General features: G+C 32.3%; 14 protein-coding genes and 1 long non-coding RNA gene across 26 annotated transcripts; 10 read left to right on the top strand and 5 right to left on the bottom strand.

The window, feature by feature from the left end:
* The first annotated feature begins 547 nt into the window (after positions 1 to 547).
* LOC144845365 (putative E3 ubiquitin-protein ligase HERC3) lies at positions 548 to 11357 on the top strand. Its single transcript, XM_078702641.1, has 23 exons — positions 548 to 771; positions 1044 to 1203; positions 1294 to 1370; positions 1537 to 1758; positions 1888 to 1943; positions 2204 to 2314; positions 3588 to 3612; positions 3825 to 3916; positions 4088 to 4188; positions 4486 to 4711; positions 5559 to 5713; positions 5932 to 6031; positions 6522 to 6711; positions 6974 to 7140; positions 7393 to 7485; positions 7773 to 7865; positions 8224 to 8475; positions 9063 to 9158; positions 9370 to 9485; positions 9679 to 9870; positions 10371 to 10554; positions 10796 to 10901; positions 11042 to 11357. Exons 1-23 carry the CDS (start codon positions 573 to 575, stop codon positions 11350 to 11352), a joined length of 3324 nt encoding a protein of 1107 aa, XP_078558767.1. The 5' UTR covers positions 548 to 572; the 3' UTR covers positions 11353 to 11357.
* A 555-nt stretch (positions 11358 to 11912) lies between these two features.
* Positions 11913 to 14410, bottom strand: LOC144845378 (uncharacterized). Its single transcript, XM_078702664.1, has 2 exons — positions 14047 to 14410; positions 11913 to 13848 (listed from the first exon to the last, which is right to left on the bottom strand). Exon 2 carries the CDS (start codon positions 13757 to 13759, stop codon positions 12362 to 12364), a length of 1398 nt encoding a protein of 465 aa, XP_078558790.1. The 5' UTR covers positions 13760 to 13848; positions 14047 to 14410; the 3' UTR covers positions 11913 to 12361.
* A 1560-nt stretch (positions 14411 to 15970) lies between these two features.
* LOC144845367 (putative E3 ubiquitin-protein ligase HERC4) lies at positions 15971 to 29712 on the top strand. The gene is made up of 24 exons (XM_078702644.1): positions 15971 to 15986; positions 16281 to 16483; positions 16718 to 16880; positions 16971 to 17047; positions 17330 to 17551; positions 17706 to 17761; positions 18321 to 18389; positions 20978 to 21002; positions 21215 to 21306; positions 21576 to 21676; positions 21948 to 22173; positions 22780 to 22928; positions 23288 to 23387; positions 23771 to 23960; positions 24313 to 24464; positions 24738 to 24815; positions 25371 to 25460; positions 25745 to 25987; positions 26249 to 26344; positions 26604 to 26719; positions 27041 to 27232; positions 27798 to 27981; positions 28315 to 28420; positions 28563 to 29712. Exons 2-24 carry the CDS (start codon positions 16282 to 16284, stop codon positions 28769 to 28771), a joined length of 3138 nt encoding a protein of 1045 aa, XP_078558770.1. The 5' UTR covers positions 15971 to 15986; position 16281; the 3' UTR covers positions 28772 to 29712.
* An 846-nt stretch (positions 29713 to 30558) lies between these two features.
* Positions 30559 to 44288, top strand: LOC144845395 (zinc finger CCHC domain-containing protein 24-like). The gene is made up of 4 exons (XM_078702694.1): positions 30559 to 30975; positions 32912 to 33088; positions 43221 to 43385; positions 44089 to 44288. Exons 1-4 carry the CDS (start codon positions 30631 to 30633, stop codon positions 44200 to 44202), a joined length of 801 nt encoding a protein of 266 aa, XP_078558820.1. The 5' UTR covers positions 30559 to 30630; the 3' UTR covers positions 44203 to 44288.
* A 7335-nt stretch (positions 44289 to 51623) lies between these two features.
* Positions 51624 to 61375, bottom strand: LOC144844323 (sphingosine-1-phosphate lyase 1-like). The gene is made up of 15 exons (XM_078701172.1): positions 61240 to 61375; positions 60450 to 60597; positions 59926 to 59993; positions 59364 to 59511; positions 58913 to 58992; positions 58216 to 58344; positions 57456 to 57544; positions 57069 to 57177; positions 56583 to 56681; positions 56157 to 56303; positions 55551 to 55671; positions 55033 to 55150; positions 54523 to 54669; positions 53979 to 54099; positions 51624 to 53642 (listed from the first exon to the last, which is right to left on the bottom strand). The coding sequence occupies exons 1-15, from the start codon at positions 61279 to 61281 to the stop codon at positions 53520 to 53522; spliced, it is 1689 nt and encodes a 562-aa protein (XP_078557298.1). The 5' UTR covers positions 61282 to 61375; the 3' UTR covers positions 51624 to 53519.
* Positions 61376 to 61463: 88 nt separating this feature from the next.
* On the top strand, positions 61464 to 73610 carry LOC144845957 (sphingosine-1-phosphate lyase-like). 4 transcript variants are annotated; one of them, XM_078703486.1, is made up of 16 exons: positions 61464 to 61517; positions 62007 to 62086; positions 62510 to 62657; positions 63060 to 63127; positions 63708 to 63858; positions 64052 to 64131; positions 64392 to 64520; positions 64647 to 64735; positions 64860 to 64968; positions 65291 to 65389; positions 65568 to 65714; positions 65800 to 65920; positions 66039 to 66156; positions 71068 to 71214; positions 71631 to 71751; positions 72115 to 73610. In XM_078703486.1, exons 2-16 carry the CDS (start codon positions 62063 to 62065, stop codon positions 72208 to 72210), a joined length of 1647 nt encoding a protein of 548 aa, XP_078559612.1. In that variant the 5' UTR covers positions 61464 to 61517; positions 62007 to 62062; the 3' UTR covers positions 72211 to 73610. The 4 variants fall into 4 exon arrangements, with proteins under 4 accessions (XP_078559612.1, XP_078559613.1, XP_078559615.1 ...); XM_078703487.1 differs by lacking the exon at positions 61464 to 61517 and having other exon boundaries at positions 62022 to 62082; XM_078703489.1 differs by lacking the exons at positions 61464 to 61517; positions 62007 to 62086; positions 63060 to 63127 and having other exon boundaries at positions 62593 to 62657.
* A 483-nt stretch (positions 73611 to 74093) lies between these two features.
* Positions 74094 to 76517, bottom strand: LOC144845958 (small ribosomal subunit protein eS24-like). The gene is made up of 4 exons (XM_078703490.1): positions 76429 to 76517; positions 75850 to 75918; positions 74586 to 74795; positions 74094 to 74292 (listed from the first exon to the last, which is right to left on the bottom strand). The coding sequence occupies exons 1-4, from the start codon at positions 76429 to 76431 to the stop codon at positions 74179 to 74181; spliced, it is 396 nt and encodes a 131-aa protein (XP_078559616.1). The 5' UTR covers positions 76432 to 76517; the 3' UTR covers positions 74094 to 74178.
* Positions 76518 to 81774: 5257 nt separating this feature from the next.
* LOC144845790 (uncharacterized) lies at positions 81775 to 83903 on the bottom strand. Its single transcript, XR_013612591.1, has 2 exons — positions 83710 to 83903; positions 81775 to 83296 (listed from the first exon to the last, which is right to left on the bottom strand). It is a non-coding gene; the product is annotated as an uncharacterized LOC144845790 (long non-coding RNA).
* A 141-nt stretch (positions 83904 to 84044) lies between these two features.
* LOC144845788 (RYamide receptor-like) lies at positions 84045 to 145686 on the top strand. 3 transcript variants are annotated; one of them, XR_013612590.1, is made up of 6 exons: positions 84045 to 84309; positions 98731 to 98897; positions 116314 to 116612; positions 135963 to 136722; positions 137332 to 140348; positions 145672 to 145686. XR_013612590.1 is itself a non-coding variant. In XM_078703223.1 (5 exons), the coding sequence occupies exons 4-5, from the start codon at positions 136027 to 136029 to the stop codon at positions 137836 to 137838; spliced, it is 1203 nt and encodes a 400-aa protein (XP_078559349.1). In that variant the 5' UTR covers positions 84045 to 84309; positions 98731 to 98897; positions 116314 to 116612; positions 135963 to 136026; the 3' UTR covers positions 137839 to 140998. The 3 variants fall into 3 exon arrangements, 2 of the variants coding, with proteins under 2 accessions (XP_078559349.1, XP_078559350.1); XM_078703223.1 differs by lacking the exon at positions 145672 to 145686 and having other exon boundaries at positions 137332 to 140998; XM_078703224.1 differs by lacking the exons at positions 116314 to 116612; positions 145672 to 145686 and having other exon boundaries at positions 137332 to 140998.
* LOC144845787 (telomerase reverse transcriptase-like) lies at positions 141128 to 160074 on the top strand. Of its 3 annotated transcripts, none has more exons than XM_078703221.1 (30): positions 141128 to 141260; positions 143955 to 144162; positions 144326 to 144449; positions 144742 to 144792; positions 145164 to 145264; positions 145833 to 145924; positions 146274 to 146645; positions 147268 to 147350; positions 147719 to 147789; positions 148131 to 148222; positions 148649 to 148819; positions 149052 to 149122; positions 149557 to 149703; positions 150135 to 150231; positions 150550 to 150587; positions 150941 to 151054; positions 151432 to 151479; positions 151696 to 151799; positions 152278 to 152374; positions 152868 to 153032; positions 153667 to 153741; positions 154140 to 154265; positions 154549 to 154633; positions 155572 to 155664; positions 155766 to 155846; positions 156319 to 156428; positions 156953 to 157082; positions 157889 to 157994; positions 158711 to 158813; positions 159206 to 160074. In XM_078703221.1, exons 2-30 carry the CDS (start codon positions 143990 to 143992, stop codon positions 159269 to 159271), a joined length of 3186 nt encoding a protein of 1061 aa, XP_078559347.1. In that variant the 5' UTR covers positions 141128 to 141260; positions 143955 to 143989; the 3' UTR covers positions 159272 to 160074. The 3 variants fall into 3 exon arrangements, with proteins under 3 accessions (XP_078559347.1, XP_078559346.1, XP_078559348.1); XM_078703220.1 differs by having other exon boundaries at positions 141133 to 141295; XM_078703222.1 differs by having other exon boundaries at positions 141139 to 141189.
* Positions 160075 to 165146: 5072 nt separating this feature from the next.
* LOC144845614 (broad substrate specificity ATP-binding cassette transporter ABCG2-like) lies at positions 165147 to 179078 on the top strand. 2 transcript variants are annotated; one of them, XM_078703045.1, is made up of 17 exons: positions 165147 to 165305; positions 167405 to 167598; positions 169375 to 169434; positions 170980 to 171094; positions 171471 to 171623; positions 172138 to 172295; positions 173200 to 173351; positions 174141 to 174218; positions 174743 to 174930; positions 175443 to 175508; positions 175720 to 175805; positions 176432 to 176521; positions 176959 to 177083; positions 177600 to 177754; positions 178240 to 178329; positions 178458 to 178510; positions 178925 to 179078. In XM_078703045.1, exons 1-17 carry the CDS (start codon positions 165243 to 165245, stop codon positions 179070 to 179072), a joined length of 1974 nt encoding a protein of 657 aa, XP_078559171.1. In that variant the 5' UTR covers positions 165147 to 165242; the 3' UTR covers positions 179073 to 179078. The 2 variants fall into 2 exon arrangements, with proteins under 2 accessions (XP_078559171.1, XP_078559170.1); XM_078703044.1 differs by lacking the exon at positions 165147 to 165305 and having other exon boundaries at positions 166975 to 167598.
* A 1316-nt stretch (positions 179079 to 180394) lies between these two features.
* On the top strand, positions 180395 to 185166 carry LOC144845615 (uncharacterized). 2 transcript variants are annotated; one of them, XM_078703047.1, is made up of 7 exons: positions 180395 to 180466; positions 181038 to 181113; positions 181742 to 181952; positions 182483 to 182644; positions 183239 to 183400; positions 184113 to 184154; positions 184238 to 185166. In XM_078703047.1, the coding sequence occupies exons 1-7, from the start codon at positions 180462 to 180464 to the stop codon at positions 184525 to 184527; spliced, it is 948 nt and encodes a 315-aa protein (XP_078559173.1). In that variant the 5' UTR covers positions 180395 to 180461; the 3' UTR covers positions 184528 to 185166. The 2 variants fall into 2 exon arrangements, with proteins under 2 accessions (XP_078559173.1, XP_078559172.1); XM_078703046.1 differs by having other exon boundaries at positions 183239 to 183481.
* A 776-nt stretch (positions 185167 to 185942) lies between these two features.
* LOC144845667 (uncharacterized) lies at positions 185943 to 187384 on the bottom strand. Its single transcript, XM_078703095.1, has 2 exons — positions 186361 to 187384; positions 185943 to 186028 (listed from the first exon to the last, which is right to left on the bottom strand). Exons 1-2 carry the CDS (start codon positions 187382 to 187384, stop codon positions 185943 to 185945), a joined length of 1110 nt encoding a protein of 369 aa, XP_078559221.1.
* A 2555-nt stretch (positions 187385 to 189939) lies between these two features.
* Positions 189940 to 207867, top strand: LOC144845899 (polycystin-2-like protein 1). 3 transcript variants are annotated; one of them, XM_078703405.1, is made up of 17 exons: positions 189940 to 190506; positions 193402 to 193515; positions 196791 to 196921; positions 197099 to 197352; positions 197725 to 197949; positions 198638 to 198866; positions 199322 to 199492; positions 199885 to 200066; positions 200187 to 200307; positions 200894 to 201126; positions 201392 to 201509; positions 201695 to 201858; positions 202119 to 202266; positions 202385 to 202579; positions 203766 to 203891; positions 204698 to 204730; positions 205527 to 207867. In XM_078703405.1, the coding sequence occupies exons 1-17, from the start codon at positions 190107 to 190109 to the stop codon at positions 205554 to 205556; spliced, it is 2874 nt and encodes a 957-aa protein (XP_078559531.1). In that variant the 5' UTR covers positions 189940 to 190106; the 3' UTR covers positions 205557 to 207867. The 3 variants fall into 3 exon arrangements, with proteins under 3 accessions (XP_078559531.1, XP_078559532.1, XP_078559533.1); XM_078703406.1 differs by lacking the exon at positions 204698 to 204730 and having other exon boundaries at positions 189941 to 190506; XM_078703407.1 differs by lacking the exons at positions 203766 to 203891; positions 204698 to 204730 and having other exon boundaries at positions 189941 to 190506.
* Positions 207868 to 208690: 823 nt separating this feature from the next.
* Positions 208691 to 210642, top strand: LOC144844722 (uncharacterized). The gene is made up of 2 exons (XM_078701753.1): positions 208691 to 209862; positions 210158 to 210642. Exons 1-2 carry the CDS (start codon positions 208833 to 208835, stop codon positions 210223 to 210225), a joined length of 1098 nt encoding a protein of 365 aa, XP_078557879.1. The 5' UTR covers positions 208691 to 208832; the 3' UTR covers positions 210226 to 210642.
* Positions 210643 to 211730: the final 1088 nt, after the last annotated feature.

The raw sequence follows: 211730 nt of genomic DNA, 5'->3' as shown, positions 1-211730 counted from the left end.
GTATACAGCGCCCTCTTCAGAATGTTAACATTAAAAAACACTCTTGGAAATTCCCAAAGGAAGATGGAATTTCCAATCGTACTTCAAATAATTTATAAAACTATTCAGAATGATAAACTACACAAGGTATATTGTATGCTGTGATCACGAATGAACTAAGCATAGTTGTAATTCATGTGAAACGGGTAAAAATTGGTCTTATATTGAAAGATAAAGCTACAGTACTATCAAGCCTAGATAGTATACTGGCTATAGTAAGGTAGGTAGGGAGTTTTTTACTCTGGCAGTGTTTATGGTGAGTCATTTCTTAGAATAGCCTTGTCGATGAAAGCTAGACGAGTGTAAGTTGATAGACCTGGACTGGGACCAAACATATATAGTAATTGTATACTTCTTCACTCTATGATTATTTATTCGTTTTGTTGTTTGTATAGAATAATATGGATATTGCCACTATTACCGGCTTTGGCAATAATAAATTGCATATAGGCCTAGTTAAATGTGCCAATAGCTAATTTCCTTCCATTATAGCTCCATGAAACTTGACATTCTAGATGTTTGAATCTTAGAGAATGACATCATCAAGAGTGTTCTCCTTGAATCCTGTTAAACATGATTACCAGAATGCTGCTGCTAGTCCAGTCGTCAAAGAGTTGCAAATATTGAATAATCGTTCCATTCAACAAATAGCATGCGGCAATCACCAAACTGTCTTTGTTCTGACTGATGGAACAGTTTACACATGTGAAAATGAGGAAAAGTCTACTCCAGGTTTGTTTTTAAAATATAAAAAGCATCAAAATATAACGTTATGCTTATGCTACGCTTTTTTCTCAAATTACGCAAAGGTATCGCATTTATCTACAACTTTCTTGTGCAAATTAAAATTGTGCAAATCTGTTATTAAATCAACACAATTTCGGAAGGTTAAGATTATTGTTTGATGCGTTTTAATTAAAAAATCAGAATGGTTGGAACATGTGGTACTTGCACCCTTGACGCCAAATGCCCCTAAAGTATAGTTTTGTCATCTTTTTTTGCAGAGCATATTTCTTCCCTGGATACATTTGTCATTGTACAAGCCGCCTGTGGGGATGCACACAACATTGTCATAAGTGACAAAGGTCAAATTATGAGCTGGGGTCGTGATTCTGAAGGTCAATGTGGTCATGGTGAAGTACATTTGAAGAGAACAACACCAAAGTAATGCAACAATTTTAAAATAAATTTGATATTTTGAAATACTTTCCGACTTTCTTAAAAAACTTATTTATGTTTGTTTTTATTTTTCAGAGTCATAAAGTCTTTATCCAAAGAAATCATTATCCAAGTGGCCTGTGGATCTAAACACACCTTGGCTCTTGCAAAAAGTAATATATACAGCAACATTCAATAATAAAAAAAAGACTAATCAATAAACATAGGGTACACATAGGATATCAAAATGACCAACAACAAGTTGTTAAACTACATTTTACCTGCCCTGGTTTCCTATACAGTACCAGAGAGATTTAACTTTTAACTTTTTTTGTGAAGGTGGTAAACTATATACATGGGGTGATAACAGTTACTGGCAGCTAGGCTATAGCACTACTCAAGACCATTGTTCCACCCCTACACATGTCTCCTGCTTGGCTGGGTTACCTAACCAACAAATATCATGTGGTGGCAACCATTCCCTTGTCTTAACATTCAATGGCAATGTTTTTGGTTGGGGATGCAACAATTCTAATCAACTCGGAGAATATGATGAAAAAAGTAAGTAATTATTTTTATTAGATGTAAATGCATTGATTACTTAATAATTGTAATTATTATTAAATTGATTATCTGCAAAAAATAGCTTGTAAAGACCTTTCAGAGGCTGTTTTGTATATTGATATATAGGTTGCATGGCTTACATTAACACCACTAACAAGAAATCAACACTCCCTGCTTTTGAGGTACGTTATCTGATATGATTTTCCATGCATGGCATTTAAATATAAAGACAAACTACTGTATACATTAACACAATTAAGGATTGAGCTTGGTTGTCTTGATTTTGTGTTACCATGACAGTGACAAGTTGATCTGATTTTAAGTGAGAACCTACAAATTAAAGAACTGGACTATAATATGATATACTAATAATATAATAATTAATAATTTAAAACATTGTGCCGAACAACCACATAGATAAACTCTCTTTTTATAACTTCAGGCTGTAAGAATAGAGAAAGATACGGTTTTAGTGGATGGTTTTTCAAAATTGATAGAAACACGCTTACAGGCTGTATCAGCAATGCCTGAACATAAGAATAAATCATTTGAGGTAATCCATTATTTATTTTTCTTGTTTGTTCTCATTGGCCTGGTACACACATGATACATGTCTATCAGGTAATTTATTGAGTTCATAATACATGGGCAGCAGATTTAACGTTCCAAAAATTCAAATCATCCAGGTATCCAACCCTACTCTGATTGAGATCAACTCAGCACAAAGCACTCGGGTTTGTTAGTAAAGCAAAGATCTTGAAAAAACTTTTCGATACTTATCACAATAAAAACAAATTGCATGAGTTACTAACTCACTGTACAATTTACTACAGAGGCCTACTAAACATCACCTGCACCACATTTACATAATATTGACACATACCTAACCCTCTAGGTGCTAATGTATGTTTACTCACATACCATTAATCATACTCACTCCTAAATAAAACTGAATCTAACCCTCCTCTTATCTAGAAAATCAGATAATATTTTACCTTTTATCATCATTCTCGTGTTCCGCAGACAAAAATTAATCGATAATTAGCTGATAAGAATTAACCAATAATTATCTTACGAATTAAAAGACGTTTACTATATAATTTCAATATAAAATTTAATGACATAAAGAGAGATCGACGTTTCGGTACCATCATAGAACCATTTTCAAGATCAAGTGAATACAAAACAATAATAATTATGTGCACTAAGCACCAAAGTTGGTGACAGGAAATGCTAATTGAGGGCTAATTAAGTAATAATTAGCTCCTCCTACTGAGTTAGATAAACAATTTAGCTTTGATTGTAGGTTTTATCTCTTTGATCCATAACATCTCCTTAATTAGGCAATCAAACTTATTGTTACATTTAGATAAGACTCTGAAAAAAGTATTCTGAGATATCACCAGTTATGCCATGTTGTTTTAGGTGATCGCCTTTAATACTTTTGTTATGTTCATTAATGCGTTTGTAAAGGTGTCGGCAAGTGTAACCGACATAGTTTGTATCACACAAACCACATTGAAATTTGTACACAACGCATTGTGAATTAATGATTAATAATTATCTCTCATTCAAATCAGTAATTATCGGATAAATGCGATAATTTCTAACCTTTGACCTGAAGGACAAATTGTTGCGATGTGATTGGGCATCTGGTTGTTTGATAATTTTATTTTTGCTGCGGAAACACAGCCTTTATGTCATGTTTATATTAGCTTGATATTTGTTTCTGATTTTTATTTTTATTTGCTTATAATTAAATTATATGAGATTAAATTTATGTATTAAAATAAATATACATTTTTTTGTTTTTATTCATAATCAAGGAGCTTCGCCATGAATACAATTTTAGTAAGTACACAAGAGTTTAATTTCTCTGGTTTATGTTCAACTTTTACATTACAATTTCAGTCAAATCTGCGTTTTGTGATGTAATCATTAGTCTTAGCATTAGTCTACTATATAACATTTTAACACTATCGCCAATTCAAGGAACACCCTGTTAAGGGACCACTTTGTTAGGTTCCGTAGATGTCCCTTTATTATAACCAAATTCTTCTTAGTTTCAGCTTCCACAGTGCCACACAAATTGGATTTCCTGACACAAATGACCAGCATTTCTTGTGGACACAACTTTTCAATTTTTCTTTCAAAGGTATACTTTTCTATAAATAAAGTTTAATCATTTTTATATCAAACTGAAACTGAAACTAAAATTTCTCTGAATTGGATATATAGTATATTTTGAATGAATTATGATAACATAATAATACAGGTTAGTAGTATTTAGTTAGTTAAATTTATAGTATTAATTATTATTATTTAGAATGGGGAAGTTGTAAGACTAGCCAAGGATTTAAATCAAACTTGGAATGAAAAAATAGCGGAGATAAACAAAGAAGAGGACAAAAAATTACTTTGTACAGGGTAACTTTCATTTAATTTATTTTGTTTAAATCTGCATAGCACTTGAACTAGGCAAATGTGTGTTTCTCCTTTTTACCTTATCTTCTCATCTTTTCTATTTCCCTCCTAAACTTTTGTATGTCTGGTACATTTGCTTCTTGTGTGAGTATTATAGTGATATGAAATAGTTAAAAAGAAATATTAACAACAACAATTTTGTGCATGAATACAAATATTAATATTGATTTGATTTCTTTCCACCAGGACAGTGAATGTGCACATAATGTTGTCACTAATATTTCTTTTTAACTATTTCAGACGACACTCTGTGATATTGACTGGGGATAAATTGTATGTATTTGGTCCAACATCAATGCATGATCCTCACTCTGCGGTGTCCAATGATGATGACAGCTCTATGTTTGTATATGATTCTTTGTCCAGATGTATTACTGATGCCACTGGCTCACCTGATACTGTTAACATCAGCAATGTTTATTGTGGTGGACTCAATACTTGCTATTTAGTAACAAATGGATCTGTGGTATGTCAAATACGTGTTAGTCACTTTGTTATACAATGTTGAGTTCATAGTTTTCTTTGCTCTCTCAGTTGTATATTTAGGCAAATGGCATATAAATAGTATAGTAGGGAATGGATTCCTAACCTGACCTTAAAAACAGTTACTATGATAGAGTGTGTGAAAAAGATGTATGTGACAATGTTACCCAGAACTTTCCAAAGATACTAGTACAAAGAATTGTATATCTTGTTTTGCTATTTGCTTCCCAAAGATTCAATAGTGGATGTTTATTTGTAGCATAACAAAGTAATCAAAAAATGAACTTGCTATTATTTGTTTCTTAATGATGGTTCTCTAGTCTGCAGATCAAGTGATTTGATTGAATGATTATAAAGCTCGGTCCACACTATCAAATTAGTTTGACAAAAAAGTGTGATGTTCCCAATTATGGTAGTGATATGCCCAATATAGTAATAACATGACATCATCATGTCCATATCCTATATATTCCTTTTTCCTATCTTTTCTTCTGAGAGGGCCAATTTAATTTTATTTATTTAATTTTTGATTCTAAATTGTGCTTTATGTTATCTTTATAAATTATATTTATTTTAATTTTATTTTTATTGTTACATGTTTCTGTCTTGTCATGATGTATTTCTGTGAGGATCCCTAATGATCAGCTTTGGCTGGATGGACGACCCTCGTAAAATATTGTTGAAATAAATAAATGTGATTGGTTGAATCACTTTCACAACCAGCATTCACATACTGTATGTGTAGGTAGAAGGAACCAAATTTGTCTTGTTCTGTACTGTTTTTCCATTAGAATAATGATATTGATAACCTGTATTATTTTATTTTCCAGTCACAAAGTAGGCCGTCTGAAATGATCCACCATCTAGAAGATGTAATAGAACAATTCAAAGACTTACCAGGATATAGTGATATTCCAAAAGAGCTAATTCTAACTATTCAGAAATCATTTTCATCAACAGAATGTTGGAATAGTTCTTTTGCAAGGTATGAAAATGATTTGTTGTGAACCTAAAAAACCCAAAATATTAAAGAAGATGTGTACATTTGTTAATGTTGCAAACATTCAATGTGTAAAGGCCTTCAAAACAGCACAAAGTATAGAAATACATTTTATATTTCTAGTTACCACCATAATTGTTGATTGTATAGTAATGTAAATGTACACCTAAAAGCTAAAGTAACCGTCTTTTATTACAATTTAGTAGTGATCAGTTATGTAGTGAAGATAGCCCTGGACTTGATCTTGATAGAGCAAAAAATGTTTTTAAAACAGTGTCAGAAAAACAAAACATTCTAAGAAAGGTTAGCTTTTTCTTTTAAGTTACTTTATTTTTTGACTAGTATCTGTAAATTTTGTTTTCAATAAAAATATGATTGGATATGTCTTGTCCAATAATATTTGAGAATTATAAGATTTGTCCAGCTAGTCCTAATCATTCACTCACAGTCCTTGTCAATTTGGTCAGTGTTTGAATACAGCAGTTGAGAACCGAAGCCCCTCCCCAATCATACTTTATGTATGTCAAAGTGTGTCTCTTAACTGTTAATAGTTGATTTGACTTATTATTAAGTGATAATTGAATAAGTTAACATGTAGTTAGCACCCTCATAGTGTTACAACAGGGCTCGTCCATGATTCACTGTGTTAACATTTTATGAGAACATAAAACAACTGGTGTTGTAATTAGTTATGGAGTCCATGTTTTATTATTACTCTATAGTTATAACCGTCTGTGATATACAAAATAAAAAAAACAGTATTCAAAATAACTTCCAGAAACTTTCTTTCTAGATTGATCACGGAATAGGCAGTCAACTGTGCCCAACACTTTTGACATCACCACTTGATGTTGAAGCACTTCGTGTCTACCTGATTCTATTGGAATGTCCCACAATGCATTACCCAGAATCTTACCTTGAATCTATCTTGGCTGTTGCTAAAGCATTGTGTAATCTTTCACCTGAAATGTCAAAAGTCATTGGTACGTATTTTGTGTTTATAATATTAAAACTATTTTTTAAAGATTTTTTTTAAAAGTACTTTATTCCAATGTTAGTGTTAGCCTATTTATTAATTTAAATAAAATTAAAATTCTATAAGTTAATAAATGAGATCTTTCATGTCGTTTAATTATGAACTATTGTGTTCTGTTTTCTTTGAAATAGGAGGAATTAAAATTTAAAAGAATTATGTTATGTTATGTAGCATTATGTTAACAATATTATTTTGTTTGATTGTTGTAGATACCTGGATAGGAAATTACTCCCCTCCAAGCTTTGAGCATCTTATAACAATTTTCAAAAATGTGGTCGTACATTTAATAATGAGGCAAATATATTCTCCCCCATTGATGTTTAGCGAAGAAACTAACTTAAAAATTGCCTTAGATATGCTCAAGAAACTTTCTAAGGTAAAAACAATAGATTGATTGAATGAATAAATCGAGTAGAAATATATGATTAAGCAGAGCAGACAATATAAACCATAGATCCTCTTTGCCAGAGGGAACCAAATTGATGTGTGTGTACTCAGTAAGTTAATTACAGTTGGAAGAAACTGTATAAATACAACATTTTAAAAATTCAGAATTAATTCAGTTATTATTTATTATCTTTTTCTTTTATGAAAAAAGTAGCTAACTTCTGTATTTATCTTTTTGTAGATAAATGAAGAAATGGATGATATAGTTCCTTATGCAGCATTCTATATTCCCAAGTCTAGAAATCTAGTAGAGTGGTTGAATATAAACCAGTTGGTTAGTTAATAACTTGTAACAGCAATAGTTTATATAATATAGAGTTAGATTTAAGATTTCTGTATAGTAATTTTGTGATTTAGGCCTAACTCTTAAATATTGTTTGTTTTGCCATTTGTCAATAGTGTTTCTTTGTATATAAAGACAATTTTCGCATTTACTTCTGTATTTGAGTAATATTGATTTGATTTTAATTTGATTGTATAATGCATGTTTATCACTGTATAATACAGTAGTCTTGTTTCTTACATTATAATTGTTCTGTTATTGTTGCATTTTAATTATAGACGTCACGTTTAAACTTGATTGATTATCCATTTATTCTGGAGAATGATGTGAAGATTACTTCTATTATAATAGACAATTTGAAACAAAAACAGGTAAAATGCCTATGCATGGAAGTACATGTTTGATGTAGTATAAAATTACGTAAACAAATTTCTATTGTAAAACTTCCTAGTGTAACAAAAACAGTTTAACTTTTCCTCTGGCTTCATTGATATAAAGTAAGTGTGACACTCAATTCATTGGGTGTCACACCAGTGTTGGTGGCGAGTTTAAGATTAATAGTGATACACTGTAGTATGCAGATGAATGGCATTTTACAGTCACATGTACAATGAGCCATTTGTTATCTGCCAAAAAGAATAAAATAGGACACCACATGATCTCAATTCGAGGTGATTTAAGGTTTCCACATGTTTTTTAACGATTTTCAATTTTAATATTTGATTACAGGTTGCTAGTAGGCCTATTACTGAAGAAATGCAGTTACAAATGTTTCAACTGCTTATATTCCATCCGATCTTCAGTATGCGTATGAATCCTGTATTTCAGGGCATACGAATCTTGCACATTACAATTGACAGAGAGAACATTGTTGAAAGTGCTCTGAAACAGTTAAGAAGAGTACCTAAAAAAGACTTAAAGATACCATTGAAGGTTCAGTTTAAAGATGAACCAGGAATTGATGATGGTGGACCTTGTAAGGTAGTGTGTAATCTATATATAAATTTACGTAAGGGCAAAATTTGGTAAATTGCGTGTTACTTCTAGAATGTTTACTCGATGGTAAATAAAGTTGGTTCGTACTTTTGGTACTGATTTTAACCACTTGATGTAACCCTGTTTGCTAATTAAATTGAGTTAGATAATTAGTTATTGACAATTAAAACAAATTTAGGTTCAACGATTTGCCCCAAATAGGGGTGATTTCCGAGCTCGCTTCGCTCGCGTGCCATTTACTTACTATAATTTTATTTATATCTGTGTTATTATTTAGTTAAATTCTTTGTTTTTGAGATGAATAGGTAGGCTACTAAATTATTCACATCAATCCTAGAAAATGGAATTGTGCTAGAAATTACTTAAATGTTGTAAGTTCTAATATGACCTTACCTCTGTGTAAGTAAAATCTTTAGAAATACATTATGTACAACTTCATTGATCTATTGTGAACAAATTTGTAGATTTTCGAACATTTGACTTCATTAAGAAGTTATTTTATGTCAGTACTTACCTTGAAAATGGTCATCTCAAGATTAAATAGTCGTTCATATCTGTTATTCAACTTTTAGGAGTTCTTTCTGCTGATGTTCAAAGAAATTCTTGATCCGAAATTTGGGATGTTTACGGTATTAAGCAAAACAGGAAGAATTTGGTTCAATGCACAGGTAAAGCTTCAGATACTGATAACACTAATAAAAATATGTCTACACTAATATTCCACACTGAAACAATCTGTATCTTGTTTTAAAAGTAATGCTACTTTAATGCCATTAAAAAGTAATATGTATACACAGGTAACATGTTTTAGAGAAAAACTATTAACACAATAGTTAGTACTTTCTAATAATATAAGTTGTTTGTATTTGCTTTTATCAGTATGAGGACAAGTCAATGTTTGAAATGGTTGGAATACTGTGTGGATTAGCAATCTACAACCAAGTTATTGTGGAACTTCCATTTCCCTTGGCACTCTACAAGAAACTTCTCAATAAGTAAGTGATCATGCATTATACTATTTTATTTTATAATAATCTTTGCCATTTGATTGGTTGGTTTTGTATCATGTGTCATTCAGTATTGATGATATTTAATGGCGCTTATGCATGTTCAGCTTTTTGTAAACATTTTGAAAATGTTGTTTGTTGCCTATATTAGTGTCTAAAACATGGTTATTATTTTCTCCAGACCTGTGTTTCTATCAGACATGAGCCAATTGGAACCAACAATGGCTTCTGGCCTGAAAGATATCTTGGATTATGATGATTACGATCTTCAAGATGTGTTTGACTACCCTTTTCAGTTTTCATCAGAGTTTCACACAGATATCATTGACCTAAAGGAAGGAGGAAAGGACATTCCTGTCACTTATGACAATATGTTCGTTTAATAATTAGTACTTTGTCAAAACATTTAATTTATTTGGTCCAACACATAGCATAACATTTGCTTTGCTTGTTAAATATAACAATTTACAAATAAGAAAAAAATTCCATAGTAATAAGGTAGGTAAAACAAAGGTAATAAAATTGGTTTAAAAAATGCTGACTATAACATCACAAAAGAAAGATACAAATACGAGATGATCATTAAAGTAAATTATTTTACGAAAATATGTAATACATCCCAAACATTTGAACATAATATTCTGATAATGCACCAATATAATTAACTTATTGTATTATATCAATTTCATCATGTCAAAATTAGTCTACTGTAGTAACTACATTTTTAAAACTGATTGTATGACTTTAGTTGTAGAAGTTTCTGCATGCTTCCCAAAATAGAGTAAACACAATGTAGTTACTGCAGTAGAATATTTTTAAAAGAGTTCCTTACATTCTCTCAATTCACCAAATGATGTCTAATTTATATTTTAGGCAGGAGTTTGTAGACCTGTATGTTAATTGCATGTTTAACGAGTCAATTAAAGAGCAGTATAGTGCTTTTGCAGAGGGGTTCCATCAGGTTTGCGGAGGACCAATACTACAGATGTTTCATCCAGAAGAGCTTATGTCATTGGTTGTTGGCAATGAAATCTATGATTGGGAAGAATTTGAAAGTGTATGTACAGTCAACATTTTTTTTTGTACTAATTATTCAGGCATTTGATTTCTGTATCTTGTAGGCTAAGGCTGTGAGATCCAATATACAACTTGTTTTCATCTTACTCTTTTGTTTTAATTAGTTGAACTAACACATTGTTATAAATTGTATATTAATAGTTTTTTATTTTGATACAACTGAATGCTTCCACAATTCTGTTCATTTCACAAAATGCTAGCCTTATACTGTTTATTTACAGTTGGTGGAATACAGAGGCATTTATAACAAAGAGCATAAAACTATCAAGTACTTTTGGGAAGTTTTTCATCATGAACTCACAGAAGAAGAAAGGAAGAAATTCCTAGGCAAGTACAGTGTGATAAATTTAAAGATTTATTGGTCTTATTATTGAAGTTACGATTTCTAGTGAGTTTACGTATGATAAAATTAAGTATATCGGTTGTATCAATTGCATTGTATTTATTTTTCTCTTTATTATATATAGAATTCTTGACAGGTAGTGATCGGATCCCAGTGCAAGGAATGGCTCAGTTGAAGGTGATTTTCCAATCAGTATTTGGAAGTACAGACTTCTTACCCTCTGCTCAAACTTGTTATAATTACTTAACTTTACCTATAACTTCCTTATTCAAAGAAGCTTTCAACGCTTCTGACACAAATTTAACACGACGCCACAACTCTTTGATTCCTTTCAGCTTTCGTTCCTTTTCATACTCTGCACCCTTCTCGGTCTTACGTTTTACTCTAACAGATTTCTCTGAAGCAGCTTCAGCCATCGTGGATATAACTTTGTAAATTTTATAACTGCACAAACAAGTTTCTTGCAAATGCGGAATTTAATTGTTCTCCAACTTGATCCGATTTACTATAACAAATAAATAATGATTACAAAATAATATATACAGTATCTATCATACAGTACAACATAAATAATTCTATACAATAATAATAGACCTTACATAAGTATCTAAATAAGTCATAGATAAAACAGTACAATATAAATAATTCTTGGTTCAAAATAATTACAACTATAATAATAATAAGATAAGTCTCAATTGCTTACCAAAGATATGCCTGGATAACATGTGCAGCTATAGCTATACACTATATCAATTACTACCGTACTACAGCTTTAGGCTTCTAAGTAAGCCTTGGTACATCTACCACTTCTATAGCTAGGCCAGCTTAGGCTTCTAAGTAAGCCTTGGTACATCTACCACTTCTATAGGCTTCTAAGTAAGCCTTGGTACATCTACCACTTCTATAGGCTTCTAAGTAAGCCTTGGTACATCTACCACTTCTATAGGCTTCTAAGTAAGCCTTGGTACATCTACCACTTCTATAGGCTTCTAAGTAAGCCTTTTGTGCTTGCTAGGTCCTTACCCAACAAGCCTAACTATCCAACTGGCAGCCACAGCCCAAGCAAGCTATGCCCTCATTAGCATAACCCATATGGTTGGTCACCTGTTCACTTGACACCCTTCAGTGAACACAAGCACAGTAACCTAGCTTGGATTTGGCACTTACATACCCACCCACAATTGCGCATTGCACAATTCTACATACAAATACAATGAAAGTGTAAAATCCAGGCATATAACACAAATTATCCATCAACTTATTGACTATAATGTTAAACAACAATGTATATAAGTAGCGACAAAAATAAAGTTAAATATAAAGTTCATTTAAAGTTTCTTAAGTTTTCTGTGTTTCCTTCTTTTGTTTTGTTCAATTCAGAATAATATAGGTAACGCCTCGGATTTACTTTTCCGGATCATCATTCTCCAACAGCAAACATAGTTTACTCACAGGCCTTGTCAGGATACTTGCATGTGTCTTTACCTTTACTTGCCGAACAAACCCATCCTTGTTTTGGAGATAACCACTTTTGTCTTCTTTGTAACAGCGAAAGATATTCACTTTTCCATCTCTCCCAGAAACGATCAGCCAAATATTGAGCTTGTTTCCATCTTCTCCGGAAGCAATTGGATTTCTCATCTGCTGAACAAAACTGTTCCACTCTAGACTTAAATTGTCTTATAAAACGTTTGAATTCCAAGGATTCACCTGCAAATTTCTTAATTTCCATTTGTGGCTTCCGCATAGTCCTTATCACCTCGTTCATATCAGTATAACCAACATTTCTATTAGAAGAAAAAGAATCCTGACAACCCTGCCGGTTTTGCGGAAACAGATGGCTTTGCGTAACAGGAACTACCACAGGAGTCACTGTGTTCGAAGCTAAGTTAGGAATTGTAGTAGGAGCAGGATCTGCTTGAGCAAAGTTTTGGGTTGCCAGTACATTTACGGGAACAGCAGGTACTACCACAGGAGCAACTGACGTTAGCACAGGAATTGTAACATGATCGGCTGGAGCAAAGGCTTGTGTTACATCACCAGGAACAACAGGGACTACAACAGGATCCAATGGGTCTAAATCTAATACAGGAATAGTAGCAGGATCCGCTGGACCAAGCGATAACACATTTCGTCGGTATGCACTATCTAGAAACCCTTCCATTGATGACGTACTTTTGTGGCTACCAGAACCCCTTCCGCTTGCGAAATCCCTTGCAACATTCAATCTTGCTTCGGCGACGTCTATCTCTTCTTTTAAAGCGTTTTCTTCTTTTAACTGTTTGAGTTTGAACTCTTCCTGTTTCAGTTTGAACTCTTCCTGTTGAATTCTCTGCTTTTCTGTGAGACTCCTCTGCCTGGCTAGCAACTCTGCATGTTTTTGCTCTTCTTGCATCACAAAAGCACTTAGTGATCGCTTAGAAGATTTTGAACTGTTAGTTGATTTCCTGCTTGCGGAGCGATGAGAATTTACCGCCGCAGACTGCTCTACCTCAAGCACCGCAAACCAATCCTCTACTTTAGCTTTTAAGTTTGCCAACCACACATCTTTGTCTTCAAACCATTCATTATACATTATTTTCTCTTCCTCGTTCAGCAAGCCACAAATTTCATCATGAAGGAACATAAATTCACCATACACCATTAACCAATCTTGATGCACCTTAATCAGATTTTCTCTTGTAACTTCCTTATTCAAAGAAGCTTTCAACGCTTCTGACACAAATTTAACACGACGCCACAACTCTTTGATTCCTTTCAGCTTTCGTTCCTTTTCATACTCTGCACCCTTCTCGGTCTTACGTTTTACTCTAACAGATTTCTCTGAAGCAGCTTCAGCCATCGTGGATATAACTTTGTAAATTTTATAACTGCACAAACAAGTTTCTTGCAAATGCGGAATTTAATTGTTCTCCAACTTGATCCGATTTACTATAACAAATAAATAATGATTACAAAATAATATATACAGTATCTATCATACAGTACAACATAAATAATTCTATACAATAATAATAGACCTTACATAAGTATCTAAATAAGTCATAGATAAAACAGTACAATATAAATAATTCTTGGTTCAAAATAATTACAACTATAATAATAATAAGATAAGTCTCAATTGCTTACCAAAGATATGCCTGGATAACATGTGCAGCTATAGCTATACACTATATCAATTACTACCGTACTACAGCTTTAGGCTTCTAAGTAAGCCTTGGTACATCTACCACTTCTATAGCTAGGCCAGCTTAGGCTTCTAAGTAAGCCTTGGTACATCTACCACTTCTATAGGCTTCTAAGTAAGCCTTGGTACATCTACCACTTCTATAGGCTTCTAAGTAAGCCTTGGTACATCTACCACTTCTATAGGCTTCTAAGTAAGCCTTTTGTGCTTGCTAGGTCCTTACCCAACAAGCCTAACTATCCAACTGGCAGCCACAGCCCAAGCAAGCTATGCCCTCATTAGCATAACCCATATGGTTGGTCACCTGTTCACTTGACACCCTTCAGTGAACACAAGCACAGTAACCTAGCTTGGATTTGGCACTTACATTACCAATTTATGAAAGCAAAGAAAAGTTGAGGCAGAAGTTGATGATTGCCTTGGAGTATGCTCATGGATTTGGCCGGATTTGATCATCTGTGGTTTTAGCAAAATTTTGAAAAAGCAATGCCATGTCAGATCTCCCAAGTTTCCTGATAATTGGGGGAAGTTTCCTAGTATCTTACATTTTTTTTTAGTGTGGTTGAAATACAAGTTAATTTACTTACTGATGGTATAAACTATATAATAATAATTTAACCATATTACATCACTGTCTATTATAAATTGTAAATATACAGTAGTGTCAGTATCGTTAACCCTGTGTGAAAGTATACTATAAATAGTAAAATTAAACATTTATTAGGGGTCAGCTGTTGAACCATTATGGACCTATAAATTAAATCCTATCTAATGTATAGGTCGATCCGTGCTTGAACTGAATAACTCTGTATATTATAATATTTAACTATGGACCTATTACACCATACCATTATGTGTTCGAATCTCAGTGGGAGCTGACTTGTAACTGTTCTGACGAATTTCTTCATCTTCAAAATTTATAAAGTAATTTATTGATTTCCAGAATTTCACTGACTCATCATCTTCACTATTTATAAATTAATTAATTTCCATAATAATAAATATCACTGTGTGGACTCTAAAGCACGTCTGGGAGAAGAGAGCCCATCAGATGTATATAGACAACGTAGGCATTTATCATTGAATAATAGTCAAATCCTTCTTCTATGGTAAATAGTTTTGGCGAATGGTGTGTGGACTTGTTCTGAAATAAAGTTAATTGGTTGATTTCAGATTTAATTAATTGATAATCTAAATCAACTACAGAAAGAAAACTGAATCCAATCATAATATGTAATATTATACAAAATGTTTACAGTACTACTGAAAACTAAAATATTGATAATAAAGTAATCATTATTTCTTAAATTATTAAATAGAATATCAATTTAAAAAAGCATCATTTAATAAAGAAAGAACAATAATTAAACCTGTTACGTCAACAAGTTTTTTGTAAGGAATATTTCTTTTTTATAACCATGGAATATATAACTTGTTTTCTCGTGATTTGTTTGTGTGAATAATAATAATAATATTTATTTCAGCTTGTGTTCTTATGTTCTACGTTTTTCTTATAAAATAATGTTATGCAGCAATCTGATTTTATTTTCATATGAATTAGACCAATATATATATGAATTGAAATAAGCCAATAGTAATAAACCAATAAGTTTCTGTTTCCAAATAATAATAATGTATACAGCGCCCTCTTCAGAATGTTGACATTAAAAAACACTCTTGGAAATTCCCAAAGGAAGATGGAATTTCCAATCGTACTTCAAATAATTTATAAAACTATTCAGAATGATAAACTACACAAGGTATATTGTATGCTGTGATCACGAATGAACTAAGCATAGTTGTAATTCATGTGAAACGGGTAAAAATTGGAAGATAAAGCTACAGTACTATCAAGCCTAGATAGTATACTGGCTATAGTAAGGTAGGTAGGGAGTTTTTTACTCTGGCAGAGTCATTTCTTAGTATAGCCTTGTCGATGAAAGCTAGACGAGTGTAAGTTGATAGACCTGGACTGGGACCAACATATATAGTAATTGTATACTTCTTCACTCTATGATTATTTATTCGTTTTGTTGTTTGTGTAGAATAATATGGATATTGCCGCTATTACCGGCTTTGGCAATAATAAATTGCATATAGTTAAATGTGCCAATAGCTAATTTCCTTCCATTATAGCTCCATGAAACTTGACATTCTAGATGTTTGAATCTTAAAGAATGACATCATCAAGAGTGTTCTGCTTGAATCCTGTTAAACATGATCACCAGGATGCTGCTGCCCCACGTCCAGTCATCAAAGAGTTGCAAATATTTAATAATCGCTCCATTCAACACATAGCATGCGGCAATCACCAAACTGTCTTTGTTCTGACTGACGGAACAGTTTACACATGTGAAAATGAAGAGAAGTCTACTCCAGGTTTGTTTTTCAAATATAAAACACATGAAAAAATAAACATTTTCAGGCAAATCTGTGACCTACCACACAAAATTCTCTGTCCTAATTGTGCACTTTTCTTCCCAAATTGCCATTCTTTGTAAAGTAAATATATATTATAAATATTTCAAAGACAAAATCTTTTCAGATAAACCTAATCCTGTGTGTTGCTTTAGAACTTGACATTCAAATAGTGGTGTGGTTCTTTTTTTGCAGTGCATGTTTCTTCCCTGGATACATTTGTCATTGTACAAGCCGCCTGTGGGGATGCACACAACATTGTCATAAGCGACAAAGGTCAAATTATGAGCTGGGGTCGTGATTCTGAAGGTCAATGTGGTCATGGTGAAGTGCATTTGAAGAAGAGAACAACACCAAAGTAATGCAACAATTTAAAAATAAATTTGATATTTTGAAACATATACTTTCTTAAAAAAAAAACTTATTTATGCTTGTTTTTATTTTTCAGAGTCATAAAGGGTTTATCCAAAGAAATCATTATCCAAGTGGTCTGTGGATCTAAACACACCTTGGCTCTTGCCAAAAGTAATTATATACAGTAACATTCAATAATAAAAAGAAAGATAATGATTTCCAATCAAATTGAAGGATATCTAATTATCCACTGCAAATAGAGAAATCCATCGCTTACTCCAATATGAGAGAATTTTTGTCTATGTTTGTTCCTTATACAATTTTATATTGCATTTATCAATACACATAGGATACACATATCAAAATGACCAGCATTTTTTAAACTACATTTTAACTGCCCTGGTTTCCTATACAGTACCAGAGAGATTTAACTTTTAACTTTTTTTTGTGAAGGTGGTAAACTATATACATGGGGTGATAACAGTTACTGGCAGCTAGGCTACAGAACTATTCTAGACCATTGTTCCAACCCTACACATGTCTCCTGCTTGGCTGGGTTACCTATCCAACAAATATCATGTGGCGGCAACCATTCCCTTGTCTTAACATTCAATGGCAATGTTTTTGGTTGGGGATGCAACAATTCCAGTCAACTTGGTAAATATGATGAAAAAAGTAAGTAAGTATTTTCATTAGACGTAAATGCATTTTTTTAATTAGGCTAAGTAAAAATAATTGTTATTATAATTATAATTATCATTAAATTCATTATTTGCAAAAAATAGGTTGTACAGTTCTTTCAGAGGCTGTTTTGTATATTGATATATAGGTTGCATAGCTTACATTGATACAACTAACAAGAAATCAATGCTCCCTGCTTTTAAGGTACGTTATCTGATATGATTTTCCATGCATGGCATAAAATTAGCTAACAAAATATTAAAAAAACAAACTACTGTTTACATTAACACAATTAAGGATTGAGCTTAGTTGTCTTGATTTGTCAGTGTCAGGACAAGTATGAGTTGATCTGATTTTGAGTGGAAACCTAAAAATAAATGAAATAGACTATATCAAGTAACGAATAATTAATATTTTGAAACATTGTGCCAAACCACCACCGAATGAGTGGCCGAGACAAGTGGAACCGTAATTACGTAGCCATAACATTGGCAAGGGTTCGAGGCTCACTCGCTCCATGGTTCTGGTGGAAGAATAAGTCTTCTCGGATAAGGACTATAAACCGTAGGTCCAGTGTACAAATCTAGCTCAAGTGCACTTTAAAGAACCTAGTACATCTTTCGAGATGAGTAGGGGGATAACCCGGTGTACTAGTACATGACAGCCACTGGTCGTAACTGGGCCCTCTGGGAGACCAGTCTTTGACTGAAGAGGTCACCCAGTATAAATAAATACTCTGTACTGTACCCTTTTATAACTTTAGGCTGTAAGAGCAAAGAAAAAAACAATTTTAGTGGATGATCTATCAAAATTGATAGAAACAAACTTACAGGTAAACCATTGTAAATTATTAATTTTTCTTATTTGGTATTGGCCAATATGACGGCACATAATACAATACATGTCTATCAGTTAATTTATTAAGTTCATAATACAATTTGTAATGACCCTTGTTGTGAATTATCCATGATGGGCAGCAGATTTAAATCATCTAAGTGTCCTACTCGGATTGAGGTCTGCAGCACAAGTACTTTTGTTAGAACCACTGATTTTTTTAAATATAACATGCATTTTGTATCAATAACAACTATTTGCAAAAACTAATATACACATAGTCTGAGAGATATGAGTCAATTTTATTGCACATATATCACCATTGGTCTTAATATGATTTTTGTGTGAGACAGACTTTGGTACTTCTGAAAACCCAACTCTTAAGTGATTTTGGTGATGCACTCTCAGGTCAGAGGTCAATTACCTATTTTTTCACCGAATTTTACAAATATCTTTATTTTATGGCACAGTATTTGATGAAATGCATCAATTATTTCGGAATTAGGTTCAATGTAAAGCTGTATCATACGACACATTGATTATCATTAATAGTCATTTGAGTCAGTATTTTATAAAATATATGGAAAATAATCTCATTTTTTTGCATTTTTTGGTAAAATTTTATTATTTATTTTAATGAATTAACAAATATTTTTGTAACATATGCTTGAATTGTTTTCAACTTGTAAAAACTGCCATAACTATATGGGAGTGGATATCTATATATAAATTTACGTAAGGGCAAAATTCGGTAAATCGCGCGTTATTTCTAGAATGTTTACTCGATGGATATAAAGTTGGTTAGAATCTCGGTACTGATTTTAACCACCTGATGTAACCCTGTTTACTAATTTTACGATTTGCCCCAAATAGGGGTGTTTTCCGATCGTGGTATACACTGTCTAATGGATGTCCTCTTAAAAAATACCTGCTGCACACAATAATACAAGGATGCTTCGCATTTTCCTATCTCCTCCTACGATAAAACCGGTTGAACAGCTCGAGTACAGTATCATAATGTTGAAGACAGGCCGATTTTCTTTAAAAAATACTATTTTGATAGATTTAATATACGTTTATACAAATGTATTGATTTGTGATGAATGGAACATTCCAATCTCTGTTCCACAAGTTTCCATTCCCTCAGGCGTCGTAAAGACAAGTACAGTCATAACAGAAATTCGATCCATTTTTTCCCAATCTGTGCTGCAGAGGTTGGATATAGGTATTTTTTTAACAGATAATGTACAATTAACTTTATTATTGCAGTTAAAACACCATCCACACCACCACCCTCCCCCTCACTGGCATGAGTAGCGTTGTAAAGCTAGTAGAGGACAGGCTTACAGTACGAAGGATCACATATGCCCTAAACGCAGAACAACTTTGGTGGTTAGGAACCAACTTAAGTATGAATTGGCTCTAAGAAACAATTGAAAACCTTTAGGCCTACTAATTAAGTTGAGTTAGATAATTATCTATTGACGATTAAAGCGAATTTACGATTTACCCCGAATAGAGGTGTTTACTTTATTACTGACAGTTCCTTCTGAACATTTGTATTAATTAATAATGTAATTACAAAAAAATATAAACGTTGTATTAGTGATGTATCGTTACATGTACTGTACTATTTCAATCGACTATGACGGTGATAGTTTCAACAAAGTATTAAATCGCAATGTTTTACTGTGTTTAGTGTATATTATTAAATTATTAAAATGCTAAAATGAGATTCTTTTCCATATATTTTGTAAAATAATGACTCCAATGACTTTTAATGATAATCAATTTGTAGTATGATTCATCAGCTTTGAATTTGAGCCTAATTGCAAAAGAATTGCGTGAAAAAATAAACCTCTGACCCGAAAGTGCATCACCAAAATCAATTGGGTTTTCAGATGTACCAAAGTATGTCTCACACAAAAATCATATTAAGACCAATGGTGATATATGTGCAATAAAATTGACTCATCTCTCAGAATAACAGTATCACAGTTTTTTTTCATAGTACCACACATACCTAAATCCTAGGCACTAATGCATGTTAGTACAGTATTTCTATCAACACATATAACATCAACCTAATCTCCTAAATATTACTGAAGCTAACCCTCTAAATATTTCCTTCTAGGGTATAAGCTCAGTAGCACCCAACTTAGGGGCGTGTGGTAATATTAAGTGTAGCATTGTGTGGCACATGGTGTTTAGTAGGACCGCTTTTCAGTCATAACGATGGGTATCACTCACTAAATCACAATTTAAAATATTGCTTGCCGTCATGCCTTGCTTTATGGATCTTGCGACTATGCTGATTGGTTAGTTGTTGACCATGCACATGATTGGAATGATGGAAGATCAAATAAAATTGAAATATTATTTTAAAAGAAATGCAGATATTGTATTACACATAATTTTGATATTTTACCTTTTATCATTACAAATAGTGGTTCATGTTTTAACTTGGCATTTGTTTCTGACTTTTATATATTGATTTTACTTTTTGCTTAATATTTATTTTCTCATTTGAGATTAAATTTAATGTATTTATTAAATTTACATTTTTGCATTTTCTTCTGAATCAAGGAGCTTCGCCATGAATACAATTTGAGTAAGTACAACAGAGTTTAAAGTTCTTGTTTATTTTAAAATTTGTTCAACTAAATTACACTAAATCTATGTTTTTAGATTTTCAATCATTAGCCTTGTACTATATAACATTTTAACACTACACCCCTTAATTAAAGGAGCCACTTTATTGGGTCCCGAAGATGTACCCTTTATAGAGGTTCTTCTGTATCATCACCAAATTCTATTTCTTAGTTTCAGCTTCCACAGTGCCACACAAATTGGATTTCCTGACACAAATTACCAGCATTTCTTGTGGACACAACTTTTCAATGTTTCTTTCAAAGGTACACCATATGCAGTTTTGTTTTAATTTTTCTGAATTTGATGTGGTATAGTTTGAGTGAATTATATGATTGTTTGTCTGGTCAATCTGGGTTCAGTGTGAACATAGCTTAAATGTAACATAAAAATATGACAGGACATTTTAAACGACATTATAAACCACATTGATATTTTAGAACACACTTACAGTTGACATAATCAGTAAATATACTTTAATTTAATACTATCATTTCTATTATTAATTCTTGTTATTTTCATGTTAAATAATTAGAATGGTGAAGTTGTAAGACTAGCCAGAGATTTGAATCAAACTTGGAATGAAAAAATAGCGGAGATAAAGAAAGAAGAGGACAAAACAATAATTTGTACAAGGTAAAATTGAATTTATTTATTTTATATAAATGTTATTGTTTATTGTTTGAAGGGTCTTTCACACCTGCTCCGGTCCGGCTCTGGTTTGGCTCTGGCAAATAAATGTTTCATTTTCACATTGCTCCATACCAATTCAATTTTATTTTCCGGGAGTGGAACCGGAGCAGGTGTTAAAGATGCTTTACTTCAGTGTTCCACTGGGTTTTAATTTCTAATTTAATTAATCTAAACTAAATTTCTAAACTAATATTTCTTTTTTAAACTATTTCAGACGGCACTCTGTGATATTGACTGGGGACAAATTGTATGTATTTGGTCCAACATCAATGCATGATCCTCACTCTGCGGTGTCCAATGATGATGACAGGTCTATGTTTGTATATGATTCTTTGTCCAGATGTATTACTGATGCCACTGGCTCACCTGATACTGTTAACATCAGCAATGTTTATTGTGGTGGACTCCATACTTGCTATTTAGTAACAGATGGATCTGTGGTATGTGTATTGCAACTACAGTAGAAATACCTATTATTATTTTTTCTTTACATATTAAGAGGACACCTTCAGGACCCAACAAGTGTACCATTATTAGGGTGTCCTCTGAATAGGAGTGACCTAAAGAGAAGGTTAACTCTACATTTAAACTGGTGATAATCACTGGTGATAGTCACAGTTCCTAGTTTGATTTGATTGATTTAGTAATACGCCCAGTGGCTTGTTTAGGCTGATCCTACTGATTAATGTAATAATCCCCTTCATTTAAATTTATTCAGTGGTAATCTGCTAATAAAGAGGAAAATGTTGGGCTATAATGTTATAGTGTAATTGATTATTCAAGTATATAAATGTTCAAATAATTTAATATGGTATCATGGGAAATTAATTCCTAATACAGTGTCATCCTAATTTCACGCTAAATAATCACAATGAACTTGCTATATATTTTTTTCTTAATGGAATTTTTCAGACTGGATCTGCTAACATAAGTTATTTGACCAATGACTCATTAGAAAATAATTGATACTACTGTACCTACAATTCTTCTGTAAAATGGCTGTTTTCCCACAAATTTTTAGAATATGGCATGTTTTTATTTTCTAGTCAAGAAGTAAAAAGCCAGCTGAAATGATCTACTATCTAGAAGGAGTGTTCAAAGACTTACCAGGATCTAGTGATATTCCGAAAGGTGTAATTCTAACTATTTACAAATTATTTTCATCAGCAGAATGTCTAAATAGTGCTTTTACAAGGTGAATATGATTTGTTGAAAACCAAAAAAACCCTCAATAAAAAATATAATAATTATTTTTTCAGACATCCAATTTTTGTAACCTGTACTATTACATTGACTTCTTTGTAGTGAAGGCCTTAGTACTGATATTACCGGCATTTTTCATATTTATAATGGACCACATGATTATGCGAGTAGTGAGGCTATGTAGTTGTTTGTCAAAATCTGGCCCAAAAGCCTTCAAAACAGCTCAAAGTATATGCATAAATTTTATATTTCCAGTTTAAATCCAGTGATAATGTCCACCATAATTGTTGAATGTAAATGTACAACTAAAAGCAAATAATTAAGTAACAACTTTTATTATCATTTCTGTAGTGTTGATCAGTTATGTAGTGAAGATAGTCCTGGACTTGATCTTCCTAGAGCAAAGAATGTTTTTAAAACAGTGTCAGAAAAACAAAACATTCTAAGAAAGGTTAGTTTCTTCTTACCTTTTTTATTTATATATTTGAAATGTAAAAAAAGATTCGTTTTGGACTAATGTTATTAGGGTTATTGAATGGGTTAAGCATTAACAATTTTATTGAATATGTTTGCCAATCAATATTTAAAGAATTATAATTCAAAATTATCCCGCTATGTCTTAACCATCCACTCACAGTCAAATTGGTCAGTGTCTGAATAAAGCAGTTCAGAACATATGTTCTGATATGTTTTCTGATGTTCTGGTTGCAGCTGTTAATAGTTCATGATTTAGGTTATTCGGATACAGTAGTAATAATAAGTTAATGTGTAGTTACAGAACACGCTCAGAGTGTTATAACAAGGGTAAGTGTTGCCATCATCACTTTATACTAGATTGATCATGCAATAAGCAGTCAACTGTGCCCAACACTTTTGACATCACCACTTGATGTTGAAGCACTTCGTGTCTACCTGATTCTATTGGAATGTCCCACAATGCAGTACCCAGAATCTTACCTTCAATCTATCTTGGCTGTTGCTAAAGCATTGTGCAATCTTTCACCTAAAATGTCAAAGGTCATTGGTATGTATTTTGTATTTTATAAATATAAATTTTTTTAATAGACATTTAAAAAAAAAATTTATTTTAATTATTTATTTTACAGTACAATTTGTTAGTGTTAGCCTGTTTACTAGATTAAAAGTGAATAAATGAGATCTTTAATGCTGTTGAATTATTTACAGTATTCTTCTACTGATGTTTCTGAAAAAAAAACCCAGTTTGATAGTGGGCCTATCGTGTTTGTGAATGTTGACTGCAGAGGTCTTTTAAAAAATGTCTGTTATAAATTTAAAAAGTGACAGAAGTGGAATTACACACTGTGCATCACTGAATAGTATAATATGTTAACAATGTATTTTTGGTTGATTTTTAGATACCTGGATTGGAAATTACTCTGCTCCAAACTTTGAGCATCTTGTAACAATTTTTAAAAATGTGATTGTACATTTAGTAATGAAGGAAATGGATTTGTTTGAACAAACACAGTTAATAATTGCCTTTGAAATGCTCAAGAAACTTTCTAAGGTAAAAACAATAGATTGATTGAATGGAATAACTAGAAAGAGATGATGTCAATAATAAAGTAATATGGCAGGGCAGTTTTCCTCTTTTTAAAATTATAAACTGTGGTCCATGCCAGAGAGAAACAAATTCACTTGTTTGTGCTTTAAAAAGTTGGTGGCTACCCTGTTACACTACCTCCGTCATGGATTAATGATGAAAGGGTGCGGTAACAGTTTAATAAAAACTAAAAAAAAGAATAAAAAAAGTTAGTTTCTTTTTGTTTCATTTTAATAGATTAATGAAGAAATGGATGATATAGTTTCTTATGCAGCATTCTATATCCATATGGATAAAGATATAGGCATGTTTCAGGTTGGTTAGTTATCAATCAAAGCCTTATTTGGTAGTAGTAGCAATAGTTAAGAAAAAAAAAAATGAGCCCATCTTGAACTTGTGAAAGCATTTCCATGTTACATTTAAAAAGTCTGTAATCTTTATAAGCTCATATTGATGTACTTTAACAGCAGTATCTGCACATGCATTTGTGAATCTGGTGTAGTGTACTTGCCTAGTCTCTCTCTTATCTAACAATCATACAGGTTTAACCATGCAGCAGATAATATAATAATATAATAAACAAAATAATTTATTTGGAAGCTACACTTTTGAAACAGTGGCACACTTCTTTAATGAAGGTGTGTCCAGAGTAAGTAAAATAAAAGTTAAAGAAAAAAAACATAATTTAAAAATAGGCCTAATTTACAAGGAAACTTAAATTAAATTATGTACAAAATATAAAAAAAAACATTAACAAAAGTAATACAGGATTTAAAAAACAAAGAACTAAGCACTTTTATTGTTATATGCATAGTCCAACAAAAAACTAATTTTAAAGTCTAGTTTAATTGTTATTGTTAATCATTATAGACTGTGCATTTATGGGGAAAATATCCATTTATTCTGGAGAATAATGTGAAGATGAATATGATCATAATTAACAATGTGGTGCAACAACAGGTAAAAGAACTTTGAATTCATCCACTTGATTACGTTTTTAACAAAAATGTCCTTTTGTGCAGCTTATGTAAAAAAATGTTTTACATACTTTTACTGTGTTTCATCTTTCTTTATAATACCAAAGTATAAGTCTAGTTGTCCGAATGTTGATAAATCTACTGAAATGTTATTTTACAGTACGTTTACAGTCATGTTTGATTGGTTATCTGGGCGATGAAACATGAATAAATTTAAGATCTCCACCAAGGTTGTATAACTAATGTCAATTTTATTCTTGATTGCAGGAAGCTATTAATGAAGAAATGTGGTTCCGAATGTTTCAACAGCAGTTAAATCCATTTTTCAACATACTTACGCATCCTGAATTACAGGGCATACCAGCCTTGAACATTACAATTGACAGAGAAAGGATTGTTGGAAGTGCTCTGGAAGAGCTAAGAAGATTCAGCTTATTTGAAGATTTCAAGAAGCCATTGAAGGTTCAATTTAAAGGTGAACCAGGAATTGATGATGGTGGTCCTTGTAAGGTAGTAATTAATTTTTAGTCTTTGCTGTTTTTTAAACAAGAATGAATTGTCAGGTATACTTTTTTAGACTGTGTCTGAATTCATTTACCAATATAGTATTAGTCTCCACCTTGGGCTACATGTATATGCCTTACATCCTGGTAAGTGTTTGTATGTTAGAAGATGTGATATTATAATACAGTATAGTAATATCTTCAGTAGTGTAATCATTTAGTATAGGTAGCTGTATATCTGTTATTCCTATTACTGTACTTTTTTTAGGAGTTCTTCTTGCTGATTTTCAAAGAAATTCTTGATCCAAAATTTGGGATGTTTACGGTATTAAGCGAAACAGGAAGAATTTGGTTCAATGCACAGGTAAAGCTTCAGATACTGATAATACTAATAAAAATATGTCTACACTAATATTCCACAATGATAAAACCTGTATCTTGTTGTAACATGTACCATAAAATCTTGTAAATAATACTACTTTAATGCCATTAAAAAAGTAATATGTATACAGGTAACTATGTCTCTGCCAAATAATAATAGCACATGGTGTTTTTAGAGAAAGAAAGACACAAAAGGTTAGTACTTTCTAATAATATAAGTTGTTTGTATTTGCTTTTATCAGTATGAAGACAAGTCAATGTTTCGAATGGTTGGAATACTGTGTGGATTAGCAATCTACAACCAAGTTATTGTAGAACTTCCATTTCCCTTGGCACTCTACAAGAAACTTCTCAATAAGTAAGTGATCATGTAATATACTATTTTATTTTATAATAATCTTTGCCATTTGATTGGTTGGTTTTGTATCATGTGTCATTCAGTATTAATTCTACTAAACAATGATATTTAATGGTGCTAATGCATGTTCAGCTTTTTGTAAACATTTTGAAAATGTTGTCTGTTACCATAGAGTAAAGCTGTTACAAACCTATAATAGTGTTAACCTTCTATAACTATATGGCCAAAATCAGAGTGAGCTTTCTTATTGAATGTAAAGCTTGGTCAGAAATGATGATTCGTTATATTATAACAAACATTAAGGTTATTATTTTTCCCCAGACCTATGTTTCTATCAGACATGAGCCAATTGGATCCAACAATGGCTTCCTCCCTGAAAAATATCTTGGATTATGATGATTACGATCTTCAAGATGTTTTTGACATCCCTTTCCAATTTTCATCAGAGTTTCACACAGATATCATTGACCTGAAGGAAGGAGGAAAGGACACTCCTGTCACTTATGACAATAAGTTAGTTTAATAATTAGTACTTTATCAAAAAACATTCAATTCAATTTATTTGGTAAAACACATAAACATAGCATAACATTTGTCTTGCTTTTAAAATATAGCAACATAAAACACCATATGAAGAACAACAAATACTAAGAAATTACATAGTCAAGATCATAAACTGGGTTTAAAAAAATGCTGACTACAACATCACAAAAGAAAGATACAAATGCGAGATGATCAGTAAAGTAAATTATTTTACAAAATTGTAATACATTCTAAACATTTGAACATAATATTCTGATAATGCATCAATATAATTAACTTATTGTATTATACCAATTTAGAGATCTTGTCAACATTAGTCTACTGTAGTTACTGTAGTAACTACTTTTTTAAAACTGAAACATATTGTATGACTTTAATTGTTTCAATGTAGAAGTTTCTTAGTCAGTAATACTGTGCATGCTTCCCAAAATAGAGTAAACACAATGTAGTTACTGCAGTAACTGCAGTAGAATATTTTTAAAAGAGTTCCTTACATTCTCTCAATTCACCAAATTATGTCTGATTTATATTTTAGGCAAGAGTTTGTAGACCTGTATATTGATTGCATGTTTAACGAGTCAATAAAAGAGCAGTATAGTGCTTTTGCAGAGGGGTTCCATCAGGTCTGTGGAGGACCAATACTACAGATGTTTCATCCAGAAGAACTTATGTCATTGGTTATTGGCAATGAAATCTATGATTGGGAAGAATTTGAAAGTGTATGTACAGTCAAAATGTTTTGTTTTACTAATTATTCAGGCATTTGATCTCTGTATCTTGTAGGCTAAGGCTGTGAGATTCAATATACAACTTGTTTTCATCTTACTCTTTTGTTTTAAATAGTTGAACTAACACATTGTTATAAATTGTCAGTAATTAATTCTCTGTAGTCTTCTGTTAAAACTATGAGCCATGTGTGGTATAATCAGAAAGATCTGAAGTTGGACTGTATTAACTTTAAAATAGATGTGGTTTTTTATTTTGATACTACTGAATGCTTCCACAATTCTGTTCATTTCACAAAATGCCAGCCTTATACTCTTTCTTTACAGTTGGTGGAATACAGAGGCATTTATAACAAAGAGCATAAAACTATCAAGAATTTTTGGGAAGTTTTTCATCATGAACTCACAGAAGAAGAAAGGAAGAAATTCCTAGGCAAGTACAGTGTGATAAATTCAAAGATTTATTGGCCTTATTATTGAAGTTACGATTTCTAGTGAGTTTACCTATGACAAAATTAAGTATATCAGTTGTATCAATTGTATTGTATTTATTTTTCTCTTGATTATACTTCCAGAATTCTTGACAGGTAGTGATCGGATCCCAGTGCAAGGAATGTCTCAGTTGAAGGTGATATTCCAATCAGTATTTGGAAGTACAGACTTCTTACCATCTGCTCAAACTTGTTATAATTACTTTAATTTACCAATTTATGAAAGCAAAGAAAAGTTGAGGCAGAAGTTGATGATTGCCTTGGAGTATGCTCATGGATTTGGCCGGATTTGATCATCTGTGGTTTTAGCAAAAGTTTGAAAGAGCATTGCCATGTCAGATCTCCCAAGTTTCCTGATAATTGGGAGAAGTTTCCTAATATATTAAATTTTTATTTGAGTGTGGTTGAAATACAAGTTAATTTACTTACTGATGGTATAAACTAATAATACTATAATAATTTAACATATTACATCACTGTAAGATAAAATGATAAGTTGCAGTATAAAATTAAAAATTTATATTAGTTAAGATCAGGGACTGCTGACTCTTGTAGTTACAGTAATCTTATTTATTTTAGCGGTCCCTGACCAATATATCTCTGTATATTTTATCTTATGGTTTGTTGGTCAAATAAATAAATGAAATAAAATTAAATATATAGTAGTGCCGATATGTTATGGTAAAACTATACAATATTAATTATACTGATTAGAGGTTGGTGGTGGCTGTTTATCCTTAAACTGAATAACTCTGTATATTATAATATTAGACCATACCATTTCATTCTGATTATGGGTTCGAATCTCAGTGTGGTTGTTTCAATAATATCATTGTGTGGTCTCTGTTTCACCTGTCACAAGTTGTAGTTAAAAATTTAATTGCAATTGTTGATATTTTTAATGCTGCCCTCTGTTGTTTATCTGAGTTTATTTAGCCTTCATACTTTCTTCCAAGCTTTGAACCATTAATGGAATATACAGTATAATTGGTATATAAGCAGGGAGTTGCTTACAAACCCCTGATATAAGTACTCTTGGCGTTGTCTTCTGTTCTGATGATGAGAATAGTTTCTCAAAACATGTCACATTTTAAGGCAGTTTGCCTATTCATCAAACGCCTCACTATTGTTATTTTAGTTCGGTGGAATCATTCATGATTTATCTAATATAATATAATAATTTGTTTTCTTGTGATTTTGTTGTTGTAAAATATTATGATATATAAAATCTTTATTTTAAATAATTCCAGCTTATGTTCTTTTATGTTCTTGGCTTTCTTATAAAAACGGTTTGTGGAGCAATCAATAAAATAAGCCACATAACCATGATTTAGAATTGGTCTGTTTGGTACATGGTACACTCATTTATTGTATTGTATTGACATATGTATCCTCTGGTAAAGCATCAATGCATCTGGTGTCTCGAAAACTAAGATCTCAATTCATCTTGTAACATCTGCAAACCATGATCAATTCACTAGCTTACCATTTTCATACCACAGCAACTATAGTTATACCCCCATTCTCTCTAAATCCATGGAGTGGTAATTTCACTAATTTTTTATTCCGTGCCTAAAGCACCTGAGAATGAGATTGTAAAGCAATTATGTTACAGTTTACATCGTTTATGTTTTAGTGTAATAATGTTTTTATCATAAATTTTTCCTTTAAAAAAAACACAATGAAGTGTCTGATAGAAGTAAAGATGCATGTTTACAGTATCTGTCATAAGTTTTGGTCATGGCCAGTTTAATGGAGGTTCTTATCACACACGCTTCAGTATATCCTGTTAATGTTGTACACATCCTCCAAAAGGCCAATGTTTAATAGCAAATAAACAATAACGAAAATATCGATTTACATGTAAATCAACGCTGTTCATGCAAGATTTTGGAATAAACAAATAGTAAAATGTTTATTTGAGTTATCTGAAAGCTCGTCTTACAAACTCTCTGGTGACGTCGTCTGTATTAGCATAATTACTTTTACATTTGATTGGTTAATCTGGAAATTAACCCCGCCTTCATAGTTTATTTGACACCTGTCAAGCGTTTCTTCCTACCCAACACGCAAACTTGTTAAACATTTAGTGTACAGTGCGTAGACGCTTCCGACTTATGTTTTGATTTTTTAATAAAGTTATCCGCAGAAAATGGCGGAGTTATCCGCTTTTGAGAATAATCAGACAGTTTTTCAACAGCCTAACAATTTTTTAAACTGGGTATATTACGCTTTACAAGATAGAAATGGGCTTGGAAATGCAGCTGCACAATCGGAGCTAGGCCTCTCTGGAAATTGGTCTGAAAAGTACATCACTGAGCAACTTGGACGACTTGGTCTTCAGCAATCTACTGTACAGCAAATCGCAGCGGCAGCTGTAGCATCGGTTGCCGCTGGAGAACCAAACCAGCGATATAACTCAGTAAATGCTAATGGAAACATACCAAATATTACCAACATGAGTAACTTGGCAAATATTAATAATAACTTTCTAGGGGTAAGTTTTTTGCCTTTCCTCCAAATAAAATCCGTTTTGTCTTTTCGGTTCAACCATCCATGGTTCAACATCTCCATCACGTTGCCAAATAAGGTGTGCGTTGCATTCTCATGCGCTGCATGGTAGAAGCTCATCTTAACGTATTGACTATAAATAATTTGTTTCTTCACAATATAAAATGACATAAGTTTGTGTTTCTTTATGACCAAATATTTTTTTTAAATCAGGTTTTACGACTTCACCATTTGTATGTATTATTATTGTAAAAGTCATATTGTTGCACTTGATAAATGGTTAAATGTTGCAGCTTAAGATGAAGCGATGCAATTAACAAATTAAGCTTATCATCTTCTACTTTTATATTTACTAACCACTTTAAATGCTAAGTAACAATCCTTAATCTCTGAGTCAATTGACTTCTTATGACCTTTGAAATGTGCCCACAACACTAAAAGGAAAGTCGTAGCTAGAGTATGGGATTACAGGTATTTGTGCTATTTTTATTTATTTATGCTAAACTATTATTAATGTACATAAGATACAATATATATATGTGTGATATTAAATAATGAAAATCTTACTAATTAACTGATAATGCATTCGATTTGGTATGTTTAGCAAAATAATTCAGCCAGAGCAAGGCAAAGATCTCAAGTAAAGTTCTATTAATTACTGTAATTCCTAGCTACTTGTAGACTATTAAAATTATTGACCATTTCTGGCATAGAACTGAGCTTTAAAATCTCTTGTCTAATTTATTGTATAAAATGAAGTTTGTCATTGTATCATCCATTGATATTCTGTTTGATAAACTCATAGTCATACTATCAGGACCTGTTTCTGCTGAAAAAAAAATCAGTTTTTAAAGAAACCGGTTTTTAGTGATGGTTAAACCATGCATGGATAACACAAACAGGGGCATACAGATTTACATCTGCCTTTTAATTAAAAGTGAAATGACTTTCATAAATAACGTTTAAATAAATGTATAGTTTGTGTTTTCCTATGATGTTGATTAAATTAAGAGGTAACCAAAAACAACAGATACCGTACTGTTAGGAAAGCCTATTTCATATTATTACAGTACAGTACTTCAGTTTCAGATACTCAACATTGGACTTGTACTAAAGTCTGTACATACAGTACGAGTATTCTAAATTAGTAGATTGTTATTGTTTTTTGGCCAGATTATCAACAGCTGTTTTTGCCTTCTCTGCTATATTTTGCTATGATTTAAAGCAATTAACTAAAAAAATGTGGACAGAGTTTGCAAATAGCAAAGGGCATGTTATACACAAGAGGAAAAACAAAGCATATGTTGATAGTAAACACTTTACTACGAATCCAGGATATACACTAGTTACTAATGGTTTGGTATTTTTAGAGAAATTAATGTGAATTGCATGGTCTATAAAATATAAAAGGAGAGAAAATATAGATCATAATTTCCAATTTACAGTTTAAGCTTTAAAAGGTTCCACATTCAGGACCCAACAAATAGGGGTTGGCTGTACTGTATGTACAGTCAGTGTTAAAATGCAGCTATATTTCCCCTTTTTTGTTTCATCTAAAAGTGTCCCCTGTTGTTTTGGGTAACGTTGATATGACAACATCAGACCAAACAGGCAGAAGAATGATTAAATTTTCTTATATTGGGTGTCCCCTGAATAGAGATGTCCCAAATATATATTCTTACTAGATTGTAGGGCCGTGGCCAGCATGAGGAAGACGAGATGCTCGCCTCATCTGAAATTTTCAATTTCCAACACCCCCCCCCCCCCAATTCCCTAGCACATACCGACCATCGTATTTTATATTAATAATTATTTATAAGATAAGCATCTTTGCCTCCTCTGTTTAACCTCTCGCTACAACCTTGATTTTGCAAGATATTTGTTATTCAGATATATTTTATGTATTTTTTTTATTTCACCAGACAACACAAGCCAAGTTATTATCTTCACCTTATGGGAGTATCGGTGATCTTGCAGAACATTTCACAGAATTATCATTAGCATCATTAAATGATAGAAAACCAGGAAAAAGACCACCACCAACATACTTATGCCATTTATGCTTTAATAAGGGACATTATATTAAAGACTGTCCACAGGTAAATTTTGTCAATTCTTAACTGTAATTAAATTCTTTGTAATGTTACATATATGTTACCATGTCATTCATTGTCAAGATCAAGTAGTGTAGTGTAGCACTTGGATTCTTTGATTCTTTTTGACAGCCAAAATGGTCAACTTTGTCATTTTTTAAAACTATTTTTGATTAATTTGATACTGTACCTACTTTAAATGTGGTACTGATACTGTATGCCCAAATATGGTAGTGTCCATATATGGGCACATCACATGTTTTTGTCACATAAAGTTTGATAGTGTAGACAGAGCTTAAAACAATTAAAAGGTAAGAATATAACCTTCAAATTGTGCACTGTGCAAGGTGGAATGGGCTTTGAATCTGAGGCTGGGACAAAGTGTATTATTAATTAGCTCTTTTAGAACTTCCACACCTTAAAGAGATCCTATATTGAGACTCAGTGATGGATGGACAATAACGGTTTTTGCATGCACCAACTTGTCACCACAAAACATCTTCATCAGCATCTCATCAACAAAATATCGATGGTTGACATGCCTTCTATTTAATTAAAGAAGGGTATTGTAACTAAACAGTCTGTAGTATTGGCATATTAAAATGTTGTTTGTAACAATTTGTCATTCTTCAAATAAATATAATATATTACAATAGAGTGCATGAATAAATCCAATTTGTTTATAAATATATATGCCACATAGCTACAGTACACAACACAATTACCAATTTCCTTTGGAAAGAGTTTAGGAAGTTGTAAAGCAATTCAAAGACTGGTTGTTGAGCCTATATTGGTGGTGTAAAATTCAGCTGTATTTTTTTTTTTTTTTTGGAGTCTGCCAAACGACCCTTGGTATATAGGAAATCTGACACCAAAGGTCAGAGGTTAAGGTCAAAGCTGTTAAGCTGAGTGAAACCTGCTGTTAATTCTGGAAACACAATCCCAGGGGTCATCAGTTGGCATGTTTATTTAAAAAATAATGAAATATTGTTAACTTGTCACATTGCCAGTTGACAATAGGAATTTTAAAGACAAAACAGCTGTGTTTGGTTGTTTTTTACAAATATTCAATGATTAACGAATCACTTTCAATAGCATTCAGTCATGTTAACATGAGGACTGCACATTTCTTTGTACACATTATTTAACACACATGCACACCCATTTAGATAACATTCTGGATTACCTTGGCTAAATTGACATTTCTATTGTTAATACAGTACAATGTTAAAACTTGCCAAATATTTTCTAGATAGAAAGCCTTATTAAAATTATTTATCTTTCAATGTCATGTTGTTTATGTTACCTAGCCCATTTCATTTTAAATACTGACATGGTTTCTGTGAATCTGTGATTGCTATACAATTAACCACCAAGTACATTGACAGCTGTGTAGAACCATTCCAAGCCTTATTAGGATGGGTAAGATCTGATGCCAAGCCATGATACAGATTACTGTACCTTGACTACCTTTCCTGATTATTTATACTGTAAAGAGAATACTGTACCAATCCCACAACATCTACCCACCTTTGATTTTACTCTACCAATTAACTAATTAAGCTTTGCCATGATTGTTACAGTATACAATGACATTCTGTAGAATGACATTCAGCATAGTTTTAAGATGTGGGCAGTCGGTAATTTTCAATTTAAAGCAACTGTTATCAGAGACAGATATTCATTACATTAATCAACTACTCATCAGCTGTTTTAAAGTTAATCATGATCTACTATACTATTGTTGTCCATCTAATTGTTCTTATATAAATTGCCATATAATCTTAAACATGTTGTGAGTGTGTGTATTTTAAGAACAAAGTGTAGTGGTAGAAATAATTTCAGTTCAGCCCTCATATTAGAGATATCTGTATTTACTCTTTTATTTAGCCAAACTAAAGTATATCATAATTATATCATCAATTATATCATCAATATATATTTGTATACTTTTAAATCTTATTGGTTTATTTCTCCGCTTAATTAATAACATAATTTATTACTCAGTTGATCCTTTGATTTATTCATTATTTGGCTTCCATAATATAAGTGTGATAATTGAGTGCCAGTTGTTAAATATATACAGTATTGGTATATTCTGTGATAGGCCATTGTTTTATAGTTTCTTCTGATATTGTATGATATAAGTGCTCAACAAGTTTTCTGTAAAATTATAATATCAATGTACTGTACAGATACTTTTACAGTACAGTATACAATTAATGAATTAATTTCTTATTTTAGAGTTTCTTCTAATGAATTACATTTATAATTATACAGTATATTTCATCTAATTATTGGCAGACTATAGTTTATATTGTACACCACCAAGATTAGTGACTGCATATTTCTAATATTAACAATTGCTAATGCTACATTAGTCTGTTTTCTGTTCAAGATGCATGGCCCCATTGTTAATTAATTGTCTACTTGCCATGTTTGTAGTTGATTCAAACAGTGACAATTCCGAGGCAATCTGTTTTGTTTTGAGTTAAAAGGGATGTTGTGGTTCTGTGGATTAGTCATAATGTACTCTGGTTTGGATTACTTTTGTAAGTCATTCAACCTAATATTTTAATTTAAGAAACAGGCGAATAAAAAAAAAATGGAATAAACTTGAGCAGAAAAGATAAAGTATATAGAGTAAAGACCACCAACTTTACCAAACTTTTATTTATTTCTGCTGGGAAGAAAAAAACGGGTTAAAATAGGATTTTTGATGTTGAGAGGAGAAAGAAGGCTAGGGGCCGCAGTATTAATTATCAGCCAATATGACACCTATTCATTTACACAGTTTACAACATACTTTACTTAAAACATAGGCCTATCATAGCTATGTATATCCCTCTCATTTTGAAGCTAAAGTTGAAATGAAATTTGTCCTGGGAAGAATTTGTTTTTAAAGAAGAGTGTGGGGTGTTATTGCAGAGGGGTGGAGGAAAGGAGTTGGTGAGTATAGGGCGGTACTGCGGTCAGGGTGTACTGAGAAGGCTTTATTCTAATTTTGATACTCACCCTAGGGCGGGTATAATTGCTAGTATACTATATAGTATTAAATCTATATATATTTCCCCAGGTTGCCGTTCATGCGAGACTGTCCCTAGTAAAATACTCAATAATCATTGTATTGGAAATGCAATACCTGTACATTGTGTTCACTTTCTCACATCTGTATAATATTAAAGAGTTTTTAAATTGTTATTTCAGTATTCAAGGTACTATATACTTTATCTCTTGTGGGTAATTTATTTTTCTGAGTGCCCTACTGTACACGCGGTAAGGCTAAATGTATACACCTTGCAACAATTATCCCCTCTTATGATGCAGGGTGGTCTGATGCTTACATTTTGAGAAATAATAAATAATAAAACAAATTTTAAAATACATTTTTGAGCCTATTGCTAGGAAAATTTAAAAATATTTAAAAAATAAATTTATTTTGATTTAGGGGTTATACATTGCTGAGCAGCTACAGAATACATGGCATTTATATTCACTTTAAATTACTGTAGTAGTACGTACATAGTAGTTACAGAATTAACTACATAACAGACATGTACTGCAATATAAGATATTGGTCATAATACTATGTTTAATATAGTATGGCAGTAACCGTAATAGGACGGTAATACAGTAGTAGTGTTGAGACAGGAAATTGTTGACTGGATCAGTCCTGTAGAGCAACATATTTAATTGAAAACCTCCTGATCTAACGTTATACTGTACTGTACATTTCATCGTTTATTATAAAAAGTGTAGCTATCTTGGTTTCTGTCCCTTCTTTTGGATAAAATGGAATGTTTGCACATATAGAATAATAAATGTTATAGTTAAGTTCTCTCTACAATATCAAACTAATTTGACAAAAAAAAGTTTGATGTGCCCAAATATGGTAGTGATATGCCCAAATACGGTAGTGATATGACATCAACATCACATTTTGTTGTCACATAAAGTTTGATAGTTGTAGACAAGGCTTTTAATATAAATATATTATTATGTATTTTTCATTCTGTATGTTTTTAATTCTATAAATAGTATTTTAGCTAGAGCAAGAAGGTACAGTACAATAGGAAAATTCAAGATATTAAATTAAACCATCATTTGAAGTGTTGTAAATGCTATTGTACATGGAATTAAAATGTGATTAAAATTAAATTTGCTATAAGAATAATAGTAAAATACTATATACTTATTAACAATAACCGTATTTACAGTAACTTGATTATTAAACATTGCTTAGTGAACAGAGCTTATACATTTATTTTTTTACAAGAACATGTTCCATCCAGGTGCTTACAAATGTAGTAAATACACAAGCTTTACAAGTTGAGTTTCTTGTAGTTCTACATAGCTTAAACCATCCTGCCATATATGGTATGGTAGGATAATTACTTCTCTGGAATTCCACAGTGAAGTTGATAAGCTGAGATTAACAATAAATCATGTATAAGGTTTTCAAGTCTTTGCAGTAATAATCCAGTTAAGTTGCACACATTGCTAACTGTAGACCAAGGACAAACATGGAAAATAATTTTATATTCTTTGATTTAATTATTTCTTTCAAATGTTTTTTCATCTATCAATGGAAGTTAGTTAATGTATAGAGGTCCATGATTTGATTTAGTGAATAAATAGAAAATTGATAAAATGTTATGCTCAACTATAAAACTTGCTTAAAGATCTATTGTCCCCCAACAATATAAAAATGAAGAAATTGATTAAATCTAACTTTTTTCACTTATGACAAAATAAATGGTTAAATTGAACCAAAAACCCCATGGCTGGCAGCCAATGTGACTATTGTATTTTAAAAATTTAAATTACAGTTTAATACTTTTTTGTGGATCCAATTTTTGGTCAAAGTGTACTTTAATGTCTCTCTTTTAATAATCTGTAAAATAAGCAATAATATATACAAAATCTGTGTATTCATTCAATACAATTGTTACCATTAATAATTGGTTGAATAATAATAAAGAATTTCCAATCCCCTGTCTAGCATCTCAAACCTCAACGTCTGTCTGTGTACATTGTGATTAATTTTAACTGAGGAGTAAAATAAGGGGTTGTTTTTGTAGGGAGGAAATTAAGGTAAAGCACAAGGTTCCGTTAATAAAATAATAAGGAAGGGGTAAATATCAAAGCAACGTATACTGCTAACTTTATGAACTTAAAAGTCAACTTGAAAATATGAAATTAATTAACAGCAAATGGTGAGGAATAACAAGTCATTTGAAGTTAAAAAACTTGTTCTCAATTACCAAAAAAAAAAAGAATAGAAATAAAAGTGAATGGTGATATTATTGAATGTTATATCAGATTTCATGCAAGTTTAGGTTATGTGGTTGGAATATCAAAATGGCTAAGCTGTCAGTTATTAAGTCAAGTCAATTTATTGTCTTTTGTAAACATATAAAAAACATTTATATTGAAATGAATTGAACAATTTATAATAATCAGATACAGTGTGGTGTAATTTAGAATAGGCTCTCTCTATAGAACTTTTTTTCATAAAATGTAATTGTGTCACAGAGTATAAACATTTAGGTCAACCAATAGGTCACTATATACATCATCACAGAAAAATGTCTGCATCAATACTTTGTAATAGGAGATGATAAAAGTCTAGTTTTTTCCTGATTTTTTTTTTGTATAATGTAAAATTTCAGTTAAAGTATAGCTGTGTACATGTACTGTAAAAGTTTAATTGAACTATTTATTCATGTTTAATAGATGATTAATTAAATTGTACTTAATGTATTTAAATTACTAAAATTTGTAAAAAGGAGTATAATAGTTGTTTGTTCCTGGCTGCTTATGTACAGTAACTATAGGTGACTTATCATTTATTATTACTTACTTACTACTAGCTATTTAAAATATAATAACTGTACTGTAGTTTATATAGCCCATTTGTCAAACCTATAAATATACCCATTTAATTATGTGTGTGAAAGTTGTTGAACATCTGTAAAAAACATTTGTTTTTAGGAAAGCAATGATCAGGGGATCTTCAAATAAGTTTAGCTGTCTACAAATCCTAACTGTCCTACTTACAGTAAACATAAACTCTCTAAAGTGTATTTATATAATATATTTTATATAATTCATGAATTTAAGGTCTTTCTGGGAAACATCTCTTGTATTGTCAAAGCAACGCTTCAAATTAAAATGTTATTGTATATGACATGTTGCAATAAACACCATAGTATATGACAGTAATACAATGCACTTGCCTATTATCCAGGGCTTATACTAATAGATTATCTCATATCCTTTTTCAAATCAGTATGTTAGACATATCATTTTCCTTTGTTTTAACATAATAGGACTACCTACCATTGAAAGCTAATTGTGGACAACATAGTACCAGTATGCACTGAAAAAACACAATACATGAGGCCAATTTAGTGCGAATTTGCATTGTACTTGCAGCTATTTCTATCATTAATTAAGAAGAAGAAACTAAAGCTATAAACTATCCAATGCTGAATGCTTGAAAAGGTTAAACTTTCAATGGATTAAATAACCAGTTAAATAAGTGGATTCGATTTTCCAAAAATAGCAAACAAAATTAGTATTTTAAAATCAAAATAAGTAAATCTCATTACATTAAAAACAGTTTTTGAAATAGGAAATTATTCTACAGGGAGCAAATTAAAAGCATTTTAAGTGGAGACTACCAGTGATTGGTTGACAGATGAAAATATGTCAAGGGAAGCAAAACATCATATTTCAGAAACTACCAATTATGACCTAATGGGCCCTTAAGGGAGTTCAACAGATGGAAAAAGTGTTTGTGAGTTTCTATGGTTACTATAAATTCTTTAAGAATGATGATGAAAAGAAGTTATGGTCTGGCATATGTAAAGGATGACAAGTAAAGAGGCCCACCAGAGGTAATTAATTAACACACTGATAGACATGACATCTTGCATCCAATCAGATCTACAATGTCCATTAATGAAGTGAGCACTGTTTGGGCTTTAGCTTATAGTATTATTCGTTAGCGTATAGTATTATTCGCCTATTCTACAGTTAGCTTATTCTACAGTATTTAGCCTATTCTGCAGATTATCCGTTATCCGTTAAAAAAACATAATACCTGTACTTTTAATTTGATGTACCCAGAAGATCTTAGGTAGATGTTGTGTGGGAAATTAGAAAAGGTGGGTGTCAACCCTGGTCAGGATATTTATACATTATTATGCATAATTTTGTTTCTTGCAATTAATTTGTTTGCAAGTATAAAAAATGATTATTGTTTTCAAAAGGAAGCTCTTATTACTTTGTATAGCATATGCTAAAATATTCATAAATATACTTTTTGTTAAAAAATTGACTGTTTTAGTATTACTGTATAGGATTATAACCCCCCTTTTTACCACTTTTTCAATTCCAAATGTTGGCAGCATTAAGACAATTTTAGTTGTTATTTTGGACAAATAAATCTTGTAGCTCGAAAATGAAAATCAAGGGATTAATATATTATTTAAAAGGTTTGCTGATTTATGCTAAATTCCTTAAAAATAAATAAAGTTGGATGTGAACTCTTTGTTGTAGCAGGGGAATACTGTATGACCAACTGACCATACAATTTGATTCCATGGGGGTTGAAGGCCTTATCCAGATGTGAAACATATTGTACTTATTGACCCATTATCCATGTGGACAACTTAATTCCATTCCGGATTTTTCAATTGCACTTTTGAACTTTGCTTCACTGGAAGTGCATAGCAAAAATAACTGACAGTTCTCAATTTTCATATTTTAATCAAACAAAAATGACAAAGTAAAAGACCACTTCTACTTTACAATAAATTAAATTGATTTTTGTTAAATCATTGAGCGATTTCTATAAATTTATAGCACCATGGTTTAAATACACTGCATAAAGGTTCCCCTATCGTCTATCAACTGAAAGTGCATGGACTCTTGGAGACTATGAAAGGTTATTTTCCAGATTCAGCCATTCATGTGATTGATTCATGTGCATTTACACTTACAGTATGTGTTTTATTTTTCATACCAGGCTCTGTTTTTAAGGCCTGGTTCACACTAATTGTAGTGACTGTAAGATCGGGACGTAATAGTTTCCAAACTGATCACAGTTTGTGTGGGAACACGTGATAATGAGATTCTGCTAAAAGGTATTTACGATAGGTTATATCATAGACCTATATGGTCTACAGTAGGCCTATGGTTATCATGATTGGTAATGCTATAATTAGCGATTTGACATCTGTTTCTTTATTAATAGCTCATCATCTCTCCTAGTATTCCTTCAATGTAAAATAAGAAATAATTGTAAAATATAATAATAGTAATATTGGTATGTATATCCCGTTTTGGCTTGTGAACAGGCAGTTGACTTTTGCAACAAATATTGTGATATAGCTAATGTGATCTTTATTGTATAATGCACCTTGCCTTGGATCTTTCAATTTTGGGGTCTTGGTGTTACAGACAGCTTGCTCATTCATAATAGAGGGATGGTCTCAGAAGGTCCATTTCTGTATACAAGCCAATGCTATAGGGACATTCTGAAATGTGTAAATCTGTTATTAAATTGGGTTGGATTTTTATGGTGTTGCCATACTACATTCTTGAACATAATGAATGTATCTACATTTTGTTTAATGACTTGGTTTCAAACTATATAGCTTTTAATATTTGTTGGGTACTATACTTTAAATAGTGTCCCAAGATATCACCTACTTTTTCAAAGTGTGATAGCCTTCTGTTCCAGGAAACATTTTTGTCATGATGATCCCTTCACACAAACCTTCAAATATCCTGTCTCTGTGTTTTTTCAATCACACAGAATCAAATTACTATTAATTATATAATCAAGTAAATCTGAATGTTTGAAGTATAATTGCTTATTAATTATGAGCTTAGATTTAGAGCGATTAAACAGTTTTGGGCAATTTACCAAGATTACACTTACTACCACAATTCATTTATCAGTGGAAAATTATTCCATTTATTGTCATTTGCATATAAAATATACATAAAAATTATGTTTGACAAAAACAGATAAATGAAAAACTAACAAAAACAATTACAAATTGTCACATCACTCTCGTACGGTATACTGACAAGCCTTCAGTGCCCGAATGGCAGCTGGATAAAGCTTTTATGAAACCTATTTGTACGAGAGATGATGGACCGGTAACATCTACCGCTACGTACACCTCAAATAATACATTATGCATGGGATGTGTTTGTTCTGATTATACTGTACCTGCATGTTCTGATAGAGTAGGCCTACTGTATTCTTTTGTGTGTACAGTACAGTACACTCATATTTTGAAACATGAAACATCAAAACTAACCTGCAATAGGTGACATGTAACAATGGAATGGAAACTTTTGACATTGTGGTTTTAAAGTGAAATCAAAGAATGCTGACAGACAGACTCTGAACCTTGTTATTTCACTTGATAAAAAAAAGGCTTCTGTGAATATAAAAAGTGTTTTTTTTTCTTTTTGAAAGAATTTGGGAATTTAACTTAATGTTTTGTATATTATTTAGTGTATAATGGTTTAGTTCAGCATCACTGATGTTTGTTTTAAAGATTTTTTTATTAAGACCGTTCTTTGTTAAAATTATAATAATACATACATACATTGTTTGAAGGTTTGAAGAATTGTTTGTTTATTTCCAATATATATATTTAACTAGGAAAACATCCACAATTAGCAAGTACTATAGTATACCACATGTATGTAGTGTAACAAAAATGGAAATACAGCATAAACATTCTTAATTAACTGAAAGAGAGAAACTATCATGAAATAAATTTGGAAACATCTAGGGATACATGTACTGTCCCTATGTAAATGTATAATTAGCATGTTTTCAACAATTTCGATTTTGCCTTATTAACTATCCCCTGAGCTCTTCTTGTTTTGTACCAAATTCTTTATTGTGCATGACATCCCTGTTGTATGTATCATCTGTAATCACAACAACAAGATTAAAGCTACAGAAGGACAAAAACAAGATACCGGTACAAACAGATCTCAAATCATGTCTTAATTCTCAAATTAGCTAGATTCATTTCCATCGCACCACATTGCCCTAACAAATGCAAAGAACTATTAATTTGATTTAACAATTATGTTCCAGGCTAGGCCCAAAGGAGAAGGTCTCACGCCGTACCAAGGCAAGAAGCGGTGTTTTGGCGAGTACAAGTGCCCAAAATGTAAACGTAAATGGATGAGTGGTAATAGTTGGGCAAATATGGGGCAAGAGTGCATCAAGTGCCACATCAATGTTTATCCCCATAAACAGGTTTGTTTGAATTTACCAGTTATTTTTCATTTATAAATACCAAGCCTGTAGCCAGCGGAGGTTCGAGGGCTCAAACCAACCCCCACCTTTTCCTCAAGTGCCCTTTTCAAACTAGGGACTAGTTTTGTATAGAAACTTTTACATAAATAAATTCTTACTAATGTTACTAGACAACCTTCAACTTTTTGTCACATAAACAAAGCGTTATATTTCGGAACTCTGATAGAAAAGAACTTCCTTTTTATAACCAATCAAAGCATAGAGAAGGAAGCAAGTTTATATGTAGACACGTTGAGTTCATGTCTACAAAAGCCATGCATAATTATTAATTTGACACTTTGCTATTTATAAATGTTTTCTATTTTCCTCTTTACTATAAGTTTTATATAACTTTTTCCACACTTTCCGGTCAACTGGAAAACATATTTCATAAATACTATACCTGACAACCAATTAATTTAAGAATTAAATGCTGTAAGGATCTGTTTCAGAAAGTGCCAAAATAGAATTGTAAAATATAATTTTTATATAGACCAAATTTCTTCTAAATTCTGGTAAATTAACCATTTGAATCAGTGGGTAGTTGTCAACGAAAAATGTTAACAATAATTTATTCATGGTTATTAATCTGTTTTTTTCATAAACAGTCCTCACCTACTGTAAATCAAACAAACTAATTTTATTTATGTTTCTATATTTTTAGCGCCCTCTAGAAAAGCCTGATGGACTAGACGTATCAGACCAGAGTAAAGAACACCCTCAACATCTGTGTGAAAAGTGCAAAGCTCTCGGCTACTACTGTCGCCGTGTGCAGTAGCCCTGTTTTCCTGTGTGCTCTCGGCTACTACCGTCGTCTTGTGCAGTAGCCCGGTTTTCCTGTGTGCTCTCAGCTACTACTGTTGTCTTGTGCAGTAGCCCTGTTTTCCTGTGTGCTCTCGGCTGCTATTACTGTTGTCGTGTGCAGTAGCCTCCGGTTTTCCTGTGTGCTCTCGGTTACTACTGTCGTCGTGTGCAGTAGCCCTGTTTTTCTGTGTGCTCTCAGTTACTACTGTCGCTGTGTGCAGTAGCACTGTTTTCCTGTGTGCTCTTGGCTACAGTATTACTGTCATCGTGCAGTAGCCCTGTTTTCCTGTGCTCTCGGCTATTCCTCTTACCAAGTTCAGCTGCTCTATTTCGAACTGTTATTCAACGTGTATACTTAACTGGGCCTAGTTTTAACTTTAAAGGTGCTTCCGCTTATTGCAAAAAAAAATGCAGAAAAGGATGAATAGAATTTTTGCTTGATGTATGTGATGTGTTTTTAAGCATGGTTGTTTTATAACTCAATTCAGAATTTGTCATGAAAAAGAGAGTTGTTTATGTGTACCTGTTATCAATAGATTAGACTGCATTCCACCCATCTTCATTGTAAACAAAAGTTATTCACTTTCTTTTTAGGTTTCTACAGAAATTGGCCTGTTTTGGTCGTATGTTTGTGTAGTACTGGTTTGATGGGAAGATTTGTATTTTAGTATTTATTTATGTGAAAAACAAGTTGATTTTGATAACATAATTTCAAGGTGCTATTACAACTGTATACAGGGGCTTTATTTGGTTTGCTATTTATTTAATTTATGGTTTTTTATCAGAAACATATTGCCAGTTGTTTGATGTGTATTATATTTTTCACAATTCCAGATTTTAAAAGCATTGTTTAAGTATTTGGTAAATAGAAAACAAGATAGATAATAATAATAAGTATAGATAATAATTAAAGATGGAAATTGATTATTGTTAATAAACCAAGACAACTTTTACTTTTATCTAACTCAGTTGCTACGACCAGAAACTGAGAACTTCAATACAAAGAAAAGGTGATCATAAAATTCTCATGGGAGAATTTTGTAGTATGTACGGATGCACTAATCTATTTGGGAATCATGCGTTCACTCATTTTGTGTTTCTCTAAAACCCAGTCACAGATCTTGGTTGTTGTGAAAATTGAAACTTTCTTACACTGTTAAATTATAAAATTACTATTATCAGTCACTTTCAGTTTAAATGTTTTGGGTGTAAATTATCAACTTTGATTTTTATGTATTTTTAATTTGAATATATAAGTCAGGAATTAATGAATTTATTCAATATAGTATGAAGATATTTAAAAAAGAAATACTTATGCAAATTATCAGAACTCAGCCAAGGGTCCATTTATTTTTAGATTTACGAGGAGCAGCAATGTTTATATATTGAACTATATAATATAAAAGGTTTTAACTATTTATATATTATAAATCTTGTAACAGATAAAAAAGAGTGTGTGGAGCTTTGCACAACAAAATAATTTGTACCACCACCTCTCTCGTTTGCTTATTTATAAAAACAATTTTGTGTGTATATGGTTTTATTTTGTTTAAGTAGGTTGAGTCTATGAGAATGCCTTTCACATTTCTCAAGGTATTTCTATAGATTTAAGTCATGTGCGTATGTATGTAAACACTTTTTGTAGAATAGAGGACGCACCGATATTGGAGTTTATTTAACAACTAGTCTTTTGATGTGTATATACCTAGGTAGTCATAATGTACTATTTTAATTGCATAAAGAATATAATATAAATATTGATAATATTATTGATACTAATATTTGTAGATTTTAACGTTGTAATAATGGAACATTTTAATAAATTGTAGATATGTTTTTGTAGTTAGATTTAAGATACAGTTTATACTTGCCCTTGCATCGACAGTTTTGTTAAGGTTGGTTTCAAGATGAGGTAGCTTAACAAAAACGATTTAACTTACTGTGTGGATTACTATGTATTTTGACGTTCATCGTAATTTGGATTTGGAAAAGAAATAAATTATGTATACAGCAATAGTGTAAATGAATTAACAAACTTAAATGCTTCCTAGCTATGAGTATTATAATGTTTTTTTGTGGATAAACACTGTATCTTAGAAGAAACTTGTACTAAATACTTCCTATAATATATATAATATCAACAAGTGATGTATTCATATTATACGTTTGTAACCTTGATTTTTATAACATATTTTACACTTGTTTCCATATTTTTTTAGTTGAATAAAATGAAATTTGATGTATTTTCCTTGCATTTTAGCAAATCTGATTTTGATTTAAAAATTTTTTTGAAGATAAAATTCATAACACTGATTATTTGTTTGTAGATTTACATTTTATTAAACTTGTAATTTGTGTTGTTCATTTTTTTTTTAAATGCTACATTATTAATATTTTTAACAACACTGATTATTTTTGTTTAAAGATTACATAATGCTTGTAATTGTTGTTGTTTACTTTCACAAAACTACATTATTTTAAACAACACTATTATTTTTCGTTGATTGATTATATAATGTTTGTAATTTATATTGTTTATTATCACAACACTACATTATTGTATACAACAGACTATTTTTTTGTTTATAGATTACATAATGCATGTAATTTGTATTGTTTATTATCTCAACACTACACAATCTTTCGAAGATGTTATTGCTTGCTGTGTATATTAGAAAACAAAATAACATCTTTTATTTGATCATTTATGTTCATTTTAGCTTGATATGAAATTAGAGAAATAAGTATCATATATATTAAGTAATGTTAAGTATTGTTGTGAGGTATGTTTGTCTCATAACAGCACAGAGGTTCTCACAAGATCTCTGTCACATAACAGCCTAAAGAAACCAAAGTTTAAACTATGCAAACTAGATGTATTTTAATTATAATTTTATCATAGTTTTCAGAACATGTGCTAATGTCATAATATGGCTTCATAGGAAAACAATATTTGTATGGTGGTTTATTCTGTAAGTGTAAAATTGAGTTTAAAATATGAGGAAAATTATTTTTCTATAATTTTCAATATGTTTTAGTAAATAAATCTCAATAGTTTGTTTCCATGTAATTTCCATTTTTTTTGGTATTACAACAATTTTTCAGAGGCTAAATCTTAGTTATAATGTCACATATAGTGCACTTTAGAGACATATCCAGAGTATGTTATCCATGTAATCCATATTATACAATGTATAGGGAGGGTTTTTTACTAAACATTGTTTACGTACCATGTAATTGTAATATTAGCAGGTAACCTACATTTACTGGTTCAGCTGACCTTTTACTTGTTTCAAAACACAAACATTTCTGTGTGAAATACCTAATTTGGATCTATTGTGGAGACAAATCTCCAAAATTAATTATCTCATTGTGACCATACAATACAGTGTTTAATTTAACTCTAAAATAAAATGTAGTATTTTATGCAGTAACATATGAATTATGATGTAATTATTTATCAGAAACAAATTCTGAATGATAAATCATATGCATTTGACAGATTGCATCCTATATTTAGGATGTATGACATTACAAACATTAATTCAATGTTTTCATGTTACACTTATATGTCACATAATAACAATCATATATTGTTCGGAAATCTAGGGAACAACATGGATTGAATTTGCCATCGTTCTGTATGCATGTGTATTTATATTATTATTATTAGATAACAGTTTACAAACAACTCATATATATATATATAATTTTACATTTAGGTTATTTGATTTAAATAATTAATTATAAAATATTGTCAAAGTATTTTAAAAATTAATTTTCTTAAATGACATCTCATTATTCATGCTGCTTGATGTATAAAATATCATATTTACATAGGAGTTATTTAATCTTTCAAAGCATTACCATATATGGTATGTATGTATAGCGTATAGGCCAAAGCATAGCCTTCTGTCTAGGCTTATTGCAGTCAATAGCTTTAAGTTTTAAGAACAAAACTAGACTGAATATGTCTTCCTTTAATAATTAACACTGTTTATATCAAGTAGGTTTGTTTATGTTAAAGTTTTAAAATTGATGGAAAAAGTGTTAATGTAGAACTTCCCTAATGTTTTTGACTAATGAGCAATATGATGATATGATGTGTTTCTTAATATAGAATAAACTGTTGTTGCTATGGAGGAAGGATGCAGAGGGTCAGAGTTCATTTTCCCTAATTAGTATATTTAAAATGTTCTCGCTGATACTAAAAACAAGTGCCATGAGTTTAGAATCCATTTTCGAAGCAATGTTGTTATTTACAGAACATCTTGCACAGCTTATATGAACAATAATATTACATCAACATTTACTGACACTGTGACAGTAGGCTTACCTGTTTTTGCCATTTGAATATTTTAATTTAGGTAAATGGGACTTCAAGTTTAATTAAATAAATTAGCAATATTTCCCAAAGCCATTCAAATTGTTACCATAGTAATAAAGTATAGTACACTAACCATTTCAAATTTACATTAATAGTTTCATTTGACATCTGAGTGAACTATTTTAATAACTTTTTGAAATTATAAATTAAAAATTGATGAATGTATAAATGTTGATTATACTGTACATCCTACTGCCCTGTAATCTGTTGTAATGTAGTAATTACATTTTAAATTCACTGCAGTCAAATTGATTATTTATATTTTACAACATTACAGTACCTGTTTTTAGCAAAAGCATGGAGTAATGTTTATAGTGTACACTCTATGAATCACTATAAACACTGTGATTAATCAATTCATCAGTAATTTACTGTATATTGGCAAGCAATAGATTTAGTATACAGATATAAATGATATTGAACCATTTCTGTTCAAAGTATGATTATATGTTGTTAATTGTGGGACGTTAATATAATATAAGATTACTGAAAAGATGGGAGCCTATCAGTAGGTTGGTTGTACTTTAACATGGAAGTATTCTCCTTCTGACCAATTATGTTCTATGTTACATTATACCTGCACAAATTAGAATGTATTGCAATAGGCCTACTAATATTTGAGGGGTCTGTTATGACAGACTTTGAGAACTGTGAATCAACCTATGATGGTCACATATGGTACCAAACAAATGCTAACTTGTTGACAGGCAGCCTCATTCCTACTTTATATATCAATGACCTTTGACTTTTATTGGAATTCCAGGCATCTATTCACTCCTAACAAACTCTTGACTCCTCTGCATCTTTTATTATACTCTGTGCCTTTGTTAGGAAATGTAGTACGTTAGGTTCATGTTTGTATATATTTGATATGGTATTCATTTTGAATTACCATAATTAAATCGTGTGCTACATTGCATATTTTTTCTAATAAAATTGTTTTTTGTTGTTGTAATTTTAACTTTTAGATAAACTATTTAATGATGATTGTCAAAAATCAAATGTTGCCAATTGTTGTTTTTAAAAACTTGTACAGTATTTTTTAAAGGAAATATAATTTCTCATTTTTATTTTAAATCGCATAAAAGCTCAGGGAGGCACTAATAAATATTAATTTTCTTTTTTTTTCAAATAAGATATTTAACCAAGCCTATCATTCATTTAGGAAATCTGTAACTATATTTCCTCTCTTCTGAATGAAGTCCAACCATGTGGAGTACACGTTTTAAGGCACTCTTTTTCTAGTACATGCTTTCTAGTATTAAACTTTTATTCACAATAAAACACACAAATGATTTAACATAAACTATTGTTTTGGCCAGAATAATTTGCTATCATGCAATAACAAAAATTTAGGCAGGATCCTAAATTCAATCAAATGGCATGATAGCTCAATATTCAAACCTATAGTGTATTTATACTGTATCAGAAAAATTAGTACAAGTAGTTGATGCATGATCCATATGGCAAAGCAGACCAAGATATGTTGGTGCTGCTCTGGTCCAATTAGCTATCCAAACTTGACAGAATTGTCATGTTATCATGGCGATTGGCTTCCTACTTTGGAAATAAAAAAAATCCTCCTTTTGAATGACTCGTAAATAAAGAGAATGCGAAATTAAATTTCCTTTAATATGGTTTGCAGTGTATGTTCAAAGTGTAGCTAGTTGTTTTTGTATGAAGTTATATTTTAAAGAATTGAGAAATAAAACTGTTAAATTTTACTGAGAATGAAAGAAACAAAGATCTTATTAAGTAATATGTATATTATAGGTTTTTTCAATACAATATACTGTACATACTTCCAGGTACACATGCATTTTGTATGTAATTATAATGGATATCTATTGATAATACTTGACAATTATTATCTAAAGACATTTAGTATTTTTGTTATCAAGAAACTGATTCTATTATTATGTTTTTGTTGCTAATTTTAATTTAAGATTTTTTAAAATCATTCATTTATGTTAGTTTTAGTTTATTGCACTTAAACTTAAGCTGCATTATAATCAATAAATCATGCATCAATAAAATAATAACAGAAGTTCATTTCAGGTCTTTTGATTATGTTTGTTGTTTTGTAGTATGTGTAGGTTTGTCATATCAAGCTCGGTCTACACTATCAAACTTTATGTAACAGAAAAATGTGATGTGCCCATATGGACACAATGACATCATATCACTACCATATATGGGCATATCACTACCATATTTGGGCACATCACACTTTTTTGTCAACTAGTTTGATAGTGTAGACAGCTTTAAGCTCTGTCTACACTATCAAACTTTATGTGACAACAAAATATGATGTGCCCATATATGGACATGATGATGTCATATCACTACCATATATGGGCATATCACTACCATATTTGGGCACATCACACTTTTTTGTCAACTAGTTTGGTAGTGTAGACAGCTTTAGACTGAGTTTCGATTCGTACTGGTATTGATTCAAAGATGACACGCTTCTCAGATTAAAGGGCCTAGTGAACTTTATAATGGACAATGGACTTTTGAAATACTGTAAGTGGATAACTGAAAGAAGCCCATGTGATATCCTAGAGAGGTCAGGGTGTCGTAATATTTCTGGGAGGCTAGAGATAAAATATACGTAACATGGCGCATAATTATATAACTGTATTTCTATTGCTTCAACCTTACTCTTTAAATTTAAGTGGTTGTTATTACATCTGTTGCATTAATGTGAATGGTCAAGTCATTCTGGTATTGTAAGATAGACATAGACATAAAGCAATGTCTATCTTACAATACCAGAATGACTTGACCATACTGTACAAGACAAAAACACATTTTTATTGTTGTAGAGGGCTCACTTTCACATTTATTATACGCACATATACTGCACTCTCGCTTTCATGCAACTACTGTATTAAATTTTATAAAACAGAACATTATTGAGGTATATTCTATCACGACACTCTAATTCATTAAATTCATATGTATTCTCCTCCCAAACTAACCGAAAGATTTCTACTCTGTAATACAGCGATATGTTTGTTTTTATTTAACATTCAGAGTCAGTCACATGAAGATTGTGGTACTCATCATGAAACAGCCTGTAGTGCATTAAAATGGTAGGTAAAACTAGCGTCTTTGAATATTTACATTATACTGTATTTATATAATATATATACCTATATTATTATCATTACACAAGACCTCCATATAACAAATTAATATCACATCATATACATTTGTAATAAATACAGAAACAGAACTAGACGAGCAAAACACCTTAATTTAACACTACAAACAGTTTAGTTTAGTTACCACAGTTTGCATTAAAATGGTTAGTATCACTCTGTATAGGAAGGATCGTGGCAGTCATTACAATTTGGAAAGCTACCAACAAAGTTTGGAATACTCTTTTAGCATGTTGGAACTCGCATGAAAGTGTTGGTTTTTGGTTATTTAGGGTTTAAATTCAAGAATGGTACTGTATCTTTATCATTTACTTCATGCTATAGGAGATATGATAAGAAGCCTTCTGGTTGCTCAAGAAGGTGCTATGCCTGTCTTTGATTTTTAAATCATTGAGAGTGAATTCAAGAGAGGGCTGTTTTCCCCTTATTGGGACATCTCGAATAGTGTTGCTTTTGCACAAGTATCTCAACTTCTACAATGGTGGTTGAGATAAGATATGGCTTTATTGGACATTTAGTACATTTTAATTTCAATGAATGCACTCTACTCTTGATACCATTCTTGGTATATGAGACAGAGAATTACCATATATAACATCATTTTAAAACAAGATTAAACTACAAATACAGTGCCATCAAACTGTGATAACTACCATATAACATATACATATCTAATTCTATATACTATCTAAAATTCTATCCAATCATAAGTCTAAAAATTAAATTTGCATTGATTGCGCAATACTTGCATTGTTATCGCTTTGGAAATAACAAAATCTAAAAAGAGAACATAAATAATGAAACAAAATAATACGGAGTTTAACCATTCCTCATTTTAAAAATGGTGTATGTAAGCTAATAATAGGGAGGTTTCGCAACCTTACGAATACGATAACGAAAACCCATTTCATATTCGTAAAGCGTATTCGTGTTGACGAATATCACCAGTCATATTCGTAACTACAAAACGAGTATAGTTTTTGATCTATTTTGCACATTCTGCATTTGAATCAGGAATGATTCATTATTATAATATAATTATAGATTTATTGAAAGTAATTTACTAAAGTAATTTACTAAAATGCCAGGTCAATTTTGATAAATAGCAGTTTTTAAAGTCCTCACTCGCTTTGATGTTACGCTAGGCCTAGGTAGCCAAGCACCAAGCAACACGTACCTGCGCTTCGCTCAAATTTACCGCAGTCATATTTTGGACGGCGCCCTCAAATATTTCGTTGCCATGCGAAACAGATTTTTACTGGCTTACGAAAAACGTATCCGTTTTCGTTATCGTATTCGTAAGATTGCGAAACCTCCCTATTGAGCTTTTGCTTCAGGACAGTAGAATATGCGCATGCATATTGTATAAGACTATTCCATTCATTAGCAGGACAGTATTTCATCTTCGTCTCCCGTCACAAAATAAAATCTTGCTAATAGCTTCATTGCATAATACTCAACTAAATTAGTTCACAATTCAAGCTAAATAAGTTTACTTTGGATATTTTTTGAGAACAAAAAACACATTAAAATAAAGGAAGAGAGGGTTAAAGTAGTCCAAATAACCCATTTAAAGCTCTGTATACACTATCAAACTAGTTTGACAAAAAAATTATGATGTGCCCAAATATGGTAATGATATGACATCATCATGCCCATATATGGGCACATCACATTTTTTTTTGTTATATTGAGTTTGATAGTGTAACTAATCTCACCACAGCTATAATTCTTCTAGTTGGTGGTTCCATTAGTTGCTACTGGTCCTGTGCTAAAGCAGGAATCCAAGAACACTTGAGCAATTTCAGTCACCATTGATCGATCTGGAATGCTTTGAGACATGCCATATATAGCAGCCTATGAAAAAGACAAATAAATGCACTGTTACTCCTTTGATTATTATTCGCATATAGGCCAATTCCAAGGGTAGTAAAAAGTGAGTTCATTCACTGTCCTGTCAAAGGTGGCAACCCTGTACATATACACACATAATTTACACAATTTATATTTTAATAGCATAAATCTTGAAGCTTTTTTCTCCTGATTTAAAGCTCTGTCTACACTATCAAACTACATAACAAAAAAAGGTGTGATGTGCCCAAATATGGTAGTGATATGGCATCGTCATTTTTTTTTCACATAAAGTTTGATAGTGTAGACAAACTTAAAAGATATACTGTATTGTTAACTTACAGCCCCATCTGCTTTCTTCTTCGGGTCTTTCATTATTTCTGCTGTCAATTTCTTGACATCTTGAATAAATTCATCAGCTACTCCCTCCTCAGTCTGACGCAAAGTCACACATAAATGGAAGCTAACAACATAATAAATAATTTAAAGACTTATTTAGAGGTTGGGATAAAAGATATAGAGCATGAGAATTATATTGCATGAAAACAATGCAGAAGAAGTGGGGAGAGTAAAATTGTGCAATCCCTTTTTAGATCGAGAAAGTTACAAATAAATAAATGGGTTGTTTATGAGTTATTTAAATCTATTGAACCAAAATTAACACCACTTGAAAGTGGCCATATTCACCAATCACAAGATATTTTGCTTAAATATTAAGTATTAAATAAATATTTAAGTATTTCCCTTAAATTGTATTCACTTCAGATTTGTTTAACTTTAAGGGTGAATACGGCCAAAACATGGTGAAACATGCAGTAAATAGTAAATATTGTCCTGATGTTGGTAGAAATGGACATTATAACACATTATGTTTAAAGCACTTTACCTAGCTGGGAATTGAAGAACATTCAGATTCCAGCCCTTCCCTGTCAAGGCACCTGATAATCTGTATACATCAAAGTCATTAGATCCAACTGCAACAACACTCACTTCTGGTTTACCATATATAAATATACCTTTAATTTTTCTGAGGCTAGAAGAATAAATAGTCAATATTGAGTAATAAATGAGTATCATAGTAATATCAAAATATACTCCCTAAGCTCTACAATACGATTTTATTTTAGAACACCAATATATGATTGTATACAACATTTTAATACTGAATAATTTATTTTTGAAAAAGCTTTAAAAATTATGAAATATATTATTATCTATTTTAAACACTAGGCTACTAGCATTATATCCTCTGTTTAAACAATCCTGGATTTGCCACTACAGTATATTTTATTACAAAATACTATTAGTCTGAAATATGAAACATATGTACAATATAAACACATTTTCAGAACAAACAAATTTAAATGCTACAAATAAGACAACTATGATCTCATACTGTTTTTCAATATATCTAGCAGTTGACACAATCTTCCTGGTGCTGTCAATGTATCCATTTTCTCCAAAGTGAACAAGTGTTGCCCAACATCCTGCCACTATTGCACCAGCTCGGCTACCTAAAAAAAAACAAAGTTGTATACAACCCATACTTGGGTACAAGCTAACATTTCCCAGAGTCATGGGTTCTGGTCATGGTTCCAATCCTAGGTAATGATAAGTATATACAGTAATGCACTAATAACATGTTTTGAATAGTTTATCAAGTCCTTTATTGTGGACATATGCTGTGTATATATACCAACAGCTGTGCATTCTATTCAAAGGATGAGGCAATGTCTAAGGATACATGCAATAGGACACATACAGGTCTCAAACCCATGCATCATGGTAATCAATTCCCTTTATCATTACACAATATTGCTCTAAAACCTTGATCTCATTCTAGAATAACCAGGGACATTCTGCATTTAAGGCAGACAAGATTTGGTGATCATTTACCAACGGATTGAAGCTTACCTGCTAAACCAGGCGAGGCATAAATACCTCCTTGCCAATCAGGATTCACATAATATTGCTGAGCTCGATATTTTCTGTCACTGTACAGAATCACAGACGAGCCTTTTGGTGCAAATCCATACTACATTGATAAAAACACAATAAAATGAATGCACAATTTCATGTACACTACTAAACAAGAACAAGTGGAGTTGTGGCTTGGTTACCAATCCAAGGGTCCTGTCAGTGTAAGGATTTTTTCTAATGACAAATTATAACTCCACTCCAAAAGACTTATAATAAGACTTTGTTTATGTAGAGTATTTTGTATATATGTTTGATTTGAACAGGATTGACACTTTTAAGAAGGATAGTGAATGATTCGCTTATGGATATCTTTGGCAATTTGCCTAAATATATATATTTTTTTTAAAACACCAACAATACAGTGCATTGAATCAGTAAGACTTGACTTTTAGTGACATATTGGATGTGCATGTATAGGATATTAGATATACAAACCGAAGGATATCAAAGGAGCTTTTATAAAACGTACAGTTCTGTACTTGTCGATAATACTCTGTTAGTATGTGGTATGGTGATATAGTGTAGAATGTATATAGTTACCTTGTGTGTATCAGCAGATATACTGGTGACTCCATCAACAGTAAAATCACATGCTGGGATGGTGAAGCCTGCTTTCTTCATAAATGGAACTAAAAACCCACCTAAGCAACAGTCTACATGCACTGGGATACCATAACGACGACCTAACTGTAGAGCATATGATAAATAGAATCAATTATTAAGAATATTGGCAAAATAAAGATTAAACAAGTCTCAAGGGAGATTTATGAGGGCTTTTGTATGTTATTCTAGATATATTCCTAGACTTATCCTTTAACTTAGCTTGTTACCTAAAATGCCCAGGTTTAAGCTTATTAATGTACACCGTTCTGTATATAGACATATAAGTAAGCAATGGCTTTTTATATCTATGTTATCATCACCTTCACCATTGTCTTTCTTATCCCTTATCATTTATTTACTTACAGCTGCAATGTCTCCTATAGGATCTAATATTCCATGAGGAAAACTTGGCGCTGATCCAACAAGCATACAAGTTTTCTTTGTAATCAATCTCTTCATTGCCTTTTAAAAAATAGTAATGTAATACTTAATATCTGTTAGACACAACTATTCATTGCCTTAACAAAATGTAATACTTAATATCTGTTAGACACAACAATGAGAAGTTTTTCCTGGAATTGTGACAGGAAGGAGCCTGGGAATGGTACACTAGCAGTCTGCCACCAAAACACGGTTCCACTACGATAATAATACTAAAAAATGAATATTACTTAAATGCAAATATTTTAAATCTGTATTTGTATTATTGATTGATCAGGTATTTATTACTGATAGGAATAAAACAAATAAATAAATGATTTCTCAATTGCCTTCTTACTTTCTCTACATAAAACATTGATCTTTGTGGTGCTATGATAAGGATGTTTGTTGTTTAATAAGTTTACTTACTTTAATGTTAACTTGACTTGTGACAGGGTCAATAGGCACATGAACCAACTTCATCTTAAAATAGTGAGCAGCTTTGTTAAAAGCACTATGGACACTAATTGGAGCCAGACTGTGAAATTAAACCAATATGTATAAACATATTATTATAAAATTAAACACAGTATATTAAAAGTTTGCCTAAAAGCGTTGATACTATCTACTGCATGTCCATAATGAAAAAGTGCCACCTACAATATCCTAATTCATACAATAATTAATCTCATGAACGAGACGTCGAGTAATACAAATTTTGCACACATGTACATATTAAGTAGGTCACATATGTCAGGAATTGTAACAAAACTATAAACTACATCTTTAGTTGAATTACATTCAATCATAACTTACATTTCAGGATACAGTATACCCTTTTCAAACCAGATGCTACGATATGCCAAGCAAGCCATCAGAATGCTCTCTGTACCACCTGAGGTCACCTATACAGTGTTAAAGTTAAATTATTTGGTTTGTGTAGTCAATGTTTTTCTATTGAATTATGTTTTCAACAATGAATGAGAGAGTTCTTTGCTACCAAGTTCAAAAGGTTTTTGATACTATACTATTATTGATATGCAAGTGCACTTTTGAACACAAAAACCTCTCCATTCAGAAGATGTTTAAATGCCAAACTCCGACATAAATTGTTCCAAATAATTATTTAAATTCGTTATTACATCTGTTCCTGGAAACTATGACCTCCGGATCACTAGACTGCCATTCTTACATCTAATGTAAGATGCAAGAAAAAAAACCGAGTGAGTGGTCGAGCGGTTAATACAGTGGAACCGTAATTACGTAGCCATAACATCGGCAAGGGTTTGAGGCTCACTTGCTCCATTGTTCTGGTGGTAGAACGAGTCTTCTCGGATAAGGACTATAAACCGTAGGTCAAGTGTACTCATCTAGCTCATGTGCACTTTAAAGAACCTAGTAAATCTTTCGAGACGAGTAGGGGTTACCCCGGTGTACTAGTAAATCACAGCCACTGATCATAACTGGGCCCTCTGGGAGACCAGTCTTTGACTGAAGAGGTTACCCAGTATAAATAAATAAAAAAATTTAACAAAAATGCCTGTGATGTCAATAATCAAAGAGAGCATTAACTTACTGTACCACAGCCGTGTGATCCTCCATTGAACATCTTGACACACATGGCAACAACTTCAGCTTCCATCTTCCTAAGAGCAGGAAACACATCTGGATGCAGCGGATTGGTCCAAGCAAACTCCTCATATATCTATTGCAATGGGAATATAATAATCTAGCAAAGTCTTTCATATTATAGTATATACACATTAACTTAACTGTGTGGAACACGGCAGATGAACATGTTCAGGTGTTTCAAACTTTAAAGTGTAGTGCGATGAGCAGATTATTTTTTAATTACTGAGTGAGTAGGTGGTCGAGCAGTTAAGGCAATGGAACCGTAATAACATAGCCATAACATCGGCAAGGGTTCGAGGCTCACTTGCTCCATGGTTCTGGTGGTAGAACAAGTCTTCTCGGATAAAGGCCATAAACCGTAGGTCCGGTGTACACATCTAGATCATGTGCACTTTAAAGAACCTAGTAAATCTTTCGAGACAAGTAGGGGTTACCTAGGGGTTACATCACAGCCACTGATCACAACTGGGCCATCTGGGAGACCAGTCTTTGACTAAAGAGGTTGCCCAGTATAAATAATTAATAACAAACAAAAAAGATAAAAAATAAGGTATTCTATGATCTATTGGCTTTTAATTGTACTGCAATACTCAATTACTTACTTTAAAAAAAAGATTTTGTAAAATGTAAGCAAGACTTACTTCACTACTAAGCTTTGAAAGTGCATCGGATCCATTGTAGACACATCCTGATACTTTACCACTCTTCCAATCAACCTTATCTACAAGGCAGAAGCCCTATCTCATTAATATTCATCCTTTTCATATTATGATTGCATAAACTCATGAACTTATTCTTTTTTATTTTATTTATATATTCATATATTTATTCATTTCATAACAGTATTATAAAAAAAAGTATTTTTTTCATTATATATAATTCCAACAAGAACATTCACCTGTGAAATTAACTTGAATACCACACTTAACATAACATCTAGTGAGATCCAACTTATTTAACTACATTATTTATTTCAATTTCTTTATTTCCACATACACCACATATATGTAAATGAATAAACATATGTAAATGGAGGATGCATATCTATGTAGAAGACAGATCTTTAATATTAATTTAATCAATATTTCGTACCTAACTTTTGATAGTCTTTGACGCTTTTCAAAATTTCCTTCCTAGTTAAACCATGTTTTGGTAATGCTGTGATATATGTGCTACCCTCAGTACCTCTGAACAATTCTTCTTGAAGACCAGTTTTTGCCTCATCTAGCTGTTCTTTAATCTGAAAACAGACAATCATATTACATGGTTCTCAAAGGCGTTCTGCCCAAAAGGCTTTCATAAATTAAACTGAAAAAAGAAATGTCTACATTCATTAATAACATCTGTTATACTGTAATACTATTTGAGTTTGGGGGTTAAAGATGATGTGCTTGATGCTGATTATATTGTATGTCTGATTGATAATTAGTAACTCATAAATAGTTGAGCTTGTGTATGCTGATTGTAACAAATGATGTTGGGACAACATTGCTGTGACTTATTAACTTATAACTCTTTTACATTGTTTAGCATGTTTGTTTGTTTGCACACACCTGCATTTTGTTTGGTTTCCACCTGATGTGTGTAAACTATGTGGTTTTGCTAGGCGATGTGAATGGATATGGTACATAACAGCAAATATGATAATACTTACTTTGCCTTTAATATATGGCATACTCCTGACACATGTGAATATGCTTTTCTTTATTCTCTGTGATAAAGCTGAAAAAAAAACAAGGTTCATGACACATTTTTACATTTTCATATTAGCATACAATAATATTAAATTAATGACATACAACTAGACAAAGGTTTCTATGTAAGGTTTCCTCATATGAATTACTAGCATTAGGGATATGATTATACTCAAGCTTGGGTTTGTACTTTTCATATATTTTGAAGTTATATAACTTGGACTACTAGAACTATACTCTATATTGATTTCCAATAGCACTTTGTCATGTTATAATAGATTTTAGTCTCAAGGTTAAAATGGATCAACAGATTGGAAAAGATAAACTGAATTAGTAATTCACCAATCATAATAGAGAATTCAATGGTACAGGTTATATATCCTTATAACAACTTGCTAAATATATAATATTTTATTCAGATTTCACTTACTTAAATTCATTCTTTTATTTTACTAGAATAGTATTATTGTATTTAATAGCTTACTAAGTTCTGGATGATTCAGCCATTGATAAATCCATGTTACGATTAACGTAATGCCAACTGAAAAAGCAATTAACTGCCAAGCTTCCAGTCCTTCACAATTGGTATTTATTTTTTCTTTAAATTCATTGCAATACAGAAGAAAAATTTCCTACACATATGGAAACAGAAAAAAGTAAATTTAATATATTAGTATAGAGAGTAAAAGCTCGGGTTATGAGCTAATTGGGCATAGAGCATGGTTTTAGGTATAAAAAATAGATAAACTTATTAATATTACTGAGGTTGGAGCGGGTAGCATATACTGTTCTTTTTACTTGCTAAATTGCAGCCTAGGCCTACCTATGTGTTGTCAAGGTAAAGTGTGATTGGCCGCCGTGCAGATTAAATTACAACCTTACAGTATTCCAACCAAGTTTCAATCCAAATTGCACAAATGTATCAAATTTTGCAACAGCTTTGTTTTGTGCAAAGAGAAGAAATGTCAAATTATACAGTACACTATTTAATTATTTATAATTTTATGTTCTCTCTGGTCTAACCATCTAAAAAAATATATCCTAAACTAATAATAATATACTATATAGGCCTAGCCTAGCCTCCTCCTCCTCTCAGTCTCAGTAGGACTCTCTCTCTTTAGTCTTTCTTAGCCTAGAGGCCTAGCATATACAGTACCTAGGAACTGCTCCTACTAGTCTAGAGGCCTAGCCTAGTAGGCCTATAGGCCTAATCCTCTAGCCTAGGATAAAAATAATAAGGCGGCTAGGATCCCTAGACCATAACGAAATATTACCCAATATACTCCAAGACTTCTTAAAACTTCATCATACTCCATTACTATAAAATAAATACAATTTAAGTATTAAATCTACTGTTATATAAGATCTTTTCAGGGACGGACGTACACACACGACCTAAACCAACACAACCGCAGCAGAGATTCTCAATTTCGCAATATCGTAGGTGGCGTTTCAAAATGTCACATGGTGGCATAACAAACACGCCCCCTGGTCTTATATGCAGATAACCAGAGTTAAAGAGAACACCTGTCTCTCATAACACTCTCATAGGGTAAGAAGGACTCAATTTCTTATAGATTGCCTTATAATATGGTTATTATTTTGTGTAAATACAGTAAAAATAAACTAATCAAAATATTACAGTAGAAAGCTTGTAAATCTTCATCATTCATCCATTCGCCTCGACTATTCCAACCAAGAATGTAGACACATACATTTGGTTCTCTTCTCATTCTCATTGTCATTCAGCTCCATCCTTATGGAATACTCTTCCACAATCAATCAAGAATGCCAATTCTATTGTCATCTTCAAAAAATTGCTGAAAACCCATCTTTCGCATAGCATATGAAATGACGTAATTTCCATCTTGTTTCGAGCCTTCATGGTCGTAACACTTGGAGAAAATTTATTTTGGTTAAGCGCTATACAAAAGACAATTATTATTATTATTAAATAAACCTTAAAACAAAGATAATTGGTAACAATTGTTTGTTTTACAATGATTTGATTGGTCAAATGTTTATTTTCTTTTATGAACAGGAGCCAATAAGGTCATGAATATACTTTAGACTATAAAGAGAATCCACAAAAAGAACATGGAGTACTTGGATGTGTGGCGGGTATGTGTTAATTTCGGATTCAATCTGCAGCGTTGTAATAGACCTGTGTGTTTACATTGTTTGGAAGGGGATACGTCCTTTTTATATATCTATTAAAGTCTAGCTTAATGTATTGTATTAGATAGAACAATGTTCAAAACAACCAGAAAAATGGTTGTAATTTGATGGATAGACCAATATAACATACAGTACTGTGAAAACGCCATCGGTATCCCACTTTAGATTGACCAAAGTTATTCATCATCACCATTAACACACATTCTACCCTCTTAACATGTAACTCCATCATCAATAGTATTATGGAAAACTATACCTTTCATGTATTTTGTCTGGGAAGCCATTGTTGTAAATTTTACAAAACTTACTCCCATAAAAATCAGTTTCCTTTCAATTACAAATATTTTATTTATTTTTTATTTGAAGGAAATGAGTTTGTTGTATCTGCAACATACAAGAGATGCCATTAATGCACAATGTGAAGGTAGAGAGGCCTGGCAGATCATCATGGTCACTGTCGGTGTAATGATCATCTGCAATTGGTTGTACCATCAGCTGTTTCTCCATGAGCTAGGTGAGTAGCACATCCTCTGATATAGTCCCACCCCTAGAACACAAAATTGGGCCGACTTTGTGGGGTGGACCTCTATACCCGGGGAAACCATGGTTCAGGAAACAAATGATTGATAAGCATTTCTTGTAAAAACTCATCTGATCTGGCTAGAGAGAGGCCTACTTCCAGACCAAAGTCAATACTGGGACTATACCTGAGGATGTGCCTGTTCTTTGTGAAATCAGACATAAAATAGGGGGTGGGATTAGACCCGAAGTGAGATTACACCCGAAGATATACGGTATACGGTATATTCCAAAACCGCTACTCCTAATATTTATCATTTTATTTTAATTATTATTATTTTTAATTATTGTTTATAATAATATTTAATTTAATGAGTTATTTTTTCATTATTCCCAGGTTTATTTGAAAGATTTAAACTGTCATTTTTTAGGATGTTGAGGCGTCTTCCAGTGATTGGTACAAAAGTGGGTTCATTTTAATTTAGTAGATTGGGTACAAATCTTTTATGTTCATTGCATAAATGGCAAGGTGCATTATGTGTGTCATATACTGTCTTTGTTATTGACCAAAAATAATAGTTTTTATTTTGATTATTGAGTTTAGACCTATACCTCTTTTACACCGGCAGCAAAAATGCGGAGTTGATCCGGAATTGTGTAACCCGACTCATAACCGGGACGCAGAAATGTAGGCCCGATGTAAACCACGTAAAAAGTTACCTAGGTTGCTGGGTTGGTATTTTGCAGTGTAAATAAATGCACCCCATGTCATTCTCGGGTTAATGAATCAGGTGTGAAATGGCAATTTATGTGGACACATGTTTGTTCTAAACTTGGCGGTGTAAAAGAGTTATAAGGCTTCTAGATTGTTCACTACCTCTATTTGAAATTTCTTGGATCTGAGTACCAAACTTCAACTTTTTAGATAAACCACTGGGTATATGAAGAGTGTGTATGTTATTTTGTTTATTACCCTTATCATTTGGCCTAGATTTTTGTCTACCAATGTGGCAGATATACAGTCAATATGATAACATTTTTTCAGATCAAAGAAGAGTTGGAAAAAACCAAGGCAGCGATTACAAGTGACATGTTTCCTCTGCCTGATGGCGATGTTTATAACACTCACTTACCTGAAACGGGAATACCAAAAGATGAGCTGTTAAATTTAGTTAAGACTAAATATAAAAGTATGGGTATGTACACACTTAGATACATTTAATCACACATAATTATCATAGGATGATAGAGTTATAGGAATGATTTAAGGCAGGTTTCGTCTGTTAGCCGCTCTGGAAACACTGTACGTACTGGAAATGTTTATGTTCATTAAAACTTTACCAAATTCTTTCAAAATAACAGTATATTGTAAATTGTGTTTATATTTAGAAAAGATTGATTGGAAGGGAGGCCGCTTGTCTGGTGCGGTGTACAATTGTGGGGCGGAGCATGAAAGTCTTATGGAAAGAGTAAGCATTTCTTTTGACTTCCTAATCTGACTTTTCTCCCAGTTGCGTTCTTAGATGGGAGACTGTCTAGGTCCTGTATAGAGGGAGTAATGGTATGAATCGAACTAGCATGTGATTCAAACCTGTCTTATATATATTGATTGTAACTTTGGGCAGGATGCTTTACTGTGATTGCCTTGTGCTCTTCAGATGGGACATAAAGCTGTCCTGTGTACAGTACATGTTAAAGATACTCTATGTATAGATTCCTTTCTTGACAGATCTATGGCATATTTGTAGGCGATAACTTGCTGCATCCTGATGTTTTCCCTGGAACTCGTAAGATGGAAGCAGAGGTCGTAGCAATGTGTTGCAATTTCTTTCATGGTGGACCTGATGCATGTGGAACGGTTTGTGAATTTATAAAATAAGCCTACATTTCATAAAAACATATGATTGCATTTTTGACAGTGTTTAGATATGTTAATAGTACCAATAAATTAATTATTGAAACCATATGATTAATATTATTTAAGATGACATCTGGTGGTACAGAAAGCATTTTAATGGCGTGCAAGGCTTACAGGGAGCGTGCATACAAACGTGGAATTAAAACGCCGCAAATGTATGTTACTTTTTTCATATACTTTGTTTCTAGTAACCTTTTATTACGTATTTCTATTTTGTAAAAGTAGTGATGTTGATTCCACCACTATGATTTTCTTTTTTTTAAAATGTAATTATTCTAGTTTAGCACCAATCAGTGGCCATGCTGCATTTGCAAAAGCTGCTAAATATTTCAAAATGAGGTATGTTGAAATTCCTGTAGATCCAGTGACAAAGCTGATTAACATACCAGTAAGTACAGACATTTATTAAAAAATAACATTGATATTCAAAGTGTTAAAGTTAAAAGAATCCCTGAAAAAAAACTGAAAGAATGACCCTAATTGAGGCCCACAATTTTTCTTTTAAAATGCTACAATACCTCCACTGGAGGTTTAATATTATGTTGACTATTCATTCTGTGAAAACAATTCTAGGTCATCTATGTCTGTCAGATATTACTTTAGAATGAATCCAAAATGCGCTCCAAAGAGACAAAGAGTTCACACCTTGTACATACTGTACCCTCAAAAGAGCCTAAACTAAATTCAGCATTACTTTATTTTTATTTCAGGCAATGAGACGAAAAATAAACAAAAACACTTGTATGCTTGTGGTATCTGCTCCGTCCTTTCCTTATGGTGTGATTGAACAAGTAGAAGAAGTTGCTAAGGTAACACTTTGAATAGCTGACAGGAGTAAGATTAATGATTTTCTTACATTTTTATTTTTCTGAGAAACATTACTGCTAAACTACTTCAATAAGTTTAAAATACTTGGGTATTATTATTATTACAGATATTATTTACATTTTAATTTTCTATTACTATATTTATTGCTTAATTTCTTAGCTTGGGAAGTATTACAACATTCCAGTTCATGTTGACGCTTGTATGGGTGGCTTCATCATTCCTTTTGCCAAGAAAGCGGGAATGGACTTGCCTCCGATGGATTTCGCAGTTGATGGCGTTACAAGCATATCAGCTGATGCTCACAAGGTAATGTAAGATTGTTATTGTCGTTTTTTTAATTTGTAGATTGTAAAGTTAAATAATGAATGAAATAAAATCATTTCTGTTTTAGTATGGCCTAGCACCAAAAGGAAACTCAATTGTCGTTTACAAAAATGCTGATTATCGAATGGGTCAGTTTTACATCAACACTGACTGGTGCGGAGGTGTGTATGCATCCCCTGCAGTTGGCGGTAAGTTCATACCCTGCTTCAATGTGACTAAGTATCAGGCCTAGATTTAATTTATTTTATCGAAAATCGAAAGCTTCTTATTATGTGTACTGAAATTTGACTTTTCTTTTCTGTAAAGGCACAAGATCTGGTGCTATTATTGCAACATGCTGGGCCACAATGATGTATGTTGGTCTTGATGGTTACCAAGAAAATGCAGTGAAAATCATAAAAACAAGACAATACGTTGAAGATTGGTAAGCCATGCATGTCATATACATTCACCATCTTTAAAAAAAAAAGTGCAGTGAGAATGTGTAATTATGAGCGCTCACTGGTTAAACCCAGTGGCACCAGAGCTTAAGGGGCACCAGAGCATGAGCATGTTTTTTTTAATGTACTAATGTATTCAAATAAAATGTTTAAACAAAAACATAATTAGGTGATCATTTAGAATAAAATGATCACCTATTGTTATTGTATAAAATCTTTATTATTATTTTTTTTTTTATTATTTTTTTTCTTTTTATTGTTTCTGTACACTATTTTGTGTAACAATTATCTCAAAAAGTTTAATGTCAATGATTACAAAAATTTCAGAATATCTTTCAAATAATACAACTTAATCCTAATAAGCTTTCCAGCGTGATCACTCATCCGTGACGACATTTATACGCCATTTTGCGAAATCACATTATCAATCATATCTCCATAATTCATTATCACATATTAATGAAATTCACTACACGTAAACTTCAGATCAAGGGTAAAAATATTAGCAAATGAAAACGCACGCACACGTAGGTTCATGCGCGTGATATCGCGCGTTAAAAATTTAAAACGCTCAAAATTAAGTTTTGATCAATTTAGAGCATGAATTAGGCCATTTGCGTGTTTCAAAAAATTACTGCGCAAAAATGCGTTTTTGCACGCGCGATACTTAAAAAGCGTAAAAAATATGAATTTTTTTTACAAATCTCATTCTACTCACCATCCTTAGTACATTCACCAAATTTGAGTCAGTTCCGACTTAAAATAACGCTATACGAGCACGTTAAAAATGACAAAATGCGCACATTTATTTTACAAAAGTTCTGAAAATGGTGAAAAATAGGTCTTTTTTAAAATGAAAATAATTCTTCAGAATGCAAGATGACCCCCGATTTTTTTAACTTATTCTGGAAGCCATTGAGTTGTAGATATGAATTCATCTACACATTTTACGTACAAAATGTTTTGACGTCATCAAATGGCCACTTGAATTTAAAAATTAGGATTTGTTATCTTTTTGTGTAGATTATCACATTCAACAGAGCGCATCTTGGTTATGTGTGCTCGAATTTCGCACAACTTTCAGTATGTGCTTGCTTAATTAATTATCTTTATCATGAGTTGACACTATCTTCATTTTAATGACGTCATCACGCGTAAAAACTTGAATAACGTAGTTCGTGTAATTTCACCTTCGCAGTAAATTTGAATATCTTACAGCTCTTCAGAATTGAAGGTTACCTTGATGATTATAATTTATTATGAAAGCTGATGAAATGTAGATATTAATTCATATAAAAATTAAGCCTATCGGATGTTGTGACGTTAACATATGGCCAGTTGAAGTGAAAAAGTAGTTTTTTCATATTTTTCGTCAAAGTTATACACAATTCAAAGAGCGCGCACAGCGCTTCTACGTGCCAAATTTTTTTCCAAATCTTATAGTTTTTTGCTCAATTAATTATCTTTCGAAATTGTCATCTTAAAGTTTAGTTTGATAACGTCATCATGCCAAAAAATTAGAACATGTGTCCCGTAATTTCACCTATGCTACACTGTATATAGATATACAGTATATACTGTACATATTGTATATGGCATATAGGCACAACTCAGCACTATAAGCATATAATAGGATGGCATACATCAACATTTTCCGATCGTATGTTAACGTACGTGCATGTTTAAAAAAAAATTAATTCAGTAAAATGATAAAAATGATCACTAGGCTAGTCAATCTAGCATTTTGAGTGAAACAAATTGCAAACAGAGATTTTTTTTTTTTAAATGGTTACATATGATAAGGTGATTATTTTTTGAGCATCACACCTCTGACACTCATCCCGAAGGTATGCAAATTAGCTTAAATATGCAAATTAGGGTGAAATTACAGGGTTACCATATCTTCAAAACTACTAATCCTAGAGAGTTCGTTTTTGCACAGTCTGGTTCAGAATATATATATTTATATTTGCTCTAATAAGACATTTTACAAAAAAATGACCGGAAGTACCAGATTTTGACCCTTGACCCCATTTCTCAATATTTACATAAATATGTGATTAAAATGTCTGTAGAGACTTTTTTTTGGACTCAATGACTTGGATATTGTTTTTCAATACCCACCATAGAACTGTATTATAATTCCCAAAATCACACCTTCGTCACGCACCTCGAAAGTATGCAAATTAGTAGTACAAGTAATATTAAATATGCAAATTAGGGAGTGAAATTACAGCGTTGCCATATCTCGAAAACCGCTAATGCTAGAGTGTTGATTTTTTCACTAAAATATTTAAAATATGTATATTTATATTTGCTCCAATGAAACATTTTACAAAAAATTGACCGGAAGTATGACATTTGACCCTCGACCCCATTTCTCAATATTGCATATATAATGAAACTAAAATGTCTGTAGAGACTTTGTTTTGCCCTCAAATGACTCAGATACAGGTTTATAATAGCCAACATAGAACTGTTTAGTAAATCTCAAAATCACACCTGTATCACTCACCTCCAAAGTATGCAAATTATTAGTACAAGTTACATAAAATATGCAAATTAGGGGGTGAAATTACAGGTTCCTATATATCGAAAACTACTAAGGCTAGAGAGTTGATTTTTTCAATAACTTGTTCAAAATGTACATATTTATATTCGCTCTAATAAAACATTTTACGAAAAAATGACCGGAAATACAACAATTGACCCTTGACCCTATTTATCAATGTTTGTATATATAATGCGACTAAAATGTCTGTAGATAATTTTTTTTGACTCAAATGACTCGGATACAGTTTTCCTATCGTCAGCATAGGACCGCTTTGTAATTCCCAAAATCACAATTTTGTCACACACCTTGAAAGTATGCAAATTATTAGTACAAGTTACATGAAATATGCAAATTAGGGGTGAAATTACAGTCTTCCCATATCTCGAAAACCATTAATGCTAGAGAGTTGATTTGAATTCAGAGTTGATTCAGAATGTACATATTTATATTCGCTCTAATGAAACATTTTACGCAAAAATTGTCGGAATTATGACATTTGACCCTCAAATCTATTTCTCAATATTTTCATATAATGCAACTAAAATGTCTGTACAGACTTTGTTTTGGCCTCAAATGACCCAGATACAGGTTTTCTATAGCCAGCATAGAACTGTTTAGTAATACTCAAAATCACACCTCTGTTACTTCGCTTGAAAGTATGCAAATTAATAGTACAAGAAAGTTTCCATATCTCTATCGGTCATTAGCGTTTTCGACATACATAAGGCAATTCACTGTAATTTGCGTATTTCATATAGCTTGTACTACTAATTTGCATACTTTCGGGGTGCTTGACTTATACTGGCTATATAAAACCTGTATCCGAGTCATTTGAGGCCAAAACAAAGTCTGTACATACATTTTAGTTGCATTATATGCAAATATTGAGAAATAATAATAATAATTATAATATTAATATCCTGGATTTATATAGCGCCTAATGTTGTGAAACCTTTAAGCGCTGTACATAAACTAATACGAAAAAAGGGAATTCCAACCATGCCAAAAAAAACCCAAACCGAAGTAAAGAGATACGCCTTCGTCGCTGAGATATGGGAAGACTGTAATTTATTTATTTATTCACCCCCTTATTTGCATATTTCATGTAATTTGTACTACTAATTAGCATAATTTTGAGGTGCATGACGAAGGCGTGATTTTGGGAATTACAAAGCGGTCCTATGCTGACTATAGGAAACATGTATCAGAGTTATTTGAGTCCAAAACAAAGTCTCTATAGACATTTTAGTTGCATTATGTATGCAAACATTGATAAATGGGGTCGAGGGTCAATTGTTGTATTTCCGGTCATTTTTTCGTAAAATGTTTTATTAGAGCGAATATAAATATGTACATTTTGAACAAGTTATTGAAAAAATCAACTCTCTAGCCTTAGTAGTTTTCGATATATAGGAACCTGTAATTTCACCCCCTAATTTGCATATTTTATGTAACTTGTACTAATAATTTGCATACTTTGGAGGTGAGTGATACAGGTGTGATTTTGAGATTTACTAAACAGTTCTATGTTGGCTATCATAAACCTGTATCTGAGTCATTTGAGGGCAAAACAAAGTCTCTACAGACATTTTAGTTTCATTATATATGCAATATTGAGAAATGGGGTCGAGGGTCAAATGTCATACTTCCGGTCAATTTTTTGTAAAATGTTTCATTGGAGCAAATAGAAATATGTACATTCTGAATACGGCTGTGAAAAAATCAACTCTCTAGCATTAGTGGTTTTCGAGATATAGGACAACTGTAATTTTTTTCCCTTATTTGCATATTTTATTTAAATTGTACTACTAATTTGCATACTTTCGAGGTGTGTGACAAAGGTGTAATTTTGGGAATTACAAAGTGGTCCTATGCTGGCTATTAGGAACCTATGTCTGGGTCATTTGAGGGCAAAATAAAGTCTCTACAGACATTTTAGTCACATTGTATATGCAAACATTGAGAAATGGGGTCGAAGGTCAAATGTTGTACTTCCGGTCATTTTATCGTAAAATGTTGCATTAGAGTAAATATAAATATATACATTTTGAATAAATCAGTGAAAAAATCAACTCTCTCGGACTAGTAGTTTTTGAGATATGGTTACCCTGTAATTTCACCCTAATTTGCATATTTAAGCTAATTTGCATACCTTCGGGATGAGTGACAGAGGTGTGATGCTCAAATTTTCATCTCCCCATCATATATGACCATTTAAAAAAAAAAAATCTCTGTTTGCAATTTGTTTCACTTTGAGCTGTTTTTTTTGCTAGATTGACTAGCCTACACCTATAATTCGTCAAAGTGACGAATTAAATTCTAGTTCAACTTAATTTTGCAGTGTTCGCAAGATGCCGGGGTTAACAGTGCAAGGAAAGCCAGATGTGAATATTCTCTCGATATCTTCAAATACATTTGATATCTATCGTTTAGGTTCAGCATTGACTAAGAAAGGCTGGCATATGTTCACTGTACAATACCCAGCCGGGTGAGTTTTCTAGCCTTGTGGTCATGCTTAGAAGTGTTCCGTAGAACCAAAATGTAGTGGATGGGCCTAATACCCACATGCATGTGTACATATACCCAACTATGGGTAGATTTACTTGTGCATTGAATAGCAGTATATTGTTTTATTCTTTAGTTTCTAGTGGGAAATTTTATTTCCAATATTTTTCAAGCAATACAAATTATCATTATGATAAATATTGTTAAATTGATTATGAGATATGATATATATAAATGAGAAATTTGGTGTATGGAAAAATGAATAACCAATGAAAGTTAATTTGCAATATGAGTGGTTAATATAAAATGCTTGTTCTACATACTAACAAATGTCTAAACTAAGATGTCAATCCAGTTTGTTTCTTCATTCTTTTGGGTTTTTTTGTGTTCTTTTTACAGGGTAAATTTCTGTGTCACCAAGATGCATACACTGCCAGGGGTTGCGGAGGGATTTGTAAAAGACCTTGAGGAATGTACAGCAGAAATCATGAAAGACCCCAATGCACCTGCCGAAGGAATTGTATGCATTATGTTTTGCTATTTGTTTTTAAAAAAGTCAATCAATCTGTTAAAACATTCTATAAACAGTAGTACAGTACACCTGCAGTAAAAGAATAGGAAGCTTTAAATTTGTGACAATTGAGGAAAAAGTTTATTCATTGTGTTCATGCGGAGAATTTGGAATGACGGATGAATTTGTTACAAATCAAAAACCTTTTATTTTTTAAGGATGAACATACAGTATCTGTTGTATTGTCCCTAAATCTTTGTGGTTAATGTGCTTACCTTCCAATAAGGACCTTAAAATTCTTGCAACTATCTCTTTTTTTCAGATGATTACCATAACCTATTTAAACATTTATAATTATTGTTTGTTTTACAGGCAGCAATTTACGGCATGGCGGAAAGCATACCAGATAGATCTATGGTAGCAGAGTTTGTACAAGGATATCTAGAAGCCTACTACAGTACAATATAGTTTCCAAAAAAAAACAAAAAACTGTATAATAAATAAAATAGTATTCTGAATGAATATCTTAATTCTGCTATTTGTTGATATTGCAGTATTGGTATTGCTGGTACAGAACCAGTCGCTTTTAAATGTAATTCCATTTTATAATATTTCATTTTAATCTCAATGTTTTGATCAACTTGTTTTTTTTTTCTTTTTATAATATGGAAAAAAAATAATACTGCTTTACCACGTTGAAACATCGGTTCTCGTCAGATCACCGAAGTTGAGCAACATTAGGCCTGGTTAGAATTTGGATGGGAGACCATCTGGGAATAGCAGGTGCTGTATATGGAGCTGGGGTCCCATTAGGCATTTGAAATCAGCACTGTTGACTCTTATGGCAGCCCAGGAACATCTAGTATCTGCCTCAGACGTATTGGCCTATGCCTCTCCTCTGGTCAAGGTGGGCACTGGACAAGAGAAGCCCTTGATCAATGTTAGGACCAATCAAGGTGCTTTAACAGTCCTGGCTTAGTTCCATCCATCATTCAGATGAATGTAAAACTAACTTACATTGTCGTTCACGACAGACGTCGGCCATAAACAAAATAAATATGGAAAATAAATGATATATATATATATGACAACTTGCTACTGTACAAGTTTTAGAAAAATCCAATACTAAAATTACATATGGTGTTGATACAAGCACTTATTGTATATGTGTGAAATTAATCCTTTTTTATTTTGGGTGTGAGAAACGGTAATAGGGAGGTTTCGCAACGCTACGAATACGATAACGAACACGGATACGTCATACATTTATGAAACTTTTGAGCTGATCCCCATTTCATATTCGTAAAGCGTATTTGTGTTGACGAATATCACCAGTCATATTCGTAACTACAAAACGAGTATAGTTTTTGATTATTTTCCACATTCTGCATTTGAATCAGAAATGATTCATGATTATAATATAATTATAGATTTATTGAAAGTAATTTACTAAAAGTAATTTACTAAAATAACAAGTCGATTTTGATAAATAGCAGTTTTTAAAGTGCTCACTCGCTTTGATGTTACGCTAGGCCTAGGCAGCCAAGCAACACGTACCTGCTGCGCTTCGAATTTACCGCAGTCACATTTTTTTTTTTTGGATCGACGGCGCCCTCGATTTTTGCAGGCTTACGAAAACGAATACATGTGCGTGACGTATTCGTTTTCGTTATCGTATTCGTAGCGTTGCGAAACCTCTCTAATAATAAGTCCAACCATTATTTTTTAGATGATTTTAAATGACAAATATATACTGTACTGTAAAATATTGTAACTGATGAATGTAATCATTCTATCAAATTATTTTGAGAAAAAATTAATGAGAAAAAAAAATCGAAGTCAAATATATATTTCTAATTTGAAAATAAATATGAAAATAGATGAATTTGTTTGTTATTTTCTAAATTTTATTACTGGAGAGTTATATATGTGGAGGCTTGGGATAGCATGATTATTTTGTGTGTATACACAAACCCTACCTTAATGACTGGGAATGAAAAAAAAAAAACCCATCTAACCAACTATGTTGCCTTATTTAAATCAGGATTTAGACACTACCATGGTTACTAAAGTTTACTGCAACTCCGCTGAATATGACCAGGGAACCAAATTCCATTATCCAAGTTACATTATCAAATATCCCAAGGTACAACAAAAATGTCTTCATTAATAATTTGATTGTACAGTACTGTACTAATGAAATAATCAAATTTGATTTATACTCATGGACACCATATGCTGGTAAAAACAAGCAAGGTGCATTTCACAATTCAAGAAATGCAACAATTTGATTTTGTTTACTATACAGCCAAATAATACGTAGATATAAAATGAAAAAAACCACTTAAAAGTAGACACAGACAACTTTTACTGCCGTCATATAGCTTTTAATATAATTACGGACATGTACACTGTTATTGACTCATTGTATACCAATTATTTCTTGCCAGCCGACACTTTGTTTTTCTTTGTACCGCGAACCTTCTTCATTCTGTTCTTTCGTTCTTTTCTTTGTTTTCGTGTAGGCCTCTTTTTCTCGTATAATCCATGCTGCAATCAAAACAATATACATGTTAGAATAAATATCAAAACTCTAACAAAATTTTTGTTTATTTCTGCCATCAATGCATACTCTAAAAGATTGTTTTTTTATGAATAACACTAGTGTATTTGTTTTTAACAAAATTGAGAACAACAATAATGATTATTATTCAAAATGTGCAAACTTTCTTATTGTAAAACAATATGCATTACAATGAGAAACTATAATCTGAACTCGGCCACTTTTGTGAGTTAAAAGCAAAACATCATTTTATGCATACCAGAATAGAGATTAAACTTACTCTTTGCAACCTGTACTTAGGCTCAATCTTTTTTGCATTGTCGAGCGTGTCATAGATAAGTGCAAAGCCTGTTGTTCGTCCACCTCCAAATTGAGTTTTGTATCCGAAGCAGAAGATTACATCAGGGGTTGTAGTGTACATCTTCGCAAGTTTTTCACGAATCTCTGTCTTGGGAACTGTTGCTTTACCTGGATGAATTACATCAACAAGCTGTAAAAAAAACCGGAAGTTTAAATAATGGATACTGTACAGCATTTTGACAAGAAGTGACTTCTCGTATGGTCAATTATGTCTGAAATTGTTATTATTGTCTTTCAGAATGGTTGACCATTTGCCTACTGTAGTTCTTCGAGATGATAACGACTGAATTAAAGAGCACGTCAACCTTGCATTTCCTTCTAAATGGTCAACCATACAGCAATGGAAAACTTTTAAATTCCATGGATGGTTAAAGACCCATTCCCATGTGACGTTTTGTAAAAATAATGCATATATATTACTTTAAAAACAGTAAACCAGGTCATTCCTTGTCTGAAATGTACGTTTTATGGTAAATTATGATAAAAAGAGAGAAACAATACACTACCTAAGTAGCTTGTGGTGAATGTCCTCTCGTGGACGGTCTTTAGGCTAGCCCAGCTAGGCTTAGTTTTGTAGGCCTAGCTGGTAAACGTCGGTAACAAACGAACATCGTACGCTAGCTATAGGCCTAGCCCGACGTTGTATAGTTGCTGCATTAATTGTCCTTCTGTTTTTGCCAGACTCCGTTGATACAAATTGGGGAAATATTTCGCTGAAAAATTACGAGTCTTCCATTTGTTTTGGCATTTTTTTAATTTGGTGAATTACAGAAGAGAAACCAAAATATCAATCCGCGCGAAATGCATGTTGGGATTTATAGCGGGCCACTAAAATTAATAGAATCAATTTATTTTTCACTGTTTAAAGACGAAAAAAGTTATCTCAATAGGACCAATTAAATGTAGTTTGTGACCTTAAATTAGATCTAAAAAACGTAGGGAATGGGACTTTAACTGTGAAAGACCTCATCCATGTTTTGACAACTATTTTCTTGTCCACAGATCCCAGGTAGATATTTATTATTATTAGATCAACTTATCCAAGTTGGCATGTATTTAACAAAAAACCTATGTAGCCTATACCCAAAAGTGATATGTCATAGAAGGTTAATTTATGTCACATTCAGCCAATTATTGTATGATTACTGCATAGTATAGAGTAATGGCTTTTTATTAGAACTTACCATTTGTTTTCGACTCAACAGACGGTTGGTCATGAATTTGCGAGTACGTACGGTCACTGCGTTATCCCCCTGAAAAACACAAAATAAATTAAATGTTAACCATGAATGCAGAACGAAAAAAGTAGGTCTAGCCTCTTTCTAGGCTACAATTTCCTGGCTAGACTACTAGTAGAGGCCCTCTTGTTTGTCTCTACCTAGCCTCCTAGGCCTACCTGTCTGCCCCCTCTCTGGCTGGCTGGTCCTACTAGAGGCTAGACCTAGGCCTACCTAGATTTATTATGTATGCAAGAAAAATGCCCAATGTATACTTTGAAAGAATGTTCAATATCGGACCAGTGATTAGGCTTAATAATGACACGACAGGAGAAGACAATCATTCAGTATAGTCACGACCCGACTGCTATGTTTTTTTCGGTAAAATAAAATTGTGATTTGTTTTCACGTATAACATATTTCTGAAAAATCTATACACAGTTTTTCAGTATGATTCTTCAAAAATTAAAAAAGGTGAGATTTAAATCAACAGACAGACTAATAAGACGGATATTAAAGGATTTTTAATGATCATTTTGCTCATACCATTTTGATGCTTGCTTGGGAAAGCCGAAAAGAACTACGCCCTCTTACGACATCATAAACAGTCGGGCGCCACCAAATTTGCAAAGTTAAGTACGTACTGTTAAATACCAAAGAACAATGTAATGTACTACCAAAAATAGTTTAGTACACTATCTTTGATAACACGTTGTTTGATTGTCTTGGTTTATACACGCATTCCTGTTTAAAACCACAAGAATGATAAAAAGTGTATTTATTTTTAGGGTTTTCAAAGTTTAAATATTTATCATACACTCTCACCGTGACAAACAATCATGATAAATCGATCGCCGATTAGTATAAAAATAGAGCAGTAAAAAAAAGCTGTGCGCCTCAGTGGCGGATCTAGGATCTGACGAGAGGGGGTGGCCACGAAAGTGTCAAACGAGGTGCGTAGCACCGAGCGGGGGTGGGTTTGTGAGGGGGTATCCCCCTCAGCTCCCTAGCCTCATGAAATTTTTGAAAAAATAGATGCTTACACACTGTTTAATAGGCTAGAGCAACTGTTTCCATCACATTTAATAACAAATGTTACATAATGTAAATTTAATTAAATCCTTCCTAAATACTGTACGTATCTTTTTCGACGAACTAATAATAAACTTTGATCGAAAAACACTTCAAATGAAATGAACATTTGGTAAATGCGGTACTCCGAAAATGCCTCGATAGTGCATGTGTTAGTGCACTGTGTTTTGGTGGTCTGTTAACCCCAGATATATACCCTTCACGATATTACACTCCACTCTGTACAGGGGTTAACGCTTGCACACGCGGTAATTAACTAATTAAATTAAATGGGGAATTTTTGGAGAGTGATGACGTCAGCATTCACACGAGGAGCGAGCTAGACAAACGTGACGTTGGGAGTTAGGAGTGCGTGTGTTTTGAAAATAACTCAGTTGAGTTGTGGGTATTTTCCGAAGATTTTAAATCGCGTTTTCTTTTTAAACTCTTAAATTCATAAAAAGTAATTAATCTCCTTCACTATTAGGCCTATTTACACAACTACAGTATAATATGTTAACTCTAGCTCTAGGCTAGCCTACTCTAGTCTCTTCTCTTCTTAATTAAAAGAGTCAGGTGCGTCGAATCCACGTCTAGCGACGGTCGCGGGTTGGTTGCATCTTTTTTTTTTCTTTTTTTTTTGAGAATTAAGGTGGGTGGTTAGCCACCCTATTCACCCCCCCCCCCCCCCCTAGATCCGCCACTGCGCCTATTTTATACAATAATTAATAGAGGAACGATTGTTTTAACAAAGAAAAAATGACAGTCAAAGCATACGTCTCATAGACTCTCTTCTCCCTGTTCAAGTAATAAAACAGTACGAATAAACAAATTGACTTTATTTTATAAACTCAATACAATCAATCTTCACCCACTCCCGAGATCAACATGCATTATCTCCTTATTTTCAAAATACGGCTGCATCATAAAACGACCAATCATTTTGTCAATAGTTTTTGTGACTCTAATAATAACCCCCATGGGATATTAAATTAGATGGATTTATTAAACATAGAATATATTATAATTGTATGAATTAAATATGCTATGTAAGAAAAGATAAGCTTTGTTAATGAAAATGTATTATAGATAATATGTATAAAAAGAGGAAACTATGAAGAGAAAAGATAAAAACAAAAATGAATGTGATAATAATTATGTAAACAAATGAAATATAATAATATGTATAGTGTATTGAAATGAAAAATATATGTAAAGAGAACATTATAGGCCTATATGGAAATAAAAGTGGGATAAACCCACATAAGATAAAAAAAAATAACCACCATGGGTTGCGGGGTGGGGGGGGGGGGGGGGGGGAGGAGTTACTATTAGAATGTGGGTTACTATTAGAAGGGGGGTTAGTATTAGAGTGTGGGTATATTAGAAGATTAACGGTATAAGCTTCGACGTGATACAGTTTCCTAATACTGTACTTTGATGGGTTAATTAATCAGCAAAAATGTTTGAAAGGTGCGTACGTAATATGGAAATCTTGAAATGGGAGTTTACCTCAGAAGACGTCACGGTCTCTCTCGGCGCTTCACAATTCACAAAATCTAATGCGCATGCGTAATCATTCAAAAATGTGTCTTTTTTTGAACGGAATTTGTAAGTAGGTGCATCAGGTAGCTAGTATGATTATTTTATTCTATTCATGATTAAGTGCAATTTATGAGGACCTAACAGCTCTATTTTCCAAAAACGGTAGAATCGCAAATATAGCTTACCTACTTCCTAAATTAACATTTTAAATCTCTTCAAAATAAAAGGAAACAATATTTAGAAAAAAAAATTAATAAATCCGTAGAGATTCGAACCTGGGCTAGAGTAGGCTATTATCCGTTACGACACTAAGTACCTGACAGCTGAAAATAGTCTATACGTGCTTCATATTACGTAATTCATCGTGGCGTCATTTATATTCATGAACGTCATCTTGAGGGAAGGAAGCTTGTATTAAACTTTGTTTATACAAGATGACCGGTTAACTCAGTCGACTGGTGGAATAGAGTTAAAGCTATGCGAGCGACTGTGTTTGGGGTTCACAGAATAATACGTCCCCCTTTCCACCACACATCATGAGACAGCAACATCAATGCATCTGGTGATGTCGTGGAAACAACCCCAAGGCTGTGACAGGGTCTTAGTGCTGAGGCAGGGAGAGCACACCATAATATTTTTGTTGTGCCTTACATCGATCTCATAAATGTTATGTTTCGCGCCCTCAATGTTAAGAAGACCCGCATTACAATGTCGGAAAATTAGGAACAAATAGACCTATTGTAGAACATTTGTAAAGATGTTTATTATTTACATAGCCTTGGTATCTAATTCTATTTTCATACAAGATGACCGGTTAACTCAGTCGACTGGTGGAATAGAGTTAAAGCTATGTGAGCTACTGTGTTTGGGTTCACAGAATTATACGTCCCCCTTTCAACTACACATCATGAGGCAGCAACATCAATGCATCTGATGATGTCGTGGAAACAACCCCAAGGCTGTGACAGGGTCTTAGTGCTGAGGCGGCAGGGAGAGCACACCATAACATTTTTGTTGTGCCTTAACTTACTTCGATCTCGTAAATTTTATGTTTCGCGCCCTCAATGTTAAGAACACCCGCATTACAATGTCAGAAAATTAGGAACCAAATAGGCATATTATAGAACATTTGTAAAGATGTCAGGACCAACTTCTTCTGCATTTTTATGTTGTTTATTATTTACATAGCCTTGGTATCTAATTCTATTTTCATATAATTCTTCTCTTTGTCTAACTATATCTCGATCTTCCCATAACTTTTTGTTCCTTCTTCTTTTTTGAGGAATATTCAATTTAGTAGATTCACTGTGAGCTACCAAATTTCTATTATTGTAAATTCAGGTTGATGGTTTTCTTCTGTCTTTGTATTAAGTTCTTTAAACTTGGCTTCTACATGCCTTTGATATATTTTGACTGTATTTCCCTATTTTCAGAGAACACTTCCCAATCATATATAATTCTATATGTTGAAATGTTACATGTTCTTAAAAGTTGTAATCAGAACCTATAACTGAGAAAGTGTTAACAGATTCACTTTTTTTTTTGCGCTATTTCGCTACTTTTTGTTATATAAGATGTAGTCTATTTGTGCATGCTGGTTTTTACGAGATGTAAATGTCCAGAGGTTTCTTGGTCTTTTTTGAAAACTTGTATTCAATTAAATCATTTAAAATTGTTAATGATGGTAATGGGAAAATGTTTTCTTCCACTGATTTGATTGTAAAAGTTAAAATTAGGCCTATTCACTAACCGGAGCAAAATATCCATGTGTTCTTATCTAGATTTGTGTGTGAACTTGAAGCAGGGAGATCGATTCAGAAAGTCCCATGGTAAACGAGCCGTGTAAATAAACCAATCGATCAATCAATTATGATATTAGCACCACAACGCTTTCGAATGTCCTGTAGAGTTGTCCGGTCGATTAACCTGAAGTAGACCGAAGTGTGAGCAATCATTGTAGATAAATAGCCGGGAGCACTTGACGTGTCAGTGACACTGTATCTCCAGCACGCGTGTGCCCAATAACCACGCGTTATTATCCATGTCGAGTGATATATGTACTTTCCTAATATTTGTTATTCACACGTGCATGTCAATTAACAAAATGCATACCATTTGTACGTTGCTGTCCTTATGTATAATCGTCATGTCCAGGTTAAAAGTATCTAGCATTACCAGAGAGAAACAAACTCACTTACGTAACAGGCCGTTGTTCCTGGTTCCTTTCATGTTCCGTTTTTATATTGCAAACTGGCCTAATAATGTAATTCTCAAGTTACGGTAAGGTGTTGGTTCTAATCACTAAACACTAATACTATTATTTTACCATCCATGAAGACCCCGTCACCGTTATCTTTATCACACTGCGCAAGGCCGTAAATGCAACGTAAGCGTGTTGACCAATGACAAGCGACAGTTCGAATAATCCATCGCTTGTGATTGGTTAACTCACTATACGTTGCGTTGCGTCCTTGTGTTGCGTCTCTAGTGGGAAATTTTTCGAAAATTGGAAATTATGGAGATTCTGTTCAGCAATGCTTAGGTCAACAATCTAACTATTTATTTCTTAAATAACAGAAATCCATTTAATTTTTTATTAGTAAAATGGCTTAAAATGTCTATAAAATGTAATGTTTTATGACGATAATAAAATGCAACAGCTAAAAGTGGGTCTCCTGAAGAACAATAAATACATACTTAGCATTGTAATTTTCTCAAAACCTGTATTGTCCATTAGAAGTGGGTCTCTTTTTAGATACATAAAACAATAATATGTTCTTAGTCGCTCCAGGCAATATACAGATTTTTCAACAGGTTAGAATCAACGAGTTAAATATGACATTAATCTTAGTGACATTACTTTCCGCCAATTGACTCTCACATGATCATTAAGTGTGATTAATTAGGCTATTTGTTGCCGTCGTGAATACTAAACATAATAACATAGTTCCAGTATATAAAGGTAGAGTATGATACTCATACACGATAAGGCCTATTTACAAAATAAGAAGAAATACGCAGTTATGTTATAAAGGCATCTCTTTATAAATATAATAAGTATTGATAAAAAATAACAATCAGAAAGAAAGAATTCCCAATCAAAATGATATACAAGATACATTTTCCACACAGTTTGATGATCAATACGGTATGTCATACCAAACCCTAATATTCATTTAATGTCCATATATTTGTTACACCATATTTCAAGAGGGTGACCAAGCCGGCAAGACAAGACAACAAACAATAACAAAAACATATATGGTACGATCTAATGAATGTTAAAACAACCTACTTCACAATCGTTTTATTTTAGCTCCTTGAGCACTTTGTGGATATGTGCGCTTTATACATATTATTATCTTATCTTATTTGGTCTCTTAAGCTCTATCTATACATTATCAAACTTTATGTGACAACAAATTGTGATGTGCACATATTGGACACGATTACATCATATCACTACCATATTTGGGCATATCACTACCATATTTGGGCACATCATACACAATTTTTGTCAAACTAGTTTGATAGCGTAGACAGAGATTTAGTCTATTTAAAAAAGTAAAATCCAGAATTTCAGGACACGATATACTTTACATTGGTCATAAACAATTTTAGTAAGCCAGTATCATTCAATGAAAAAGCACTGACTTACATTTACTGAAAGATAGATTTGAGTATTTGCTAAATGTGGCTCACTTTGATATTTGAAAAGTGTTCGCTAAGCTTTAAACGGAACCTATATAACAACATTTGACATTTGAATGTTAGGACCCGCTTTTTTATGCTTGATCTTCATGTTCATTTTATAGAAATCAATAACCTTGTAACATTAAGAAAGGAGTGATGATTGAAACTAAACTGCTACGAAACATGTATAAAGTCATAAAGATTTAGAGTTTTTGTCGGTGAATTTTGTTGAGTGATTCAGGCTAGAGTAAATGCTTTGCTTAAACCATCACCTTCAATAGTGACGTAAGCGAAATTGTCAAAACGCATGGAATGTTTTTTTTAAAACTCTGTATTAAATACTGAATATATCAAAAATCTAATATTTTATGGAATAAAACATTAACATTCTCATTTCTGTATCGTTAAGGTACAAGTAATCATGTTATTAATACACATTTAAATGATTTGAGAAAAGGTACCACTAGCAGACAATCACATCATACAGAATACAGTTAGTGTAGTCAGTTCGCTTAATAAAATGCTGTAGTTCATCACCCATACTCGCCTTTAGGGGATGATGTCCGCTGTTGAACGGTTATTTCGTTAGGCGTTATAACCCTTTCCTATAGTTCATTCATCTCTGTGGTCTACAGATTTTTAAAATTCAGTAAAATCAATTTAACATTTTGTTTATGACAACTTTTCTTATCCATAGGCATTCTGTCTGAAATGTGAAGAGGTATACATCCTTGCTAGCGGGTCTAATCATCAAATGTGATTTTCTTTTGTCCATGCCTTGTTATTGCAGTCGTCATATTCTAACCGTATCTGAAATGATTCAAAGAAATTAAATCTGCTTCCATTATGTACAAGTCTTTTTATGTTGAATACTCATACATTCTTTGAATGGAAAAACCTTCGTTAAGTCATTTATATCGTAATTGTTAAGACGTAAGATAAAATGTGTCATCATTGAAACCAGTCTTGTTGTAAGGGGAGTTTATTTTGCCCTCTTTCATTTAAAGTGGGATTCGGAACCACTGATGTTTGAGTTTCTTGCAACGATCCGCTAGCTATACCAATGATACAAAATTAATTCTTGTTGATTGATAGTTGCTATAGCCTAAAAGATAAAATGTTACTGATGGAATTAAATAATAATAATGAATTGCTATTACAGATTTATTTATATTTAAAAACGTTTTGTAATAATTATTGTATAAAACGTTTTTGTTTAAAAAAATCTGAAATATTCACTAGTCATACTATTATTGATACTACCTGTAGTAGACCTATATTATTTTACTTAACTTAAAATACTGATATACATTAAAAACGTTGATTGTTTGGTTATCTACTTTTTCTCAGACTCAGGTGAAAATGGTTTTCGTGTTAATTGGCCATTGTTCTTCGCTTTGTTTTATTGCATATTAGTAATGTATACAATACTATCGATTTACATTAATCTCCATTTTATTGAGCAGGTTATTTTTCGACAGATCTTTAACTAACGACATAATAAAAACACAGACTTACCTATACTCTAGAGAGGGAGATCTCTCTTCATTGAATTAAGAAACTCTTTTTAGCACTGTAGGCCTAATTTTCCCCCGATTACTTTTGTTGATTTACTAAACAAACAACAAGTAATATTATACGATATTAATTTTAATGGAACGGATAGAAACAGCAGTTTTGACCAGTGTGGCACGCCGGGATTTGATTTGAGGTTGAATTGTAACCTACCTTTACGTATAGTACGATACCGTATACACCTGGCCATCATTCCTAAGATGACATTCCAATCACAGTCGGTTATGTTAGACATCGTTCAACTGGTTCGCTGTGCAAAACCGATTGTACACACGTATCTGCGTTGCATTTCAGTGTGTGGGCATATACGTAGAACTTGATTTCAACGTAGTAAATCTGCGTACCCTTTATCCCGGTTTTTTGTTCATCCTCACTAAGCTCTTACTTCGGCGTTGATTGATGATAAACAATAACAACACGGAAAAATAGTCGGCGTGATTGAAAACAGAACGTATCATTTGTGAGTGTATTTACAGACAAATTCTGGCGGTGCTGATCAAAATGAGAATTTATAACGAAAATCTGAATGATTTTGGTAATGAGGTAAGTCAATTTTGTTCTAAATACTAGAATTAATGGAGGATGTCATTGAAATCAAGATAAATGATGTCTCGTTTACAAATGTTTGACCCACTTATACATCTTAGGAGGAGACTTACGTTTCCCCCGTAATTAAATCCAGGTTACCCAAAACATGAGATCATTGACCAAGTCTTGGTATCCACGCAATGGCGTACACGCAACGCAAGTGAGTTGACCAATCACAAGCGACAATTCGGATGATCGTGTCGCAATTGGTCAAATTACTTACATTATTCCTACCGTACGTCCTAGCGTTGAGTATTAGTTCCCACCAGCTTTATCTAAAACCATGACAACCACAATAACACTTATACAAATTAAATATTGGAAAATAAATGATTTTATCAAGATTTACAATCACTTTAGAATGGGTATATGGCACAGAATATTACAAGAGTAGGAAGTTTGTACTAATATCCGTGGCATTTGGCCTCATATTAACAACAATCAATTGTATGTGTTAAAAAGCCAGATATTATTTGAACGCCATGTTACTCAATATTTAGGATGCGTCGTATACACATGCAAAAATGGTACGATGTGTAGGCCTACCTAAGTATAATCATAATGAGTCGAAAAGTTACCGATTGATATTTGTTGAATATTGAACCCTTTAGCCTGTTGTTAACTCTTCAAGAAGCATAAAAAAGAACAATTTATATTGTCATGAACGTCAATGCATTTAGCTAAGACAACCGTGCCTAAAATCGATTTAATGATGGTTTTCGACTGATTTACGCTTTGGATTACTAGAAGTAATGACAAATTGAATGAGCCAAAGACATGTTGTTTGGTCAGTTTGAATCTAAAAACCAATGCAGCAAAGAATATAGTATCTGTTTCATTAAAAATTACGCATCTGCAGAGCCTTTAGAACATGTTAAATGAAACAACTAAACTCACAAATCTCCTTTGGAAATCGCTTAGAAAAAACAGAATTAAATGAATCGTTAAATACCGATAATATTATTGGTAAATGAAACAAGTGCGACTCGTACATCAATATTGTATTAGTAAGGTTCTAGTGTACCACTTAAAAGATTAGGACACGACGTAATGTGAAAACTACCCGAGGCGCGTCGACGTTCGGAGTAAGAAAGAGGCACGTCACTGTGACTTGGTTCAATACAAACAATCTATGATTATAGTAATTAGATAAATATAATCATTGTTTAAACATTTAGCTGCATGATTAGAATCTATAACTGTCTTCGACTTGTCCCATCTGCATAATAACTCGTACAGTCTTACTCCTGAAAAAACAACCATCATGGTGGTCTTTATGCCTATTAACACATTATTAGAAAATGTTTAAATCAGTATCAAATATTACTAGAAGACACTAACCTAACTTGGATGTACTTTAACTTTCATTGATGTTTAATCTTCTTTCTGTTATTTCAAATATTCCATTTATACCTTTCATACGCTGTAGAAACTTCAGTACTTGCCTTCGGTCACAGTGAGAGACACTGCGATTTTAGCCACCCCTCGGGGATATCAACACAAAAACCGATTCTCGAGCGCCAACACAAATAGTGAAAGTTATTAATTCCTCTCCGGGTAAACAGTCGTCTAATTATAAATAGTATTTGGTGGGTGTTTTTATACAGTTATTCCCAAGAGTAGGCATTAGTGTTTGCATCAAGAGCAAAATTAAACGTTACGCCAGCGGAACCCCTGACGTTGCAATAAAACGAAAATCATGAAATAATATTGTATAATTTAGTAAACCATATGATATGATTCTTTCGGGTATTTTTTAGCAGTGGTACGGTATCTATTTGTCCAGTATCATAGTAATAGATCGTAACGTGCGTGTAACACAGACATAAATAGATTGAATCCGAGGACACATTTTATAATTTTCCAAATCATAATTTCATAAATTGATAACATTTTAATTTCCCCTGATTTGTAAAATCTAATTGCCTGTCTTTGTTCGTGAAAGTCAGTGCTATTTTCTCTCGAATATCGTCAGTGTCATGTAACCAAATTATTATTTTATTGCACCCAACGTTCTAAAATAAAGACGATATGTAAATAGACGATATGCCTAGCACATAAACCGCGCGGCACTCTAAGTTGACTTCTTGAATACCCAGAAAACCAAGCGCTGTGGCCAATTGCGGTATTGCAAAAGCTGTAAAACACTTCAAAATAATTAATTCTGCTTGATTGATCAAAGCTGGGATGAACATGTATACCAAATGAAATGAAGACCGTATTTTGAATTAATATTAATAAAAAGGTAATATTTTGGCACATGTGGCGTTTCATATGTATAATAGGCCTACTAATTTTCCAGATAAAAATCGAAACGCCGACGGGTGAATAACATAAAAAAGGACAATACACACTTGGGGCAAGTCTATGAATTTTCACCGACTATTAATTTATATTTTAAAATCTCCGATAGAATATCTGTGCCATAAAAAAATAATGTGTATAAATTGCATGTTCTCCGGTCACTTCTAGTTCGGTGTTCTACTAAAATGTCTCGAGTAGTTCAGAATCGAAGTAACCTATATTAAGTTTTGTTTGATGAGGGTAGATTTTGCTTATACAAATAAAAATCAGAATCTATGTGTGTAAAATACCTATATTTTATAGTAATACAAATCATAATCTACGGTTCAACATAGGTCGTTAAATTGTTAAAATGCACCTGAAAAATGTTGTAATTAATTACTGGAAACAACACACGATTTTATAGATTAATATTTAACATCAAAACAAATCTACCCACGATGTTTCTTTAACATGAGCTTTTGTTCCATTGTGTCTGATAGTTAATGAACTAGTTTACATAGCGTGTTTGGTGGCGCAAGTACATGCCAATAGCGAGCATTAAATCGTCTTTCTCCAGTGGCGTAACGGCTATGAGCGCTTTCTGGCTAAACCCAGGGTCCCCGGATCTTATGGGGGCCCCTGAGCAATGTCCAGAGGAAAAACAGGCATTAAAATATGTCGATGCGTTGGAGGGCCACTTGGGGTTCCTAAGCCAGGAGCCTCAGGCCTCTGCGTTACGCCACTGTCTGTCTCCGGATTGGACAAAAGTGTAGAAAGAAAAGAAAAGACGTTTATAAATGAAAGACATTGTTAAGCTTGTGTTTGACTACACAAAAAGAGGGAAAACTTAGTGTCTTTGAGATAAATGAAGCTGAAATGGGAAGAAATACTTTGCGACAGTCATAACATGTCGACTGTTTAAAAGACGGTCATCATGGTGCCTCTAAAACCTGCTGTTGAATGCAAAGCAATAAAAACGCATGTCTTCGAAACTCAAAACTTACGAACAAATATGATTAGCGTTGTCGAGCCTTCCAAGCCGTATTCAATTTATATCATAAAACAAAAAACCACATGTTCAATTTCAATTCTCATAAATTTGTAACAGGGAACATTTCAATGTTACTCTTTAATGTGTATTCATAAAGTCGTGACAGAACATTAATTAATTTTAATAAATAAGGTAAATCATATAAAATCATAATTTATTTTCTTAAAAGCATAACAAATAGAAAATAAATATATCGTAACTTGCTCGTAACGTGATGTTATGTCTTCATAATATACTCAAACATTCTGAGTTTTCTATTACATTATGTTATGGTAAAAATGATTGTGGACATTCTTGTAAAATCTGGTATGTCCATCGCGTATCCTGAATACTGAAGTGCTTTATTTGTCCATTATCATCATGAAATAACAATAGAAATCCTTCTTAAATATTGGTAAATATTAGTATGATAAAACAGATATACAGTATATAATATGCTACCAAGCATACCATGGCATATACCGTTCAAATAGCGCGCTTATGTACACGCGTCCAGCAGACTAACTTTCCATTCTAAGGAAAAATATTTTAAATTTTTTTTCTATTTATCGTCGTAGTGTAAACAGGCATAAGGATGAAATTTTGAAATCTTGTCTAAGTAGGCCTACATACAGAAAATTACTTATTATCCAACATGTTATTTCCAATCCAGTCATAATGGTCTGAAAACAACCTAACAATTTTAAAATACAATTACACAGTAAACGTGTTCTCTTTAAATGGATGTCTGAAATGACTTTTGTTTGAACAGCCAGTTTGTTTGTTAACAAATGATAAATTTCGTTTATCCTTTGTTAATTCTTGTCTTTAAATCACAGCTACGTTCTGCAATATAGTAGTATTTACTTGAAAAAGGTTCGAACTTCACATTAAGCTGATGTATTAACACTTTAAGTCCGAAATTAATCTTCTTGTTCAAGTGAGGCAAGAGGAACTTATAACGTATAGTTTGCTAAACGATTTTGTATGGGTATCATCAATTTACTGTACACATGTAATATACGTACATTTACCGATTGCTTGTGGTGTATAGTAGATATAAATTGTAATTAACTAGGCCTGTAGTTACTAATTATTCTTGCGATTTTAGTTTAAAAAATATATTCATAATACATCAATACAAGTCAGACAGAGAGAAATATTCTACACAAATACATTGCAGATTTTTTTAAAGATTAAAAATAATAACTACTGTAGTATTTTAAACTTGTCTGTAATTTAAAGGGGGCACATTAAACATAACATTGTTAGTAGATTGTTTATAGAATGGTTAGAAGTGCAAGTTAATAAGGCATTCAAGTTAGAATAGGCCTACATTTAAAAAAAATGTTTAGCTAAAGATAAGAAACGATCCACTTTGTTTAAACAGAGAACATTATATCAATAGAAATATTTAAGTTAAGTAAATCACATTATGTTATTTTTTTTTGTACTAATGTTTGTTCTATTTTGTTAGGGTTACATGTTTAAAGCACTTGTGCTTATTTTGTATCCCATTCCATTATCATATTATTTGTATTGTATTTGTATATGTTTTTATATTGATTATGGAATAAAAATGTCGACGATTGACTGATTGACTTTTGTCAGTGAGACATTAGAAACACAAATGTTGACTCGCGCGCATTTAGAAAGACTCCCGTGTTTCTTTGAAATCACGAAATAATGAACGTGATGGCTTGTGTGATTGCACATTATGCATTTGAATTATTGACGACAAAAAACTCATTCGTGTGTTTCATTTTAATGCTATATAACTATTACAATTACAATTACCCTTGGATAGCTAAGTTACAAAATCAATTTAATTCATTGGTTTTACGTTTCCAAGAATAACGTGAGTATATTATTTACAAAATATTCAATATTCAATAGTAACGTAATATGAATACTTATATATTTTAAAATTAAAAATTCAGCGTAAAACTCTTTTCAATATTTCATGAATTTGACAGTTTCGCCTAAAGTGAAAATTAAACATAAAAAATGTAATACTTGCTGGAAAGCCATAGCATAATTAAAAGCTATAAAATGTTAGGTTCTTATAATCCAACAAAAGAATCGCACTCAAAATTGAATAAACATTACTCGATATAATGTGGCTTTATCTGTAGGTACTGTGGACTTTTCTGCACTATATCTTGCAATATACGTGTGTACATATGCAATTGCTGAATAAATTATAATTGAATAATTATTAGGCCAATACGCATAATTGGTATAATCGCAGCCTTTCATTTTCACAGATTAAAATAACCTGTTTAATTACTATCTTTAATAAAAGATATTAATAAAGAATATTAATTATACTGTAATAATAACTTTATTGACAAACAAAAACACTCAATGGCAACACACTCAATAATGGTGCAGTCAACTTAAACTACATGCAAATTAAAAAACGTTATAAGCCAAACAAATTAAAAATATATATAGGCCTAGTACACTCAGCCTGCGATATATACAATAATAATAAAACAAATGTAATGCCCTTTCTTAACTTGAGACATTAAATCATAAAGAAAAGAAAATAAGAATAAATTAAACTATATAAGCAACAATGCAAGCTCTTTTTTTAACTCTTTTTTTCAGGCAACTTTAAGAAAATTCTTACAATAATTGTCAAATGCTGTCAAGACAGCTTTACTATGGTATTTATCTATCATCATCTATTTACACATTGAAATATTATTTTGGTTTTGCAATTTCACTGTGGCCTCATATTAATTTGTATTATTGTGTTATAATTTATCTTACCGGAATGGTCAGTTATTGATGGAGCAGACAACAAGACAGTTTTACAGCTTTGCATAAAAGAGACGACACTTTTAGATGTATAGAATATTGATTTACATCCGCATTATTTGATTTTTTAGGTCGACGCATATTAAGAATTGAATTCATTAATTTAAGTATTCATTAGCATTTCAGCTTACATCGACAATAATAGACAAAACCGGCATATCTGTACGTCTGGCATAATATCTAGGTTGGTATTAAGAGATGTTCTGAATATGTATTTGAAACGCCAAGTTATTTGCAATAAAGTAATGTGTAACTTAAAGCTCAGTTAGTTAGAGGGAAATGTTAAATTTTACATATATTTATTCATGGCTTCTGTCCCAACTATTTTGGACCTTATGAGATGTTACTCCCATGAGAAAACATATCTGTCTAACTTATCCTTACCGTTACCTATAATACTTTCTATATGTTTTAATTGACTACGAGTAGCCTATCAACACTGGAAAATTTCATGTAACCATCGCCTTTAATTAGAAATGTTATTGAATCTTCTGAAGTTTTGGTAACATTTATGTTTGTTTGAAATCGTAATCGTCATATCTTCTCAGTCTTTGTTCTTTTTAAAAATCCCCTGTTCAGCAAAACTTGTTATTTGATTACATCTTCTTCTTTTTTCCAATTTGTATGATCTTTTCTATATATTTGTACAAGGATATTTAGTAATATTATACCTTAGCAATGTTTAAACTTTAATTACAATATCCCTCTTTTTATTTAGTAAAGAATGATCTCTTTCTCAGTTGAAAAATAACTACATCAATATTGTAAGAAAATACAAGTTACTTTATATTCAGTTTCATCAACAATATTTAGCCAGCACTATATATATTTGTATCATAAGCTAAACACCTTTAAACCATTTGAAACAATTAATTGTAATGTTGTCAAGTTAAATCGCAATGATTGTCACTCCAGGCAAACCATCGTGATTTCACTGAAATAAACTAGAGATAAATGTGGCAGAGCATCTTGTTCTTTAGAGGGCGTCAACTACTCAATGCTCTGAAGATATTACGTGTTAAAATTAGCGTCTACTTTGTATACCCGGCCGACACACGCATATTATACGTGGGGTTATGTAGGTCAGGTAAAAGTAGGCCTACATTTGTAGTTAAATAGCCACCCTGTTAATAATGTTAACTTTCTAAACATTGTATATAGGCCTGCGGTATTTTTAAAAAGTTGAAAATCCGGACTATGACGATGGTGCTGGTATTTAAAGGGTAGAAATAATGGATAGGCCTAAATAGTGACGGTCATAATAATTGTGACGACCAGGTAATTAACAATGATAGTAGGATAAGAGATCAAGAAGAAAATTTCAAATAAAGCGTAAAACAAATTAAGATAGAAATTTGAGGTGATGAATTTGAAAATGATAAGGAGGTTACGGCAGTGAACATAATTTATGAAAATTAAAAATTAGCCGTGGACATGATAGCTATAACATTACATTTACTTATGGTAATAGTACTTCTTATGCGTATCATTAGAAGGACGCGTGTTTTAAATTCTTACTAACAGACAACAGGTGCGATATGATGATACCTTAAAACGTCATGATTTTATCACCTGTCAATGTCCGTACATCACAGCTTCAAACATTTCTATTTCGGCACAAGAACTATAAAATATATCCGCTTTTGTCTTTCTAAGAAGTTATAACAACCCGACCCGAGAAATGTATACATAGGCCTTCAATACATTAAGGAACCTTCATTCCCGCCATGAGATCTGGTTTTAATGGCATAAAAGCAACGAAATCATTTGATATTTTACCAATGTAAACTAGTCATTACACAGTTTAATATTACAATTGTTTTAATACATTTATTGAAGATTAGATTTAAAATATCTAAAATATTTTTCAGAAATTACAAACAGCTATCAATAAAAATTACATCTGTTGACATGAACCTTCGATCTTGGATTATAAGTCCAACAGCGTGATGCACCTGGGGGATACAGAGGTCGTGTGACATCAGGGCGAACACAGCAGAATCCTGCTGTTTGTGGTTATCAAATCAAATGCATACATTACATTATGCACATATTACTATCTGAAGTTCCTGAGTCAAAATAATAACTATTTCAGATAAAAATGTTATATGTCTTTTTCTAAAAGGGCCATAACAAAACAAAAAAAATCGATTGGAAATGTTGTTATAAGACTATATAGTATCTATATATAAATTATGGTTAATTCTGACATAGGCGAGCACAATAGAACAACTTCGGGACAATCTCTGCATTGGATACCTACCTTATTTTTCTCAAATGTACCGCGAAATGTAAATTTGATAACATTAGTTTTCACTATTACGATATTGTTCCATATTTCTATCTTAGGAAGATATGAAAGGGTTTTATAACAACATTTATGATTTCATCGGTAGATTTTCAATTCAATTGTACGCCGGTCGAAGTAATTTTCGGGTTCACGATGAGTTCACATTGTTCACCTTGCAACTTCCTAGTTTCAACTAAGTTGGCCGTTATAGCCATTTCAGTTTTTTGTTTATTTTCGGACCGCGCGTGTGAAGGTACAGTAGTTAAAAAATAAAAATTATACTGCAAATTAATAAAGATCAAATTAAATATACGCCATAAAGCATCGGAGTATATTGTGGGGAATAGTATTATAAAATTACATAGGGAGATCTGATAAGACCTTTTGTTTAAAATCGAGTGAAATCCCGATAGCCGAGTTTTATTGAGTAAGCTGGCAGGAATAACTGTAGGCTTTCTGTTTCCGTTAGGACCGGGATAAGTCTGCCCATGTTCCAAGCCGTCTAAATCGTCTTCGTTCTTGGGCCGAACCGGCCCACTCTATCGTGGAATTAGTTTCAAAAGATGTTTAAACTTAATTATGTATTAATTATTAGGATGGTATTTATTTGAATAAACGCCCAACACCTCCCCAATAAAACATCACTTATAATAATCGCCCCAAACCCAACTATCTAATAAACGCCCATCCACATTTATACACACAATAGTGTATTATATTTATAATAACACAATTATACAATTTGTAGTAGAATTCATCGCACTGTTATCTACAATTTACCAAGCATTTGTTATTCTTTTTACCACTTTTCATATCTATTAGTTTTCTATCTGTTACCATATTATTTAAACTAAAAAAATAAACATATCCCTCGAATAAGCACCTCCCTCAAATGAACTCCGCCTCCCCACCTCCGCCCTATAAGAACCCTACTAAGCAATAAACACTATACTTTAAAATGTTATTAATCATCTAAGACACTGTGAAACAGAGTAGCTTTAGTTTTAGGAATGTCAATCATTTCAATAATGGTAACCGACAGAAAACGTACAAGGAAAAAGTCCTTCTAAAACCTTTTTACCCGAGTCATTACACTTCCTAGAGGGGGAGCGAGCGAAGCGAGCTCACCCTCTAGTAATAGTGATTTAAAATCAGACAATCTCTAGATTAATTCGTTACATGGATTGGAATGAATGGTGTAAGATGAGAGACTTTGGTGTGACGTTAAGAGAGAGCGGTACATTATATTCTGTTATTTGCATAAAAATACAGGTGTTAATACTATTTTGTGCGTACGCGTGCAGTTCAAGCTCTTCTTTTTTTTTGTTTAGCCATTCACGTACGGATGTAACGTCGGTACAACATCGTATTTGTATACAATACCGGTGGTTACGTTGGTAGTAAAAGTTTGGATTGTTGGCGTGCTACTTAGGTTTATGATAAAGTAGGTCTAATATAGTATGTAATTTGTTGTTTGTTATCTATTTGTATTTAATTGAATCAGAATTGTTTTAGAATTTGTAAACGACAGTAGTTAATGATTATTGTTTTGCTTGCCGTGAACTAAGTTATTCCACACCCATACAGCGTATTTAACTGTACTGTGTAGTCAGTAGGCCTACAATAAGGCGTTTGAGTATAATCCGAATTGTCTATCATCTCACTACTACTACTACTCCCTGACGAATAGTTATCATCATAATAATACTTATTATAAATGTGAAAATGGCTCTATAATGTTGTATTCAGTTTTTCATGGTAAAAGTATTAAGTATTTTCAGCAACGACGCTAGCTACAACCTTTATTATTACTTGTATAGAGCAGTCTTGTCGTTTAAATTATATAAACATCGAATAGATATAATACGTGACCGTGAATATGTATTTTATTCCTACAATATCATTGCATTTCCATGTCATAACGATATACGCGTGTGCGAGTTGATTGATTTAATAAAAAACTCCTAATATTTCAATTGCCATGGATATTTTGTCATTCTATCTAAATATACAAATAATGAATGTTTATGAGTGCAGTTGTACTGTACAATGTCATGAGGTGAAAGATGAGCGTCGCCTGGACCTAGAAACCATGAAAACTGTGTCGAGGTGGGGAGCGAGGACGTCCCCGCATGCGTACAGAGAATAACACGTAGGCCTACTTTAGTCGTCGGTCGTCGTAAATTGAAAGCTCTTTGTTACAGAGATTGTTTTCCTCTATGAATATTCTCACCACAAACTTCACCACAAGCTTACTCAGCAGACAATTAATGAAACTCGTATTTTAATTTTGGTGAAGGTTAATACACAGCAGTCTCTTTAATATTTGTATTTTTTAATAACATTGATATACCATGGGACAACATTGTTAATGTTTCATGTTCTGTTTTGTCATTTACGACACACAGTTAAATAAGAATGGCATAAATAACTTAACAAACATGCATTTACAACGTTATTGCGGAAGTGTTAACAATTATTATGTTTATCAAAGAAAAGGTACTTTTAGAGTTGAAGATGGGGGTCGTAATTTGTGGGGTCGCTGTAACATTTATTTATATTATTGTAGGCCTAAATTGTCAGAAATTTACATCATGTTTTAAATATCTAGATATTTTGACGTAGCTTTCAAAAATTGAGTTCCAGATGTCAATAGTAGGCATATAGTTTGGTAATTTTTTAACCGTGATTATAATATTTCACTCATTCATTATCTTAGTTTTTCTTTGAAAGCAAGTTATTGTGATTGTGAAAGATTTTTTTTTCGAATGAAAAGTAAACGTATATCGAGCAACCCGGAGTGTACAATAAAACATACAACTTAATAAAAACGAATCGAGAGAAACGAATCGGAGAAAATATGTATAGAGTGTATAACTCATTAGCACTATTATGGTGACATATTCATAGGCCAAAGGGCATGTAAGGATGTTTTAATAAAATCTATAAAAAGAACAACTGTTGTCAATAATACAAACGTTACTATATGTTCTTTTAAAGTCTGAAAGCCTTATTCGTAGTGTACATCAACAAGGAATAAATGCAAACAGCAATTTAAATTCTGTTCTTTAACACCTGCCTCGTTTATCAGGAAGTGTAGAATATTATATAAAATCACAGAATGTGTTATGATAAACGTTAAAACGTTTTACCCCATCTACTCGTCTTTTGCTGTCTCAACTAATTACCTTCTGGTGTTATTTATGACGCCTTTATTGCTGACGCTTATTTTAAATCCATGAGGTCTGGATCACTTAAGGCTAATGCATGTCCCTCATTTCTATTTTAAAGTGCTATGAGCTGCAGCATTCGATGTCAAACGTGATAAATATGTTTTTTCAACAATCTCCGAGTAAAGCCAATATTTACTCAAATTAAGACACATTATTTTAAAATATAATTATTAATGTACATTGAACCTTTGACAAACGCGTATAAAATCGCTTTTACGTTCGTTTACGGTTAATTGAACGTATAATCACGTTTGTATTTGGTCCAACATAATACTTTGTACCCAAGAATATTATTAATCCCTTAGCAATGTTAGAAATCAGTGGCCTAAAGTATAAGTGCATATCATATGTCTTGTCATTTTGTTTTGCCAATTAGTCGTATAATTCCTATTTTATTTTACTACTAGTGAGAGCGTTGCCCTGGAAGTGGGTAATTGCAATTTCTTGGGCTAAAATGGTAATGTGAATCGTCAGAATTCAACCATTTGTGATTCCATTAGCATCTAGTACAAGATATCAAATGTACCGACAACTTACGTTTTATGATATTTTTACCAAGTTACTAAAGTCGCTGAAATTATATTATATTTTTAACATTTACAAAAGGATCAGAACTGTGATGTTTCAGGGTTAGGGCTAAATATGATACTACGTAATTGATTTTAAAAATAAATAATGGTTGAACGCCAGTAAATATGGAACCGACAATAAACTTTACTAGTTCAAAGTGTTAGAAAATAAGGCGAATGGGCTTAAACGTCATTTTATTATCGATGTCGGTAAGCCAAAACAAAGTATGTTTGCTGAATCTTTCTTAAATAACATGCCTCAATTTGTAAGCGCGTCATTAAGATAGAAAACAATCCTTTACAAGTTTGACGCAAATGGTACATACAGATTCTTGTTTATTTATGATCGACTGTAGTAAACATCGCCACGACCTAACAACAGTTAGGCCTAAAACTCGTTAAAACCTGTGCAACATATCTTTAGTGCTAAATTAAATAATTTAGAAGAGAGGGGATTCTAATTCTAAACGAATGCTGAAATTTAAACGAAAGATGTGAAAATAAATGATGAAATAAGTAAATCGAAAGTTTCAATAGGATTTCATTATTGTTTTAATGCACGTTCAATTTATTTTACTAAATATTCCAATGGAAACTTTTAGCATATATATATTATTATCCCCTTTTCCACCACATAATTGTAACATGCAATATCTAAAAATATATAACAGATCGGTATGCGTTTTACATTATGAAAATAGTTATGTGGACTGACCTTAAAACTAAAAAAAAAGCTATTATTATTGAAGCCAACTTATTAGGCAAATGTAATGACAAAAAAATACACCAACAAATCCTGATCCATATTTTATGTATTTTATTGTTTGTACAAAATTTCACATTACGTCACATATATATAAAGAAAAGGATTCAAGAAACTGATAAAATCCCACATTTTGGAAAAATTGATCAAAAGATAGATTTTAAATAGAAATAGCAAATATAGCTTAGAATTGGCTATTAGAAGCCTACATTTGTCACGAAAGTCTAATTTCATATTTAAGTTTGAACAATACAAAATTTTACAAATAAAATAGAAACAAATAAATACATTTTTATATGCAAGTAATCAAATATAAATTTGTCTTTTTATTCCTAGATTTTTAATGTTTTATTTGTTTATAATAATAGCTTAAGAAAAATAATTAGATTTTAACTATTTCATTGATTTTAAATATTAAGAAAGAAATTATTTCAGAATTTTAATGTATTTTAATTATCTAATTCTTTTCAATTTCCATTTTGGAATTTTGACAGTGATTCATTTTTTGGTTAACCAGTCATTTGGATTTTGAACTCTTTTCTCTTTTGTTTTGTTATATATTTGTTCTTTTCTGACGAAATAAATGAAATGAAAAAAAAAGAAATCACGACGAATGACACTGAAGTCATCAAACTGTTTGGATGTAGAACACATCATAATGCGTGAAAAACATCGCAATAAATCAAGATTTTAATTGACACCCTACAAACATTATGATCTTCTCACGTTCACATTTAAATTCTTCTTGCGTAACAATTCTTTGTCTAAACTAAATGAATTATGTAATCTGCTTCAGTAACAAGAATTAATTTTCCTTATGATAATAATGTGTACACTATTATGTAAATAAATAGCTTGTGTTGTTGCAAATTATTTGATACGTGGTACCGTACATTAAATTATTAGGCCTATTCATTCGGGCACACATAAAGCTACATAACATTTTACAAAATATAAAACAATTAATAAAACAAATAAAAAAAATTAAAAAGCAGCATATTTCACAAAATAGATGTGAACTTCCATAATGACTAAAGTTGGAAAACCATAGGCCTATAGTATCAAGTTTGAACAAACATTTCCATCATAAAACACTTACTGTTGTTTCTTCTGACTGCAGCTTATTCATTTATTGTTTTGTCCCATTTTTTAGTTTTTTAAACAAGTAAAAAGATCCCAATGAGATATTATTATTCAAACATTGTATTATTGTTTTCTATTATGGCTAAAACTATTATCATATACTTGTACTTTTTTTGTATACTTTTTGTTTTGATATCGAACAGTTTCAAATATAAAAAAAAAATAAAAATAAACCGTATATTTTTTCCAATGTATGAAATGTTAATTCTAAAAATACTTGCTTTCTCTATGTTTAGAACTAATTCATCGACACAACTTTGGGCGTATGTTTGTACTACCGGGCACTTATACCAAACAGCTTGAGAGGAAAACGAATAATGTTCCTATTTAAAGACAACAGAAGAACAACAATTGGCTAACGTCATAACAGTAATTCACGTCAAACAATGCCTATCCTTTTACGGTAAGTGAAACTAGCATTTGGGTCCGATATTAACTGCATTGAATAGGTCCCTTTTGGTTTTCTTCATGTCAATATAAATGCTAACGAGATACTATTTAATTGAAAGTATAGTGAGCTGTCTCATTTGCATACGCATTTAACCGTTCGATGGCTTATTGTTGTATAAAAACAATGTTTGAACCGACCCACAAAATGAGATAAAAGAATCTTGTAAAGTTTATAAAAGTGCTAAAAAAAAACTAAAGTGAGTTACAAACTTTATTAACGCAAATCATTTATTTGACTTATGTTATGTGGTACTTAGCAGCAGCAAAGTGGTGCTACGACAAGGTGCAACATATAATGACGCATGCGTTGAAACGTTGATGATAATGGTACGTGCACGATAACACCCCTAATTACGATTGAGTACTCATTAATATTTTTTTAACAATTACTAATACTTTATTCTGGAAAAACAAGATATATATTATATATCATATAAGAATTACTGAAGTACTGTTAACGTTACATTTCAAGGACTGATTAATTAAGATTTACAAAAAATAAAACGTACACGCAAATTCGAACAATTGTGCACGAGTAGATTTTCAGATTGTCGTAAATTATATTGCGAACAATACGGATTAAACCTGATAGCGCGAATTGAACTTGTATATGACTTCTCTCATTGGTTTAAGTTTCAGCATTTACCAACATACCTATGCCTACCTGTCACATGTGATTTTCTTTTAATCGATTTCTTTCAATACGGACTTAAGTACAGTACGTTATGGCTTTTTAAAGTACGTTGTTATTTGTTGGAATGTTATCCTCCGCTTAAAGCACAAACGTTGACATTGATCCAGCTGCAATAGAGCGCAAATATAATTGACCCGGATATGATTACATTGACCGTCATTTGTATCTTGCCCCGCAGAAAAATGTTGTCAATTGAGATTTTCATGTAATGGTCGTCAAACGTTTAGCCCACTATTTAAAGTTATGAAAACAAGATTTTTAATTTAAATTTCAGCATGAAACTTGGACGCTATAAAATGTTAAAAGAAACGTTGATATTTGTTCTGGTCGAGTTCCATGGAGATGTAAAGAGTGAACAATTCAACGTAGATAAAATGATTTTCTAAGAAATCAGTTAATTGGATATGATAATACGAGCAAACATTGTAATGTAAATAGTTCAGATTCAATTAAATTTAATAATTATTATACAAACATTCCGCAGAATTCGTTCTGGAATCTTTAATAAACCATTCCTCCTCCAAGAGTTGACTAAACTATCACAACTGAATAGTTATGATAAATTAGATGTGTTTGTTGTTTACACCAAATTTGATCAAATAGTTGTAATAAATACGGTGTTCGAAAAAACTGAATTAAAACTGTGTTGTATTCAGTCATGAACTACTACAGATACAGCAGTAAAGGTACCTAGAAAACTTATTTTTTCACCCAAACGGTTGAAATTGAATTACGTAATGGTATTGCCGCGATTTCATGATTTTATGGTGGATTTCACAATAGTAAATAAAATGCTGACATTTAGGTAAAGTTATTTATTTATTATTGTTTTGGCGTTTTTTTCATCCCCTTTCCTGGATCAGTCTATTATGATGAATATACAATGTTGAGGTTATGTACAAATAATATCCCAAAGTAGAAAAAAGTAGTTTGAACAGCAAATGAATATGCGCAGAGGATGTAATATATTCGAACAACGCTTTCGGATCAGCGGCACACGTTTATAAAACGATGCGTTCTAACATTAACAATATAAACCTACAGTTACAAAAATAAGAAATAACTTAATAAAAACGGTCAGCAAGTAGATTTAAAAATGTAAAATAGAATTACAACGAATACTTTTTTCAAGACTATCGGGTATTGAAACTATTTGAAAAAGTATATGTATAAAAAAAAAACAAATAATGATTTAGATTTTGATTTACGTGGTGGGCGGTAAATCTTTAAGTATAGTCTTTCTATACCTCCATGCAGCAGTTAAGAATTGTTTACAATAGTAATCAACAATATTTCACCTATTTTTTCAAAAGGAAATAATACAAAAGTAGTAGTCATCAAGTAGTACATGACGTTGATAATCAGTATCACCCTTAGAAAAACTGTCTTTTCAAAATATATAAGATCATGTTTAAGTGGATTGAAATGTAAGTCTTTTATAGTAGTGCCGGTAAGTTATCCACATTCAAATAACTTTCTACAACGAGGAATCAAAGATCATAGATATGGTGACCGGGGTATTTTTGTCTGAGTTAACCGTTAAATTGATTACATAGTCTAGCATATTGACGACTTCTAGTCTCCCCGATCAATCTCTTGCGCTACATATCAACAGCTCTTTGGTTCATTAAATCAATAAGTACAGACAACGTGTAATTAATGAACTTATAATTAAAGACCAGCTAATTAATTACCTGCTAATTATTACAAAGTGGTTTAAATTAATTGATAGATAATCAATTCCAATGCTCTGAGATGTCAATCATACCATTGAATAGGAATAATCTATAAATTGATTTCTTTGTTTCGATAATGATAAGAAAATATGTATACGTTATTGTCATGTTGTTCGTGGTGACAAGTCACTTCTACTGAACGACTGTCCTATTTATATTAAAAATGAATCATAAATATATGTAACTGTGCTATGTTATTGCACACATAATTTTTATTTGAGTTCAGCCTAAAAACAGGCAACATATTTGTCACTTAAATTCATGCATGCTAGATTATATTTTCAATACTTTAATATTAGTAGTCAAGATTTATTTTTGTTGGCAAACGAAAAAATGGAGGACGAGTTTAATCATTTATACTTCTATATTCACTATATTAGTATCAATAACTAACCGACGTACTCATTTGCTGGAAAAAAATTACTGATGTTCAATTAAGGGTTTAAATTAAGGAACCTCTGATCTCAACAGGATTACATTGATGAATGGACGAATATCCCACGATTACCATCATTGCCGATCATCATCCTCGCTCAACTCTTTGAAAACACCAGAGACTCATAAGATCATCTTAAATTGGTTGAAATATGAATGAAATTTGGCAGTTAATAATAGCATATCCATTTCTGCTTTGTGCACGTTAAGCTTGAGTAATACTTTGATCAATAGTTACGGATAAGATACTAATGGAGGTTCCGATTTCGTTTATTATGATTCAAGTGCCTGATGGTAAGTGTTTTACCTTGGGATTCTGGCAGTTCTATTCTGGAATGCTCTGCATCCATTCCAATTTAACTTGCTTAGTAAATAACCCTATTTACTTTTCAATTACAGTTTAATTTATTTTTGAATTGATACGGCGCCCCTTCTTTATCCCGTGGGCAGTTTGTTCTTGTGGTTCATTTATTTGACATCTTTCAGACTGTTCTCTTGTATTCCATATCACAGTGTTTTCCTTTCCTCTGTCATGTTTGCTACCTTAGTGCTGTATCTCCACATACTAAAATATTTGCCCAGTAGGCCTATTATAGGAATTTGTGATGCTGTATTACCGAATATTCCTACTGAAGAAATATAGATACAGTATCGAGAATCGGGTGTGTTTGTACACCGAAATTATAGAATTGTGACAACATTTTGGCAAATACTGCAGAGATGCTTTCTTGGTTTTGTATGTCACACAGTTAAAGAAATCGCAAAGGTAACTGTGGTAAAGGTAACTTTTTTTTTGTATTTCTGTTTTCTGTCTTTTTTTCCAAATCCAAGACCGATTAAGTATAGTCTAATATACGACGGAATAAGTGTTGATGAAAAGACATTATTGATAATTACAGTACAACGTCTTGTCTGATAGTAAAATTAAATCCTTCTGGAGCCACTGCAACTTATATGCTTTCAATTTATCCCAATTTCAGTGACATAAAAATACATTATCCCAGTTAAGTGTCATCTAATCTACAATGATTAAGGTTTGAAATGTTCTACAATATAAACAATAATATGGTACTTTAGGCAATATGGTTTTCTCACTTTTAATATCTCAATAGCAGGTAGTGTAATATTTCAATTCTGTGACGCATTTAGCTTGGTTCCCACCAGAACGCACGTAACCAAGGACTTTGACGTTTTAAATTGTTGCAATATTGTTGTTTTAATCTACCAAGCAAAGTGAATTTCCATTTTTATGGACAAATAAAATTTCTTGAATCTTGAATCTTGACGCAACGCACGTGTGTTGACCAATCACTAGCGACATTTTGATTGGTCAAATTGCTTTTGGTGCGCTTACGCCCTTTCTTAAGCTCGGTTCCCAGAGGACGTAACCAAGGACTTTAAAAGTCCTTGACGTAACGACGTATAGGCGCAACGCAACTGTGTTGACCAATCACAAGCGACATTTCGATACGATCCGATCCGTGATCGTGATTGGTCAAATTGCTTTCGGTGCGCTTACGCCCTTTCAAGTGGGAACCAAATTAATACATATTTATAGCTTGTATACAACATCGTCTTTAATGAGATTCATTAAAACAAATCCTCTTATGAGAGTAAACCCTATTGTTAAATGAATACAAGTAAGACATAGTAAGATTAGATTCTTAGTATATAATAATTTTAAAACAGACCAATGTTTCAAAAAATAAATTGGAAATTATACATGCTGTCATATTGGAATAATTATCTTGATAGCAATCAAGGACTTAATTCAAACTATTCATATTCATGCATTATAAAGAAATCCCCAACACTAAGAGCAAGCGTAAGAGAAGTAAAATGCTCTCTTTACACGCTGAACATTATTATGCTGTCTCAATTGACAGGTTTTATTACTGTTACTTCACACAATATAGAAACCAATTTTTGACAGCTTTTAGTAAATGCGATTTTGTCAGCTTTAGAACACTTCTCCGTGGTACAATGAACGATTCATTACCAAGGCCATACACTTACGAAAATGATTGCAATACTAGTTTATATCACGTCAACGTAGCATTGATTTAATGACCATTTAAGACGTCAATATCGTCGATAATTCGATACTTACGATAGCTGTATACAATCTATTGATTATCATCGCAATTTTAAAATAATCATTTCAATCTCAATTGTAAGAGTTTGACAACAACTGAAGTATGATTCGAAACGTAATACTTTCATTGTTATTATGATTGAATGTATCGATAATGTATGCATAGTCATCGTCTTGTTCTTCTGTTAACATAATATAATGCCATTACATGGCACATTCAACAACACGTGGTAACACAATTACTGCATTCAATAATAATATACAAATAATGAATATATTCTCAAAGAGTTGAATGAGTGACTGTTCTACTTGGCGAGGCCAAGTAAAATAGAACAGTCAAACTTTCAACGAATGAAACAATTATCTCAATTTAAAACATACAGGATAAAACCATCTGTTTTACATATGATCCTGTTTACAAAAGAATAATTATTTGTTTTCTGTTCTAAAGTAAACTCTTTGTCAAAATAATACCGTTGAATAGAAGAACCATTCAGTATAACTTTACCGTGCAATAGAACTAATACTTCACGATACAATCAAATTACAAAAGATACACTCATTTTATAAAATGTGTAAATGACATGTAAACAAGATGCTAAAACACCAATTTATAACGTACATAGAGTATTTGCTGTTTACATGAATACATACTGAAAACGGAGGAACAGTAGGGCTTATAGTTGTGATTTCCACTATAAATACACATTTTCCTGGATAGATAAATGAATAACCGATGATGATTTGCAATCGAAATATAATACATCCGTGGCCGGAGGCAAATCGTTGATCGTTTTCCATTAATTCATAATATCTATCAACTTGTGATTTTTACATCCTAGTTATGTTTCCATAATCTTTCTATGTAATATATACTTTGAAAATCATCAACAGATTTATAGTAGGCTACACATTTGTCCCTAGCTCTCAAATTTCATTTAAAACCGACATAAAATAGAAACGAATATCATCAAAATTAATCATAAAACGCAAAATATCAAATTCAACAGAAAGAAACTTTAATTCTAGCACATAAAATAAGATCAAACTTCATTATTATTATGTATTTATGTATGATTCGTAAAATAATATGAGTGCTAGCGGTCAATGTCCCATTCTGTACAAGAAACTAACAAATCTTGATTTAGATCTTCATTTAGTAAGAGATCGTCTAATATAACGCTAAGGATGTATTTACTTGTACATTTCCTAATAGTAAGTATAGATTACCACGCGTTTCTTTTATTGAAACCTTAGGACTATGCTGGGCAGGTTAAAAGGCCAATTCGATTTATTATTACACTAATAATCAATGTTGGATACGAAATAATGTTTAGCTGCTTACGCACGTGATTGTGTCATAATTAAATGTTTGTTGCGCATTTTCAGTGGATAAGTATACCACCTTACTCATAGATTCTCTACATCACTGTCACTGAAACCTTTTCTTTGCACGGATCTCAAAACAATAAACAAAAGGTTCATTTGTTCTAAATGTCAATTTACTTCAAATGGGAACTCGTTACTAATTGTATCAAATTATACAACCTTGTTGAAACCATATCATTAATGATTAAAGCCGTCGAGTACACACGTCTGAGATCCACACGCACGCGGCAACACAGGACTTTACTTTTTAACTAACGTCACAACAATATTTTACTGTCGTTAGCATCAAACAATCTCAATATTTTTTAGGATAACAGAATCTGGAAAGTATTATCAATTTGACCACACGTGTTATTGACTGTAGTATTCAGTAGTAAACAAAATATAACAGTTACATTTCAAAATTATCTCAAGTAAACAGAGGTGGTAACCGTAACAATTATCTAAAAAAAATGTTATATATGTACACCATACTCAAATAAAATAATTACAGTACAGTTTTGATTCAAAAATATTTGATTTCGGTTCATTAAACAAGTACTGTAGTTCAAACAAGGTAAAACATATCCAGGTAAAGCATATCCAGGTTTACAAGGTCCTACAGAAACATCACTTCAAAACCAATACCAAAATAACCGAAAGCGACACTTTTAGAAAGATAATTTAGTTATTTGCAACTACAGAATACAAACGTTTTCCCTCTAACAATCTTTACGCATTTTATAGCTAGTTATGGGTATTTCTATAAAGTATTTCGTTTTGGTGATTATCATCTTCCATGAGTCTGCTGCCGTATATTTTAATGTTACGCCAGGATCTACGCTATTTAAAGGCTCCAGTGCAAGAATGCTGTGTGTGAATGACATGAATGAAATATACCGTAATTCTAAATTATATATAGATAATGGATTTGATAGATCATCTACTATAAATCTGATGAAAATGTGTGTTTGGAGGTACGTAGGAAAATATGCAATGTGGAGCGGAGTGGATGTGGTTTGCGATAAAGCTAGCAGGAGCTCATTTTTGTTAAAGATTGATATAACTTGCGTCTCAATAAAGCATGAAGGAAATTATTCCTGTAATGGCAAGAAAATCAATCTGAATGTTATTTCTGAAGCTTCGCAAAGCCTCACCGATGACCATTTACTGACAGCAAAAGATGCGACCATTGACATCTACAATTACACCACTACCAAAAATGTTCCTGTTACCGTTGAGTTATATCATGGAGAAATAAGTATACCTATATTTATATGGTTATATGTATCAATTGCTGGAAACATCGTATTCGTCGTCATCATCATCATCATCATCATCATCATCATCATCATCATCATCATCATCATCATCATGGCTCTTGCTTTGTATTTGATTCGTAGAAGAAACAGAGTTAATAAGCAGAAAACAAGCACAGTTTCCATAATTCCACCAGGACACAAGATGGACGAAGACGGCTACATGGAGTATAACGTTGGCAGTGACAATAAGCAGAACACAGTTTCCATAATTCCACCAGGACACAAGATGGACGAAGAAGTTAGTCTACATGGAATACAACATTGGCGGTGATAATAAGCAGAACACAGTTACCATGATTCCACCAGGACACAAGATGGACGAAGACGGCTACATGGAGTATAACGTTGACGGTGACAATAAGCAGAACACAGTTTTCATAATTCCATCAGGACACAAGATGGACGAAGACGGCTACATGGAGTACAACATTGGCGGTGATAATAAGCAGAACACAGTTTCCATGATTCCACCAGGACACAAGATGGACGAAGACGGCTACATGGAGTATAACGTTGGCGGTGACAATAAGCAGAACACAGTTTTCATAATTCCACCAGAACACAAGATGGACGAAGACGGCTACATGGAGTATAACGTTGGCAGTGATAATAAGCAGAACACAGTTTCCATAATTCCACCAGAACACAAGATGGACGAAGACGGCTACATGGAGTATAACGTTGGCAGTGATAATAAGCAGAACACAGTTTCCATGATTCCACCAGAACACAAGATGGACGAAGACGGCTACATGGAGTATAACGTTGACGGTGACAATAAGCAGAACACAGTTTCCATGATTCCACCAGGACACAAGATGGACGAAGACGGCTACATGGAGTATAACGTTGGCGGTGACAATAAGAAGAACACAGTTTCCATAATTCCACCAGAACACAAGATGGACGAAGACGGCTACATGGAGTATAACGTTGGCAGTGACAATAAGCAGACCACAGTTTCCATGATTCCACCAGAACACAAGGTGGACGAAGACGGCTACATGGAGTATAACGTTGGTGGTGATAATAAGCAGAACACAGTTTCCATGATACCACCAGGACACAAGATGGACGAAGAAGGTTACATGGAGTACAACGTTTGAATCTTTATCGTTAAAGAGGTTAAGAAAGAATAGAGAATAATAAATTGTATATGAACTAAAATATTTTATATTGTAGTTAGTTAATTAGTAATTATGTAGGCTTCTAATTTGAGTCTGCTCTTATATTAATTCGATATAATAGTCATTTTAAGAGTTTAAATTAGTAGGAGAGTACTTTATGTTCTAGAAAAAACATAAAGCAATCGAGCTACTTTCACATCTTGTTGTATAATACTTTCACTCGAGTTATTAATCATACCCACCGGTGTCATACTCTTTTTAATACAACGTATTTGAAAAATTGGCAAATTGTCAGGATACATAAACAGTAAACTATGAAGGTATGAAGGGAAAGAAGAAAGAAGAAAGACAAGAAACGTGTTGCTAGTGACATAATACCGTACGAGAATCGGATGAAACACCAGTAGAATATATTTACTTCATTTAATTAATTAATAAAATAATTTATTTACGTAACAAAAAAGAAAAAAGTATAGACAAGGAAAGAAGAAACAAATTCGTCTACAATTCGTCCGAATCTGAGTATTCCCAGTTGAAAATTAAAAAAATCGATAGAAACGTTGTAATTTGTAGTATCATATTTTAAACTTTGTATGCTTATCAATCTATTTTAGTAGTTACTCTAGTGTAGGCCTATAAACGGAGACTTTTTCAAATATGTCCTTTTCTACTAATTATGTATCACTTGAGAAAGACCAATGGTCAAAAACGCTCGTGATGAAAATCTAATTAAATAAAATGACCTACCTTGTCTGTACTGTTTTTGGATATAACGTATTTGCCTATTCAACATTAATGTTATTTTAAGTTTGATTGATTGCTATATATAAGATAGACTAGATATTATTATTCTTTTGCTGCAATTGTTGTTGTTGGCATTAAATAAATAAATATATGATGTTGCACTTTTGTAAATAACGTCTCTCGACAGATGCATGAATCGCAATTAGGCCTTTAAATTATTAAAGGACACTTCTTCAAACTAAACCTTTTAATAAAAATGCTACCATCCCTTTAAGGCATTTATATTGTCACGCAATAGTAGGCCTATAACACGCATTGCCTAAACAGCTTCATATTAATGATTAGTATTTGTATTGTTTGAGTGATGAAACTTAACTATCAACTGGCATTGTACTTGATCGTTGCTACGTCATGGTGCCTCAGCCTAGCATACTTTATATTCATCTTTATTGACGTGTTTCTAGAGTACTCTTAATATGACTACAATGTAGGTTAATCACAAGATTTGTTTTAATTTAATTAAGTAGTGTTTCATACTATGACGCGTTTTCTGGTTCATACTATGACGCGTTTTCTGGTTCATACGTGTGTACCTTGATGAAACAGTAAATATCAATTAGCAAGTCATTGTGCCATTTCACATTACACAAATCTCTTCATGTTGCTTGAACCTTGGTCATTTGTGGTATAATGTGATGAGATGATGATGTGGTTATTATGTGGCGGCACGAAATCATTGGTCCTGGGTGCTCATTGCATCTTAAACATTATATTGATTATCTCTATTTCAGTTCATAAGTTGTGTTCACATGTCTTCCGTTTCTGTTGGAGAATTGGTTCGCTGATAATGAAAGCGTTTAATGTGCAAATTTAAATATTTATATATATTTTTAATTTTCCTCGAAGAAGTTCTGAACGAATACATAGCTCTATTGAATTAATTGTATTCACTCTAGCCGCTGTACAATAGCAAAATTAGGCATCAGATCGTTGAGTGTACGTTTCGAGCATAGTTTTGCCGAATCCCAGTTTGCCGACTACCTATGAGAATCTTGGCTCATGAGCTTCTGTATATGACTTTGGTAAAAATATACAAATACAATTGCTAAGCATAATGTATTTTATTTGCAGTAGACCCTGATCGTTACAAAACAATTCTTAATTTTTTTTAAAACAGCTCTTAACATTTTAACATTTTGTAGAAAATCTACTGGTAACTTTTGTGTTTCGGTGATTAGGAACGGCAGCCTACGGTTTGAAGGTAAACTTCCATTTTCTTTGGATTGGATCAGTAAACAGAATACTGAGAAGATATAGAAATAATAGAAAAAGTAAAACACATAATTATAAATGTTTTGAAAGTGTTTTCAAAGGACTATATTATTTAAAATATGATTTCTAACCATGCATCCATTTTACAGAAGCCTATTTGCTTTTGTTTTTATACGACAGTAGTACCAAGTGACATACACAATTGTTTGTTATAAATATCACTTTCCAATTAAAAAAAACATGACATGTTTTAATTTTACATAGAATTCTAAAAAATAATTGCATTTCCTCCAGGCTAATGTCATACACATTCACATTCGTTTTAAGCACGATGTGCTTATATATTTGTTTTATACTTAACGCTTCCCAAGAGACATTTAATAGCTACAATGCATATTGTAATTATAGTACGGAGGTATATGAGAATTAAAAAGAAAAGTTAACTGTTATAAATTAATTAAATTCGGAAGAGATTGTGTTGGAAATAACAAAAGTGATGGCATATTGTTAAATTAAGCAGTTGTTATAACGCGAAGGGAAAAGGTTGAACTGAGAATATTTATATAAAGTACTATAGTACTTTCTGATCATACCCAATAGGCTTGTATAAAAATCGGTTTGCATGCTCATGATTATTGGTATAGGTAATTAGTGATACTTCTAGAAATTGTCCGGTTCGGTCCTTGTGGATTTCGGCTCAAGGAAGTTTGAGTTAAATCACTCATCGGAAGGTATTTAAGATTAAGATGAACCGTAAAGGCCAATTTACACAGACGAGCGATAAATTTAATACAAATATAGAATCTATGTTATTTCATTTGACCATTTACACATACACAACGCAGATAGGATGGGCGATTTCCGCTGAAGATAGATACATATTCTACGTGAGCCATCTACGCGGTGTTCCGCTTCCGTTACCGCTTGTCTGTGTAAATTGGCCTTAACAGGGTATATAAAAAGATTGGTGACGGTGCGTCCAAAATCCGTGTAACACACCACAGACGGTTATATTCAAAGACACAGGGAGTCTTCAGATAGCCAAATCTCATAAGATCGAGTCATAAAACAAAATGGAATGACCCCAAATCCAAATATAAAGATGATGCACTTTAGGCACGTGTATTTACGAATGTTTTGAAACATTGAAAGGACGTAATGTTTCCAATTATCAATATACATTGTCGTGTTATTAGCTTTAGTAGTTAGAACATCTACTTTTAGATGAAGATAGCAGTTCGTAAATATAGCAACTAATGGTAAATGCACTGTTAAATCAATTCTTATATCGATTGTGATTCAAAGTACACACTATCCATCACCATGTCCTGTTTCCTTGTTTTGATTTTGTTAATACATTATGTATCCGTGCTGTATTTAAACAGGCAGCAAATGTTCTATACTGTTCACACTAATTGTTGCACGATCATAACAACGCTAATTAAGAACTGAAGAGCTTATTTTAATAATATTCGATACCACGTTGTAACGCATTATGCGTTTTTAAAAATAATTCTTGACACCACCGTTGTAACGCATTATGCGTTTAAAATAATAATATTTAATATCGGTGTTATAACGCATTATGCGTCTTTAATAATTTAACCTTCACCCTTTTTATTAAACATGTGTAATGTTTTATACAAATTACAATTTGATTTATGCAGTTCTGGTATTGTAACTAAAACTCATCCTGTTTCTTTTTTTTTCTAATCATTGTGTAGTGTTTTTCAATTAGTGATATAATAAATAAGTTTTATATCGTAATTCATCTAAAAAAGAATGAAAAATCTAGGTTATTTTAACAGGATGGTAGGCCTACAGATATGTGGCGAGGATTTATTCATGTTACTATCAAGATCATCTGGGTCATGTAGTTACGGACAGTTGCTCTGTATAATGTAGTAAGCGGTATTTTATTCGAATTTAGTGTACCTGATTTATTTTTAATCCACATTTAGGCTATATCAACGGATTGTTGTTCCTTTATCTAGGCCAAAGTAATATTTATACCGTAATCAATGACAAATACACCATTTGAAGTATTATTTATAATTTTCATTTATATACTATAACCATCATGACACAAACGATAAATTAATTGAAAGCAACAAAAAGACTATGTCAATATGTGGTACTTCACAATCCTATTTGTAGATTTCGTAGCAGCAACTGTAAGATTTTCAATTTAACGTGGAATAAATTACTTAAGCATTAATAGTTAGTTGAATATTAATGTAGAAAATATCACCCGTTTTAACGTTCCAAGTTTAATGGTAAACACTTAGCCAACCTGACTAGCTTTATATTGACAAAATTTACGGCCTTCTTTCGGTTCAAATTGATTTCTAATAAATAATCCTAATTCTTAGCACCCCGGATTGTTTATTGTCTTCAGCCTGTTTCAACGATTGTTATTAATAATAAGTGCCATACAAGCTCTAATACAATCTAGTTCCCATTTTCACATTATAAATTAAACCAGTTTAATTTCGTTGTTAATGTCAACCTCTGGTTTTAAATTAATATCGGAATACATTCTACGCACTCGTAGATGACGTGCAGATGACACCTGTGTCGTGCTTTAAACTTATTAAAATAATATGTATACACATACATGTACGTATGTTATTTAATTTGGAAGGAATACCTTAATAATCCCAACATCATTTAATCGTGCTGTGTTGAATAATAATAATAACTTATTGTTTTGTATTATTTCTGAATATATATTGCACAATCTGTCTTAGATTGATTTATTTGTAATAAGCATAACGTAAAAAAAGAATCAGAAGAACATGCGCACACTCCCCCTTTTCTCGGTCAATTAATATTTTTTTGTATAATTTGTTCTTGAGGTACGTCTCCAATAGTTATTCGACATACCCGGACAAAATAAAATATAATCGAAATTAATGATAATGTTGTTGTCTATGATTTTGGCCAGAGCTTTCGTTTCAACAAACATCATCATAATAACATGACGTATAGTTTGGTCGTTGCAAATTAAAAGCTCCCTAATAATGATGATTCTAATGATTTTATATTATAATAACAAATATTAGTGATACACAATTATTATTTATTTGTTCTCCTGGTACTTCCACATGATTTTAGACGATTAAAGCATCAATTTCCAAACAAAAAATACCAAATAAGGTAAAATTATTTATACAAAAATAAAATTAATAGAAAAACTTCATTCTAAAATAATTGAATCATTGATATTCTTTATCTTACAAGAAATAGATCTTACCTCTTAAATCATAGATAGAAACGAACATCAAAATAATGGGTCAAAGTATGAATATGACCTCCGAACTCGTTTTCTTAATGTAATTCTTAGATACATATACACTTTTGCAAATAATCAATCAGTCCCTTGTAACATTACATACGCATTAACACACATCAATGTGCACAAAAAAATACATATACTTTGTACACGAAGTTTAGTATAACATAAATAACACAACTCAAAGCAGATGTTAGTTACCTGAAATTAACATTATGTTATTATAAGAAATTAGATAATAAAAGTCTTTATAGTTTAATGATGAGCTCTGCTGATGTCTGTTGATATTTACATGATGTTACATATGTTACATATATCATCTTTAAACTGTCATCACATCCCAACGCATGGTTTAAATCTATTTTGGAGTATAATTATAATTTCTTTTATAATGGATGGAAGGATCAAAGTTAATGTTTGTTCGAAATGTCCACGTCTATACTCGCCGTCTAGTCGTTACAGTTTAGCTTGAACCGTGCTAGAATTAGTTCCCTTCTTGTTTAACCTCACAAAATAATTAACCTAGCTTGGCATCACAGAATATTTCTGAACCTAAATGTGTAGCAAAGCTTGAACAAACACAGTGATGTCGTGATTCGTGCCTATAGTCGATAGTCTGCCTTAGTGATGATACTGTTGATTACATATACTTAAGTCCATTTCCGAACCCTTTAATATACGGTCTAATTAAATCAGAATTGAATCTTCCTTACATTTTGTTTTTGTTTTTATAATCTAGATATAACCTACTGGTTAATGAAATTATAATTGTAGCCTATTGATGTTTTAATGTTACATAATGCACTGATGATGTTCTATCTAAATTAATGAGCTCGTTATCAAAATATGAAAAGACATAACCAAGACAACACATGTAACTAAATGATATGAAGAAAATATTCCTTGTAACACACCCGATGAAAACAAGATGAACATAAGACATAATTATATACGCATTATCATAGTTTTGTATATAAAACAAAACGAACCGGTTAAATGATACAGACACAATAACTTGTAGAATTTAAACTAGCTTTATCGCTTCCAATCTTAATTATTAGATCGCGACCAACTGTGACGTATTAAAGAAAGTTGGTCCTTATCTCTAATTTAGACCATGAGAAATTGTGAAGTAGATAATATTATTATCAACCAGTTCATCAAAACAGGGCTGGTTGTGCTATATACTGCTCAAGTAAACATCATTTAGAAGCCAAGAGCATTTTATCCTGCACACAATTTGGAAATAACACCTTCGGTAGATTAGAATGGAACGATGGAAATGTCTGCTCTTTGAATGCTCCACAAAAGCAAAACGAATTTTCCGGAAATGTTTCTATTACATTACTTATTTGGCAGTCATCACAAGGTTCTCTAGTACTTTTCTGGTCTTTGATGGTTCCATAAGCAGTATTTCTAGTTAATTGCTTATTGGCAGTCATCACAAGGTTCTCTAGTACTTTTCTGGTCTTTGATGGTTCCATAAGCAGTATTTCTAGTTGATTGCTTATTGGAAGTTATCACAAGGTTCTCTAGTACGTTTCTGGTCTTTGATGGTGCCATAAAAAGTATTTCTAGTTGATTGCTTATTGGAAGTTATTGTTTGTTTGTTTATTAATTCTTTTCCACACACATCAATATACATTTTACTTAAATATTTAGATTTAAAAAAAGTATGATGAGTGTGGAAGGTGACCAAATAAGTTGAAACTTTAGGATATGGTCACCTTCGTTCATCATCAGATATTTAGTTTGGATACCCAGACAAGCACACGGAGAAAAATTATCACTTAAACAATAATTACAGATAAATATACGAAAATGATTAAACAAATGAAGCGTTCAAGTTAGAAACCATTAATTGTAACAGGAGTCGATCAGATTACAGACCGACCGAGTTAAGTTGAGCGCATCAAAAATAATATTTAAAAACAAAATAAATAAATAAAATTAAGAAATATAGTAAAAATTATAGAATATATTATGTAAATCCAAATATAAATAATTTATAATTCATTTAAAACTCTTTAAATCCAATACAAAAAAATATCAAAAGAAGGAAAGAGGAGACTACTCACCATACACTGAGACCAAGAGGCTTTTATAATGATATTTAAATGATGAAAGAGAATGTTTATTTTTTAAAGAATGGGAGATATTTTTCCATAATTTTGGGCCATTGTACAGAATTGAAGAGCTTAGAATTTGATGGATCGCTTAAGAAATTTGTCTGGGAGAATCGTGTATTATATGAGTGGAGCTATAGTACGTTTCTGGTCTTTGATGGTTCCATAAAAAGTATTTCTAGTTGACTGCTTATTTGAAGTCATCACAAGGTTCTATAGTACGTTTCTGGTCTTTGATGGTTCCATGAAAAGTATTTCTAGTTGACTGCTTATTTGAAGTCATCACAAGGTTCTCTAGTACGTTTCTGGTCTTTGATGGTTCCATGAAAAGTATTTCTAGTTGACTGCTTATTTGAAGTCATCACAAGGTTCTCTAGTACGTTTCTGGTCTTTGATGGTTCCATAAAAAGTATTTCTAGTTGACTGCTTATTGGCAGTCATCACAAGGTTCAATAGTACGTTTCTGGTCTTGGATGGTTCCATGAAAAGTATTTCTAGTTGACTGCTTATTGGCAGTCATCACAAGGTTCTATAGTACGTTTCTGGTCTTTGATTTTAGTTGTGTTGTGTTACGTCTGTCATGCGATAATCACTTTACTACAATATAATACGATATATAATATGGCAGTAGTCATAAGTGTATTATTCTGAAGGCAAGTTTAATTTCCAGTCTTGAACTGATGGACTAATGTGTTTGTTAGAAGCTTTTAGATCATCAACTGCAGTTTCGAACAAACATTGAAAGATTGTTGGTTTTTTTTTTTACACTTTTATCAACTTTGACCTTTAGCAATAAACATCAATAAACGGAACTGTCTTAACATTATAGTTGTCTGTTTTTTGCACCCGAAACATTAAACAAAATGTCCGTTAATAAATGATTCAGTCTTCTTGACCTGATTTAACTGAAAACGATTTACAATGTTTAGAAGCAAAGAAACAAATTGTGTAATAGTGGAGTTAAAACATCAGACGTACAAAGGGATATCCGTTAATTTGTTTTTTGAAATTACATGAAAATGCTAAATTATTATGTAATATAATGCATTATAATAATGTATAGTATTCTCTCTTTTCAACTACATTATACACAGCTATCATTACCTCTTTATAAACAAATAAATGCACGATTTTTTAATTCCTTTCATTTTGTAGCCACTAAATTCAACCACGCCGACTTAAATAAGAAAGCTAATTTCCAGATTTGAAGTCATCACGTAATGTTTTCATTAACCCAATCGCATCTACTTTGATGCATGAGCCAGCCCATTGCGGTGCCGTAGCAAATATGTTTACCCCTCAAGCCAAATGGTTGAATCCAGAGTATTTGTATGGCTCTTGTACTGTAAAACAGTGACTTAAACGCTAGGGTTTGCATAGTCAACGTACAACTCAAGCACGCAAAATATACAAGCACTTGTGAATTAACGTCCTCCAACAAGGAAATTAAGAAGGTGAGGAGATATATTATATTAATTATAAAAAATATTTTAGTTTACAATTTAATTTGTAGGTATGTATATTATTTATGCATCAGATGTTTTGTTTTCTCTGAGTTTTCTTTGGCAAAATAGTTTGTGTATGTATTCCATCTACTATTTTAGTACTGCCGGAAAGCTTACGATCGTAATTTCGAATACGTTAACAGAAAATTACCGCGCATTTTTGTTGTCACTTCCAATAAGCGAACACACTTTAGCTGGACTACATCTTTGGTAAAAACATGCGAATGCGATTTCATACTCGGTTTCAATAGAGTTTGTGATCTTTTGGAATCGTAAGATTTAAAAACTACTACAATGGTGACCACGCTTTGGCTGGACTACATCTTTTGTGGTTAAAAAAACAAACATGCGAATATGATTCCATACCGGTACTCGGTGACAATAAAGTTTGTAATCTTTTTTGAATATTTAAGAAAAATTAATATTTTTTAAACATCATCGTGCTTCTCTTTTTTCACCTAGGCCTATATTAGGGTTAGCCGAAATATGTTGTGGTATTCAGAGAATATTTTGCATATTAATTAATACATAATATAGGCTATATTTGTACATATACGTAACTTTCTAATACTATTTTAAAGAAACAGACATTTATATAAATAGTCCATGGATCGAACAACTCAAATGTTTCGCTACCACCGCACTACGCCGCCGTTAAATACCGCAATCAGCGTTTTTAAAAAATATTGCAGGCGATTCTCGTAGGGTGTCATGTCTAGAGATAAGAAACTTCAGTAGCTGTTTATTGTCTCTAGACATAATACTGTACCATAATTGCGTCAATTTGTATTGTACAATAAATAATTATATTATAATTTGCCAAAATATTCAAATGTTACACTTCTAACACGTGTAACACCACCCAGAAAAATACCATAGTTAAATAAGTTAAGTGACCAGAACTTAAGGATAATGCGCTTTTATTATCTTTATTTACGGTATCACCCTTATCCACACTTCTGCAATAGTGTAAAGATTGGCAGTGATATTATTTTCAACCTTAAAGTTAATTTCGACCTACTTTTGACTTTACCTTCGAAATACGAGTAAGAAATCCAAGATATCCATTTATCTGCTGAGGTGGGCTAGATTCAAAAATCAAATTGGATACTTTCAATGCAATACATAAATTACTATACAGAACCTAAGAATACTTTAAAACGATTTGGAAAACTAACGGTTTAATTACAGTTTTGATAAATCAATTAAATTGGATGATTGAATGTTAGCTATCAGACCATTAAATGGTATCATTTAATTTCAAAATCTTTCAATCATTTCTGGTAAAGTTAATGTCCAATCAAGATCGTTGACTGGTAAACCATGGCTAACAACATTCATCAAAGTGTATAATGGTTCTGTCCAAGGCAATCGTATTGCGTCTGGCAATTAATCGTCAAGACAACATTCTTTTTATTATATATATATATTATTGTGAAAGAAAAATAGATAAAATGAATGTAATTGTTTTAGGTGTGTGTTATAAATTTATATGATTGTTTACATGTGTGTTGACATGATGTTAATTTCAATTCTAATTTATAAAGAATAATACTAAGTTGCCGTCCATTCATTACGATTGTGTACTGTTTTTATCCACGTTTATTTTGCAACAGTTGAAAAGCCTTAAGCGGAATTTGAAATTGGCACAATCAGTCAATATTACGACGCGCGGTAGTAATTGAAAAAGAAGCGAAGTCTTCAGAGACGCTCAAGTTAACTGGATCAGTCGTTCTTTACATAACACCACAGTTTGCATTATCGACATGTTACAATATCAAATAGTCTTAACCTAAATGTTGATTCGATCTCTACGTATCTGATTTATCAACCTCTGTTCTATATTGACAAGCATTGTAATGATATCCATTCATCGTTTGTGTGGGTAATCAGCCAGCCTGTCAAAAAGTATAGTATATTTTTTTATTTTCATTTATTTATTTCTTTTAGTGTGATAGTTTATTCCAATTTCACCTGTAGGCTTAAACATTTTTTTAAATAAATTACTTGTTTGAGGGCAGTACGGATCGGAAAAAAAAGTGGTTTTATAAAACTAAGTATATAGTACTAACCTAATATATAAACATTAATTCATTCACATTTATTTAGTCATCGTTTATGATTAACATTTCAGTATATAATTGATGGCAAGGATCCTGCATAAAGATGTTTATAATTCTGTTTTTCGCAGGACCCTTTTACATAAAAACATTAAAAAATAAAACACAACATAAAAGTGAGAAAGAAACGACATTTCCTATATACATTTTAGTTTTGTTCATCGGCATAAAGCGATAAACTTATTTATACATTTATTTTTTTCTTTTTTCTTATTAATGATTATATAAACCATGAAGAACATTAATTTTACATTCGAAATTGAATAATGTGTTATGTTGTCGAATCAAAGTTGTAATATATGCGAAAGAAAATTTAGTTAGTTTTTTCGAAGGTTTAACTCTTCTTTCCCCCCCCCCCCCCCCCCCCTCGAGACCACTTAAAAATATTCTTGAGGGGGAAAAAGAAGAGTTTCATTAGGGAGTCACTCTTCCCTGTACAATTGTACAGATGTTTTCCATGATTCTCAATTTCCAGTGGAATGATGTTTTAACCAACTCTCTTCTCCCCTTCCCACCCTTTTCATCTGCCTTAGAACCGTTTATCATTTATTCGACTATCATTTGTTACAGCTTTGCTTTTGACTAATTGAGTTGTTATCTCTTTATCGTTTACTACTCAGCGTCTGCCCACTCCATCTTACTTCATTAATACCAACCTTTCTAGTACAAATCCACATTATTTCTTCAAACCTTTCATTGACTATAAAGATGTCTAAAATAATAAATGTAACAAATGTAACATAGTGAATGTAAATCCGTAAAATCGGTAATTATTTTATTACATAAGTATCTCAACGCTTATAATACACCCACCTCTAACAATGCAATATAATAATTATTGTTTTATTTTTCACCTGAGTGCCTTATGGTGAACTTTATTGTCTTGTACCACCTAGATAACACCAAAACCATGTGGATGGTATAACCGACGGTAATTGAAAATAATTGTTTAACATCTGGAAAATTGTTAATTAGTAATTAGTAATCATATCAAAACGAATAGAATAATGACAGATATATAATATCCTGCTGTATACCTACGCAAGGCCTATTTTTTATCGAAACATCCAAAAGGTAAAATGTGTCATGTTGTCACATTTGTAATGGAAAAGGGCATTTTATTCACAAAAATAAAAATGAATCCGTTTACACTCCACACTAAATTAAAAAACAAGTTCACATCCGATATTGGCATATTCTTTCATTAAAAAGTAAAACAAAACGGACAGCTAGCAAACAAGTGTAAATGTCACTTGATTCCCACTAGGATGCGATGCAAAGACGTAAGCGCAACGTAACGTAATAATAATAATTTTCCCAATCACGACACGACGATGGCTGTACAGTGTACAGACTGTTGATCTATCGCGTCATGATTAGTCGAATTATTTACGTTGCGCATACATTGCGTTCTAGTGGGAACAAAGCTTTATTATGAGAACTAAAATAGCTACTTTATTGTAGTTGTACCATTTCCCTGTATCAACATTTAAATTCCTACAACTAATGTAGTAGTGCAATAATTTGCCGACCTCTTATAGCAAGCTTTACTCATTCTACACATTAAATTCACCACAACATACCCAATGGATCAACGTATGAAACGGTTGCTAGTGTTTTCAAAGTTAAACAGGATTTTAATCGCCTTGGATTTCCTTCACTTTATATAATTGCCTACTCTCGATATATTAAGGGCCGGAAACTATAATGCGTTACCTTAGTTCTGTCGTTTCTCAATCAAAACGCTAAATGCTTTCAATCAATGCAATAATTGATTGAAAGTTTCTATTCATTTTCAGTTCAAACATATTTTTTTACATATCGGCGTATTGAAAACTACTTGTCACAACACACCAGATGCACAACAAATATGTATCAAGTGAAAAGACGATGGTGGTACAATATACGCGCACGTTACCGTACTTATAATTTGTACGCGCGCATAATGTTTGTTTCATTACTAAAGCTTGGTTCACACTAGAATGCGACGCAAGGACATAAGCGTAAGTCAAGTAATTTGTGACACGATGGTTCATTCGAACTGTCTCTTGTGATTGGTTAACTCACTTGCGTTGTACACATACGTCGTCGCTCCGCGCTGCGTCCAAGTGGGAACCAAGCTTATAAACCTAACCTAGTTTATTTGTGAATCATAGTTTCTTTATGTGAAATGATGTGTTTCATTTATTATACATTGATAGCCATTAAGTTTATTTATTGATGCTTAGTAATCCATTTCTGTAGGCCTACTTAAGTATTTTTGTTCCTTATCAACTATTATCATCATCGTGTGTTTCATCCAGACCATAAGCTGTCATACAAAGAATATTAAATATTATAAAATAGGCTTAATTTTAAGCTATTGTCTAGAATATTCCCAATGTGCCATGTAAACTAAACATACATAATCTCCTTAAAAGCTTTTCTAATGTTTTTACATTTTGTTATGTATTATGTCTACATCTTTTAAATGACATGATATCTTATGATCTGATGCTAATATAGGACTTGTTGAAGTACTCCGCCCACATTATGGACACCATAGCCTAAATTTCAGTGTAAACACTTTTACTTGGTAAACTTAATTTTAATTTGTCTAACGCTGATCAAATTAAAGTAACGATTTTTGTGATTAGTCGATACAACTAATAAATTAAGAATTTCTATTACATGCAAATGCACGCCAAACAGTATATTAAATTGAAATTAATATTGCAGACAATCAATGGTAAACATTGGCTTTCATTCAGAAATTCAGGTCACGTTACGCCGACAGATTACTAGTGAGTAATTAAAATGTAAAGCCAGTTGAGCTACACTACAATTACACAAGTTGTACAAACATGTTTTATAAAGTTATATCAGCAATTGATACCATACCGCGGATCCAGAAATATATGGTCCTTTCATGGAGCAACAATGTTGCTCCATGATTCTACCATAGGCCTATATTTTCGTCTTTAAAATAATAACCCGTGTTATTACTGAAATCCGCAACGAGATGTGAACGACTTACTTTTCGTTTCCAGCAGCCATCAAATGACGCTCCGTTCCTTTGTGGTCCACGAGGACACCCGAATAAATCTGAGTAACCCCGTCGTACTCTTTCGAAAGATGCACTGGATTCTGCATGTACATTAGCTAGATGGGCTACATTGGACCTCCAGTTTTTAAAGTTTTTATCCGTTGTTCTACCACACTATATCGTATAATGTGAAGTAATAATAAGTTTATTTAACAAATGAATAACAAAAAGAAAAAAAGTAATCAATAACCTCGTAAGATTTGCCTTTTCGCTTATAAAATGAGAACTAATTATTTTGCTGTTACTACTACTTAAATTTTTAAGCATTAGTTTCTATTATTGTACTTGGGCCAGTGGCCTACATACTATTGTTTACGAAAGAAAGAAAATAAATGTTTACGTTGAATTGAATAAATGAATAAATGAATCTAGAAAAGTAAAAACTTTCTTTCATCGCATGTTCAATCATTTTACTTTGCATCTTTTGAAATTACTCTCCTAAAGTAGTTTGTTTTAAGTTCTTATCTGTAGGCCTATACATGTTCCACCACCACTAGAACTATAGTAGTGGTCAAGGGTTATAGTTTGTTTCAGTGTAAGACTATATTATACTGTATATTACAAATTCAATCCCAAGACAAATTGTTTTTAGAGCGTTTGGTGTGAAAACTTACTTGTAAGCAGCATCCTCAGAAAAAGAAAACATGGAAGGTCAACCTCAGTCATGTACAGCAAACTGATAACACAAACATCGATGGTACATCTGATGTAGATCTCGACAATCCTTATTTAAATATTACTTTTACTATATTTCAAGATCAATCTCTGTATACCAATAGACACATATCAGTGGCCGTCCTCATGTAGATTTGTAACATTGTTTACATAGTTTGTCCTGCTCACCCAGTCACAAAGTACTGCGTCAACATGTGCATATTTGTTCTTAAAAATCGATTTCATGCCATATTTGATTTGGTGTTTTAGTGCAATGCATTTCTAAACGTTGGCCTACATAACATTATAGTTATTTCATTTAACCTAATTGTATTACTTGCTTTGAATGTTCGAGCTCTTGGATTAGTCTGTAATTGTGCTCTTCCAACGTTCGCCGCCATTCGATCCGCGTCGGTCCTAACCCATCTCGCCTCCAGTCGTGTTGAATATTAAATATTATTATATTTTCACCATTTTCAAGATTTGTTTGATAATAATTTTAATAAAACTCAACCAGTGCACATTTCAGGTACAGCACTCAATTGGGCATTAAGTGCACAGTAGAGGGGGCTGAATCGTCAGGTTTACAAAAAAGATGACCGGCACAATTGGCACTTTTCGATGCCCAGCAAAAACAATGTAGTCACAGTAATGTAGGTATACCTTACCTGAACTTATCCATAGTTCTTCAGTTAGTATCGTAGTGATCATTTATTGCGTTAATTGCCATGCCTCTATTAGCACGAGTATTACCAACCATTGCTACAAATGTATATTTAACTCTCTGGCGAGTAATTTCACAATGTTTCATTTGTATCCAGTGCATTTAGTACTCATAAGTAGGTACTTACAGGTCTGGTAACAATGTAAATTAGCACCCATTGTACCCACGAGTAATTCTTGTGGGAGTAACAATTGTAATTAATAAAAGTACCTTGTCCCCCGGATATGAGTAAATGGCAAATGTGCTGTCTGACCCGTGGCTTTACACATTAGTGCAGTACCGTAGATTCTCGTAACATTTAACGAACTGTTTACTTCAAAACATCAGGTTATAGTGCAATTGTTACCATGGGTAATTGAGTGGTAATTAGAGAACAGATCCTAATAACCAGCTCAACTCAAGTGTTGTTATTTTTTGCAACTTGGCTTTAAAGAAATGTCACCACCCGTGAAATTACATGATATGCACTTAATGCCTATAGTATTTATGCTTGGGAAACCTCTGTTATACGACTCGAAAACGCTCTTCTGGTTCTCGATGGCTTGGATATCGCTAGAAAAAAAACTTAATGCACATATTTACGTTATACCTGACATGTAAATAGAACATTACTGGAAGTAATTAAAAATACTTTAAACAGCTAGATGTCCTTTCTAGATGACGTGCGATTGCCAGTTAGAATCTATCTCATGACAGATTTAGAATCGATTGTTATCCGACTAAAATAAACAGTGTTTAATATACGAAGATGTTCTGGTGTTCACAATGAGCTAATAAATAAAAACGCTAGTACGGTTACAATATATAATTTACCGTATCTGACGGGAAGCTCAGATTTGATCGTTGGTTTATTTGCGATTTGCAACTTGCACAGAGAGCCTTCGTGGTTTTTAAAGCTGAGCGTTATAACTGATAATTCATTGGTATCTATATACCTCCATGCAATTGGTGGCAAAATGTTAAAAAATTATACGTATCACACTATACAAAAAGGCGTTTAAACCACGTAATTTTGAAATGGAATTACTGAGAATTACGCCAAATCTTTTCTCATTCGATTTCCGGGCAAACAGGCAATATATTTCCTAATGGGTTTCCCAAAATCATTATTATTATCATCATACTATTACGACGCGGTGTTTGTTGTGCGTCATGGAGACGACTGATTTATTAAAAATCAATTAGTCGTAAAAACATCGTTTTCGCATTCAAAAAAACTAACGCAATCTTGACACTTATTAGCGGCGTTTTAATATGATGTATAGGCGTGTTATGTGACCTGCATAGATTTAAAGGCATGATTCTTCAATCATAACCCAGGCGCGATCCTGCTTATCAACAAATTATCGATTATTTTTCTGGCCCTCCACACGCTTGGAACACAGTTAATAATTCCAATGACAATGTAATCTCACGGGAAATTTGTATTGACTAAAAAAGTAGGCCTAGAGCGGAGAGCATACTATTATGTTTTTTTCTCTTTTTACGTTAAGCTTGGTTCCCACTTGGATGCAACGCAACGACGTATTCATAACGTAAGTTAGTTGACCAATTAAAAACAACAGTTTATGATCCAGTCGTGATTGGTCATTTTTTTTACGGCGTGCTTACGTCTTTGTGTTCTGTCAAAAAAAAAAAAGCTTAAACAATTAAGTTATTAATAAAGACACTTTTATAAATCCCGTTATATATGCTATTGAAAATTGACTTTTGTACGCGCATTCAACTTTGTGAATGTGTGTGATGACGTCACTGACTGCTAATTTTGATAATCGTAGCCTATAGTAAGATAGACTGGTAGACTAGGTGTAGATTTTCATTTTCTTAACAACAACAGGGTACTGGGTCACGTAAGGGTTGATGTACGCCATCGTCATGTCTTGTCCTGCTGGAGTTATACATATTGTTTAATTAAAGTGTAGATGCAATACATTGTGGCAGTAATCGATATAATACTTTAAGTAAGTGTGCATCAGATGGACAAACTCTGGCAAAGGGTATTGCCCGGAACAAAAAGGTCAGACAACACATTCATCTCTGATTAAAAATACATTCAAGATCTATAAAAAAAATGTGTATACTGATTAAAAGCGACTGACTATGCCCCCAATTCAAATATTACTTTTAATTACAATTCAGGATAATTAGACATGGTTTCAAACGGCGCCCGATGGACGTGTCCGTACCAACGTTATTTTGCTACTTATTGATAGATGGCTACTTATTGACAATCGCTAATCATGCCCGAGCGATGTACATGAAGAGGTCTTTGTATCAAATCAATCTTCACCGAAATTTAAGATAACATAACTGATATGACTGATTAAATTGTATTGGTAAGTCACGCCTAAGTGTAGTAATTATAATGTGTAAATATTGAGCTCTTCGGTACGAATTTTACACTCACTGTCTGCTACTCTACACATTTTAAAGGTTTTTTAAGTTTCATTTCCACATAAGTCCACCGAAAAGCTTCACAAATATATTAATATTTGGTTGAAATTGTGATTTTTAGTTTTGAACTGAAAGTGATAGATTTCAGGATCCCAATGGAAATATGTTTTTTTTTTCACTTTTTAGGCTGATCTTTGCTATCAGTGTTTTGTTAATAATTTTGTCTAAGTTGTTATTAACGTCAAAACTAAAACACGGATCTTTACCAAGTTTCAACCACTGATAGATATATGGTAACGGACGACTCCAGTTCTGGACCACTTTATGTTATTTTAGTAATTTTAGGCGTGGTCACGAAAGACTCTTTTGGAGGTAATTCGGACCAGAATCCCAATTCTAGACCACTTTTGAAATTGTTATTTTACTAATTTGGCGTATTTCAAAACTCTCTGGTTGGTCGGTTGGTTGGTCGGTCGGTTGGTCGGTCGGTCGGTCGGTAAACACTAACTTGAGCACGCGACTGCATCCATCTATATGGCCTTGTTTTTATTTATTATCGTTTGTTTAGGTAAATGTAAATTTCATAGCTAAATAAATTCAAATAAATTAAAAGCAAAACAAAACAATCTAAAAAGGTGTAAATGAAAAAAAGTTTAAATGAGTACCGGTAAATTCTTCTTGTATTCTGATCATAAACGTGACTTATACAACTCAACTCTCAGCAGCTTATTTAATAAAATGTATGGCTATCATTTAAAATCATATTACAATATACTTGGATTTACAATCCGTCACATTCGTTTATTCAAGTATATTAGATCCCAAACATTTTACAATTGTATGATTAGGCACGTCGAAAAAATCAAATTACATCTCAAAAATAGAATTTACTGGAACGTTGGAAGAATTGGCATGAAAAAATAACTAACCGCTTTATAAAATCAAATTCGAATGAAATTTTACCTGAGGTTATTTTGGTGGTTTACAAAAAATATCGTGTAGGTTCGCTACATGGCCTACTTTTAGATAAAACTGGTAAACCTGGATTCTATGTTTAAACAAAATTGATTATTGTATATTTGACGACATGCTTTAAATTTAGAATACTCCTGAAATCCAACGTATAACTTAAGCTATGAAGTATGAATAGTCATGGAGTGGTTACACTGTATCTAGTACCATGTGAAATAATTAGCCAATCCGATACACTAACTGATTAATATGTTGAACGCAACGGAAGAATCGATATTGCTATTTGTAATAATGAATAGATATTCGTATAACTTTTGCTCGTTAGACCTTTATTATGAATATGAGATCTAGGCTAGGCCCCTTACATACTGCCCTTTCTGACTCCTTTCACCAATCGATGGACTACTCCAATAAACATACTTATGAGTAGTTCATGAAATGACGTAATTACAACCATTTTATTTGCTCTTATGCTGTTATTGATTTTGTTCAACACCTGTTGCATAACGAATTTCAATAAAGATACAAAGTGAAGAAATGTTGCCATATAGTAATCAAACATTCTTATCCATTGTCTCGTGTGGAACGAGTGTAATATTCGTGTAACACACGCGAGGATCAGGCTGTAAATGTGCAGAGTGGATAATTTTAGTCTACATTGTTATGCTTTGTGTGTAGTATAAGTAAATGTTAAGATAGGAAAAGGAATTAAACTATTACTATGTAACTCATTATCTATAACATGCATACATATTGATGCATGACTTGAAAATTATTCGAAAGGAAATGGGTATATTTTCTACAAAGGAATCTTTCAGTAAATATTTCAAATGTAACGCTGGCCTCTTTAATCTGAATTGTAAATATCAATTGATTACAAAATACCTTATTCGCAGTATACCTTTAGGCTTACAAATATTAGGATAATGCACAACGAAAAACAGGAGAGTTTACACAAAACTGCGGTAGGATAATTTCTATAATAAACTCTCAGGGATTCATGCATAATTACCGGTAGGCCTACCCGGTTAATGCTCTACTTGTTCATAAAAGCCAAGGTTACCATGTCCGATAGTACCCTTATAATATCTGAAACAGTCTTATAAGTTTTTGTCTATTTTGTACGTCATATATTTTACAAAGATTAAATACTCAACCAAATGGAAATTCAGAATTGTAAGTTTAATCAGTTAGGGTAATCAAGACCATTTACTTTGAGTGGATTGACTGAAAGATAAGAGATAAACTTAATGCATGCATCAAAATACATTTCTGGCAATTTACATGACAATACATTATTATAGTTGTGCGACAGCCCCGTATTTATTTCATGTTGGCCTAATAAAAAATAAAGATGAGCAACATATTAAGAATACCTAAACATAGAATCTTCGTATTGTTTATAAGAAAATTACTATTTAACACTTTTAACTCGCATCTATGGCTTGAATTAAACAATACAAATAATCATTAACGCGACGCGCGCGTACAAATGACGTTGATTCAGTATAAACGCGCACATTGTGATTTTACTGTGATAATTTCCTCGAGTTGTCTGTAACATTTTATTCATGATGTTTACTGGCTACCATTATAACACTGTTCTAGTCTTAAGTCCAAGTCTGAATGCTTAAGTTTATAATCTTAGTTCACATAATAAAAAGAACACACTGTTGGATAGATTCCAATTTGATATGCGATAACGTGTCGGAACATCAATTATGTTAACAAAACATTGAAGCCTTAATAAAGTTCATAGTGTATCGTCACTCGACATCGTACTAATAAGAGTGACCTATGACCTAGCAGATAATGTTAACATTTTCAATTAATTAAAAAAAAATAAAGATACAGGTTATATATGTACTTGAAGAATAAAGCACATTGTGTTGTATTTCCATATAGTGTCATATTATTTGCTAAAAATTCATTATCATATCAAGGGTATCATCAAATCTAAATCTTACGCGCCGCAATCTCTGATTAAATCACATCAAAATGAGATTAGAAAATAATTTAAATTAATATCATTTCCAGAGGTTTAGACAGTTATTGGTATTCTATCTATAATTTGTCCAGTATCATAGTTAGATTCTGTGATACATTGTCACATAGGTATCACATGTGGAATCTGCACCATTTTAAAGTGGACTTATGTGATAATGTCAGAGAATCGGTTTAAGTATTATTCCGAAATTATTTCGAATTGTTTCGTTCAATCACATTTTTATTGAAATTGAATAACTTAATTGCAATAGACACACTATCGACTAAGTTTTTCAGTTTATTGGGTCAAATTTTACAGCTATAAAATTGATTGTCGTGACATTTTGAAGCATCAACTATCTTTATGTTAATCCCACTAGTCCTCGTATATCTTTCTCATTGAAGCCAATTACTCATCACAGCAGTCCGACTTAACTGTGAAATAGATTGATAAAACAAAATTGATAGTACATACGTATGAATGGGGCAGTAAGATTTAGTGAAACTAATTTTGATTACTATAATAATTAAAAATGGACGTATACAATCCAGGTAAAAAACGTTTTTAGTAGTAGTAATAGTCAGCATAAATATGAGAGAATAATTATAATTAAAAGGATGAAATAATAAATCCACATTTCTTAAACATAAGGAAAATCTCAACAAAATGTAAAATACTATTATAGGCCTACAACTCATACAGAAGATTGTCGATCCCCTTGTCTTCAAAATTACACGGTACTGTATTGAAAAAAAATGTGTGCAGTGGGAGAAAGGTTGTAGGGAAACTACGACCGAGTGACGAGAATTGAGTGCAAAATTGGCCCACTTCAACGGAAACTAATATTCCTCTGTTCTTTTAAATCAATTACGCATTCATTTGAATCCTTCAAACTGTTTTTTTATTTGAATTTATACATTGTATGTACAGTATTTCGAGTGGAGAAGATTAGGCCTACGTCAACATTTGGTGATTCAAACATATTGATGTTCTGTTAAATTCTTTGTACATTACTTTATATGAAGGGGATCTAAAAATCCCAGAAGCGAAATGATGCTTGCTCGAGACATGCAAAAGCCAATTAAAGACGTGTGCAAGATAATAATTGGAAAAAATCAATGCGACAGCTTTGATGTCGCATTTCGCTACGGGGCAAACCATGATTATTGCCAGTATCTCCGAAATGGATTTAATTTCAACGGTTTTCATTGGGTAATTGAATATCATCTCCTGGAATGTTCATCAGTTACACAGAACAACTGTAATAATCAATGTAATCATATGTCATTTGTTTAGAGACATGCGGCCTATTTGCCAGTTGAATTATAAATAGTGACAACTGTAATTAAGTAACAAAGGGATTTGTGATTGAAATTTCCTTGGTAGAATTTTAACTATATTGCTTTTTAAATTGCTATTCAGTTTCTCATAGTTTGCTGTCTGACTCTGATAATGATATGTCTACTTTTGTTATAATTAGGATTAGAGGTAATAAATGGAACAACAACACTTCACTCAAACTAGCGAAAATAAAAGTAATTGCACAAAATAGAAAATAATGGAGAGAACTTGAGAAATGTATTTACAGGACAGCCTGGGAGGAGAAATACACGAACCGCTAGTATAGGCGACAAGGCTGTAAAAAATAACGTTTGATAGCATTTTTCAATCGTTGACTAGACCTAAAGTACTGTATACCTCAAACTTCATGATAAATGTTATACCCTCGTTTTGGTACCTTAATGCACATGGGAATCCATCCTGTTGTTGCAACGTAGAAGTTCGTTTCAATTATTATTTGCTTTAATTATTTGATATGCCTTACTAGTCAACAGTGAGCAATCGACTATTATTATTAAACAGTATTGGAGTATTGATGTTTATATGTCTACGTATGTTAACCAGATAACTTCCATGCCTATTTATCGAAAACTACTACATCCGATATATCTCTTTTTACATTTTTAATAGCCGTAGATAAATGACGTTTTTCATTACAGGACTTGGTCACTATAATGACCTTAACATATGAGGTTTTCTTTTAGTCATGATGCAGTCATGGTTAGAAGTCAATTTTACGATTGTTGAACAACATCCATCAGGTGGAAGCAGTATAGTCTGTCATGACCAAAACATCGGGAGACGATTCTTACTTTTTCCAAAAATGTTCCTTATCGTGTTCATTTATCACTTGTGCATTTTATGTGATGGGACCAACGACTGTACGTTCCAACCTAAGGTTAACCTTTAGTTGTGTATTGACAATTTTCTGAACTAAATGGTGATTGATAACCGTTGTGTTGGGCTCATTAAATTGATTCATGAATGTTGTAAGAAATTGAATGTAACTTGTGTAGAAAACAATATAATTTCTCGTTATTCATTTTGAACATTTCGATATCAGAATCTTTTATTTACTCCAAAAGAGAAACAATTTATGCCGTCGATGACTTGTAAAATGGTCCGATTAAAACACAATTAGGACTCAGCACAAGCGTGTCAATCACTACTCTATTCCCTTAATAATTATATAACTGAACGTAGCAATTTAACTCGTCGATTACCGGAATTAAGATAGATTTTATAGGAATTCGTTCAAACTTAGATTATTTTCTATTTCAATTCTCAATTATGTACTACATTGTGATTTATTGCAAATGACTTGAATTGTATGCCTTCTGGACACAAAATGTTTCATTTTTACAAAGGTAGACTTTTTTTGTTCAGTGTGCGATACGCAGATATTTAAAAAGTAGCAATATATTTGTCAAAGACGACCATCGTACTGTAAGTAATCTATCGACACTAAATACTTTGTTCACATAAAAGAAATCTTAATCTACAAAAGATTAGACGAGATTTTACGCGCATTATTTCAGATGGGTTTTCTTTCACGCGATTATTTTGCTTTCTTCACATGCGTACGCAATCTGGCAGCAGACCTGTATTGATTTCACAAGAGGACGTCATGAATCTAGAATGAAAAAATACTACAACTTTCTATTTTATAATGCGCATTATTACAGTAAATGCTAGGATTGAGATGGCTTTATTGCACTCGTGACGTAATGTTTAGTACGTTTCATAATTTAATATATTTGATAAATGACTGGTGATTACTGCGTTGAGATATAGTGTCATTTCTGATAACACGTATCAACCGTCATGAAAATATTAGCACTCTTCAAGTGGATTAATAAGGAAAACGATTCATTGAATTCAGGATACGTATGTAAGATACGACAACAGAACGATTTCATTCCGACACGCTATATACTCACTTGATATTATGACTAAACATTCTTATATGTGACGTTTACAAATGATGCTATGATTTTTTTGTGTAGGTTTTTCTGTTATGTTGTTAATGAAATAGTTTTATTTTATATCACTGTACTACACGTTATTATGGTTACCATTACAGTATTATGATTGATTGAATAAAGTTCACAAGAAACTCAAACTAAAATAGGTAATATCATTGCTGGTTTTTGAAATGAGCTGTAATAGGCCTACTTCAAATTACATTTTAAAACTAAAGCTACGTTTACATACAGATATTACACAAAATCCGCGCAGACTCAGTGTAAACGTAGATTTGATCCCGCGCACTTCCTTAAAATAATAGGAAAATAACATGCTTCATAATAAAGTGCGTTTGATACGAATACCATAAGAAACAAAATTTCAATCAGGCAAAAAAAAAAAAATCTTCCTTTGCTTGTGTTTGAGTATCATTGACTTCTGAATCAAGCATTTTATATTTATTTACATATACCGGTACATTCCTTTAGAAGTTTTGTATAATTACACACAACCTCAATATATCAGATCAACACGGCTTTTCTTGGAAGACCTTAACCGAGTAACCACCACTGCATAGTATCTTAACTTACAAGAGCTATCTTTAGATGTGCGTGGACGCGCCTCACAGCTACAATGTGATTTAGTAATCGATATATTGTAAAATATTTTTTTTTTTTGCTTTTAAAAAAATCTATATAAATGAGTGTACAGACATCACAATGGATAATTTGAAGCTGATCGAAATTTCACATTTTTTCAATCGATTTCCAATGTTTATATAATAGTTTACTACTGTATTTCTATTCTGTAGGCCTATATCAGGAGATTCTTGTTACAGTCATTTGTGATTTTGAATGGACTACGGTGGAAAAGTTTTTTTTCTCTGGATCTCACCTGCTTTGTATATAATCATAAACACAACATAAAACGAAGAATCACTATAAGAATTCTATTATTATAAATTTATTTTTAAATCATATTTCAAATCATTTTTAAGATCCATATACCGAAACATCGCACTAATTATTTTCAACATAACATAAGATTTTCCGGCTCCAATTTATGGAATAATTTATCTTCTGACATCGGCAACTCTATTTCAATAAAAACGTTTTCTTCCAAACTTAAAAAATACCTTATTGCAAAGTATTGATCTCTCTTTTTTATTCCGGCAATTTTTTCGAGTTTCATTTGTCAGTTCTTGGTCAGGATATGATTTGCTGTCTTTTTTTTTTCCTCCTTTTGCTGTCTTGTTATGTCCCTGTCCTTACGTCCTGTATTTTTTGAATTTTTGACCGTCTTACCTGTGTCTGTAAATAGGCTGGCCCGCCACAAGATTTGTATGTTCTTGGGCACTGCCTACTTCCTTTTATTGATACCTGTATACTTTTTTTGTATCATCAATTGACTTGTTTTATATTTTACTTGAATTTGTTATGATTACCTTATTTTATTGAAGGAAGAAATAAATGTTTAGTTGAATTGAATTGAATTGATATATATTGATTAATGTAGGGGTTCTAAATGAAGAATTACGTTAATGAAGATGACATTAATAAATAGGACGTAATAAAGACATTCTCTGTTTACAATTAAGAAATAACTATGTTTAAATTTAGCTATGAATCCTTTATAAATAGGCCTATCATATGTCATTTTTAAATCATAAATATTGATTAATGTAAGGGTTCTAAATGAAGAATTACGTTAATGAAGATGACATTAATAAATAGGACGTAACAAAGACATTCTCTGTTTACAATTAAGAAATAACTATGTTTATATTTAGCTATGAATCCTTTATAAATGTCATATTCATTAATATCTTGTTTTATAACAACACAAAACAAGTTGATTTCTGAAAAATGAACTCGTATGAAATGGGAACAAAGACGCTGTTCAAGTAATTAGCAAAAACATACAATGTACAGTTGAACTAATGCTTGCATACGGTACATAGAGGAATACTAATAATATCAGATCCGACTACCAACTACCAACACAAAAACTGCAACGGACCTACAGAAAATAAAGAACATAGTATCTGACAGAATACTTTGGAGAAACTTTACAGCAGAAATAAGCAGAGCGGCCGAGGCGGAAAAGTTTGAAGACTATTTTGCAGAACGGTATTAAACTAAAACTAGCATAGAGGAATCGGTTTAGTCTAAATTCCTCTTTATATCGTAGTTACTCTGTCATGTTTACTTCACCCGTGGTTAGAATTGAGTTTGCTCTCCTTTCATTGATCACCAACTCCATCTTCTATCACAGATGCAAAAAATTCACCATAAGCCTTTCGAGCGTATTTGAATCTAGGTATATATGTTATTAAGACAGGGTTCCCTACAATCACAAAGTCAAACAAAGATTGGCAATGGAGCAAACTACTAAAAAGTCCTGAAATCATATTTCATAAAAGAAACGCATGACGTGAAACCAACTTTCTCCAATAATCGAGTGACCGGAGAGAAAATCAAGAGAAGTGGAATGCTAGAATTATTTTCAACCTGAACGCGTATGTGCGTATTTGGCTGGTGGTAATGTCAAGAGTAGGATTTTATCTAATGAACAAACTTCAGAACATGTAATCAGGTTTCAAAAATAAAATCTCTACTTCGCAGTTCTTGTTGAGAAGAGATATCAAAATACAGAATAATTAAAACTCACACATTACGGTTCACTGATCTCAGTACGGTGCATCTGTATAAATATATTTAAGCTAATTGTATTGGATCATTTTTCATTCAAATTACAGTCAAATTCAATAGCCTATTATTTATTTAATAAGTAGAAATACAGTAGCATCGAACAATTTAAAGGAAAGGTTGCAGTAAGAGCAGTACCATAGTTACTTATTGTATTAAAAATATTCCTACCTATATTATTTTAATTACGCGTAGAGAATGATACAAAGATGGTTTTAGATCAGATACATTATTTATTTATTAATATGTGTGATGTTGGGGAAAAGTTATTTTCTTCTATATAAACATTTTCTATAATAAAAAATTTCTAATATAAAAACCTTAACGTGGAAATTGAGCAAAACAATCTATTAGAAGATTTTGAGTTGAAGATCTGGATGAATTTGGAAAACATCGATTGAAGATAAAGTAATATTAATGTACTGACGAAAGGTAACAGATAGGATAAGGAAGAAAACATGGGACGCATTGCGACATGATAATTTTCATCAAAAATGGAGAAAAGTGGCCACTAGATGTTTTGTTGAAATAAAGAGTAAAAGATCCGAAAAAACTGATAATGGAGACAAACGTCACGAAGGACCTAAGCTCCAATATACAAATAACACTCACGCTCAAAGTATAACAAATATGGGCCGTTTATTTTCCATATGAACTTGTATGAGTCCTAATTTGAACCACCTTCCAGAATAAACATGCTTTTCATTGATTTTGAATTAACAAGTGTTAAAAACAAATTTCACAGGTTTCAAAGGTAATGCAATATTTCAGTGCATTTATTCTTTTGCAGCAACCGAACGGGATTGATCAAATATCAGACAATAATCTCCATCCATACGTCACTAATTTCTATCATTTATTTTTTCCGCAATTGATAATCGTATTTATCTATCTAATCATTCACTAATTCTATTCTGTTGCGGCTTCACTGCATTAATTGGTGCTATTTCATGATATCATGAGAAAGTCGAGTAGTCAGTCGTTTGCGAAGCAGAACCCGTGACAATTTTAACTAATAAGGCTCTTAACACTTGCTCTCCTAAACAGATTAGTGTCATGTATGCCTGAGGTACTCAACTGTGTACTTCTTCAATAATTTTCGAAAAGAAAGTATTTTAGCATTTGATATTGGTATTATCTTCTGGATTATGGAGAAAACTTTAACAGAGAAAGAGAGAGATCGGCATTCTACTTTATAACAAGAATTGCATTTGTAATAACAATTCTAGATAAAGAGTCTTAATGTCAAATTTGATTGCTTGATAAATAAGTCCTAAATAATTATACCAAATAGTGTAGATAGATATATTTATTAAATTAATATTTTTCAATATATTTTTTTTTTGCAGATTTGTTCGTTCGTTGTCTTCATGATTAACTGAGTTTACACCAGAGTACACGAGATACTCCGCCATGTCCGACGTGTGTGTGCCTGATAGTATACCGTTATGGGCGGCCATTATATACGGTATTCTTTACGCAGTAATCACGCTTTTAGGAATTGGTGGAAACGCTATCGTATGTTATATCGTTCTTGGAAATAAATGCATGCGAACAGTTACAAACTATTTCATAGTAAATGTTGCGTTTAGTGACTTATTAGTAGCAGTTTTCTGCGTTGAGTTATCTTATTATGAGTCGGTGTTCGAGTCTTGGCCGCTTGGTGAAGTTGGATGTAAATTAGTTCGTTACGTTCAAAGCGTTTCTATCTCTGTCAGTATCTTTACACTGGTTGCCATAAGCCTGGATCGCTTCTTCGCAATTATATACCCTTTCAGAAAGAAAATGGAAGCAATTCACGTCATCATAATAATCATTCTTATTTGGTTTGCATCGCTGGGCATTGCTGTTCCTACGTTTGTATACAACTACGTAGTGATGTACGAAAACGTAACGTACTGCATGGAACTGTGGGATTTTTACGATCCGGTTAAGGACAGTCAGAAAAGGTTTGCATACAGTATTTCAATGTTGTTGGTACAGTATTGCATACCGCTTGTTATTCTAGCAGGCGCGTATGGAACTATCGGATGGAATGTTTGGGCTCACAAAACACCGGGCGAAGTTGAACAAACACGGGACCAGAAAATACGTGAAACAAAGAACAAGGTATGTTAATAATTCGTTTGATATCCAGTCTATTTCACTATTCGCATTGATTCCTTTAGAGCATGCACAGATAACCGAGCATTATCTTATGTTTATTTTCTGCTACATCACAGAGAGCGCACATTGAAACGGAAATTGACTGTGCCATAAACGATAAGTTACGCACACACACTGTTAATTTGTTATCGTTGAAAGTATTGATGAATTATGCAGCAGTGGGTAATGACAAATGGCGCAGCAATTCAAATCCACTTATAAGCAATAAATCCTTAAATTATGCCTCTTTCAATTCCGTGGAATAAACGCAAATCTTTAAGACTCGACCTATTAATTTAAAGATGAAAACATTACATGTAACATTTTGAATAGGCAATAGGGAGAGCTTGATGCCTTACTTACTACTACAATATTTCAAGTTTTTTTTTTCTCTTTTGTGGCGTTAACCACTATTTTATTCATTTCATTCTCAAATGATCAATACAATGATTTTACACTTCATCCAAAATATATATTCCCTTGTTATTCTGTTCTGTTATTTTCTTGTACTTTCTTTCAGTATACTCAATTGCTTATGTTTTTAATTTCATGGTGTTATATTTCTTCTTACAGCTTGTCAAGATGCTTGCATTCATCGTCTTGGTGTTTGCACTGTGTTACCTCCCCCAGCACGTATTCACTCTAGTGCAAGATTTCGACAAAACTAACGAAATACAATGTTACAAAAACTTACGACTGATTCATACTACTTGCCTGTGTATCGGTCTAAGTAACTGCATATATAACCCGATTATATACTGTTGGATGAACGCGAAGTTTCGAAACGGATTCAAGTCCTTCTTCCGCCGGATCTGCTGGTGCTTTCTTCGAAGTGCTCCCAAGGATGAGTATTGGAGGCTCAAGAGAATACCGACTCTACAAACACAAACTACTGAATCAATGGCAATGAGGACAGACAAGTGGGGAAACGACAGTCGTAAATCAAACCAAGCCAGATTTGAAAATCAAGATAAACCGTTTCTTAAAAAGCAGTTTTCCGGTCCAAAACTTTCACCTGCTTCACCTGTATCCGTAGATTTCGATACTGAAAACTCTAACTTTCGCCAGAGTTCAGATTAAGGATATATGAGTAAACGGCGTTTGTATATTTCATTTTGTAAACACTAATGTGACGGTAAATGTTGTATGTCAAATGTTATTAGTGAATCGACGTACCTGTGATTAAGGGCTTTGTGCAGATGTATACAGTTCAAGAAAAAACATTTCAGCACATTTAATACGATGAACTATTATTAAGATAAGATAGCTGGGGCGATTGCAATTATGTTTTTCGTTAACAAATCGATGCAGGTAACAGCTGGACTGGCTGTGTGTTGTGTGAACTTTAAAACGCTTTCTATCACAATAAATGTACCTGCCATATTGTCATCTTCAATCCGTTGGTACCTATAATTTGTACACGTTGTTTGTGAAATCGTAACTTACAAAGCACTGTGAATTATGATAGTATCTTCAATACACATTACTGTCTTTCCATTCGGGTAGCGCAATTAAATTGTGAAAGTCGATTTAGTTTTATGACATAAAATGCGGGTGCATCGGGCCTACTGTAGCCTCCTACTGTCATGGCATGGCGGCATTATTTTTCTTCCCATCGTCTTAAGGCAGAATTCATGAATAAAGCATGACATTAGTTATGGTATAAATTAAGACCTTCCATATGGCGCTATGTGGGTTATGTGGGCCATGGGATTTATAGTTTATAAAGCCAGATTTTTGGCTCAATGGTTAATGTTTAGGTTTCCATTCGGTACACAGATTCGAACCCATCAATGTTGTTTTTGTTTGAGAATACTAAGGGGAGTTACTCTTATAAATACTTGTGTACATATTTTATTCATGATTTTGCTGCCTAAAATGTAAACAGCATCACGTCAGACCGGGAGATGCAAATATTTTTTTTTTAAATTATTTTTACACTTAAAGATGTATTGTCCCCCTGAAAAAAATAAATGCTAACATTTCCGTTGTTGAATATGCCATTTTAATGTCACATAATAATTATCCACTTTGACCCAAAATTGCATCTAAACAAAATGTATTTACCTGAAAACTGTAATTTAAAGCAAAAATGATCAAATTGGTTGACAGCCCACCAATGGGTTTTTTATGTTATTTTATAAGTGAAAACATTATTTTTGGGGGTTTTACAGCTCACTATGTCGGTCAGTCGGTTGGTCGGTAAACACTAACTTGAGCACGCGACTGCAGCCATGTATATGGCCTTGTTTTTCTATGGAAGTGATTAACTTAATTAAAACTACAAAATAACCTACTCAAAGTCTGATATAATTAATGTTTCATGTTTTTTGGGGGACAGTACATCTTTAAGCTTATTGTGGGTGTAATGATATAGTGGTGTAGGTTCACATCAAATGATAAAAACCGATGATAATTGTATGTAGAAGTTAGGACAGCGACAAGGACACGGACGACGACGACAATAATGATGATTATAACATGAATATTTTTAAATAATGTACAACGATCGAATCTTCTTTCAATTAATTGTACTATAAAGCAGGTGGTTCTAAACGACCATTACCCTTATCGTATATATTTAAGTTCGACATTTTAGGTTGATAAATAAATATTTTGTAGTTGATGATTAGGTGTTGTTGATAATGATGCTGGGAACGGATATTTGTAAGGACAACGGCTAGTTTTGATGATGATGACGATGATGACTGTTCACATATAATGATATTAGGTATAATGATTGTTAATAATAATATAATAACAATTTTTAGAAGGATGATAATAATGATGGCATTATGTTAATCTAGATCATTCTACAATGCTAATTGTGATGATTACCCGATGATAACAGGGATACATTGTTGTTGTTGTTGTTTATTATGATAATAATTGTGGGAGAAACTGATAGGCCCTTAATACATCGTTGTCATCAGGAGTGTTATATTATGTGTAGTGTGTTAGGAAAACCATAAGAAAACAGATAACCTGCTCCCACTTGCTCTTATGATGATGGGAATGATGGTGATACTGGAACTGGTGACAGTGATGACGATCTTTTCATCATATAAATTGATGAAATGGTGTTGGTGGTGATGCATGGTGGATCAAGATTATGAGAATAATGATGATCATTGTTGATGATATTATTAAATGATGATGACAATGATGATGCGATGTAATGATGTTGCGATGATAATGATGATGGTAATAATGAATACGATGGTAATGATTGTGATGTTTTAAAAAATAATAAGAACGTAAATAAGAATGATTGTAACATACTGTTCGCATATTATTCAAGTTGAGACGTGCATGAATAAAGAAAATAAGCTTGATAAAACTGTAATGAGAATGAATAAAAAATAGCGTACGGATGTTACGAAGGATAATATAAATTTAATTGAACAACGATATTAATAATAATGAAACGTAGGTGAACTACCGAACTGTGATACTTTAAAAGACGATACATGACAGTCGTGGCTATTATTCCTTTGTATCAATTAAGAAAAGCAATGTAGTAGGCTACGACTGTTAACAGAATGTCAGTGTTGTACAGACTGCTTATCATGATCCTATACTTCCCTTCAGTAAAGAAAGTTGCATTATAATATTATGATTTAGTTCAGATACATTGTTTTAATCATACACACGATGGACTGATTAATTGATGAAAACATTAATTACAAAATGTAGGGTAGGCCTATTAATTTATGACGTTATAAAGAATTGGTGACTTATTCAATGTTTATTGGAAGGCAGTCTTATAAACGTAGACATAAACTTATCTCCATTTATCGTGGGTGCCGGGTGTGGTCTATTAAATCTGCGAACCAGTCCTGGTCTACCGGGAATTTATTTCATAGAGTCATGATATGATTTTCATAACATCATGGTAAAAATTTACTGTATATAAATGATTGTAACAAAAATTCAGCAGTTCTATCAGTGTATGTACAGTGTTGATAATAATACATAATTAATGTTAAATATAGTGTGAATAAAACCGGTTGTAATGATAGATCTTTTTAACAAAGCATAGTGTCCGGATATATAATAATATATGGATCTATTTGAAAGGTCATGTTGAAATGTTAATAAACTTTGTCCGGAAGAAAGTCGATCAGCCTTTTCGTTTCATTCAAGCTTTTAGTTTTATAATTTGCAGTCGAATTGAACTGTAACGCAGTTAATGATGGACTAACTCAATTTTGATATACCGACCAACTCACTGACAGTAAGTACGATTTGCATATTAGCCGAAGTTGTAGATTTTGACAGTTTGTGTACGCCATACTGTGTATACTCTCAACTTACAGAGGGCGTACTTTCAATTAGTTAAGACGCAGAGAGCCTGCTGTGAGAGTCAGACGCTCGCACAGCGGCACTTGAAAGCTGATGTCGCCTAGCTAGGAGGAGCTGATATGAGAGGTAGCCTACTATTAACTAGACTAGGCCTAGCCTTTTTGGTGCATACATACATTCGTTTGTGAAAAGTTTTGGTAAGAAGGACATTTCACGATAAGGGGACTAAAGGGTAATGAAGTTTTTGTTTGTTTGTTATGATTTTAGTGTGTTTGAAATAACAGAAGAAGCCGGAGAGTTAGGCCTATTTATACATGATAATGTACGACGCGAGAGAACAAATAAAAAATTGGCCGCAAAACTGAAAATCTATGGAACGCCAAATTCGCCACACACTTATATTTATTTTTATCCATTTTTTGTAATTTCGTCATACATTAATAAGCGGAGGTCCAATAGCTTGTATAGAGAGGTCCCATTGCCATGTTTCTACACACTCAGCACACCAACTTTTTTTGTTAGCTAATACCCTGAGACAAAATAATCACGAGGTGTGCCGTTGCAAATTTACTGCGGTCACCTTGAAATCCAAGATGGCGTCCAAAATGGCCGCCATTTTATAGTGATGCACTTTATTGTCCATAACTTAATAAATATTTGATGTATTTTGTTGAAAATAAGGTTGATTAATAGCTATTTACATTATCTATTCAATAAAATAATTTTATTTTAACTTTACTGTAATGAAATAACCTTTTTTAAGCAAAAATATAGAATTTTAGCAAAAAAAATCAGAAAAATGTGTGATATACCATATTTATTATGTTAATTAAGGCAAGAAGCCATAATTATTTTTTTTTTCAGATATGCACAAAAACTGACCCACAAATAATTTTTCATGTATTTATTATCTAACATGACTATTAAATAATTAATAAGGAAGAAGGTTTAATTATCTATAAAATAAATCTATTTTCATCATAATCGGTTAAGTATTTAATGAGTTACAACCGAAAATAGAGTACCCGTCACTTACTTAAATAGCGCCCTCAACTTAATTTTACTAAACATTATTAAATCCCTACTACCAAACTTAATCGTTAATAACTTATGTTTGCCCTTTCACAAACACATGTAGTTTACACATTATTTCCAGTATATAGTGGGTCAGTTTTGGTGCATATCTGAAAAAAAAAATAATTATGGCTTCTTGCCTTAATTAACATAATAAATATGGTATATCACACATTTTTCTGATTTTTTTTGCTAAAATTCTATATTTTTGCTTAAAAAAGGTTATTTCATTACAGTAAAGTTAATAGATAATGTAAATAGCTATTAATCAACCTTATTTTCAACAAAATACATCAAATATTTATTAAGTTATGGACAATAAAGTGCATCACTATAAAATGGCGGCCATTTTGGACGCCATCTTGGATTTCAAGGTGACCGCAGTAAATTTGCAACGGCACACCTCGTGATTATTTTGTCTCAGGGTATTAGCTAACAAAAAAAGTTGGTGTGCTGAGTGTGTAGAAACATGGCAATGGGACATGTTAACGAAGCATCATTTTGGCACTTGGACCTCCGCTTATAAACAAAAAACATTTCTTACAAAAAACGCCGCTCGCTTGTTGACGTAACAGTTTTAAAGATATATTGTCCCCCTGAAAAATATTTCTTATTTCAAATTTGTTTTTGAATGTGTCATTTTATTGTCACATAATAGTTATTCAAGTTAACCAAACAATTATTTACCTGAAAAAAATGTAATTTAAAGCAAAAAATACTTAAATTGTCTGTGTCAAACAATGGTTTTTGTTTCTTTTCTCATATATATTATATTTTTGTTACAGAAGTGAATAACTTTTGTATTTGAAGTAAAATACAACAAGAATGCATACTTTGATATGTCATAATTGTGCAATTGAATTAAAAATACTGAATCTGTAAAAGATGATGTGCTTATTAAATAATTTAAATAAAAATGATGTCTAAATAATATTAAAGCCAATTTTAGACCACTAAACAGACTCAATTTCTGTCACTTTTGTTTATTTTATTGCTAAGTTCAAGTCTCTGGGTCACTTAAGCCTAGATGCTAGACAACAAATTGTATCCTATAACAACCAAAAACTTTACTATTAGTATTACTGTATATGGACTGTTTTGATAATAATTCAATGATTATCTAACAGCGAATTACAGTATTATAATATCAGTCTAGATTGACAGTCAAATGGGACTCATTGTAAATACCAGCCTAGACAGCCAAAATAATGTTTTGATTTGACAGTAAATTTTTATAAGACTGGCCTAGGTTGACAGCAAGAACAAAGTCATTATTTATTGAACAAGATTTTACTTCTACATGCATCTCAATAATGCTGTATTTATCAGCAAATGTTTTCATAGACTTTTTTCTTTTCTCCCAGATGTGCTTTGGGGTTTGTAATTTGAGCATGACTCGTCCTAGTTTACAAAATCTAAAAAATGTCAGCCTCTGGAACTATAACTTCTGCTTGATATAGCTTCTGAATGACTAGTCCTCTGGGGATATAGCTGGCTAAAGCAACAGTGTGAAAAACTAGGCTGCTGTATAAAACTGAAAAAAATAATCAAATTTGTATAGGAAAAAATAATTTATTATTAGTTTTAGGGCCTGCTAATATTATTAGGCCTAGCTATCTCTCTGATGGCTAAATGTATTCTCAAAATGTATTTTTCAAGAAAGAAAATGTTATTTTCGCAAATGATGGATATAGAAATTGTTGTTGAGGGGCCACTCAATTGATTGACCTAGCAACGAACAAGCAGGCGACAGGTAGACTCTTCATTGCTTGCTTATATTTCATTCCTGTCTTTCATTTGATCATATTTTGTTTTAGGACAACTCCAGCATACTACATTCATAGCTTAATAAATGCAACATGGACTGCTAACAACCAATTGGAAAAGAGAGATGGCTGAGAGTAGCAGCGAAGTAAAATATAAACGAAAAAGAAATGCCACACTTGAATGTTTTGGTGAACCTCTTACATTGCTGGAATATCTATCACCACACGCCGGACTGATTATTCAATCGGACCCACCAAGGTGCATATATTTTTAATTTTTTTATTATACATTCCAACATACACATGAATCAACATGACCCACCTAAAAATCTGACCTTAAATGATAAAACAAATGTTAATAAAATGGTGACTGTTTGTACTCGTATATTCTTATGCATTTTACCTACATTTTCTGCTTACAGGTACAAAAAGTGGTTATGGAAAACATTGGTTCTTGCAGATCAAAAACCTGATTTATCACTGATGGACAAGCCTACCTCTTTTGGCACTTCTACCCACAGAGAAGTAGTTATGGTGGCTATCAATGTAAGTTATGTTTTGGAGGTTGTACAATATGTGATGAAATTTAGCATTAACATTCACTACTTCACTAGAAAATATTAAAGAGCCGTTTTTACTGAAGTTTCCAAACAATAAGCATAAACAGAGGTATGAATGCCAGGCTACTGATCTGGAGGTTGTGGGTTGAGTCTCACCTGAGAATTTTTTTGCAAATATACATAAGTTAAACTATGTCAGAGTTACAGTAGGCCAAAAATCTTCGCAGCACAGTACTAATTGAGAAATTAAATGTTATAAATGTCTTTTTATCATTTAGAAGTTATTGAGCTCAGGAAAAGAAAATGTCTTGACTTTTGGACTTTTTCAGGTAAGTGTACAATCGATGTATCTATCTAGGATGAACTGATATTAAGACCATCCAAGTTTAGCTGCTGTCAATGATTAGTTTTTAGTTATGTTGTGACCGAAAGAAGTATGCCCTTCTACAATCTCGCCTCCTCAGACTGAGGGTAAAGTTAGGAATTACCTTTATGATTGTACTACAGGCAGTATATTTGATTAATTTAGTTCAGGATAAATCTTTCCTTCCATTTCCTTGAGTTTAATAGTAATAATAAAACGTCAACTTAAAATTAAACGCCTATGTCTGCTAGTTTTCAAAATATTAATCAATTAATATTTTCAGTCATTTATGAAGGTTAATAAAATAAACTGCATACAATACATTTTTTTTTTTAGTACGTCAAAGGAAATTTTGACGATTCCAATATAAAAAGTCATAATTTTTCAAACAATTGTGGACCGGTATTAAAACCAGTTTGGAAAACCCTGTATAATAGGTAAGTTGGTATTGTATGTAAAACCACATTTCTGTCAAGGTCATCAAGCTAATATCACGTTGCACTTTACTTACCGGTAATGTTTTTTTCCTAAAATGTTCAATTGTACCCTGTCTCCTTTTACCTTTTCCTGTTTGGCTACTATTCTAATTGTTTTTACTCAGGGTACCCGAGTCTAGGACTTACTCATCTTCTCCTCTTCTTCTTCCATCTGGACACTATTGAGTAAAAAGTGCAATTTATAAAGTACTACTCCTCCCTTATTCGTTGTAATATTGAGCTGGGATTTGGCATGAATATACTACAGGGACATGTCCTCAAAACTACAGAGCCGGATTTTTAAATTTCAAACCGGATGCAGCCATATCACGTCTCGAAGATGGTACCGTATAGCCGTATTTTGGTAGCGAGGTTATTGATGTGTATGTTACATCCGGTCTTATGACGTCATTACAGCTTCTTTTGCTGTACCCCGAGTATCGCACATTGTGCTTGTTCCCACAAAACAGCCGTAAAAATGTGCTAAATACTGACAGAATATAATTTAGCGTTATGATTTAACTTGTAGGATTGGTGAAAACTTGATGCTGCATTTGCTCTGTAAGACTTCATTATTTATTCCTGGTGGATCAAAAAAGTGTGCTTATGTTCAAATTACAGGTACAGTAATTAATTATTTTTTTTAGATTTTATTCCAAACTTTTAAATGTCTAAAATCTACATAAAAGCTTCACTTTTAATTTCTTGCATAATGTGACATTGCTATTGTTTTTTTAAATAAATAAAATGTACTGTATAAGACCAAGTAATAGTCCCTGGAGACTCTAGTTACGAAATTCAAACAAATCAGTCAGTTATCTACCCCACCAAAGTTGGCGATAATTTGTTCATGAAGCCAACTTAGCGGATATATCAAGTAAGCCTGAATGTATGAATCTATTCTAAATTAAGAGGTGGGATTTGATTGAGGATGGGAATAATATACTCAAGTATCATTTTTTTTTTAAAGGAAAACCAATTTCTGGCATAAAACCAACAGTAGTAGAATATGTGTTACAGAAAAGGCGAAAAATAGAAAAAGAAACTGGATCTGATGTTAAGAATCCTGATTCAAAGGACCTCAAAAGAAAAGGATGTTATGAAGATGTTAAACCCTTGAAGAAATTCAAACATTTAAATGATTCCAAAAAGAAGAAAAAGATAGAAGAAAAAAATCATTACATTCAACAAAAGAAGTTTAAGAAACACTTTCTCTCTGAAAAAAAGGAAAAAAGGTGGGAGGAATTAAGCAAGGCTACTCCCTCTAAACCAGATGATAGATGTTTCCTACCCATCAAGATTTGCTATAATAAAAGTGGTGTTGAGAAAATAAATAGTTCTAGTAAGTGGTGTAGTTGGAATCAAAAGCATTCGTTTGAAAAAATGTGCAACTAATCGAAGCACAGAATTAATTTGTGAAAATAGATTTACCTTGTGAAAACAGGATTTAATGACAAAAACTACCAAAGAAATCCCAAACCAATAATCATTTTTTATCTAAAATAGATTGAATTACAAAGTGTATTACTGTAGACTTTTCAAAGCTTCTAATACTACACTAAAATCATTAGAATAACATTTTTAAAAACCCTGTTAGTTTACTGTTGACGTTTCATCAACAGCCTGTAAACTTCTAATTTTTCAATTGGTCTGTAAAGGTTGTTACAGACCAATCCAAATCTTTTGAAGAAACATGGCTAATAAAATTATTTGAGGTACTGTACGTTATTTTGGTTTAACAAAAAAGGAACCAAAAATTACTTAATAAATTTAAATATTTATTTTGGTTGTTTAATTTCATAAATTCCAATAGGAATGTTATACTATTTGTACTATGTAAAGAACTTCTTGTAATATGAACATTTCTTTAATGCCATATTCCAATCTTGTATTGCTTATTCAAAACCAAGATACCATTTTTATGTACTCAAATATAACTTTTTCCTGTAATGTTTTTCTTTCAGGTGTACTTGAGAGGCCCATTAGCCAACGGTCTGTCCGTCAGCTTTTAACTTCCATTTTTTTCAGTGGAAGTAAAAAGAAAAATGTAATTAATTCTTAAATTGTACATATAGTTTTATATTATTAATGTTAATTACATCACTTATTGGAAAACTTGCGTGAGTCTTTAGTAGTCATTGGACTTCTGGTACTGTGACAATACTCTCTCTAACATTTATATAGAAAAGTAAAAATAGCGTTCGGTTTTACGCATTTTAGTCTTGTGCACAAGTGGTGTGTTGGATTCATGTGCATGGTCTGACAAGAAACTTTTTTATCCAGGTCATTATCAATATTTAAATATCGCACAAAATATGTAATTGTTTTATAATTCAACAATATGTAATAAATTAGGATGTTTGTATATTACTGTAGTTGTTGTCAATCTGTAATATTTTGTCTAATTTTTTTTAGAAGAACAAACGAATTCCAAAACGTTATCTAAAGATTGAAGAGCTGTTAAGAGAATTTCTGAAACGACACCAGTGAGTACATTCTTCAACCATAACTGTATTTATCATTCACAAAATAGAAATGAATAATGGCAAATTAATAATTTCTTTAAAAATCTATACTACCATTAATATGACCATTTGTTTTTGTCACTTAATTTATAATGTTTTGCATGTTCATCATGAAAACAAAAGAGTTTAAGGCTTCTCTTTTAATAGGTCTTCTCTAGAGTCCATTGGTCATTTTCTATTTATGGCATATCACAATAATATCTTAATTGAGATACAGCCACTTTTACCCACAGTGTTGTAATTTACCTATTTATGTGTATTTATAACTGACATAACAGATTGTTGGAATGTTTACCTTTCAGGTATTGTTCACCTCTCCGTTTTCTTGATATCTTTTGTAAAGTTCCGAATTGTTTAGAAGAAGAGGATCCTTCTACTAAATTTAAGTGCAAAGGTATTTAGATATAAATAAATTTGAATTTCACTAGACTTCGATATTACTATAAGTGAACTTTATTAGTGCTGAAGTCACAAGTTTGCTCACAGATAAAGGTGTTCTACCACAATTATGTGCACCTGGTTGAAAATAGTGGCTCACCCCTCAAACATTTGGCTACAGGGTCAAGTGTAAGTTGATGACCAAATGTAGGCAATGTCATTATACCTAAAGGAAACAAGCCCATGGCCAGGATTTTGCCACAAAAGGGAAATAATTATCATAAGGTAGATTAGGTAGGCTTATTTACTACCACTTCCACTTCTTGTCTCTAGTTTGAAAAGGGCACTTCAGGCACCCCTGGCTGTGAGCTCATGGTTGACTAATATCATGTCTGCACTGTAAGTTCAAATATATAATTTTAAGTTTAATTCTTTTTAACAGGAACGAAAAAGAAAGTATGTCGTCAGTTTACAATGCCAGATGACATGGAGGCTCTGATTGGAATGACCTCAACCAAAGAGGAGGTTTATGCTTTTGTAAAGAACCGACTCCTTCAGAACATTCCACCGCAAATATGGGGCTCCAAGTCCAACAGAAATGCATTTCTTAGTTGTATCCTTTGAAAATGTTACTGTTGATGCTGGAAGTTTACCATTGACATTATTGTAGGCCCAGTGACTTTGGGGAAGATATGCATATGTAGATCCAAGGGGTCCAGGCGGCCTGGGCCCTTTATTTTTAGTGTTTAATGTTTTCTGTTGCATACTTTGTTACCATCAATCATCATATTAAAGTATTTTTAATTAAGGTTCTTTAAAGTGCCCTTTTCCCTTAATAAACAAAGATGTTAAAATGTTTCTATCGCTTGGAAGATTGGAGAAAATAAACATACAGGAGCTGACTAGTAAAATAAAGGTGACTTAATAATATTGATTAATTTATTTATTTTAGTGTCCAAATTAACTGTCATTTCATGGTTCTACAAATGTTTTAAAGAATGTGCTAGTAAATCAACCAAATTGTGTCCCATAACTTGACATAAATTGCCACTGTCAGTAGTTAATAAACATAAGACCATACTGCGTTGAAACACCGGTTCTCGTCAGATCACCAAAGTTAAGCAACGTTGGGCTTTTTTTGGGGAATAGCGGCGGGTGCTGAATATACTGAAGAGCAATGGTGTAAAGAGTAGGGTAGGGTATCATCTCCCAGTGTGCTGATCTGGTAGACGCTGCACTGCTGGCTGCCGTGGGTACATGGAGGGCCTAATCCGAATTTCTTCTGTTTCCAGTTAAGCTTGAGGACCAGAATAAATACATTTATCATATACTATTTTATACCATTTGTAGGTAACTGATTGTGAGTGGGTATTTTTGGATTATGATACAACAGGTGGTACAAACGAAATTCTGAAAACCGTAATAAACAAACAAAAAGAAATGGTACATGACCTATATTACTGGATCATGAGTGGCTATGTGATGCAACTGTTACATGTAATGTATATGATTTCATTTTACATTGTTATATCGTCCATTGCTGTTGTAAGATACACAGCCACTTGGCAAGTGCATAGTAATAATAATAATGGTAGAATTAGCGCTTAATACAATTTTTCTAAGAGCTTTACACACAAAAATGATCCATAAAATATCCTAAGATAACACAAATGAACCATTTACGCCGCTCCGTTCTCCAGCACTTTGAAGCTCCCATATAAGAGCTCACAGGAGCTTGAGTGAAAAAGGCATCTATCCTATCCTATACTAAAATAAGAAGAAAAAATATGTTGCTGAAGACATTTTCATTGCAACATTGTATCCATGCTTGCCTAGTCGTACAAAAAAATATATGCTATGGTGGGTTATAGGGGTTCTACTGTATTTCTATACAGTTTGTTAATAGTATTTATTTTCGTTTTTTATAGACTTCATTTTATGTCACAGAAACGCATGTATCAAGACATGAGCTGGTGTTTTATCGCAAAGTTGTCTGGAATAAAATTCATAAATTGGCATTAGAAAGTAATTATTTATTTATATAAATAGAATAGTATTCCGAAATAAGAGAGAGTAATATTGTATTCACTTATATACATTAATTTAAATTGGTTTATTTAGAATCCAAACCTTCCCAAAATACTGCAAAAATATGTCATGTTAATTAATTGTGTATGTGGATATATTGGGAGGTGTGTCTAGGCGATGACCCGCGACACATCAATGACCTAAGTTGGTCGTCACTCATCGCAAATCAAAAGCTCCCTGAAATGAGAGTAAAACGTTTTATTGTTAAGACTTTTAATTATAAAAATGTTATTTCTTTTATATTTTACACCAAAGGTGAGTTGAAGAATGGGACATTTAAGGCAATAAATAAGGTAAAATACACATGATGATTCATAACTATAATTTTGAGATGCTTAAATTATTGTTCTGTTTCAATTATCTCATAATACTGTAAGCCATGCAATGAATTGAATTTACCCAATTTATACATTCTATTTTAGAATGATAATGGACACTTCCCAGTTAGTTTTTCAGTAAATGGTATTTGGTAGTTTTTTTGCTGTGTCCATCATACCTACCAATTCTGATTGTTGTGTATTGCATGACTCTTGTTAATATAGTTGTGAGTACACTGTTTTTGTCTGAAGGGATCTAGCTTCTGGGACTTTTGATTTTTACTTGTGATTTTTCATTTTGGTAAATTATAAATACTTTTTGAATCTAGACGGATGCTACGGAGTACTTGGCCAAGTATAAATGCGGACTGTCAAATTTGAGATTTGTTCCTAAGCAGTCAAGTTGCCGGCCGATAGTAAACACCAGAGTATCTGGGAAAAAAGTAAGCAAAATATAAATTAATTATAATGTTAAGGGTAATAACAGTTTACAAACAACACTGGTTTTATTTTCATTTTGATCATAATCTTGAATGCTATTGAACCATTGTCTGGCTAGAATTGGAACTTGTTTACAGGATAATCAAGTTCTACAGAATGTTCACAGTTTCTACATATATTTGGCCCAATTACTGACATAGGAAAATGGAGATAAATAATTTTTAAAAATACATACAAGTTACCATTGTTCTGCATTTATAAGAAAACATAATAATATGGGTAAAATCAACAACCCACATGACAAATTGCTCTAATATGGCCCTGGCATGATTGTGTTGTACATACTGTTAAATTAGCCTTGTTTTTGTTTTGTTTCTAGGCCCGGTCAAACCAGAGGGTAGTGTTTGATATTCTTACTGGCATTGTGGTAAGTGGTATCGCTGCTTAAAGTTTAAATACTTAATAACAACTGACCAATGCCATTGGCCTACCTTCATAATAACTTTTGTGTCATTTCCTGATCATTGTAGTTAAACACTACTTCTTTAACGTCTATTGTTTCCTTCATACTATAATGCCCTTTTCTCTAAAGGCTTTCAAAATGCATACTTTTCAATTTGTTTTGTCTTAATTTATTCTGTAGAGGAATTACCCTTCTATGATAGGAGCATCTTTGAAAGGCTTTTCAGATTTCTACCCACGCTGGAAAAAGTTTGTTATATCTCAACATAGCAATGCCACAAAAAGGTATATATAGCATATCTTCTACAGCTGAAAGTAAATAAAATACATTTTGTGGTACTCAGTTTAGTTGGAAACTTATGAAATAGAATTCGGCCCTTTACAGTCTCTAGGCAGCCACAGTGGTAGTACTGTACCTTGACAGTACACAGGAGAAAGATGACCTTTCATTCATAGGACAGGCAATAATGACTTAATGCCTGTACTAACTCAGTACCTTACCATTGTTCCATGTTTCGTGTTTTTTTTGTATTACAAGTACAGTAGAACCCACCCTTTGGGGCTCCTCATTTTTGGAGACACCCCTATTAAGATAAGACCTTTCTGTGAAACGAACGAAGGGCAATATACGTTTTAAAACTGCAGATAACCTTTATCTTTGTTTGGTCCCGAAGGTGTCCCCTTAATAGGATTCTACTTTATTGATTAAATGGGTGAATAATTGGAGTATCCATGTTGAACACAAATGTACTTATCTTAACAGACCATTATATTTTGTGAAAACGGACATCCAGAAATGTTTTGACTCAATCTTGCCAGATAGATTGCTTACCATTATTACAACAACTCTTGAAAAAGCTGTAAGTTTTGTTTATTTGAATCTAGCTAGTATGGGTTAGGGCTGAATATAATATATTTGTGATTAGCATAGAGCAACCAGTCAACAATGTCATTGAACATGGATGAGGCTATAGGCATGTGCATGAAAGTTTATATACATTAGGCACAGCGGACTGTGCCAGAATAGTATTATGCACCAGGTTGGCTGTTGGATGCACAGTCTAACATGCAGATACTTAATGATAGTTTGACCTTGTCGTTGAAACATGTGAGCGTGTCATTGGCACAGATGGCCTGATAGTTACTACCATTCAACATACAATACTGGATGGTCCACAAACAAACAATCACAAATTGGGAGTGAACAGAGTGTCTGATCAATAAGCTATTTAACTGAACTAATTTTATTGAATGTTCATCAGGTGCTGTATATAAATATATTCTTGTACTAGCAAAACTGGATTGATCAGATGAATATACCAAACCTGTTTTAAATAAAGTTTTTTTCTATAGGCAGGATTTTTTGTTGTCGAACCCTATACTGTTGTTGCTAGGCAATGCAATAAAGTCAGCATAAACTATAAAAGAATAGGATTCGACATGGCGAAATACAGAGCTGATTATATTACTTTTGTGGCTAAAAATAACCACAATAGTAACAATGTCTTTATAAATAAGGTGAGATTTTATTTTCTTTTGATTTAATCTAGGAAAAAATAATTCAAACAATATTTTTGGAAATTTTACCAGGAAAGAGTAAAATTACTTGTACTTGTAATTTTAGTCTTCCCTCGTTTTACCGATGATGATATCAATGGAGTTTTAAATAACAATAATATCTAGTGTACCTACAAACATTTTAAAGTAATCCAAGCGTTCAACGCGACTCTACAGCTCACTATGTCGGATGGGCGGTCGGTTGGGCGGTCGGTAAACACTAACTCAAATTTGAGCATGCGACTGCAGCCATGTATATGCCCTTGTTTTTTTTTTGGCTACAAGTATTTCTTTATTTAATTTGTAAGGTCGTTGTCAAAATATGTTGACAGACACATTTCGGTTGAAATTGAAAGGAACTAAACACAACTGAAAGCTTTGAATCGAGTCAACAAAAGCGCACACAGACACTGATTCCTCTTTCAATTATGAATCGCGTCGCATACTGTATGCAGTATTGGATAACCAGTTACAATCAGTTCCATGTTGACATAAGTGTTCATATGGATGTTTAGATGTTGATTACCTAAAAACTTAAAGGAAATCCATTTTAATTAAATGTTTTAATAATTCAAAGTACTTTATACTTTCAAAGGTTTGGACAAAGTTTTATGGTTCCAGAGAAATCGTGGCTATTTTGAAACAGCTGTTAATGCACAATATAGTAAAGGTATTTTTGTGTTCTTTATATTATTTTGTTTAAAAAGATATGCTAAATAATTATTTTTATTTATTTTATTTTTTGATTAGTTCAATAATGCAGATGCAACTCATATTAACATTAAAATTATATTAAAATCATCGCCTTTCCTATACTTACTATGTTCGATTGATTTTAACCCATGAAACCCACAAACATAGGATTATAAGTTTAAGTTAAGTCAATTAAAAGTTGACCTTAATGTTGAAAATAGGCTCCTATAGAGAGTGGGATCCACACATACCCACTCTTGTACCCAGTGTAATAATGTAACCAAATTATATTAATTCATCCACTTTTTTTTTTTCGAGCATGTACCGTATGTATGTATACAATATTTGTTTGTTCACACTTTATCTCAAATACAGGTAGGCGGACGTTTTTTTATCCGTCAATGTGGGATTGATCAAGGTGGCAGCACTTCGGCTATTTTTACTTCACTCTACTATGGGTATATGGAGATATGTCACCTTTATGGTATTGCTGACGATGGGGTAAATGAATTCATTCCCTCAATTTAGGAATACAATATATTAATAGAGCATAATAAATGTGCACTGTATGTATGTATTATCAAAAAACTCATAAAAATGCTAATTCCTGTATTCACGATTCACGACAGACATCGTCATAAAACAAAATTAAAGTTATCCCACTTGAGATTTATGTTGGCACCTGAAAGAAGTTTGATTATTAGAGTTAAAATTTGTTTGAATTTCCCACAAACCATGCATTTCGTTTATAAAAAAAACCCCAAATATTTTGTTTATTTTAAAGATTCTAGTCCGTCAAACAGATGACTACTTATTTGTGACTAGAGACAAAAAGAAAGCTGAACACTTCTTGAATGTACTACTTCCTGGTAAGTTGAAAAAAAAAACATTAAAAAAAAATTTATAATTTGGTTTGGCATTTTCAATAACGGCAAAACAAAGAACTAGATAGTAGGAACCACCTTAAAACTCCACTACTCACTACTCAACTTGCATGTGTTTAGTTCTAAAAATGGTAAAGATAATTTATTGTGTAAGTTTGGGTGCCTACCGCAATTAGTCTAACCCAATCACAAATGACTGATAATTCAAATTGTCGCTTGTGATTGGACGATTATAGACACATTACTTTGCATCATAACAGGAACAAAGGTTTAAGCTTGGTTGGCACTTGGACGCAATGCAACAATGTATGCGCAATGCAAGTGAGTTAACCAATCCCATTTGGATGATCCATCGTCTTGCATTGTGTCAACAATGTATGCGCAACGCAAGTGAGTTAACCAATCCCATTTGGATGATCCATCGTCTTGCATTGTGTCAACAATGTATGCGCAACGCAAGTGAGTTAACCAATCCCATTTGGATGATCCATCGTCTTGCATTGTGTCAACAATGTATGCGCAACGCAAGTGAGTTAACCAATCCCATTTGGATGATCCATCATCTTGCATTGTGTCAACAATGTATGCGCAACGCAAGTGAGTTAACCAATCCCATTTGGATGATCCATTGTCTTGCATTGTGTCAACAATGTATGCGCAACGCAAGTGAGTTAACCAATCCCATTTGGATGATCCATTGTCTTGCATTGTGTCAACAATGTATGCGCAACGCAAGTGAGTTAACCAATCCCATTTGGATGACCCATCGTCTTACATTGTGTCCAAATGGAAAACAGGCTTTATTGGTATATCACAATTTCATCTGTCTATAAACAGGGTGGAATTTCAGTGAAAGCTCTCTCGTAAGAGAAATTGTAGAAAAAAAACAAAAAATACAACTGTAATAATTATTAATTTTCTAGGAATTGAAGGGTTTGGTTGTAAAGTTCGCTTTGATAAGACACTTGCCAACTTTCCTTTCACTTACAATGGAGAACAAGTTGAAACTTGTAGTGGTAAGTGATGAATATATTGTATACAGTACTGTACTTAATGTGTCAATTACTAACAGTAAAACACGGATATCTTGGCTTATGATGTACTGTTGTTTTTTCAGGCTTATTTCCATGGTGTGGAATTTTAGTCAATCCAGAAACACTTGATGTTATGAACGATTATTCTCGTTATGTGAATGTTGGTAAAGACTTTATCTCTTTTTATTGTTTTTTTAACTTGCTATTTAGCTACTTCAAAAGATAAGATAAGATAATAAGATTTATAAAGTGCACATATCCACAAGGCGCAAAATGAATGTGATCATTTTTTTTTCCAAAATCAAGGAAGTAATATTTAACCAAGAGACAAACACTTGGTGGTTAATATGCTTGCTAACCATGGTCCGTAGTTCAAATACTTTTAGAATTCCTATTCCTCTGCATTCTGATGAAAATTTCAGCACCAATTTGAGAAACTAAATAGATTATGAATGAAAAAACAGTTCTTCTTCACCTTTGCTTTATTTACAAGAAGAGTTTTATTAATCTAAAGTGGTACATTTTTTAGGTAGAAGTTTCTTTTCTAGATCATGTGATGAAAACACTTTCCTAGATTTATCGTTCTACTGTAAGCTTTCCTAGTTTGATAATTATTGCCATTTTTATCCTTTGTAGACATGCGTTTCACTATGTCCATTACAAGGTATGGAGATCTGATAAATAACATGGAAAGTAAACTATGTCAAAGTATGTTTACAAAAACCGCTATTTATGTTGATCCCAAGGTGAGTGAGTGAAACATTTAACAATTTCTAGGATTATTGCAAAATTAATTTTATATATATTTCACATTTTTTGTGATCCCTAATTTTATGAAGTATGAATTTCACAATCATTTTTGTGATTTCATCTTTTTGATTTGTAGAAATGTATTCAACAGGAGTTTACTATCTTATATAAAAGATATTTATTTCATACTATGCCTTATACCTACCTTAACTAGGCTTACCTAAACAAGCAATAATAGTGCATTGGTTTTAATAATAATCTTGAATCTTTTCTTTTCAAACAGTAGCACAATAAAACATATACATTTACAAATAATACAAATAATACAAATGTTGATGCCACACACTTGAAAACCAATAAAATAGTCTAAAACTTGAAATTTATTTTATTTATTTATATATTTGTCCATCCAGCCGAAGCTGATCATTACAATTTGACATTAACATACAACAATTAAAAAATAAATTAAAATTAATAGAATTTATAAATCAAAACAAATGTCATGAAATTTTTATTATAGATCAACAAAAAGGAAATCTGCTTGAAGAATATTTATGAAATGTTTCTGTTGCAAGCTTACCGTTTCCACTCATATCAACGCACCTTGCCGCAGGAATATAAACCACAACAAAATCCAAAAGCTTTTAAAGGTAAGGTTTTAACCCTGTCGTTATGCAAATGTATTCATCCCACCTCTGTGAGGACATTTTTAAAAGTAAAATGGTAATTTTGAAATTAGTTAAAAAAAAAAACCAAAACAGGTTTGATAATTTTTATACATACTGACATAATATAAATAACCTTCAAAGATAAGTTACCTTTAAATTGTATAAGTCTGCATTAAAGTTAGATTTATAATTGTTTATTGTAAATAACCTTTGACCTCAGATAAATAAAGAACTTGAAGTGACCATTTTGGTCTAATTATACAGAAACATCGTAAAAATAAATTAGCCAGTTATCCCAAGCTACCTGGGTTGCTTATATAAATTGTTGACTTTTCAGTACATAATGATTTTACTTCAATGTAAACTATGATCATGCTTATTTATTCAAGTGATCTGTTTTCTCAATAATGCAATATTTTAAGATTTGTAGTTGAAACATTTTAAGTTGGTAATAGTGTAGAAAGCGCAGTAAAATATGTCTGCTGTGGCTAAAACAAGTTTGGTGAAGCTCTTAAGCTCTGTCTACATTATCAAACTTTATGTGACAAAAAAAATGTGATGTGCCCATAATATGGACACGATAACATCTCACTACCATATTTTGGCATATCACTACCATATTTGGGCACATCACACTTTGTCAAACTAGTTTGATAGTGTAGAAAGAGCTTTACTCTGCTCACTGACTTCTATGTTTATTTATTGTTTTTAATTACATCATTATTATCATGTATTATGTTATGTATGCTCAGTATAATTTCACAGCTTTATCCTTGTCTGAACTGCAGGTATGCTGTTTAGGTTGTTTTCAAAGTTCTACAGACGTACAGTAAAGAGGTTTTACTTAAAGAAACAACAAATGCCATTTACAATCACTCGATCTGAAGTTATCTGGTAATAACATTGGTCAATTTTTATTTCTTGTTTCTTAAAAATAACTAATACAATTTCTAGAATTACTGGGCCTGGGTGATGTGATTATATATGTTTGGAAGGTTATCTTATTCATCTCTATTAAACTATGCCATTACATTCTATATAAATTTAAAACATAAACCTAAATATACAAATATTTACATTCTATATAAATTAAAGATGTATTTTCCCCCTGAAAAACATTTTTGGTTGGTTATGCCATTTTAATGTCACATAATAGTTATCCATTTTGACCAAAAATTGGATCGAAAAGAAATTTATTTATCTGAAAAAAACTGTAATTTAAAGGAAAAATAATCAAATTTGCTGCCAGCCAATGGGTTTTTGGTTGAATTTAACCATTTATTTTCTCATTTTATAAGTGAAAACATTGTTTTTTTCCTGTTTTTTCTACTTATTAAAACTACAAAATAACCTATTCAAAGTCTGATTTAATTAATCTTCTTTTTCATGTTTTTGGGGGACAATACATCTTTAAGAATATAAGCCTAAATATACAAATAGTGTGCGTAATTACCAGTATATGTTTGATGTTTACATGGCCTACTGTTTGGTAAAAGTGCTTTATGCAAACTTTGCAATAATATGATACTAGAATACTGTAGTTTAAATACAGAACTGAGTAAGATCTGCTAGAATACTGAGTCCATTATGTTAACATTATATTTTTTTAGGCTTGGTTGTAAAGCAGCAATAACAAAGTTTGAACAGCATCCATCATTGTACAAAAAGTTTATCAAACTTTTGAGAAAACAGCAACAGATACCAAAACCTTTGGTAAAATGTCTTCTGTATTGTGATTTGTTTTGTGATTTGATGTGTTTTATTTAAAACATTTTATTTAAAACGATAGTCCATGCAAGCAATACATGGTTCCCACAAGCTGCATGAAAGTGATTTGACAATTATATTATATTATTTTACACTATATTGTCTTTCAACCCTGTTAATGGTGACGTATGGGCACTGTAGGGTGATGAAATAAAATTAAATTAAATTACAATCACCAAGTCAGCTTGTTTTAGGTGAAGTTGCTTGCTTTAGTATCTTGTGAAAACCTAGAATTAGTGACATTAAGGTCTCATATACCTGGGCCATTTTACCCAAATCATTGTTTCTTTTTACATTAGTTTGACTTGAACTATGTATTGAATTTTGTTTTATCATAGAAACCGCTCCTGATTGATGCGACTTTGCCAGCTCTCCCGGAAGATTTCAAGTCTATTGTCTCTTAAAATGAGAAAGCCTGGTATTGTCAAATCCTACAGTAGTCTAGTAGGCCTACATGTGGTATATGTAATAAGTAGTACTCTATTTATTTCTATTTGTTTTGGCTAATCTATATTATAACAGTGAAAATTACATTATATTCGATTTATATTTTAATACTTGTTTTCTAAACAACAAGTGATTGATATGCATGTGTTATACCATGGAGGAATTCATTTGGTTATACAATGTTACATTTTATTGTTGACCCACTAACGCAGGGTGATTGCAATTACAAATATACAAATAATCTTATTTATTTATTTTTTACAATTTATTAAACTTATCACTGCAACACAGATACAAAGCACAGAGCAGCAAAATAAAAAGGATGACGAGCACCTCTTTCTACACCCCCTTGACAGATAACAAAAACATAAAACACATACATCTAAGATAAAAAATATCTAGATCTAATCTTATATAGAACATACTTCCGTGGTCTGTGGGATGAAGCTCCCAGAAATTCATGGTTTAAAGGACCACTTTGTATTAGACTTACATGTTATATTTTAGCAGTAGCTCCTTGCGGGCCATATAATGCACTCGTGGGCCGCATTTGAGAACCCCTACACTAATGTATATTGTGAAGAAACACTGAAATGAAAAGGTAAAATATGGTACTTCATACATACATATATATATATATATATATAGAAATTATGATCTCTTTTGTAACATTAATGTAATATCAGATGAAGAAATCCCTGAAGATGCAATTGGATGTTTTTTTTGTTATTAACAAGTTTTACATATTTTAATATGTAAAATAATGATTTTATTTCTTCAGAATATAAACAAATGTAAAGCTTTAATACTTAAAAGTATTAAAGCTTTACATTTGTTTATATTCTGAAGAAATAAAATCATTATTTTTAGATTTCCTGTAAAATGAAATGTTAAATTATGTTTTGTAAATTGTTTATGATTTGGTGGAAATAATAATTGTGTGCAGAGTGAAGAAATCATTGTAGAAACAATTCTTTTAAATTGTGTTGCATTTGGAGGATATTTATTTGTTCATGTAAAAGTAAAGACAGATGGTTGGAAGGTGTGAGAAATCCAAATTATATTATGGTTAGGAATTTAAACTAACAACGTGGATTCCAAAACGATGCTTGATTAAAGTTTAAAACAAGAAATATTTCTTACCAAAAACGCTGCTCGCTTGTTGACGTAACAGTTTTAAAGATATATTGTCCCTCTGAAAAAATATTTTTTATTTTAAATTTGTTTTTGAATGTGTCATTTTATTGTCACATAATAGTTATTGACATTAACCAAACAATTATTTACCTGAAAAAATGTAATTTAAAGCAAAAAATACTTAAATTGTCTGTCAGACAATTGTTTTTGGGTTATAATTAAACGTTTCTTTTCTGTTTTTATACATGAATAAATATTATATTTTTGTTACAGAAGTGAATAACTTTCGTATTTGAAGTAAAATACAACACGAATTCATGCTTTGATATGTCATAATTGTGCAATTGAAATTGAAAAATAAAAAATACTGAATCTGTAAAAGATGATGTGCTTATTAAATAATTTAAATAAAAATGATGTCTAAATAATATTAATTTATTATACTAAACAGACTCAATTTCTGTCACTTTAGTTTATTTTATTGCTAAGGTCAAGTCTGGGGGTCACTTCATCAAGCCTAGATGCTTCAAGTGTCAACAAATTGTATCCTATTACAACCAAAAACTTTACTATTACTGTATATGGACTGTTTTGATAATAATTCAATGATTATCTGACAGCGAATTACAGTATTATATATATCGGTCTAGATTTACAGTCAAATGAGACTCATTGTAACTTCCAGAAATAATGTTTTGATTATTTGACAGTGAATTATTATAATACTGGCCTAGGTTGACAGCAAGAACAAAGTCATTATTTATTGAACAAGATTTAATAGATTACTGTCCACATGCATCTATATAATACTGTATTATCAGCAATTTTTTCATAGACTCTCTTCTCCCAGACGTGCTTTGGGGTTTGTAATTTTACCATGACCCGTCCTAGTTTACAAAGTACCAAAAACGTCGGCCTCTAGAACTATAACTGCTGCTTGCTTTAGCTTTTGAATGAGTAGTCTTCTTGGGACGTACCTGGCTAAATAAAAATAATAATATTTAAAGCAGCAGCGTGAAAAAAACATTTTAGTACAAAAGAATTTGCCTCTCTACGTCGTAGAAAAACAGAAACGCGCCCTCTCTGACCATGTTATAAGTTACCAACTTTACGGATATAACGGGCCGAATTAAGGTAGCCTAATAAAGGCGTTAACCATAGCTAATAGTTTAATCACACGTGTGTGTGTGTGACCTATAATAAATAAATAAGGGATGGCAGGCTACAGGTAGGCCTACTTCGAGGGGAAATTCATCAAATTGTTTCATCAAAACAATAACTCATAAGGTCGGAAACATTTAGAACATAAATAGATAATGAAACCAAATTTTGAGTTCTCTTTTAGTATCAATCTTTTCATGTTACGTGCCGTAATAGAAGGTAACAGTTGAACATGCATATCACAATAAATAAATAATGGTAATTAACTAATTAATTCACCAATCCTAATGGCATTTTCATCAAGTTTTAACAATCTTTGATGTCGGAAACATTCCCAATAATAGAGACTCATTTTGCAATATGTTAGATATTTTATTCAGCTGGTACTTTTAGTACCTTGATATTGGGAACATTTGAACATAAATTCGCAATAATGGATCATAATTGTGCAATGAAGTCGTGTCATCTTGTTCATATGATGTGGGAAAAAACTTTGGATGAGATATGGGGTGAGCGAAATTCTAAGCAAGCTAAATACATGATACTTATTTTGAGGTTGGAAAAAAGCACGTGAATTCGCAAATAATTGAACCTAATTTTGCAATGAAGTCGTCATCTCATTTGTTCATATCGATGTGAGAAAATGTTTGGACGGGAATGTGGTGAGCGAAATTCTAAGCAAGCTAAATACATGAGTTATTTTAAGGTTGGGAACACAACGTGAATTCGCAAACAATTGAACGTAATTTTGCAATAAAGTAGTTTGTTCAGATCATATTACAATGTGGGAAAAAGTTTGGATGGGAATGGGGCGTTGAGCGAAATTCTAAGCAAGTATTACTTCGAAGTCGGGGGAACCTTAAATTCGCAATAATGCAATGGAACCTAATTTTGCAATGAAGTCGGTCACCTTGTTTGATACGATGTTGGAAACACGTTTGGAGGGGTGGACGAAATTCTAGGAAGCTAAATACAGTTAGTTATAACACTAATTATTTTGAGGTCGGGAATATTAGAATTTATACTTAAATGGAACCTAATTTTGCAATGGAGATTGCATGCGTTATTTTCATCTCGGTTGTTCGTTCCATCAATTATACGTCGTACATAATGTGGAACATGCATGCACTGTTATACTTTGTGGGGTGATGAGAGTGGGATGCTACTGTAATCAAGTTAATATATTATTTATTGACATACAGTAATTTAATTAGCTATATCGATGGAATAGTAGATTAGGCCTATATTTACACATTTGCAGCCTTCACTATTTATAGAATAAATCAGCATTAAATAAGCCAGTGGGTAAATTTTTATGGAATTCATTTAAAAGCAATATGCTATATAACATTGAATGTGAAACATATAACAATAAAGAAACAAGTATAGAAAAATGGGTAACTTTAAGAAATACTATTATGCTAATATAATTTCTAATTTGCTACGATTATCAGAAAAGGAATTCACTGTGATACGAGTTACAGGTGGTACTGATCTGATTTTATTTCGTTTCATCTTGTATATAAATCATTGTATAATCCGGGTTGTAAAATGAAAACAAACAAATGAAAATCTCACAAATTCTTTATGTGTAAAATATTTTAAAACGAGATATAGATGATAATGATGATCATTGTCAAGTGTATAGAAAAATATGAACATTAATGAAATAGGAGGTAAAATACGGAATTGATAAATGTAAAAATGTTACTGATGAATTGTAACGACATTGGGAATTAACAAATGTGTTAAATAATATGTTTGCGCCACAAAAGAGAGAAAAAAAAGCTATCGATGGAATGGTGGGTACGAAATCCATGATAATTTAGCTACTTAGCTGAAATAAATTCGACGGGAACCTGATTTCACAAGAGGACCTCTTATATGAGTTTGAGGACTCCGTTTATAGAGGACATCTTAATATCTGTTCTAAAAACTCCTTAATATCAGTTCCAGAATTAACCTTAATATCAGTTCTTTTCTAATGAAGAATCTGGGCAATTTACAATCAAGCAACAACACCTACGTTCTACGTGAATTCTACTGTACGTGAACTAGCCTTAATACCGCCTGATTACGGTATATAGGCCTACAGTATTAGCTTCAGAATAAATGACGACGCATTCTACAGATATTTAAAAAAATAAAAATATTAAATTGGCTTCGTCGAAATGTTGTACCTTGATAGACAGACCCCCAAGCACAGGTAAATCCTCAGATTCTGCTTGATCACAGACAATCTGCACTGCTAAAAAGCAGTAAAAAGATTTTGGCACACAAGGCGTATCATATAATTTGCGGACCATGACCGAAGCACTTCCGCTTCGATCTATTCGACGAAAATCAAAAAAGGATAACTATTTTCTGCTTTATATTTAATTTAATGTAATGGTGATCTAATAACAGGCGTAACAACACATAATGCATATTGTAGTTTAATACTGGCCTAAATATGATTGTTTTATATAAACTGTATTTTAAAAAATGACAATAGAACTTCATTTTGCAATAGTACCTAATTTGGCGCCTTAGACGCCAAATTAAGTGCGGTACCTCATTTGGCAGCGGTACCTCATTTGGCGTGACAGCGCCTAATACAACGTTTCTAAGCGCTTTACACACAAAAATGATCCATAAAATATCCAAAGATAACAAGAAGAAAAAGAAATTTAGCAGTACACCGCTCCGTTCTCCAGCACTTTGAGGCTCCCATATGACTGCCGGAAAAGAATTCACAGGAGCTCGAGTGAGAAAATGGCATCTGTCTATCCTCCTACCAAAATAAGAAGAAAACAGATGTTGCTTAAGACTTCTTTTTTTTCTTCTAAATGTTGCCTCTGTTAGTCTTCTATCGGTAATCTTACCTTGGTTCCTGTCCAACCTGTATCCGGTGCAGATCCGGTTCACGGCACCCTTCTGAAATTCTCGATAGAATTAGCAAACCTAAAATAATTACCGTATATTTATTCGAATAAACGTCCGGGGCGTTTAGTTGTTTTGGTGTAGCCTAGGCCTAATCAATAATATATTATTGTATTATTATTATTAATATATTATATAATCATTTTAATATATAGGCCTATATATATTTCCTCAATGGTAACATAATGAAATACATTCCACCAGAATACAACACAATATCAAAAAGTTTTACTAGAATAGGCGACAGTTAAATTTGTATAAAAATATGAGGTAAATCGTAGATCAAGGAATTCTACTAATAAATACTATTACAATATTGATGTGCTGGCGTATGTGGCGGAGGCGTTTTACTCGATAAAAGAAAATAACGCCGGGAGTTTATTCGAAAGGTTATTCCAAACGATGTTGGTGGGGAGCGTTTATTCAAAGCGGGCGTTTAATAATAAATTATTAAATATTGATAAATATCGATCTAAAGTTAATTTGAGTTTCCCGCGCTCTCTACGCATCGCTAATTCACATCAACTGCATGCTCGCGCATCGATCGTTATTGGCTTCACATCATCATCATCATCATAATATTATTTATGCAGCCTCCTCCTATCGACCTGGCCTAAAGATCTGTACACAAGGGATCATCCATCAGTCTCCACTAGGCCTACATTGTTTTAGCCCGATACAATAATTGTATAGTTTTAAGCTATTATAATGGCAAATGCATGCGATTTTGGGACAAAAACAACTGACCATGATGAGCTAACGAATCTAATGGTAAGGTGGCTCCGTAAGGACATCTGTTATATTTGTTGATGATTAATTGCTTCGTCTCCTTTTGGCATAACTGCAGATTACAATGCCGATAACCTAGGCCTTTTCGATTCTATTTTCAGCATTTTTAACACGGTGTATATTTGTATTATTCTTAGTATAGTTCTTCTGTTATTTTTATACACTAATGACTGTGTCATCCGTAGTAAATTACTGATGGATTATTTTTAGAGACATAAATGCAGCGGTAACATTTTTGTGTGGAACAACATAACAGCACGTTGTGACAATCAAGCAGTGGCAACGAGTTGTTAGTCGGATTTTTAAATTAGAATTTCTACGAACTACAGTATTTTAAATTACCAATTCCGTGCTTTATGTCGTACCATGGAGAAATAAGTATTTCTCCATGGTCGTACGTTTCTTCTCTGCATGCGTGTAATTTAATACGTTGGATTCCATTGACGGATATAGACGCGCCTACTATTTCAATCAATTAATCAGATCGCCATCGTCGTTTCAATAGCTTGGCCGAATAAAAAAAAAAAACTTGATAATGATATTAATTTATATTTAAAAAAATAATAATGAAATCAATGGACCTTTATTGACGTTATTCACATAGACCTAATAATTATTAAGCCATCGATCGAGTTTGTCTAATTCAATTATTACGGAATGTGTCGTCATATTTTACAAGAATAAATATATTTATTTTATAAATGAACAGTTGGCCACGGCGAACACCAGAAATGTGGCATTATACACAAATGTGAATGCATTGTTCATTCAACATGGATGGTGTTAATAATTTTTTTTTTTAAATGGTTTACCTCCGTCCGTGATCATCCGTACGTGCGAAGTGCTTGAGGTGGTCAAACCTTTCATTCATTCTTTTGGCCAAAATCAATAACTAACAATAATAAATACAAAGAGAAATATTACAAACAACACTTTGATGATTTCAATATAAAACTCAAAAATACAAAATAAAGTCAAGCCTATACAAATATAGTAACTGTACAATTTATGGACAATGTTTAAAAAGCGGGATAGGGCCAAAATATCATAATATTAAACTGCATTATTAAGTAAAACAAACGATTGCAATTTGTAGTAGGCCTACTATAGCCTACAATAAGTCAGGCATACTTCTGGTAAGATTGTTAGATATTTACGATTACCCCAAGGATTCAAACTATCAACACAGCACAACACACTACATACATCCACGTGTGGTGAGAGTTTTAAAACGAGTTACCGAATATGATGAGGTACATATTATGTAATCAGACGACCTATGTTCATGTTGTACTCATCAGAACTCTCCTCTCTTTGTCAACACTACAGAACGTGTTGAGATTTTATCAATCTTAATCTATCCCCCAGGGGAAATTAAGGACGTCCCAAGCAAAGTGAAGGGTGAATCATTCGCAAATGTGTGGATTGCGTGACGCTTGTTAATTCAAATGGATAATTAATACACTTTCACCGACATAAAACATCCTTCACCAATAATAAACTTTCACCTATATACCATACCGTGACTATTTATAATCTTCCAATTAAAACGACCAATTGCAGAGAAGGAATTAGTAAAAACCACCGAAGCACGCTTTTTGCTAACAAAACTCTTCTCAAGTAAACAAAAGAAATATTTGTGAGTGACATGTTTGTGCAAGTGAAACGTTTCTTCTTCACTGACTGCTTTTAGGCCTGCTCTTTTATAATAGTGTATATATATAATAATTAAAGCTTAAAGCTTTTAATGTTCGTTTGGTAGTTGACTGTACGGAGTATTAACGTGATGTTGTAGATATCGATAACGCCAGAATTGTTTTATTTTGCTGACATCTGAATTATTAGTGTATTATTATTAGGCCAGGTGTTAGCAGGCGTTGTTGTTCAGAATGGCAACTCTGAACGTTGGTTACGATACGAGCGGGGAAGAGTTAAACGTTATTCCTAACGGAGAACCTCAGACAAGTGACATAAACAGGGACGTAGGTAAAGACGAACTCAACGATAGTAATGGCAATCCTAAAGCATATATTAGGCCTACCTCTAATGCTGTCGAATCAACTGTATTTTCAAATACACAGACTACTACTTCTCCTACTGAAGTCATTATAGACAAGTCTACAGTTGACAAGAATGGTGTACCAAGCAGTGATGGACTTAAACCCAGATTTGGTGACCAGATGGGGACCGTTCTCTCTTTCCACGACTTAAACTACACAGTTCCTGCTAAAGTGGACGGCAAGAAAGTAAACAAATTCATACTGAAGACAGTTAGGTGAGTCGCTCGGCTTAATTACTTCCTATTCCCACTAACCTACCATGAGCACGAGAAAAGAAGCACACTCGTTACAGTATCATTCGATTAACCTATAGATTAAAATCTATTGGTCCTATAGCATCTAGGACAACATTGCATCCGTGTCATTTCTCATAATGTCGACGAATCTACATCTGCTCTTTCTTAGTCTAACTCGAGATTTAATTTAAATTTAAATTTAATACATATTCTTATCGTACAATTTAAAATTTGATCAAAATTAAATGTTTATTGAACAATAGGAAGAAACTAATTTCTCCACGGTTGAACTACAGTATTATGCCTACATTTTAACAAAACCAAAGCATGACACGCATTCTCACCAGGCCTGGATCATGCATCGCTAACATCGCAAATAATATTTTCTAGTTGAAAAGAATAATCCGGAAACTAAACACACAGGTAACGGCTTAATTTCCTACCATGAACTCAACGATGATTTAAAAAATAGTATAAGCCCTACGTGCGTTTTCGTAGCCAGAGAGACTTAACCATGGTCGGTCATTATAGTAGGATTAATGGCCGTTTTAAAAAGCTTCGTATTGTTATTCGAAAGCATTATGTAAGTTTATTACAGGTTCTGCATTTTTATTACTGTTATATGGCCTTTTGTTATATTTGTTTGTATATGTGTTTAACCCGAAACTAGTTCCAAATACCCTGTACCTATCAGGCATATGTAATCTCTGTTATTAAAAAATAGTTCGTCAACCCCAGACGTTAACACTGTAATTCATTTATATGAAAAGGAACTAAAATACCTGAGCACCTATGTAACGGTACCGTGAACAATTAGGCCAATATTATATCTACTTATAATCGTCACCCTTCCCTGTTTTTGGTGTCAGTATTATTTCAGAATGGTGGCATGACTCAATGATGATCCCAATTAAAATATAGTACATTAAGACAAAATAAATACAATTTAAAAGTTGAGGTTTAACAAGTATTTATTTTTTGCCTTATGACCATCATCATGGTGTTCTAATCATCTTTCAACTTGGCTATCTATGTCGTGTTTGTTATCCTATCGCCATCATCATTTACTTGTCGTGTTCGTACTCGGCATCATCTTCAAATTCACATCCAGTGAAGTTGACAACTTCACAATATATACTTCGCAAGCGACAGCATGAACAGTTGCCAGGAAGACAGGTAGCTCGTCGAAATCGAGCTTTATTTATTTAGAATTATTGAATAATTGAGTTATACGGTCAATAGTATTATTTATTATTTATTTATTTTCTTATCTTTCTACATAGCAAAAAAAAAAACAAACATATAAGTATAACAGGGGAGTAGCGGAAAAGCAAAAGTAATAAAACTGTCATCTTGTGATGTGCTTGACCAGCCCCTGTCAACTAGGACGATACAATAAAACCGACATTTAACAAATTTAGAAAAATACATAGAAAAATATGGTATAATAAAATGTTAACAAAAATGCAATTGCTATCTGAACATTCTGATTGTATAAAAGTTAAAAATTCTGATTATATAAAAGTTACAAATTCTGATTGTATAAAAGTTAAAAATTCTGATTGTATAAAAGTTAAACATTCTGATTGTATAAAAGTTAAAAAGTTAAAAATTCAGAGTAGGTACAATCTAAAAAAAAACATGTTAATAAAAATATGAAAAGTTAAAAATCTATAAAATGTTGCTTTAAACTGTGTTTAAACTTAAAAAACGAATAGAATTATTAAATAGAATTGTTAATTGTTTATTTTACAGTGGTATTTTTAGGCCTGGTATGAATGCCATTCTTGGACCATCGGGAAGCGGTAAGACTTCGTAAGTATCTTGGTTTATAAAACATGCACATAGGCCTACTCATACATTATATATTACATTCAATTCTGGTTGTTATTAGTTCACAACATCCTTCCCATACCATTTATTATGGTTTCAGAAAATATTAGGCCTACTTATAAGACAAGCCTGGGTAGAGCAGACAGACAATAAAAAAAAGTTGTTAATTTATTAGTCCCTGGGAATAATAAACTCGTAAAATAGTTTGTTTTGTTACTCCTACTGACACCTACTCGCTCATAGGCCTACTAAAATAAATGTCTGTATGTATTTTAATACCGTCTCAGTCTACAGATGGTTAGCCTAAAATAGCTATAAAGAAAAAGTAACCCGGATGACTTAGGCCTATTATTTTTGCAAAGCACATGGAAACTTCCGGCCCTTGCAAACAAATTGGCAATCACAACATAAACTGTAACATTTATTATGATAAATTTGATTAAAGAATGTGTAGGCCTATGCAACAGACTTTACTTAATATTTCAACATTGAAAAAACATTCTATACTGACAACCAAACAAAATGGTGGATAACTGTAAAAGTGCAATATCTTTGAATTTGATTTTAAGAAAGTTTCGCACCCTAGATCTAACTTTTCTAATCCGTGGCAAATAAAGTTAACAAAAGAACAGTCCTTTTATTGACCTATTTTGTTTGCTTGGCAATCACATCTATTCAAACACAATATTTACATTTTGCTAAACAAACGTCAATGTAAATACCATCAAAATGTACCTACCTTATATAGTTCGTGGTGTTATGTTTGTACAGGTAACCGCGCATGTATCATTTTCTGTATATATATATATATATGTAACTTTAGGCTATTTCCAAAAAATGTAACAAAACCACGCACTGTGGATTTACAAAATCTGATAAGTTCTTACATGCATGCCTCTTACAACAACAAAAAATATAAAATAACGTAAAAATAATTTTTTTAAATAACAAAAGCCACTTTTCTGTCGTAATTCGATAATAAAACGGAATACAATATCTTTGTATAATAAAGTTTACTAAGTGTCCTACCTTCAAGTTTATACTAATAACCTTGTAGACTTATAGGGGCCTACTATGATATATGTTTTTCTTGTTTACACCTATACTAGGCGATATCCTAAAATAAATCGAACCTTTTGTATAATAACTGCATTACCAAGGAGTAAAGATAACTTTACTTAAAACTGTTCAAGCTCAGAGAGGATGGTGAATCAAACACCCCCTGAATACTGTTCAAGCTCAGAGAGGATGGTGAATCAAACACCCCCTGAATACTGTTCAAGCTCAGAGAGGATGGTGAATCAAACACCCCCTGAATATAATCAATTAACAGTTTATATCTTAGCCCAAATAGGTTTTTCAAAAATCATGGCGTTTTTTCTTTTGTCGTTTTGAATCGAAATAATGCTAGGCCTACCATTTACAAACGTGATTATAGTAGCCTATTCTTCCTTCCCTCTGGGTTTTGAATATTACTGTGAAGAAACTAATGTCATGAATTTACAATTTTAAGTATTTTCTGTACAGATTGCTGGATGTTCTAGCCGCTCGAAAAGAGACACGAGGACTGGAGGGTACCGTACTTATTGATGGAAACATACAACCTTCTAATTTCAAACTCGTTTCAGGATATGTCGTTCAGGTAACAGTAACATCATATTCGTTGTTGAATGCTATTTTTTAAATATTTTACTTTTGGTTGCGACGACGAAAATCTATAATGATTACAAAAGCGACAGCAGTGAGACCCAACGGAGTAAGCCAATTATAGCCCAGTAAATGATATTACTGGTTAGAAAAAGAAAGAACGATTTTATCCAGGAGCTGGCGCGATTCTCCATTTAAAATGGTCAATTCGCCCTTAAACACTCTCGGCGTTTAGAACGCTCAGAAATCCATCCTAAATCTTCTCCTGGATGATAACTAATAGGCATGATTATGATATTGATGGATAAATTACGTCAAGCCGGTAGTATTCCAGTTAAGTGATGGTGATAGTGTTGTTTCTTTTTTTTCAGGATGATGTAGTTATGGGAACGTTGACAATTCGAGAAAACTTAACCTTCTCTGCTGCTCTTCGTCTTCCAAGTTCTTTAAAATCTGAAGATAGAAACCAAAGAGTGGACGATGTTATTAGGGAATTGGGCCTAGAAAAATGCGCCGATACAAAGGTTTGTTTTTACTGCCAAATTCGCTTCCTGTTATCTAAACACTCAAACATCAACAACGAGCTCTAAAAGCAATTGTTGCACGTAAAAATCTGTTTCCCCCGTAAAATAAAACATTCTTAATTTTATTAGAAGTGTTTATTTAAAACCTTTATGTGATTAAATTCAAGTTCTCTATTGCGAGGATATCTATATACATTTTCCCGTTAACTGAACGAGAAAGTAATATGTTTCAACTCTGGGTTATAAGTGGTTCCTTAACAAGAAATGAATATGGTAGGGATCACGGCCTTCTTTACAATGCTTTTTGGTTCACGAAAAAAAAAATGTTTACATACTATTTTTGACTTTCGATCATTACCTATGAAAGCCTAATGTCTGTACACATGGTTCGTTGGAAATCCATCACGTAACACTCATACTATTTATAGCTTTCTACAATTGTTTTAGATCGTGCCATCCACCATAAACTTTCTACACCACACAATATGCATTAACATATTTTATTGCTTGGCAGGTTGGTACGGAATTTATCCGTGGAGTTTCAGGGGGCGAACGAAAAAGAACAAATGTTGGTATGGAATTGATAACCAGACCTGAAGTACTCTTTCTGGATGAGCCTACCACCGGACTGGACGCCAACACTGCCAGTTCAGTCATGAATTTGCTCTCTAGGTTCGTATACAAAATCCTGGGTTTTCCTTATTAAAACCGTAAAATCATTATTCAATTGAACATCGTCTTCGTCATCATTATTATGATTGTTGACGTCATTATCATGGTTCATATTATTGTTGTCGTTTTAAAGACAGAATCATCACCAATTATACTCATCATCTAATCACCACTTGAGTCAATTTTCTCCATTGGACGCAATGCAAGATCGTAAACGTAAATGTTGATGTCGCACAACACCAATTTCGTTCACTTACTCGGCATAATGCTTGGTTTCCATTAAGACACAACGCAATGACGAAATCGCAACACAAGTAATTAGACCAATCATAATTATCATTATTCGAACTTGCGGCTTGTCATTCGTCAAATCACTTGCGTCACGGCCACGTCTTTGCGTCGCGTATTAGTGGGAACCAAGTTTAAGCGCTCTTGTGCAACTAGATGAGTTGAGTTCCGTGTTGACATAAGCCCCGCTTAAGCGCAAGGCAAGTAATTTGACCAATAACGCCGGCCGAGGTGGAAGACAAGCTTAACATGTCCACAGCGCCGCGGCGTGACGAATTTTTATTTACATATTGAACTTGATTTGTCCGTAGAAAAATAGCTTTCGATTTGCAAAGAAAATTCTTTCGAAACATGGATTAAAGGATGAAAAGACATAGATTAGAAAATTATACACTGAATTAAGTCGATCTTCTGGTATTTGGGAAAGCGCTCCAAACCACAAACCTGACCTAGGCCTAACAGAAATGGATTATATGGTTATTCACGCTTAATTTACTATTGTTTAAAATTTGTTAAAGGGATTGTAGGACTAAATCTTTGTTGAAATTAGGAGTAATACTCTTTAATGAACTTTTTATTTAACTATTTTATCAATCGGTTTTCGTTGCTTTGTCAGGCTTTCGAAGAAAGGAAAAACGATCATCTTTTCAATCCACCAACCACGCTACTCGATCTACCGATTATTTGATACAATTCATCTATTAAGCTTGGGTCAAACGGTTTACCATGGTCCTGCGTGTGATGTTATTGAGCATTTTAGCTCAGCTGGTAAGTAGGCCTATGATGTTAATTATCTTATTAGGGGCAGTTACTTTTACCATGGAGAAATAAGTTAGGACTTATTTCTCCATGCTTTTACTAATCCTAGCTTTCCCAGATGTATCTTGAGATTGAGTAACAACATTTTATTTAAGATATACATAGTTGGTAACGCGTTTACTTGTGTACATTGGGTTCCAATATTGCGTTTTCAACATACATACATTTATTTTAAAGATGTATTGTCCCTTTGACTAATTCCAAAAAAATAAAAAAAAAGATTTCGAAAAAAGTTGGGTCATTTTGAAGTATCATCATAGTTATTAACTTTCACAAAAAATTTGTGGAAAAAAAATCATTTAACTGAAATACAGACGTTTTTTTGTTCAAAAAATAACTTTGACTTCCAGTCAAAGTTTTCGATCAAAACATATCCCATAATGAAATGCGCTTGTTTGGCTACTCTGTATGTATAATCATAAAACTTCCTCGCGATCTGTGTGAAAAAACCTTCTCAACAGTGACGAGTTGTAAACAATCCTAATTAGCATATGCATAATGCATACTCATGGTTTGAATTCTTTGTTTACTTTCGCTCGCGACAATTTTCCAGACGAAATGTAATCAAACTAATTTACCTGTTAATTACGTAAATTTGTTGTTTTTGGCTAGAATTTTCGACTTAAAGTGCATAAGTTTAATATTACTTTGATATGGCCAATTTAAAATTAGAATATTTTGACCTTCATTTTTTGTGTTTCAATGAACAATACAATATAAAATAATGTTTTCCTTTAGGTTATGTGTGTGAAACGCACAATAATCCACCAGACTTTTTTCTTGACGTTATCAATGGTGATGTTCAACCAGAATCAGGTAAGGCGGTTGCATAGTCCTAAATTGAATTGAAATTGGAAATTCTCGTTTAAGTTTAAAACAGTACATAAGCCTAGTAAAACAACATTGACAAGACAAAAACAAAAGAGAAAATCAGGATAACCCTATAAAATACAGTATTTCCAGACGAGTGGAGTCCCAGGGTGACACTAAGGCTTCCCAAAGTGGCACTGGGAGTCCCAGAGTGGCCCTAAGGCGTCACAGAATGGCCCTAAGGCGTCCCAGAGTGGTCCTAAAACGTTTAGAATATTTAAAAACAAAAAATATAAAAGTGCACAAATCCTACTAGGTTTTTGTCTCGGTTGCCTGTTGTAGAGGCACATTTTGTAGGCCCTAAATGTGTTAACATTCCAGATAAGTTATGTTTCTTCTCTTTATGATGTCACATCAAATACTGTATGTTAATTTAATAGAATTATATACTGCAATCTCTTTGTGCCATACATACAGTTTAATTGTATTAATTGTGTAAATACTGTTATTATTGAAAATTGGCATTTTAGGGGACATAGAGGGCGGTGCAACATTAGAAGGTAATTGTGAGACGAATAACAGTCTTGTTCAGCACTTCCTCAGTTCATCACACAATACAAAGTTACAGGAAGATCTTGATTTAATATGGAAAAATCATAATGAGACGCAAGAAGTTGAGATACGAAAAATTGAATATCAAACATCCTTTTTTAAACAGGTTTGTTTATTTTGTTTCCCTACATGGTTTAATCTTGCTAGAGTTGTCACTGGCCATAATAAATGGTAAAAATAACATACACACAAACAAATCTTTATTAATGTCGATCCGAAAACACGGAGAAATGACTAGAAAATCTAAAGCAAAGAATAGCAAAATTTATTTGAGATATGTTTTATTGGTCTACTCTGAGTATGGTCAAACTTCTCTTAGGTAAAATCTGCTTTTTAGTTCAACAATTTCTTGTTGAATATTGTCTTTTTAGGTGTATTTTAGTATAGTAGAAACGTATTCGTTTAATTGTTGGTGTATTTCATTGTTATTTGGACGCACTTCACAAGTTGAAGTGTGCGACTGATACAAAGTGTGGTAGGCCTACCAATAAATTATTTTGTTTATATTTCTAAGAGAAATTGTGGGTGGATGCGATATAAGTTGGCTACTAATGATAGTGTGGAGATAATGCGCATGACATTTTAAGGTACAATAATATATGTGATTTTAAATTTCAGATGCGGATTGTAGCTAGAAGGGCGTTTCTTAATCTGATACGTAACCCTGAAGCATCTCTAATGCAGGTAAGCGAATCGAACGGTCTGCGCACTAATCTAAAGGACAGAGTAATTGTGTGGCTCGTGCGTGTTGAGATACCACGTCGAGGATGAACAAAGTCCCTATCCAATCGGATTGAAGACCCGGGACGTTAAATTGAGCCTGGGTTTATGCGCCTCTCTTCGCTCGCATCGTTTCACGGGCTACCAGCGCATTGATACTATTTTTTTCTTTTAGATTATAATGCTAACAGTGTTGGCTTTAATTGTTGGTATAATCTTCTTTGACGTTGACGATTCTATTCAAATCGGAATACAAAATAGGTTAGTTCACCTTTAGTTGTGGTGCAATATATTTTAGTTATGTAACACCTAGTAATCATATACTATTTGTTTGCATGAGATAGGTCACATGATATTTGATTACCATTAAAAGGCAATGTTACTAAAAGTTCAGATTATCTAGATTGACAGACACACTTGCCTTCTTTGTATTCTTGTAACTATTTAAGTGAGTCAAATGTAAATGTTGATATTTTTTTCAATAGTTACTTTTCATTCAAGACTCATTGTATTCTTTTTTTTTTAAATAATTGTGCTCAATAGGCTAATTTTTTTTATTTAAGTTTGCTTCTTAAATAGAGTATTGTATCTGTTTTCTGTTTCATACTTTTAAGTGGGTTTTGATGAAATAAAATAAAATAAAATAAATAAATTTAATCCATTCCGCAGTAAAACAAATTTTTTTTTTCCATTTAAAAAGAAAAAATATCCCCCGTTTGTATACCCAGAACAGATCTAGACAAATGTCCCTGTGTTGTATGTAGCAATGTTTGTAGTTTGTCAATACTTCCTAGTATAGGCAATGGCAAACCCTTATGGCTGCGCTGTTTCCCCTTTTTTGTCATACTGATGTATCCCCGGGATTTATCAAACATTTAATATTTCAGATATGGAGCGTTCTTCTTCATGACTATGAACATGGTTTTTAGTAACATGAGTGCCGTGCAAGTCTTCATGAAAGAGCGTGTAATCTTCCTGTAAGTAGTAGGCCGTATGTTTATATTGTATATTTATATTCGATGTAATTGTGTTGGATGTGGTCAAAGACACCCACCTTCAAAGGGGAAATCCTGGGATATTTTAAACGGAGGAGCGCTAACAATAATATAATAGACTGTAAAAAATAGATGTCAAAGGGAGTAGCGTGTGAACCGAATCGCTAACCTGAATCTTTCCTCTCAGCCTAATCATGGAGAAATAAGTTAACTTCTCCATTAGGCCATGGAGAAATAAGTTAACTTATTTCTCCATGGCCTAATGTAACACAGACTAATCCAAGAAACCTGACACCTGAAAATAACTGTTTCTCTCCCTACCCACGCGCACGCGTTCCTAGCTCATCCCTGATGTTTCTCAGAAGTGAAGGTTTATACCAATTATTTAAGTAATTGTATGTGTCGATACTTTATTTCAGACATGAATCAGCGAACGGATTTTACCGAGTCTCTTGTTACTTCTTATCCAAAATTTTCTGTGACATTCTTCCGCTTCGAATCTTTCCCACAACAATTTTTGCTGTTATCACCTACTGGATGATTGGTACGTATACAAAAATGAATATCAAACGATGTCGCATATCGAATCCATAATATCGATTCGGGGTGTCTATAAATTACCGATACGAGCTTTCGAATACAAATACAACCACCAATGGCTTTCATGACGATGATGACGACGACAAATCCTATTAAGATGGTAGGCCTAATTGTTTGGTGAGGAAGATGATGACGGCGACGAAAATTGTGGTATGATGATCATTATGACGTCATTGGATGATATAATCATTGTATGTAAAAAATGAACCTAATTTTCCATCAGTTGAATTGCATTTCAATCCAACATTTACCGGAGCGCACGTGTGTGCTCTTATTGAATCAACCTCGGCAAAACGTTATGATAGCCGTTCATCCCCGATGGCGATGGATGTGATGGCGACCATTATGATCAAAATAATATGTACTGTATATCGTCACCACAACGACGTTAATGAGATGTGAAGGGTATTCATTTTATAATAATTACAAGAAACATACAATGTTGTAAATTGTTTTATAGGTTTAAGAGCAGAAGCTACCAAATTCTTCATTTATCTACTGAACTTACTTATGACCACGTTGTCTGCAGCTTTGTTAGCGTTTTGTGTTGGAGCACGTATCTCGACAATCAGTGTGGCCATGGCGATAATACCGTTGTGTTTCATCCTTATGCTGGTATGATAAACTTAAGATCTTTCTATTACTCCTTTTTAAATAATTTTCGACGCTTCGAGCGCCAGAACGACGAATAGAACGTGAAGAGCATCTGCACAATCATGTTTACAGCACAGAACTTCCCCGACAACACCAATTACAATTGTATTAATTCACGGCGCTTTAAAAACATAATTCAAAAACGATTCTGAGGCAATGTAGGCCTAACAACAGGATACTGAGCTCCATTAGATCAAATGTTTTATGTTTGGTTGCGACACGATCAGTTCCACACCTCAAACAGTACGGTACTGTAACCCCAACTAGTATGAATTTGTCGCAGCCAATCCTTAGATCAAAGGACTGTTACAAGTTCCTATCTTGGCAAGGCCAGTTCGGTATCCTGCTGTTATATTGCCTTAGTTTGTCGGTATAGTTTGCGTTATGTAATGTAATTCATTATATTATATTGTGAAAGGTTTAAACTTCTCTATTATTCTTTTAAGATTTTTGGAGGATTGTTTGTAAACATTACATCACTTCCGACGTGGCTGCAGTGGTTAAAATGGTTTAGTATTTTTAGATACAGTTTAAACGTATGTATATTTTACTTTTCAACACTTAACATATAACATGTACAACACAAACACACAAACAAACTCAATTATTTGTTTCATTTATGAATGATATATGTGTTTATCGTATATGTATATTTTATTTTTAGACTCTATCTATAAACGAATTTTCTGGGATGGTTTTTGTAGAAGGAAACATGACGTAAGTAAAATTGTTATTTTGAAAACACTGTCTGATCATGGACCTATATATTCATATGGTCCATTGTCTAATGAACAACTCTTACTCGTGTATTACGGAACACACTTTACTCATTCATTGTCTAAAGCTCTGTCTACACATCAAACTTTATGTGATGTGCCCATATATGCACATGACGATGTCATATTACTGTACTACCATATTTGGGCACATCACATCACATCAAGTTTGATGTGTAGACAGAGTTTAGCTTTTTTTGTTTGAGTTTGATATTGTAGACAGCTCAACAATAATGCATAAACAAGTAGGCCTGTGTAGGAAGGATGTATTAGTATTACAAACTTATAGTTTTGTTTAGTTGGCAACATAGTGATGTTTTAAACGAAACGTTCTTGGTTTATTTTGTTGTTACAGGGTGAATGGAGAGGACTATCTAATATCTCAAGGCATCCCAACCGGAACATGGGGCTTATGGCAAAATCAGCTCGCCTTATTCATTATGCAAATCATTTTATTAACTCTTGCGTACATTCAGTTAAGAACAGTTCCTAAGTTAAAATAGATACTAAGTTACTTCTTATTGTATTATATGTATATATTATTATTCAAAAAATATTGTTACGTCACACTGTATAATAATGCACATAAAGAGGTCACCAGTCAAGAAGAGTATGTCTGCGTTATCATAATACGATTAGCCCTAATAATGTAGGCCTACATACACATTGGTGGCTTACTTGATTCTAATAAAGTTGTGTATAAACAAATATTATAAATAGTATTATAAAGACGTGCTTTTATATAGTGGCTTTCATGTTAGCGGCCATTGCAAGTATCCTGATCCATTCACATTGTTTACAGTTTTTCTTTTGTGTCTATTTGTTTGGGTCAAATACATTGTTCTAGATTTTACTTGAGTTAAGGTACGGTGGTATTAAAATATACGTATTTGTATCGTATTTAGTAAAATAGGATTCATGGTGGTATCATGGCTATAAAAAACAGCTTTGGTCCGTTATTTTTATACGTATGTTCCGTTAATCGTCATTGATTGATTTACATACAATGTGAAAATATTATGTAAATGCATATGCTTTATATTAAAAGAAAACAAATGTATTAACATTTATATCTCCTCTTCTGTGATAACTATTTATGATAACCAATATAAAAAAAAAGATGTTTTGTTGATTTATCAATAGTTAACATTATTGTTCACGTGTAGGCCTATTATCGTTTATTTTACTCTTTATTTGTGACTACGGGGTTCATAGTAGGCTATTATGTGGCACATAGTGGTCCCCCGCCAGACACCAGCTGCCACGTTAAAACATTAACTACTTTGACCCGAATAGAAGCTTTCTGTATACAATTTAATTGTAGCAACATAGTATAACAAGCAATATTTCTTACAAAAACAATTGATTTACATATAAAAACACAATAATTAATTCTAATTCTAAGGAAATCTGTGAGAATGAGAAAACCGAGATTCGAACCCGGAACCATGTCCTAACCATTAGACCACTGGGCACTGGTATTGTTCAAACTCGATTGGATAGCGACTTTTTAACATTCTCGGCGTGGTACGGTGGAACACCACTAGTCCCTCAGTTAGTACGCAGTATATATACAATTATTATTAGTCGAGTTTACAAAAATATTAAAACTGTCAGCCTTATATATAAAAACGTCATAATGACAACACGTGATGAGATTGCTATTTATAACTTATTACCTCATGGTAGAAAAAGGGGAAATTCCCCGAGCGTTAAAGGGGAGTATTTTGCGTCATCTATCACCAGTCTGCCTGTGTTTATTGTAGTTATAAACGCATCTCAACCGTTTAACACCGGTAGGAAACGTTGTCAGACTTGAGTAATTTTATATTCAAGAGGAGGAAGTAATCTCTTTTGACAAAACCAACTTAAATTTCCCTTTTTCTAACTGTATGAAGTAAGACTTTCACTTTTAATACGTTAGATATTAATAGAATATACTACAGTAATCTAATTGATAAATAATGATTCTATTTGTGCCTTTTTCTGCGACATAACGTAGGCATAGCTAGGCCCCTAGCTAGAGGCTAGGCCTAGTTAAGGCTCTTAGAAGCTGTAGATTGTTGTAGTACTGTAGGCTATCCCCATCCAGGCACATTAGCCCTCTTGAGGATCAAGGCCTTCGTGCAAAAAAAGTGCATTTCCATCCTACGCTGTAGGAATGCCTGTCACTAGTTCCATCTGTATGCCTATTTTCTTTCTACATAAACCAGTTGCATATTTGTGATTATTATAAAATAATAAAATGATATTTTAATATTAATTATTATTCAAACATTTTATTTTACAAATTAATTTTCCTTTTTTATTTAAGCCAAATAAACATTCACAATTACAAATTAATGTGATATTTTTGTTTTGCCAGTTTTATATTTAATAATAACATTTTCTAGTTAATAATGAAATCATGATACAAACTAAATCCAATATATTGTTATGGCCTAATTGTCTGTGGTTCAATTTAATAGGTGTGTTCCGATGCTTTCTCAATTTGTTCAAGCAGTGCTTTTCTTTATTTTATCTGTACACCTATCCTCCTCACAGGTTTGTTTAGTTATTTAAAATATATTTTTAAAAAAATAAATTGGTAATATTTATAGGCATGGGAATAAATGGTTTGCTTTTCAATTAGTTAATCAATCAAAGTAACATTTATTTCTCTTAAGAATAATTTGATAATTAAATTATAGAGAGGGGAAAATACAAAACAAAATCCTTTGCTATGGCCCCTCCAAAAAAAGGTTAATTATGATACTGTATAATCATGAACATTATAAAATCATTATGGTCTTCTTAAACAGCTCTCTTCATTTAAACCCAAAACATGTATGGCTACTAATTATTCATCTGCTTAAGCTCTGTCTACAAAATTATATCAAACAAAAAAATGTGATGCCTAAATATGGTAGTGATATACCCAAATATGGTAGTGATATGACATCATCAAGTCCATATATGGGCACATCACATTTTTTGTCACATACAGTTTGATAGTGTAGACAGAGCCTAATTACTCCTCATTCTATCACACTATTAACATCCACTTCAAAAAATAGTGGCATCCTTATCCCAACATAGCCCCACTCTCTCTGACCACTGCAGATGCCACTACTATCATAGCATCCATTCAGATTTACATAAAATACATGAACTAAACCAATAAATATTTTAGAATATGTGTGACAAAAATAAAACAAACTACAACGCAGAATGGGATAGAGAATGGTGTCTTAAACGAAGCTGCTATTATGATCACCATTACAAGCAATGCATGAAGTGTTCACCTTGTACTTATAAGGGTTACGTAAGTAACCCTGATGGACCAATATTACAGTGTCAGATAGAAGCTGAGGATGACCTTTTGTGTGCTTACACCCAAACACGTAAGTTCTATATTAAATAGTGGTACATTTGGTAACAGAGCAGCCTATGCTCTTTATAATAAGTTGGGCTTTTATTATCCATCAGAGCCTAGCCCTATCAAATGGATCACCTCCATGATAACCAGATAAGTGTTCTTGCTCATCAAATGTTCTTGCCTTCGAATATAATCAATATTAATTAACTAAATCTTGCGGTCTAATTGTGTATTTTTTTTATACACAATTATTCTACTATTTATTTGTTATTATTGCAAAAATGAAATTACATTTTTAAAATGGTTATCATTATAAACGAGCATAAAATTGTATATTGCCTTTTTATGATCTTTTAGATCATAAAAAGGCAATATACAAATTTATAAAAAAATATATAGGCCTATAATTTACAATTTGAAACAATAGGATTAAGGTTGGTCATTAAAACATTTATTAAAAGTAGTTATTAATGATACTTACAAGTGATTAATTTATTCATTTAATTTAACAATGTACCTTACTTGATGTATCTACTAATTTTTTAAATCTTATAGAATTAACAGAAATAAAAAACGAAATCCGTCTACCTTTGCTGGGCATCTTCAGTTCGGTTATTGGAGCTGTTGTTACACTGACAATCTTGTATATCTATAAATGTTTGAACAAAAACAAAGACTGGTTGAGAAAAATTCAACGTACAGAAAGGTATCTTACAGGTAAGTCCCTTTTATTAACCGAACAATTCAGAACTTTATTATCCCACTCATTTCAATATCAATAAAATATGTTAAAATCATCATCATTCTTTTTAAAAAACATTGTTCAAATCATATTTTCACATTATGATTCTCACGCCTGAGGACGATCAAAGCATATTGATCGAAACATCGAGAAACTCAACAGTTCTTTTCAGAACTAATACATGTGGTGTACCGCAAACTTTATATCAACATGATTTGAATAAACATATTTATAATTTGACTTGATTTGTTGGAAGGTAACGTTTTAAAGTCAATTTAATTGATTATTGTTTTTAAAATATTGCAATACTTATTACAGTATTTGTTCATTTCATTTATTTAAAAACTTTTTTTCCCTCATAAAACTAATCAATTCGACAAACCTAAAATTGTGTAAGATATACAAAAATTACATATTTTATATAATACATATTTTATTTAATACATATTTTATATAATACATATTAAATATAATATCAATAATGTTATTTAATAATAATAACAAAGTAAAAAGATGGACTTTTCACAGTGACAGGCTTAGTATTGTCTTTTTTATTGCTTTTTTCCCAGATGGAGAATTCTGTATGAGTGATGTACCTTTAATTTATAAAGAAGTATCAAGGAAAATTCAAGAACTGGCAGATAAATTACAGACGAATATACATACAACAGGCGATGCGTCTGTAAATTTTTCTAAAGAAGAAATCTCTTACCGGTTTCTTGCACAGCTATGTGATGCGAAAATTCAGATTAAACCAATTGTTGACAATCTCTGCAAATTAGGTTACCATAGGCTTATGTACGAATTAATGAGTAAGGGGTGAATTTTTTGTTGACACTTTTCTGTAATGGTAAGGTAACTCCCTCAGTACAACCTTTAGCCATAATGTTTTTCCACAAATGGGCCAAACATCGTCACAAGCTAAGATAGTTAGGCCTATTTACCATTTTTGATCTTTAGTTGAATCCCTCAAACCCAGAGGCTACAGGCTTGGTGTTTTTCGGAGGGGCACACTGAAGTTATCCCATTTTGAAAACTATGTAGGTGTAGTGACTAGCTGGCTTCTATTAGTATAATGATATGAATGAACCATCATATAAATATATGTAGGTGTAGATATTGGCTATTGTTGTCATGAGAAAGTCACTCCAATACAAACCAGAAAACTAAATATCTTGATATTGGAAAATATAACTGTAATTGACAAACATTATATGGTACAACCCTTCCGTGAAACTAAAGAGGGGGCAGTGTATATGTTTTAACAATATAGCCAATCCCTATTCAGAAGACACCAATATTAAGGGACAACTTTGGATCCCAAAATAAAGATTGGATCTCGCTAATAAAGATTCTACTGAATTTAATTGTGTGAAGATTGGAAGATGCCCGCAAGCTGTGTAATTGACCAAATTTATATTTGTTGTACTCTACTTTTTTTAGGTGGAACTATAAACACAGACGACATTCCTGAGATGCAACCAAGTAAGTTCACTTGTGTTTGTTTCTAAGGTTCAAGTTTATTTTAACGTAATTGAATACATTTTTTTTTTTTTTCTGAGTTCCAGGTCTAAACGAAAATGTAGATGCCGAAATGATACTTGAACTTTCCAGAAACCTTCACAATCAACCCGATTACCCAAAAAGACAATTCATAGTTGCCATAAATCTGGGGTTGACGCCTGCAGAAATTGACAACTGTAGAAGCACTCAAACTGGTACTAACAGCGTTGATGCTATGGACAACATTTTCGATAAATGGAGAGAAAAGTATTCATCAAATTATACATATTCACACCTCAGACGGGCTCTACAAATAGCTGAAGTTGCTTATCTACTACCAAGCCCGTCTGCATGAGTAGAAATGTAATTTATTCATTTCACGCCCTTTGGTTGGAGAGGCACGCCCTTTTTGTGACAGTTTTCAATGACAGATCTTGTCTCTTAACAGTTTTCCTCTTTTTTTTCACTGAAAAGTATAAATAAATATGTAGAACTGGGAAATTTTAAAGTTAAGGGAAAATAATAAAACCGTCTAGCATTTCAATATCAGTATACTGTTCCTCCACAATGGCTCATTCCTCTATCTAGATATTATAGATATGAACATTTAGCTCAAATCATTCATAAATTATTTTCGTTTCCTATTTTACTTAAAGTTACGGTTTGTACACATAAAGTATGATCTGTACATAACTTATGGTTTTATTCATTTTGATACTGTAAGTCATTAATGTGTTGAAGTATGTGTAAATACATTCCTACTGCCAAATAAAAACAAATGTTAGATGTGGAAATTGCTTATAATAAAATAATGTAAAAGTAATACTGTAATAATAATAATACGAAAACAATATGTATATTTATACTAGAAAAAAGAAAATTTTTTTTTTTTTGTAAGATAGGTAGAAAATCGAATGAATTAGAGCAGAATGTTCGAACAGCACCGTAAGTTTGTATAATACACAGGGATGATACTTGTTATCCACTATCTTTTTCATCTGTACTATAGATTTTAGGCATACTATTTTTTAAAACAAAATATTTGTTTGTCTAATGATTAAAAAGGTATAGATACTGTTGTGCTATATTTATTGTTGTTTCTAATCATTTCTAGTTGGACCAGGAATATTTGAAAAAGTGTTTAAAATGATTAAAATTATTAGGCGTATGCCGGGGGTTATAATTTGTTCGTGTGAACGATGTGTCTGCCACGATTTATAGGAGGATCCGAATGTATCGTCTGAATCGATTGTATGTAGACCTATTACCATGGAGGGAAAGAGTTTTTTTCCTCCATTGTATTATTTTCATGTTTTGTAGATTTAATAGTCTGATAAGCTTATCTGTCGTTTAAGAATTAGTCGCGTCTTATTCTCTCTTTATGAAAGAAATAACTTACTTAATTATGTAAATGTTATTAAACCATTAATACCGGAGGTGCAATGCACATTATTAAAAAAAAACATTTATTTATTTTAAAATCTTAATAGATACTGTACAAATCAAATACTTTCTAGATTTCTTTTATTTTGAATTACCACAAATTACACATTACTGTACATGAATTGTATCATAACATTTAATAAATATCTTCTATTTTAGAAAGAGGATAAATGCTTATTTTTTAATTCTGAAATTAGTATCAATAAAATGTGTTTTAAACAAACAATGTTGATGAATTGTTTATATCAACAATCGATACTTGAAGATATAATTCCCTTTAGAATCTTGAGATTTAGAAATCGCTAAAAATGTATCAAATTAGTTTGTTTAGTAAATAGGTCTTGAAAACGTCCCTCGGATTGAGCTTGGTGCTGGTATACTGCTTAGAACGTAGATTGGTCTTCGAGCGTCATCTAAAAAGAAGAAAAAAAAACACAACTTGTTTAAAAAATCTGTAAAAATATATTATAACATACATAATTGTAATGATAACATAACAATGTAATTGTAGTTCTTAATCATGTGATCAAATGTACATTTATAATTATTATTAATATTTTATTTAAACAATAATTTATTACAAATTAAGAATATTAATCATCAAATAATATTAAAAACATGTACAAAACATCGCATTCATAATACTACGAGAATGTTTGAAGATGGATGGTATGTGGAGTACAGAGACCAATTGAATAAGACCAGTTGATAATAAGAAGACAGAAGAAAAATATACTAAACATACCTATATTTTGAACCATTTGAAGGCTTCCATCTTGACCATACTCGTACATACGCCCAGTCATGTTATTCATGAACCTGCTTCGATCAACGTTTTCAGGAAAGTGAAGTTCGCTTCGAAATAAAAGTCTATCTGGACTATACCTTGTCAGGTATTGAGGGCTGTAGCTGCGACGGAAGTCTGGTGAACATGATCCATTTGATGAGCTGGCCGGTGAACCTTCTTTAACAAAGGAATAATCAGGAGTTGGTGAAGGTGAAGATTTGAATTTTTTCACACTTAAATCCAGCGGTTCGTTGTCCAACAATTGTCGTTTACGTTTATTTTGCGAAGTAGATGTAAGATCCATTGGAGCTGATCGGTGCATTACAGGTAAAAAGTTCGGTATTGCAACTTGGCTAGGATACATCGATTGGTAAGATCGACTCACTGGAGTTACAGCAGCCTGACTAGATGCACGTTTATGTGTCGCTCTTCTTTGGAATTGTTGAGTTGAAAAGTCTGTTTCACCTGTTTGCTTTATATAATGCTGGTAGCGAATTTCCAAATCCTTTTCAGTTCTAGATAATTTACAATGGCTACAATCAATGTTCATGATCCAAAAATTGTCCTTTCCGTATGGCCTGTCTGGACGACGTAAGATCTTCGTAAAACATTCGTTTATACTTAAGGTATGTCGCACACTATTCTTCCATCCAACGTAATCGCCGCCAAGACAAGGAAATGTTTTAGACATTAAACTGATAATGTCTCGTAGTGTCAGCATAGTTCCAGTATTTGATTCAACGACGTAGGAGATCATCTCGACGTAAGAAAATGGAGATTTCACATGACGCATATAGTCTGGTCGTGGACGTGCTCTCTTGTTAACTTTTGGTTCAATTGGCGATTCCGTTTGTAGTTTAGGTAAAACATAAGGAACATCGACTGCCTCATCTTTTATAGGAACACTATCTGAGACTACAGGTTCGTGAACTGTTGTGTCTGGTGATGGAACCATATTCTGTGAGTTGTTCTGCTCTGACATTTTCAAATTCTGGATCTTTTACTGTTGTGTATGTTGCAAACTCAAAGTAACGAATGATGATAATAGCAAATTAGACCAGTATTTAACCAGAACGGTCGGAGCTTCCCTTCTCTAAGAGTAATTTAATTGGTCAGTTGGCAATTTATAAAAACCTTATTGTTTTAATTTTCACAACCCGAGAGTGTGACAATTAAAAAGCGCGCAAACAATGGAAGTGAGAAAGGGAGTTTACGTGGAATCATATTGTTGTATAATGATTGTCTATTCTTAGTTGTAGACCTTTTCAATTAAAGGCGTTGATGAAGCTGCTCGTATGTGTAGCAATATGCTTTATTATAAGGAGTAAACAATTGATACGTTTAAGGGGAAACAAAAAGTGTGAGAATAGTGGTTAGCCAATACTATCTTGGCATGCTAAAATAACGTCATTTGATAAAAAAAAAATACTTGTCTTCGTCTTTCTTAACAAACCATGTACAACAATTTTAATAAAACGTAATTATAATTTCAGTTATTTTAAAATTAATCGATCGATTAGCGTACTCATTTTTAATTTACAAAATTAACTATTACAGTATGGTAATATCATGAATCCATCAAATTTCGAAAATGCTATATAGACCTAGAGGCCGAAAATCTTCAGTTGAATAGGCTACATGTGACGACAAATAATAATTTGGTTGTCAACATTTTGAATTCATGAAACATTATTCAATCTCTAGTCTGTAAGAGATGTCAAATCGAAGATAATTTTTTCACGTTGTAATGTAAAACTTTTAGACTAAATTAAAGAATAAATGTTTATTTCTTTTCACAAAAATAAAACTTTTTTCCCAAATTATTTTGAATTAAAGACAGGACCACAATGTAAAAGAGGGTTTTCTTTCCTGATTGTGTAATTCTAGACAAATATGTTGTTAAATAAATGAAATAGAATATAAACTTGTTGCATAATAATAGTAATATTTTGTTATTTCAATTTATAGTTATTTATCTAATTTAGAAATGTATGACCATAAGACAGTAGGGTTTAATTGAAGATATTTACCATCGTTTCTTGCCAATGTTTTACCTTTACAATTTTAAATGAAGGAAAAGGTTACTAACTAGTTACTGAATTATTGTTGTAATGGGTTATAAGCGGAGGTCCAATAGCTTGTTTAGACAGCTCCCATTGCCATGTTTCTACACACTCAGCACACCAACCTTTTTTGTTAGCTAATCCGCTTATTATAATTTTAGTAAAGTTATAGTGTGCTGTTAATCCAGTACGGAGGCCAAATTTAAAGGGGTTTTTTAAACCAAAATATTAATATTCAATGTTTTAATATTTGTACGACGTCAGTTGATAAATAATTCGTTGTGTAGGCTTAGGCCTACTGCTTATATTTATGTTTCCAAATTCAATTTAGGTTCAACATTTTATTCCATTTTTCATCGAACAATTAATAACACTTTAATAATTGATAATATATACAATGCACTGTTTTCAGATTTCCAAGGCAGCTGCATTATAATTTCTATACTATCGATAATCAATTTATATTTACAAGATATAATCGATATGTATTTATTTTACTAATGAAGTAAAGGACCGTTGAAATCCAGTAGAAACTATATTAAGGGGACGCTATCGGACGCAACACCGTTTTCCCTTAGGGGTCCTCTGGATATGGGTTGGCCTATATAGTGTTAACAAATTGCCACTCATTCGTTATGGAAAGTGTCCCCTAGGGATGTCCCTTGAATACCGGTGTCCCAAAAGAGAAGGTTCTAGGCCTACTTATAATGTTGTTTATGCCAAAAATCCTATTGTTATTATAGGCCTAGGCTATATTTTCTGTAAAGTGGTAGGCAGTATTCATTTTTTTAAACAAATTAAAAATCTCATTTCCCATGGCTCGTTTGAGAAGTGTATTTTTCTTAGTGCCTCTGCCCAACATTGTACTGTATTACTGATAAGTCGAATATAAATTAAGCCTATAGTAAATGAATAGTATAAAGACCTAGAATAAGAAAAGGTAAGGATTTTTAGTTAAATATCATCATATTAGGATTAGGCTCTTACTATCTAACGCCACACTTTTCACGCCTCTTGAATTGGACACGCCCCTGAAAGGTTCTTCTTCGATATGGTTACGCAATAGTTTAGATCTTATATTGATTATGACCAAGTAGGCCTATATTGTAGGCCTAGTTCTAACAAGATGCCGGATGAAGACTTTACATTTTTTTTAATGACATAGGCCTACAACGAACGATACTCATACTATAAAATAGACTGACTCTTAGGCCTACTTGTTTTCAGTGTTTATTTATTTGAATGCATATGTATATAATAATAATCTTCATCATTATTTACGATCACAAGAAAAAGCCTACACTAGGCTTTACACATAATTTAATGTAATATAAAAGTGACGTTGATACCATCTTGGTATAACCATCCATGGTATAACATCGATACGATGACGTCACCACCAATTACCACACACAAACTACAGAGAGCGCTCCTCCTCCTTTGATCTCCTCCCAAAGACACAAAGTTGATCGAGCGAAGAAGAAACACACACAAGTGAGTTTGTCGTTTACAAACGGATAGTAAGTTTGTGAAGTGGTTTAACGCATTATTTAGGAGGTATTCCTCCCTAATTTGCGCTTCAAATTTTAGTGATTATTTTTGAATTACCAAATATACACGGTGATAGTGTAATTGTGCAATATGAGTGCTATATCAAGGCGACCGAAGAGTCCCAGAGTTAGCCCTTCGCCAAGTGGTACGAGTAGGCCTGGTACTGGTATATCAACGAAGGACCGCGACGCCGATATGGACAAGATTGAGGAGGAAGGATTTGACAGGCGACCACAAAGCTCTGCTTCACGATCGGCCTGGGATAATGATGGTTTCGACATGGGGACCGAAGAAAGAGAGTTGAACAGCAGTTTTGGACGAAGAGAAGGAGAAAACGAAGATAGTGATGATGCTGATGACAACCCAATGGCTATGGAAAGTGAAGTTTATGTTGGAGGACAGATGAGAGTTGTTGATCCAGCTGCTGCCAAAGAGAAGGAACTTCAACAAAAGGCAGGATGCTGGACAAAATTCAAAAGATTCCTTAGATGTGAGTAACCTTACCTAGATTAAGCCTAATATCATTTTTTTTTCCAGTTGCCATCAAACTAGAGTAAGCAAAGGCTTCATTTTAATTACTATACCGTAATTATAATATATTAATTGGCAATTTCAACATTGCTGACAACAATATCAACAGTAAAATATGTTTTAAAAAATTGTTTTAATCACATTTCCATCATTATGATATGCCTGTATCGTATTTAGATCAATAATTATTATTTATTTCATTCTTTAATTATCTGTTTTATAGGGAATTTTTAAAATTAGCTGTCATTTTAATAGTTTAATTTGTAGTACTGTACAATGACAATTAGCCTCTGAAATACTTTTTAATATTATTTAGTTATATAATTTGTTACACTTTTTAACTACTCTTTTTAAGATGGCGGAAGGATATCGTACCGTTGTTCATTTTCATGCGTCAATATCTGCATTGCACAATAATCAATATTTAATTTTGTTATTTCTCATCAGAAATTAATAAGTGCATTAAATTGTTTGCCCATAAACTCTATTCAAATTTGCTATTGCGCTATGTTCATAATCTATACTTGAACGAATTTTCAATGTTTTTCTAGTTCAATATTGATTGGTCAAATACAGCGATCGAAGCCTCTCCTTGGTAGCTTTTATAACAAAATCGATAAGTTGTATGTCTTTGTGATATCCTTGTACAACGTGTGCTTATGAATAAATTATAATTTGCACTAAAAATCAATAATGTAGAAAATAATTTTATCTAAACGCAATTTATATTAGCCATTTTTGTAATAGAAAAAAATAGACATGGTTACCACTACTTCACACAGTTAACGATTCCAAATTAAGTTGATATATTAGCATATTATTTCCATATACCGTAGTAAAGTTAGAATATTATCATTTAGTTAGAGATATATTTTTTTCTCAAAAAGCAATTCTAGGTATTGTTGGGCTTGTTTTTCAATCACTGTGTATGTTGTCTTTATAGCAATTATCATGATGAATATTCAATACAGTAAAACCCATATTAAGGAGGCACCATTGGGACCCCACAAAGTGTAATAGAGATGGCCCCAAAATAAGGATAATAATTTTAAAACATGTGGCCCTCGTTCATTCACATGAAAATGTCCCTTGAATAGAGGTGTCCCAAAGGAGGTTCTACTGTAGATATATTATCAATCACTTTCGGCAATCAATCGATTAGTGACTTATAATAGTAGTAGTGTACCTGTATAAAAAGTACAATGAAACAATTGTTACTACAATAACAGTGCTTCGTGCAGTAACATTAAATACAAATTGAAACTTTTGTTTGTTTATATCAGGTGTTGCCTGTCAGCTGTTACACCTTCTGCTTTCAAATCTTGACTCTTTAAATTTATCTCACCAATAACCTTCTTAGTATTTCTCAACTCACTCATAACACAGCATTATTTAGTTTGTGCATACTATGATGGTTTGTGCTTTCTTTATTAAACAGGCTTGTGTGTTATGAAAAGAGGCACTGAGACGTGCGCTGATTCTTATAGTCTCTGTTGAGGGGAAGCATTTAGAAACCTCTAAAAAAGCAATGCCTTTGGGTATGAAACGTGCGTAATTGTGAAATCCAAACTCTTTATAATGAAATAGAATAGAAGTAAATTAGAGCATCTGCTGAATGTTATTTCTGTGAGAAAATGTTTAATTTCAAAAGAGGAAACGTATCCAGTATTATTCAGTCAATATAGCTCTTCTGTAGTTACTCTGCAGTTTCTGTTTACACTGAATGCACAATACCATTTATTTGGTACAGTCTTCTTGTAAATTAATGTTTGTTTTTCCAAGAACAGATAAAGATGTCATGTCAACCATTTTCACTATTGATTTATTCACTAATTAAAAAAAAAAAAGTCACATCTTTACAATAAAAATTTAATACTAGATTATTGCAACATAAAAAAGCATCCAATTTTGAAAGTTACTGTTACAACATAACCATAGTGATTGTCAATGAATTGTACTTGGCAAAGGCAGGTCAGAGTTTTCCAACCAGCCTAAAATATATGTTAAGGTCTTCCACCCAGCCTGTTTTTAACACAGCATATGCCCAAGACTCAATATACCCAAAAGTACCGTTCTATTTCCACTAACCCTTAACTTTCTAACCCACGTTACCTCGTAGACTTTACTAGGAAAAGCCCCAATTAGTGTGTTTAGATACTAAGAAGAATCCTATAGCAGGAGGCTGAATACTTATGTTCTGAAAACTGTAGTGTGCTCTAACACACAGGTTACTATCTATAACAACATTGATGCTTGTTAGCTAAATTTAGCTTGCTTAAAGGTAATATAAGACGGGTTCCCTGCCTGTATTTTAAGTAGGTTGAAGCTGGCTTCTCCACTTGACACATTGGATTAATTATTATAGTATTAGTAGGACCATGGAGAAATAAGTTATATTTTTCCATGGTAGGACCTAGTTTCCTCAATGTATTTCTCACATACTCAGTTTTAATATGGCTATTGTGGCTGTCGGTGTGGTAATGATTTGCATACAGTACAGTAGGTTATAAAATAATAAATGAAACTTTGACAAAGATGTGATGTGAAGTGATTTCAATGATTTTAATTAATTATAATAAGATGGAAAATATTTTGTTAAATGTTTTTAATTTCGGTTTGATTTACTAAACCACAGTTAATTCTAATGTTTCATAATCATCCTACAGTACCTTTTAAAATTGTGTAGCCAACCATATGGAAACAATCTAAATCATACTAGCTGGGTCCAGTGGAGTAGGCCAAACAATTTCTCAGTGGGTATAATGATATGCATAATAATTTTTGTATTTAATGTTATGTTGCTAAAATACAGAATATTAAAACTAAAGAAATATTTCAAAATCTAAATTTGTAGCTTTTTGGAGAACCAGACAGACAGATGACACAAAGGCCGATAAAGAACTGCATGTGCGGACCACCCTGCGAGAATTGGCCATTTACATGGTCTTCTTGGTTGTCATTTGCATTGGTAAGTACAATGTTTAGGATTTGTATGTGATATTATTTAAAGATACAGTACAACAGTTTGACAGCGAGCAACTGCATGATGAGAAGAGTAGTACAACGCCACTTATGTTCAGATCAGACTAATACCTCATGGTCAGCAACAGCCAGTATTTTAAGGTCAGCAATTGCAAACACTAATGCGTTTAATTTCTTTACTATTGAATATATAATGATGTAAAAAACCAGCTTTGCATTTTACAATAGTTGCATAGCCACCAACTTAAAGATGTTCAAATGACAGTAAGACATCTGTTTAGTACAAATAATTAGTATTTACAGTAATATATTCCAAAATTCTCGCATCTTAATTTTGTAAGCATTGCGCACACATAAATTCAATACAAAAAAAATAGTGCCACCATGGTGTTTTAATAGAACAGTAAATCTACTAATACTATTAATAAATTAAAAGACGCTCGCTAATATGAAAATAACAATTGATGATAAAAACAAGAGGATAAACGTTTTGGAAACATTTTCAGGAACAAATAACTGAATAATAATGTAACACATAACCAAATGGTGATAGGAAGTGCCTAATGAATTATTTTGGTGTTCCTTACTTTATTCTTGAAGTGGTTTCTGTCAGTGTCAATTTTATTGTAAAGTTAATAATCCTCATTCAACTCTGAATCTATAAAACTACAGTATAGTAATATTTTTTTCTTTTTAAAATGTAATATACTAGTACAGTATATTTAACATTTATTACATTTTAATTTATTTATATTGTAAAAACAAGATGCTATGTATACAGTATACATTAGGTGGAATATCTGATAAGCACGCACTTAAGTAGCATTCTATTGTGCGGTACAAGCTTCCAATATGATATGATTTGCATCTGAAAGAAAGACACAAACAATGTTTTATTATAAGCTGTCTGAGGACATGGTTCTGTATTAACTATCAGTATTAGCAAACTATTGTTATTCACTGTTTCAGCTCTTGCACTTTAATTAGGTGTGTGATGAATATTAAAACTTGCAGTAGATGTTTACATGGAATATCATTTTCTTCCAATTATTGAATCTCATAATTAAATACGCTTAGGGAAATTTGCACACTGCACTTTGAAATCCAAATTAGTGAATAATTTTTCCATTAAGCATTTTAACGTTAATGTTATTAGTTCTACTAAACCATTTAAAAAGCAATTCAAGTGTTTGGATGGTTTTATCATTACAAGAACAGAATAGTAGAACATTACTTAATGTTAGTAATGTCAGATTCTTTTTACACTGTATGACCAGTGATTTGGGGAACCTGTACAATTAGTTACAAAGTACACACTCGGGCCATTTTAGGTATTAACTTTATTAACTTTATGAATACCTATGTGTACTATTCCCAGTTTCACAGATCTCATCCACTATTTTATTAATAAATGAAACTGAACAGGAAAGCTCCTCACACCTTTTTTTTTCAATTGGATCATAGTAGAGGTATAATTGTGTAGGTCTTATTGTTTTTATTAATAAAGTTGTTGATAACCTAACCATCATGCTGCTAGTTACAGTATTGTATTGATTATTATCATCATTTCTCACTATGTAGTATTACTGTATTCAATTATCATCATTGTTTTACTTGTTCTTTTTTTAATTAAATAAATATAAAATTTATATCCCTGGAACAAACTGAGGAAATTTAGGTTGGGTCAAGAAAAACCTTGTTTTTTTAGTTATTATAGAATATTATTTAAATGTGTGCTGTCGTATTTGGTAGTACTTTAAAATGGTAGAATATATATGGTAGAATATAATTTATATTTAAATTAAAAATGTTATGAAAACAGTTCTGTAGCGATTATAAACATCTTTAAAGTATCATAAAATGGTAACGATGTTTGAATCCCTTTCACCTACTCAACGTAAATATCATAATCAATATCCTTCGAAATAGTTTTTGTTGTAGTTTCTATAGAAACTCCTTGGCAACCAATGACGCAGTATAAAATGAAACCAATTTCAATACAAAGCTACCCAATCGGGTAGAGATGGCTTTCTAATATAAAGATTATGACAATTGCATCGTTGAATAGGAACAATAGAAGTTACTTACAGTACTTTATCACATTTTATTAATTATAATTAGTAGTCAATTCTACCTTGCTCGTTGCTTGGCAAACCAATAATTCAAGATTCTGTTCATTGTCAATATCAATTGTTGCAATATCTCACAATAACTTTACAAAGCTAAACCAAATTCTATATCAAAGTATATAAAAATCAACCATAATTTACTGCAGTACATGGAGTACTTTTACCAATCTTTATTACCAATATTTATTACATTTCTTTAATTAATCAGTTGTTCTAATATTTATAGTGTATTTAATAATTTAAAATTGTTGTTTAAATAAGGTAAAATTCTCAATTCCGAAAATTAGCAAAAGTGGTTTCTCACTTAATCTTGAGATTAAGATTCTGTTTATTGCTTTCTTTTAACTGTCAACTTTACTCAGATTTTACTTTATTATGTATTCTAAAAACTATAATAAATTAACCTGATTTTAGCCTGGTTCCCACTAGAGACGCAATGGCGCAACCAATAACAAGTGACAGTTCGAATAATCAATCGCTTGTGATTGGTCAAATCACTTACGTCCTTGCGTTGCGTCCCTAGTGAGAACCAAGCTTTACTCTCCCTGTTCTGTAACTAAAGCATGATTAAATTAAATGAGTTTCCACTGTTGATAACTACTAAATAAATAATAATGCAACCTAGTTATAAAGCAACATGAACCATTAATGAATTGATTAAATTCCATTTAGTGCTGTGTAAATGTGTTTTCATTTCCCGTGATAATTTTATTCATCAGTATCATTCTTACCATGGAGAAATTCTTTTCTGAATTTATTTTCTGTGTTTATGTAGTACTGGAAAATTGGTGTGTCTAGCTATTAGTACCTGGATATTAAAATTGCAATAGACTATTATCTCAACAGAGATACTGTATAATTACAGTGAAAAAAAGTATTAAAGTTGTTTATCGTCAACAAATGACTTTTCATTGTTATCTTCAAATGACGATATGAAAAGAAACTAATTTCAAATATAAATTGTTGTCTTGTTTAAACCTCACCTTTTAATGTGAAAATAAACCTATGATTGTTAAGGTACATTCATACTTGTTCATTTCCAAAATGGAAGATTCTTTATCTCTCAATTTTTAATTATTTTAATAAAAATCAAAATTATGATGTACAATGCCTACTTGTTATATTTTTACAGTTACGTTTGGAATGACCAGCTCTACTATGTACTACTACACCAAAGTGATGTCAGAGCTATTCTTGGACTCCCAGTATCCAGACACCAAGAATACATTCCGTGGATCTACAACCATGGCTGATTTCTGGAGGGTGAGCTCATTATTTGTATTTATATATAATATTTTCAGCTACTGAATTAGTGTAAACTACAAAATGTGGTCAACTCAACAACCAAGTTGTAACATCTACTGTATGGTTGGCAATAGCAGTTTATCTTAAATAGAATGATATGTTCATTATCTTCTATGTCTTTTTTCATTTTTATAGTTCTCGCAGAACGTGCTGATGGACGGACTGTATTGGGAGAAATGGTACAATGACGAGAATGTGACGCGAGATGAATGGGGTTATATATTTTATGAAAACAAGATGTTAGGAATACCACGGATAAGACAACTGAAAGTACGAAACGACTCCTGTATTGTTCACGACCATTTTTCTGACATTATTAAGACGTGTTATGCACCATATTCTGAAGCAAGTGAAGATCAACAAACATTTGGAAAAGCAAACGGCACAGCGTATGTTTCTTTTTTATTTTTTGTATTAACCTTTGGTGTGAGCAATCATCATCATCATACACTGCCTCATCTGAGTATAGTCACAATTAAGAAAAAAACTTGACCGTACTTTGTTACTTAATACACCCACTCTCTTAATACCAGAAACCATTGGGCTGCCCTACCATGGTTTCTGGAAATTCTGATGTTTCAACCATTTAACAAAACATATACTTATAGTTATAGCCCTAACTATATAATTTATTCTCTCTAACTTTTGAAAGAGATTTTTTTTAAAATTTATTAGAAGGTTACAGTGTATACTATTATTGTTTTAAACTGTATTAAGTTTTCTAATTGTACAAACATTTTATTTTTTTTTATAAATTGCAGTTGGGTATATTCAACTGAATCGGAATTAGACGGCTCTTCTCACTGGGGTAAACTAGCGTCATATGGCGGTGGTGGTTTTTACCAAGATCTCACCGATAATCGTGGTGACTCGATATCGATGATCAATGACCTTATGGAAAACCTGTGGCTGGATCGTGGAACACGTGTGGTGATGGTAGATTTCACTGTATACAATGCTAATATTAATCTGTTCTGTATTGTCAGGTAAGTGTTGTTTTTGTGCTCTTAAGCTCTGTCTACACCATCAAACTTTATGTGACAAAAAAATGATGATGTCATATACCATATTTAAGCATAGCACTACCATATTTGGGCACATCACACTTTTTTAGTCAAACTAGTTTGATAGTGTAGACAGAGCTTTATTTTTTTTTTCAATATTCATTAAAATTACCATTATTATTTTCAAAGAAAACATCAGACAATTTATTTATGGTTTTTCACTAAGGATTATCCACTCTAATAATGTTTGGGTTATAAATGTGCATTAGGAGAAATGCCTTTATGTGTCAACAATGGATGCAAACTGGGGATTTTTAATGTATTACCAGTCTGTGGTACATGGGTTTTTGTTTTATTGTATTTTTTATCTTTTAATTTGTAATATTATATGTACAGGGTACATTGGATTGCGAATTAAATAATAAATAAAAATGAAATGAATTATGGGTTTTTGCCATGTAAACAATCGATATTTTTAGTTGTAATACTTCTGCTTTTAATGTCATTTTTAATAATATATAAATCTGTTTGTTTTCCTGTTCGTTTTAATGTAAATCAAATGTATATTTTATGGCGATCCTGTTTTGGTGTTTTTCTTTACACTGTTGGATCTTGAATAAATAAATAAATACTGATCAAAATCAATATTTTATGAACATTTATCTTCTAGAATGGTAATGGAATTCCCTGCCACTGGTGGCGCTATTCCTTCATGGAATTTCCGAACCGTGAAACTGTTGCGTTACATCACAGCCTTTGACTTCTTTGTGAGGGCCTGTGAATGCATTTTTGTTATCTTCGTTATGTACTACATTGTAGAAGAGGTTATTGAGATTCGAAAGCATCGCATGGCATACTTTAAAACTATCTGGAACTGCTTAGATGTCATTATCATTATTGTGAGTTGATTTCATTGTTTACAATTCATTATTCCACTGAGCATGTTAGCCAGCTCATGTTTTCATATTTTCTAGTTAAAGCCCTTTTGTGTTTTAAATGAGCTTCATGGCTATAGATGTAGTTCCCAATGTGCACAGATAACATAGGTAACTCAAAATTGTATGTTAGTTTTTATAATTAAACATTGTTAATAGTGGCCAAATTCACTAATCACACTTTGAATAAGGAAACTACCCTTTATATTTTAAGACAATTTTTCGTATCTATTAAGTGAATACATTTAACCCAAAGTTATTGATTAATTCACAATTATTAAAATTCTTAGTGACTACTGCAGTCCAAAAACATGTGGAGGAGAGTTGAGAATGACAGTTGTGATGTGATGGCTGATTGGAAAAATAAATAATAATATTTTATTAAAATGAAAATCATTGAAAACAAAATCTTTCTACAGATATCTGTGCTGTGTATGGTATTCAGTGTGTATCGTACAATGGCTGTGAATCGTATGATTGAGACATTGCTATCCCAACCAGAGCAGTATGCTGACTTTGAATTCTTAGGCTACTGTCAGGGAGTGTTCAACAACGTCATTGCTATTGCTGTATTCCTTGCTTGGGTCAAGGTATGATTTTTTTCTTTTCTTTTTTATTTCAGTTTTTGATAGATATAGTATAGCCGAATTAAAATTTTTGCAATATACTGGATACTGATTGTAGCTATATGTATCTGTATTGAGCTTTTAATGTTTTTAATTTACCACATATTTATTAAGGTTTATTAAATAAAGTTTACTACAAATTAGGACATGCAACGAATTGAACAAATTGACATCGAACAAATAAATGTTTCAAAACATCAAACGACTTTACTTTATTTTTCCATAATTTACAAAAAATAGAACAGCATAGTGTTACTTAAACTGATTAAACTAGTGTGTATTTTTAGGAAATATTTAAATATTAAGATGAAAAAAAAATAAACAATAAATAATAAAGGACTTTTTTTTAACTCTAGGTATTCAAGTATATCAGCTTTAACAAGACAATGACCCAGTTATCATCAACATTGTCAAAATGTGCTAAAGACGTGGGAGGCTTTACTGTCATGTTCTTAATCATCTTTTTGGCATATGCTCAGTTGGGTTACTTGGTCTTTGGCACTCAGATCAAGGATTTCCACACCATTGGTGACTGTGTGTAAGTATAACTGTCATTATTTTATTTCTAACCTTAACACATTTAAAGTAATTACAGTCAAACAAAACTGTAAATTTAAGGGAACAAATCCTTTCTCATAATATGTCTTTTACTTTTTAGCTTCACTTTGTTCCGTATCATCCTTGGAGACTTTGATTTCCATGAACTTGAAGCCGCAAATCGTATTCTTGGACCTCTGTTTTTCATGTCCTATGTATTTGTTGTGTTCTTTGTCTTGCTGGTAAGTAAAGCAAATTCTAATCCACTATATTCTGAAACACCATGAAACAACTTTTATTAAGAGACTACCTCTATTAATAAACCACCATTTATTAAGAAATAACTTTTATTTGGAGACTACTTCTATTAAGGGACCACCATCTATTAAGAAACAACTTTTATTTAGAGACTACCTCTATTAAGGGACCACTGTCTATTAGGAAATAACTTTTATTTAGAGACTCCTTCTATTAAGGGACCACCATATATTAAGAAAAACTTTTATTTAGAGACTACCTATATTAAGAGACAACCTATTATTAATAGACTACCTAATCTATATAAAAAGACTATCGTATTACAATTCTCCAGTGTCTATTATTAATACTACCTCTTTTAAGACCTTATTTGAAAGACCACATTCTAATAACATACAGCCTAATCTATTAAAATGTAACCTAATCTATATAAACATTAAGTCACCTTCATTAATAGAGGCTGTCTATTAAGATTATTATTATTTAATACATATAAAAGGATGATACCAAGTACCTTCTACTATTTACAAATTATAAAATGTTCTTATTTTAATTTTATTTAATTTTTAGAACATGTTCTTGGCCATTATCAATGACACCTACAGTGAAGTGAAGGCAGACATTGCAAACCAGAAGAGTGAATTTGAAATCACTGATTATTTCAAGAAAGGCTACGAGAAGATGGTTGGCAAGTTGAACTTTAAACGTGACAAGATAGCGGACATTCAGGAGGCTCTTGCACATGCTGACCACAATGCTGACCAGCACTTGGACTTTGACGAGTGGAGAATGGAACTCAAAGCGTATGTTGTGATTTCTTATTTATCTTTTTTATCTACCTACAATAATCTTCATTCATATACATAAAATTACTAAATAAGGTTTGTTTTGTGACGCAAACAAATCCAATGGACCTGCATCTAATGGTCTCCCAATTATTAATGTTCACTTTTATATATACATTTTTACCCTTGTTAGTCTTATTACTTGTTAGTACAAATATCGACTAGTAGGTTTGCATCTCATCTTGTCATCTCAATTTGTAATAAATTTATAATTTGAATATAGTCGTGGACATGCTGATCCTGAAATTGAGGCTGTGTTTGCCAAGTATGACGTTGATGGCGATCGTATCCTAGATGCTGAAGAGCAGATGAAGATGGCTTCAGACCTTGAAACACAAAAGGTATGTTTTCACTTAATTAAACAGTACTAAAATAAAGATTTTAGTTTGTGAAGCAGATTTATACTTTATGTACAAGTCTGTTCATATGTGGTATTAAAAAGAATTAACATTTTTAGGATTTTAATTAATAACAATATAAATAAAGTTTGCCGTTGGTTGTTAAATTTTCAAATTTGTTTTGTTAGACTGACTTGAACAACCAACTTGCAGAACTTGAAGAGAATGGAGGAAGTGGACCACGCCCTGGTACCAGTGAGAGCAACGGTAGTTATGATGATGATGACGAAGATGGTGGTGGTGGACGTGGACGTGGTGGAGTCAGCGGTGTATCCTATGAAGAATTTGTTGTGTATGTAAAAACGTAGTTGTACAACAGAACTCCTATTAAGGGGACATCTTTTAAGTGCAATAAAGCGAGGAAGTGTTCTATTTTAATATTGATACATGTGGAATGCTCTCCAGGTGGAATGCCATCCTGAGATGAGTAGTAGTAATTAGTACAGTTGTATTTATATGTAATTTTACTTTACTCTCTTGACCAGAGATTCTGAAATAAAAGATAGAATGAATATAACCAATTAGAATACTAATAACTGCTTTTTTTTCTAGTTTGAGCCGAAGAGTTGACCGTATGGAACATTCGATTGGTAGCATTGTGTCGAAGATTGATGCGGTGTTGGTTAAACTAGAGGCTATGGAACGGGCGAAACTTAAAAGACGCGAAACTATGGGCAAACTATTGGATAATATTAAAGAGGTATAATACTTGTGTACCATTGATTCTGTGATTGCAAACCCAAACATCACAGTCACATCCATCATAAAATACTTCTCATAATTTCCAATGTATAAACCTTCTCTACTTTTATCTTTAGGATGAGGAGGGCGATGGTAACAGACGTGAACAGATGGAGCGACTTGTACGTGAAGAGTTGGAACGCTGGGATTCGGACGCATCCTTGTCCAATAGAGGAGCAGGAAGTACCAGCAGCGGACGACACAGTGCAGCACGTTCTTTGGCGGCTGTTTCTCGCCCTGGTAGTTCCATCTCGCAGAGACCTTCATCAGCGGTAAGTTCCCATCATCACGATAAATAAAATATTTATTTTAATGCACTAAGCATGTAAACTTATTTTTACAGTTAAAATTCTTTTTGTAAACCATACACAGTAAATTTATATATGAAAAGATCACAATATCATATGTATTTTAGTTCACCATAGTTCCCTTTCAGTTTTTTCAAACCCATTTTAAATTTTGTTTGTTTAATACAACCATCCAACCCTTCTTTATTATTAGATTTCTTTTCTTTTTTTTGTTGGAGCCATAATAGTAGTAGTGTAGTATCATGATAATGCTTGATTTTTTTAGTTTGGTTTCTCACCTGTTATTGACAATGTAGTTGCAGTGGGCGGGTCACTCAGTCTAAATTCACACCCAGTTTATTTTAAGGCATTCACTCAAGTGCATTCAAAGGTGTTACCTAGCATGCTAAGTAGACCATTGATTACATCCAATGTTGTTAAGTTCCCACCCTATTGTTGTTTTTATTTATTTCAAAAATACCTCCCAAGGGGAAGCCGTATGCACATTAATTAATAAAAATACAAAACATGCAATGTTAAAAATGATTAATACTCTACAAAGCTGTCTACATCATTAAAAATATGATACCGTCACAAATTCTATGAACAATACAAAATTTATTCTTAAAATATGACACACTATCAAAAATCAATTATTTACTTATTTGTTTGAATAAATAATTATGAGTATGATTCAAATTTAAAATACAGTTGTTATTAAAATCTGCAGTTTAATTGGATTTAATGATATTGTGTGAGCATCATGTTTGTTATATTACTGATGCCATTAATTCTGTCCGTTGTGAGGCAATAATTTTTTATTTTGTTGAAGTATGACTAAACTGTAAAATGTTTCAGCACTGGGTTGATACTTAGAATTTTCACAATGGCTTAAAAAGAAGAAGAATCTAATATTAAAAGCAAAGTAATCCGTGAATAAATGCATTTTGTAGGATTGTAGATAATAAATAAATCATTTTGTTTGACAAATCCAAAAGCAAAAGAATGTGAGTAATTGCTTTTGGATTTGTCAAACAAAATTATTTATTTAAAGCAAAGTAATGTTTTTTTTTTAGTAATGATGTTGTTTTTCTCTTTAATTTACTTTGTTTTAATTTTGCATGTGTTTGTTATTTGTTTTTTTTTTACACTGCTTTAATTGCATGCTTAGAACAACCATGATGATATTGATGCGAAATCAATAAGTTCCCGTCCTGGCTCAGTAGTATCCCGTCAAGGTTCTGCCGTTTCTCGTCAATTCAGTCCGCGTGCTGATTCTGCCATGTCTGGCCGTACTGTAAGTATATAGCATAGTAATGCTTCCAAAATTTGTACAAATGTATACTAATATAATGTATTACTTGTTATGGGATAAAGTATAAATGAAAATGTTGGGTTCATTCAACTTTTTTATATGAAAATGCACAGTCATTCATTTTACCAGTTTTTCTGTACTGTATCTCTATATATGGCATATATACAGTATCATAGACTATATCTGTTATATAGTCTCAATTTATCCTATCAGTGGTGCCTGTATTATATTACGGTTAGGGTAGGCATATAGCCTGTGATACAGGTGTCACATGTGATAGACATGTTAACTTATCACAGAATTTGCCTATGATACTGTAGAAATATATACAGTATAGATACAGTACAGAGAATGAGCTATTGCTTCTGCTATCTAACCTTTGAGTGCAAACAGTAATATATTTTCCTACAATTTATAATATTATTGGAATAGTTTCTTTAGTACTCAAAAAACAAATTTCCAACCAACCTTTATAATGTTTCTATGACATTGTACTGTAATGAGCGATTCTCAAATCTTTTTTACTGAAGGCTTTGATACCTTGCAATGGATAGAAATGATACTTTACACATTATACATACAGTATCCATAAGAATATCACTTTTTCACTTTGTTCCCATCATACATGTAAGAGTTAGTGATAATATATACTTAGTCATTAGTCATTTTTAAAAACATGGAAACCAAATTATGATTTTCATAGTTATGTTATCAACATATGGCAAAAAAACTAATTTTATTTACTGCTTTTTTCCTATGCTTCTGTGTGTGTGCTTTGTCACATACAGACTGCATTGTCAGCCGTCTCTGAACAGTCTTATGTGTTTGTAAACTGTCTATCCATTACAGCAGAGGTTTTTGTATTGTTATTAGTTTTCTTTAAATTAATACAGTTGTTATTGAGTGTTAGAAGATGATTTTAAAAATGCTTTTTTCTTTTTTAAAATGATTAGTAACCATCTTTTTAATGTGTACTAATATTTAAATTAATGATTGTTTAATTACTAACATTTGTAATGGTGGGGGGGAGACAGGGTGTTGTATACATCTTTAATAATTAATTTGAGGCATAAGTGTGTATCCAATCCTTAAGCTTTTAAACATCTTTGATTTTTCTATATATTTATAGAATTGAGTCATGGAGTGGTATTACTGTACAATGTTATACTGTTAACTCTCCCAATATGGGACACCCTTGGACTGGTTTTCTGGAAAGTGTGCTATTCTGAATGTGTTTTTAAAAAAGCATTAATTTGTTAGAAGAAAAGTATGGTTTTGGTAGAGTTTCCGGATTTGAGAGAGTTTGTTATTGGGAGAGTTAACTGTTAATTGTTATATCAACTATCTAAAAGTATAGTACTGTAAAACCATTGTATGACTTTATTGTTGTATTGTTTGTAAAGTATTAAAAGGGGTGTCACTCTTTTGTTAAAAATACTATATTGTGTGTAAAACAAAGAAAAAGTAACACAAACAACACAATACAATAAAGTGGGTATGAAAATTTCATTTACATATAGCCAATGCTACTGTATTTTGTTGTTGGCAATAACATTATTATTATTATTGTATTGTAAATTTCCGACTTGAAATAAGCACATTTAATTTTGTTTTTAGATTCAAGATCAAAATGGCAGCAATGTGTAAACAAGATGAGGATGTATCAAGTTATAAAGAAACAGAGATTTGAGACAATCACAAAGAAAATATGAGCAACTAAGAATAAATGTTTTCATGTATGAAATTATCGGTTTTATTGTTTACCAAATTGTACTAGTAATAGTAATGAATGTTGTAGATCAAAAAGTGTACTATTCAAGTATAGTATTGAACAACATGAATGCAATGTTTGTTTTTATATGCAATTTACACATGCAACAGATTTTACATGTAAAAACATGTAAATGTAAAATTTAAAACTCATTAACAAAATTTTAAACAATTTGTTTTAAACTAAAAAAATTAATTGTGATCATGACATGAAATGATCTGAGATGAGATTTGAATATTTCAGTTATAAGGGATTTATGATCAATAAATATGCCTTGATAAAAAATTACCTTTTTACTAAAAATACCTTACACTAACATACCTTTATTTACAAATTTTAATTAATTAATATAAAGAACAAACATTCCTCTCATCGTTGATAAGACATTCCAATTTATTTCAAGTTGTTGCACTTTATATTCGAACAAATGTGTTTTTAATGTATCATCTTTAAGATATTCCGCCCATTTTTAAAAAAAATTAAAAGTGATATGCAAAAACCAGATGCCTTGATAGTGATACCGCCCATGTTTATATATTATATTTATGTATACAGTAACAAATATTTGTGTATGTGAATAGTGATTGCTATAAATCAGTATACAGTAGTTTGGTTTAAATGCAGTTTTTTAAAATTTATTTTACCAGTTAAATTTTTTTTCAAAAATTGTTATATGAACAAAGTTGACTTATTGTAAACAAATTTCACATTATAAATTCATAAAATTAAATATATCATTAATCTAAATAGTAACTTAATTATGGCAATTGAAATGTTGAAGTTTGTTTCTCATTTCTCTTGAAGCATTGTGCCTAATTCATCAGCTTTATAATATACAGTAGAACCCCTCATTGAGGGACACCCATATTGAGGGGGAATTTCCTGTGAAACGAACAAAGGACAAATATATATTACTACAGCCAACCTCTATTCAGAGGACTCCCCTATTAAGGAGACCCGTAATATGGGTTCTACTTTATATATTAATATAGCAGTAAATCAGTTATCAGATACATCATAATATCAGTTACATGGTATATTTAACACATGGTCACAGTTGAAAACTTTATATTATTTATGTATTATATTTGCCAAATGTTCGCTTTCACTGTTTATTTTGTTATAGATATTAATATTTTCTTGAAATTTATTGCCTGTAGATATTATAAAATGTATATTTATTTAGTTATATTATATAATGCTAGTTATCAAAGCTTTTGACAGAGAGGTATAACATGTAGAATGCTATGTTTTCTGCTGTTTGAATGTTTGGCAATCAAACACATAGCAGAATGGTACATCCAATTTAAATATTGCTGAAGATTGAATTTCTTACAACTCACTAGATCTCAGATTTTGAATATGAATGAATGTAATTTAAATGCTATAGATAAACACACCAGCATGTAAAGAGTTTACAAAGTTGTTCATGAAATGGGATTATAAAAAAAAACTTTTAAACATCTAAGTTTTTGTTGTATGATTGGTACTTATACTTTCTCTGTCAACTTGTCAATTTTGTGATGAAATAAATGTAATATTATTTATTTAACAATCTTCTGCTTTAGGCAGCAGAAGAGCACTTTGTTATTGAAAGAGACACCTAATTTAAAAGCTACAAAACAGGGAGGGGTTAAAACAACTCGGCCTTAATTCTTATTTTATGAAATCTCGATAGCACATCTCAGTATATTTATTTGTATATTTAGCAATGATATACATTCTTGCCCTTTTGAAATATCTTTAAAACTTATTTCTTTTTTTATTCTTGCCTGCTTTTAAAAAGGTGTTTAAAAATGTACAGTGAATTTATTATATTTGTGAAACTGTAAATTTGTAGCATGTTTTAAAACAAAAAAATAAGCAAGTTTGTTTTATGTGCCCGCTGTAAGTGGTTGCAAAGAATTAAGTTTGATAGAATGGTCTTGTTTAGAATATGCGTGAGGGAGATGGTATAGCGTCGGATAATTTTATTTTTTAAGTCAAATTGATACGCTCGACCACTATATGATATTGTCAAACTGAGGTTATTTTTTCAGACAGATGTTTTGGTAGAGATTTAACATATCTGCATATTATCAGGTTTGAAGATTCGTTTTACCTGTTTGAACCGTTATCCATCTTTACGACGAAGAGTGGGTTAAATAAGACAGAGAGGTTTAAAGCAATAAAACAAACTGTGAATAACGTTTTGTATTATAGTCATTTTTTGTGTGCGAGGGGTGGGTGGTGGCGGTGCTTCTTAGTTTAAATGATATAATTATACAACAAGATATGATGGCATATATCGATACAAATTTGAAAATCACATAATACTGTACTAGCCAGTAACATACAATGTAAACCTATGGCAATTATATCATAATATTCATTCATTGAGAGGAGGCAATCTCCACGAGTAAAAAAAAGACTCTAAGGCCTCTTTATATCGATAAGGTAAGATAACAGAGAGATTACAAACTACAACAGATACAGTTCTACATTTTATGTAGGCCTAACATATGTAATGCATTTAATGTTAATACATTACACATTTTTAATAAATAAGCTAATGAATATAATGAAGCAACTCGAACTTCTGATATTAATTTTACGCTGTTGGAACGAGTTTAATAGTACTCGTAAACCATGTAAAACAATTTTAAATAGTGTTATACTGTATTCAAGACGTATTATTAAAAAATATATTCATCTGTTTATCGCATATACGAAGTTCCTGGCGTTTCCTACAACTTCCATGCCTGTACAGCTGATGTACATGTAATATTCACACTTTGTTGTTGTTATTATCTTTTTTATTGGGCTGATAAAACGAGTTGTTTCTTAACAATAAAAGTGTGAAAGAAAATGTTTTTTATCAACGCCCTGCAATTAAAGGAAACAATATACATATAACAATAGGATACAGTCATATCTGGTTTACACACGCTGTGAAAGTAGGCTTTTGTATATGTAACGTTTCAAACAAAGGCTTTTGTTTTAGAGTTGATCAAGGAATTTCAGAGAATTGACCAATTAGGTTACAGCATGAACAGGTGAGAGCCAGGCGCGGTGTTTATAAGCAACGTTTAACTTAACTGTCTTCATTAACAAGTTCGAAGAGTAATCATTCCAATCGTTAATTCTTTCGGCATATTAAGTTGAACATAAGTATGGCAGAAGTATTGTGTAATTCTACTATGATTCCTTCTCCTGATACAACTGTTGCTGAAGAACCTGATATTACTATTATTGAAGATATTGAAAATGAGCCAATTCTAGACGTAGAGTCCGTAGACTCACCAACTGTGACACCGAAGATAAACAAGAGAACACGTCCACGACCAGACTACATGCGCCATGTTAAGTCTCCATTTTCCTACGTCGAGATGATTTCCTATGTGATTGAATTGCATTCTGACACTATGCTGACTTTGCAGGAGATTGTGAGTTGTTTACCAAAAGTTTTTCCTTGTCTTCGTGGTGGTTACGTCGGATGGAAGAACAGTGTACGTCATACATTGAGTGTCAACGAATGCTTTAAGAAAGTTCTACGTCGCCCTGATAGACCGTTTGGAAAAGATAATTTTTGGGTTATGAACGAAGACTGTAGCCATTGTAAACTATCAAGGACAGCGAAAGACTTGGAAATACGTTATGAACAATATATGCAGAAAATTGGCGAAACAAATCAACTTAAAATCAGTTTTCAGAAACCGAAGCGATCGCCAATTACAAGTTCACAATATCAAGTGATTTATCCAAAACCGATGCCAATTCCTCTACCAAACTACATGCCTGTGATGGATCAAGCACATACAAATTCGTATGCAATGGATCTTTCTAACTTGGCAAATAACCGTAAGCGAAAATCTTTGGACAATGAACCACTTGATTTGAGCTTAAAGAAATACAAGAGCTCGCCGCCTTCAAGCTTGTCACCAACTCCAGATTATTCGGGAGATTCACCGGTCAGCTCACCAGATGGATCATGTTCACCTGTCTTACGCAGCTACAACCCTCATCTCATGCCTGCTAACTTCAAGATGTACACCAGAAAGCAACAAGAATATTTTCTATTCCGAAGTAAAGTACATATGTCCCCTCATATAACTGATCGTACGATGTTTCTGAAAAGTATGGCTGAACTTACTTATGAATTTGACGCAACAAATGGAAGATTTAAGAAGGTACAAAGTAACGGTGAGTAAACCAATATTTCTTTTCTATTTCTTCTTATTCTGATCATTTTCGTTAGTGTTGTTACTGTTTTGCATACTCTCATTTAAATTTATTTAAAGCACAAATTAATCAATTTGTATGCAATAGCATTAGAAACGATGTGTCTAAATCACAATAACCTAACAATGATCACAGTACATTATTTTAGAATAAAATTTTACATTATGACCATCAATTAATAATTTAAAAAACGACAATTGTTTTTTACATGATACATTTTATGATTTATTTATTCATTATTTATTGTCCTTTTCAGCTGACCCAAGACGACCGATCTATATGTTAAGCAAGATACCTCGACCGGTTTATAAAACAGAACGATAACGCAACAACGTAAACATGAAAGACAATCTATACTTTGTAGGCCTACTGTAGTCGTTATTTTTGCGCCGGTACTAGGAATATTGTATCAAAAAAAACGACACATCGCTAATAAGAATAGACCTACCATTAAATATAATGAGTTTAACTCGACGTAGGAACGAACTGATACAGCAGAACAACTGCAAATTATGTTATCAAATCATCTAATGATTAATTTATTGTATTATTGATGCTATTTTATTATTGTATAAATTTAATTGTCTTTTTGTATTATTTAATAATTTTTTTTTTAATTAAGTAAAACACCAATAGTAGTTTTGTTAAAGTTGTATTTTAAAATTGGATAAAGCAAACATTCTTACATGTCATATATTGCTACAAATGCATTTTCTTTAATAAACTCTCAATATGTCGAAACATTAATTATTTATTTCATTTACAATTTTTAAAGATGTACCGTAAGCCATAAATAGGTTATTTTGTAATTTTAATTACAAAATATCCGTAGAAATCCCCCAAAAAAGAATTATTTCAACAACAAATAAAAATTGAATTATTATAATAATTGCACATAGGCCTAATTATACGTCCCCCTTTCCACCACATCATGAGACGGTAACATCAATGATTCTGATGCAGGCAGGGCCTTTACTGAGGCAGGGAGAGCACACCAAACATCTTTTTTTTCTGTGGCTTACGCCACCGCTCTCGATCTCGTAAATGTTATGTTTAGCCCCCTCAATTTTAAGAACAATAGCATTATAAAGTCAAAAAATTAGGAACAAATATATAGAACATTAATTATAATAATAGATTATGATAATAGATATAAAAGTGTAAAAACATGCTTTCTCTGGCTAAACAGTAGTTTGTGTCACTTATCACAATCCATCAAGACCTTGTTGAAATAATTTTGGTGGTACTTCTTTAAAACAAGAAATAAAACATAATATGTAGTAAAGGCTACACAAGAACTGAAGACAATCGGGAAAGCAATTTATCCTTTATTACTTCAAAGGAACCAAGCCATACCGCACAAACGTATCGCATCAGCGTCAACATGTCACCATGATCATTTTGTTTATAACCATTCATCTTATACATACAGTTTTGTGCACTCATCATCATCATCATTTTGTTTTATTCATATGTATTTTGAAATGAAATTTTCAATTTTAATATTTGGACAAAATAAATTGAATCTTGCATCATTAATTGCAATAATACAGTAATAGATAACAATTACTTGGCAAAATATAATTTTTCCAAGTATAGTACTTGCTTTGTATGATTGTTTGTTAGCATCTACAATGTTCCAGTTATTATTCTTTTCTGTTTTTGTTGTATTTTGTATATTGTATCTGAGGGTCCCAAATGATCAGCAAATGGATGGATCACCCTCATTAAATATGGTTAAAATAAAAATAAAAAATAAATAAATTCTGAGTTTTTCAGTGTAAATAGTAGGCCTATAGGCCTATACTTGCAGAACATGCCTTTTGAAA

This window comes from Antedon bifida, chromosome 6, assembly GCF_963402885.1.
Source record: "Antedon bifida chromosome 6, ecAntBifi1.1, whole genome shotgun sequence".
NCBI lineage: Eukaryota > Metazoa > Echinodermata > Crinoidea > Comatulida > Antedonidae > Antedon > Antedon bifida.
This window is presented reverse-complemented; position numbering and strand designations above follow the sequence as displayed.

What these genes read in the sequence shown, in the direction of transcription:
- LOC144845365 (XM_078702641.1), top strand. Translation starts at nt 573, where the DNA reads ATGACATCATCAAGAGTGTTCTCCTTGAATCCTGTTAAACATGATTAC. An exon ending in TCGCCATGAATACAATTTTA is followed by an intron (nt 3,613 to 3,824) that starts GTAAGTACACAA and finishes AATTCTTCTTAG; the next exon opens with TTTCAGCTTCCACAGTGCCA. An exon ending in TGAAATGTCAAAAGTCATTG is followed by an intron (nt 6,712 to 6,973) that starts GTACGTATTTTG and finishes TGATTGTTGTAG; the next exon opens with ATACCTGGATAGGAAATTAC.
- LOC144845378 (XM_078702664.1), bottom strand. Translation starts at nt 13,759, where the DNA reads ATGGCTGAAGCTGCTTCAGAGAAATCTGTTAGAGTAAAACGTAAGACC.
- LOC144845367 (XM_078702644.1), top strand. Translation starts at nt 16,282, where the DNA reads ATGACATCATCAAGAGTGTTCTGCTTGAATCCTGTTAAACATGATCAC. An exon ending in TGGTAAATATGATGAAAAAA is followed by an intron (nt 17,552 to 17,705) that starts GTAAGTAAGTAT and finishes ATTGATATATAG; the next exon opens with GTTGCATAGCTTACATTGAT. An exon ending in CCTGTCACTTATGACAATAA is followed by an intron (nt 27,233 to 27,797) that starts GTTAGTTTAATA and finishes TTTATATTTTAG; the next exon opens with GCAAGAGTTTGTAGACCTGT.
- LOC144845395 (XM_078702694.1), top strand. Translation starts at nt 30,631, where the DNA reads ATGGCGGAGTTATCCGCTTTTGAGAATAATCAGACAGTTTTTCAACAG. An exon ending in ATATTAAAGACTGTCCACAG is followed by an intron (nt 33,089 to 43,220) that starts GTAAATTTTGTC and finishes ATTATGTTCCAG; the next exon opens with GCTAGGCCCAAAGGAGAAGG. An exon ending in ATGTTTATCCCCATAAACAG is followed by an intron (nt 43,386 to 44,088) that starts GTTTGTTTGAAT and finishes CTATATTTTTAG; the next exon opens with CGCCCTCTAGAAAAGCCTGA.
- LOC144844323 (XM_078701172.1), bottom strand. Translation starts at nt 61,281, where the DNA reads ATGGAGTATGATGAAGTTTTAAGAAGTCTTGGAGTATATTGG. An exon ending in TGCCATATATTAAAGGCAAA is followed by an intron (nt 59,512 to 59,925) that starts GTAAGTATTATC and finishes GTCTGTTTTCAG; the next exon opens with ATTAAAGAACAGCTAGATGA. An exon ending in TGCCTCGCCTGGTTTAGCAG is followed by an intron (nt 55,151 to 55,550) that starts GTAAGCTTCAAT and finishes GTTTTTTTTTAG; the next exon opens with GTAGCCGAGCTGGTGCAATA.
- LOC144845957 (XM_078703486.1), top strand. Translation starts at nt 62,063, where the DNA reads ATGGAGTACTTGGATGTGTGGCGG. An exon ending in GACTAAATATAAAAGTATGG is followed by an intron (nt 63,859 to 64,051) that starts GTATGTACACAC and finishes GTTTATATTTAG; the next exon opens with AAAAGATTGATTGGAAGGGA. An exon ending in AGACAATACGTTGAAGATTG is followed by an intron (nt 66,157 to 71,067) that starts GTAAGCCATGCA and finishes TTAATTTTGCAG; the next exon opens with TGTTCGCAAGATGCCGGGGT.
- LOC144845958 (XM_078703490.1), bottom strand. An exon ending in TGTTGAGTCGAAAACAAATG is followed by an intron (nt 74,796 to 75,849) that starts GTAAGTTCTAAT and finishes TTTTTTTTACAG; the next exon opens with CTTGTTGATGTAATTCATCC. An exon ending in CTAAGTACAGGTTGCAAAGA is followed by an intron (nt 74,293 to 74,585) that starts GTAAGTTTAATC and finishes TTTTGATTGCAG; the next exon opens with CATGGATTATACGAGAAAAA.
- LOC144845788 (XM_078703224.1), top strand. Translation starts at nt 136,027, where the DNA reads ATGTCCGACGTGTGTGTGCCTGATAGTATACCGTTATGGGCGGCCATT. An exon ending in TACGTGAAACAAAGAACAAG is followed by an intron (nt 136,723 to 137,331) that starts GTATGTTAATAA and finishes TTCTTCTTACAG; the next exon opens with CTTGTCAAGATGCTTGCATT.
- LOC144845787 (XM_078703221.1), top strand. Translation starts at nt 143,990, where the DNA reads ATGCAACATGGACTGCTAACAACCAATTGGAAAAGAGAGATGGCTGAG. An exon ending in TGAGAAAATAAATAGTTCTA is followed by an intron (nt 146,646 to 147,267) that starts GTAAGTGGTGTA and finishes TTTTTCTTTCAG; the next exon opens with GTGTACTTGAGAGGCCCATT. An exon ending in CAGAAATGCATTTCTTAGTT is followed by an intron (nt 148,820 to 149,051) that starts GTATCCTTTGAA and finishes TAATAAACAAAG; the next exon opens with ATGTTAAAATGTTTCTATCG.
- LOC144845614 (XM_078703044.1), top strand. Translation starts at nt 167,213, where the DNA reads ATGGCAACTCTGAACGTTGGTTACGATACGAGCGGGGAAGAGTTAAAC. An exon ending in AAAAATGCGCCGATACAAAG is followed by an intron (nt 171,624 to 172,137) that starts GTTTGTTTTTAC and finishes ATTGCTTGGCAG; the next exon opens with GTTGGTACGGAATTTATCCG. An exon ending in TTTGTAGAAGGAAACATGAC is followed by an intron (nt 178,511 to 178,924) that starts GTAAGTAAAATT and finishes TTGTTGTTACAG; the next exon opens with GGTGAATGGAGAGGACTATC.
- LOC144845615 (XM_078703046.1), top strand. An exon ending in TACAGAAAGGTATCTTACAG is followed by an intron (nt 182,645 to 183,238) that starts GTAAGTCCCTTT and finishes CTTTTTTCCCAG; the next exon opens with ATGGAGAATTCTGTATGAGT. An exon ending in CATTCCTGAGATGCAACCAA is followed by an intron (nt 184,155 to 184,237) that starts GTAAGTTCACTT and finishes TCTGAGTTCCAG; the next exon opens with GTCTAAACGAAAATGTAGAT.
- LOC144845667 (XM_078703095.1), bottom strand. Translation starts at nt 187,384, where the DNA reads ATGTCAGAGCAGAACAACTCACAGAATATGGTTCCATCACCAGACACA. An exon ending in TCAAATGGTTCAAAATATAG is followed by an intron (nt 186,029 to 186,360) that starts GTATGTTTAGTA and finishes TCTTCTTTTTAG; the next exon opens with ATGACGCTCGAAGACCAATC.
- LOC144845899 (XM_078703405.1), top strand. Translation starts at nt 190,107, where the DNA reads ATGAGTGCTATATCAAGGCGACCGAAGAGTCCCAGAGTTAGCCCTTCG. An exon ending in TAGATGTCATTATCATTATT is followed by an intron (nt 198,867 to 199,321) that starts GTGAGTTGATTT and finishes ATCTTTCTACAG; the next exon opens with ATATCTGTGCTGTGTATGGT. An exon ending in CCGTCTCTGAACAGTCTTAT is followed by an intron (nt 204,731 to 205,526) that starts GTGTTTGTAAAC and finishes TTTTGTTTTTAG; the next exon opens with ATTCAAGATCAAAATGGCAG.
- LOC144844722 (XM_078701753.1), top strand. Translation starts at nt 208,833, where the DNA reads ATGGCAGAAGTATTGTGTAATTCTACTATGATTCCTTCTCCTGATACA. An exon ending in TAAGAAGGTACAAAGTAACG is followed by an intron (nt 209,863 to 210,157) that starts GTGAGTAAACCA and finishes TGTCCTTTTCAG; the next exon opens with CTGACCCAAGACGACCGATC.